Source organism: Sorex araneus, chromosome 4 (genome assembly GCF_027595985.1).
Source record: "Sorex araneus isolate mSorAra2 chromosome 4, mSorAra2.pri, whole genome shotgun sequence".
Taxonomy (NCBI): Eukaryota; Metazoa; Chordata; class Mammalia; order Eulipotyphla; family Soricidae; genus Sorex; species Sorex araneus.
This window is the reverse complement of record NC_073305.1, coordinates 157,100,016-157,388,373: the sequence shown is the minus strand read 5'-3', so window position 1 is coordinate 157,388,373 and position 288,358 is coordinate 157,100,016. Positions and strand designations below refer to the sequence as shown.

General features: G+C 39.7%; 1 protein-coding gene and 1 pseudogene across 24 annotated transcripts; both read left to right on the top strand.

Moving 5' to 3' along the window:
* Positions 1-60,833: 60,833 nt before the first annotated feature.
* On the top strand, positions 60,834-281,183 carry EPB41L2 (erythrocyte membrane protein band 4.1 like 2). 24 transcript variants are annotated; one of them, XR_008629712.1, is made up of 24 exons: positions 60,834-60,992; positions 174,500-174,954; positions 175,942-176,154; positions 197,433-197,537; positions 215,432-215,474; positions 221,067-221,142; positions 225,543-225,761; positions 227,507-227,594; positions 232,758-232,910; positions 233,472-233,569; positions 240,218-240,390; positions 244,873-245,045; positions 249,693-249,755; positions 251,630-251,776; positions 256,777-256,944; positions 259,145-259,198; positions 259,465-260,028; positions 261,980-262,102; positions 263,948-264,046; positions 265,532-265,612; positions 269,560-269,705; positions 271,019-271,126; positions 278,408-278,695; positions 279,946-281,183. XR_008629712.1 is itself a non-coding variant. In XM_055134221.1 (23 exons), exons 3-22 carry the CDS (start codon positions 174,514-174,516, stop codon positions 271,121-271,123), a joined length of 3,186 nt encoding a protein of 1,061 aa, XP_054990196.1. In that variant the 5' UTR covers positions 60,874-60,992; positions 69,938-69,974; positions 174,500-174,513; the 3' UTR covers positions 271,124-271,126; positions 279,946-281,183. The 24 variants fall into 24 exon arrangements, 18 of the variants coding, with proteins under 18 accessions (XP_054990202.1, XP_054990195.1, XP_054990197.1 ...); XR_008629711.1 differs by lacking the exon at positions 269,560-269,705; XR_008629713.1 differs by lacking the exon at positions 278,408-278,695.
* LOC129404462 (U2 spliceosomal RNA) lies at positions 79,296-79,434 on the top strand (annotated as a pseudogene).
* Positions 281,184-288,358: the final 7,175 nt, after the last annotated feature.

The window sequence follows — 288,358 nt, the reverse complement described above, 5'->3', positions numbered from 1 at the left end:
ATTAAAAAATAAATAAGGGGAAAAAAGAACACATGAAATATTCCTGCTTGTAATTACCTGGATGGAGTTGGAGAATTTATGCTAACAGAAGCAAGAGAGAGAAAGACAAATACGAGAGGATCTCACTTACATGTGGTCCATGAAGATGCAAAGCAAAAAAACATGCAAAACAATCTCTTGAATTCAGATCACATAACTGAAGTTGCCAGCGGAGAACAGAAGGGACACGAGGGTGGTGGGACTCTGATAGATGTTGGAGGGATTTTAACATTCTAGTAGTGAGCGTGGTGTGACAAGTTATTTTTGAAGAAATGTCAAAAAGCAGTCTGGAAACATATGCAAGTACATTAATGTCATTTCAATAATAAACACATATACAATAAAAAAAAGAGCTATTCTAAAAAACAGGGCAAACTTTACAACTGTGTGGCATTGATTATGGTACTCACTGACCCTGCATACAGTTTTCCTCTACTAGATTAAGAAAGGAATGTTTATTCCAAGTTTGATAAATAATTTTAAACATTTTAAATAATGAATTAATGTCCTATTGATATTGATTAAAATCACTTATCAATCATCACAAATTTGATTCTTATTAATTTATTTTCTGATTATTCTATTTGCCGTCCCTTTAAGTTTTGTTGGAGTGAGTAATTTGAAATAAATTTGTTATATGCCTGCCAAGGGGGCAGTGGGGTGGGGGGGTTGAAAACCTGGAGAAAAACATCACTGATAGTAGGATTGGTGTTGGGACATTGTATACCTAAAACAACTCTATTACAAACAATGTAAATCACAGTGTTTTCATTTTTTTAGAGAAGACTAAACAGACATATTTGTTTGGAGACATCCACTGTGTCAGTCAAAAAAGTGCACTGTTTATCTTCAATAAACTTGCTCTGCTCTTAAGCTGTCTAGCTCTTGGTAAATTTAAATTTTTCTACCACCTCACCGCTTAGACTCACAGAGACCTGACTTACAATACTTTAATCCCTCAAATCACCTAAAAGCAGAGAAAGAAAAATGATCAAAAGCAATAAGTAATAAACTAAAAGTTTGACAAAAAACAACATTGAAAAAGGTCAATGTACACTATCGTTAAGATTATTTTGAACTGGAAGTTCTGGGGTGAAGGTTGAAATTTCCTCTTAACCCTCTGCACTTATTCTCACACTGAGTGAATCACTGTCACTGACACTGTTGTCCCATTGCTCATCGATTTGCTTGAGCGGGTGCCAGTAACATCTCCATTTGTCTCTGTCGCATTCAGGGTCAGAGGAATGAGGCCCATTATTGTTACTGTTTTTGGCATATTGAATAGGTACACGGGTAGCTTGCCAGGTTCTGCCATGCGAGATTCTGCACGAATAAGTAATATTAATAGATTGGTTTGATAAAAAGGACAAATTTAATTACACACATGGAGAATTTACATGGCCCTAAATTCTAGAGTAAGACAGACCTAAGATTTTCATTTTGGACCTAAACCAGTGGTTTGGGGCCTTTTGGCTTCTATGGACTGGCGAAAACACAAATATTTTATATTTCTCTTAATGCAGAAGAAAAAGCCATTGTTTATCATAAGAATAATGGTATAGTAACACCCGCTAATTGCATGTGTACCAGGTGTTAAGTGGCAATAAAGGAACATTGGCAGGACATTTCTGCAGAAAGAGACTGGTACTGGATGGAGCAGCAGAAGGGAAGAGGAGGTTTCTCAGGACAAAACCAATGCTAGATAGTTAAGAGCACTTTGGCGAAAAGTATGATGTGATAATGTTATATTTATTGGCATTATATGTAGCAGGTATGATATGGTAACATTATACTCCTAAAACAAATATTCACACCTTGAAAACTGATTTTATTTCACTAAAAATATTCACCAAATGCTCTAGATGTTTCCACTTCAGGGAAATAAGCCTAAATCTGGATATTCTTGATTTTTTTAGATAAAAAAGAATAAAGTTAGCTGAGGCAATAATAAGTTTCTCTTGATGTTCCCAAGACCTCAATTGAATTTAGTGTCTCACATGATAGCAATGGAAAAACCCCGCTCAGGACACGTAGGGGAGTCTACTGGAACATTTTAGGGAAGGCCATACTTCAAAGAAATTGAGAAATAGACTATGAAAAAATGGGAGTGCCCTCTCATTATGGCCTAAAATCATAGAGTATGTTTACATTTACACCTGTGAATAGAAAAGATTTTGTTAAAAATTTTTATGCAAATTTTCAGTTGCAAAGAGGTTGCTTAGTAAATGGTTGCTTAATGAATGAAAGTTTTATAATCTGGGTTGTTAAATACTCAGATTTATTCCAAAAGAAAGCAACACATCCAAAAACTTTAAAAATAATTATATGTGTGTTGAACATTATTTGAATTATTTGATTGTCCTAAAGCTATAAAAATTAGTTGACATGTATATTAATGTCTAAGTCTTTATAATGAATTGAACCTACTTGCTCACACAGAACTCCAGTCCCTCCTGAAATCCATTCCATTTACACCTGGCATTCCAAATGGCATGTGATATCAATAAGGGATCTTCCAAACTGCCACCCATCCTGAGTTCTTGCTTCACTAAGCAGAAGCGTCCTGGTCTCCTTTTCTAAAAAAATGTTTTCTGTCCTCACAGGAAAGTCAGAGTCAACTGACTACAGTGGAGTCTTTCAGCCCTCAAAGTGACTATCTTGCAAATGAGACCAATTGCTCTCCCACGTGGTACACACTGCTTGATAGAGCAGGATGAATGGCATCAAAGAAGTTATTTTGACCTTTGCAAGTTACAGCATTTGTTGGGATATCAAAAACCTTTTTTTTCTTTCTCAAAATTTTTTTTATTAAAGCACTGTGAATTACAAACTTATTCATGATTGGGTTTTTGACAAACATTGTTCTATCACCAGTCCCACACCAGTGGCAACTTCCCTTCACCAGTATTCCCAGTTTCCCGTTATCCACGTCCTCACCCAGCCCCAACCTACCATCTGTCTGGTAACTTTTTTTTAATTGAATCACCATGAGTTAGAGCATTACAAAATTGTTCATGACTGTGTTTCAGTCATGCAATGTTCTAACACCCATCCCTCCACCAGTGTAATTTCCCAACACCAGTGTCCCCAGTTTCCCTCCCCCCTCTTCAAACCACTCCTTCACCCATATGTATAGAACAGATTTTGTTAAAATATTTGTGCAAATTTTCACAAAGTCTGCCTCTATGGCAGGTACCTCTCTTTTCTCTCTCTTTCTCTCTCTCACTCTGTCTCTTTCTTTCTCTCTATCATTTTAAGCATTATGGTTTGTGATACAGATGCTGAAAGGTTATCATGCATATCCCTTTATCTGCTTTCAACACACAGTTCTTGTCCAGTGATCATTTTCAAATAGTTTTGTTCAACTAGTGTAATGGACCCTCCTCTATCTTAACTACCCTCCATCTCCCACACTATTAACCAACCATTGACCAGTCCTACTAGCCATTCCCTAGCATTGGATATTAGTGTCATACTGTTTTGTTGCAAAGAATCTTTTTTGAAAAACAAGATAACTTCTCAAGATTCAGTCACTTAAACTTAGTACCATTTTTACTACTAAAAATAGGTTCTAAAACAATCAAGAATTTCCTGTTCAGTACTACTTTAGGTAACCTTCAAGATTAGACCTCTGCATCACTTTAGAAATTTTTTTTTATTTTATAAAGTAGTTCACAATCTCTGCCCCTCTCAGAGACCCTGGTAAGCTACCAAGAGTATCCTGCCCACACGGCAGAGCCTGGTAAGCTACCCATGGCATATTCGATATGCCAAAAACAGTAACAACAAGTCTCACAATGGAGATGTTGTTTGTGCCCATTTGAGCAACTAATCCATTTTGGGATTCAATTGGGAGTCTCTGGACCAGGGCTGTTGGTGCACCAAGATGGCACCTGGCGGAAGCTTATAAGCATGACAGCTAGGCCATGGAGCAGGCAGAGAGCCCAGGAAGGCCTGCCCAGCGCCTCTGACGCCATGCAACCTGGAGATTTAGTCCTGGTACTCGCATACCTGGGCCTTGCTTGTGGGAGCTCTTAAGTGCTGGAATTCCACCTGGAGTAGGCGACTATCATTCTTTAGTATGCCTCAGTTCATCTTTTAGCAGTTCTCGCACACGAGACCCCCATCCCCTTCATCCCCTTCTCAGGATAATATAACTGGTTAGGAAGGTTCCCATTTAAAACTATCACACCGTTCCTGTTATCCACTCCCCTTGATTTTCAGGCCTATTTCTAAATAGACTCATTCATCCCACTACTTTCCTTTCTATAAGAGAAGATCTCTCTTTCTCTCTGCAAGTCCCTAGGTTCTATTTTGTGACATGACCCCCTTCCTATGCATTTTTGCCCCACAGTTATATCCATTTTAATTCTTGTCCTGAGGTTCTTTGATCCTCCAGATAAACTACCTACAATTGATTTAAAAGGCAGATAAAATCATGTACTTCAACATGGTGAAATAATGGAAGTCAACTGGAACACTTGGTTACCTATGGTGACATGAGATGAGATGAGTTAAGATGAGTGATGTAATAATTTTGTTGAAAGAGGAACATGACTTTTTCATGTATTTTTCAATTAATGTCTAAGTACATTTAAGAAGTTATTGCCATTACCTATAACATTTTATTTTTAATAGTCATCTTACCTAAATTATTATTTGACTACTGAATTGTCAACTGTCTGACAGAGACTTGTCAGATTGACCAGAGACTAAATCTAATTCCAAGGAAATAAATAATGTGAGTCAAGGATGTAAATCTGGGTGGGAGGGAATCCAAAGGCCTTTGACTGCAATTTAAGACTTGTAGTGCCTGTGGTTATTTCCTTCCACCATCACAGAGTAATGACATTTGTGAATATTGATTCTGCTTGAAGCTAAAGGTATCTTCTATCTTCAGAGATGAAATGCCAATGACCTAGCAAGTGGAAACAAAGATAAACAAATAGGACTACATTTAACTAAGAAGCTTCTGCACTTCAAAAGAAACAGTGTCCAAGATACAAAGAGAGTCTTTCAGAATGAGAAAAGTTATTCACCCAAAACTCTCCTGATAAGGGGTTAATATCAAAGATATACAAAGCACTAGTTAAACAAGAAAAAAATACAAACCTATTAAAAAATGGGGAGAAGAAATGAACAAAAACTTTCTCAAAGAAGAGGTTCAAAAGGTCAAAAAGCACATGAAAAAATGTTCTTTGTCACTAGTCATCAGGGAGATGTAAATCAAGATGATAATGAGATCTCATCTCACACCACAGAGACTGGCACACACCCAAAAGAATAAAAGCAATTAGTACTGGTGTGGATTTGGGGAGAAAGGAGCTCTTCTCCATTGTTGGTGGGAATGCCGACTTGTCCAGCCTTTTTTGGAAAGCAATATGGACATTCCTGAAAAAATTAGAAATTGAGCACCCATTTGACCCAGCAATACCACTTCTGGGAAAATACCTGGAAGGCCCAAAAACATACAGTATAAACACCATCTGCACCCCTATGTTCAGTGCAGCACTATTCACAATAGCAAGAATTTGCACACAACCAGAGTTCCTGAGAACAGATGAATGGACAAAAAAACTATGGCACGTCTACACAATGGAATATTTACTACTCAGCTGTTAGGAAAAATGAAGCAATGAAAATTCCTATAAGTGGATGGACTTGGAGAGTATCATGCTGAGTGAAATGAGTCAGAAAGAGTGGACAGATATAGAATGACTGCATTTATTTATATGTATAATATTTATATGTATTAATATATATGTATACATAAACATATATATTACAAGACATATCCATGACCAGGAAAAGCAGAATCTAGGAGGACTGGTCAATGGTTGGAATCAACCAAAAGTGAGTGGGGGGCAGAGGGTAGGTAAGATACAGAAGGGATCTAGATGACAATAATAGCTAGAAATGATCACTCTGGACAAGAACTGAGTGTTAAAAGTAGGTAAAGGGATATACTGGATAAATTTTCAAGGAAAGAAAAAGATAGAGAAGGAAAATGCCTGCCATAAAGGCAGGCTGGGGCTGGGGCGGGAGGGATGATGGGAGGGAACCTGGGGACACTGGTGCTAGGAAACGTAACTAGTGCAGGGATGGGTGTTGGAACACTGTATGGCTGAAACCAAATTATGAAAAGCTTTGTAAAGATCTATCTCACAGTGATTCAATAATACATTTTTTAAAGAATATTTATTCAGTATTCCCAAAACTAGTTAACCTCCAAGGAATTATTTCTGAAATACATAAATAGTGTCATTAGTAATTTCACTTATTAATTATTGATTCTTTGCCTATTTCTAATGGAAAAAAAGGGCCAAGATGTAAACATATATTCTGTGGCATTGTTGTCACATATTGCAATAATCAGTATGAGCAACCAAAAATAAACCACAAGTCTGTCAAGCAAAATTAATTGCTATAAACTGTTCCAAGCTTCAAATGTGTTCAGAAATATAACTTATTTATTAAATCAACTAACTGTTTAATAATGAAATTCTACTTGGAGAATGAACAAAGACAGCATTTTTCTGAAATTGTCATGAAGGAATTATCTTTATGCAGTATCATCTCCAAGTCCATTACTAGGAAAACCATCACAGAGATCATAAAACAAGAACACTCTAAGACTGAATTAAAATTACTCATTTAATAAATGCTTTAATACTCTTGAACATTTAACACATTTGTGCTTAATGCATTAACACTCTTGTTAACACTCTTCTTCCATCAGCTTTTCATGCTAGTAAAGAGCACCAGCATGGAAGAGCAAAAAAAAGGCCATTCTTGGTCATATATGAGCTGATACGTCTAGTATTTCATGTTTATTAGACATTTCCTGGTTATTAGATATGTTTTGGTTTGTTGGATAGAAGATATATTATCACTTAATACATGCTTTAATACTCATGAAACTTTAATACATTTGTGCTTCATTCATGTATCACTACTTAAACACTCCTTCAGTCATTGATCCTACCATTTTTTCTATAACAGAATGAAGAATTATACATAACGTTTATATGTATTATACATAACGCTTATATATATACATAACGTATATATATATATATATATATAACTGTTTCAAACAGTACAAGTGCATATGCAGTATCTCTGGCTGATTAACCTACTTCAATTTTCCAAACCTTTATAACGTCATAACTTTGGATTTTCATTAAGCATCAGAAAACTTCTAGAAAGTTTAAACTCAACTTTTGGGTTTCATCTAATTCTCCTGTTAGTGAATAGCTCTGACTGTTTCCAAAGGTAACCATAAAATAATAAGATTATTTACCTGCAAAATTTCCCTTTCCTTCTAAGATTTATATTTTCCCTACCCACTTGGCTGTTTTTTTTCCCTTTTACTTTTTTTTTTACTTTTTTTATTGAATTATTGTGCTAGACCATTACAAATACAATCATACAAAGTTCATGATTGTACTTCAGTCATACAGTGTTCCAACACACCCATCCCTCCACCAGTGTACATTTCCCAGCACCAGTGTCCCCAAGTTCCCTCCCATCCCCAACACCCCCAACTCCTGCCGACTTCTTTTTTTTTCTTTTTGGGTCACAGGGACTACTCCTGGCTCATGCATTCAGGAATCACTCCTGGCGGTGCACAGGGGACCATATGGGATGCTGGGAATCGGACCGGGTTGGCCTCATGCAAGGCAAAAGCCCTACCTGCTGTGCTATCCTCCAGCCCCCTGCCCCCCCGCCCCCGTCTACTTCTGTGGTAGGTGCTTTTCTTGTCTCTCTCCCTCCCTCCCTCTCTCTCCTCTCTCCTCTCTCTCTCTCCCTCCCTCTCCTTTAGGGCATTGTAGTTTGCAATATTGGATCTTGCCCATTTGGCTTTTTATTAAAACTCCTTTACTCAAAAATTATCTTTTTAATCCCCTTTCCTTATTTTTATTCCTTAAAAAAAGGTAAAACTAGGGCTGGGTTTATGACTCATTGGTAGATACCTTACTTTACATATATGAGACCCTGGGTTTCATCCCTAGCACTGCAAAAAATAAATGGGGTTGGGGTGGTGTATAAAATGAGGTAAACTGCAGAGGGAGGATTCCTTTAGATATGTGTTTATCTGAAGGTCTCAGCCCCACTCAGTTTCTAACGTTACTTCCAAAAAATATCCTCATTACCTTGACTCTTGGAGTTTTTTGTGGTCAGCTCTACTGCCTGAATTTCTCAGTAGATATACACAGAAAAGCATTGCCTTCTATCCTTATCAGGGCCCCTGCATTTGCCCTAAACTGTTCAGTTCTGGTAACAACTTGCACAGTTCTGGCAATATTATAACTGGGATTATGAAGTCTCATATCCTGGGAAATGTATTAAGACAAAAAAAAGACAATTGTCATCCCAAAGCTGATAGAAATAAATGAGATAATGTGTTCTAGGGGTTAAAGATTGTTATGAGCTGACAAACAGGAAAGGTGTAGAAGAAGAGTAAATACTTGACATCAGTTCTGAAAATAAGTAGATTAAGAGAGCTGGAACAGAAGGGGTAAGACATTCCAAGCGTGAGGAGACAGGATGGTGCAAGTAGATGCACACAAGAGTGGGTCAACCAGTTTGACTGATTCAGATGGCAGTGGATTGGGAGATAAGGCTGGAATACTGTTTGGAAACAAGATTACAGAAAGTCTTAAATATCAGACTATGCAGTGGGGACTTTTACTAAATAAAATTTGGCTTTGTTTTTTAAGAACTCATATTTTGGAACTGACAACAAATGATGACTTTAGGAAGAAGAATCATGTAGAACTTATTAAAACAGGCAGAGTCGAAATCTAGTTAGCTCACTGTGGTACTGCAATCATTCACATGTGAGGGGAAGATACCTGAACCAAGGTGTTTTTAGCTGGGAAGTAAAATAAAGTAATAAATTTAAAGAAAGCAGTTGGTGAAATTTGGTAACTTATACCCTGGTGAGGGAAAAGAAATGGGTTCTTAGACAGTGAGGTGGATTGGATTTTCCCCAGAGCAATCCAGAAGGGAAAAGATGGGATACTGGTCACTGGGGTGCAGGGGCTGGTCATGTGGGCTGCAGGCACTGGTTGTCAGGGCTGTGGGACCAGTCCACAGAGCTGTAGAGGAGTGAAGCTCCCGCAGCCAGCAGTGGTCATGCGGACACAGTGATGCAGGGACACAGAGAGTCATGCCTTTGCACCAGCCAAGGAGGGCACTGAGCCCCAGGACTGTCTCCAATCTCCAAGAAAGGTCGGAGGGAACCCCCTGCAGCAGGGCATGGGGGCTTTGCACGCTTTAGTCTAACCCCAGGAGGGCTGGGCCAGGCAGCGCCTATGGGGAGTACTGAAGGAGAAGCCAGATCTAGAGCCAGAAGCCCAGGTGACCCTATAGAGAAAGCACTTGCAGACAAACGAGGACTACGTGGACATTTGCGGACATGGTGGATAGAAGGGGTGAGTGATCACAGTCGCAGTTTGTGTCCTGGATACTGGAACCCTGCCTCAATACTTCAGACATCTTTAAGTAAAGTCAATAATAAATTCACCAATATTAAGTGTGAATTATTTTGTTATAGAAGCCAAAGAGTGGACCAGAGAATAGAGAGTAAATAAGGACTTTTATGCTTGAAGATTAGGAGAGCTCTAGTGACTACAAACTCCTAAGGATCTGTAGGTGGATTTTCACAAGAGAATTTAACCATAGGGTTAAACCATTTAACCATTTGCTAAACCTTAAGCAACAGGACCAACAATGAGATAGATTACATTAAAATGTTCCTGGAAGAGGACTAAATAAAGAGGATGAAACAGTGAAGGAGAAAAATGAATTGAATAACATTGGAGGTATAAGGTTAAAACAAAACAAAGACATTAAGCTTTTTGGGAGAAAGAGAAGGAAATAAGTTAGAATAGATGAATCTTGTTAAGTATTTTGATAAGTTTTGGTTAAGGGAACTACTTGCTAATGATGTCAGTTTCTTGATAAAAATAGCAGTGAAGTTATTTTCTAGGATAAGAAAAAGATACTCCTCTGAGTACACACTCCTGGGTGTAAACACTCTCATGACCTAACACTCCCTTGAGTGCCGCACTCCCGTGAACAAACACTCCCGTGACTGTACATTCCCGTGAGTGCACACTCTCTTGAGCAAATACTCCCGTGAGCAAACACCCCTGAATGCACACTCCTGTGAGTACACACTCCAGTGAGTGTACACTCCCGTGAATACACACTCCCGTGAGTACACGCTCCAAGGAGTACACACTCCCACAAGTGCACGGTCCCATGAGTATACACTCCGGGTGCAAACACTCTTGTGAGCTAACACTACCTTGAGTGCTCACTCCCGTGAGTGCACAATCCGTGAATGCACACTCCCGTGAGTACACGATCTCAGGAGTACATACTCCCACGAGTGCACACTCCCGTGAGTGCGTACTCCCGTGAGTGTACACTCCCGGGAGCAAACACTCCCATGAGCTAACACTCCCTTGAGTGTGCACCCCGTGAGCACACTCCCGTGAGTGCACACTCCAGTGAGTACACACTCCCATGAGTGTACACTCCAGTGAGTGCACATTCCCGTGAGTACACACTTCCAGGTGTACACACTCCTGGGAGCAAACACTCCCGTGAGCTAATACTCCCTTGAGTGCGCACTCTCGTGAGTGCACATTCAAGTGTTTACACATTCCCGTGAGTGTACACTCATGTGAGTGCACACTCTCCTGAGTGTACACCCCCGTGAGTGCGCACTCCCATGAGTACACACTCTCAGGAGTACACGCTTCCGCAAGTGCACACTCCCATGAGTGCACACTCCCGTGAGTACACGCTCCCAGGAGTACACACTCCCATGAGTGCACGCTCCTTGAGTATACACTCCTGGGTGCAAACACTCTTGTGAGCTAACACTCCCTTGAGTGCGCACTCCTGTGAGCAAACACTCCCGAGAACGCACACTCCTGTGAGTACACACTCTCGTGAGTGTACACTCCCATGAGTGCACACTCCCTCAGGTGTACACGCTTCTGCGAGTTCACACTCCCTTGAGTGCACACTCCCATGAGTGCACACTCCCATGAGTACACGCTCTCAGGAGTACTCGCTCCCGCGATGCACACTCCCGTGAGTTCACAGTCCCGTGAGTACACACTCCCGTGAGTGCACACTCTCGTGAGCAAACACTGCCATGAGCAAACACCCCGTGAGTACACAATACTGTGAGTGCACAGTCCCGTGAGTGCACACTCCCATGAGTACATACTCCCGTGAGTGCACACTCCCGTGAGTACACACTCCCATGAGCAAACACCCCATGAATGCACATTCTCGTGAGTACACACTCCTGTGAGTACACCCTCTCAGGATTACACGCTCCCGCGAGTGCACACACCTTTGCTGCGCACTCCCGTGAGTGCACACTCCTGTGAGCAAACACTCCCGTCAGTGCACACTCCCGCGAGTGCACACTCCCATGAGTGTACACTCCCATGATTGCACACTCCCATGAGTACATGCTCCCATGAGTGTAGACTCCCGTGAGTCCACACTCCCGTGAGTACACGCTCTCAGGAGTACACACTCCCTCGAGTGCACACTTCCGTGAGTGTACCAGAGCAAACACTCCCATGAACTAGCACTCCCTTGAGTGTGCACTCCCGTGAGTACACACTCCCAGGAGTGCACGCTTCCGTGAGTGCACACTCCCGTGAGTCGCACTCCCGTGAGTGCACACGCCTGTGAGTACACAGTCCCGTGAGTATACACTCCCGTGAGTGCATACTCTCGTGAGTGTACACCCGGGTGAGTGCACACTCCCATGACTACACGCTCTCAGCGAGTGCACACTCCCGTGAGTACACACGCCTGTGAGTGCACACTCTCGTGAGCAAACACTCCCGTGAGCGAACACCTCGTGAATGCACACTCCTGTGAGTACACACTCCAGTGAGTGTACACCCCGTGAATGCACAGTCCCGTGAGTACACGCTCCCAGGAGTACACACTCCCATGAGTGCACGCTCCCGTGAGTATACACTCCTGGGTGCAAACACTCTGTGAGCTAACACTCCCTTGAGTGCGCACTCCCGTGAGCAAACACTCCCGTGAATGCACACTCCTGTGAGTACACACTCCCGTGAGTGTACACACCGGTGAGTGCACACTCCCGTGAGTGTGCACTCCCGTGAGTACTCGCTCTCAGGATTACACGCTCCAGCGAGTGCACACTCCCTTGACTGCGCACTCCCATGAGTACACACTCCCTTGAGTGTACACTCCCCGGAGTGCACACTCCCGTGAGTACACGCTCTTGGGAGCATACACTCCCACGAGTGCATACTCCCGGGAGTGCGCACTCCCATGAGTGTACAGGAGCAATCACTCCATGAACTAACACTCCCTTGAGTGCGCACTCTCGTGAGTGCACACTCCCGTGAGTACACACTCCCAGGAGTACACACTCCCAGGAGTACACGCTTCCGCGATTGCACACTCCCGTGACTGCGCACTCCCTTGAGTGTACACTCCCTTGAGTGCACACTCTCGTGAGCAAACACTCCCATGAGCAAACACCCCATTAATGCACACTCCTGTGAGTACACACTCCCGTGAGTACACTCCCGTGAGTGCACTCCCGTGAGTGTACACTTCCGTGAATGCACACTCTTGGGAGTGCACAGTCCCATGAGTACACACTCCCGTGAGTGCATACTTTTGTGAGCAAACACTCCTGTGAGCAAACACCCCTGAATGCACACTCCTGTGAGTACACACTTCAGTGAGTGTACACTCCGGTGAATGCACACTCCCATGAGTACACGCTCTAAGGAGTACACACTCCGACGAGTGCACACTCCCATGAGTGCGTACTCCCGTGGGTGTACACTCCTGGGAGCAAACACTCCCTTGAGCTAACACTCCCTTGAGTGTGCACTCCCGTGAGCAAACACTCCTGTGAGCAAACACTCCCGGTGAGTGCACACTCCCATGAATACACACTCCCATGAGTGTACACTCCCGTGAGTCACACTCCCATGAGTACATGCTCCCAGGTGTACACACTCCTGAAAGCAAACACTCCCGTGAGCTAACACTCCCTTGAGTGCACACTCCCGTGAGTGCACACTCCTGTGAACAAACACTCCTGTGAGCAAACACTCCTATGAGTGCACACTCCCGTGAGTGCACACTCCCATGAGCAAACGCTCCAGTGAGCAAATACTCCTGTGAGTACATGCTCCTAGGAGTACACATTCCCTTGAGTATACACTCCCAGGAGCAAACACTCCCTTGAGCTAACACTCCCTTGAGTATGCACTCCCGTGAGCAAACACTCCTGTGAGCAAACACTCCCGGTGAGTGCACACTCCCATGAGTACACGCTCCTATGAGTGTAGACTCCCGTGATTCCACACTCCCTTGAGTACACGCTCCCAAGTGTACACGCTGCCGCGAGTGCACACTCCCGTGAGAGCGCACTCCTATGAGCAAAGGCTCCCATGAACAAACACTCCCGTGAGTACATGTTCCTGGGAGTACACATTCCCTTGAGTGTACACTCACGAGTGAGCACTTCCATGAGTGCACTCCAGTGAGTAAATAGTCCCGTGAGTGAGCACTCCTGTGAGTGCACACTCCAGTGATTACACACTCCCTCAAGTGCAAACTCCTGCGAGTACATGGTCCCATGAGTGTATACTTCCTTGAATGCGCACTCCTGTGAGCGCACACTCCCATGAGCAAACACTCTCATGACTGTGCACTCGAGCACTCCCATGAGTACACACTCCCGTGAGCATGCACTCCCGTGAGTGCATGCTCCCGGAAGTGCACACTCCCGTGAGCAAACACTCCCGTGAGTGCCCCCATGAGTGCACAACAGGAGTGTGTACACACAGGAGTGTGTACATAGTACCTTTTTTTAATTGAATCACCACGAAGATTGTTACAAAGCTTTTAGGTTTAAGTCTCAGTCATTCAATGATCAAACCTCTATCCCTGCACCAGTGTACATGTTCCACCACCAAGAACCCCTGCATACTTCCCATCTCACCCCCCAACACACACACCTGTGTGGCTAATGATCTTCACTTTACTCTCTCTATACATTGATTATATTCAATATTTCAATTAAAAATCACTATTATTATTTGGAATTTTTCCCCAACAATCAAACCTGCTGAAAAGGCATCATTTGATAATTTGTTTTTCATTGCTGAGAATTAAGAGTATATGAGGATTTTGGATTTCTGGTATTTTAGTAATTAAGTCCAGAGAAATTTCTGCCAGAAGTTGCATCACTGCAAGCTCGTAACTCCGGTTAGTGGGCTCTATAAGATGGTGATCACTACGCAGCCACCGCCACCGCCACTGAGGAAAGGAAAGGCCGAGAGAGAAAAACGTTTCCCCTCCCCGGGCAGCATGGGCTCGCAGCGCAGTTCACAGTCTAGAGGCATTTCTGTAAGAAGCTGCTGAGTGCCGAAAGTAGTCAGCAGGCCTCCAGGATCATGGTCTTTTAGGAGCAGAGGAGCCGTTCAAGTGCGGCCACTCCGAGTCTTGTCTGGGCGAAGAGCCAGGAGAGATTTCTGAGTGCAGAGCCAGGAGTAACCCCTGAGCTTTGCCAAAATTTTTAGGTCATATTCTTATGAAGTAATTTTTGAGACAATATATAACTTTATACACTAAAATAGTGTTCCTGACTATATTTTGGGTACATGACAAACTGTAAGGTTAGGTTTAATAACTCTAATTTGGCTTCTGGAATGTGATTACTGCTAGTGATTGGCTTCTCATTTTATAATTTATCTAATTAGATGTTTCAGATTAATAATATTTGTTTTCTTGACTTTTTAGTATTATACATATCAAATAAATTATTATTTTTGTATCATACATATCAAATAAACCATCATTCTAATTTACTGTAACTCATTCTGCATTATTATTTGAGTGTTTTTCCCCCCTTGCTCCTCTTGAGAAAGATCTTATGAATAACAAAAGTGCTAAGAGTTATGCTAAAATACCAGAAATTCCACTGTCAGGGTCATCAGGTGATATATTATTATTAGTTGGTTTCCTTTTTCTTCTTGTGCTTGATGTAGTTTGCATTAAAACATCTCACTGCACATTTTAAATATGTTGTAATTATTTTTTAAATTTTGTGTCCTTGAGTTTTGCCGCCCATACCTGGCAGTGTTCAGGGGCTCTTTCCAGTTCTATATTCGGGATGGTTAGGGGTCACTCTCAGAGGTACTCAGGAGACATGAAGTGCTGGGAATCAATCCTGGGCCTACCGTATGAAAGACATGAGTTTAGTCTTGTGAGCTAACTCTCCAGTCTCTACGTTTTCATTTTTTTCAAGGATATAATAGTATTAATTATATTTATAGGATATTAATGCCAGAGTTAACAATTTTAATACTTTTCAAAATTTAGCTCTTTTACTGCTTATTTGGCATAAGTATTCCTTGATTTTCAGTTCTGTATTTGATTTAAAATTACATCACACAAGTTTTCACTGAAAAGACTAAATTTACTTTCACACCAGAGTATAATTGAAAACTTTTTGAATGATATAAAATAATAAATAGGTATAAGCAAAAACTGCTTAGAAGTCCCAGAAAGAAATGGAATCAGAAAATTGTAAGAAACTATTCTCCTTTATAGAGTGTCTTATAAATCACTGTATCACTGTATCACTGTCATCCCATTGCTCATCTATTTGCTAGAGCGGGCACCAGTAACGTCTCCATTGTAAGACTTGTTGTTACTGTTTTTGGCATATTGAATATGCCACGGGTAGTTTGCCAGGTTCTGCCGTGAGGGCGAGATACTGTCAGTAGCTTGCAGGGCTCTCTGAGAGGGGCAGAGGAATCAAACCTGGGTCGGCTACATGCAAGGCAAACGCCCTACCCACTGCACTACCCCGACAACCCGTCTTATAAGTAAGTGTCATTACTTATAGACAGTGTAGTGAAATGGCTAAAAGCATGAACTCTCAAAGCCAGATTGGCATCTGTGATGAGATTTCAAGGAAGGTCTCTCATACAATTAGAATTGACTACTGAATTATGTATGAACTTCTCAGTCATGCATGTATGGTCCACTATAATTAATCTCCATATTCAGCACTTTTTGGTGGGGTTGGGAGGAGAACACTATTATTACTTCACAATACCTTTAAAATACATCAAATTAACTAATAATTGACTACTTCCTAGCACCCTGGAAGACTTCAAATAATGATATAAGAATGTATGTCATAGCTTCATCTAAAATACCTCCATTACTTGTTGAAAAATTTCAGTCATTTCTTTATTGTCCATTTCATATGTATGATTCATTTGACCTTTCCGGTGAAATGGGAATACCTTCACTCTGCCTCTGTGCTTTACTTTCACCTCCTCTGGGACAAAGTAATCCAGCTTCCATTATAGGTGAACATTAGAGAATCTAGCCCTCTGCCCAGTACTTTCAACAGACATGGCCTTTTATTTCTGAAATAATTGGTAAATTGACTGATCTATGTTTACACACCAAAGTTTTATCTCATCTGAACCATAAAAGTGAGGCAGAAAAATCAAGGACATCTTCTATAATTGAAAATACTATATACAAATAAATTATACAGTGAAATAGCAAAGTCTTTGATTGGATATAATTTTTTTAAAGCATCTTTCTCCGGCTCTATTTTATTTTATTTTGGTTTTTGGGTCACACCTGGCGATACTCAGGGATTACTCCTGGCTCTGCACTCAGGAATTACTCCTGGCGGTGCTCAGGGGACCATATGGGATGCTGGGATTCGAACCCAGGTCGGCCACGTGCAAGGCAAACACTCTACCCGCTATGTTATCACCCCAGCCCCTATAATTTTTCTTTTATTCAATCTTTGCCTTGTTTTCTCTGTAGTTACCTGAATTTTAGTGTTCTTAACTACAAAATCTAAAAATAATTGATCCCAACACCTGAAAGAAATTCTGACAAATGATATAAAATCGGGGGGCAGGCTTATTTTAATGTATAGAAGGATTTAAAGTGCCTAATTAATTAGCTCTCGTCTCTAGTATGCTCTTCATACCAGCAATCCACAGAATTTCCTTTGTTTGATTGCCCTTTCTTGAAGTGATTAAGATCTCCTGCAATCTCTCTATTCCATATTTTCTCTTCTACTAAAGTGAAAGTGAGATTCTCTGGTGATATTTAGTGTGTGTGGGGAGGGATCTAAGTAGTTCATAATATTTTTTTTTTAATTTTATTGAATCACCATGTGGAGGGTTACATAGTTCTCAGGATTATGTCGGTTATACAATTCTCAAACACCCTTCCCTTCACCAGTGCCCATCTTCCATCACCAACCCCCCCAGTATACCTGCCGCCCCCTCCCACCTCCCCAGTCCCCACCCTTGCGCATGATAAGTTTCACTTCGTTTACGCCTTATTTCGATTACATTCCATGTTTCAACACACAACTCACTACTGTTGTTGGGGTTTCCCCCAAAAAAGAAAAGCAGTCCTATTGCCAAGGAAGCATTTGATAGTTCTCCACTGCTAAGAATATAGAGATATTAAGTCCCGCTGTTTGTTACATAACTTTTCTTTTTCCCCCTTGCCCCGCGCCACCGAGTTCACGCCTGTTTAGTAATCGCCACGCTGCCTGACAAGGGAAAAAAAACCGAAAAGGATGGTTATTTCCCGTCATCAGCAGGTGTGGGGCTCTGGCTTAGTTGATAGACTAGTAGAGTGTCTGCAAGCAGTCTCTGGAACCGAAGGTCTTGCGCTGGTATCGGCTCCAGCTCGAGATTCCACCAGCGTCCCACTGTTCCTTGTACATAATTTTTCCCCTTATATCCCATTCCCACGCCACGAGGTCTGTTTGCTTAATGGACATCACACTGTAGTTGACGACACACCGCGTTTCTTCCCGAGAAAGAAGAAAATTTCTTCTCAGCCGGCGTGGGGATATAGCTTAGTTCAGTCTAGAGAGATGGCTACCACTTTGATTGCCTTCAATATTTCAGCAACAGACTTACTATTCTTGTTAGGATCTCCCACAAAAGTCCGACCCATTAGAAAGGAACCATTACATATTGCTGATGCTAAGATGACATTAGGTTTTGGGTTTCTGTATAAAGTCCAGGGAAAGTACAACCAGAAATAACATCACTACAAACTTTTACCCTTTTATGGTGCTCATAAGATGGAGAAACCTAGAGAGAGGCTCGGCGTCTCCATTTTGCGCTCAGGAAAACTGCGGCCCCTGCGCTGTGCTCAGGAGGGAGGAGTTGAGAGAGAGAGAGGTTAAAAGAATTGGGGGATGCCCGGTTCCCACCGCTTCAGCGCGCCGTGGGGTCTCTGGTCCCATGCCGGAATTAGTTCAGTGGGTTGCTTGGAGTCCAAGGGCGCTCCCTTGGGCTCTTCCATCATGCTCGCTCCACAGCCGGGTCCAAAGGGCAGTAGTTCATAATATTAACAAAAATATAAATGTATTTTCTTCTCCATTCCCCAAGTAACACAAAAATCCTAGAAGTCTTTACCTTTCATTCACTCCTCAATCATAAGTTGTTATTGCCTAATAATCTCTCTTCTCTCTTTTTTCTGACAATTTTTTTAACTAATATTTTGTCTTTGGACAAAATAATTTTATTTTTATGTTCCTATTTATGAATTTATTTTACTTTCCTGCTGGAAAGTACAGGGTTTCTTCAGTCTGAGAACTGGCATTTCTCAATAATTCAGAAAAATATTCAACCATTATTTTTAAAACTATCCTATTCCCCATAATCTTTCTTTCCTTCTTCTACAAATCTTATTTAATTATGTTAGAATTCCTGACTCACCTCAATTCCTTTTAGCTTTTTTGTGTTCTCAATCTCTTGGTTCTTTTAAGTTTCATCTAGGATTTGTGAAATGTTTCCTCCAATTCACTAATTCTCCCTTCAGCTCTGTCTATTGTGTTCTTTATCCAACCAGAGTTTTGAATTACAGACTTTATGTATTTTGTTCATAAGTATCTGTTTAGTCCTTTAAAAAAATCTACTTATCACACTACTCTATTATTTATGTTTTTAAATTTCTTACTTCTTTAAGCATAATTAATTCCCATGTTATTTTATATCATATATCTGATCACTCTAATGTTTGGATGTCTTTGTGAGTTTGTTATTTCTGAATTTTTTTCCTGATTAAGGCTTATGCTTACTTTTCCATATACTTCTGTTTATTTTTTTATTGTGAGCTTGTGCTAGACCTTTATCTGAAGAAATTTTTTGAAACTTGATAGGAAGTTCTCATTTAACTATTCAAAAAAAAAAAGATCTGGATTTGTTTCTTCATCGCTAGGGGGCACTCTTAACCTGGGACATCTTAAATTCTGTATGCCCCATAAAACATACATAGTGTTATATAAAATTCAGGACACCCAGATAATTTTCAGAAAAATAACAAAAATTCGAATGCAACATTTGAGATATATTTATATTATTTTCCCCCATTTACCTGAAATTTATTTGATTAATCTTGCAACCTTGAACTTGGGTTTGCTTCAGGTTATGAAGCCAGAAAACTTTTTTTCATTCTCTCAGGGTGTTGTTCGAGATATGCAAATTTTCTGTGCCTTCTTCCTGAAGGCAGATTGATTTCTTGCTCATTCTTACACTAAGTGCTGCTCATTAGAATTTCAGATATATTCACCCATGGAATGATGCCCCATAGGATGTTTGGTTTTATTTTACTATCTTCAGTATACCATGCAGTTTCAAAATATAAACTCATAATCCCTTAAATTCACCTTTAGAATAAAAATGGCATCACAGATCACTCATGTTTCAAAAGTCTTCCTTTCTTTTTCCTTTATTTTCTGATGTCTGTATAGCTTCTCTATCTTTCCACTACCAATAATTTTTTTTAAAAAACAAGTCTTATGGTTTATTCAGTATCTCTAGCTTTTTATAGTGTCAGGGATCCAAGAGGCAGTATTATGAGAAGAGTCAGCCATCCTCAAATCATATTCTATCAGAACTGGATACTCTTCACTCTTACTAATTCAGAAATCTGGTATTCTTGATGTCTTCCCCCACGTTTTTAATATTCCGTACCAGTCGTTAGGTATGTTCCACCGTAGTTAGTATTATTGACATTGCCTTCTCACTCTGCAAGTACTGGTGGGCTAGTGGGTGATGTTGAGTAATGGAGCGTGGGGGGTTGCTCTGAAGTCCAAGTGGTCTGGGTCCACTGTCATATTTATTTCCCACAACACTTCTCTGAGATTAGAATCTACTTCCTTGTACTCTGATCTCTTGAGTTTTTATAAAATACAAGTCAACCTAATGTGGCCATCGCCACACTACCCCAACCTGTCTCCTGAGTTAGTTCAAAGGAATATCAGTCTTATTGTTGTGCCTCAGCTGTAATTTCTGAACCACACCTGGACTCTTCATGGGATTAGCCTTAGATTATTTTTCAAGTTGCCTTCAGAAAGACCAATTTTCAGAGCAGTATTAGATTCTCTTGGGCACCTCTGCCTTCTTGTGTAAGCAACCTTCTTTCTTCTGTCATATCTGACATCAGAGCTTAATTTTGCATTTCTCTTAGGTCCTTGTATGCTCTTAGCAATGATGTGTTAGCATCAGCTCATACTAGATTGTTAGACTTTAAGAACTTGAGAGCTGGTGAGTAAACCTAGTCATTATTAAAAACTAAATTAAAGAAAATTATAATTAAATTATATATCTTAATGATGGTAAGTATGAAGCTCTTAGAAAAAAACATGAAAGAGTTTTGGTTTAGGCAATGTTTCTTGAATAATATACCCAAAAGCATAAAAGACAAAAGAAAAAACAAATTGTTCAAGAATTTTTAAGTTTTGGGTCAGAACAAATGATCCAGGTTTGAACATGGTCCCCCCCAGAGCCCCACCAGGAGTGATCCCTGAAAGCAGAGCCAGGAGTAAACCCTAAGCACCATCAGGTGTAGTTCCCTAAAATAACAACAAAAACGGAGTTTTAAAGTTTTTCAATTTCAAAGGACAGAGCTAAGAAAGTGAAAATAAAATCTATATAACAGGGTGAGATATTTGCATATTGTATCTCTGGATTAGAGTCATATTCAAATCACTGTATCACTGTATCACTGTCATCCCATTGCTCATCGATTTGCTGGAGCAGGCACCAGTAACGTCTCCATTGTGAGATTTGTTGTTATTGTTTTTGGCATATCGAATACACCATGGGGAGCTTGCCAGGCTCTGCCAGGCTGGTGAGGTAGCTTGCCGGGCTCTCCGAGAGGGACAGAGGAACCCGGGTCAACCTCTTGCAAGGCAAACGCCCTACCTGCTGTGCTATCACCACCCTCATATCCAAATACATACATTAAATCTTCCATAAGTTAAAAATTAAAGAAATCATGAATAAAAGATGTAGGATCTGCATTCTCATTTTACCAAAAAGTTAAATAAATGACCAATAAGGATACAAAGTCATCCTTAAAATAACTAGTCATTAAGGGATTGCAAATCAAAGCCATATAAGATACTTCACAGCCTTTAGGATGGTATAATTTAAAAGATAGACAACAACAAAGATTGATGAGGATGTGGAAAAATTAGGGAAGTTCAGAGTCAGGATATCCATAGAAACAGAAATTAGATCTGTGGTTGTCTAAAGCTATATGTGTGTGCACGGGGTCGAGGAGAAGCAGGGAAGGATCCAATTGGGGAGGGGTACTGATATTTCTTTTTGTCGTCACTGTCGTCACTGTCATCCCATTCGTTGCTCATCAATTTGTTCGAGCGGGCACCAGTAATGTCTCTCACTGAGAGACTTATTGTTACTGTTTTTGGCATATCCAGTACGCATGGTTAGCTTGCCAGGCTCTGCCGTGCAGGCTTGATACTCTCGGTAGCTTGCCGGGTTCTCCGAGAGGGGCGAAGGAATCAAACATGGGTCGGCCGCATGAAAGGCAAACACTCAACTGCTGTGCTCCAGCCCATTTCTTTTTGGAATGTTAAAAATGTTCTAAAATTAGATTGTGGTGATAGTTACATAACTTTGTAAATATATTATAAATAGATCATTAAGTTTGCACTTTAAGTGGGCAAATCACATGATTTATAAATAAATCACAATAAGCTATTAATAAAAAGACAACACATTTTCAAAATATATCACTTTTTAATTGTTTTATGGCACTTTATTACTAATTATGATCCTGGGACTACTCAAAGAAATGGTTCCCAAATGATATGAAGGTATGTGATCAAATTGTATATAAATTGCATATAAAACTAACAAAGATAGTTTATCTCAAGTAATATCTTATTCCTGTCTTCATCATATAGCTAAATGACAGTGATGATAATGTTCCATGCTAACCCATTAGGAAAACTCATTTGCTTGTGATTTCGATACAGTAAAAATTATCTGAATCATTAGCAAAAATATAACTATGCCACAAAAGGCTTCTTGACAAATAAGATTATTGGAATATGGCATAAAAAATCTAGTGAGTCATCCTGTCATACTCCATCAACATATATCTGTCAAGTATTATACAATTAGAAAAACTAATTAGATTCTATTGGTACATATCATGAAAATCAAGAAAATAGAAAGCAATTTAAATTATAAAAGCTAAAAGTCGTCAAATAGAGAAGTAGGTACTTATAAACTTTTGAGAGGGTTTAAGGAGTGAAAGTTGAGGGGAAATGCCTCCTGCTTTCAAATTCACTAAAACTGAATCTAAAACATGCTTTTGGGCAGAAGTCAGAAAGAGGTAAAAATGGGGGAAGGACAGAAGGGGAAAAGTCAACTAATTGTGGTTTCCCTGAAACCCTGAAGTGACAAACTTGAAGAGAAATATAAAAGTTGCTGCAAAAAGTCACATGTCATATCTTAAGTTCACATGTCCTTTACCACTGCAGGAGAAAGAAATGACATCTTTCTTCTGCCATCTGATAAATTCATATGTACATCTCATTGTCACAGTTTACATTTTATCTGCAATCCTTTTGCAGATGTAGTTTTCATTCATCCTATTCCTGCAACAAAATGTAAAATATTAGTGATGAATGGAAACAGTGACAAATACCAATAAATAATTGGACTCATTGTCTTCAAATTGGGTTTGGACAATTTTCTGGGTTTCTATATTGCATGAGTTAGGGGTTGTTTGCTGTTGCTTTTTATTTTATTTTAGGCACCGTGAATTGCAAATTGTGATTAGTAGGGCTTCATATATCAAGTATTTAAGCACAACACCATCCATGCAAGTGTCCACTTTCCTCCACCACTGTCCCAGTTTCCCTCCCCCAACTCCTTCCTAGGGCAAGCTTCCTACTGAAGACATATTACCAGTTTCTATTGCCTTTGGGCATTTTGTTATTTTCTTATTATGTTTCTTTATATCACACATATAAGGGAGATCATTCTGTGTCTTTCCATCTCCTTCGACTAACTTCACTCAGCTTGGTACTTTCCAATTCCATCTACATAGCATGACTCCTTTCTTTCTTATAGCAAATAATATTCCTATGTGTATATGTATCATAGTTTCCTTATGCAGTCACCTGTTTTGGAACACTTGATTTGTTTCCAGATCTTGGCTATTGTGAATAGTACTGCAATGGATGTTGGAATGAAGTTGGATTTCCTAAATAGAGTTTTTCAACCCTTAGGGTACATGGCCCAGAAGTAGAATTGCTGTGTCATATGGAAACTTAATTTCTAGGTTTTTTTGAGCTGTCTCCATATCATTTTTCAAAATGATTAAACAAGTCCACAATCCCACTGGCAGTGAAAGAGGGTTCTTTGACCCAACACCCATACTAATACTGGTTGTTTTTATACTTTGTGATGTGTGCCATGCTCACTGGTATAAGGTGATATCTCCTTGTTGTTTTGATTTGCATTTCCTTGATGATAAATGATGCAGAGCATTTTTTCATTTATTTTTTAGCACCTGTAAGTCTTCTTTGAACAAGTTTCTGTTCATATACTCCCCACATTTTTTGATGGGGTTGTATTTTTTGGTAGAATTCTGCTACTGCTTTGTATATATTGGATACCAGTCCTTTATCCATGGAGAGGTGGGCATCCTCTCTCACCTCTCCCAGTGTGGGGGGTATGCTTTAAAGTATTTTAAAATTTTTTTTTATTTTATAAGGTAGTTCACAATATTTGATTCCATTTAATATTCAAACACCAATCCCATCACCATTACACCTTCCCACCATCATGTTCCGGATGTTTCGATCCCAAAACCTAACCCCTGCCTCAAAGCAGAACTGAAATAATATATCTTGTATTGTTTGTTATGAAAAACCGCTGGCACGTTTTAAATTCTGATCATCATCTCCTTTGCACTGCAAAAGCTTCTGAGCATGATAGTGCCCATTTATTTATCTTTGTTTCAGTTTGCTTCTAATGGTATAGAATCATTGAACATACATCTAGATTCAATTGTTCTAATGATGTTTTCCTCAGTGTAATTTATGGATCCAGTCTGGTATTGAAGTCTAGACTGGATTTTGATTCAGTTTTGTGCATGGTATAAGAAAGGGATCTGAGTTGATTTTTTTTTTTTTGCACGTAATTTACCAGTTTTCCCAGCACGATTTGTTGAAGAGACTTTCTTACTCCATTTCCTATGGATAAACTTCTGAAGTTGTCTTAAAGTATGTATCATTGATTTCTATGTAAATATGAAGCAGGAAAAGCATATCTGGCTTCTTGAGGAGGTGATGGGCTATCAAATTCACTATTCACTCATTTATCTGATAAACATTTGTTGTACACTTCCTATGTACCAGTTTTGTGAAGACTGCAAAACAACTTGGTAAAACCTTTTCCTACCTAATATATTTTGATTTGTCTCGTCAAGACCAACTACTGGTTATATAGAATTATTGCCTCTAATTAGAAAGGCTGTCTAATCCCCAGAGGAAGCTAAGCAAGTATCTATTTGCCATCTAAGATAGGGGTCAACAAATCTTTTCTGTAAATAGCCATATTGTAAATATTTCAGGCTTTGCAGAGACATATGGTCTTTGCTGTGGATATTTAAAATTTTGCAGATCCATATGGCTCTGTAGCTCCATCGAATTATAAGACAACCATAGATAGCACAGAAAGGAATGAATGTGGCTATATTCCAATCTAATTTGTGGACATTGAAATTTGAATTTTATATCATCTTCCTGTTCCTCAAGACAGGACTATTTTTCAATTTGTTATTAAAAAAAAAACATTTAAATGTGGGGGACAGAGTACAGTGGATAAGGTGCTTGCTTTACATGCACTCAACCCCAATTCAGTCCCTGACATTGTCCTTGGTCCCTTAGCTCTGTGTAGAGTGATCCCTGAACAGAAAGCCAGGAGTAAGCCCAGAGCATCACCGGGAGTAGGCTCATAAACAATAATAATATTAATAATAATTTAAAATGTAAAAATCATTCTTAGCTTAGAAGTAATACAACCCAAGACAGCAGGACCATAACTTGCCAATTCCCGAGTTTACTAACTATGAAATAAAAATAAATATGAAGGATGTAGTAATACAACAAAATATTAAAATAAAACTAAGTGATAAATATTTAAAATACTTTCATGCTAAGAGTTCAAAAGAAAATAAAGTAATAAGTGGATTCTGTATCTGGATGGAGTCAACCTATCTTTTTGTAGATGACTAATCTCAGCAATTGGTAGAAAAGGGATATGAATGACTTCATACATAAAAGATGAACAATAGAGATTGAATAGAGATTTAATGCCTTCCCATTTGTCACAATTGTTAGTCATATGTAGTCTAGAAGCTGAATTGCTTCTAAAATGGGCAGCAAATCCTAGCTCTCTTTACTCAGCTCTTTAAATAAAAACACTAATATCATTACATCTGTAGCACTGTCACTGTCGTTCCATTGTTCATCAATTTGCTTGAGCGGGCAGCAGTAACGATCCATTGTGAGATTTGTTGTTGCTGTTTTTGACCTATCGAATAGGCCATGGGGAGCTTGCCAGGTTCTGCTGTGGGGACGGGATATTCTCGGTAGTTTGCCCCGCTCTCCAAGAGGGATGGAAGAATCGAACCCAGATTGGCTGTGTGCAAGGCAAACGCCCTACCCACTGTGCTATTGCTCCAGTCACATGACTGGAACATTATTACACATGAGTTAGAATTCCCTTGAAAAAAGAGCTAATTGAAAATATATAAACTTGTATACACAGAAACACATAAAAATTTAAAAAATAAGAAATAGGGTTTCACAGTTATGGAAGCTGAGAAGTCCCATGATGTTCAGTCCACAAATGGAGACCCAAGAGTACTAATAGTGAAGTTCCAATCCAAGTCTGGAGGTATAGGAACCAGAAGCACCAAATATATACATCCCAGGCTCACCAAGAGAGTGAGCCAGGGCTAGGCCGGAGTGGGTAGCGTGTTTGAACTACACAAAGTTGACAGGGATCAAACCCTATCACCACCTATTGTCTCCCCAGTCATGCAACCACTGTGTGGATCAAAAACAAACAGACAGACAAATAAAAATCAGGCAGGATAAAGCAATTTGTCTTTTCCTTTGCCTTTTGACTTTATTCAGGTCCTCAGTGGGCCACATGGGGCCTACCTATGGGAAAAGGCGGTCTGTGCTACTCAGTTAATCAATTCAAACATTAATCTCATCTAGAAACATTCTCACAGAGACATCCAGAAATAGTATTCAAACAAACATCTGGGCATCACCTGACCTCATCATATTAGCACATAAAATTATCCATCGTACTGTTAAAATTGCATTACTTAAGAATGATATAATGGAAAATATCACTGGGTATGAATGGTGTACTGTAAGGAAAACTACCAACTTTTGTAATAAAATAAAACTCCAGATATTTGAGATTTGAAATGGAGAAAAATTCTTTAGATAAATGCTATGATTAGAACATGGAGGTGAGGACTGGCACTTACAAGACTGGAACATCCCCATAGAAACTCCCTTCATTGAACATCTCTTGTTCTCTACTCCCTTCATTGAACATCTCTTGTTCTCTACTCCTTTCATTGAACATCTCTTGTTCTCTATGTCACATTCTTTTGCTCCGGTGTTTGTTTCTTCCTATACTGCTGCAGCAAAAGCCTCAAGCAATTATCACGTAAAAGCAGCATTCTCTGATCTGTCCCTTCACTTCTTTACCCTGGGGTTTCCTTGATGGCACAGGGTGAGATGTCTGCAAGGATCTTCCCAGATTCAAGGAATTGAAGAAGGCATTCATAAAAAAAAATTAGTGCTTAGTGGGTAACTCATGGACAATGCAGGATAAGAGCCAGTGGGTCGGATAGTTCCCTTTTCCTTCTCATAAAGAACAATTCTGAGACTTCTTGGAAGGTCCTGAAATATCAGTGTTCTTTTAAAGGCTTTCTCTCCACTGCAAATTTACTCAAGCTTTGCTTAGACAGTCAGTAAGGAGGTATCCATAGTGTCTTAGGCTTCTCAGTTTGTCATAAGAAAATAGGTAGTTAAAAAAACAGAAATAAATTTTCTCACAGGTTTGGGGCTGGAAATTCCAGGACAGAGTTCAGAAGAATCAGTTAACGGTGAGAGTTCGTTTTCTGACTTGCAGAGGGTCCTGCTTGTCATATAAGGTAAAGAGAGCAATTCCTTCAGTATCACTTTTATGAGGCACTGATCCCACAAGACCAAGACCATACCCTGCTGAATTCACGGTCTTTATCCCCATCCTCTGAAAAGCTCCATCTCCCAATATCATCACACTGGGGGTTAGGATTTCAATATCGTTCCATAAAGTGCATATGATAGTGAAGACATTCAACTTTCTGTTAGGCAATCATTGTCTTTATTCTTATTGGCCTGCCCATCCTGGCCCCAGAGCTACTGCTTGTCTTTTGGGGTTGTGTAGCCATAATTAGTGAAATGAATCCCTCTCTTGACAGCTTTATGCTATCTGAGTGCTATTATTACATTACCTGTAGAGGATAAAGGTTGCAAAACAAGATTTTCTTAATTCTCTGAGCATTCCTGTAAGAGTCTAACTTATACTTGCAGCTCTGATGATTGATAGTAAATTGCCCTCAATCAGTGGTTTTCAAACTTAGAGGCAAAATAGAATGACTCGGGGTGGGTGTGCAGTCAAAAATACCAATGCCTTAGCTAACCTTCAAAGTCTAATTAAGTTGTTCTGATGCAGGAATGGAAGCATCAGTGATTTTTCATTCTAATGTGCAGCCTAAAAGGTGTAGACTGCTGCTCGCTGTAGTCTTATGTGGAATTGTTCACTATTCACTGTGAGTTTTATCTCTTGATAAATGGAGACATTTTAAATGGCTTATTAAGTAATCTTAATTAAAGTTTGGATGTGGAACTGATAGCAAGAAGCCAAGTAGCAGTTAATTTTAAAAAGGTTTTGAATCATGCAGGAGAAAAATAAACATCATCATATATTAAAAAACCACACTGCATACCAACGTTCATAGCAGTATTTTTCACAACAGTTAACAGATAAAAATAACCTTTTGGTTGTTTCTAGTAGATGTAAATAGAAAACACAGTATATGCATAGTAAAAAATAATTTAAACTTTTAATTGAGTGAAATTTTTATATATTGATTCCTGGCCTTTTGGATAAGATCAAGTGTAGTATGACATTTTGATATATGCAATAGCATGAGTTAATCTTAAAAACATATTAAATTAAAATCCAGGCACAGAATGTAAATATTTACTCTACTCATAGGAGATTCCTAGCTTAGGTAATGTCATAAAGACAGAAAGCACATTAGAAGGTTACTAGGAATGGATGGTGATGGTCAGGAATGATTAATTGGCATTTATTAGTTACAGAAGTTGTTAGAGATCATGAAAAAGTTCTATAAATAGTTGAAATGATTATACATATTTCAAATATACATAATGCCACTGTACCTTTCAAAAATGGTAAGTTTTATATTTTATGTATTTTGTTACAGTTAATAAAACCATTCTCCTCTCTATAGTTTTGCATACAGATTTAAGCTGCTATGGAGTTACAAAAGCAGCCATATCTCTCACAAGAAAAAGGTGAGTCATCAGCAGTGAAAGAGAAATCCTGTTTATCAGCAGCTGGTGGTATCTATCAAAATGTATTACATCACATTTATTACATCACTAAATGTGAAGTGTTTTCAGGATATTTTTCAAGCTTTTGAATATAAATGTTTAAGACAATTAAAATTTTAGCTATGTGTAGTTCATACTCAGCTTTTAAGATTTTCAACCAATAATTAGCACAATTTTAACAGGTGTGTGCTTATGTGTGTGTGTGTGTGTTTGTGAGTGTGAGTGTCTGTGTGTAATATCTCAAAGGTTTCCTTTCTTCCCTAGTTTCCTATCGATGTTGGATAAGCTTCGCTCTGATAGATTAGGCTGTATTTGGGGGAGGTGTTTTTCTATTGGATAAAGATGAATATTGGCAACAAGTTTAGAAACAATGTAATCCAGTCGTGTATTATAAGTATAAGTACTGTTTTTTAATTATTAAAATTAAACTGTTTTTAATTATTAATTTGTTGATTCAACATATATAATTATGTACCATTTTATAGAATATATATAAAACAAACCAGATCACATCACCACTTAACAGAACTCACATTTTATCATTCTAGTGAAAAATTAAAAAACTAATACAAACAAGTAAAACATAAATTGTTAAGTGATGATAAAATTTAGGAGAAAAAGCAGAAGAGAGGTGTGGTTACACAGTATTAGAATAGAGAAAGGGTCTCTGAGGAGCTAACATCTCAATGAAGATCTTAAAAAAGAGAAAGGGCGAATATTGCATATACCTGAGAGAAAACCATTTCAGGCAGAGTACAGCCAGAGTAAATCATCTACTCAACATGGTTATGAATATGTGATCCAGGAAGAGTAAGACCAATGAGTTTGCAATAAATGACCCCAAACAATAATAAGAAAGGACTAAGGGAAGAAAGATGTGCAGACACACCAAGATTTGAGTTCTTGGCAGACTTTGCAAGAACATTGGTTCCAATAACCTGGAAAGCTATATGTGACTGGAAAGAAGGAATGAGCAGACAGTTGGTATGATAAACTTAATATACAGATATGTTGAAAAGAATATGAAGAGAGCATGATCAGAATAGAACCACAGAAACCAGGTTATTGAAATATTCCAAGTGTGAGATGATGGTAGCTAAGTCAGGACAAGAAACTGGTGGTGGAAAAAAAAAAAGTCCCTTTTACCCCTGGAAAATCCATGCTTTTATTTTTTTTTATTATTTTTTTTTATTTTTGGGTCACACCTGGCAATGCACAGGGGTTACTCCTGGCTCTGCACTCAGAAACCACTCCTGGCGGTGCTCAAGGGACCATATGGGATGCTGGGAATCGAACCCGGGTCGGCCGCGTGCAAGGCAAACACCCTACCCGCTGTGCTATTACTCCAGCCCCCAAATCCATACTTTTATTTTCCTGATATAAGGGCCACTTCCCTAAATTTCATTAGAGGCTAAAGAAGGAAAAAAGAACCGTTCTATAGCCTTGCTCTTTAATCCTGTTTTCTCCCTTGAAATAATCTCTCTCTCTCTTTCTGCTTTTTTCCACTCTGGAGAAGCCCATGTTCTCTCTTAAATACCTATTTCCTCCTTCTCTTCCTTCACATCTTTCTTTCATCTTTTTTGGTTAATTAATTTATTTTTTAATAAAATCACCATGAGATACAGTCACCAAAAAATACAAAGAAAGGAAGGAAGAAAAGGAAGAAAGAAAGAAAGAAAGAAAGAAAGAAAGAAAGAAAGAAAAGAAAGAAAGAAAGAAAGAAAGAAAGAAAGAAAGAAAGAAAGAAAGAAAGAAAGAAAGAAAGAAGGAAGGAAGGAAGGAAGGAAGGAAGGAAGGAAGGAAGGAAGGAAGGAAGGAAGGAAAGAAAGAAAGAAAGAAAGAAAGAAAGAAAGAAAGAAAGAAAGAAAGAAAGAAAGAAAGAAAGAAAGAAAGAAGGAAGGAAGGAAGGAAGGAAGGAAGAAAGAAAGAAAGAAAGAAAGAAGAAAGAAAGAAAGAAAGAAAGAAAGAAAGAAAGAAAGAAAGAAGAAAGGAGAGAGAAAGAAAGGAAGAAAGAAAGAAAGAAGAAGAAAGAAAGAAAGAAAGAAAGAAAAGAAAGAAAGAAAGAAAGAAAGAAAGAAAGAAAGAAAAAGAGAGGAAGGAAGGAAGGACGGGGAAAGTAAAGGAAAAGAAAGGGAAAAAAGGAAAAGAAAGGAAAAAGGAAAAGGAAAGGTAAGGAAAGGAAAGAAGAGGAAAGGAAATATGTCTTGAAATACTGTGGTAGTCAAATCAGTAAGTCAATGTTTATGGACCCAGTGAAGGATGAGTAAAACTGTGAACAGTTGAGATGAATAGATATTGACATCTGTTGTTTAGTCTGATTGAAATAGACATTATCTGTCATGCCCATATTTACTGGGAGTGGGAAGTGTAGCTTAGAAAAGTTGAATCAGTTGCTTAAAGTTATAGTTTGTAAGGGGAGGAACCAAGGCTTAAACTCATATCTTAACTCTGATCAAAATCTATGATTTTAATGATGACTATTTAGGAATACACATTTAAAAAAATGTAAGACAACATTTTAGTTTAATTTGATTACCTAGTGCCAGTGAGTAGAGCACTTACTTGGCATGCAGTCAGCCCATGTCTTTTTCCTAACACCACGTAGGGTTCCAGTACATCTCCAGGTGTGACCCAAAAACAACAATTATAACTTGAATACCTATGCTAAATTTTTCTGTGGGGGTTGGGGCACACCTGACTGTGATCAGGGCTTATTTCTGGCTTTGTGCTCAGCAATCCTTTTCAGGCTGCGCTGGAAGGAAGTGAGGGACCGTATAGTGTTAGGGATGAAATGGTTAGCTGCATACAAGACGAGAACCAACCCACTGTACTATCTCTCCAGCCCATAGCCTAACTGTTTTTAAGTAACAGGAGTCATTGTATGTATATCCAAAAGAAATATAGTTATATGTCCTGCATTATACAATGTGTCTCTTCTGATTTGTGTCATCATTATATAGATGGTGACACATTTTTATAAGACAAGTGCAACATGGTCTACAAGAGCAGAAAGACTTTTTTAGAAAATGGACCTGGATAGATGCTGACTGTAATCAGGAGACTTTATTTTAGCCTATTTGCCCAATCTGAATGATGGTCTTTTAGAAGTTGTTCCCAATCTAGGGAGGCTCCACTGTTCTTGGTGTTTAAATTGTGAGTCACCTGACTTTGTCCACTCCACACCCAGTTCTTTCATACAGTTTAACCCCTTTAAACACATCCTCTATTTTCAGCTTTGCCTAAGCTATTCCAGTTTGCCTTGTTTGCCTTGTATTTTGGTAACTCCTGGCCTCAGGCCTTGCTCTGATTCCCAGCTATTGTTTTTATCTTTTTTCAAAGGTTGCTGGGAATCAATGAACAGTTTTTCAGGCAACGTAACTTCTTCCTTTTTTAATATGCTGTAGTATACCCACTTCAGTTTTTGTTTTAAAATAATCTTTCACCTAAATCTGTCCTGGCCAGGTAATTAAGGTATAGAAGGGTCCAGTATGACAATAATAGATGGAAATGATCACTATGGACAAGAACTGAGTGTTGAAAGTAGGTAAAGAGATATACACGACTACCTTTCAGTATCTGTATTGCAAACTATGATGCAAAAGGAGAGACAGAGACAGACAGAGAGGAGGAGGAGGAAGAGGAGGAGGAGGAGGAGGAGGAAGAGGAGGAGGAGGAGGAAGAGAGGAGGAGGAAGAGGAGGAGGAGGAGGAGAAGAAGAAGAAGAAGAAGAAGAAGAAGAAGAAGAAGAAGAAGAAGAAGAAGAAGAAGAAGAAGAGAAGAAGAAGAAGAAGAAGAAGAAGAAGAGAAGAAGAAGAAGAAGAAGAAGAAGAAGAGAAGAAGAAGAAGAAGAAGAAGAGAAGAAGAAGAAGAAGAAGAGAAGAAGAAGAAGAAGAAGAAGAAGAAGAAGAAGAAGAAGAAGAAGAAGAAGAAGAAGAAGAAGAAGAAGAAGAAGAAGAAGAAGAAGAAGAAGAAGAAGAAGAAGAGAAGAAGAAGGAGGAGGAGGAGGAGAAGAAAACTTGGAACATCAGTGATGGGAAATGTATGCTGGTGGAGGGATGAGTGTTGGAATATTGTATGACTGGAACCCAATCATGAACAGGTTTGTAATGTTCTATTGCTCAGTAACTCAATAAAAAATTTTTCTGAAGCTTTTTTAAAAAAGAAAAAAAATGTATTTTGACCCTCTGCAAACTATTTGTAGATCAGTGATTTAATTCATTTACCTACTGACATTTTACAAAATTATATGACTCACAGGCAAAAATTTTGAGCATAAAGAAACTGAGCTTTAGAGACAGGCAGGTAGACCTGAGTTTTATCAGGATAAAAACAAATAAATATTATAAAAATCTATTATACAGCTCAGAATAGGGCTCAGTAGATTAGCGTTTTCTTCCTTTAATCTATGTCTGATTGCCAAACAAAATATACTCTCATAGTGTTTTCTTTACACTCTTGTTCTGAAAATAAACATATAACCCTCTTGAGGATTTCTAGTGTTTTAAACTGTTAGAAATAATAGGAAAAAGTGGAAGTGTTTCAAAACTTGTATTCAATGTCTCCTGAGACCCCAATGTGAACAACTTGTATAACATATAGATACGGTGATAAAAGGGAGTTGACAGTAAAAGAAAAGAAAGGTAAAGAAGCAATAGCAGCCACTGGACATACAGTCTTATTAGGCTTTTTAAGATATCATGTACCTTAATCACTTCTGCTATAAAGGTATATCTTAGTTCTATACACAGAAAAATATCATGGTTCCCTCCTAGTTGATGAATCTTCCCTTATGTCTTGAAACTAATAACTGGTGGAGCTGGAATTTAAAGCTAACTTCTAAATCTATGATATTTTAATGTATTTCACATGCATAAATGTATAGAAATATTATCTATGCATATAAATAGAAAGTTATTAACATCAGAATTTATATATCTATTTTAAGTACTAAACCATAATTATCCCCAAAAGTAATTTCCTGTTTTAATTGCAATATTTTAGAATGTCAAGACCTAATTACTATGAGAAATTAGAGTAAAATGGTAAAGACTATTTTTTTCACAGACTTAAAAAGGAATTTATAGTAAAAATAACATCCTAAATGTAGCTGTGGCATAACTTCCTCAGTTTTTTAATAGCTTCCCGGTGTTTAGATAATTTTGTTTAGAAACTTTGTAAATTATCTATGTTCTTTGGTGATTAAATAAAACTTAAAACTAAAAAAAAAACTTGGTTCTGTCAGATTTTGTGATGCTAAAAACCTTCTAAAGTCAAAACTTCAAAGTAGTTTGCTTGGATATAGTCTCACAATAAATATAGGATTATGCATTTTTTCTGAATAATTATAAAGAAAATGAAATAGAAATCGTGACAAAGTGACTTCCATGTTCCTATCTCTCCCCTCAAGTGTTTCCCAACTGACAAGTCAACTTGATTTGCTGAAAAGTCTCACTGACTTTTCAAGGGACACTTTCTCTAGTATCAAAGAGACACTCTACTTAACAAAGGGTCAAGTAGAATGCCTCTGTTTATTCACAGACTACTGGTATCAGGTGTCAACAAGTTAATTGGACTTGAGATAATGTCAAATTGAGTGACATTTGCACAGTGGAAAATAAAAGATCTAGATTTGTAGCAAGCATAATGAAGATTTAGTCAAAGGTAAGAAGATAATTGGGAAAAGAATAGAGAAATGAGATGCTCATATAGTGCACTTCTGATTCTAAGGACTCTGATTTTTAGATAAAGGGACATGTTTTTTAAAAATAAAGTCAAAAGGTTTATTTATGATTCAAAGCGAGAGATACTTTATTTTTTATTTTTATTTATTTATTTATTTATTTTTTACTTTTGGGGTCACACTCGGCGATACACAGGGTTTATTTCTGGTTTTGCACTCAGGAATTACTCCTGGCAGTGCTCGGGGGACTGTATGGGATGCTGGAAATCAAACCTGGGTCAGCTTCATGCAAAGCAAAGGCCCTATCCACTGTACTATTGCTCCAGCCCCAAGGGACATTTTTAAAATTTCCATTTTATTTATTTATTTATTTTTAATTCAAAACCAGCTCAACGTCTGCCTTTTATTTTTCAATATTTTGTTCTGTTTTGTTTTTTAATTTTTATTTTATTGAATCCCCGTGAAAAAAATACAAAGCTTTCAGGTTTAAGTCTCAGTCATATACTGATTAAACCCCCATCCCTTCACCAGTGCACATGTTCCACCACCAAGAATCCCAATATGCCCCCCTCCCACCCCCCCTAAGTAGCTGATGATCTTCACTTTATTCTCTCTATACTTTGAATACATTCAATATTTCAATAGAGAACTCACTATTATTTTCTGGAATTTCCCCCCAACAATCAGGCCTGCTGAATAGGCATCATTTAATAATTTCATTGCTGAGAATGAAGATTCTATGAGCTTTGGTTTTGGATTTCTGATATTTTAGCTCAGTTCACAGTCTAGATGCATTTCTGTAAGAAGCCGCTCTGGGTGCCAAAATGGGTTCGAAGACCTCTCGGATCATAGTCTTTAGGAGCAGAGGGTCCATTTTGCGCCAGGAAGCTCCAGATCTTATCTGGGTGGAGGGCGTGCCGGTAACGCCCCTCCTCCCATGATCACCTATGAGCAATGTTACTGCAAAACTCATACCTCTGGGTTGGGAGTCTCAGGAGGTGGCTCTCGCCACGTGGATGTTGCCTCCGTCCCCATTTTCTGTGCAGAAAAACAGGGTGGAGAGTGAAAATCCCTCACCGGGCGGCACGGGGTTGTAGCACAGCTCACAGTATAGATGTATTTCTGTAAGAAGCCTCTCTGGGTGCCAAAATGAGTTAGAAGACCTCTTGGATCATAGTCTTTAGAGCAGAGGGTCCATTTCACGCGAGGCAGCTCCAGATCTTATCTGGGCGACTAAATTTCCATTTTAAATAAATAGTAATACAACAAAATGGGTCACATGTAGCTATTGTGATTTTGTATGTGTGATGAACTTGGCACTATTACTACACTTTCGGATGGAATACTATTCCACAGCTTGTGTTCTCTATTATCAACAACTTCCATTCCATCTGAATCAGCAGGAGGGCAAAAACACATAAAATATTTATAGAAGAGCTTACAAGATAGGAGTAAACCACTAAGAAGAGTTGAGATCTAAGACTTCAGTTCTCATATTAAACTGGTATTTAGAGTATGGCTCAAAGAACTCTAGAGGAAGTACAGACTGTAAATATTATTGCAATAGGAAATTCTATCTGCTTAAAGCTAACACCATTATATTTCAAACAATTGATTAAATACTTATATAGAAGTGGTTTTCAGTTGCTTTTATTACATTGTTTCCTAGGTCCTATTTCTCATCCTTTCCTTTGGGAATTCTGGAAACTGTTCTGTGATTCATCAAAGAAGCTGTGTGAAGAAATCTAGCAGATTATGAATGCTACCAAATTGTTTAGATTTCTTAGGCTATCATTTTGTCCTGATTTGTTTTCTATCATTCCTAATTTTTTCTGTTTTAAAACATGACAAGAAAAATACAGGACAGGCTATCCTCTGCCTGACTATGTATACTCAGAAGCTGTGTAATTATAAATTAAAAATATAGTAAAAAAAACCTTTTACCTTAAACCTATATGTGTAGCATATTTATAGCGTTTTATAATTTCTTGACTACTCGCAGAAACCATTATATTCACTTTACCTGTTATTTAATCTAAAAAAATGCATACATTAAGAATTCAGATCAGAGATTTCCATATGCTCTACACATTTAAAGACAGTAACAGATCTTCCTGAATTCAGTGCAAAACTGTTGTCAACGAATATCAAATGTATGTATTCTAATAAGAAGCCTAAAAATATCTAGTCTCATAGATATCTAGGAACAAAGGCACATTTAATTTTCACAACTATGCTACTTTAATCCCATATAATCCCATCAATGGCCAAGATCCAGAAGAAAGCGACACACAGTCTCCTGCCCCCGCACCTGGCTGTCTTCACTGGGACCCCTCTGAGGGCGGGGGCGGGTTGAGTTATCCTCCCCGCCCTGAGCAGAGCCCGGCAGCTGAAGACCTCCAGAACCTAGCCACAGCCATGCTCAAAGCCCCTCTCCACATGCTCAGACGAGCCTCATGCATGAAGGAACCAGCAGAGGAACCCAGGTGTGTGGGACCCAGTTCTGAGATCTCCAAGTCTGCTCAGATCGGGACTCGGCCTCCTTCTCCCAGGTCTCCATTTTCCAGTAGTTGGCAGCCACATCCACAAACTGTCCCTGGTGGTGTGTGTAATCCCATCAATGGCCAAGATCCAGAGACTACAAAACAAAGCTCCCAGAAGCGCAGCTGCATTTACGGCCACACAACCTCTTATTGTCTAGTCCTCACTCTCGGAGAAACTGGCAAGCTACCAAGAGTATCCTGGTCACACGGCAGAGCCTGGCAAGCTCCCTGTGGCATATCTGATATATCAAAAACAGTAACAATGATGGGTCTCATTCCCCTGACCCTGAAAGAGCCTCCAATGTGGCACCATTGGGAAAGACGAGTATGAAGAGGCTGCAAAAATATTGGGGCTAGGACGAATGGAGACATTATTGGCGCCCACTCAAGCAAAATGATGATCAATGGGATGACAGTGATACGTTGATACAGTGATGCTAATTTAAAAACCATTTACATAAATAAAATCAGATGGTTAATAAATTAGCAGTAGTTAATAAATTAGATTTAAAGAGTCAAATTAATCTTATTCAACTGCATGTTAGAGGTATTATATGTGCTATTTTAAAAACTTCTTTTAATATTTTAAGACAATTGGAAACATTCAGAGTGAGGAATTGTTCATTTCCTCTATAAATTTCTAAGATTAAAAGTCAATAAGATCAATACTATTAAAAAATGATATAAAGCAGTAAATCTGTTAGAAAGATAGATAAAGGATAGGAGAAAAAAAGCATAATGACCCAATTAGAAATGAAGTAAGGTGTATCACTGTAGATCCTTTTGACGTGAAGAAGAATAGGGAGTTATAAACATCTACTGTAAACAAACTTAAAATTCAGAAAAAATTAAAGAATTCCTACTAAATTTGTAGTACTGTTGTAGCACTGTCCTCCCATTGTTCATCAATTTACTCAAGCGGGCACCAGTAACATCTCCATTGTGAGACTTGTTACTGTTTTTGGTATATCGAATACGCCACGGGTAGCTTGCCAGGCTCTACTTTTGGGTGGGATACTCTCAGTAGCTTTCCAGGCTCTTGGAGAGAGACAGAGGAATCGAACCCAGGTCGACCTTGTGGATTAGAGCAATAGCATAGCGGGTAGGGCATTTGCCTTGCATACGGCTGACCCAGATTCAATTCCTCCATCCCTCTCAAAGAGCCCAGCAAGGTACCAAGAGTATCCCACCCACAGGGCAGAGCCTGGCAAGCTACCCGTGGTATATTTGATATGCTAAAAATAGTAACACCAAGTCTCACAATGGAGACATTACTGGTGCCCCCTCAAGCAAATCAATGAACAATGAGACAACAGTGCTACAGTACTACCTGTAGTTCCTGACACCTCTAGTAAATTCAACTGAGCTAAATTGTAACCTATAACATTTCCCAAGAGAAAACCCTAAGACCAAATACATGTCTTTATAATACATTATTTACAATCAATTATTATTGATTGTACTACATTATTTATAATGCATTATTTACAATCAATCTCCTAAGACAAATTTTTTCAAGAAGTAGAAAATGAGGAAAACTTTCAAGCTTGCCTTATGAGATATTAAAACCTGATAAAGATATCACTGAAAAGGAACTATTATAGTCCAATATCTCTCATGACTGAAAATGTAAAAATCCTAAACACTAGCAAACTGAGTATTAACATTAGTACCAAAGATAACACATAACAATCGGGTTCAATTTAGTATATAAATTGGTTTGACAACTGAAAATCAATTAGTGTAATTTACCTCATAAGCACACAAAGAAATTATGTCGAATTACATTCATAGATTTAGAAAAATATAATTTTATTAAATTAATGTTTTATGAAAAAATTCTTGGCAATTTTGGAGCTTTCCTTCTTTCTTTCTTTCTTTCTTTCTTTCCTTCTTTCCTTCTTTCTTTCTTTCTTTCTTTCTTTCTTTCTTTCTTTCTTTCTTTCTTTCTTTCTTTCTTTCTTTCTTTCTTTCTTTCTTTCTTTCTTTCTCTCTTTTTGCTTTTTGGGTCACATCCGGCGATGCGCAGGGGCTACTCCTAGTTCTGCACTCAGGATTACCCCTGGCACTGCTCAGGGGACCAGATAGGATGCTAGGAATCAAACCCGGGTCAACCGCGTGCAAGGCAAATGCCCTACTCACTGTGCTATTGCTCCAGCCCCTTATTTATTTATTTTCTGCCCACCCGGGAGAGCCTGGCAAGCTCCCCATGGCATATTCATATGCCAAATACAGTAAAAATGATGGGTCTCATTCTCCTGACCCTGAAAGAGCCTCTAATGTGGCACCATTGGGAAGGACGAGTAAAGAGAAGCTGCTAAGATCTTAGGCTAGGATGAAGGAAGAGGTTACTGGGTCTGCTTGAGCAAATTGAGGATCAACAGGATGATAGTGATAGTGATAGTTCTTCATCAAAAACTCGCCCTAAACTTAACCTCTTAAATAATAAAATGTTTATTATATAACAGGTTATGCATGTTAGGAATTAAGACAAAGTAGCTTAGCTGATTGATTTAAAGTAAGGTCTTTCATTACTTTATACAGTCCAAATGGCAGCCATCCTAAGGTCTAACTGGAGCATCTATTCCCAAAAATGCTCTCACCTGGTGGTTGCTAGAGTCTTTATTTATTTTTTTTGTCACTATCACTGTCACTGTCATCCCGTTGCTCATTGATTTGCTCCAGCAGGTACCAGTAACGTCTCTCCATTGTAAGACTTGTTGTTACTGTTTTTGGCATATGAAATACACCACGAATAGCTTGCCAGGCTCTGCCGTGCGAGTGAGATACTCTCGGTAGCTTGCCAGGCTATCCCAGAGGGGTGGAGGAATAGAACCTGTGTTGGCTGCATGCAAGGCAAACGCCCTACTGCTGTGCTATTGCTAATTAATTAATTAATTTTTAATTTTATTGAATCACCGTGAGATAGTTACAAGTTTCACGTTTGGTCAAACACCCATCCCTCTACCAGTGTACATTACCCACTGTGTAAACACACAAAAAATTGGCACACCGAGCACAGGGCAGCGCTGCTCTATCTCTTCCCCCGCTGCCTGAGTCCGGTAGTCTCCAGCCGCTTCCCCCACCCCAGGACGGTTGATGGCAATGATGAGGCAGGCGAAGGAAGGAATGAGGGCCAGGCTGGTTGGTCTCAGTTGCAGTTTATTCCATCCCCTTCTCTGTTCTCCTCTGACTCTCCTCCTGTTTCTTCCTCCCCCATGCTACTTCATTCTCCTTCTCTGGATCTGGATCTCGATTTAGCTTCTCCAGATCTGGCACTGGAACCCCCAGCCCACTCTTACAGCCTAGTTAAATCTCCAAGCATGAGGGATTGGGGCTTACACATAGGTGTAATCACAATTCTTTCCCTCAGGGTATGATGCTTCTAGAACAGATTCTCATACAGCAAGATGACTCGCCTAACAGCAAAATACCATGGGTGCGTTTCTCCTCTCCTTGTCCAACAAGCATACGTTCATAATATTAGTCATTTTGTATGGACACAGCAAGAGATACATTAAACTTATAGAATTGCTCTCCTGGGGTCAGCTCAATCTTAGACTACAGTGCTCAGGCCAGATTAGTCTTTCCTATCCCTAGCAGGGTCCTAGTCTCATTGCTTTTGGATCATGACAGCATTTGTCCATGATCAAGCTCTTAATTTATAGCTAAGCATTTGGCATTTTGGCCAGGCCCATCTCGATGCCAGGGTAGCACATAACTCACTGCTTGCCCTGGGTCCATCCCGTCCCTCATCGAGACCCTGCTTTTGGGGTGCAAGGAACTAAGGGCAACTGAGGCTTAAGTTGAGAAAGCAGATGCCCGGGAGTGAATAATATTCGAAGCCAATAAAATCCCATGGTACTAAAGCATATTAACAACTGTCTTTCTTTGGCCATATAAAAAGGACATTGCTTTAAAGTAAACTATTCAAAATACATAAATAGAGGAGAAAGACAAAATTTCACTCTCATACATATAAAAACCATAGATTTCTGAGGAATCTGATCCTACAAGTTAACAGAGTCTGATTAGGGGGAAAAGGTGATAGACTTGTTGGGGAAGAAAGCATGGAGAGGCTTTTACAGATAAACGCAGTGGAATGGAAGTGCCTTGGGAGCACTGTGATAAATCTAAGCTTCCTGTGGCAAGGGGAATAGGACATACCAATGTTGTCTTAAAATGTTTAGAGATTATTACAAGATAAACCTAAACTCTTGTGGCAAGGGAGATAGGACAGACCAATGATATCCTACACCCACCACCAATGTCCCCAGTATACCCCCCCTTCCCCACCCTCCTCCTGCCTCCATGGTAGACAATATTCCCCATACTCTCTCTCTACTTTGGGGCATTATGGCTTGGAACACAGACACTGAGAGGTCACCATATTTGGTCCGTTATCTACTTTCAGCATGCATTTCCCATCCTGACTGATTTCTCCAGTCATCATTTTCTTAGTGACCCATTCTATATTCCAGCTGCCTTCTCCCCTCACTCATGAAGCAGTCTTCCAGCTATGGGGCAATCCTCCTGGCCCTTGTATTTACTGTCCTTGGGTGTCAGTTTGATGTGATGTTATTCTATACTCCACAAATGAGTGCAGTCCTTCTATATCTGTCCCTCTCTTTCTGACTCATTTCACTTAGCATGATACTCTCCATGTCTATCCATTTATAAGCAAATTTCATAAACTTCATCTCTCCTAACAGTTGCATAGTATTCCACTGTGTAGCTGTACCAAAGTTTCTTTCTTTTTTTTTCTTTTTGGGTCACACCTGGTGATGCACTGGGCTTACTTCTGGCTCTGCACTCAGGAATTACCCCTGGCAGTGCTCAGGAGACCATATGGGGTGCTGGGAATTGAACCTTGGTTTGATTCGCAAACACCCTACCCTCTGTGCTATTGCTCCAGCCCCAATGTACCAAAGTTTCTTTAACCAGTCATCTGTTCTCTGGCTCTTGGGTTGTTTCCAGATTTGGGCTATTGTGAACAGTGCTGTAATGAACATAAAGGTACAGATGTCACTTCTACTGTGCTTTTGTGCATCCTCTGTATATATTCTCAGAAGTGGTATTGTGTGGTCATATGGAAGCTCAATTTCTAGTTTTTGAAGGACTGTCCATATTGTTTTCCAGAAAGGCTGGACTAGTCGGCATTCCTACCAACAGTGAAAGAGCATCCCTTTTAGCCCATATCCATGCCAGCACTGGTTGCTTTTGTTCTTTTGAATGTGTGCCAGTCTCTGTGGTATGAGATGATATCTCATTGTTGTTTTGATTTGCACCTCCCTGATGACTAGGGATGGGAGTATTTTTTCATGTGCCTTTGGGCCATATTAGTATTTCTTTTTTGAGGAAACTTCTGTTCATTTATTCTCCCCATTTTTTGATGGGTTTGGAGGTTTTTTCTTATACAATTCTATTAAAGTCTTTTATATCCTGGATAGTAATCCCTTATCAGATGGATATTGGGTAAATATTCTTTTCCATTCTATGGGCTCTTTCTGTATTTTGGTCACTATTTCTTCTGAAGTGCAGAAGCTTCTTAGTTTCATGTAGTCCCATTTGTTTATGTCTGCTTCCACTTGCATGGTCAGTGCTGTTTCATCCTTAAAGATGTTTTTGGCTTCAATGTCATGGAGAGTTCTGCCTACATTTTCCTCTATGTACCTTATAGATTCATGTCTGATATTGAGGTCTTTAATCCACTTTGATCTGACTTTTGTGCCTGGCATTAGACAGAGGTCAGAGGTTTTTTTTTTTTTTTTTTTTTTTTTGCAGGTAGCTATCCAGTTTTCCAGCACCACTTATTAAAGAGGCTTTCCTTGTTCCACTTCACATTTCTTGCTCCTTTGTTAGAGATTAAATGCCCATATAGTTGGGGGTCTGTGACAGGATATTCAACTCTCTTCCGTTGGTCTGCAGGTCTGTTTCTGGCTGCTAGGGTTTTTTAATCCTTGCTGACTCTTAGCAAGAGAAATTCATCCTTTCCTCATCTTCTAAGTTTTGCTTGAGTGTCTTTATAATATGGCTGTTTTTGTCCCAGAACAAATTATCTAAGAGAGTCAGATAGAAACCACAATGTTCTCTCTAATCTGTCCAAGAAAGTCAGACTCTGTCATTTCTACTACATTCCATTTCTTATAAGCAATTACTAATTATAGACCACATTCAGCATAGGAAAATTAAACTCTGAAAGATAGATGTATAGGAATTTGTGGGAACATTTTAAAATAATCACAGTGCACATAGAGAATCTAAATGTATCTACAAAAAAACATTTAAAAAGAGTATTTAATAAGGTTATTGGACACAAGAACACCAAACACATATTCATTTCCATTTAACAAGAGTAAATAATTAGAAAATAGATATTTGAAAACAACATCCTTTATAACAGCAGGAGGGAAAACAAAATATGTAGGAATAAATACACTTAAGTTACCTAAGACCTCAGTATGAAAAGTTACAAAACATAGTACAAAAAATTATAAGCTATTTATTTAGCTTTTTAACTGACTATAAAATTAAAGAATTATATTATCTTCTAAGTCCATCCAACTAAATACCATCAAATTCAAAGTGGATTGTCTCTGTTGCTAAAAGTTCAAGAAGCTTTTGTGAAAGAACTCAAATCTTTACTACCCTTAATTTATTTGCTTTGGAATATAAGATTTAATTCACAATTGTGCTACTTCATCAGTAGCTCCAGGTTTTCTGAAATTCCCAAAGTTCTACTGCTGCTAAATCTGAACACATGTAGCATTTCATTTAATTGTCCTATAAAGTAATTCATCATTTTTTATCCTTCACTGTATGTCGAACAGATTGGACATAATAAAAATCAAACAAATCTAAAAAAATACAAAGAAATTAAGGAGCATAAAAGTAAGCATGCTTTGGAAATACAGTTTTCCAACTTTGACTTTAGTCAGTCATAAAGACTGACTAGCCGTATTGCTTTCGCTTTTCTGACCCTGCTTAGGAAAGCTCTACTCTGGAAGAGATTTAAGTTTATGTAACAATAATTATAGGGGGAACAATCATTCTTTCTGTTTCCCAGCCCTGTGAAAACAATGTTTCCTATTGCTCTCTATGTACTTTCTAGGCCATTTAAGATAAGGCCTAATCTACACTTAACGATATTAAATGATTCAGACACAGAGCTTGGAGTGCCCACAGTCCCTACAGAGACAAGGATTCAAGGATGCCCCTTGAACAGAGGTGTTCAGATTGAATCCTTCAGTCTCTCTCTGTGCAAGTCCCACTTTGCATGCCAATAATTCCACAATGTGATGATTAATATTATATGTTAGTCTCCATGCAACTCAATTAGATAAGTGATGCCCAGGTAGCATTTTATTTACTTTTGTATTCATTGCTTTTTAAATTTCTTTTATTTTTAAAATTTTATTGTCATAAAGTTGTTCATAATAATTTATTACATTCAATATTTCAACACCAATTCCACCACCATTATACCTTCCCACCACCATTATATCAAATTTTCCACCACCAATCAAGCCTGTCCCAAAGGCAGATGTTAAATAACTTATTTTTATTGCTTGTTATGAATAGTCCACTAAAAATGATCCAAAAGCTTTTCCTTAGAGAAAAGTGTGTGAAAATTGTTGTATCTCACCTTGGGCTTAAGCCCCTGTATAAGAGATTACTAACATGTTGTTATAGGTTGAGCCTTGTGTGCTAATATACACACACACACACATACACACACACTTATATACACATATATATAGAGAGAGAAAGAGAGTATAATCAGGAATTTTTTAATTTTAAATAGGATGCTAGAGCTGGAGTTAAATTTTTAACTGGATGGTGATTTTGGTAGTCCAGAGGAATCTCTGCACATGTTTTTCTCTTCTGAGATTTATGTGTGAGTCTCTGGATCACAGTTGTTAATGCCCTTATATGGTGCCCAGAGGCAGTTCCTGGATGTGACTGCCAGGCAACCAGAAGTACAGGTACTTGGGGGGAGGGCCTCACTCTAGACTCATTGTGAGTCTGGAGGCTTCAGTCACAAAACCCACATACTTGGGTTTTTCAGAGGTTCATTCTCATGCGTGAGGGGCTCTGTGAAAATTAATTGTGAGCATGGCAGCAATTTGATTCTGAACTCTGTGGCTGCTAGGATTCTGTAAGGGCAGGTGGAGGGACTCACCACCTTCCGAGGTTCCTCAGATGAAGTCAGTCTGCTGTGTGGTAGGGAGGCATCTCTGCAGTGTATTGTTCTCTTCCAAGATTTATTTGTGGGTCTCCCAGGTAGCATTTTAACCAGTAAACAGAGTAAAGAAGGGCTGACTTCACCAATTTAGGAAGGCATCCTGCAATAAATTGAGGATGCAAAAAAGATGAAATAAGTTCATCCTTTTCTCTTTTTATGGTCCATACACATTTTTCTCAGGTGATCAGAACATCTACATCTTAGGTCTTCATATTGTGGAACTTATCTAAGTGGTATCCCCTCACTCACCTCAAGTCTTTCAGTGCTAAGGTTTTTTGTTTGATTTTTGGGTCACCCCAAGCCATTCTCAGGGTTTATCCTGGCTCTGCACTCCGGCATCATTCCTAGTAGGGAGTGGTAACAAATAGTGTGCCAGGGGTTAAACCCAGAACAGTTACATGCAAGTCAAGCACCCTACCTGGTGTACTATCTCTCCAGTCCCTGAGATTTATGCTACCAATTTTCTTTGTTCCTCTGCTGATGGCAAGTAAAACTTCTGGGTTTCTGTAACTTTATGTACCAATTCATATGCTAAGTCTTCTCATATTTATGTATTTATATACCTGCCCAATTGGATCTGTTTATCAGAAAGACAATACAGTTTTTAAGTAGCTGGTGAACTGTGACTTACATAGCTCTCAAGTAACTGAAGAACCTTGACTAATACATCATTCAATTAGCTGCCCAGTTAATCGATAATCCAGCTAGAGACTTAACGAAATTTCTGTGAAAAAATTCTGTCATTTATGTGTGTAATCATGGGGCAGCTGGGGGAAGCTCCCCAGCTCTCCCTCTCGCAGCCCCTGTTCAGTGGACTCGAGCTGCTTCTCCTACCCAGGATGGCCAATGCCATGGGCGGACGAAGGAGGAAATGAAGGCCAGGCTGGTTGATGATCAATTGCTGTTTATTTCGTTCTCCCCACACACCTGTTCCAATCTCACTAAGCCCCTCATTCTGGTCTCACACTGCCCCTCATTCCTGTCTCCTCCTGTCTCTCCTGCTTATCTCTCTGTGCTCCGTCTCACAGCCGAGTCTCTGTCTCTCTCCACGTGCCTGCTCCTGCATTCTTCCCCTACGTCCTTCTCCTTCTGTCCCCCTTTCTAGTCTCTCCATGCTCCATCCTGCTGCCCTGCTCTCTCTCTAGTCTCTCCAACTCCCTATATTGGGGGTAGTCACCACACCCCTCTAGTAGCACAATCAATATATGAAAAGCCTCCCTGATGGCTCAAGGGCAAAATACCACTTAGAGGTGTTTCTCCTCTTCTTAGTCCAATCACTTAATTAACATCTTAATTCTACCTCTTAATATTAGTTATTTTGTATGAACACAGTAAGAGATACACTGAGCTTATATGGTGGATCTTCTTGGGGACATCTCTCTAGAGATCTCAGACTACAGTGCTCAGGCCAGTTTAATCATTTCTAACCCCATCAGGGTTCAAATCTAATTATTACTTTTTTTGATCATGACAGTATTTGTTCATGACCATGCTCTTAACTTATAGTTAAGTGTTATGGCGCTTTGGTCAGGCCCATTTTGATGCCAGGGTAGCTCACTGTTTGCCCTGGGTCCATCCAGTCCCTCGTTGGGACCCTGCTCTAAGGGTTCTAGGAAGTAAGGGCAAATGAGGTTTCAGTCGAGAGAGCAGATGTCCAGGAAGTAATATTATCTGGAGTCAATTAACTCCCAAGTTACAAAAGCATACCATTAATTGTCTTCCTGTGTCTATACAAAAAGTACATTGCTCTGAATTAACTATGCAAAGGATTTAAGGAGAAGAGAAAATATTTACACGTTAACAGAGCACAGAGAAAGAAATTACAAGTAAATACAGAGGAATGGGAGCACTGTGATGGGAGTAACCCAATAAACCTAAGCTCCCTGTGGCAAGGGAGAAAGGACAAACCCATGTTATCCTACAATATGGATACATGCGTAGAATTTTAAATGCAGTTACTCTTCACTCAACAATACCAGAATTTATCCAACATAGGCATTTTTACATGAAGTCATATGAATTTAAATATTGATATTTATTATAAACATGGCTTACAAAACCAAAAAAATAAAAGATTAGTACCCTTCTTTCACTGTGTCTTATTTACAGATTATTCCCCCTGAGAAGTTTGAATTCTTCACTATGAGCTTTGTTACTTTTCCCCTGGATAACTTCTGCTCAACCTTATCAATGTTTCTTGTGGCATAAAATTTAGATACTCTTTGAAGGCCCACTCTTATCTGTTAACTATTCATGAGCTAGACCAAAATATTTCTTGTATCAAAGTTGCAACTAACCCATTTGGGAAAACTATACTTTGAGGTTTTACCTCCTGTAAGCTCTGAACAGATACCAGAAGGAAGTAAAGTGAATGATTTGACCGGTAAATAAGATTAACCAAAGCTAGCCATTTTTCCTATTGATGAATGTTTATCTTTATTATTATATATTTATGTTCTTTTCTGAACAACCCCTATGTGTATAGAACTATAGTTCTGTGTTCCTATTCCAGTCAATAGGGGAATGCCTAGTGTTACTACCTTTATAAGACAGCAGTGATAGACACCACTGAATTGAAATGGATAGTTAAGTCCTACTTATCTCAAAATCTCACCTCCATTCATTTTTAAAGGATTCTAATTAATTCCACTCTTTTATCAATTCTAATTCTTTCTTAGAAGTCCTTTCTAAATTTTAGGAGCATATACTTTAAATATTAACACTTGATATGAGAACACATTAAAGTAATGATTATTATTCTCTCATAAAGGGTGCATGATGCTCATAAATGAAAAGCACATTGTCTTTAATATTAAATAACTTCATCAATTCATTATCATTGAGCAGTTGGTTAAACCAAACATGATTCTTTTGGGGGACTGGGCTCTGGTAGGGTGACATTTCAATTTGCTTAGTTTGTGGTATATCACAACAAAATATTTGCTCAGTTGATTTTGAAGGCATTGAAATACTATGCTATGAAGTTTTTGCTTGACCAAGATTTTTGGAGAAAATGTAAAATAATAGAATATAAAATTTTGAGGAATTTGGTAATCTTATGGAAATCTGCAGCAAATTCCAAGTATCTATAGAATAAATGCCACTTAAGTTCTTCTTTGAAGCCTCAATGTTTTTGTTTCTGTGGTTCCTCTCAAAGATTATCCATTCATTTTCAAATTTCTATAACACTCAGAATTTACCTTTCTCTTTATATTATTAGTTTCATCTATTAGGACTTGAACTGCTCTTCCTGTGGTTGAGATGATCACCAGATTTCCCCTATTATATATATATTTTTAGATTTTGGTATTACAAAATGTCTATGAGCATGTTGATTTTTTCCTGTTTTCTAATGAATTAGCATAGGAATGCTGTAATTTTAGTCTAGGATAATTGAAAAATCCTCAATATCATAGTGGCTCAATATGATGAAGTTTTATTTGTCATTTACTTCTTAAGAGTCTAGTATAAGCTACATGAGAAGGACGCTATACTACTACGTTATTGAGGGATCCACTCTCCAGACATTCTGAAGAATCTATCATTTCCTTCAGACTTTGGTGTTTTCTGTTGGGTCCTCTGCATCTAGCAAATGGAGAGAGGCAGAGTTAAGGCTCATTTAGGAGACTTAAAATAAGTGCCACTAATTTTATAATCAATTTTTAAATTTTATAGAATCAAAATTTGAATGTGATGTTATGGTCTCTATTACTAGAATTTTTTTTTTGCTTTTTGGGTCACACCCAGTGATGCACAGGGGTCACTCCTGGCTCTGCACTCAGGAATCACCCCTGGCAGTGCTCAGGGGATCATATTCCCCTGCTGGAAATCGAACCCAGGTCGGCCAAGTGCAGGGCAAATGCCCTACCTGCTGTGCTATTGCTCCAGCCCCCTCTTGCTAGAAATTTTTAAAAATTATGAATTCCTAGTGACTTCTGTCTGCATGGTCTGTCAAACACTGGTAGCTATATCCTCATCATTTCTTTATGACAATATTTCATTAATTTCCAGCCTGAATTCTGTTTATATTTGCTCCCAGCAGTTTGAAACTATGTTATAAAATATATAAATGTAGGTATAAAATGTTTATGTCTCACTGGTGATTAAAACTCTTTAGTAATATTACTTCTCAATAATTATCGCTTTCAGTAATATTCCTAGCATTGTTTTTCACCTTTTTTTTTGTTTGGTTGGTTTTGGGACCACATACAGTGATGGTCAGGACTTCCTCATGGCTCTGCCCTTAGGAATTACTCCTGATAGGCTTGAAGGACCATCTGGGATGCCAGGGATTAAATTTAGGTCAGCTGTGTGCAAGGCGAGTGGCTGACTCACTGTACCACTTGCCAGTCCCACTTTTCACCTTGAATATTGATTTCATCTACTACTAATTAAACACTATCAGCATTCTCTTGTGGCACTTTCTTAGCTTATTTCTTTTAGCCCCAACTTTTCTCTGGCCTAGGCATTATAAAATAGCATGTAGGTAGATTTTTGAAATTGTGGTTTGTCAATTTTGGGTTTTTTTCTAGATTTATAAACCCTTTATATTGATCATAGTTTGTTTATAAATGAACTAACTTCAAGCACTTTGTTTGTAAAAATAAATTTTATTATTTTTTTCTTTATTTCCAAGTTTCCCACTGGGATCTCACAAGGCTATATGAAGAGCGTCAACTGACAGTTATAAAATGCTTGTTTTTCTTTAACTTATTACCATTGATTTCTTACTATTAATTATTTTATTGTTATATTTTTATTTTTCAAACAGAATAAACTTCCTTGATTTATATTCTGTATCCTATGATTTCTAAAATCCAATTCTTGAGAGTTTGAAACTGTAATTTGCTAATTTTAGTGATTCTTATTGATGATGGCTTACTTCTGCGTGTGGCTTATACTTTTTTTTGGGGGGGGTCATATACATCGATGCTCAGGGGTTACTATTGGCTTTGCACTCAGGAATCACTGCTGGTAGTGCTCTGGGGACCATATGGGGTATGGAGAATCAAACCTGGGTCAGTTGCATGCAAGGCAAATGCCCTGCTCGCTGTGTTATCACTCCAGCCCCTGCCTTATACTTTTTTGTTGCAAAGTAATATTTCCTAGGATTTTAACTGAGAGATGTCTTTGAGAATTTGGTTCAAAGGACATATGTCAAAAACGGTTTATATTTACTATTGTCTTAAGTTTCTCAGGCCACAGACAGATGTACTCTAAATCTGATTCTGGGTTTTGCAGGCCTGTGTTAGAAAGTTTTAGAGAGAGATTTTCTCTTCACCCCCCAGAATTAATGCGAGAATTGACACAAAGTCCTTCTGCAGAAAGAATTTTTTTCTTGACTCATTTATCATGAATGCCACTTTTTCAGAACAAAAGAGATAGTGCAGGGGTAAAGTGATTGCCTTGTGCATCACTGGCTCTGTCTTGATTCCTGTCCACTGAAGATCCTATGAGTACAAATAGGAACTCCTGTGCTCAGTGATTCCTGTGCTCAGATCCAGGAGAAAACCCTGATCACAGTCTGGTGTGGCCCTAAAACAAAGGTATTGATTTTCAGATCCCAATTACTTTTAATAGAGTAGAACCTCACCTTATTCGCAACATCGTTTCCCACACTTTCAAATATCTGTATTGAACTGCAATCTAAAAATACTGTTGTACACATCACTAATCATCAGAGAGATGCAGATGAAAACAACAATAAGATACCATCTCATACCACAGAGACTGGCCCACATCCTAAAAAACAAAAGCAAACGGTGTTGGCGCGGATGTGGGGAGAAAGGGATTCTTCTTCACTGCTGGTGGGAATGCCGACTTGTTTGGCCATTTTGGAAAACAATATGGACGATTCTCAAAAAATTAGAAATTGAGCTCCCATTTGATCCAGCAATACCACTCCTGGGAATATATCCTGGAGAGGCAAAAAGGTATAGTAGAAATGACATTTGCATTTCTATGTTCATTGCAGCACTGTTTACAATAGCCACAATCTGGGAAAAAACGGAGTGCCCAAAAACAGATGACTGGTTAAAGAAACTTTGGTACATCTATACAATGGAATACTATGCAGCTGTTAGAAAAGATAAAGTCATGAAACTTGCATATAAGTGGACCAACATAGAAACTATCATGTTGAGTGAAATGAATCAGAAAGAAAGAGACAGACACAGAAAGATTGCACTCATATGTGGAATATAATGTAGCAGAGAGGTATGAGCTAGCAATGATGCAACTTCTGGCAGAAATTTCTCTGGACTTAGTTACTAAAATACTAAAATACAGAAATTCAAAACCTTGCAGCAGCAATTGTGACCACATGACCTCATATCTCTTTATTCTCAGCAATGGAAAACAAATTATCAAATGCTTCCTTTCCATCAGGTCTGACTTTGGGGGGAAACTCTAAACAATAATAGTGAGTTTTTTGTTGAAATATTGAATATAATCAAAGTAAAGAGAAAGCAAAGTGAAATTTATCAGCTACACAGGCGGGTGGGGGGCTGAGGGGTGGGGGGGCTGGGGGGTTTACTGTGGTTCTTAGTGGTGGAATATGTGCACTGGTGAAGGGATGGGTGTTTGAACATTGTGTAACTGAGACTTAAGCCTGAAAGCTTTGTAACTTTCTACGTGGTGATTCAATAAAATAAATAAATAAATAAATAAAAATATTGTTAATATTATTGTACAATACATTATTCTGAAAAAATCTAAGAGAGAGAGAGCTTGTCTTCACATAACCATACTTTAGTATAGAGTTCTGCTCATTCTATTATTACTAGTTCTCCATGGCTCTTATTATTGATCTTTTGCTATGCCTAATTTGGGAATTAAATTTATCATAGGTTTATATGTACTCAAAGACTTGGACTACTGTAGTATAGCTTACCAGAGACAAGCAGATGATCCAGTGAAAACTAGCTCATTGCTCATACAGGCACACACAGTACAAAAGACATCCCATAAATGTGAATAGTTATGATGCTTCATATTTTGAGGAAAATTTCATTTCATTGAAAAATTGAGAGAAAAGTATAGTACTTGTCTCATACTTTGGTCACCACACTTTCATATCCTTTCTTTGAACATCTTTCATTATACTTCTACCAGAGTGGTACATTTCTTACAACTGTTGAGCTTCTATTGATAATTCATTATTGATAAAGTTGATAGCTTACTTTAGGGTTCACTGTTGCTGGTACACATTTTCTGGGGTTGGAAAAATATGTAATCATTTGTTTCTTAAAAGGCATTTATTGGGTGTATAGTGACGCCAACAGGTCTATCTGTACGTGTGGGTCAAGTGCATCAGCAGCCTGATGGTGCCTTCAGGATTCCTGATATCCCCAAATTGCCTTTGTGCCTTTGGCCAGACCCCAACAACTTGGGACCAAGTTTACCAAGAAATTAAATGGTCAAAAGTTAGGTATGTGGGAGCCATACCCACAAACCACCTCTGGCTCAGCTATACAAGCTCATTTATTGGCCTTATTACAGAGACCCACAGATAAGTCTCGAAAGAGGTTAAAAGCCACAGTTAATCTCAGACCCACACATGGCTGAACAGACTGGGGTAAATCCGAGTGGGACAGTTTGGCCTGGTGGCCCGCCCAAGCAGAACCCCCAGCAGCCACTTGCTTCCACAAACCAAAATCACCGCCATACCCCAGCCTGACCCCACCATCTCAGGACAGACCTCTCCACAATATAATCTGCTGAAAATTCTGGTACGCGGGTTTTATGACGGAAATCTCCAGGCTTTCTCAGAGTTGGGATGAGCTACCTCCCCTCACTTCCCAATACACATGGAAGCACTGGGAGTCACCCCCACGGACCAACTCCAGCGCCACCCTGTAAGCTCTACTATCGACCTTGCTTCAGAGACCCCTAAAAAAATCTCGAAAGAGATCAAAAGTTGCAGTTAAGCTCGAGCCAATGCAAGGCTGAGCAGACCAAAGTAAATTGGAGGGGGCTTGTTGGCTCTGCCCACCCAAGCAGAGCCCCTAGCAGCCACTTTCTTCCACAATCCAAAATCGCCACCATACCCCCAGCCTTATTCCACCATCTCAGGATGGATCTCACCAAGCTATAATCTGTTGAAAATTGTGTAATGTGGATTTTAATACACCAACAGCCCTGGCTCAGAAACAAAGAGGCAAGTCCTGGAAGACACCACAGTGCCGGAGATCTCTTCGGGCCTCATACTTTCACGGGGGCACCCCAGATGGAGCAAGTGCAGTCTCCCAGCCTACTCAATATGGAATCCTAGTGACCAAGAACTTCCACAGCAAGGCCTTTGGTATGTGGGTCCCAGAACTAAATCTCCAGACCACATGGCGGCAAAGGACCCAGGCTGCCTTCCTCATGTCCCTGCTTGCCCAGAACATTGCCTGCCATGCCTACAATTTGCCTCTGGGTGCCATATTTGCACATCAACAGCCCTGGCCGAGACTCCCAGTTGAATCCCAAGATGAATTAGTGCCATACAGAGATGGTTCTGGAGCTCAACCATTTGCAATCTAGAAATTTACATTTATAATCATGGCCACACAAGTTCTCATGATATTCAAAATGAGCAATGGAAAATAAGTTATCTAGTACTTGCCCCTGGCAGGTAGGATTGAATGTTGCTGGGAAAATTTGAGGAAAACATAATGCCTCAAATTAGAGAGAGTATTGGGGAAATTGTCTGCCCTAGTCAGGGTGAAGACTGGGATATGTGTGTGTGTGGGGGTGGGATATTGGGGACATCAGTGGTAGAAAATGTGTACTGGTGGAGGGATAGGTGTTCCATCACTGTACGGCTGAATCTCAAACATGAAAGCTTTGTAACTTTGTCTCACAGTGATACAATAAAATAAAAAAGTAATGTGGAGTTCATGCCCAATTCAATCAGCTTAATTAATGGCTGAACAAAGAGAAGTACTCTTACATTATTTTTTTTTAAAAAAAGGGCATTTCTTCTGTGCCAATTCAAATCTATAACATAACAGAAGATTTAAGGAGCTCAGTGTTGGCTAATTCTTCAACCATAACTCAGAGGTTTTGATGGGTACGGCACATTTCCTCAATGCTTATAACAGGATTTTCTTAGTTCTTGGGATTGTCCTCTTTGTCTTAGAAACTAGCCTCAAGCAATGGCCTTTTCCACTACAATTGGGCAGGTATTAAAAAAAAAAAGTTTTAAAAAACCGAGTCTATATGTGATGTCCTGAGAATATTTCTCTGTACACAAGACCTGTTGAATTATAGCATTGAAGTTACCTCACCCATTTTAAACTAGGTTCATTCTTTTATTCCTTCAACAAATATTTAACGAAGAGGCCCTACATAAGCCACTATACTTGGCACTAAAATACAGTGGTGCACAAAGCAAACAAAGTCTCAGCCATCATGAAACATTTTTCAGTGGTCCTTTGTTATCATTTTCCAGGTGTGGGGTTTGTCTCAGTGATGGTACTCTCTAGAAAGACATTCCTCTGGGTAGGGTGTGGTCCTAGGAAGCAGCAGACACATAATCTTAAAGACCCCTTCTATGTGTTTTCTAGTAAGTGGAATATACTTATATGCCTGGAAAACCACACAAAATGATAACGACAAATGGTACTTTGCTAATACCAACCTTCTACCATACATCTGCTTTAAATAAGCTAAGGACCAGCCCTGAAGATGGTCTGTTTCCGAGCAAAGGATTTGGACAGAAGCAGGACAACTTCAATTTCCTCTATATCCTCTTTATACTGGGGCTTTTTTTTTTACTAACTAGCCAATGAAATCAGTGTCATGTCGCCATCCCAAGCAAAAACCATGTAACCCAAGGATTTCTTTTCTCATTTTATTTTTATTCAAGTGCTTTTACTAAACTGTGTTTTCTGTTGCTAATATTGTAGTTATTGATGTTTTTTTATTACTGCTTGTTGTGGACACTTAAAAATCATGTTCCATATTTGGGGACACAGTCAACTGTGTCATGCCATGCCACATCAGAAGTTTGATCGTGTTGTGAAATATTTCTCTATGTCCAGAAAAGTCCAATGGCACTTAAAGGTTATTTTGTCTCTTCAACCCGATCTCTAATTAAGTGGGCATTGGAAAACAGTGATTTTATTTTATTTTTAATTCAATCAAGTCCTTCCTCTACTGTCTTAGAAGATGTTTAATTACTGCAATTCTGCTGCCTTCAGACCTGTGGTAGGGAGTTACAAGTCAATCTATCTTGTCCAATTCTTGGCGTACTGTCTTAATCATTATCCCATATAGGATATCTGCCTGTTCTGTGAAAAATTGAGGATGCAGTTTCATACAGGTGCTTCTATAGTCACTTCTCCTTAAATGGTAGGTTTAGGTCTGTGATCCGTCAGACCTCTCTAGATCCTTTCCTATTAAAGACCAGGCTACACATCAAAGGACCTATACATTTTCTTATCACTGAGTAATCATAGTAAAATACAGGTTTGTAAAATTTTCCTGTTGCTGCCTAAATTTAATTGGTAAAAATAGGACTCAAGGCTGTTCATATATTTGAAAATTCATCTATAGAAAATTCATTTAAATAAGGCAGGGAGTCTCAAAGAGTTATACATGAGCACTCATTGCACATTATAGAATCCAACTAGAAAAGACATGACTTGTGTCTCCTACAGGAGATAATGTTGCTTTGGTGCCTTAGAAGAAAGAAGAAGGAAGCCTAGTACATAATGACACTCAGATTGTGAAGAAGTTGATACAGTGGATTTTTGCTTCACTCTTTCCAAATGAAGGTTTTTCAGAGGATTTTTTAAAATTAGATCCTCTTTTTTCTTTTTTTTTTTTTGCTTTTTGGGTCACACCCAGCGATGCTCAGGGGTTACTCCTGGCTCTGCACTCAGGAATTACTCCTGGCGGTGCTTGGGGGACCATATGGGATGCCGGGGATCGAACCCGGGTCGGCCGCGTGCAAGGCGAACGCCCTACCCGGTGTGCTATTGCTCCGGCCCCAAAATTAGATCCTCTTTTTAAAAATCAAGTTTATTGATGCAATTGACAATAAAAAGTACCCATTTTAAGTGTATAAATTGATTAGTTTTGACAATTTAAACCGGTTACACTTATGTAACCAGTAATCACAGGATTCTACTCTTGGTTTCAGTTCCAGGGGCCAATTGACCATGAAATCTCCGAGAGCAACTGCAGAGATTATCCTTGTTTCAAGCATGTCTAGATCACTTTCTCTATCATTGGGCCTGAACAAATAGGTGTTTGTGTGTGTGTGTGTGTGTGTGTGTGTGTGTGTGTCTGTCTGTCTGTGACAAACCCAATTACAATGGAGCAACTACTTCAGTTTCACAGGCTTGAGATGTAGATGTTAATATTAGGAATAATTGGGAGAGACTTTTCACAAGGAAATTAGCATCAGTCACTATGTGATTTAGATGGGGAATATATTACCTTGTGATGCTTTTGAGGAAAATATTGTGAAAAATTTTGCTACAGATGTAAAGAACAGGTGATTGAAGGTAGACTCTAAGGTTCAACTAGGAAACTCATAGTTTGTTTAATGAACTGTTTACTGAAATGCCTGTCAATAATTTTTTTCTATCTCATTTAATTAAGAAGTGAGGTCCATGTTCCCCCATTTTGAACTTTTTTTTTTTTTTTTTTTGCTTTTTGGGTCACACCTGGCGATGCACAGGGGTTACTCCTGGCTCTGCACTCAGGAATTACTCCTGGCGGTGCTCAGGAGACCATATGGGATGCTGGGATTTGAACCTGGGTCGGCTGCATGCAAGGCAAACGCCCTACCCGATGTGCTATGCCCCCCCATTTTGAACTTTAACTGCCTCTTTGACTTGCTCTGACAGACAACAAGGGATATAACTAAAGCTGTGGGACTTTTATTTCTCGATTTAATCACCTTCCAGGTTTTGCTCTAATCTCTAGGAAGTCAGATGCCACTTAAAGGAGTTTGGACTATCTGACTAAGTGGCTTCATGAAGAAAAAGAAGTCTTAGAAGGTGTGAATCATGTAGAAGATAAATTAGGCTCCCCAGTTGACAAGTAGAACCAGCTTCTGGATGTATCAGTAAAATTTTGGATTCTTCATTCATTATTGAGTCTACCTATTGACATCATAGGTCATAAACATGAACCATCCTATCAAGTGTGCTTCAATTCTCCCCAGAGAATCATGAGCAATAAAATACTTTTTTAAAAAAAAATAAGCTTGGGATTATATAGTCACACATAAGTGAAATTGTTTTAACAATTGTCAAGGAGGAAAAGTGACTCCTATTAAGATTTGTCTGATATTCTGTTGCTCTTATGGCAGTGGAATTAGTGTGTATGCATTGACAATAAAGTTTGATATTGCCTCAGAATATGGGGATTGCTTGTTAGGTCTGCCTGCCTCCGGGTTCTGTAAAGGAAGCATAGATTGTCAATCCAAAAGCACTCTAATATTTTCTGCTGGTTGGGTTTAACACAATATGAAATAAACAATCACCAGTATAGTGAGATCAAGATTTTATAGTAGGCTGGATATGTGAATTGGTAGATAAGAGTACAAGGAAGTCCTGATTAAATTTATAGTCTAAATTGCCACACTGAATTTGTTTACACATGGTGCCAGGATAGAAGATGTGATGCTAAATTTGCCTGTGACAAATATCAAGTCTTATATCTAGATTCCTGTCTTGTTCTCTCACTCTCAGTCTCTTCCCAGTCACTCCAGTCTATCTAGTGGGAAGCCTCAACCCTGCTCTTATCAGACAATTTCTGGAGATTAATGTCTGGCCTTGAACTTCAGCCTGGTAATCTTGATCCATGCTGACAGAGTTCTACTCAGTCTGCATCTCTGGATATCACCTCTTCAGGACATTCTTTGTCCTATTGTCTTCCAAATCTCTTTTCTTGGTTAAAACTTGCCCATTTGCCTGGATTACCATCTGTTGTTTGCTGCTCTCTGTATGGTACCATATTCCATCTGTTTTCTTCACTTCTTTGTAGCTCCAGGAATCAGATGTTTCTGTCTTTAGTTACTATCAGGTTCTCATTGAATCTGCTGTATTCCATTGAAATGTTGGGTCAAGTAGGGCTGTATCAAAACACAGAGACTGATTCTTCTTCCAAACAATAGCTTTTAGATGTTTAAAAAGAGTTTCTCCCAGTCACCTTTAATTATCTCTTTAGGCCAAGACTTGCTATTTCCTCATTACTATGGCTCCCAAGATATGGATTTAATTTTGCTTGTCAGAACTTCTCTTTAAAAGCAGCATAAAAGAGTGATCCAGGGCCAGAGAACAGCAGGCAGCGTGCTTGCCTTGCATGACTGACCTGGGTTCAATCCCCTGCACTCCATATGATTCCCTGAACGCCCAGGAGTAATTCCTTATCACAGAGCCAGGAGTAACCTCCTGAATATCACCAGGTATAGCCCAAACCCCACTCGACCAAAAAAAAAAAAAAGAAAAGTGATTCATATATGTCAAACAGAGAAATTATAAGGAAATGTGATGAGTTAACTTTGTTATGCCTAAATTTGTTTCATATTGAGTTAAGTGTTTTAAAAAGATTGCATCGGGTATAGATTAAGTTTTCACAGGCCCTAAATTGTTTACAACTTTAGGAACTCTTCAAAATCATAAACAAAAAGTTAGCTTCAAGGCCTTGAAAATGATGACTTCTAAAGTTTAAGTCTTAAGGGAGGGAGCAACAGTACAGTGGGTAGGTTGTGTTTGCCTGGCATGTGATGAACCTGGGTTTGATACTCTGCACCCTGTATGTTTCCCTGAGCCTGCCATGGGTGATCACTGAGCGCAGAACCAAGAGTAAGCCCTGAGCACTGCTGGGTGTGGCCCCAACAACAAACATAAAGTGTAAGTCTTTGTTAGTTTATTTGGCAAATCTGTCTCAAAGTTCATAATAGTGTTCTCTGGAAAATTGCTAGGTTTTCTTTACCATTACTGCTATCTAATCAGGTTTCTTCTCTGTATTTAGTTTGTTTAATAAGTTTAATATGGGTACTTGACATATGGTGGGATAAATATATGTGAGGGACTTAGGACAATGACAAACACATAAAAGCGTGCAGTAAATGTTAACTATTTTATTACTTAGAAACAGGATGTAAGCAAATAATTTCTCTTCTCAATTCTTAATATTCTCTTTGATGTAATAGAGATGATATTTGCCCTACCTTTTCCACAAGGTTATTGTGAAGATCAAATGATGAAATATGTGGGTGTGCTTTGTTAACTGAAAAGCATTCAACACATGGGAGGCGTTGTAACAGGTTTTATATGACGCTGTTAATTTTAGAAAAGTGTCCGATTCAAACAGAAAAAAAAAGTCCTTTATTTTGACTAAGGTGGAGGCACTAGTGAGTTCAGCCGAGGTGGGAGCGGGCTCAGAACAAGAAGTTTACGCGTGGCAGATGTTGGAGGCAATGACGTGGACATCCCAGCTGAGAGAGGGTTAAGGTAAGGTGAAGTGGTAGAATTTAAAAGAAAGGGATTTAGTGATAAAGAAAAGCAAAACTGGGGGAGGGCGGAGCAGTAGGAGAGCGGGTCGGGCGTTTGCCTTGCACGAGGCCAACCGGGGTTCTATCCTTGGCACCCCATAGGCCCCCCCACCCCAACCATCCGAAAACCGCGAGGAGGGATCCCTAAATTCAGGAGCACCTCCAGGTGTGACCTCCACAACGTAAAACTGTCCTACTCTGTCACCCAGGGCCTTCCCTGGGGCGGGCATAAAAGCTCTCCTCCTCCCTGGTGTTCCCCCAATCCTCCAGTCTCTTCCTTAGGATAACTCGGTGAACGCTTTGGGTTGAGAGGGACCAACCAGGCATCCTTCCTTCCGTGTCCCCAGGGGCCTGGACCACACAGGTGTGCCGGCTGGAGATTTTTTAGACAACGGGTTCATTTAGAAGAAACAACTCTTCAAACGTCGATTAAAAAAAAAAAAAGCATCTGCGGTCGAGATTCTCGGGTCAGGACACGGTGCTCACAAAGAGGCACCAACAGTCATTATCCGCGACAACTCCGAAGGGGCGACGTGTCCATCGCAGGTACCTGGCGACAGCGAAGCCGGAGAAACCCAGTCGGTCCCCGGGGGCGTGGCTGGGCTCGGAGGCGTGGCCTGGAGTAGGGGGCGTGGCCTGAGCGCCGGGGGTGGGGGGGCGTGGCGCGGCCGTGGGGGGGGGTTTCCGCGCCGGGAGGCGTCCCGCGAGGGCGCGGGCGGGGCTTCCGCCGCGCAGGGGCGGGGCTGGCGCGCCGAGTCCTCTGACGGCCCCAGCCGGGGAATTTCAATTTGAAACGCAGCGGAGGGAGGAGGCGGCGCGGCGGCCGGGGCGGCTGGGCTGAGGCTGGACGGGTCCCCGTGGCGAACGTGGTCCCGGGCTGCGGCGTCCGGGTAAGGCGACGCGCCGCGCTGAGGAATGGCGGCCCGGGGGCCGGCGGGGAGCCCGTGCCGAGCGCCGGGTCCCCGGGGGAGCTGCAGGGGCGGCTCGGATTTTTCCCTCTGGCTGCAGCTGGGAAGCTGATCCTGGCAGGAAGCGGTGGCGGGACTGTCCCACCGGTGGGGGGAGGGCGTCTGGCTTTGGGGATTTTTTTTTCTTTCCCCCCCCTTGCGGCTCCATCTCGCTCTTCTCCTCCCCCTCTTTCCCGGACCCCCTTGCCAAGCCCTGCCGAGGGTCCGGCTGCCCCTGTTGCTCCTCGCGGGCGCTCCACTCCCGCGCTCCCCGGCGCTCACTCGTGCGGGAGAGTCGGGGGTCGAGAGCGGGGGTGGGGGACGTGTTTAGGAGAGTGCGGGTCCTGCCGGGGGGGGAGTGGGTTCAGAGCCCCGCGTCCCGGGCTGCGCCGATCGCCCGCGGAGCGGGGGGGCGGTCGGGCGCGGGGCGGAATCCGGCTCCATCCCGGGCGCGGGGCGCGGCGCGCGGCGTGCGGCGCGCTCGCCTGTCGGGGTTTTGGAGCGGCCGCCCGCCCGGCCCCAGGGTGCGCGGGGGCTCCGGGGTGGCGGGGCGGGGGGGTGGGGGTGGGGTGGCGGCGCCCTTCGAGCACGACGTGATCTGGGGAGAGGGAATGCGGGGCCGGGACGCCGGGGCTGTGGGCCTGCCTGCCGCGCGCCTGGGCACTGCGGGGGGACGGCCGGAGGGGCTGCGCGCGGTGCCCGGCGCGGCTCCCGCCCCGCATCCGCTCCCCGGGTCCCGGGCTCCTGCCCGCGCCGTCCTGGAGGACGGTCGTGGGCCATGGGCGCTGCCCGAGGGGGGGCAGCCGTGTTCGTGGTCTTTGCAATTCCCAAATCCACCCGCCTTCCTAGCACCACGGCTGGCTTTTCTCCTCCAGGGTTAGGGGGACGAAGGGAAGGTTAGGAGATTTAATTTTTTTTTAAATTGTTTTTGGTAATTTGCAGGGTGTGGACCTGGAGGAAGGAGATCCGATGGGAGCTTGTAGGGCTGGAATTGGAGTGTTGATTCCTGGACCTGAGACTTTGGCCTTAGCAGCCAGGCGGGGTGGGTTGATGGGTGGGTGGGTGGACGTGGGGAGGGGCGCTCTGTCACTCTGCTTTTCCTGCATCATCAGTCTCCCCTGAGGTCCGAGTTTTTGGGTGGGGTTGGAACATCTCCCGCCCCAGAGTCCATTATTTTTGGGAGGGGTGTCTGTGCTGGAGTCCGCCCTACTGACCTAGGACGCCTTAAATTCAATTCCGCATCATGCAACCGCTGGCCCCGTTCTGAAAAGAAAAAAAGTCTGAATGTTGTGCTTAGGAGGGCACTGAGTGTATTTTTTCTTTTTGGGGTCACACTTTTTTTTTTCCCCTTTCGTGGTTCTTTTGAACTTCTGGCATCCGCAATGTTATGTGTTTGCCCAGCGTCTTCTTTTTGTCTCTGCCATTTAAGCATCTTTAGTTATTATTTCTAAATTTTTCGGACTTTTAAAGTTTTTCCTTTCATTCTTCCATTTTCTTTGGAAGTCTCCCCGGTTCTTTGCTCTCTCTCTCCACTGTTTCTAATATTATACGGAGAATTCGAATTTTCGTCCAGGTCCTCTGCAATTTCTTTGGGCTTGAAGGAAACAGTCAGATTTTTAGCCTCGGGATCTGGGGTTTGGAATTGTTAGTCTGTGGACAGGTTCTGCTGGGAAAGAAACAGCGCTCAGTCTTGTTTATTCCGTTGCCATTTGCAGTGCCTTTGCCGTGAGAAATCGCTGGATTGCTGTTGCAGCTACTGATTTGGCTGCAAAGCAACGCAATCTTGGATTGTGATAAGGGCCAACCAAGTCCATCCATCAGACTGTCACAACTTTTAAAGAGCTAGGCTGTGTTACCTGGCAGAACAGGCGTGATCAGTCTTGTAATTCAGTTTGGGAACCATCATTGAGCCTCAATACCAACTTTCTGGAGGTTATTGGAGAACTGTGCAAGTGGTAATGGCTTGGAACAATGGTGAGGGATTTCGGATTAATTTAATCCTATCTGTGTTCCTCATTTCTTGGGCAGAATTCCCACTGAAGTCAGTAGTGGTCTTGTGTGTAGAAGGAATGTTGAGAACAAGCTGCTGCTCATTTAGAATAAAGGGAAGAGACAGATTTTCTTATAACCGCCACCCCCCTACCCCCAAAGGTCTACTCATAACATCCTTACTCTTTTACCTCTAGTCTAATTAGTTCTTGGACTAACTACTAAAGGCCTTACAGAGAAAGGAGAGCAGTGAGTTGAGCTCCCAATTTCAGATTCTTGCTATCTGAAATAGATGGGGGTTGTTTGATGATTGAAAAGTGACCCTCCAAAAGATCACTTAGCAAAGTTAGAATTTACTGCAAGTGAGTGATAGTACAAATATCGCTAGTTTAAAAGTAAACCAGAGTACTTTCTACTGAGATCATATTACATAATTGGGTATGCCTATTAAATTCTAAAGTTTAATTCCAAGTAGAGAGAAGCAGATTTGCAGATTTAGGAGATAGCGCCAAAGAGAAAATGACAGCAAAATATAAAGCAAAGAAATTCAGATAGCTCTTGCTTATTTGGAAAGGTATCTCTCAGGAGTTGGATGTGAGTATGGGCTCTGTATTCCACTGGTGAATGTTTAGAGGTTTCCCAGATAGCATTGTGCTGATCTGAGTTTGTGAGCTCCTTAGGTCCTTTGCTTCTTAAGGATCTTGTGGTTTACCCTTTCCAAATTACCGGGTAGGAAGAATTAAGTTTAGAAAAACTATCCAGTCCTCAGATTTTAAAAATAGACTTTTAAAAATCAGAGCTGTGTCCACGTGTACTGCCCAACCGCTTGCTTTCAACTAAAAATACATGCACAAAGATGACAAAGCAGCCCTCCACCAAAATATTTATTGGCAGAATTACTCTGTAACTAGTAATATTGTAGTTATGTTTAACGTTGGGTTTTGCTCTGAATCACCACTCTCATATTACTGTGGCTAGAGAACTACAAAGGGTCTGTCTTTGCCATTTTATTCAGGAATGTGGGGTTTATATTTTATATGGCAGAATGTTAGAATTTTTTTTCTCGCAGATTTGAGTTTGTTTCTGTTTCTACAGGAAACTATGGGCTCTTTTCTTTTTTGTTCTGAACTGGAGTATTCTGTTTAGAAACGGAGGCATATTTCTGGGAAAGTATGAATTACTAGCATTTTTATAAGATGATTGCATAGTTTATAGTGATCTATACCACTGAGAGTAAAATTTTACATTTCTAATATCAGTATTGTTTCCTTGGAGAAAAAAAAGGAAATGGGCTTACCTCTCTCACCCCACCTTTATTTAGAAACTTTTTCATTGGCCTTATTTTTTTTTTTTTAAATGCAGAATTACTATACCTGACCACTATGGATACTCTCACAGATTCAGAAGCCTCAAGTAAATGTTTATGCTGGCTTTAGTAGTCAGCAAATACTAGCCAAACCCTAATTTACTGCCCTTTTATAGAATCTCGGAATTTCAGGGCTGGACCTTTTAGGAGTCAGCAAATCCACTCATAGCCCCGAACTTCCCCCTGCACACAAACATTTTTCAGTTTCTTTGGAAGACTGAGTTAATGGAAGATTTGTATATGATTCCCCCAAAGATTCCAGACAGAGCATCCTTTGGGAATGCCATGTTTTGGCACACAATGGCAACTTGATCGTCAAAAGATTTTTATCATTCCTCTGATTTGGCAGTGCCCCAGAATAAAATCTAAAATGAAGTCAGTGCCTGCCTGGTATCATTAACTGAAGGGAATGATTTTTAAGAATAAATGCAACAGTTATTTAGGAATTACAGATGAGTTAAAGAAGAAGTTAGAAATCATTCATTTCTAATATCAGTTAGAAATATCTGATAGTGATGACAAATGCTTTCTTTGAAGTCTTCTTTCCCTTTAAAGTGTGTTTATGTATCTTTTGTAAGAGAAGGAAATGCAAATACATAGCATGAAATGCCTATAACTTTGTACTCAATACTTTCGATGCAGCAATGAGCTATTGGACTGTTCCCTAACGGACTGACGGTGCTTTTATTTATTTAAAAAATTTTTTTTTGCTTTTTGGGTCACACCCAGCGATGCTCAGGGGTTACTCCTGGCTTTGCACTCAGGAATTACTCCTGGCAGTGCTTGGGGGACCATATGGGATGCCGGGGATCGAACCCAGGTCGGCTGCGTGCAAGGCAAATGCCCTACCCGCTGTGCTCCGGCCCCTGACCGTGCTTTTAGTGAAGAGTCTCAGAAAGTTGGAGTTGACTGTGGAACCACTTAGCAGCTATTTCATTTAGAAATGTCATGTGCTTGATAGTTCATATTGGAGAGATGCTTTTCTTTTTATTTCCTTTTTTTTTTCTTTTCTTTTTTTGTGGTTTGATTTTTGGGCCGAACCCAGCTATGCTTAGGGCTGACTCCTCACTTTGTGCTCAGTGACCACTCCTGGAGCCGGCTCTGGGAATCATATGGACTGTTGGGGATCAGGCCTGCGTGGGCCTGGTGCAAGGCAGCACCGTGCCCACTGTACTGTCTCTCCAGCCCCGAGATGCTTTTCTTTTCCTTATTGTTTTCCCTTGTTTTGTGGTTGGCTTGATCTTAGGCAGTGTTTTTCCTATTTAGAAGTACAAGTAATCTATGCAGTGTTTCCCTAAATCTCTAGTTGTGGGGATAGTATTTTAGTGATAATTATAGTGATTTTTTTTCTTCTTCTTTTTTTATTTTTAAGTTAATGTTTCTTTTTTTTTTCTTTCTCTTTATTTATTTTTTAAATTTTTTTATTGAGTCACCATGTGGAAAGTTACAAAGCTTTCAGGTTTAAATCTCAGTTATACAATGCTCGAATACCCATCCCTTCACCAGTGCACATATTCCACCACCAAGAATCCCAGTATAGCTCCACCCCGCACCCCCACACCCCTAACCCCTTCACGCCCCTAGCCCCCCCACCCTTAAGGTTAATGTTTCTTACCACTTAGTACAGGGCTAGACCTCATGTGACCCGTGCATGTATTTATACTGTTGTTTCTGGAATTTTCTTTTTATAGATTAAAATTGGACTAATTTCATATTCTCAGTTTTAAAATGGAAATGTCTCATTTTTAATGATAGTTACATGCATTTCACAATTTTACTCATTATATTGAGCCATCAAGACCTAAGTGTGTACAAATTGCCTTCCAAATAATCTTTATAGTACTATGGGATAACTGAGGAGTGTTTGCTAACCTGCAGTTTTGCATATGTAACTGAATCTGGCCTCTTGGAAATGGTTTCGCTCTCTCTAGTGAACCAGAAGGCTTGAAAGGGCTTCCAAAGTGATTCTGTCACTGTCTTTTGTGGGATCTTATTGTCTTGGTCAGGTAGGAAGTTCCCAAACAAAATGTTTCAGGCTATAATTGATGTCAGTTTCCCCTTGCTTTGCTCTTTTTACATCTGCATTATCAGCCTCAGTGAAAGAATTTTAAGACACTTTCAGGCTTATGATATCTTTTCGTCCTTCATCCCTTCCCCTCCCTGACCCCCTTTCTGGAGAAAAGACAATTGTGATTTTAAAAACATTGTATCTAGGTCACAGTACCAATTCTTTAATCATTTTCTCCAAGCCTTAAACTTAGGTTTTCAGATATTCTGTGGAACTTCAATGTTAACCTACCACACAGTAAGAGCAGTGATAAGTTTAACTATAATTAAAAGAAATTTTCCCGTAGTTAGTGTATTATACCTCTCACTGTTTTGGCAATGTTCCACTGCTGTTATACCCCCCCCCTTCTTATTATTTTGGAGACATTAAACTAAAAATATGATTTACACTTTGTTATAATTCTTAGTTTTTTTTTGCTCCAAACAGTCATGGTTTTCTAAATGTGTTTTTTTTTTTCTCTCTCATGATTGAGGAGCAGAAGAGAAGTGTGGAGATCTTAGGTTCAGACTCTTGACCTGGGGAGGGGAATGGAGTTAGCGGGGATGGTAGTACTTAGAGTGATCTCTGGGGTTCATGAACTGCATGAGATAAGATGTTTTGAGAAACAAAATATTGAAAACTGCTGACCTGGTTTAGTTCTTACTTTTGAGATTAGGGAAGTTCTTTATTCTTTTCCCCTTTTTGTTTCTCATGTTATTCTCTGGCCTTGAAAACATTTCTCCTTTCCTCTTCATTGTATTTCTATTCATTTGAACTCCTTTTGTTGTCCCTTTTTACCCAGTGGCCACGATTAAAGTGAATTTTGATATGATAATGGTCTCTTACAGTCTTATTGGTGTGTATTATGTGCTGTTATTTCCTCAAAAAATCCTTGTTGGGGGGCTGGAGCAATAGCACAGCAGGAAGGGCGTTTGCCTTGCATGCGGCCAACCCAGGTTCAATTCCCAGCATCCCATATGGTCCCCTGAGCACCGCCAGGAGTAATTCCTGAGAGTAAAGCCATGAGCAACCCTGTGCATTGCCAGGTGTGACCCACAAAAAAAAAAAAAAGAAAAAAAAAGTCCTTATTGGAATAGTGATTAGAAGGGAGTCAGTAGTGTATGTTTTGTAAGCAGGAGGCCTGGATTCATCCTTGGAACCTCCTGGTTCCTGGAGCATTGCCAGGATTGATCCCTGAGCACTGAGCAAGGAGTAACCCCCAAAAGAAGGCATCCTTACAGAACGTTCACCCTGTTTGGTGCTGATTGAATGCCACTTTAACCTTGGGTAAAATTTCTCACAGCTTCAGGTTCCTTACCTTTAGTATAAGGTTATAGTCATAACTATTCTCACAGTTATGTGAGGATTAAATGAACTAGTGCTTATATAATGCCTCACATAATGCCTGGCATCTGTGCAAATTGTTAGGTTAAGAAAAAGAGCTGGTGGTTTGCTTATGAATATGTGGTAAGCTGTTTTTTTGCAGTGGTCAGGGATAATTATCTGTGTGGAAGTAGTCTTTGATATGAAACTGTAATTTCCTTTAGTGATCACAAGTCAAAATCACTTAAACAATTTCAGCATGGTAGTATGGTATCTCTAGAATTTTTTAACTTTTAAGAAACTGTTTTACAAAATCTTTCCCACTTGTGCTAGTGTACCAAAAGCACATATATATGGCAAAGCTGTGGTCTGTTTTTTTTTAATGTTTCTAGAGGTAACTGATTCTGAGTGCACAATTTGTATGCCTATGCTAGTTTATAACTTTCTTCTGTAACTTAAGTAAACTTGCCAAGCCAAGGCTGTTAATAAGAGTTTTAATAGTGTTTAAATCTCTTCAAGTGACATTAAAATTTGACCATTATATATCCAGTACATTTTTTGATATGTACTGCAGACATGATTTTTTCCTTAACATAGCATTTTAACTTTAAATTAGTTGCTTAGCATTGAAACATGGGGGGTTTTCACAGAAATGTCTTTATTTTAGGCTGCCCAGGAAAAGCAGAAGGGTTTTGGCAACTGGCCTAAAGTCAGAAAAAGTGGAAGAGTTTTGGCAACTGGCCTAAAGTCATCCTCCATCCCAGAAACCATTAGCTAGAGCTAAGACATTCCTGCCTCTTTTATATAGCTTATCCTCTCCCTACTTTGCCAAAGTCCTTCCGATTCCTTTTGTTTTACCTCTAGACATTAGATTCAGTAGCATTGCACTAGTTCTTGGGATTGTTACTTTTAGATCAGTGTGTTTTTGTTTGATTAGGGGACCATAGTGTCCCCGGAAGCCTCTGCGTTATTCCAAAGGGGCCATAGGTGGAAATTGCATGCATTGAGTACCACCGTATGAGACTAGGGGGCAACCCGCAGGATGTGGAGCTGAAGGATGGAAATGAGTCCAAAGGGGTCATGCTCAGAAGGAAGATGGGGAAACATTGCTTTACTATTGAGTCTGTACCTCTTTTAGGGGTAGATACTACGTGACCTTCCCAACATTGGGTTTTTATACCTCCGGGGTGGGTAGTCATTTCTGTTTCTCTCTTTGTGAAAATTAAGCTTGAGGGTCAATGGTTGTCATCATTTCGGGTGTGCCCGTCATGTGACAGATCCTTAGAAATACGTAGAAAGGATGTTTTAAAAATTAAAAAAAATAAAATATGGGTCTTATCTTGGGCTTGGAGTGATAGTACAGGAGGTAGGGCTCTTGCCTTGCAGGCAGCTGACCCAGGCTCGATCCTTGGCACCCCATGTGGTATATGGCCCTGGACCCTGCCAGGAGTGATCCCTGAGTGCAGAGCTGGAAGTAATCTCTGAGCACCGCTGAGTATGGCCCAAACACACAAAAAAGGCTCCTCACCCAGCATTGCTCATGACCACTAGAGGTACTGAGGAACCGTGTGTTGTCAGAGTCGAAGTCAGCTTCTTGCACAGGCCAGACATGTGTTCTACCACCCAAGCCATATGCCCGATTCTCTTCCATATTTCCTCCCAGACTTCAAGGCTCATTGCTCTTAAACAGATTGCTCAGTTCTCTGAAGCCTATTGTTTCCTTCCAGCAGTTCATTTTTGAGCTTTACTTGTACATTCCATGACTTTTTGTAGAAAACATTTTGTTATATAAATTCACTATTGCACATTCCAGTATGTATCTCTAAAAGATAAGACCTCTTGTCAATAACTTGAATCCCATCACTATGCTTAAAGTTTCTTTACATCCTCAAATGTCTAATTGTACTAGGTATTAAAACCTGTATTTATCTCATTTACCACTTTTTGAGAAAGTTTGTTTGAATCAGATACCCTGGGACGTGGCTCAGCTGTGAAATGCATGCTTTGCACGCATGAGTCCTGCATCTGATCCCTAGGACTGCAAAATAAACAAACAAAAAGTAGCCCAGCAGCAGTTCTTTTGAAGATGCACACTTAATGATTTGTATATCTTTTAAGTATATCTAGTTATAATTTCCCTTCATTTCTTTTTTTTTCCTTTAGAAAAAGTAATATTTGGATTGGAGATACAGTACAGTGGGTAAGTGGCTCTTGCCTTGTGTACAACCCATCTAGGTTCCATCCCAAGTACCCCATGTGGCCCTGTGAGGACCATGAGAAGTGATCCTTGATTAGCCCTGAATACTGCCAGGTGTGACCTACAAACAACAACTCCCTGAACCTTTCTCCCACCCCCCCAGCCCCTCAAAAGGAAAAGTGATGTCTATTTTGTAGATATCAATCACAGTATTTTATTTATAATTTAGGTAACGTGGTTGCAGTTGTGATACTTCTATGGTTTTGTTGTATAAGAGTACTACATCTTCACCATCACCGAAGTGCCCACGACTCTCCATCACAGTCCTGTCACTTGTAGTTCATCTCTTTTCCTCTCTCCTCCCCACACAGCCTTGTTTCAGTTTCAGTTTTGTGCTCAAAAGTCAGGAGTCTGTCATTTAATATTGTCCATTGCCTTATTTTATTTCTTTCACTACACATGAGTGAGATCATCTGGTATTTATTCTTCTCCCTTGACTTATTTCACTTGACATAATGTCCTTCAGTTGCATCCAAGTTGCAGCAGATGGCAAAATTTCATCTTAAATGTACCTGCATAATATTCCACTGTGTATCCACACTTTAGGACTGGAGTGATAGCACAGCGGGTAGGGCGATTGCCTTGCATGTGGCCGACCTGGGTTCGATTCCTCCATCCCTCTCGGAGAGCCCAGCAAGCTATCGAGAGTATCCCGCCCACACAGCAGAGCCTGGCAAGCTACCCGTGGTGTATTCAATATGCCAAAGACAGTAACAACAAGTCTTACAATGGAGTTACTGGTGCCCACTTGAGCAAGTCAATGAGCAATGGGATGACAGTGCTACAGTATACACACTATAACTTTGGGACAATATTTATTGAGCACCCAGTGTCTCCTAATCATTTCCAGAGACTTTAATTTAATATTTAATCCTGATGATACCATACTCAGGGGCAGAAGAGTATGGTATCTTTTTTTTTTTCTTTTGCACACAAAGGAACTGGAGCTCTGAGAGTTAATAAGCTTGTCTAGGACACAGTGTCCTGGTGGGAGGGCTGAGATGCTAATTACACTCTCTTTCCAGTTCCAGGGAATGTTGAGATAGGGCGGAATGACAACTTTGAGATGCATGTAATTTAGAAAACTTCCCAAAGATCGATGAGATCTGGTTCAGGTGTTTGCCATGCAGATGCGTCTCCCTGGTGGGAGGGGTTTTGTTGTACTAAGTCATGGCTGAAGAGGGTTTCCTTGCCCTGGTTCAGCAGGCTGAAAGACCAACCGCAAGAGTAGAAGCCTCTTCTGTGTGTCACACCTACAGCCTGTGACACTACCTAGTGTTCTGACTTCACGCTTTCAGGGAGGGGTTTTTGTTTCCTGTTTAGTCTTTCACATTATCATCACTCAGCCCTTCCTTTCTCTGGAAAATAGCGTAGCTTCAAGGAGGCTCTCTCCTCTCCCATTTTTTTTTCTTGCAGTTTTTTTCTTTTTGAAGGTTGATTAGTTGTCCTACTTTCTTAAGGTGTGAGTCTTGCTAATTTCACCCGGTGGTATAGTTAACCTGAGATAACCTGTTCCTTCCGCCTCAGTGTTAACGTTTCTTTTTTCTCCTTGGTGAGATTCTCTGTAGGTGTGGGCTGTCCCTGACACCTTTTTGCTTGCTTTGTCTGCAGCCCCATCAATCGCTTTGTCTTCTAACTTATCCTGGAAAAGTACATTTTATGTTAATGTATTCACTTTGTTCTAGCCTCCGTTGCAGCTAATCTGTCCAAGCTTGATGCACTGATGATAAACGTGTGCAAAAGAAATAAAAATAACTGTTGATCACAGATGGTCAGCCAGCTCTGGTGGTTGGTGATTTTAAACATGTTGTCATCCCCAGCCCTCCTTACAGCAATGTCTTAAAATAGCTGGGATGCAGTTCATTTTATAGATTGAAAAAAAAATGAGGTTAAAAATGAAATGATGGGTGCCAGAGCAATAGTATAGTGCGTAGGGTGTTTGCCTTGCATGCAGCCAACCTGGGTTTGATCCCTAATATCCCATATACGGTCCTCTGAGCACCACAGCGATTAATTCCTCAGTGGAAAGCCAGGAGTAACACCTGAATGGATGTGGCCCCAAAACAAAAACAAAAATAAAAAACAAATAGGAAAAAAAGCAGCAATGTGCTGAAGGACTGTTAACTTGTGTGCTGTTAAAACCTGCTCTCCCCCCGCCCCCACCCTGGGACTTTAGTTACTGCTTTTAATTGCTTGATATTACTCTGTAGAACTAGAAAGGTTTTTTGGGGGATGTATGCCAATAGGTGTTCGGGAAGTGCAGGGGATCCCTTCAGCAATTCTCAGCTGAGCAGGCCAATGGTTCAGGGCAAGGCTCTGAGGAGTCAATGCTTTTTTTTTTTATTCTTTTTGGGTCACACCTGGCAATGCACAGGGATTACTCCTGGCTCTGCACTCAGGAATTACTCGTGGCAGTGCTCAGGGGACCATATGGGATGCTGGGAATTGAGCCCAGGTTGACTGCGTGCAAGGTAAAGGCCCTACCCATTGTGCTATCGCTCCAGCCCCTGTTGGCGCTCTGGCTCTTGGGTGCCTTAGGGGATTACTTGGGCAGTGCCAGTGGTGGTGCCTGGGGCAGTGGCTCTCTGGGTGCTATGGAGATCATGTGGTGCTGGGTCTCAAACTGGGTTCACTCAGAGGCAAGACCTGTGTAGTATCTCTCTGACCCCCGGAACTTGAAGGTATTTGTGGGGGTGGGGATGGGAGCGTTATTTGAGATAATCACAAGGTGCTCTGTCTGTTCCTGGTTCCAGACTCGGGAGTGATCCCTCCTGAGTGATTGCTCAGGGGACCCAGTGAGGTGTGGAGATTTGAATCAGGATCGCAGTCACTGAAGGACAAGTGTCTCACTTCCTGTTATAATGTTCCAGCCGTAGGCCTTGAAGTTTTTAGGAATTTGTTGGTATCTTGGGTTGAAGTGATAGTACAGTGGGTAGAGCACTCGCCTTGGATGCTGCCCCTAGCCCTAGTTTGATCTCTATTTGGTCCCCTGAGCCTTCCACGACTGAACCCTGAGCACAGAGCCAGGAGCAAAGCCCTGAGCATCTCAGACTGTTGCTTCCGAGCAGACAAAAGAATTTGTTGTTATGTAACTTATGAAAGATAACTATTCTTTGGCTTCCTCATTCCATTTTTAAAGGTGTGAGAGTCCCCTGTCATACTGGGTTGCTTGTGCTCTGTCTTCCTTCCACAGTGTCACCCCTGGGGTCTCTAAGTGGCCGACACTCTTCCCCCCACTCTTCCCTTAGCTGGAGCGTGCTGGCCTGATCCTTGGGGGTGGTAGTAGCGCCTGGTGCAATTGGACACACCTTCTGTTTGTTTAAAGAAGGTACATTTCCCGGGGGATACTAGGTGATGGTTTTTGTTCGTTTGTTTTCTGAGAAAGGGAAAATAAGTGAAGTTGGGAACATCTGGTGCAGTGTTTCCGGTCTGGTGTATCATCCTAAGAAGAGCGCACCACAGTATAAAACAGACCCATATGAAATGTGCGCTCCTCACAGTTCTTAATCTTTCTAGTGCTTTTATAGTTTTGTGCTGTTTTATTTACAGAGCACATGGCATTCCTCAGGGCCTTCCCTGGGGGACTACTTACATGCATTACAAGGAAAGCAGAGACCTCAGCTCTAAGTTCCTTCCTGACAGCTTTCTCCTCTCAGAGGCAACCACTTTCAGTTCCTTTGGTTTTTATTACCTAGCCTGTTTGTCTAAATAATGCAACTTTCCTGTTTTTTGATCTTTACATTTTAGATAATGTCTGCTGAGTTATTACCTAATTTGGAATTTACCTTCATTATTGTCTTCTTTAGTAATGTCCGCACACAGATCTGTATTCTCTCATTCCACACCAGAAATATGCTAAGGCTAAGCCATGAAAAGGACTTGGATTGCATATAATTTCCTTTACAACTTTTTGTTTTATTTATCCTGAATTGCCTTTTCCTACCTTCATTTGCATAGTTTATTTTTCAACCCATCCTTCTTTAGCCCTCAACATTTTCCATTTTCTTTTTCCATTTTTATTTTTGAGTCATGTCTGCCTATGCTCAGGAGGGCATACTTCTGGCTCTGCTCAGGGATCACTTTTGGCAGGCGGGGGGGACCATATGGGATCCTGGGGATAGAACCTGGGTTGGCCACACATAAGGCTGTATGCAAGCCTTATTCGCTGTACTCGTTCTGGCCTTCTGTTTTTTGGAAACATCCTTCTGGACCATCCATTCTCAGGTATGGTTTGTTTCTAGAAAGACTAGCTGTCATTTATTTATTTATTTTTGCTTTTTGGGTCACATCTGGCATTGCTCAGAAGTTACTCCTGGCTCTGCACTCAGGAATATTTAAACCAATCTCTCTCAAGTAACAAGTCTCTCTCTCGTGCTTTCTCTCTCTCTCTCTCTCTCTCTCTCTCTCTCTCTCTCTCTCTCTCTCGTGCTTTCTCTCTCTCTCTCTCTCTCTCAGGTTAGAAAACAACTAAGGAAATTTCTTAAGAAATGAAATATATATGGGATGTTGGGGATTGAACCTGGGTCAACCATGTGCAAGGCAAACGCCCTACCTGCTATACTATTACTCTGGCCCCTGTGCAGCTATCCTGGGGATTCCTTTTGCCTTTCTCCTTGGCTCCTGCATTCCTAGGTTGATGTCTGTTTAGTTCCTAACTCTCCCAGGGTACATACTCTAGTTTCTCAGTAAAGTGCACATGGGAGCTAAATTTGTTGAGATTCTTCACATCTTAAAACTACTTTCCCCACTCTTAAAATTTTTTTTCTTTCTGGGAAGGGGGCAGGGGGGACTCACAAGTAGTGCTCAGAGGTACTGGGGGCCACTACAGTAATACGTTGTCAGCTGGGCCAGCAGATTAGGTCCACTGAGGGGGCGCTGCTTGGACTCAGCAGTGTGGGGGGTCACCTGGGCCTCATCTGTCTATAGACGACATTGCATGGGGGCAAGGCTATGGGGTGGCCTGTTGTGCCTGGGGTCAGATTGACGTCCCTGTGTGTGCAAGGCATGTGTTCCTGACCCCTGAGCTCGCTGTCTTCCCCTAATGCCCTTTTGTCCTCTCAGTTTGCTTGTGTTTGTTGATTGGGTGTAGAATTCGAACTAACCCATTGCTGTCTCTCTGAATTTTGAAGGCGTTGCTCCTAACATGCCAGTATTGCTATGGAGAAGATTAGTACTTTTCTTTTATCCCCTTTTGTGTACATGACTGGTTTGTTCTGTTTAGAAGTTTTCGGAAATTTTTCTCATTGATCTTGGTGGTTTAAATTGTATGGTGGTATGTGCCTCGGTATGGCAGTATTTCATTCATTGTACTGGGGACATGGTGGGTCACTTTCAACTTGGAAATTCCTACCTTTGAGAAATAGTCTGTTATGATTTAGCTCTAATAACCTCCATGGTCTTTGTACTTTCAAGAACACTCATTATTTGGATATTGGGTTTCTTAGATTGACATTCAAGTTTGATTGCTTCTTTTTTCTTTCTGATACCAAGTCTTTGTCCTTTTATTTCCTTAGTTGTTTTCTTTCTTTTTTTTTCTATTTTTTGCTTTTTGGGTCACACCTGGCAATGCACAGGGGTTACTCCTGGCTCTGCACTCAGAAATTACTCCTGGTGGTGCTTGGGGGACCATATGGGATGTTGAGAATCGAACCTGGTTGGCTGTGTGCAAGGCAAATGCCCTACCCTCTGTACTATTGCTCCAGCCCCCTCCTTAGTTGTTTTCTAATGAGAGAGAGAGAGAGAGAGAGAGAGAGAGAGAGAGAGAGAGAGAGGCAGAGACACAGAGAGTTGTTACTTTAAAGAGATTGGTTTAAATATTCCTTGTAATTTTAAAAAATTGAATCACCATGGCATACACAGAAAGTTGTTCATGATTGGGTTTCAGTCTTATAACTTTCCAGTACCCATCCCTACACCAGTGTACATTTTCCACCACCAATGTCTCCAGTTTCCCTTCTGCCAATCCCCCCACGCCCGCCCCCTCCCCTCGCCTGCCTCTATGGTCGGCACTGTTCTTCTCTCTGTCTCTGTCTATCTGTCCGTCTCTCTCATATTGGTTGCCAACAGATCCCCTGTGTTAGCTCTCAGTCTTCAGAGAAGTATTTGGAACCTCCTATTCCTGTGACTCTTAGGTTTTTTCCTACAATCAGATTGTTTCTTGTAGGTTTCCACCAAAATAGGAATTCAGGTTTTTGCTTCCTCTGCTAAGTCAGTTCAGTTGTACATCTGTTTTTCATTTTTTGAAATTCTGTTGCTATATCTCATCTGCTGGCCTGTCTCACTGCTGTTGTTGTAGATTTGTACCTTACATTTTTTTTTCCCTTACTGTCATTTTAGTGTGGTTTTGGGAGGGAACACACATTAACCCACTTTCATGCAACTAGACGTAAGGTTTTAAATTGATAAAAATTAATTTTCCATGTTTACAGTAGTACTCATTTGTCAGTGACTATAATAAAGTTTTCTTCATGCCAGATGACTGAATTGAATGTTAGTTATATAGAAAGTGAAGCAATTGAGTGAATATTCAGAGTGCATGGAAATGGATGAATTACTTTGTCATCAAACAAGAAGGTATTTCCTAGGCAAAGCTAAGGAAACATTATATTTTATTCCTTTATTATGTCAAGGATTATTTCAGTAAATACAGTTTATTAATCTAATAAATTATACTTGAACTGCATCTGAAGATACTCAGTAAAACAAATTTCACGAGTATTATCAGAAAAAGCCAGCTTATTTTAGAGTTTACTGAGTATCTTAATTTCTCTACCTAACTTTGAATAATTTTTGATTGTTGATTGGGGATTAGAGGACACTGAGTTGGTGTGGGTTGGTTAAGTGAGTTTAGGATAAAAATTCATTACCAGGATATGAATAGAGAGTGGGACTTACAGCCATGGGCCATGGAAAGATGTACTTCTTTTTTTTTTTAAATAAACATTTTTAGATTTATTGTCAGAAATACTGTTTTTTTTTTTTTTTTTGCTTTTTGGGTCACACCCAGCGATGCTCAGAGGTTACTCCTGGCTCTGTACTCAGGAATTACTCCTGGAGGTGCTCAGGGGAACATATGGGATGCTGGGGATCGAACTTGGGTCAGCCATGTGCAAAGTAAACGCCCTACTCACTGTACTACTGCTCTGGCCCCAGAAATACTTTCTTTTTTTTTTTTAATTAGTGAATCACCGTGAGGGGACAGTTACAGATTTATACATTTTTGTGCTCATGTTTCCCCCATACAAAGTTCGAGAACCCATCCCTTCACCAGTGCTCATTCTCCACCACCAGTAAACCCAGCGTCCCTCCCACCCTCCCCAGTCCCGTCTCCCCCCACCCCACACTGCCACTATGGCAGGGTATTCCCTTTCGTTCTCTCTCTCTGATTAGGTGTTGTGGTTTGCAATAAAGGTGTTGAGCGGCCATTGCGTTCAGTCTCTAGTCTACATTCGGCACGCGTCACTCCTCCCCCGCATGACCTCCGACCACATTTTACTTGGTGTTCCCTTCTCTGAGTTGCCCAGAATGAGAGACCAGCCTCCAAGCCATAGAGTCAACCTCCTAGTACTTATTTCTACTATTCTTGGGTAGATGTACGTCTGAGGGGTTTTTGTGTTGGGGAAAGAACAAAAGCGGAGATTCTGAATAAGGTAGTGGTTGTGAGGCCTGAGGAAAATCCCTCGGAAGATCAGAAGACTTACATCTCTTATGATTAGTTAGGTTGCCCAGTGGGTTTTAGAGATTTGTAAATTCAAATATCCTATTCATTCATGCAAAGGTTGTTGACAAAAGATCAAATTTAGTGTGTCTCCAAAATGTCGTGGTGTGTTAAATTGAGATGGTACATGGATGAATCTTCCTGCCACAATTTATTTTATTGTTTCAGTGATGAGGGGTTGCTTGCTCATGGTAATTGCTAGTGTTGCACACTCATTGCTCGTGTACATACTGGGTTGTGGTGCACTGGGTCACACACTTCATTGTGATACCAGCGTTTACTGAAGTATCATGGCCCAGTGATCAGATCAGCAGGGAGGCGGGTGCTGGGATCTAACTCTGGCCTCACACCTGCAAGTGCAGGTGCTCTCCGAGAGAGCCACACCCCTGTGGCCTGGGTTCTTTTCTTTCAGTTGTTAATAGAACCTTAGCGTGCAAGAGAAAAGAGTTCGAATCTTGGAGACAACATTTCATTGATACTTCTTAGCAGATGGCTGAACATATAATTTTTAAGTGATTCTACTTAAAGGGGCTGGAGCAATAGCCTAGCAGCTAGGGCGATTGCCTTGCATGCGGCTGACCTGTGTTTGATTCCTCCGCCCCTCTGGGAGAGCCTGGCAAGCTACCGACAGTATCTCGCCCGCACAGCAGAGCCTGGCAAGCTACCTGTGGCGTATTCAATATGCCAAAAATAGTAACAACAAGTCTCACGATAGAGACATTACTGGTGCCCGCTCGAGCAAATCAATGAGCAACGGGATGACACTGATACAGTGATATAGTGACAACTTAAAGAAGTGTTTAATATACACTGACTTTTGGATTTATCAAAAATCATAAAGTGTCACTTTATGTGTATGTACTTCAGTATGTAAGTACTGAAATTTGGAAATATTCTTCAAGATAGGCTTAAAGTATGATCTCTTTAATCAAGGTGCTTTCATATGCTGTTTTTTTTCTTATAGATAGCAATATGAGAGTATAGGGTTTTTTTTTAATCCCCTTCTAAGTAATAACAATGCTGAAGACTTAGTACATGCTTTGCATGCATGCCTCTGACCCCAGTTTGATACCGGCACCACATATAATCCCCAGAGCACTGCATAGAGTGACTTCTGAGTACAGAGCCAGGGGTAAGCCTTGAGCCCTGCTGGGTGTGATCCAAAATCCCTAGCTAGATTAATAAAAAAAGTACTAATTTGTAAATAACTTCTGACATTAAAAATAAATTTATCTTTAAATTTATCAATAAAAAATTCTCAGAACATTTTCTAAGTTGATCTGAAAACCTAGGAATGACCAGTAAGAAAGTGAATCAGGAAGAGGTTAAATTTACCCAGAATCATCCAGCAATTTACTAATGAGGTTTCGGGCCCAGCCAAAGTCTCCCTGGGTCCACAGTTCTTCCTCTTCTCTGTGCTCTTTTGCTGTTAATGAAGTTGCCAGTTGAAGTTTTCTTGGAGAACTCAGGAAGCTTGCCAAGTTTTTTTTTTTTAACTGGATGGTTTTTTTAGCTGTCCTGATAACTTTTGTATTTTTGTATTTTGAATTGCTTCTCGGCCTTTTGGCTAAGATCAAGTGTAGTATTTGTATTTTGAGCCTTGAAGGTAGATAGAACTAGATTCTCCCAAAATAATTCAATAAATGTGTCAACATTTTGAAATACTATTGAAAAAACAGAACCAAAGAAGTAGAACTCCTATGGGTTTATTGCAATACAGTGTCTCATACCTATACAAATATTTGAAAAGAAATGTGGCGCAGGGATTACAAAGTAGTCAGTGGTACATATTCATCTTTAATTTTGGAACGTAGCTTATCCTGGTAATCTTTTATTCTCCCTTAGTACACTCTATTAAATTGCTTTTAGACCCTGGCAGGAAAGCTGCTAAATGAGCATTCTTGAGACATTTTCTTATTTCTTGTCTATTAGGGAGAAAAAGGTAAGTTTGCATTCTACTCCTAATAAAATGAATTAAAATACGTATGGAATAGGTTATAATACCAGATAATGAGTTGGGTCTGTGTAGTGGAAAAGGCATCAAGAATTTATTCACGAGCTTGTAGCCAGAACTGCCTTTCTGGATTTTGGTTATTAAAATCAACATCAGTAAAGTCAGTGTCTTAATTTTCTTAATGCCCAGTTTGTCTGTTTTTAAATTACACATACACGGGAACGTGAATGCATTTTTCCTTTTCCCATCTTCCCCCACCCACAGACAGAAAAATAAAGGTATGTTGAAGATACGCAAGCCTGCAGTGGTGAGCTGCCGACATGGGCAACATGTGTAGTGCAGATGTGACCCAGCTTCTCTCCTAATTGAGGCCAGTTCACTTTCGTCTTTAGGGCTGCTAGCTTAAGTGGAGGGACTCTGGGTGGATTCTAGAGGACTCTGCAGGTCCCTTATCTGGTTTTTTTGTTCTCTGCAGCGTTCATGGTGACAGTGAAGATAATGTGACTCTTTTTAAGGAACTTTTTGGGTTACATTTTTTTAAAGTTATGCTTTTGAAGTATCTGATTACTTACTAAAGTTGTGTGTGTGTGTGTGTGAGTGTGAGTGTGTCTGAAAGAATATATCATTATCATTTATGGAAAAGTAGTTTTCTTTTTGAGATGTGTTTTTATAGAAGATTTTAAATATATTGGATGCAGAGCGAAGAGAAGTATAATGAACCCCTTTTACTACCCTCCCCTAACTTAACAGTTACCAGCACATCTCTAGTCTTTTTCTGGGTTTCTCTTTCACTTCCTCTTCTGCCCCCACACATCCCTCCTGGTTATTTTGCAGTAAATTCCAGAGTTCATGTAATTTTCTCTGTAAATAAGTGAGGTTCTCCTCTTTGGACACTGTCCTTTCTGCTCTCTAAAGATAAAGTTCATAATCATTACTGATCTTGTAGAATTACAGAAGTTGGTTCATTTATGACATGCTCAGCTGTCATGTTTTTTAAAAATAAATACCTGAATATTGTCTTGCTCACTGAGGGCAATTTCATTTATGTGTGACATTGCAGGCGTACAGGAAATGCTCAAGCCAGTTCCAAAAACACCTAATAATTTTAAAAACAAATCAGAGTTGGTTGTCAAGTTGCAGTATATTCTCAAGGTAATGTTGATGTCGTGTACCTCCCCATTTATAAATTCATACTACATTGTAGTGTTCTTAGATTTTTCCTTTTCTCACCTTACCCACCTCCCCTTCCTGCTTTACTCTCTGTCTCTTTTATCTTTTGCTTAGCATAAGATACATTCTGGCAATACATTGAAACTAGACCAATTGAAATATTTTTCGTAATCTGAATGATTTTTAATGGGACTGACTAGTTGTTATAAAATTTCAGCTGCCCATCCTGTGTATGGTTCTGTCTGGGGGTGCAGAGGGGAAAGCAGTGTATGTCTTGAGAATTGGTCATACCCTAGTTATGAAGTGAGATGTAGAATGTTGACATAATAATTGAAGCTGAAAATCATTTAAGAGTTGAAGTGAATTTCCCTAATTAGTAGACAGGTTTTTATGTTGGAGCTAGTTTATTTTCGATCTTACTTTGTAATTTTCACTGTTTTAATTTTACATCAGGGTTATTTATTTATTTATTTTTGGTGGAGATAGTATATATTGGGTTGTGGGGATAGAGCTCAGTGGATGGAGCTCACTTTGCCTCCCATGTCTGAGGCTCTGGACTTGATTTCCTGCTATTCGTCCCCCACAAAAGTACATTTTGAATTTGGTTTGCTCTTCAAGCCTGTGTTTGCCCTTGAACACGTATCTTGCTTGATAGGCTCTGTGTCTCTTTGCTTTTCACCCTCCGGAGAAGCCATTGTTCTCTCTTGAATATGTATTTCCTTTGTTTTACTCCCCTCACTTCTTCCTCTTTTTTTTTTTTTAGCTTTTTGGGTCACAACCAGAGATGCTCAGGGGTTACTCCTAGCTCTGCACTCAGGAATCACTCCTGGCGGTGTTCGGGGGACCCTATGGGTTGCTGGTGATTGAACTCAGGTTGGCTGTGTGCAAGGCAAACGCCCTCCCCGCTGTGCTATCGCTCCACCCACTCCCTCCCCTCACTTCTTTCTAAATATGTTTAGTTCATTCAAAACTATCTTGCTTCAAGAAACAAAACACAAAACCCCCACAAAAGTACATTTCGTACTTGGTGCCTCATACTGTTCAATAGACCCTTTTACATATATATTTATTTATTAGTAATTGTGTGTTTATCTTAGATTGCTTGATTTAAAAAATACTAGATTAAAAAACTTGTCTCAGGTCATGCAGCTAATTAAAGCTATCCGGGGATTTGAACCCAGGACATCTGGTTCAAGATCATTCTAACTGCCTCATATATTAGCCCTTACAAATATGTAAATTCCACCTTCACATGTTGTTCCTATTGTATTTTACTCCCCAGAAGTAAGGATTTTGAACCAAAATCAATACTTTATCATGTGTCATTTGATTATCCACAGGGAGGAGGAGGAATGGCTGGGCAGGTGCTGGTAGGCTTTCATTCAGAAACTTGAAAGCAGGTTGTGAGATTCTATTCCTGTTTTTTTTTTTTTTTTGGTTGTTGTTGGCTTTGGTTATGAAAAGTGTGTGTGTGTGTGTGTGTGTGTGTGTGTGTGTGTATGTGTGTGTGTGTGTGTGTGTGCAAAAATGGAGACATTCCTAGAAAAAGTAAAGGGGTGACTGCTGATACCTATCCTTCTGTTTTGAAAAGTGGAACTTTTGAGCCCTTCTGGAATGTTAACATGTCACAAAAGAACTGTGGAAGACAGTACTTCAAGCTACCATCGAGTGATCAAAATGTCCTCAGTGAGTACCTTGAAGTGTTACTTGTATTCTTGGAAGATGGACCATCTTTGGTCTTTCTGAAAAGCGTCTACTTTGTGGGCGTGTATCCTGGTCTAGAGTGCCTGCAGTTTTAACAAGGCATTCCAGGTATTCGATATTGCTCCCCCCACCTCGGTTTTCAGTCTGACAAGAGGTAAATTTCTTAGTTCATATTTTAGTGATAGTTCACAAATCAGAAATCGCTACGACACAGGGCAAGTATCCTCCTTGTGTCTGTTTTCTCTAGAGTGGTTCAGATGTCCTAAATGAGGTCTGACCTATATAACCTAATATATAACTTATGTAACTATGGCTATTTATCTTTGTATTCAAATTCTTTTAAAGTGCCTTTTTTTTTTTTTCTTTTTGGGTCACACCTGGCGATGCACAGGGGTTACTCCTGGCTCTGCACTCAGGAATTACAGGTGGTGGTGCTCAGGGGACCATATGGGATGCTGGGATCAAACCCGGGTCGGCCTCGTGCAAGGCAAACACCCTACCCGCTGTGCTATCGCTCCAGCCCCCTAAAGTACCCTTTTGTACAGGAGAAAATTAAATGTAGAATTTTCGCAAAACCTTTGATAATGTAATGACATATACATGGCAGTATTGGGAAAAATTGTTTACTCTTAGAGGGAAATTTGTTGGTGTTGTTTGTTACTGAAATTTTTACCCTTTGGTCATCTCCTATCCAAAATTGTTTTGCCAGTGATTTTTATGGTGACAGTCAGGGACTCCTAATCAGATTTATAGCTTTTTAATGAAAGTTCCTAGGAACCCCATAACCGCCTACAGATTGTTAGCTACATAATGCATTGAGGTAGTAGGGCTGAAATGTATTGGAAATAAAAGTTAAGTATATTTAGTTATAAATCCCTTGAAAGACTTATAAAACTATATTCACAACCTTCTTTTAAAGGTGAAGTTTTAGAGGGAGGCTGGGGGTAGGGGGTGGGGAGTTGGGGGATGGTGGTGGGGAGTTCGGGGACATTGGTGGTGGGACACGTATGCTGGTGGAGGGATGGGTGGGTGCTGGATCATTGTATGAGTGAAACCCAATTAGGAACAGCTTTGTAATGGCCTATCTCACTGATATCCAGTTGTCACTGTCACTGTCATCCCCTTGCTCATTGATTTGCTCGAGTGGGCACCAGTAACATCTCCATTGTGAGACTTCTTGTTTCTGTTTTTGGCATATCGAATACGCCACACGTAGCTTGCCAGGCTCTGCTGTTTGGGCAGAATACTCTCAGTAGCTTGCTGGGTTCTCCGAGAGGGATGGGGGAATCAAACCTGGATCAGCTGTGTGCAAGGCAAATGCCCTATTAAAAATAAAAGAAAAAAGAAAGAAAGCAATGTGGAGTTCATGCCCAGTTCAATCAGTTTAATCAATGGCTGAATAAATACCAGTACTCCTACATTAAAAAAAAAGAAATGTGAAGTTTTCTTAAAAAGCAGTTTATACCTTTTTATTTTTCAGTACCAGGCTTTTAGTTTCACCATGCCACTAAAATGGCTGGTCTTCAGGTAACAGATGCCTTATTGTCAAATCTCTTGAACGCTTTTTCTCCTATTATTTTTGATACTGTTTGGCAACCATATTGTCCTTGAAATTCTCTCTACATAATAATAAACTCTTTGTTCTACTTTGTTCTTTGCAGATTTCCTAGCCTCTGATTTTCCTTTCGGTTTATCCTGTTTCCCGGGATGGGGGGTGGGGGGTGGGAAGTTGTCAGTCCTCAACACTGAATTTTTGATTTGAGTAATTTTGTATTCCTAATAACTGGAATCTCTCTATAGAATGTCTTTCTTCTGAGCGCTTGATCTGTATGTGATTTTTTTTAACCATTATTTCAAAGAAAGGATTTTATTATTTATTTATTTATTTTTGCTTTTTTTTTTTTTTTTTTTTTTGGTCACACCCGGCGATGCATAGGGGTTAACTCCTGGCTCTGCACTCAGGAAATACTCCTGGCGGTGCTTGGGGGACCGTATGGGATGCTGGGGATCGAACCCCTGTTGGTCGTGTGCAAGGCAAACACCCTACCCGCTGTGCTATTGCTTCAGCCCCCAAAGAAAGGTTTTGAATAAATTTGTGACATATTTTTTGGAGAACATAGACTCTGATTATTCACCTTTGATAACATTTTGTTCCTTTTTATAAATCAGGTTTTAAGTGAAATATACACTAAGTATGTATTTGGTCAGTAAAAACAGTGTAAGTTTAGGCAAACTAAAACTGTGTCCATGGACTGGTGTCTAGAAATTTGAAATTAGGAGAAATTAATAGTACCTGAGGAAGAAGTTCTTGAAATGACTGAAGGTATAAGATTTGCTGGGGTGGGCAACTTGTTGAGAGTTCTATTTTGAACATAGGCTTGCTAACTTTATTAATAAAACCTGCTTTAAGAAGTGGATTTTTTGGGGGCTGGAGTGATAGCACAGCGGGTAGGGCGTTTGCCTTGCACTCGGCCGACCCGTGTTCAAATCCCAGCATCCCATATGGTCCCCTGAGCACCGCCAGGGGTGACTCCTGAGTGCATGAGCCAGGAATGACCCCTGTGCATTGCTAGGTGTGACCCAGAAAAAAAAAAGAAGTGGATTTTTTTGGGGGAGCAAGAGGGCCAATACCCAGCGGTATACTTACTAGACTTATTATTGGCTCTGGGCTCAGGGTTCACTCCTGGTGGTGCTCAGGGGTAAACCTGGGGTGCCAGGAATCGAACCTGGGTCAGCTATGTGCAAGGCAAGTGGCCTAACCCCTGTAATATCACTCCAGCCCTACGAAGTGGATTTTTATCTTGACCATCCAATATTATTTGATTGTATATACATATGCATTTGTGTATATGTGAGTAACAGAAATAAGTTCATAATTTATTCCTTAATTCTATGTGCAATGCATATAAAATAACACATGAGTTTTTTTCTGTCAATTTACTATAATAATTATTATAAACTGTGCAATGCACTCTTATTTTCTGTCAGTTTACTATAATAATTATTATAAACTGACAGAATGATTCATTAACTTACCCCAATAAACTGTTAATCTATATTTGAAAAATCATTTTCTATGGACAGATTCGGAGAAGGGAAATTTCCTACCCAGTATCAACACAACTTCCCGGCAGTTGATCAGGTAGCAGCTGGAATGATTTTCCCAGGGTTTGAAGGGACCTGACCTCAGCTGCTGATTGTCACCTCTTGGAAGGTGGGATGAAGTTTCACTGGGAAGTAATGGCCACCAAGTTGTCTTTCAGTACTCTTTGCATGATTCTCATTTTGTGACTTCATGAAATTTTTAAGCATTTAAAGCTATTTCTAGTCAAGAAATATTGTGAACTTATCTACCCTTGTTTTGGGGTTCTACTTCCTTAAGTAAAAAAATATTTTGAGGGAGAGCTAGTACAGGAATTAAGGCTGTAAGTTGCTTGCCTTTCCTTGCACCAACCCTTCAGAGTCCCCCCACTGCATATGATCTTAGCACTGGCAGAGGTCATTTAGGAGCACAGAGCCAGAAATAGCCCCTGAGCACTGCCTTGTCTGGGCCAACTGTTCCTTCTTCTCAAAGTTCCTTCTTCTCCTTCTTACTTTTTCTAGCCGATAGCACAGGGGGTAGGGCATTTGCCTTACACGCGGCCGAACTAGGTTTGATTCCTTCGCCCCTCTCGGAGATCTGGCAAGCTACCGAGAGTGTCTCGCCCACAAAGCAAAGCCTGGCAAGTTCCCCATTGCATATTCGATATGCCAAAAACAGCAACAAGTCTCCCAATGGAGACATTACTGGTGCCTGCTTGAGCAAATCGATGAGCAACGGGATGACAGTGACAGTGATAGACATTTTTAAATTAATTTTTTTTATAATACAGTGATTATTTCCATTTTTATTTTGCAAAAAAATGCTTTATTTGTAGTTTTAAATATTCATCAAAGTAAGCTAAAGAGTACAATGACACCCTTACCCAATATTTTCTAATCATGTAACCGTAATCTTTCTTTTTTTTTGCTTTTCGGGTCACACCCAGCGATGCTCAGGGGTTACTCCTGGCTTTGCACTCAGGAATTACTCCTGGCGGTGCTTGGGGGACCATATGGGATGCAGGGGATCGAACCCAGGTCGGCCGCATGCAAGGCGAATGCCCTACCCGCTATGCTATCGCTCCGGCCCCTGTAACCATAATCTTTATGAACTCGTCACTAACCTGCTTTTTATACTTTTTCTTAAGAACTCATCACTAGCCTTTTAAAAAAATCCTTTTTCCTAGGCCTTTTAAAAATCCTTTTTCTCAAGTGTATTATTCAGTAGCAGATCTCAAGAAACTTACCATTTTATCTGCATATATTTTTTTATGTTTCTCTAAAAGATAGGATTCTTTAAAATACCACAATACCATTGTCACCCTTAAAATTATAACAGCAAAATATTTAATATCATCACATATTCACTCTGTTCAAAGCCCTTGTATTTGTTTACTTTGAGATTTTAAAAGCTAGCACTGAATGAAATTAACAGATTGTTAATGCTTCTTTAGATTTTTTCTTTTCTATTTCTTAAAATTTATCTTTTGAAGAAACAATTACAATGTTGTGTATCATTCCCACAATTTTATTTGATGCTATTTTCATCCCTATACTGTAATTCTCTTTCCTATTAATTGGTGGTGTTTTTGGTTATCTGTTAGATTCAGTTTTTAAAATATTTTTGGCATGAATATCTTAGTGATTTTGTTGTCTATATTCAGAGTATGTTAAACTATTTATAAGAATGATTGAATTTCTTCTTCAGTTTATGAAATCATACTCAGCCAAATTCCCCATAAAAACAGATGGAACCACTTAGAAGTTTGAGAAGATAATAATTCTCCACACCACATCCAAATAGAAATTACACAAGAATTTCTAGCCCAACTTTATTTCCAAAAAGAAAGGGGAAAAGCAGATGCCTTAGTAATTTCTATAGACCACAAACCAGGTTTTCAGCTCAAATGAGACATTTTACTGTAAAACCAGCCTAGATTTTTCTAGCTCAATGTGGAAACATTTCAATTTTGCTAAATTTTCTCATCCAGCAAGAAGTGTTGTTACTTCTACCTTTCTTGCAGTTGAAAGAGAAAGGGAAAAAGTGGGAAGATGACAAGTCAAAAAGAAAGCAACCAATTTATGTGGAAAATCAAATAAATGTGTTCTAACTTGTCCCCTTTTGAAGGATATTTGTAATCTTTTTATCTTCTTTTCCTTATGGAAAATTTCACTGTATAGATATTTTCAAGCATAATGAACATCAATAGCTCTATCAATCTTGTGACAGCACCTTTTTCAGTACACTTTCTAAATGTTGGCGATGGATGGTGTCAAACTCATAATTCACCAGAACATTCTTGTACTTTAATTTTTTTTCATTTGTAGTGAACCTTGTGACTTGGCCTAACTCAAATGCATTGGCTCATTCAGAGTGGCAAAAATGATCATAAAAATATTAATAGTTTGTCAATGTATAATAAGTTCAAAATGTGTATAAAATGTGTTTAAAATGTGAATAATTTTTTTAACCCAGTGATTATATTTTTAGAAGTGAAATGTACAGGTGATAAAAAGGATTCCTATTTTTAGTGATGCTTACTAAATTAGAGTGAGTTAACTGAAAAATTGTGTTAAAATGTGAAATTTACTGCCTTAACCCATTTAAAAGTGTGCAGTTCAGTGATCTTAAGTAAGGACTCTCTTCATTTTTGCAAAACTGAAATTGTATGCTAAGTACTTAAATATATTTTTCAGCTTTGCACTTTCTGTGCGAAATTTTTTTTGTCATTAGTGTCAACTATTCGAATACCATGAATTAGTTTTTTATTTCAATGCAGGATGCTTAATTCTTCACTTTGACTTTCAAAACAAGTTTGTTAGAATACTTATTTTCAGTAGTTTTCTTTTGCCTGTCTATCTTGCTCTTTTTTGCTATTTTGTTATTACGTGTGTGTGTGTGCGCGCGCGCGAGTGCACGTGTGAGATGCTGGGATGTTAAGTCCCAGGACTTATAAATGCAAAGCATCTTGTGGTTTGTGAGCTATACCTCTGTTGTTTCCAAACATCTGGAAATTAAAAAAAAATGTTGTTTTTGTAAAACAACAGAGGTATAGCTATAGCAACTATAGCAACCTATACTTGCCTAGTCCTTCCTTCCTTCCTTCCTTCCTTCCTTCCTTCCTTCCTTCCTTCCTTCCTTCCTTCCTTCCTTCCTTCCTTCCTTCCTTCCTTCCTTCCTTCCTTCCTTCCTTCCTTCTATTCTTTCCTTTCTTTGTATATTCACCACATCTCAGTTAAGTACAGTTTTGCTTTAATTTTTATATTGTATTAGTTTTAACCTCTGGGAATCACATCCAATTTGCTCCTATTAGGTTTTGAAAGTGAAGAATATGTTTATTTAAAACTTCTTCGGAGAACTAAATTTTTCTTTGGGGAATAGGTTAAATTTTCTGTTTAGACATGGCACAAAAAGCATGTAGAAAAGTGCCATAGATTAAATCTTGGTAACAGTCCTGATTTATCAACATATGAAAAAAAAAGGGATGATACTAGAGAATTTCTAACTTACTTCAGTAGTCGTATGATCTTTCACCACGCATAAAATTGGTTTGCTTTATTGTAGCAAAATATTTCAAAAGTTTGAATGTCAGATTTTTAAATTTAAAATGCAGAACACTTATTTTATTACCACTTTATTCTATTCTGACAAACAGCTTCCTGGGCCATGGATTAAAGGACTATGTAGTTGGAAGTATAGAGGTTTCAACATGTTTCATGGTCATAAAGTCCATTCTCAGAGGAAACAAGAAGGGGTTTGCATCCTAACCTTTGCCTTTTATTTTAACATAACATGGCTAAACATTCCTCATGGAGAAGGTCAACTGTGGAGTGTTGGATCAATGAGCTGCCGCCTTGTTTCCTGTAGACAACGTTATTTCCTCCGATTTGGGTAAACAGATGAGGTTTCATCAAGAGATTAAATGTGTTACTGAATGTGTGGAGACCTGTTTTGTAATGGAATTTTATACTTGTATTTCCAAACATCTGGAAATGAAATGTTTTTGTCAACTAGCTTTTCTTTTCCCACTGTAGGGTTTAGTGTGGATGATATTTTGTTTTTTCGTTTGGCTTTTTTTGGGCCACACCCACACCCAGAATCAGGGGTTACTTTTGTCTCTGCACTCAGGAATCACTCTTGGTGCTGCTCGGGGGGCCATAAGAATGCTGGAGATCGAACCCAGGTCTGCCATGTGCAAGGCAAATGTCCTCCCTCTGAACTGTCTCTTCAGGCCCTGCTTTTTTTTCTGTTTTTTTTTTCTTTTTGGGTCACACCCGGCAATGCACAGGGGTCACTCCTGGCTCAGCAGTGCTCAGGGACCATATGCGATGCTGGGAATCGAACCCGGGTCAGCTGCGTGCAAGGCAAATGCTCTACTTGCTGTGCTATCGATCCAGCCTCCTTTTTTTTTTTTTTTTAAGCAGAAGTTTTTTGATCTTACTAGGTTTTATTTTTAGAATAACTGACTTGGTTTTATCATGCCACAGTAGTTATGAAGATTAACTAAATGTTAGATATCTATTGCCAGCCTTAGTAGTATGGACACTTAAATGGTGGACAGAAATACAGAGACTTGAACTGCTTTTTGTACTATTAAAATAGAAAGTTATGTCTTGCTAAACTTTTCTCTAGGCAGAAAGTTGCCTTCAAGAATTCTTTATTCAAGTAATCAATGAGTCACATTTCATGGTAAAAAGACTATACTGTTTTTTGGGGGGTCGGGCCTCCCAAGAGATACTCAGGAGATTCTTGGGTCTTCCAAGGCTGCGCCCAACAATGCTTGGAGACTTGTGGTATGTGGGATTAAACCAGGAGCAGCTGCAGGCAGGCACGTATCTTAATTCATCCTTATACTATTGTATTTTAGAATTATTCCTGTTTAGTGTCAGGTATAGTTGGTTGATTGGTAAAGTAATCTCAGAAGGTAATAATTATTAGACCACTCACTTAAAAATAAAAGCCAACACTTGATTGATTTACTGCACACTTTACAACACATACTTGATTTACTGCACAAGTGATTGTCCTACTATTTGAAGTTAATTCTGGGAATTACCTAGGTGGTGGCAACTGCCAAGTTTTATTCATCATTCCCCCCTTTCCCTCCAATTTGTGGTACTAGTTGTAAATTAGTGTAGCTTAAATCTGTAGTTTTAATCCATTTTAGTCCACAGAAGTTTGGTATTTTGTGTCAGAAAATTTGGTTTATGTATTTAGAAAGGTATTATTTTGTTAGTGATTTCTTATTTCACTAATCAAATAATTTGAGACCTCTTAAGGAAATATATAGATAAATTTGCACTAAGTTAAAACAAGGATAGGTAAGTTACAAATAAAAATATTAAAATGAAGATCTATTTTTATGCATCTTATCTCTGCACATATGTAACAAGCAATAGTTATTGCCTAACTTGATTTTGATTAATTTTGTCTTTGTGTATATTTCGTTTCTACAGAAGGAACATAGATATTGTTTTTTGAGGGCCATACTTGGTGGTGCACAGGATTCATTCCTGGCAGTTCTTGGGTTCACTATGTGTGCTAGGGATTGAAACCCCCCCCCCCACACACACATACATATATGTTTGGGTTTTTGTTTCATACCTGGTGGTGCTTGGGGCTTACCCCTGACCTTGCACTCAGGAATCTCTTCTGGCTGGGCCTAGGGAACCATATGTGGCACCTAGCGTTGAATCTGGTTAGATGTGTGTAAGGTAAGTGCTCTATTTGCTGTACTGTCTCTCTAGCTCCAGAGTATTTTTAAAGACTGCAGTACTTAATAGAGCCATTACTGTTTGAAATGTCTGCTGGAAATTATTGAAGACTTTTCCCCCTTGAATAGGATTCTTAAATGTTTTGCCTTTTATAGTATATCAATATTAATAACCTTTTTGAAAAAATCTAATTATAGTAATAGTTGCTAGTGTACTTTTTTTAGACACTAAAGAAATTGATAATTACTTAAATACTTAAGAGCCAATTCTTTAAACCCTGCTCCCTCCTGTAAAAGGGAGTCATGTCATCTAAGCACGGCTCATATGTAAGCTTTCTGGGAAGTCTTCTAAGTCCCAGAAGTAGAGTTAATACCTTCGATTTTTATATCTCTCTGGAAACCTAGTGATGATTGCCAGGTTAATTTTAAAATGTTAAAATGGAGCTGGAAAGTATTAAGCATTTGCCTCGCATGTGGCCTGGTTCTCTTGCTGGAGAAGCCCCTTCGAAGATACCCTCCCTAGCCCCCCAAATAACAATGACATTTTCCTCACTAGATGCATTGTCTTGAGGGCAGCAACCCTATTTTGTTTGTTATGTTCAGTCAGCAACACACAGTGTTCTGTAGATGATGGTGGAATTAATAAAGACCAGTAAATGATATAAATGTTTTATTAGAATTCCAAGTTTTATTAGAGTTCAGACTTTTAGCAAATTATGCTTGTTAGAATAAGCAAACATAATGGACTGTTTCTGATAAAAAGATTAGACAGAAATTTCTGAAATGCGACTGGTAATGTAAATTCACTTAGAGTTGAACTTTGGAACGAATCCATGCATGGAGAAGATGGAGACCAACTGACAAGTACTTTTCTTCCCCGTACGGACTTACTCATCCTTCCCCTTCCCTGGCCCTCCGTGCAAAAGGTGTTCTCTTTCAGCTCTGGGTCATCAGTGAACCTCTGCACTCTGCAGTGCTAGTCCCATACTTCTGGCCTACTCAGAGATGTATTCATCGTCTGCTGTTCTCTCTTTCCCTCCCCTCTCTTTGCTAGAGTCTCGACAATCATTCTCAATCCTGGCTTTCCGCTATGATCATCTGAATCCTTTGGGGGAAAACTGTGCCTGAGCCTTAATCTATATCAATTATACCAGAAGCTTAGAGGCATAGAACTTTAGAGTGGAATAAATGAGTTATTTTTTGAGAAAACCGAGAGAGTTGGGGACTAGGTTTCCTAACATCAGTTTCTTTCATCTAAAGATGGCACAAGAACTTGCATTTAAATCACCGTGGCTGACATGCCCCACTTAACTATCCAACCTTTTAAAATCAAGTGTTTGATTATTTTCTTTGTGCGGGGAGATGGGACACTCCCAGCTATGCACAGGGATCACTCTTGGACTATTCAGGGGATCGTATGTAGTGCCAAAAATTGAAAACAGGTCAGCTGCATGTTCATTCCCCAGCTCCACATATGAGCACCAACATGAGTGACCCCTAAGCATAGAGCCTAGAGTATGGCAGTGGGGGTTCACAAGTGGATATGGCTCCCAAACTAAAAGAACACATCAGGTCTCCTGCTAAATGCCTCCCCCCCAACACATACTCAGTTTAGCCTTGAACATTTGATTTACCCTCCATCTTAATGTATAAGGCAGCATTCACTTCTTTTTAATTTACTCTGATAACCCGAGTGAGGGATGGGGGAAGCTACACTTTTAAAAATCATCCTGTAATTCTAAAATCTACCTCTTTTAAGTAGGGAGTAGGGGAGCTGGGGACATTCTTACTAAAACTCCTGGTCACTAAAGAATTAAGTAGGCACAATATCCTGTATGAGTTATTTCAAAAGAACAAAGAAAACTAAATACTAAATTCAAATCCTACAAAAAATGGGAAATCAATATGCCTAAACAGCTTAAGGGTTTCACTTGCTAACAGGCAGGGGGAAAGAGGGGGGGACAAAAGAATCTTCACACCTCACTGCCTTACTACAAAAGATCAATCATTCCTGTAATCCACAAAGCATAGCCAAAATATACTAGCACATCTTAAGCATCTCATCAATACAAAAGCTCCCAGGAAAGATGAAAAAATTCAAAATCCCACTTGTGAAAAGCAGGTAGGACCTCCCCGTTAAAAGGACCCATATTTTAGAAAAAGGTATTTGCTAATAGTCTGGTTGAGAGTGATTTTCAAGGCTATTTAAGGGAAGGTAACCAACACAAAAAACAAGGCCAGAGAAGCAGTGTGTGAGTAGGATAGCATGGTACACTCTCATGGGTTAATAAATGAATAATCCTTACGGCTGCTAAACAAGTTATGGGACTCTCTTACCCACATAATTCCATGGAAACTTCAATCAACTCCACACCTTTGTCTCCTTAAATCTAGTGACAAAATTTGAGAAGAGCTTCTCACCTTCTGCTGCCTTCCCCCTTGGACAACAACGTCCCAGCCATCAAGATGTGATCACCCATAATATCCATCCAATTAAAGTAAAAAAAATTGGGCCAAAATGATAGTACAGCAGGAAGGGCACTTGCTTTTCACGGAGCTACCCGGGGTTCATCCCATACGGTTCCCAAGCCTACCAGCAGTGGTCCCTGAGCCTAGAACCAGGAGTAAGTCCTTGTTTATGGGCCACATAGCTGCCAAGGGTGGCCCATAAACAAAAACCAAACAAAAATGTACTGAGCTCATCTGTGATGACGGCTGAAGGAAGACACAGACATTAGTAAGCTAGTCATTGTTATTAAAGGCCTAATAATACAGTGGCAAACGTAAGATGTTAACACATAAAGAGATGTAAACATCCTAGATGAACTTGAGTTTGACATTGAGATCTGACAGTCCTAGGACCAAGTCTAAGTCTTAACCCTTTAATGTGTTACTGCTCTATACCTGTTAACTCAGTTTTACAGGGTGGATAACAGTATCACCCTGTTGTGTGGTTGTGAGGTAAAATGAGCAGTGTCACCGCTGTTATTACAGCAGAGGCAGAACAGATGTTGTCAGTACTCAATAACACCAGATAGGAAGCTAGAAGAGACTCTGACAGGTGATCAGAGAAAGTCTGAGGAAAATTCTACAATCTGAGCGTACCTTTAATTTGTTCCGGAAAATCTTTTGGAGTTAACATTCTGTGATTTGGTGGAAGAACCTGGTTGAAAAAGTGCAAGAAGGAAATCTATGGTTCATAGTATGTTTTCAGAAAATGATTTGGTTCTACAGAAAACAAGAAAATTTATGTGGATTGATCCAAAGTGATGGTATGGGCATAAGCAGAAAATGCTAATTTTTGATTTTTCATATAGGTTAAAAAAAAAGGAGCTGAGATCATTAAGCAGGTGAAAACAAGATGACCATGTCAAGAGAAACATATAAAACACAAAGAAGTATATGGTTGTACAGTAACTATATGGAAAATAAATTGGGAAATAGAGGAGACTAAACAGGTGTGAGGCATACTCTTGGCTCTTCGAGTACGGGACAGTCATAGTGGTGCTCAGGAGACCATATGTGGAGCTGGGGATTGAACCAGGTCAACCATGTGCAAGGCAGCAAGTGCTTTATTCCTGCGTTATATTTCTGGCCCATATTTTAGTTTTCAGTTTATCATTAATCAATTATATATGAGAAGAGTAATTCTGAGCATCCCCCCCACTTTCTTCTTTTCTAAGAGGTAGTAAGTTGGATATTATCTACCTCAACGCCATCCATCTTTCTTATTTTTGTTGATTTTGGATAATATTCATGGTCTGTTTCTGGGATATCTGAAACCATAGCTATATTCTCGGTTGGAGAAACAGGTATTTTCAGTTTGCCAGAGTATTAAATTTGACTTGTATTCAGAAGTGGGTATGTTGACTTAATATTGTTCAGGTGTTCAGTAGGGGCTTTTTTGCTTTTTTTGGGTGTATGTGTGTGTGTAAGAGGGGGAGGGGGAACTCCCAGTGGTTTTCAGGTTTTCACTCCTGGCTGTGTGCTCAGATACCAGTTTTGGCTGGGCTCAGGGGGTACGTGATGCCAGGGACTGAGCTTGGGTCTCATGTAAGGAAAGCTCACTGTCCCACTGGTACTATTTCTCCAGCCCCACCAGTAGGGGATGTTTTAACAGTCCAAAGGTATATTCTATGATTATGTCTTCAAATAATTGTTGGTGAATATATATTTATTCACCAACAAAAAATATATTTTATTTTGCTTATGGTAAAATACATGTAAAATTTACTGTTTTAATCAATTTTAGTCTTAAGTATAAATCATTAGTATTAAGTATATTTACAGTGTCTTAGAACTATCACCATTATTTTTCAGAACCGTTGACTCTGTACCCTAATCTCTCTTCCCTCTCACTGGCCCCAGTAACCTTGTTTCTCCCTTTTAGCATACATTATCTACGTGACTCATGCAGTGGATTGAAACAATATTTGTCTTTTTGTGTTTGATATATTTGTCTTTTTGTGTCTTATTTCACTTAGCATCATGTTTTCAAGATTCATCCATTTTGTTGCATTATCAGAATTTTCTTTGTTTTGTTTTGGTTTTTAGGCCGTACCCTACAATGTTCAGGGTTACTCCTGGCTTTTCATTCAGGGATCACTCCTGCCAGGACAAAATAATGCCAATATTATTAGTCTGGGGTGTTGAGGATCAAACTTGGCTTGACTGCGTACAAGGAAAGCACCCTACCTGCTGTTATAGCTCTGGCCCCAGAATTTTTTTTTTTTTAGGCTGAATAATATTTAGTTGTAGTTGCATGCCCCATTTAAAAAAATCTATACTTATGTTATCTATCTGTTGGCTTTTATGAATAATACTACCTATATTGGTGTACAAGTCTTTGAGTCCTTTCAATTATTTTGGGTATATTGGAGTTTCTGGGACATATGACAATTTTTGAATTTTTGAGGAACCTTTAGTTTTCTGTAACAGCTATACTGTTTCTATTCCCAGCAGAAGAAATTCACATGAGTCTACTCTCTCCACACTATTTCTGTACTTGCTGTTTTCTATTTTTTTTTTAAAAAAGAGTCTTCCTAGTGGGTCTAAGGTTGATTGTGGTTTTGATTTGCAATTTTTAATGACTTAAATGAGTTTGAATATAATTTCATGTGCTTATTGGCCATTTATATGTTTTGACAAAATGTATTCAAAGCTTTTGCCCATTTTTGAATTGGATTGCTTTCCTTTATTGTTGTTGAGCTGTTAATCCTTGATTTTTCAATGTAATCATAAATAAGGAGGCACCATTATTGCATCATAAATACGGTTTTTAACTTCACTGGCATCCCGTTGCTCATCGATTTGTTCGAGCGGGCACTAGTAACATTTCTCATTGAGAGACTTATTGTTACTGTTTTTGGCATATCCAATACGCACGGGTAGCTTGCCAGGCTCTGCCGCACGGGCTCGATGATACTCTTGGTAGCTTGCTGGGCTCTCCGAGAGGGGCGAAGGAATCGAACTCATGTTGGCCGCGTGAAAGGCGAACGCCCAAGCGCTGTGCTATCGCTCCAGCCCAGGTTTTTAACTTATGTTGATTAATTTTTCAAGGCTGAATGATAAGAAAATATCCTTTCATATGGTTTCTCACAAATTAAAAATGACTTGATAAAAATTTTTATCTTAAAATAGAACTTTGGTTGTAAAGTTTGAGATCTCAGTTTGTGTCTGGGACAGTTCACCCAGCTAACTAGCCTAACCCGTACTGTCCTGAGGTGCTGGTCATATGTTCTTAATTCTGGTGAAAGTAAAATACGTGTGTGTCTCAAAGTACTTTGTAAATTGGATAGTGCCATTTGTTATTACTATTATCATCATCATCATCATCATCATTTTTACTTTGAGATTTTGTGACCTGCACAACCTAGTTTTGAACAATGAAAGTTCATATAAGCAACTTTCTTCAACATAACTAAAATTGTTATATCATTTACTCCCTTTTAATTCTAAGAATCTGAAAGAACTGCTAGTGTTATTTCACATAAAGGGAAATGAAGGATGCAGTCCACGTCCCCTCCCACAGCTTTATAAACTGCTATGCTAAACTACTAAGTCTTCATTGTACTAGCCCAGTGACTTATTTTTTAATTTTCAGTATGGTAATATAGGAATATATTTGCTGTATACATTTGGTCAAGGGCTTATCTGGTGAGCATTTCCTTTGAGAGATTTTTCTCTTCAAATATGTTTTCAGGAACAACTTTCTCATAACTGGAACATTCTGGGATTTGTGTATTGTTTAAACAGATGCCTTATTTCCTTTCCCCTTTACACACTGTTCCCTTTGGAGTAAATGTCCTTTGTCATATGTGGCTACGCCCTCTTCTTCCTCAAGAAGCAATTTTATGGCATTCAAAGAGGGAAATTAAGCTTCAGTAACAATGTGATTATTAAAATTGGTGTTTTTAAAATAAATTATCATTTATGTACTTCATTATTAAATGTGCCCTTAGAATTGGATAAGAAGATGAGAAAGAAGGAATTTATTCATTTTATGTTCAAAATTCCCCCCAAAACCTATTATTTCTATGGTTACTTTTAGACAGACTATAACTAATAACGCATGGTTGAATTATTTAGTTGCTTTTTTTTTTTTGTAGCACTGTTGTCCCATTGTTTATCTTTTTGCTTGAGTGGGCACCAGTAACGTCTCCATTGTGAGACTTGTTACTGTTTTTGGTCTATTGAATAGGCCATTGGTAGCTTGCCCGGTTCTGCCTTGTGGGCGGGATACTCTTGGTAGTTTGCTGGGTTCTCGGAAAGAGATGGAGGAATTGAACCCTGGTTGGCCACGTGCAAGGCGAATGCCCTATCGTTTCGTTTGTGCTTATCTTTGGTCATAAATGTATTATTTTGGTTGTGAATATATTGCTTACTAGAATTTTATTAACTTTTCAGTTAGTCTGTGCTTTATCAGGGACAAATTATGTTCCGCAATTGAGATCCTTCGCCAATAATTTATTTAGCATGGGTTCACTGTAGGAATTATAATATATATATTTCACAAGTTGACAACTTTTAAGATAATGTTTTTTAATATGCCAATGAAGAAATAACTTACTCTGAGAACATTAGGTTAATTATGCTACTGTTCAAAGCAAAGGGGAGGTAAAAGAAATAAAGTCTAAATTTAGTTGAGGTGTATCTTCCTACAAGTTGATTTTTGAAAGAATGGACTTAGCCAACCAAGGATTGCTGTCTAGCTGCTAGTACAAAGTGACCATCTTTGTTGCTAGAACATAATCCTAGTCAAACAAAGGGCCCAGAGTTGTGGGCAAGATCATCTCGATCATGGGACAGTTGCACATTTTTCACTACTGCTGGCACAGAGGTAACTTTGCCCCAGCAAGAGTTATTTGGAGAGCTATTTAGATCACTGAAAAGTGGTCTAGCTTACATTCTAACACTTGTCAGTCTCCACAAAGCCCTGGTATTTAATGTTTAAATGTCCGTTACATCATATTGCTTCCTTGTATGTTCACATTGATAAGATGTGAACACACAGGACAACAATTTCCATGACATCATCCTGACATGGGCTCCCCAGTGTAAACACATTTACTATTGGATCAAAACAACTTCACTTAAGTTATAAACAAATAGATCTGAAATCATAACAAACCAATACACAGCAGTATTTGTAAATTCTTTTATTTTTTTTTATGACAGTTTTTGGAATGAAGTAATTGAAGAAATCAAGATGTTTTAAACTGTACGTTGGCCAAAAGTTGGATTAAGTTTGTAGTTAGTTAAATTTTCTGTTAATTATGTACGACCTTGAATTTTGCCTGTGTTCCCTTAACCTATTTACTGGCACAAATTTATTAAATTGCTGATGTGGACTATTTGGAGCTGTTTTGGTACCCTGTCTCCTTTTCTTTGGTTTTGGATTTTTATTTTGGTTTATTGTTATGACCCAAATATCTTTCTATATATTTCTTTTATTTTTTGAGGGGAAACTTTGACATATCTTCTGCTGCCTGTTAGTTTTACTTTTTTGCCCATTAGTCAGAAAGACATTTCGGTAAACCTTTTTAAGTTGAGCCTGTAGTTCAATCTTGTTTTCTTTTTAAAATTTTATTGAATCACTGTGAGATAGTTACAAGCTTTTATGTTTGGGTTACAATTACACAATGATCAAGCACCCATCCCTCCACCAGTGCACATTCCCTACCACCAATATCCCGGGTATACCCCCCGCTTCCCGACCCTTCTCCGGCCTCCATGGCAGACAATATTTCCCATACTCTCTCTCTACTTTTGGGCATTATGGCTTGCAACACAGACACTAAGAGGTCATTATGTTTCGTCCATTATCTACTTTCGGCATGCATCTCCGATCCCAACTGATTCCTCCAGCCATCATTTTCTTAGTGATCCCATCTCTGTTCCATCTGCCTTCTCCCCTCCGCTCATGAAGCAGTCTTCCAGCTATGGGGCAATCCTGGTCCTTGTATCTACTGTCTTTGGGTGTCAGCCTCATGTGATGTTATTCTATACTCCACAAATGAGTGTCCTTCTCAGTCTCTAGTTCAATCTTTATGCCTCTTTTGTAGCTGTTGGCTTGGTATTTATCACTGCTGCATTTGAATATTCTCTGCTATCCTCTATAAACTTTTTAATCAGTTAGAGTCTTTGGTACCTCTAGGCTGAGAATGTCATTTAACTTATTAGCAGTTGTTGCTTTATACATATAATTATATTTGACTGCAAATTCATTTTATAAGATGAGTCTGGTGGAGTCATTACATAAATGATTCAGATTAAGAAAATGGTTTAATACTTAGGTAAGTGCTTGAGAAATTGCCCACTTAGAAATGTACTGCATTTGAACATTTGAGAATCTAAAATATGCAGGGGAGACTGCATCTTTAACTTTGATCTTATTGCTGTAGAAAGAAAAGCTTAACCCAAAAAAAAATATATCACTTGTCATTAACTCTGCTTTTTGAAGCTGTAGCAGATGATTTTCCAATTAAGTATAGTCCTGGCCATTCCTGCCATTTAGTCACATATGAAATATATTCAATAAAAACCGATTAACACAGTTTGGCAATTTATGGAGTGTCTGTTCTTATAGATGTTTTTAAATATTGAGAAATCAAGGGTCAGACCGGAGTGACAGTAGAGTGGAGGGGATGTTTGCCTTGCATTCAGTTGACCCAGGTTCAATCCCTGGCACCCATAAGTCCCCTCAGCATCACCAGGAGTAATTCCTGAGCACAGAGCCAGGAGTAACCCCTGAGCATCATCAGGTGTGACCCAGGAAGCAAAAAAAAAAAATCAGGGGTCAAAGATGCTTTTGGTTGAGAGCAGGATGTTCAGGAAGTAGTAAGGGTTGATGAGGGTGCGTTAGCCAGGCCATGGAAGGCTGTACTGCGCAGTGGTTTAAGGAAGCATTAGGTCCTACAGTCAGTCAGCATTGGAGTCTTCCTTATTACTGATTTTGCTTCTGAGCACATCAGTTCCCTAATCCTCTAGCTTCTCGGGGGACTGCTGTAGGTTTAGAGCATAGGTTCTGGTATGGAGCAGCTAGTAGTTACACCCTTATCCTCCTTAGTAGATCCATAACCATTTCTTAAAGTAGTTATCAAATGGAATGGAGGTTTTTGGCAGCGGGGCTCTGCTTGGGGCGGGGAGGGAATCTCAACCCGACCCCTCTGAGTAGGCCCCGGTGAAAACAGCCTGGCACAGGGGCAGGAAATTCTGCCAAAAACCTCCAGAATCCAGCCACATCCATGCTCAAGACCACTCTCCATGCGCTTGGACAAGCCTCACTCTTAAAGGAACTGACAGGAACGCAGGTATGCAGGAACCCGTGACTGAGATCTCCATGCCTGCTAGGATCGGGACTGGGCCTCCTTTACCCAGATCCCCAGTTTTCCAGTAGCTTGGCAGTCACACCACAAACTCCCCTCCCCTCCATGTAATCTCATCAATGGCCAAGATCCAGAGACTGTAAAACAAAGCTCCCGGAAGATAGTGACATAATTTTTCCTGGCACGTGCAGCCACAAATGCGGCCTCTTTATTTTAATTTCAATTAATTCATTAATTAATTGTCCCCCCCCCCCCGCACGGCAGAGCCTGGCAAGCTACCCGTTATGTATTTGATATTCCAAAAACAGTAACAACATGTTCTTTGTGTTCCTGGAGCGAGCAGATGCCATTGGGTTACACTAGCACGTGACACGGACAAATGAAGACGTTACTGGCGCCCACTCGAGCAAATCGATGAACAACGGGATGACAATGATACAGTGACAGTGATAATAGGATGGATAGGATGTGTGTACGCGCGCGCGTGTGTGTGTGTGTGTGTGTGTGTGTGTGTGTGTGTGTCTGTGTGTGTGTGTGGTGGGAAGCAGAAAGAAGGGGAGGGACAGAGGATGTATGTGTTTGTGAATGATGGAATTCTACATGTTTGGGTATTGCATGGAATACAAATTCTTCTGTAAGGATTATGTGATTGGATAGAGATTAAAACAGTGAAATCTTGGTTAAACTTCTTGATACTGTGGCAGCACCAGCTGTAGATTATTAAAGATCAGCTTTCATCTGTTTGGTAGCAGTGAAATGTCATTGGAATGTGTATGCTATTGCTTTGTAATTTGACCGGCATTCATAAGTTCCAAAGTAGTATATAAAATTGAAGTCTTTCTTTGATATGGGAATCACATTCAGAATTCCATGATGGGGAATGTGGAACTTTTACTTTTTGGAATTAACTTGCTAATATTAAAATAGAAAATAGAGTTGTGATAGCTCTTACCTTCTGTATGTTTAGCAGAGTCTTAGGAATGAATGAAATTATTGAATGTAAATTTAATTTTGAATGGACAGTGATGAATGCAGTATTTATCCAGATGATTTTTCACATTTGACTAGTGTAATTTCTAAAAACACCTTTCACATGCACTCAGGTGTGGTGAAAATTTTAAGGCTTGGCAAAACGATCATTAAACTTTTAAGCTAACGTGAGTGTTATTTTGGTGTAACTTGGTGATTTAGCCACTAATAGATGCAACAAAACTTTTTCAGGATATATGCATTATTGGGGGCACATGGAATAAAGACATTGCAATTGCAGATTATTTCTGAGTGAGAAGCTTTGCATGAAGTAATTATAAGTTGGACTCATTTGATTGCTCAAGTATGGCTGGATAACAGTAATAAATATAAAAATATATATACAGATTGATCTCTCAGATGTGGGCTATAATGCAACATAATAAGGGAGTAATATTCCAAACAATAATGCTAAAGGCAACAAAACCTAAGAACTGGTCTACAGAACTGAGCATACCAGGGTGCTGGGTCAGGGGATATTTATTTTGTGGATAACTCTGGGAGAGGGTGTGTTGTTGGAACAGTGTGTGCGTGAAACCCAATTATTAACAGTTTTGTAAATTATAGTACCTAAAATAAAGTTTAAAAAGTACAGATAAATACACATCTATCTGTTGTAGGTGATATTTCTCAAAGAAATTTCCTTGAAACTCATAACTTAGTATATAATCTAGATAATTTGATTTATAATTTAGAGACTACATGGTCTTCTAACTAGACAGATAAAAAGTTATGTTGCTGAAGGTTGCTTGAGTGAGAGGTTTGTACTTAGGTCATGTAGTATTTTAGCATTAAAGTTGCTGCATAATATTTAATAATTAATTCCATCATATATATTTATAGTTAACAGCTTCCCTTTTAAAGGAAAAAGCCAGGTAGAGTTAATACATTCACTAGTGTGCCCTGGGCATCAAACAGTGGAATATTTTTACTTCATTGTTTTGTTCACTGGGGAACAAAATTGTCACCTTGAACAGTGATTCAAACCTTTAGTGACAAATAGCACGTGACTAGATATTCTCAGAAGGGAAAAGTAAGTTCTGTATGCAGAATAGAGGACAAACTCTGTGTCCATATCGTGAAGGACTTGTTTGTCTTCCACTGTTCTAAGGGACCTATTAATTGCTTTGGTCTCTGGAGATAGTCTTTTTAGACTGGTACTAATTCTTAGAAGGTATCAGTAATTCTGTTGTCTCTCTAGAGTGATTGGTGGTGTGAATTGGTGATTTGATATCATTGTACATAGCAGTAATAAGTGGCAAATTTCTCCATTAGTTATAATTGCTAATGTCTAACATCTAATTTATAAAATCATAGTGCAAAATCTGTTTAACTGGAAAGTCTGGAAACGCTATTTACTCTTACCATTTTTTTCACATCTTTTAAATTATTTTGAGATCACTGAATAAGTATACTTCGTGGTTAATGTTTAAATTTTGCTTAGGCACTTATGAAGAAAGTTATGATGCAGAATTTTCAGTTATTGATCCTTGGAAACGGTAACTTCTGGCAATCTTAAATAAGTCACTTAAAATGGAGTAAAAATTGAATTTACCTTAGAATAATAATATGAGACTCTTGGAAGTATGAATAAATATTTTTCATAATTTTTAATTTGGGGGAAATTTTATACTCATTTTTATTATTAAATATCTGGTGTCTAGTTCAAGAATTAAGTGCATTTTTGTTGACTAAATGCTTTTTGGCTTATTCTAATTTGTGGTCTATCTTAAGACAATTCTGGCTTTAAATAATACATTATTCAAATGAAATTATATGTATACTGTATACATATGTGTACATATATATACATATGTATATATGTATACTGCTGTTCCAAGTTAATGTAATAAAAAATTACAATTGTCTTACATTTTTTCCCGATGTATTGCAGAAAGGGTTGATCACTCTAGGACATGAAGAGTGAATATGGCTTAAAGATTATCCTTTGTTTCAAAAAGATGTCACTCTTAAAATTATTTTATCTTGCAGTAAACATTAGTACAAACATTTAAACACTCAAATATTTGTTTTTTGCTGATGTAATATAGGAACGTTTGGAGTTATGCCAGTCTTACTACTCTGACGTTTAGCTTCATAAGTCACTATTAATGATTAACTGCATGTCATTGTTGGCCTGGTATCTTTCTGGCAAACGTTTATATCTCTACAGGTTTGTGAGGTAATGTGTTATAATGTTTTCCTGCCTAGGCAACAGTCCTTTGAGACCCAATCCACTGTGTTCCTGGGGGAACTATAGCAGTTACGTAGGGAGGTGTGGAAACAGAGCTGGCTTACTTTATTGTAAGCTTCTATTTATTAGAATACATATTTGGATGTTAGTGACACTCATCTCAGTAGAAGCAGGTCTAAATTATTCTCCATGCCATTATGATTATGTGTGTTTCAGATTTAATCAGTTTTACATAGTGATTTTGGCTTTCCGAAAGGAAAAGCACTACAAAAAATCCCGTTGCTCATCGATTTGCTCGAGCAGGCATCAGTAACATCTCTCATTGAGAGACTTATTGTTACTGTTTTTGGCATATCTAATATGCATGGGTAGCTTGCCAGGCTTTGCCGAGAGGGCTCCATACTCTCGGTAGCTTGCCGGGCTCTCCAAGAGGGGTGGAGGAATCGAACCCAGGTCGGCCGCATGAAAGGTGAACGCCCAACCGCTGTGCTATCGCTCCAGCCCCACTACAAAAATAATTGACATATATATGACAACTGAGTTGTAACGATGATAGAGTAATTTTAAGACTAGTTTTTATGTGTTATTGATGCCCATAAAAGAAGTTTTAGCAAGAGAAATAGTTTGGGAACCATTAGACCATTAGGTCTTCCCAAACTTTGTTAGAAGTCGATTAGAAAAGGGCTTGATGAGAATGGAAGAATGAAGAAAGTGCCATCTATGTCAAGACTGGTTCCAGATGGGCATACTATCACTACAGGACTGGGCCTTACACACACACACACACACACACACACACACACACACACCATGTGTAAAAATCTGAATGATGAGACATCCATTGTAGTTGCTGTGTGTGTAAGCTGGGAATGATCCTTAGGTAAAATAATAGGACTTAGCCGAATAGGGTATGCAATGTGGCCTACCCTGTGAAATTGGTGTGCACCAGGAAGGAGGTTTAATGCTGCATAATGGTTTCTTAACAGTGGCATTTACATTGTTCCTGTCCCCTTCTCGCAGAGTTGAAGCCTTCAGTGCCTGCCTAGCAATGGAGTTGGGGAAAGTTCAGACTTACTCATATTCCTCATCTGCCAAGCAAGAACAACAACAATCTAATTTCTTCAGATAATGAACCCTTGTAAGAAACGGTTGGCTGTAAATTGAAACAAGAATTTGTCAATTGCTTATGGTGTAAATGTAACAGACAAGAGGGATAAATACGCATCTCATCCTCTCTTGCGGGTTCTCTACTGCCCACATAGCTCTTTGTCATGTTGTTAGGTAGTGAAAGGTGAGGATGGACCAAGAACTGGTGTTTTTGTTATTTACTTATTTTTGTTTCATTCTGTTCCTGGTCTGTATGTCCCTTGTCTCACTTATCAATATAGCATCGACAGAATGAATGCAGTTCCTTGTCTAAGTTGTTACCATAGTAAGTTTGTTCTATTAGGGACTAAGCTTGTGGGCTACTTTGACCAAATTGACCAAATAATTTTCTCTGAATTTCTTGTGTCCTTAATTGCTGGCTACTCTTAAGATCAACAAATGTGTTTTAAGCCATGGTGTTTCACTTTTAAAAACTATTTTTTATTTTGGGTCTCCTTTTGGCCACCCCTTCCTTGCAGTACTCAGGTGTTACTCCTGACTCTGCACTCAGTATCATTCTTGGTGGTGCTCAGGGACCGTATTGGCTCCTGGGGACTGAACCCAGCTCAACTGTGTGCAAGATGTGTGCCCTACTCTCTGTACGATTTCTTGTGCCTTATGTTTCACATCTTAATGAATGGGAGCAGAAGACATTTGGTATCTTTTAAGGTGATTTTGCACTGCTCTATTTTGATCTATTTTGGGATGATTTTTCTGTGTTATTAAAAGATAGTCTTTGACTGTCTTTTGCTCTTGTGACTTGCATGCATTTTGAAGTTGAGGGTAGCAAAGTATTCCAGGAAGTCTGTTTCGGGTTAATTTACTACTTAAAACAATTTTTTTGTGATTGTGTTTGGGCCACATCTGGCAGGACTTGGGGTTTCCCAGCTCTAATCTCGGGGTTCTTTCTTTTTTTATTTTCTTCATTTTGGGTCATACCCAGCGATGCTCAGTAGTTGCTCCTAGTTTTGCACTTAGGAACTACCCCTGGCAGTGCTCGGTAACCATATGAGATGCTGGGAATTGAACCATATGGGATGCTGGGTCAGCCGTGTGCAAGGCAAATGCCCTACCCGCTGTGCTATAGCTCCAGCCCCTCAGGGGTTATTTCTGAGGTGCTTGGCAGACCATGCAGTGCCAGGAATCAAGCTGTGTAAGCAAGTTCCTTGACCCCCATGTCATCATCTCTCCCTCCCAGGATTCAGTTGCTATCATAATGATAATGTAGCTCTGAATTTGCCTTATAATTTATACAGTGTTTCCACTCTTAGGAGCTGTGGAATAAAGGCTTTCTATGGGAATGAAGATAAACGAATTAATCTACCGGGCCTTTGCAAAGAACATGTGATAGGTACTAGTGAAGACAAATACAGTGAAGGCAAATATTTGAAGACAAATTCTACAGGGTGGCAATTTGATGGAAACTTGAGGGAATGTCAATTTTGTGCAAAGATGATTTTTTAAAAAAATTTTTTATTCTTTAATTAGTGAATCACCATGAGGGTACAGATACAGATTCACACATTTTAGATGATTTGTTTTTGACGGTTGCAGAGGAGATAAGTTTGAACCACTGGTTTGTGACTTTGTTAATTCTGAGCAGAAATACGTATTTGGTCAGCCTATATTAGAAATACTGTTTTTTCTTAACTTGAACCAGTTATTTAAAAATGAAATTCATCCTTTAAATTCCAGAGGGTATAGTTTAATTGTTACTAAGAACTAACATTGTGGTGTTGTGCTAAGTGCTTTCCTCTGCAGTATATTTTTTAATATTCAAAGCAAGCTAGTAATTAGATACCCATATGCCTGTCATATGGGGTAGGAAGAGTTTTAGAGAGGCATTTGAGGACCAGCAGTACAGGGGTTTGGTTGTGAGGTATTAGACTATTGAGCTTACCTTTTTAATCCCGATATTGCTTTGACTTTCAATTAGATATCGATAATCAACATATGGCTTTAAAAATAGTATTATAGAAATCATAGAATCAGGTTTCCTGTGGAAGAGGAGATGAGCTGTACTGAGTTTTTGAGTGATCACCCATAAAGAATGAAGAATCTAGAGGAATTATCTTCAGAGGCAGGAGAATCCAGAGAAGGTGGCTTTGACTAAAATAGAAAATGTTCAGGAGGAGGCTAGTTTAATCTAATGTTAAACATCAGCATAGCATGTAAATATCACTTCCTCAGAGATTAGGATGAGACAGTGTCCGTTTCATGACTACCCAGAGCTTAGTAATGTCCAGTGTAACGTATGTCCTAAACATTTGGTAAACAAAGGAATTGTGGTGGAAACTTTTTTTTTAGACTTGATGGTGGTTGTTGAAATCTCCTAATCTATACAGGGAACTTGTATGTTGAAGCATATGTATTTTATGTGTGTGTGTGTGTGCTCCCTGTGTGTGTGGGTGGGAGGGGGAAGTGTCAGCACATCTGGCTGTGCTCAGGGATCACTCTTGGCTGGATTGAGGGGACCATATGGGATGCTGGTATCAAACTTGGGTAGGTTGTACCCAAGCCCCTGAAGCATCAATTGTCATGTGTTAATGAATAGCTCTCCATTGACTTTGGCTCTTTGGCTCTTCTTAGATCTGTTAAATGTCATCCTTTGACACAAATACCTACTTATAGAAAGCTATTGTGCAGGGTAGTTATTTTCCTTGGTCTGCACATAAGACCATTTTTAAGGAGCATTCTTCCTCTCTTTCCAGCAGCTCTGCAACCTAATTTCACCAGTCTCAACTATGAACTGTCTTCTTTTCCTTACAGACTTGCTGTATAGTTCTGTGGTTTGGGTTTTGTATCTGCTACTGCTCCTGTCTGATTTTACTTTCTCTTCCTTCCAGTTTCTGTTCACTTTCAGGGTTCAGTTAAAAAGTAGTCATCCTAGTGGACTTTCCTTGTACTACCCTTAGCCCTAGGCAAGGTTTCTCTTTTCTCTATGATTCTACCAGTGTGGTGGACCTGTCATATTTTTATAAATGCTTTATAATTACGTTATGTTTCTATTGTGGCTGGGAGTGCTTTAGGAACAAGGGTCATGTCTTACCTTATTTACTTGCTTCTCAAAGAGTAGCTTAATGCCTGTGTCATAGGGAGTGTTTAGTGAATAGATCTAAATGAGTGAAATAATGACTGTCCATTAGATACTGGCAATTTTCTCCAATATTTGTTTTCAGAAAAGTTTATTTTTACATGAAAAGTTGGTTAGATTTTTTTTTATAGTGTTCTTTTCAGGAAAAGGAAGTTTATATTCGTATCCACTGAAAGTTTTGGTTTACCAAATATTAGATGGAACTAATTTTGAGAGGAAGACAAAAGATAACAGGAAAAGAAATAGTGAAGTTGTTTACTTTCTTCAGATGATTTTTTTTACATCATTGTAATTGTGTTATTTTTAAGATTGGTAATAATGGAAATAAAATCTTGAAAATTAAACACTTTAATACTTGGTAACATTTTATAGTTGTTAAAATAGCTGTATGTAATTTAATAATATGCAATGATTGCTCTAGTTTCATTTTGTAACACTTTTTTTGTATACAATTCTTTATCTGACTTATTTTTCCAGGATTTAGCACCTTAATTCCCTTCAAAATTATTTAAGATTGAGTACTTTTCTACTAATTTTTCTATAGCCATGTGTTGGTGGCTCCCTCCCCCCACCCTCTAACCAATGTTGGTTTAAAGCAATGTTTTATGTAAAGGGGAAGATTTTACAAAACAAAAATCCCTGCCTTCACAGAAATTTTCTTCTAGTATTGAATCTTGTGTGATGTTTCAAGAATTTTTTTTTATTCAAGAACATGTTTGATTGCTTAATAGCTATGATATCCACAATAGAATTTAGTTTTCACAAATTGTTTTAAAAGACTTATTTTTTTAAAAAAACTTAGGTACAGTGATATAATTTACAGTTTGGAAGGAATATCCCAGTGACTGAATTGTTCTTACAATGGCAGCCAACACAGTTTGCTTATAATGTACCAGGTACTATAGTATATATAGACTGTTTTAATTTATGTGGATGTTACACTTAATTTATAACGGTCTGTTAATAATTTTCACTTTACAAGTGAGGAGACTAAGAAGAGGTCACTAAATCTTGCACAGCAGTAGTTGGTTTATACTGGATTTGAACTCAAACATGATAGTAATTAACAGAAATAAAACAAGAGATTGTTCCTTTTGCTGAGAACCCTTATGAAGTTTGAATTTAAAGCTGATTGTGAATTATTTGTAGATGGTATAAGGAACATAGTATTATAGCTATGTATTAGGACTGCTAAAAATTTTTTCTCTCTTGAATCCCTTTCATCCAAGGAATTTTTATGCACCCCAAAGAAGTCTAAAGATTGACAGTTGCCAATAAAGATGATAGACTTATTTTATTCCTCTCTATTTTTATTGCGGTACTGTGATTTTAGTAGTATGATTTGGTCTATTATCTCTCCTTGCCACTGTAATTTTAAAGATTTCATTTGTGTGGCTGGACAAATCTTCCCATCTTCTTCAAAATTATTTTGATGATTTTTGAAAAAATTGTCATTTCCACTTACAGGTATTATAGGATAAATAAATCATAGGAAGTATGGTGAATTATCAGATAAACTATTCTCTAGAAACCTTATTTGACTGTGAGTAGATTTTTACTTTAATTATTATTTTACTTGGGAGTAAACTGATGTCTTTACAACAGCAAGTATTCCCCACATGGACAATAAACAGCTCTCCCATTTTTTTCAGGCTTTTTCTTCTTACACCATTCATTGTTTCAGAATTTATCCCTCAAAAGGTTTTACATGTGTTAGATTTGTTCCAGGGAAACAGATATTTTGCATTATTTGAAACTAGAAATAAGATCTTTAAATAATATTTTAACTTAGGATCTTACAATTCACTTGCATTTTTCATAGCAATTTTGGTTACTCTTATCTCCCAAGTCTTTATTTTCCTAGCTAAAATAGATAAGGGTTTATTCTTTATTTGGGACTTTCCATGTCCTCTCACTAGCAGCAGTAGTTCTTTGATATTTATCCTCTTTTAACACTTTCTAGTTTTTATTCATGCCATAAATTCTCTCTTCCTTATTTCCTGGGGTTTATTCTTGGTTGTTGTTATTATCTTAGGTGTATGTTTCACTCATTTCAATATTTTTTTAGTTAGCTCAAGTAGTGATTTCAAGCAATGAATGCCCAGTTGCAGGCTAGTTGGCTCCTTCAAGTCTTGTTGTGCAATTTGTACTTCTAATTGTTCTAAATAATTTATAATTCTAGCTTCTATATTCTCCTTGACCCAAAGTGACTTCTTCTATCTTTTTTTCAACATTACTTCAAGATGTTGATAATAATGCAGCTGTCCACAGTTGACTGAAACCATACACGCAAAAATGAGTGACTTGATTTCCCACTATAACAAGCTATAGTATTTCAATAAGAGATACCAGTGAACAACTGGGGCTCATTCTTTCAACAGGGTCAGTCAGCCCATTACTATCAGCATTTCTGTTTATTTGCTTAAATCACAGTTGCTCTGAGAAGAGACCTATAGACAGCAGTGGAAGAACAGTGTTCCTTTCTTCGGTGGTTCGTGTGCTGCAGTAAAATTGTATGCCTAAAACACTTATTTTAATTACTACTGTAAGACATGGCACCTCAACAGAAAAGGAATTGATGCTTGAACTGCCACATGCAATGACAGTGAATGAACCAATCAATAAATATTGCTCCACTTTCTGGTGGGACTTCCCTCTAGCCCCTGCTTTTCATCATGTTATTCACGTTTCTTTTTTGTTGTTGTTGTTGGTTTTGAACCACACTCAGCTCAGGGATTACTCCTGGTTTTGCACTCTGGAATTACTCTTGGTGGTGCTCGGGGGACCACAGGGGATACCCAGCTTTGTGCAAGGCAAGCACATGCAAGGCAGGTGCCCTGCCTGAGATATGGTGTTCTGCCCTATTCATATTCTTATATTGGGTCTCACCCTCATTGTCACCCCTCCCTTTGTCAATTCCTCACATGATTTGAGTACAGTTGTCCTGTCACAGAATTTTATTTCAGCAAGCATCATCTCAAGACGATAGTGGTTCTAACCTCCTTATATATTAAAGATACAGTAAACAAGAACTAATGAAAAACATGTAAATTCCTAAATTGACTCAAAGAAATGATATTCAGATGCCTTCCTACGTAAAATAGAAGGACGCAGAGCTGTTATTATGTTTTTAAAAGCCAGAACTTGAAATTCAAACAAGAAAAAATAAAAGTATACACTTCTATTGCAGCTTTTTATTCCATAAAGAGAAAACAACAACAACAAAAATAAAACCCCATAGAAAGAAAGAATTCTCTTAAAAGTAGTAATATTACCAGGCTAGAGAAATCACTCAACAGGCTAAATGCAAACAAAAGGTCCTATTTGACCCCCCTCATCATATGGCTTCCTGAGCAGTACCAGAATGACCTCCAGGCATTGTGGCAGGAACACTCCCTGAACTTTAAAATATTGTTACCATCTACAGGTACTGAAAGATATGTGGACTTTGACAAATATTACACTCATCAGTAAATTTTCTGGAAAGTTGATTTTTCAAAATCCAGCCATTGTTAATCCATTGCCTTTTAAAAACAAACCTGATAGGGCTTACTGGGGACATTAATACCAATGTTGCTCCTTGACCACTGGTATAATGTTAGATTTATATAGTATTTAAAAAACATATTTACATATGTTTTTCTTTAATTACTTTATGAAATGGCAGGATTTTTATTCTTATTCAAATTAAGAGATAGTAGTTGAACTTAAACATTTTGATTTCAATTCTTTTTATAATTTTTTTTTGACTACACAAGTTAATGTCAAGGAATGCTTCATTGATGTGTCAGAACAGTGATGTTTTAAATATAACTTAGTGGGCTGATTTGAGTGACCCGAAAGTGAATCTGCAGATTATTTTTCAAAACTAGATTTACTGATTTATTACCTTTTTTAGTAGTATTAGTGGTAAATAGTAATTTAAAATCTTAAATTTCAGTATACATAGAATCATCTATTGTCAGACACAGCCCCCTCATGCCTTAGAGTTCTCTTTCTCTCCTTTTCTAGATTGGCCACTTTAAAGACTGAGCTTTTTTTTTTTTGTTGTTCATTTTAGTATTCTCCACAGTGCTCTAACAGCCTGTTGGGATGTGTGTGTGTGTGTGTGTGTGTGTGTGTGTGTTTTCCCCTGTTAAGTATTTGTAAATGTTTACAGGATTAATTTATTACACACTAATTTATTATAAGAATAATTTATTCAAGTGAATAGCTCAACAAAATTCTTTCTCTATTAATTGTGAATGGAAAAATGTAAACAGATTTTTTAGTGTCCAAAGTTATATATGTGCTAAAATTGTTATCTAAAAAGCTTGATCATAAAATCTCAGGGAAGAATTTTACTGGAAAAGGTGACAGAAAATAAGAGGGGCTGGAGTAAAATTGTGTTATGGAACATGCTAAGCTAACTTGGAAGGTAGCAGTTTTGTTCTTAGAGAAGTTGTTTTCTAGCACAAGCCACTGTGAATTGTTCAGCTCATTGGCAGCAACACAGAAAACTGCCCTTTTCACCCTTTTCAGCAGACAGACCTAGACGATTCATAGTTGGAATCTGTCTTCAAGAAAATACCGGCTTTCCTGAAGTCCAAAGTGTAGGTTTTCGTTTAGGCACATGCAGGGTCCTCAGTGCTCATGTTATATGTAAAGTAAATCACAGAGACATTAAAAACAAAACAAAACAAAACAAAAACAAAAAAACTACAAACACAAACAAGCAGACAAAACCCCCTCAACTTTTCAGTGTGTATAAATTCAGATACAAACAAAACTTATCATTTCTGCTGTTTAGAATAGCCCATAATTAAATTTTGAGCCTGAGAGATAGACCACGAGGCCAGGTTTAACCCTGGACACCACATAGTACCCTCCCCCACAGAGTTGGGAGTAGCTCCTGAGGACTTTTGGGTGTTTGCACCTAAAAAAGAATTCTTACCCCTCCCCCCAAAGAAACTACTCATTATATTTTAGCTTGAGCTTTATAATGGTGTGAGAAACGGGGAGGGGGGGCGGGGGGGATGTAGCATTATTTGAGAGATGTCTTACTCATCTGCTTAAACTTTCCCCGGAGGAAGATTTCAAGTATGGACCAGAACACTCGCTCTTGAACAATAAACTGCAGTACTTGGCTTTTCTTGCTGACCTCTGGATAACCTAAACTGTTCTTCTGTTGTTGTTTACAAACTTGAAAGTGAGTTGTGTGTCACACAGTGCAATTAGCTTGAGGCCTTTCTGCCTGGGGCCTGAGAGATAATTCAGTGACTTGGAGTGCTGCGGGTAGGTAGAAGTTCAGTTCCCAGTGTCACCCCATGCGCTGGACCCAGCTTTGTTTTATGCCTCGCACCTCTGCTGACTGAGACCGCCAGTGCTGCAGGTGGCTTCCTCCAGTATTTGTTGTTCATGAGCTCTGTAATTAAGCAAGGGTGCATCCCGCAGCAGGTACCCAAGGACCATGGCCTGAAAGTGTGAACAGGCAAGCACAAGTGTGTGCACTTGACGCAGCCTAGCAAGCAAAACCAGGAAGTATACACAGGCCACAGCTAAAGGGTTGTGACCTCTGGTGATCGCTGTGGTGGCATGTATAGCACCATAACCTATGTGTGACCCTCCCAGTGAATCACACAACTAAATGTGCCAGTCCCTCAGACCTAAGTGATCACAACAGTAATAATAACGAAGGTGGGGAAGGGGGACTCTTTGCTTTCTTTATGGACAGTTACTCGTATGTATGTACAGACTTTGAAGATGCTGATAAATGAGAAAAATTGCTTTGCTGGTCTATTTCTGGAGGTGGAAGTTAGTCTGGCTCATCATCAGCCAATACAATGAATGACTACAGACTATTTATTTCCATTAGAGACTACCTTGCTCCGTATATAGGCGACCTGTTCCCATTGGAAAGATCCCCTTGAATAAGCTTATGCAAATAACGGCCATGCACTCTCAGAGCTTTGTCATTGAATAAGGAACCTCATGTATGATGTGGTTTCCATAGGCTATACCACATACTTGGTGAATTGTAGGTCATCTTAGGTCACAGTTCTAAATATGCATTTGTTAGAATTAAAATCTGTGAGGGATTTTTTTTTTTTTTGGTAGAATAGGCTTGGATATATGGAATGAAGGTAGTCCTTGTTTGATTTTGTTTTAATTATTCTATGCTCTTGTTTTAATCACAGCGTCGACCACCCTGAGCCTCTGTATACGTAAAGCTTTAAGTGTGTGGTCTTCGCAGTCACCACTCTTTACACTGAACCATGCAGTTCCTTAAGTGCTTTGAATTTTGCCTTGTATATTTTAGTCTAAAGTTTTCCCCATATTTTACTGAGCATTTATTTGAGCTTAGTTTTGATCTGTTAGGGGTTGCTATTAGTTTTACATTAATGAGCTTGTGTACTTTATTATAGGCAAGCTGGGTCTCTTTGCCTTATAGTCCTGCGAGAATTTACTTTTGAATTTTGAGTTCTTGGTTTGCTATCTTGATTATTTTTTTTTTCCAGTATAGTTTAAAAGGATTATTTTTGCTGTGATAGTTCAGTGTGCTTGATCGTGTTTTAAATTTTTGTGCTCATTGTTGGACTCTGAATAATATTCTTTTGATTATCTGTTAAGATAATGGTGTGTGTGCAATTGAACTAACGTTCCTTTGCTTTTCATTTTGTATGTATGTGTATGTGTATGCGTGCACGCGCGTGCATGTGTGTATGTGTGTATGTGTATTTTGGGAACAGTTTATGTATCATTTTGGAAAAGTTGCCTTTGCATTGTTATTGGAACTTGCAAAGGCAACTTTTCCAAAATGATACATAAAAGGGTGCAAATTATTTTTGGAGACCCCCGATCCCCACACACAATGTACCTTAAAAGGTCCTGGGCAGATATTTTTCTTTCTAGTTACACATGGATCTTTTAACTCCCTAGGCCCTGGGAAGGATAATATCCAGCTTCCTTTCATGAGTAAAAGCAGGTTCTTCTAATTCTTTTATTTTTTTTTTGATTTGGATTTCTTTGCTTTCTTTATAAATGACCTGCCTGTGAAATTTTTAAGTCAGATGAGGTATAAGGAAGCATAGGAGGTATAAAGGAACTCCTGGTTTTCATTGTTTTTTTAAAAAAAATTTTACACTTAAAAGGCAACTTTGGTTTTATTTTTAGAATTAAATATGTTACAGCTGCTGAGTAATTTACCACCTCCTGTCCCCACTGCTGCTTAAATAAAAAAAAAGTATATTGATTTCCTTGACTGAAAAGAAATCTGAGAGTAAGACACAAATTCATCTTTGTGTCTTGCCCAAATACCTTTAAGTGGTCATCAGATTGTAGAAGCTTCCATATTCAAAGGAAAGATTTGAATTTGTTAACTTTTTAAATTAAAAGGCAGATGTACCTATTTAACATTTCTTTGAGACATGGCAAGTTGAGAATAGTGGGAACCAAGGACAATTTAGCACCAGGAAATGGCTTCACATGTTGCCTATTGCATCCTGGATGATTTGGATAAAACAGAAACAGCTGTGATGACAAATAGTCTATAAAATTCAACTGCTAGTTTCAGGTGTGGCTTAGCGGGCTTCATAAGATAGTTTAGTAGAGAACTTTGCCCATAGGTCTTTGGTGATGTGCTTTTAGTTTTCTTCACAAGATATGCAAAATATTTGGGGCCCTTTCATATTGCTAAATAAAAAACCGAGTGCCAGTGGCTCCACGAAGTAAGTAGCCTTGAGAAATAAGCCTGTGTAGAAATTGACTACATTTTTTGCAGGAGAATGGGTGAAAAGGGCAGTTTGTTGCATTGCTGCCAGAAGATCTGAACAATTTGTTGTAGTTTGTGGTTAGAAAACAATCTCTGTAAAGTAGAAACAGCAACTGCAAACTGCTCTGGGTATGTATGAGAGAATGCTCTTCTTTTGTACTTTTAGATATTGGACTTACTGGAAAACTCAGAGGGTGAAGCTTGAAACGTCCACACTCAAAGTGGTGTTTCAGTTCGATTGCATAAAAGCCTGGGGAAATATAATTAGAGTGTGTAATGTGGTGCTTAAAAAATGGGTCAGCACTCAAATTTTGCTCTCATTTTAACCACAGGCTCGGATAGTAATTCTGTTCTCTTAAAAGTGCAGATGAGTCCTGGCATCTCTGGCATGTATTTTTATACAATTTTTTTTTCTAGCTAACTTTTAGATTTCTTGCTTTCTATAGGTCTAGTGTTCCATTATGTATGACTACTTTCATTAGAAGTGTGCTTATACTTCTTTATATATATACATAGATGATTATATATATATATACATAAATGATAATTTGTACTTCCGTTACAAGGTACATGCTGATGTCTTTATCTTGGTTTTGTCATTTCTATCTCCCAATGAGGGAAATTGCTTATCCAGGGCATGTAGCTAGAAAATGGTTGGAGCCACAGGGATATGAGGTCTGATCAAGTGTGTCTGAATTATTTCAAAATCGGGAGGGCTTCTTTTGGTGGTATGCCATAGGTTTATTTGACTGATTAATTTTTGTGAGTACTTGCTAAGAAGTTAGAACTGGTTTAGAGTACCACAGACTGAGATAGGAGCAGAAGGAATGCTAAAATGGATTTGCAACCGAGTGACATCTGTGTCATAGGCAGTAATCAATCTCATTCCACCTGATGCCAGTAATTTGCATCCATATGGAGACAGCATTTATATCGTTCAGCTTTCCACAAATTACAGCGTGGCAAAATAACAGCCATGCACTCTCAATGCTGTGTCACTCAATAAGGAACCGCATGTATGATGTGGCTCCCTTAGGCTCTACTACATACCTTGGTGAATTGCAGGTCATCTTACATTACTCTTCCAAATATGCATTTATTTTAGAATTAAAACCTGGGAAGGATTTTCTCTGGTGGAATGGGCTGGGAAATGTGGAATGAAGATAGTCCTAGTTTGGTTTTGTTTTAATTATTCTAAGCTCTTGTGTTAATCGCAGCTTCAACCACCCTGAGCGTTTTTGTACGTAAATCTTTAAGTGTTTGGTCTTAACAATTAGCACTCTTTATACTTAATCATACAGTTATTTAAATGCTTTGAATTTTGCCTTATATATTTGAACTGGAGCGATAGCACAGTGGGTAGGGCATTTGCCTTCCACACAGCCGACCTGGATTTGATTCTTCTGTCCCTCTCGGAGAGCCCGGCAAGCTACCAAGAGTATCCTGCCCGAATGGCAGAGCCTGGCAAGCTACCCATGGCATATTCGATATGCCAAAAACAATAACAACAAGTCTCACAATGGAGTCATTGCTGGTGCCTGCTCGAGCAAATCGATGAACAACGGGAAGATAGTGCTACAGTGCTATATTTTACCCTAAAATTCCCCCCATTTTTGACTATTTGAGCTTAATTTTGATCTGTTAGGGGTTGCTACTAGCTTTACATAAAATTTGAATAATAATTGCTGACATAACCTTTTATCTCAATACTTTGCCCTGTTCATCAATACCAAGTTTCTTCTTGAATATTAATAAATAGCCTGCTGTACTTATGATCTTGAACAATGATCTCAACTTGGGTGGGTGATTTTCTTCAGGGGATTTTTGCCAATGTCCAGCAAATGATTGCTATGACTCAGGGCACAGGACTGGAATCCAGTCCATAGAGGACAGAGATGCTGCTGAGTATCCTACAGTGCACAGGATAACTTCTGTAACAAAGAATTGTTTGTCTCGAAATGTCAAAAGTACAATAATCAAAACTCCCTAATCTAGCTAACCCAGGACACCAAATCTCATTAGTTAGAAACTTTGTTTTCCTGAGATTTTTTTCCCCACATTAAAACAAAAAATGGTAACTATGTATGACTTTATTTTTCTATTCTAGAGATGAAAGAGTATCCCTCTGTGTACCCAGCCCTAAACCAAATAATGCTCGTGAATCTTACACTGTATTCTTTCCGTTACTTTGTCTTAAACCCCTATCCTGATATAAGAGAGATCTTATACCTTAAGCTAATATCAGCCATCGTCTGGGCTTATTGTTAAATGACTGTCTTCTAAGAGTGGTAACAAGAACTCCCTTAGTTTGGAGTGAGATAAAAGTAAAACAATGAAAGGGTCACCTATTAGGATTTTGCTTAGGTAGTGGTGGGGTGTTCGCCTTTCATGCGGTAGACCCAAGTTCGATTCCTCCACCCCTCTTGGAGAGCCCGGCAAGCTACTGAGAGTATCCTGCCCACATGGCAGAGCCTGGCAAGCTACCCGTGCGTTTTGGTTATGCCAAAAACAGTAACAATAAGTCTCTCAATGAGAGACGTTACTGGTGCCCGCTCGAACAAATCAATGAGTAACGGGATGACAGTGACAGTATTAAGTGTTTTAGTATGACTTGCATTTTAAGTATGAGAGGATGCACTTGAGACTTCAGGCCACATGCACCTCCAGAGCCAGATGCTGATTTGCTCTATAAACTTACACAAACACATTTCTTTTCTGGATATATATATATATGCATATATATATATATATATTTCAATATGGGTTCATGTTCTCTGGTTCTCAGAGGGGATTGCATGTACTCTACTACTTAAGCTATCCCCCTGGCTCTGTTTAAAACAATTCTTATCTTGAACAAAAGTAGTTTTTGAGCTAAAGAGATATATAGGGGTTTTGTATGTGGCCAAACCTGGTTTGATCTCTGGTACCACATGGTCCCCACTCATGTCATTGGGTGCAGCCCGGGAGGCCTGTAAGCATGGCAGAGTCTGAGCAGCACTGCACCGTGAGTTCTGCACATCGCAGCGACGGCCAGCCTGCCTGAGAGTCACCGACAGGGGCCTCTGGGCCCTCTGGAAACCACTTTCCAAGTCTCCCCCTTTCCCCCCAAAAAATATAAGCTTCTAGGTACAACATAGCATATATCAAATGTCTGCCCTGTCAGTGGAGATTTGATTTTGTTTGCATTTTATTACCTAGTGAATTCATATGATTATAATATGTGGAAAGGAGCAATTAGTAGTAGTATCTCAAGGCCTTATAGACACTTGGGATTCTCTACTTTCATTATTTCCCCCTTTATTCTTCAACTATGACCCTTCAGTTTTACCTCATCCTCTGCTCTTAGACAATCCCCCCATCTCCACATAGCTTTTTATATGTATTTATAAGGGTGAGTCCTAATCATTGGTTTCCTTCCTAGGAAACCTATATCCTTCCTATGATGTCTTAGCACACAGCTAGCTGCGGAGTACCATTTCTTACATGTCAAGTGAATGAATGGCAGAGGAGGAGAAGCAGCTATTTTTGCAATCTTAACATCAGTGGAAAAGGATTAGTGATGTATTTTAAAATGAGGGTAGTAGAAAAGGAGCCTAAGTAAGTAAAGGTGAGGATTAAAAAAATATATTTTAATTGGCTATTTTTTTTTATTGAATCACTATGTGGAAAATTACAATGCTTTCAGATTTGAGTCTCAGTTATACAATGCTGAAACAACCATCCCTTCACCAGTGCACATATTCTACCACCAAAAAAAACCCCAGTATACCCCCACCCCCACCTGTGTAACTGATAAATTTCACTTCACTTTCTCTTTACTTTGGTTACATTCAATATTTCAACAAAAAACTCACTATTATCCTTAGGAGTTCCCCACTAGAGTCAGACCTGCTGTGAAGAGATATGAGGTTGCAGCCGTGCAGTTTTGGATTTCTGTATTTTAGCAACTAAGTTCAGGTAAATTTCTTCCAGAAATTAGATCATTGCAAGCTTGTATCTCTCATTAGTGGTCCTCATAATATGGCGGTCACCACGCCCTTCCTTCCCCCCACCCCCCGCAAGGAAAAGGCGAGAGAGAAAAACTTTCACCTCCTGGGCAGGCATGGGGCCTCGGCTAAGTTCTCAGTCTGGAGACATTTCTGCAAGGAGCTGCTGGTACCAAAAGTAGTTTAGCTGGCTTCTAGAATCATGCTCGTACAGCTGCGGTGAGCCCGTCACACTCTGGCGATTAGACTTGCCTATCACCATCAGTTGTCCACTGAAGGTAGTAGCTGTTAGCATGGCTATACAGGTATGGTTTGTGCTGTGTACTCTTTACATTAACAATCTGGGTGGTGGGCTAGTGGGCTACTAAGTCTAATGGTTTTGTCCATATTTACAGGTCCAAGTGAGATTCATGTCTTCTACCTGTTTCCTTCAAGTAATCTTGCTCTAAAGAGCTTGTAGCTATTCATGGAATGTAAGTGTTCATGGAATAGAAGCTGCTTGGTATAGCCTGTGTGATTTCTGGATTTCTCAAGTGCCTTAGTTGTATATGTACCCTCTAGCCCCTGGCCCCTCCAGGAACAACAACTTATTATTATTATTATTTTATTCTTGTGTGTATGTATGGGGGCACACAGCAATGCTCAGGGGTTGCTCCTGGGTCTGCACTCAGGTATTACTCCTGGCAGTGCTCATGGGACCATGTGGAATACTGGGCATCAGCCTGGGTCATCCATGTTCAAGGCAAGTACTTTACCTGCTGTACCTCCAGCCCCAGGAACTGGATTTTTTCATTTTCATTTTAATTTTTTTAATTAGTGAATCACCGTGAGACAAAGTTACAGACTTACAGGTTTTCATGCTTACGTTTCAGTCATACAATGATTGAGTACCCATCCCTCCATCAGTGTCCATTTTCCACCACCAATGGTCCCAGCATCCCTCCCACCACCCCCACCCTGTCCCCTTCACCCCACCCCGCCTCTGTGGCAGGGCATTCCCATTTTCTCGCTCTCTCCTTTTGGGTCTTGTGGTTTGCTACAGAGGTATTAAGTAGGCATCATCATCATCATCATCAGTCTATACTCTATTTTCAGCCCGTATCTCCCGTCCCTAGTGGGCTTGCCTAGCACCCTTTGCTTGGTGATCCCTTCTCTATCAGAGCTGCTTCTGCACCTAGCATGTGAGGTTGGCTTCCAAGCTGTGGAGTACTCCTCTTGGTACTTCTCTTTACTATTCTTGGGTGTTAGTCTCCCATTCTATTACTTTATATTCCACAAATAAGTGGAATCTTTCTATGTCTGTCCCTCTCTTTCTATTTCACTTAACATGATACTTTCCATGTTGATCTACCTATATGCACATTTCATGACTTCATCTTTTCTAACATAGTATTCCATTGTGTAGATGTACCAAAGTTTCTTTAACCAGTCATCTGTTCTTGGGCACTCGGTTTTTTTCCAGAATCTGGCTATTGTGAACAGTGCTGCAAAAAAATATAGGTGAAGATGTCACTGTTACTATACTTTTTTTCATCTCCGGGATATATTCCCAGAAGTGGTAGTGCTGGGTCAAATGGGAGCTCAATTTCTAATTTTTTGAGAAGCGTCCATATTGTTTTCCAAAAGGGCTGAACCAGTTGGTATTCCCACCAGCAGTGAAGGAGAGTCCCTTTCTCCTCACATCCGCGCTAACACCGGTCACTTTTGTTCTTTTGGATGTGGGCCAGTCTTTGTGGTGTGAGATGGTATCTCATTGTTGTTTTGATCTGCATCTCCCTGATGATTAGTGATGAGGAGCATTTTTTCATGTGTCTTTTAGCCATTTGGATTTCTTCCTTGAGAAAGTTTCTGTTTATTCCATCACCCCATTTTCTGATGGGGTTGGATGTTTTCTTCTTGTGGAGTTTAACCAGTGCCTTGTAAATCCTTGATATCAACCCCTTATTCGATGGGTATTGAGTGAATATCCTTTCCCATTCTGTAGATTGTCTTTGTATTCTGGTCGCTGTATCTTTTGAGGTACAGAAGCTTCTCAGTTTAAGATAGTTCCATTTGTTTATCTGTTTCCACTTGCCTGGTCAGTGGCGAGTCCTCTTTGATGATACCTGTAGCTTCAATGTTGTGGAGGGTTTTGCCAACCTTGTCTTCAATGTACCTTATGGATTCTGGTCTAATGTTGAGGTCTTTAATCCATTTTGATCTGACTTTTGTGCATGGTGTTAGGTATAAGTCTGAGCCCATTTTTTTGCACGTAGCTGTCCAGTGTTGCCAGCACCATTTGTTAAAGAGGCTTTCCTTGCTCCACTTTACCTTTCTTGCTCCCTTATCAAAGATTAGGTGATCATATATTTGAGGTTGTGTTTAAGGGTATTCTACCCTGTTCCATTGGTCTACTGCTCTGCTTTTGTTCCAGTACCATGCAGTTTTAATTATTACCGCTTTGTAGTAGAGCTTGAGGTTGGGGAAGGTGATACCTCCCATCTTCTTTTTTTAGTGAGAGAGTGACCCTTGAAGTCCTGCATTGATTGACCAGGGCCGTATTTTTAGCACACTGCATTCTAGGCTTCATCTTTAATTGCTTCCTTGTGTAGTTATGCTTTCATAGCCTTCACTTTTGCCCTCAAATTTCAAGACAAATAGCTTTATTTTAATTTGGGGTTATTTCTTTTATGTACGTTAGTGTCACCAATAGTGACGTGAGTTAGAATAAGTAGCATAGAATAGTGATGTTATTATGCAAGTGTTTCATTTTTTTCCGATGACATGAAGGCATTCATTAGACACTTTGATTCAGTCTGGGGATAATCATGGGGAAAGCTATTCCAGCAAAAGACCCACTAACTAGCAGACTATCAGTTCTTATCACTGTGGCCATGCCATTGGATTTGTTTCTTGCAAATTGAACATGCCTGATTGCACAGATATTTGCGTGGTTGAACAAATTATACTTGGACAATAAACTGTTATGCCTGGTAGTGATTAGAGAAACAAGACAGAATAGCACACAGTCTACTTTGTAAAAGAGAAAACAAAAGCTCTCAACAGCACTGGTTTTTTTTTTTTTTTGAATAGTTTAAAATTTTCTTAAATGGATAAGTGTATTTAAGTTACTTGCTTTTGGAAATCAGCAGGGTACTGAGCAGACTCTGTGATGACTGGCTAGTAACATTTTACACATTTTGTTAAGTATTTTCAGGTTTTTCTCATTGGAGGGCAGCAGCGGTAGTAAGAGTGTGTGACTGAGGCTATAGGAAGAGCCAATTTCTAATGTCTTTTTTGTTGTTGCATGTTTTTTTCTTTATTCTTTGCTTATAAGTGTGTAATCTATGTTCAGTATGTGTGTGGGAGGGAGGTGATCTGTTTGAGAATCTTCGAAGGATTCTATTAACGTTGGGAAAGGCCATCCCCATTCTTTTTGGTTGGTGCATGGTCTGTAGCAATGTCTGAGCTAGATGGAAACATAGGGCCTGTGGGTGTCCTACATGGGAGACTGCTGGGAGGTAAGGTGTGATGGTTGTCCATGAAATCTCAGACGCTGAGGAGGTCATGAAGACAGGGAGTAAGAAAAGTGGGTAAGGGCACAGTCTTAGGATCAAACAATCAAGGGGTTCAGGAGGGGTTGAACTGAACAGGTAGTAGGTAATCAGAGGTTGGGATGCATGAAATTGAGATACTGGTAGGATCTTGTAGGTCTTGGGCAGGGTTTTTAAAGGTTATGACCAATGTGTAGAGTGTAAAATTGGAGAGTCCAGCAAGATAGTGGACAGGGAAAGGGGCTGGACTTACCTTTCTCCAGTTTTCAGCCGTATGAGAGACTAGTGAAGTATAGGCCTGGGACAAGGACCCTTCCCCGGAGGAGCAGCATTGAGGTGTCTCAATACAGAAATTTCAGTACAAAATGTTATATCTGCCCTTATGTTTATTTCAGCATTATTTACAAGTACTAAAATAAAGAAAGCAACTAGGTGTCCATTGAGAGGTAATTAGATAAAAAGATGTATATTTATAGTGTGGAGTACTATTCAGTTGTAAATATTTTCCCACTTTCAGCTAAATGGAAGGAACTTAAGGGGATTGTATGAAGCAAATAAGTTAGAAGGAAAAAAGTGTTGGATTTCATAGCGTGTGCAGTGAAAAACTGATGAACATAAAATTAAAAGACAAATAAGTGGATATTGATAACAGAACCGAGGATAGGGTATGGGATATGTGGTTTAAAAAAGTACACATGTAGGCCTCTAAATATACTTTTCCATACTTATTGTATAAAATATGAAACAGTAACATGAAACTCATGGACTTCACTGTCCCTTTAAAGCAATGGTCCCCTGATTGGTGCCAGAGAGCAGATGTAGAAGTTTGAAAAACAGTGCTCTAAGGAACTTCTTTGTGAATTTTAAAAAGACTTTCCCTCGGGAGAGGATAGAAAAAGGGAAGTGGGATATGAGGTACTCCTTGTTCCGATGGAGGCAGATCACAAGGAGGAGCCTTACCGGGTGCAGTGAGGCTGGGTCTAGTACTGATTACCTTGCTTTAGTCTAGGCTTGGTCTGGACTCCAGCAGATCAGACTTACTCGTTAGAAAACTTGTTTCTGTTACCAGTGGGTATGTTTACTGTGCATTTGTGTTCTGGATTGGGATGTAAGTATTTCACTCTGGGTCACGGTTGAAAATTTGAAAGCCAGTTATGTGCTTGTGCGTCTATAACCCTGGGACTGGACCACAGAGAGGGGTGAGATGGGCAGGGTCATTGGCATTTGCTAGTTAAGGATGAGGAACAGATGCTGGGCACCCACCTTTGCTCTGTGCCTTAAAGAATACTGGCAGGCCAGGGAGATAATTCAAGTGGCTGGAACATAAGCCTGCCATGTGGAGGCCATTAATTTGAACATTGGCACCACCCGGTGCCCTGACCACCGCCCAGTGAGTGCCTCATGGCGTGGCCCTGGCAGCTCCCAAAACCTCCGAGACCAGGCAGTACTACACCAGGACCCAAGTAATACTGTACTGCTTGTGACTCAGGCAGCGCCCATTGGGAGTAATCTCTGTCAACATTAACGATCATAAGTAAAGGGGCTCACTCTTCATGCCCGTGCTCTCCCTTGAACCCGTATCTCATCTGCTTGTCTGTGTTTCCTGCATATTTCCACTCTAGAGAAATCCCTGTTCCCTCTCCAACACGTTTCCTCTTTTTCTCCTCACATCTTTCTAAGCAAGTTTCATTCAACAGAAGCTACCTTGTTTCACTTTTTAAAAATATTGTAAGTGAGGGAGAAAAGTACGGCCTCGTTATTGCTTCAGCTTCTGGTTCAACGCGGGGTCTCTAGTTACACTGTCAGGGAAATAGGTTGGTAAATTGCCAGTATCCTGTGATTCTGCAAAAGCTGGGAATGAAGGATCAGGGATTTTTGGTGGACTGAGTCATAGCGAACTTTCTGTGGCTGAATGTGTTTGGTTGTCCACAAAACACAAACTGCTGATTGTCAATCAGCAATAGATAATTAATGTTTAGGGACTTTGAGGATGCCAGCTCTGTCATGGATAAGTGAGGCACCAATATATAAATTCTAGCTTCTTGATGTCTTGATGGCTTTTTTTTTCTTCTTTTTTTTCTGGCAATGGGGGCCCATATGTGCTGCCAGGAATGGAACTGGACTTGGCAGCATGCACAGCAAGTGCCCGAACCCCTGTACTATCTGTCTCTCTGGCCCTAAATGGGTTTTTAAAAATTAAAAAAAAAATTGGCACTGGGGATATGATTTAGCATGTTGATGGCTGTGTACACTATCCTTGGCTCATGGTTGGAGGTGGTTTAATTGACACAAATTGAAATGCCAGGGTAGTTCTCCTTCACACTGGGCCACATTGGATGGGTGCCCCTTAGAAAGGAGGGAATGAGGACTGGCTGGAGATTGTGGGGAGAATAGTTAGGTCTTTGAAGGCTCAGGTACTTATGGTGGGGTACTTGTGAATGAATGGTGCCTAAGGACTCTTTTTGGGGACTGTCTGTGATGAATGGGTGCAGAAAGAGCCAATTTCCATTCAACCAGTAAGGACGCAAGTGTGTCGCAGTTGAAGCACCTTGACAGTCTTTACCTACCTTGTGTTCAAATTTGTGGTTTAGTGTGTTAAAATTGGACCTTCAAAAGTAGGCTTCGGGTGTTAGTATTCTCTTTGATGATAGTTTCAGCTGGGGAAAAATATTGAAAAGAGCCAACATTTGTTAAGTGTATGTGTAAGAGACTGTCATTCTGTCTATACGATTTATCTACATGGATAACCTGGCGTTGTGTTTCCTTAGCCTCATCTTACAAAAGAATGAGTTTACTTTTTCCCCTTCCGCATCTCATTCCTCTCCTGTGCCCACTTTTCTTCACCTGGTGTGTGTTTGGCATTCCTTTTTTTTTCAAACTGATGATTCCCAGTCAGGCCTCTCAAGAATTGAGTACTGTGCACTGACAGCCAGGTAGCATGAACTCTTCTCAGGCCTGGTAGACTTGAACATTGAGTGCAACCCAAATTTGGCCTTCCAAGGATGGCCGCTGCTGTCTCCACAACATTTTGGACACGGGATATCTTCCCAAGCAGACACAGTCAATGGAACTGAGATTTTGTAAGATCTGAAAAGACTGTATTTTTGTGCTCAATAGCACTGGGTGGGCGCAGGAATTCTGGCCACAGTTGCATTCCACGCACAGTTCAGAGCCATGACTGCTAATGACATCACCTCCTCAGGTGCCAAGTTTCCCCTCCTCCCCCAGTATTCCTGCCTGCCTGTGCTTTTATTTTTTAAAAAGACTTTTAAAGTACTGCTGTGAGGTTTTGCTGTGAAAATAAGTATGAAATTCAATTCTCTCTCTGTGTGAGAGAGACAGAGGGAAAAGAGGGAGGAGGGAGGGAGGGAGGGAGAGAGAGAGAGAGAGAGAGAGAGAGAGAGAGAGATGAAGAAAAAAAGTGGTTTTTAAAAACCACACAACCCCAGAAATTCCAGTTTTAGGTTACTTGCGTTCAATCACTCCCTAGAGACTTTGAGGGTGGGGTGGGACAGAGGGAGGAGGGGATTCAGGGTACATAAGAAGAAGTAGCTGTGGAAAAACAAGGTCGAGGGTTTTCTTTTTCTTCTCTCATTGAAGGCTGGACTGTATTGCTTCTAAGAGAATTGCAGTTTTTCAGTGTATTTTGTAGGGACTACAGAGGTCTGATTCCAGATGTCTAACTGGGAGTTAAGGAATTGGATCTTTTCAGTGATCCATTTATATATTTATTGAGTAAAATGTAGAATTCAGTGAAACATAAATAACAAAATCCAACCTGATTTCCACCTTGAGACCTAATCAGGGTTTATACATGTTCTTTTGTTCTTGCATTCTACATAGTTTATAGAACAAATACATGCCTCATCCCTGTCAAGTTGGGGTCCCTCCTGGTGGTGCTTAGCCAAGTGGGCCAACAATTCAGGGCAGAAATTGAGGATGTGCAGCAGCTGTGACCCTGAAGTGCTTGGGGATTATTCGGGAGGCCTTGGGGCTGCACCTGGTGATGCTCCAGGGACCATGTAGTGCAGGGATCCAAATTGGTGTCACCTGGATGCAAAGCATGTGCTTTCACCCCTGACTTTTTTGTTTGTTTGTTTGTTTGTTTTGGGCCACACTTGGTGGTGCTCAGAAGTTAACTCCTGTGGACTCAGGAGACCATATGGGATGCTGGGGATTGAACCTGGTTGGCTGCATGCAAGACAAGTACCCTGCCTGCTTTACAATCCCTTCAGACCCACCCCTGGCTTTTTAATATGACTATTTTGTGTACAGTGTGCCATGCAAAGTGATTTTTTTTATGCTGAATTTTAGGGCAGGGAGATAGTATAAGGAGTTAGTGTGTGTCACACACACACACACACACACACACACACACACACACACACACGAGTTAGTGCCAGGCCTGGGTTGGATCCTGGCAGTACATGACCTAGCATCACTAAAACAGTCCTCGAGGTCCCCCAGGACCGCTGGGTGACATTGGAGGTATGCAAGCACCATTGAGGTTGATGTTGGTGGTCTCCAGCATCACATTCTCATGTCTTGGGGTCAACCGAATGGCCCAGTTGGCCATGAATAGCCAGCCACAAGTGGCCCTTGTACCTCCTTAGCACGGCTTAGAAAGCCAAAGACAAATAGTGTAGAATTTTAAAACTTTGAGACACTTTCTTAAAAATCTTATTTGTGTTTATGGTGCCAGGTATCAAAGCCCCCATGGATGCAAGGTGAATGGCTCCACTGCCAGGCCACAAACCTAGTCTGAGCATTTTAATAGATAATTTTCTGACCCTTTATTTTATAGGTAAGGACACTTAGCCAGATGAAGTGAAATCATCTAACTGTGTTGGTGCTGGTGCTGTAATTTGTGTTAATTAAGCCACTTCCAAGTGTGAGCTTCTGGTGGTAGGCACTTGCATCAAGGTGTTAAAATGACTTTTGCTTGCAGAGTTGAAATTAGAACTGACCCTACTTAATGTTGTACATTTTTCACTATATAAACCTGTCTACTTTATTGGGGGGAATTTGTTGTATTGTCCTCTAGGAGAAAATGAATTGAATTCATTAAACTGTTAAAGAAAAAATGCAAGACATTAAGACAACTCAAACATGTGGTGTAGTTAAATTAATTTGGCCCCTCTCATTTGGAAAAGTGTAAAAACTATTGTGTTATGGTTAAATTGCTGTTCTTTTAGTCTTATTTGATATTAACCTGAAAGGAGTGGAGATTAAAAATATGTTTACATTTAACATAAGCATTTTTGAAGTTTTTTCCTTCCCACCATATTAAACCAATGAATCTCAAGACTGTTTCTAGAAGTGGTTTTGCCAAAATAAGTTAATTATCATCTCCTGCCAAATTTCTTTTACTCTGGAATATGTTTTCTGTATTTTGCTGAATTTCTATATTTCCTTATATTTGCTGGATGTAATTCATTTGACAATTTTCTCATATGCAGCCCTATGACATTTGTCTTGAAACTTTTTTTTTTTTAATGTATGCTATCTTTCAGTGCAATTGTCTGGGTTTTTCTGTTGTGAGCTTACTACTCTTCCTCCTCCTGTCTCCCCTTCTTTTAAGATCTCCTTCTGATTTCATAGTATTAGCAGCGTACCAAATAGGTTCTCATTATTATTCACATACCTTATTGAAAGGATTCTGAGCCCATGCAGGGCAGACCGAGAAACTTGGCCTCCTCTCTGTGTGGGATGATGGTCTTGCTGGCATTGGTGAGCTCTGGAGTAGCTCTGCAGAATAAACACGTAAAGCTCGATTTAAACATGCTTGAGTCAGTAGGTCCTCCAGAACGTCTTTTCATGCAGTTACAGTTTTAGACAACATAGGAGTACACAGCACAGATTCACCCTTACCTCTGTCTGTCCTTAACCTGTGTTGTACAGATGAAAGTATGTAAGACAGTAGAAAGGATTTTGGTGAGATGGTCAGGGCGAATGTCTGAAAGCCAGGTGATGGGAATTACTAGCTATTTTCCTCTCCTTGGGAAAAATCCCTTCAAAAATTCTTCAGCACATTAAATTCTCCATCTTGAAGACATTCAGTTTTTTATGTTTCCTGAGGAAAGAACCGAAGGTGGTGGAGTAAGAGGAATAGAGAAATTTGTTGAAAATCTGAGGAGCAGGGAGTAGAGAAGAAAGGACTTAATTCCTTGGGCTATATTTTTAGGTGGGGAAGAAGAAAAGAGAAAAAGAACCTAAAGAGGTAGAGAAAGGAGAATAAATAGCCACATACTAAGGTGGAGACAAAGTCTTGAGTGTCATTTGGCAAAGTTGATTACACTTTTGTTTCTCTTCCAGATTGGATTGGAAAAGAAATTTTTTCAAATGATTGGAGTGGGTGGGGAAGCTCCATTAAGAGATGACAGTTTAAGTGTTGGAGAAATATGACGGAAATAGCTTGAGTGGTTAGATAAAGTAGGAAGAAACAGAATTAAGAACAGCCTCTTTTTTTTTGGCACTGCTCTACACGTCTTATAATCCTGTTCTTAATTTGTTCTCCAGCATTGAATTCAGAAGCAGTTTTGCTTTGTTGGTTTTCTTTTTTTTGGTAGCACCTGAAGAATCTCTCTCTTTTCTTTTCTTTCTTTCTTTCTTTTTTTTCTTTGACCAGCTGCTTGCTTTCCTCCCCTAGCTACAAAAGTGCTTGCTTTTGCATAAGCTTTGGAACACCCCCATCTCTCAATTGCTTTATTGTGGAAAAGTGTCAGGGCATCAAAGATGAGATGCAAAAGAAGTCTGTTTCAAGAAGTTGCCCAGGAAAGACGCCACATTTTTTGGGGGGGTTGGGTGGGGGAGGTGGGGTGTGCGTGTGTGTATGTGTGTGTGTGTATTACCATGTTTTTATGCTTTATTCATTTTTCTTTTGTTCTTTTTTTGCTTTTTGGGTCACACCTGGAGATGCACAGGGGTTACTCCTGGCTCTGCACTCAGGAATTACTCCTGGTGGTGCTCAGCGGACCATACAGGATGCTGGGAATTAAACCTGGGTCGGCCTCGTGCAAGGCAAATGCCCTACCCGCTGTGCTATCGCTCCAGCCCTGCTTTATTTTTTTAAAATGCATAGCTGTTATGTACTTGTGTTCTAAGTATCATGTGTTATACAGTATGATCCATTTCTATTTAATAAAACAATTTTATTTGATTTCAGTAATAATGGATATGCATATTCTACAGACGCTATGCAATCTTTTTCCATCTCGGTTCTTTAAAAAGGAGAAAAAATTGTTAGGTAATAGTTTTACAGTTGGAAAAGGAACTCTACTTCTAAAGAGACTCATGTTTACCTTTAGATTCTAGTATTCCCTTGTATTATTTCCCGATCTGGAGCCGACATAAGTATTAGGAACTGAATTGTGTCAGCACTGCTACTTAAGGCATTGATCCTAATCCAGGCGTCCTTGGATTGTGCAGTGCCAGTGAGCATGCTGGTAGCTGTGATTCAGGAGCCAGGCTGCAGGTGTGAAGCCTGAGGAGCTCTGTGATTCCCAGTGACTCCATTGTTGGGAAAATGTGAGTTGATAGTTTTCCTTTGGATGTCCTTTTTCGCCAGCATGAGGGAGAATAGGAGTGAATCTCCAAGAATTCTCTATCTTGTACGGAATTAAGCAGAGAGAGACAACCAGTAACCAGCCGACCTGGTTGCAGTATGGTCCAGATTTAGTTATTTGGGTTGGCCAGGTTTCTTGGAAGACAAACATCTTGTGTTTACATAGTTATAGCCTAAAGGTTCTATGTAACTGTTAGAGATTATATTTGAGCATCCAGAAAGAATAAAATAACAGTTTCTTCTGGCTTAGTTCTGACAGCCCTAGTTACTGCTTTCTCGGACAGGTTTTCCTTTCTTATCTTGCAATGACTTGACCCTGCTTTCCACCCTGACTTCTGTACTAACTTACTTTACTTGAGTTAGGGAAAGGGGAACCTTGCCTATCTTTGTATGATAAATTGCTTCACACGAAGTACAACAAGGCTGTAGGGGGGTTCTGTTGTTGTTGTTTTTTAATAAAAACTATTCTTTGGGCTGGAGTGATAGCACAGAGGGTAGGGAGTTTGCCTTGGACGCTGCTGACCTGGGTTCAATCCCCGGCATCCCATATGGTCCCCTGAGCACTACCAGGAGTAATTCCTGAGTGCAGAGCCAGGAGTAACCCCTGGGCATCACCAGGTGTGACCCAAAAAGCAAAAAATAAAAGGAAAGCTATTTTGCAGCTTTGCACGCTGTACCTATATAAGGAATCTGAATCTCAGCTGTGTGAAGTGCTTTGGGAAAAGAAAACACAAAGGGGAAGGTGTTTGAGAAAAATGAACTCCTCTGAAGAAAATGCCACAGGGCAAATTCGCCCAGAAACTTCATGAACTCATCATCTGATTGATTTAACAAGTTAATGTAAATGAGAAATACCAGGCAAAAAGGCAAGTAACCTTTGTAGGTCTTTTCTTGGTTTGTCTTAGTATATTCTAAAAAAGGAAAAAGATCCCTTAGCTCAAATTCTCTAGTTATTTAGTGCAATCTCATAGTTCCTAGTCTATGATACAAAGAACTATTTTTTTTTTCACTGCCTCACAGGCTCAAAATGATATATGATACAAGAGGACTGCATATTCCCAAATTATTATTTCAGAGCCGTTTTAGTTTTCTTCTCAGTTAGAATTCATTTCTTTTTGAAGATACTTTTTAGGTAGCTTTGACCCTTGAAGAGCAGTCAGACAAGGTGAAGTTAGTCAATACTTTCATTCCTCACATTCTCCTCTTATAAATTGAAAAGATGACTTGAGATTTTTTTCAGAACTTGCCAAAATAATATGTGTCTCATTGGAGTGCTATTGCGTTTCATATTAGGCTTATGCTATTGTATCCTTGGCGTGATTATCGTAGATGATAGAAATACGGGATCATGGTGCTTGGAACTGTTTGGGAAAATTGCTTCTTTGTCCAATTTCTGAAAGGTGTTTTTATATGACTTCATTTCTTTCTAGTTAGCCTATTAATCATGATTTTGTGCAAAGTGGTGTGTTTCTTGTGTGCTGCATGAAGAAACCCGAGTAAGACTCCTTTGGCTCTCTGGGTAAATACGGCCCGGGCACCTCTGCCACAGAACTCAGTTCCTGAAGAGAGGGTAGGAGGTGCTCCCTCCCCCACAGCACCTCCTGCCCTCTCTTCAGGAACTGAGTTACTCCCAGTAACTTCAGGCTGGGAGTAACTGTGACCAGGCCTCTTGGCCAAGGTCAGACTGAGCCTGGTGACTGGAGTTTGTCTGCTGGTGATAATGGACATGCTGTTTTCTGCTTGACTTGTGAGAAGAGGCTGGAGGAGTGAGCCTGGAGGTTTGAATGACATCCTCCACCTCAGCCCACACCCTGTCAGGTGGAAGAATTTGGGTTTACTTTCTACAGTTATTGAGGTTTTCTGAACAGATGAATGACGTCAACAGAACTAGAGTTTAGGAAGCTTATCTGGGTCGCACTGTTCTTGTGGGGGCTGGGATTCAAAGTCGAACTAACGATTTGTGAGAGAAATAGTTGCAGGGGAGAAATTTTCACCTGTTAGGAACTTAACGACCGATTTTGCTTTTATCAGAATTTATTGGGTGACTATAGGCATTTTGTTTTAAATAGTTATCAATTTTTTTTAAAAATCATCTAAATGTTTTTAAAAGTACAGTTTATTGAAGATACTAAGTGAGTGCATTTCAGACAAAAGTGAGGAGCAATCAACTTAAGGCCTTGATTATGATCTTTCTCCAAATAATATATTCAGATATTTATTTTATAATTTACCCTGGCTCTTGACCTGCTCCTTTTTTATTCTTGAAGGAATTTCTTAAGACCCTTTCTTAAAATACTGCTTGGTTAAGAATGGGCATATACTGCCACAGAGGTGAAGTGGGGTGGGGAGGGTTAGAGTGGGGGCGGGGGCGGTGGGAGGGATACTGGGATCATTGGTGGTGGAGAATGGGCACTGGTGGAGGGATGGGTACTCGATCATTGTATGACTGAAACGCAAACATGAAAATTTGTAAGTATGTAACTGTACCTCAGGGTGATTCACTATTACTGTACTGTAGCACTGTTGTCCTGTTCATCGATTTACTCCAGCGGGCACCAGTAACGTCTCCATTGTGAGACTTGTTACTGTTTTTGGCAGAGCGAATACGCCACAGGTAGTTTGCCAGGCTCTGCCGTGCGGGCAGGATACTCTCGGTAGCTTGCCGGGCCCTCTGAGAGGGACAGAGGAATCCACCCGGGTCGACCACGTGCAAGGCAAATGCCCTACCTTCCCGCTGTCCAGTCACTATTAATAAAAATGTTTTAAAAAAGGGCATATAGTCCCCCTCCACATCCCAGTTCATTAGCTTCTAGGTCCATTTTAATATGCTATTTTAGGCAAGTTTTTGTCCCATTTTTGAAAATAGGTTGTTTTTAATTCATGTGAGCATTATTTGACATTAGTAGTCTTGAACTTCAGAGTAAAAGTATCTTTAGAAGAAAGCCAGAATAAGAGTTTATAAGAATTGGAACTGAAGCTCAGGTCTGTTTTTCATCTCAAGTAGCAAAGTTGCGGGCGTGCGTGCGTGCATGTGTGTGTCTCCTTCAGGTCTCCTTCAGCATAGGATTTTTTTTTTTTTTTTGCTTTTTGGGTCACACCCAACGGTGCACAGGGGTTACTCCTGGCTCATGCACTCAGGAATTACTCCTGCTGTTGCTTGGGGAACCATATGGGATGCTGGGAATTGAACCCGGGTGGCTGCGTGCGAGGCAAGTGCTCTACCCTCTCTGTGGTATTGCTCAAGCCCCTAATTTTTAGAATTTTTAAGTAAAAATATATCAATTTCAATATTTGAAGTAGCTTGATTTTTATAAAAACATTCAGCATGCTTTTATTTATGTGTACTGTAATAGTGAAACTGTGTCCTCAATAATTTCTTTTAATTTGTCCCTCCAGGCCTTCATTCTAAACATTCAGTTCTGTTTTGCTTTAATTTTTACTGCCATTCCCCCCTGAAATGCAATAGTCCTGTCCTGTCCTAGGGGAAACATTGTTCTCTTTGTTGGGGCTAAAAAAGTGCCTTTGTCATTCCTTAGAGACATTCTGCAGATGCCATTTTGTGGTTCTGAAAAATATGTCCCTTTCCTTGTGCTGTGTTGAATTGTGTGTGTATGGATGGCTTGGTATTTTAATGAAGTTGTAGCAAAAACTTGACAGTAATACTTGTCCTATGATAACAAAACAAAGACTCTGTCTTGATCTCATGTAGATTTGTGTTCCCTGCCTCTCCGTAGTCCTGTGTGGTCTGAAAGTAGATCCCTGTTGCTCTTAGATGTGACCTCAGATGTTTGATGCTTTTTGACTAACTTTACAGGACAGTGTTACAACTTCTTTCAAGCAGGAACTGGAAGCCTTTTTGTTGGTGTATATTGCTTTTTAAAGATCTCGTAATTTACATATCCTTAATAGTGTTTTAAGTGGCAAGAATATACTCTTAATTTGCTAAGTGGCTTTTCATCCTTGTATTAAGAAGTGGAAGCAAAAATCTGTTGGGAAATTGCACTGATAAAATCCAGGAAATTCCTTTCATTCTTCTTAATCCAGTTAAAATCTAACTTTAAAAAAAGGGGAGGGAGGGGCCCTGGTGTAGCAGGGTCTGAGAGCATGTGCTTCTCAGAGTCCAGTAATTTCTTGGACGTAGTGCCAAGCTCAAAGAGAATCAGTATGAATGTACCTCTGTGTCTTAGGTAAATCTATACCACACGGCATGGTACCAGTTTATTGTAACATTACTGGGACCTGGTCATCCGCTTCTGTTCTACCTTTAAAATTGCTAAGCAGGAGTATAGAAATAAAGGGGGGAAATTTCTCTTTAAATTTTTAAAGAACTTTGCTTTGTTAATTTGAAACTTTTTGTTAATTACAGTGATAGCAGAGAGTGAAGAAAACTTGGTAAATTATAAAATTACAGATAAAGCCAAATTTCCCGCTGTCCACCACAGTCAGGAACAGCTACTGTTTTCAATTCAGCAGGAGCATGAATTAAAGTGCTAGCATTGTCCTTTTAAGCCTCTTTGTTTTCTCTTGGTGAGATATTGCAAATGTGCCTTTGTAGATTATTAAGATTGAAGTTCTTAATTTTGGAAAGTAATCCATTGGACTCATTAGATGGACTCTTGAAAGTTCTCAACCAGGGGAAAGTGCGTACATTTATTGTCCATAGATAAATGCGTCAGAAAGAGCTATGCTAATCATTTTGGATGCTTTACAGAATCATAAAAGCATAGCAAGTCTTTATTAGAACTGCTAAGCCTTTGAAACAAGTAAAGATCTGATCACTTAAGCCCTGGCTCGTCCTGGACAGCTGGCTCACTGATTTCCGACAAGAGCTGATTCTGCTGTGGCCCGTCTCTTGTCATCTGGGCCAGAGGTACACAGGGATTACAGTGTTTGTATATGTCTAGCCATCAGCTGGGCTTGCTCTGTGTAATGATACTAAGCCTTATGTCATGCCAGTCCATCTGCTTCTTTTAAAGATCGTATACAATTGGTACAGGACAGATCCTGTTACAGTAAACTGCATGGAAGAAATAAACTCTTTATAAGGATAGGTCCATATCACTGGGGGTAGGAATGGGAGGAAACGGCCCTGAGGTGCCTGGAGAATGCTGGGCCAATCCTTCTACATATGACAAAAAGCACTTCAGGCCCTTTAGTTACTACTCTGGGGTCCAAAGGGATGAATATTTTGTTCTGATATATAACAAAACCAAATTTCCTTATTTCATTATAACTGTCCAGTTTATTCATTTATTAAACATTTATAAAATTTCGGTGCTTCATATTAGCATGATTAACATAAATTATAGGGGCAAAGGGAAGAGATAAAATGGGTTCTAAAAGGAGATCAGATTAGAGCTGAAACCAGACTTCTTGAGTAGAGCTAGTCAAACTGATGCACTTGGATTGACTGTAGTGCTGAGAAAGTATCCCGGAGATGCTGACAAAGAAGTGGTTGGTAGGACTAAGATAACAATCTAAGTAAGTTAAATTGTTGTGAGTACCACATGTCAGCCCTCAATGTATATGGACGCAAATCTCTTTAGATTTAAGTGTAATTATGTGTCTGTGTAGATCTTTTCAGAGCTCAGTGTCGTCCTTGTCTGCTGCAGTTCAGCTTTTATTATCACAGGTACAGCCCTTGCTTTATTTACTAAGGGCAGACTGTAAATTCCTCTGTTCTTGCATCCGGAGGAGTGTCTGGTGCCATAGAATGTGGTCTCTTGGTGATGTTCATTCCTTCAGTTTCATTCGTGTCTCTAGGCCTCATTTCTTCAGTTTTCCCCAGGACAGTGCTCTGTCTCATGCTGTTTCAGTGTCTAGTCATAAATCATATTCTGTAGGTGATTAGTATGGTTTATGGGGAGGGTAATTAGGAAAGAGGGATCAGTATTACTGAGGGCATGGTCCCCCCCCCCCCCCCCCAACACACACACACTTCAAGTGACTTTTAGTGAGATTTGAAAACTCTTGGTTCATTCCCCAGGAGAACGGCAGTGGATTAACTCATCACGTTATATGGTGGTAAGGCTGTCTTAGAAATTGGGCTACCCAAACTCCTTACTCTTAACCTTTTTTTGGGGGGGGTCACACCCCACGATGCATAGGGGTTACTCCTGGCTCATGCACTCAGGAATTACTCCTGGCGGTGCTTGGGGGACCATATGGGATGCTGGGAATCAAACCTGGTCTGCTACGTGCAAGGCAAATGCCCTACCCGCTGTGCTATCGCTCCAGCCCCTTAACCTATATTTTAAATAGCGACCACACTTGGCTGTGCTGAGGGCCAGCAGGGCCACTTTCAGCAGGTTCCGGGGCCATACCGCGTCAGGCCCCCACACTTGAGCTTTGAGCAAGCCATGTCCGTCTCTTCCTCTCTCCACCCCCACTTAGTTCATTTTCTTTTAGCCTGATTTCCCCATTCTGGCCATTCTAGTTCCTCTGCAGTCAAGTGCCTTTGGGAATAGAGAACTGTTACTGGGTTGGGTTTGCTGTCTCCCAGATTTCTGTTTCATAGCCTTGTGATTTGGGAGTGCATTTGTGTACCCTAACCGCACAAAATAACTTGCTTAGGTTATTTTGTGTTTCAATTTGAAAATTGAAAACCTCATGTTTTGATTTTTTTTTTCTATCTCTTAGTAGCAGTTGTGTATTATTGATTTATTTTCGGTTTGATCCTAAATTGTTGGTTTTTAACATCCTCATACTTGGAAGCTTGCTTCAGCTCTTTTTGTCACTTTGCCAGGTAAGTGTAGATTCCAGCAGGTGCAGGGACTGTAGATGGCCTACAGTCAGCAAGTCAGCATTGACCAGGGAAGCATGAAGGTGCGTGTTGAGGAGCCCAGTGGGGCCGGGGGTCAGGCTGTTCGAGAAGAGAATATAAAGCTGAGACCAGGCTGCAAGGCTGAACCGGAGGCAGCCAGTGTTGTGAACGTCAGGTGTTGTGCTGAGGAGTTTGTACTCCATCCCGAAGACTCAGAGTCTGTGAACATTTTGAGATTGTTGTTAGTTTTTTGAAGGAAGAAACATAATAATAAATATCTGTTTTAAGAATACTTCATGCCTGGTGTTCTGGATATATTCTGGTGATTTTTAAAAATTTTTAACTGTTGCTTAAAATTGCCTGCCCAGGGAGACACATTTAGGATTGGTTGATAGCTGTTAGGTGACATTTCCAGTCATGCTCTTGTATTATCTTTGTGCTATAAAGTCTGGTGCGATGTTTTCCTTTATTTTGTGGTGTTTGTTACAAAGAGGACCAGAGTTAAAATTACTGAGTTGTAACAGTAAATCGGTATCAGTTTATACTGTTTACTACCAAATAATAGCCTGGTCACACTGATTTAGAGAGTGGGCTTTGGTATCTGTTGTTCTTGGTCAGGAGATATGTTTGTGTTCTGTTTTGCTGTATGCCGTGGTTGGAATTCAGTGATGTATTTGAAGATTGGGCTGATGAGTATTTGTAGTCAGTAAACAAATATTTAAAATCAAAAAACAATTATTTCAGGTGTATACTAACATATTGAGAAAGTGAGCCTAGATGGAAAAGAAAAAAAAATCAATGGTTATTTGGATCCTAATTTTTTGGTGTTACTGAGATTTGGTTTTGCAACTGTGTATTCAATTACTAAATGAATCTGATCCAATTATTTGTTAGTTAATTATTGTTTTTTTGCCTCTCCTCTATGTATCAGGTACTGTATCCTCCAGATCCTCCAGAGGATATAGATAGAAGATTATGTCTTAGTCCTTCGAAATTGATTGTCCACTCGGTGAGGCAACAAGTGCATATCAGAAAGAGGCGTTCTGCGGAGTGGGAATTGCCTTTTATAGCCGTAGTTAAATTCAATGATTTTAGTTTCCTGAATCATTTTTGCTTAATGTTTAATGGAATCCAGTATATGATTGGGTAAATCCTTTCATAAATTAACTTTATAGTTGTTCAAATGTATTTGTTGATTGAATATCTTTTATATAAGAATTTTTAAAAATCTGCATTAATTTAAAAAAATTGCATTTTGTGCTACTGGCAACCCTTCGCTGAAAGAATACATTCTTCCCAATTGAAATTTCCAGGAAGTGTCACTGTTCTAGTGTTTCTGTTCAAGCACTTTGCTGAAGCCAGTGGGTTGGGTGTGTGTTTAGATCCAAGAGAAACAAATTATAGCCGTGGAAGAGGGCTTTCAGTCTTCTTAAAATAAGAGCTTGAAAAGATACTATGCTTTTCTTTTACAAAGATTATGTCTTTTAATAGAGAATAAAACAAAGATAGCAGAGTAAGCTTATGTATCTCCATATTGTTCTTACATTGTCTACTAACTAGCAGAACCCCTCAAAGGATTTATGGAGAAGTTGGGCCATAATTTCAACACTTTAAATCTGGTAGAAAGAGGTTTCTGTGTGGTAAAATTTATATAACATTGGCAATTGCTGTCTCAAAGAAGGTAGACACTTTGAGTTAAGAAATGAAAATATAGCACTAGACTTCTGAAAGCAAGCAAAATATGGATACCCAATAATATCAGCTTTTCGTTGTGTCAGACATAACAGATATTGACACTGTCAACTATTAAATATACAAGCACTTGGGCAAAGGTGAGTGGTTTATAAGTGGTGAGACCCCTACATAAGCATGTGTGGCAAAGCACACAGGATTCAGATTTCTTAAGCCTGTCTGTCCCATATGACTTCCATAATGTTTTTTGTGGGTTTGGAAAAGGACATAGGTGTATATTACTAACTTGTTGGAAACAGATAGGAACGGAGTATGCTAAAGCCATAAAATGAGCATATTTTAGGTTCAAACTTGCTGATTTTTCTAAGTTCTGAAGTTTAAATGAGGTTTGCGCAGTGTTAACCAAATCTTACATTTATAATTATGCTGTAAACGCCTTCAGAAAGCTTACTTGTATATCTTTAGTATGTGGACCACATTCATTTGTAATGTGAGTTCTTAATTCTTCTCTTGGACTTCTTTCCTCTCATATTATATAAAGGGCCTCATTATTATTATTCCTCCTCCTCCTCCTTCTCCCTCCTTTCTTCCTCCTCTTCTTCTTCCTCCTCTTCTCCTCCTCTTCCTCCTCCTCCTTTCTTCCTTCTTTCTTCCTTCTTTCTTCCTCCTCTTCCTCTTCTTCCTCCTCTTCTCCTCCTCCTCTTCCTCCTCTTCCTTTCTTTCTCCTCCTCTTCCTCTTTTTCCTCTTCTCTTCCTCCTTTCTTTCTTCCTTCTTTCTTTCTCCTCCTCTTCCTCTTCTTCCTCCTCTTCTCTTCCTCCTCCTTTCTTCCTTCTTTCTTTCTCTTCTTCCTCTTCTTCCTCCTCTCCTCCTTCTTCCTCCTTTCTTCCTTCTTTATTCCTTCTCCTCTTCCTCTTCTTCCTCCTCCTCTTCTCCTCCTTCTTCCTCCTTTCTTTCTTCCTTCTTCTTTCTTCCTCCTCCTCTTCCTCATCTTCCTCCTCTCCTCCTCCTCCTCTTCTCAGGTGTACAGTGTTCCAACAACACCAGCCCCTTCATCAGTGTCCACTTTCCTCCATCAGTGTTTCCCTCCCACTGTCCACCCTGTCTTTATGGCAGGCACTCCCCCTGACACCCTCACCCTTGTCCTAGTGTTCTCTTTCTGACCCTTCCCTCTTTTCCCTCCTCTAGTGGCAAAATTCCTACTCAAGACCTGTTCTCATGCTGTGTTTTTATTGCCTTTGGTCATTTGTTATCCCCTGCTCTGTTTCTTTAGAGCCCACATACGAGAGAGATCATTCTGTGTCTGTCCTTTTCTCTCGGACTAATTTCACTCACCACGATCCTCTCCAGGTTCATTGGCTGAATAGCAAATTGCATGACTTCATTTTTTCTTATGGCTGAGTAGTATTCCATTTTGTATATGTTTGATAGTTGAAGGAGGGGTGAGCACACCTGGCAATACTCAGGGCTTACTCCTGGCTCTGCATTCAGGAATCACTCCTGGCAATGCTCCAGGGACCATAGGAGATGCTGGGAGCAAGCCTGGGTTGGCCATGTGCAAGGCAGGTACCTTATCTGCTGTACTCTCTCTCACCACCCGCACTCCCATTCTTTATCTTTGCTTCTTTCTTTTCAATTCCTAGGGTTTTTTTTTTCCCCCAGAATTTTAGCCATTCTGCTGATTCAGCCTATCACTAAAGCCAAGAAATGCTTTGAGTTTGTCCTCTTCATTTCATGGAGACTTGCCATATTCAGGTACTAGAGCCTTCATTAAGCGGAGCGTTCTCATGATCCTGTTTCTATGCAGTCAAAGGAAAAAAATCACTTGGTAAAGGATAGATGGTTCGTTGACATCTTTGCTTCAGACTCTTGGAAAAAAAACAAAACAAGAAAGCTCATTCTAACTGTACAGTTTGTGAAGTTTTTCTTATCACATTGTGAAACAGTTCTCAAATTCTTCTTTTAACAAATATTCTGTTCACCAGATAAACAGCAACTCTCTCACTTTCAGCCTATGGATCTCTTTTCTCTTGTCACTGTAGTAACCCAGCCCTTTCCACAGTAAATTTAGTCATCTGCTTGCAAAACTGAAGTTGCAGTGGCAGCATTCTCTTAACAGAAGAGGGTGTAGATTGTGGCTATCCACTTGTTAATGCTCTGTTTCTCTTCGTGTGCTTATATTTTGAACATTAATGTCACATTTGGGTGTTTTGGGTTTTTTTGTTGTTGGTCTGAATAACGAGGACACATTCTGTCTTGTTTTCCTGCTTTTTCTAAATCTTGTGGTTTGAATAGTAGTTTGAAATCATTTTAGTTTTGCACTTAAAATCCTTTAACAATGCCAATTTGCTCTTTGAGGAGGGCCCAATCTTTTAATTTAGCTTTTACCAGTGTAAGGTTTTTACAGTTCTTCATTTTCACTTATTCCTAGGGGCTGCTGGCTCACCTGTGAGGATTTCAGTTATCTCTAGATTTTCATACGTTCTGCTAGGTGTTTGCTCAGTAGCCTCCCTTATGTTTCTACAGGGCGGCCTCCTTGTGAGATGTAGCTGTTTGTTCTTCTGAGCAGTCTCCTGTCTTCCCAGTATACCCTTTCCTTTCCTTTCTTGCCCCTCAGATTACAAACTTTGCAAAGGGAGCCAGAGAGATAGGCAGGGATCAGGGCGTTTGTCTTAAGTGCCCCAGGACTTGAATTGCATCCCAACACCATTTACAGTTCCCCTGAACACTGCGGGGATCGATTCCTGAGCACAGAGCCAGGAATAACTCCTGAGCTGTAACTCCACTGTAACCCCCAAACAATAACAACAACAACAAAAGGGGAAAAAAGCAGGAAAAAACCTTTAGCTCAACAAAGGGTGTTATTACATCTGTGTCCACAGTGAAATCTCAGTAATTATGGATGAAGAAATGATTCTTCTGGGCTGACACTGGGCTTCCGGTGGTGGTCTTCACTTTTACCCTGCTCTGCTAAGATGGTTTGTATAGACACATCTGCCACCCCACACATTTCTTATTCAACACATGTATGTGACTCTTCCTGTCTGAGCAGGTAAATTCTGTCCATCATATTTAACTATTTGATTTTATTTCTTGTCCCCTTTTTGGGCCACAACCAAGTAGTGCTCGGGGATTATTCCTGACTCTGTGCACAAGGATTACTGCTGGTGCTGGTGAGCTTGGCGGACCTTACAGAACTCTTTGGAGTATGAGCTAAGCAAAAGCCCCACGCTGGCCAACGTGGCGTGGAGTACACCATACTATGAGGCGCAGGAAGGGGGATGAGGGGGAAAAATTAAAAAAAAAAAAATGGAAAGGAAAAAGAGAAAAAAAAGAGAGAGAGAGAGTTATGTCAACTATAGTGAGTTTTGTGTTGAATTATGGAATGTAATCAAGGTAAAGAAAAAATGAAGTGAAATTCATTAGTTATACAGTAGGGGGTAGGGGGTGGGGGCGGGGGGTAAACTGGGGTTTCTGGTGGTGGAATTTGGGCACTGGTGAAGGGATGGGTGTTTGAATATTGTATAACTGACATATAAACCTGAGAACTTTGTAACTTTCCACATGGTGATTTAATAAAAATTAAAAAAAAAAAAAAAAAAAAGAACTCTTGGGAATGAACCCAGGTCTGCAAGCACCCTACCTACTCTGCCGTTGTTCCGGCCTAGGTCAGCTTTTAATGCTCCCGTGAACTCTTCTTGGTATCTGGACTTCCACTTAGTTTTAGCTTTTGAAGATTTCAGTTCTTGAAGAAATCCTGTTTTATTTGCTTTTCGTTCTGAGGAGTAAGCACGGAGTATCACAAATATTCGAAACACATGTTCCCGGTGACCCTACACCTCCTGTCTGGAGAAACTTTGGATTTAAGATGTTTAATATTATAAAGAAACTAACTATATTATCACTCTTTCAACAATAGTTGCATGCTTGGAAATAAGGGAAGGTATCAGTAATAAAAACATGCTAGATTTGGGGTCATTTCTCTCTGGTTGGGGGTCTAGATTTGGGGTCATTACCTCTTTGGTATTTCTGAAGTTATTTCTTCTCATGGTTTCTATAATCCTCCCTAATAACTTAGATATCAAGTGATCATTTTAAACTCAGTTTTCTGAAAAGTTCCCAGATATTGCAGCCTCTGCTTGTTTTTTGGGCTATAAAACTGCGGTTTTAGTATCCCTCTCCTTTATCTACAATGCAATTAGATGCTAGCTCCTGGGAATATTTTCTGACATTTAGTTAATATCAGTCTCTTGTTTATCACTAGTACCACTATTGCTTCTGTGTGAGTCTATTTTATTCATGCTTTAGTCCTACAATGAGCAAAGTAGTAATAAATTGTCCTTTGATAATATGCAAAGAACTCCCACTGTCATTTGATAATATGCAAATGACTCCCATAATCACATTAATACACCTATCTCCTGGTTGCTTTTTTATGTATGTGTATTGAGAAAATTAAAGATCTAAAACCTTACTATATGCGTACTTCAGGCATATAGTATAACTGTTAACTGTTGTCACCATTTTGTATATTAGAACCTGATAGCTTACATATGAATGACTGAAAGTTTATTTCCCCCACTCACATGAATGTTTTTATTTATATAGTTTTAAAATTCTCTGCTTCTATCTTTTCTAATTCAGGGTCCCCAAAATTATCTTGCTAGAGTAGAATTTACTGGTCATCCTGCTTGGCCCAGTGAAATATTTGGAGATTAGAATTTGTGTATATTGCTGGTGGGATAAAGTAGTGAATATAGACTATTATTTACAATATTAGAATATAGTCTAGTATTAGACTTTAGAATTTAGTCTGATTCTTCCTAAAAAACCTTAACACGAAGCTGTTCCATTGACCCAGCACTTTCACTTCTAGATATGTTTTCAAGAGAAATAAAAATGTTATGTCCACTGGAAAAAGTGATGCATGATTGTTTATAGCAGCATAATTCATAGTAGCCAAAAATGTATAAACAGATGCCTGATTGGATTGATGAATGGATAAAAATTTGGTATAAATATAAAATGTGTTATATATGGGCACACAAAGAAATGAAGTAATGATGCTTGTTTGTCTGAACCTGGAAGTCATATGCTGAGTGTAAAGAAACCAGACACAAAAGAAAAAAAATATGTAAAGTTGCATTTTGGTAAAATGTCCCAATCTGTAGAGACAAAAAAAAAAAGTATATGAGTGGTTGCTAGGCCTTGGAATGTTGTGAAATAACTTGTTTCTTTTTGAAAACGAGATAAATTTCCATAAAAATTTTACCATTTTGGTTGGGGAGATAGTCCAGTCCAAGGTCTGGAGCACATGCCCTGCCTAGGGGAGGGCCTGATCTGATCCCCAACATCACAGGGTTCCCAGAACTACTGGAAGTAACCCCCAAATACTGCACTGAGTAGTCCCTGAGCACTGCCAAGTGTGCTCCCCAATACCTTTATGTCCATTTTAAAGAACTATAATTCATGGGTTATGTTGCATCCAATGTGTTGTTCAGCCACCACCAGTATCTCAGAACATTTTCATCTTTTCCAAGGGAAACCTGTACCTTGGCGTCAGTCCCTGGGTCCTTCTCCAGGCTCCTCTGAATCCGTTGAACGACGTTACCGGCAGCATAAATGTAGGAGAGTTCTCATTTCTTTAAAACCTTGCCGACACTTATTTTATTCCTTTATTATTATTTTTCACTAGCCATCCCCGTTGTCTTAAAGCTATCTTTATGTGTTCTTTTTATTTTCTTGCTCTCCTTTTCATATTTTTGGTTAGGGACTTCAAGCGGTGTACGGGAAGCCACGGCCCATCTCATTAGCACTTGGCTGTGGGGCTGGACAGTTCAATGCAAGGGCCCAGTTAGACCTGGCAGTGCTTGGATGTACCAGGGCCAACCCCACTGTGGGGTGCTTGGGGTTGGGCAGCTCAGGGTGGTGCTTGAGTAGGGACATGTAGTGCCCAGGATTGTACCCGGATCCTCCTGAGAAATCTCCCTATTTTCACTTTCTGATGATTATTTGTGTTGAACATCTTTTCCTGTGATAAATTCATTTGTGTTAATAAATATATTTTTTCTGAGAAATGCTTATTCAAGTATTTTTCCCATTTTTAAATTGGACTTTTTCTAATCTTGTTGCTTTATATGTTCTGGATGCTAGATACCTTGTGTTTTGTGAACACTCATTTAGTTTTCTTCATAGTGCCCTTTGATTCACAAATATTGTTAAATTTGATGAATTAAATTTCATATTTTTCCCCTCTTGTTTCTGTCTTAAGTGTCAGATTTAATAACGTGTCACCAAATCCAAAATCAGGAATAGCTTTATACCTCTTAGAAGGGTTAAAGTTTTAGCTTTCACATTTTAGGTCTTTGATCCTTTTTTGAATTATTTGTTGTGAAGGCTGTGAATTAGGGATTTGTATATAGTCTTTTGCATGTGGATATTTAGTTGTGCCAGTGTCATTTGTTGAAAGACTATTCTTTCCCCATTAATTGCATGTGTACTTTTGTCTGAATAAATGATTTCTGAACTTTCAGTTCTTTCCACTGATGCTATATATTTATGCTAGTACTATTCTGTTTTGATTATCTAGCTTTGTAGTAAGTTTATAAGTGAGGAACTATGAGTTCTCCCATTTTCTCTTGTTTCAAAATTACTTTCTTTCTCTTGGGGTTCCTCCCAATTTTGTATAAGAATTAAGATGGATTTATTTCTGTAATAAAGTATTTTGGAATTCTGATAGAGTTTGCATTGAATCTGTCAATTTGGAAATTGTTGTCATCTTAACAATATTGTCTGCATCTGAACCTGGATTTCTTTGAGCAGTGTCCTTTGTTTTTGTTTTGATTTTTATATTTTAGGCCCCACCAAATGGTGTTGTGGGGCCACTGATGATTCAATGTTCAGGGGTTGCTGGTGACCCTTGTGGATTATATGGGACCCAGGGATTGAACCCACACCCTCAGCATACAACACATGTACCTTGATAACTGAACTTTTTTTTTATTTTTTGGTTCTGAACAATGCTTTATAGTTTTCAGCATATAGGCTTTAGGCTTCTTTGGTTAAATTTACTTCTCTGTCTTATTCTTTTTGTTGCTGTATAAGTTTTTTGATTTATTTTATTAAAATTTTTTTATTTTATAGGTTCACAATATTTGATTACATTTAATATTCAAACACCAATCCCACCACCTTTACCTTCCCACGACCAAATTTGGGATGTTTCCATCCCAAACCCCAATCCTTATCCCAAAACACAACCAAAAGAATATACTTTGTATTGTCTGTTATGAAAAACTGCGGAACATGCTTACAAAAAAGTGTCCATATAGGAAATAGTATGAAGATTGTTCTATTTTGGCAGGAGCCATTAAGACATTCTATAGAATATCACTAACATGTTGTTAAATTTTGGGTGATGTGAGCTTTGGTATATATATCTGAAATTATGTATAAATGCATATATATATATATGCATATTTCCCTCTATGGTTTGTTGCCTACTGTCGAACCCCATTAAATAGGGTGTGGTAATTATGGAGAATGGGGAGAATGGGTAGGGAGTGTCTTATGATCGGTCACGTGGCTGCACGGTACAGGAATATGTTCACTCATATGTGAGGCTTGGCCCGAGCATGTGGGGAGTGGCCTGGAGTGTGGTGGCAGTTGGGTAGTGGAGGTCAGCTGCCAGGGCTGGGTCCCTTGGGGCGGGGAGGAGTGATAACAGTTTGGCTCAGAGTCCGGTGGCATGACTATGGGGGCCTCATTTTATGCTCCCTTCCGGGAGAAGCAGCCGTGGGATCTGGAGGGTGGCCAATATGTAAGTTTTTTGGATTAATTGTATAGCCAATAATTGTTGTCTAGGTATAGAAAAACAGAGTTTGTATTTGTAGTCACTTTGCATTCTGCAGCCTTGCTGAGTGCATTTATTAGCCTTTCCCCTCTGGATTTTATAGTAAATAATTTTGATTTGTATTGTTAGCTTAATTTTTATCCCGGGATCATAGTGTATAATAATATTGAAATTGTTTTATAGCTGCTGCGAATGACCCACCTACCATAATCCATGACTTCCCCTTTCCCCCTGCTGTTCAGTTATTGATGAAATTTTATATGTTGATCCTGTGATCCTGGCTTATATTCCTGGGAGAGAATTCATTTGGTCATGGTTTAAGATTCTTTTGATGTACTGGATTTGGTTTGATTTTTTGTTGAGAACTTTAACTTTTTGCTCCATATCCATTAAGGGTATCGATCTGTACTTTCACTATAATGTCTTTGTTTTGGGATTAGGCCACATAAAATGAATTAGAATGTTTGCTTTTGTGGGGCTGGTTAAGTGTTTAAAATTGCGGTGGTTATACTAAACATACTGATTGTACCAAACACCAATGAACCGTTTAGTTCAAGTGGTATTGCATCAAGTGATATGATATTGCATCTGTGCTATTAAAAACAAATTGAAGGCCTAATCTACTTTATTTAACCCAGAGCCCTTATCCTGGCTTTCAAAGCTATTAGCAATTTTTCCATCACTACTTCTGACTTATCTTTGTGTGTCACTCCAGCCTCTGGTATAAACCAACCTGCTTTACATCTTATTACTTCTTACTCCCCCAGATATCCCAAGACATCTTGAATATTTTACTGCTTCACTACGCCCAAGGACTGTTCCCTTCTATTTTGAATATCCCTGTCCTCTTTCCAGCACCAACAATCCGTGCAAAGTTCTTTCCAAGTTTCTTTTTTTGGGGGGGGGTCACACCCGGCAGTGCACAGGGGTTACTCCTGGCTTATGCACTCAGGAATTACTCCTAGTGGTGCTCGGGGGACCATATGGGATGCTGGGAATTGAACCCAGGTCCACCGCGTTCAAGGCAAACGCCCTACCCACTGTGCTATCGCTCCAACCCCCCAAGTTTCTTTTTACTATTTTAATTCCGCATTTATCTTAGTCCCAAATCCCCGAATCCAGATAATCATGTTTCATTTCTTAAATGTTTATGTATGACTTCAGAATGTTTGAGTTTTCTTGATGGGGACCATGGTATAGAATATTTTGAATAGGACTATTCTGAAAAATTGAGCATATGTGTTTGTGGTACATGTGGCTATATGCTTCTTTAATATATTGTTACTTAATTGGTTTCTAGATATGGCTCTTGGCATAGAACTGCTCTGAGGAATTGAGTATAATGTTTGTGGTGCATATAGGCATATACATTAAAAAATACATACATGCCTATATGCACCACAAACACTATACCCAATTCCTCAGAACAGTTACTTAACTGGTTTTTAGGTATGGCTCTTGCACTAGAACTGTCCTGAGGAAACGGGTGTATAAGCTTATAATGCATGTTTCCGACTCCCCAAGTGGTTCTCAGTACAGTGAAGAAATGCAGATGTAGTATCTGACCAGGAGTATTAAATGCCAGTTAAGTGTCTAGTGATATGTATGTTTGTATTTGAAAGAAATATATCGATATTTTCATTATGTCAGTGTACTTTAAGGCTACTTGAAACACAGTTTGGGCGAAACTTTCTTGTATTACTGTGGAAATAGGAGTCCTAATGTATAGAGTCCATGTGGAAATGTGAGACAGACTCCCGACTCCCTGACACTTTTGTTTATGTAAAGACTTTTTTTTGGTTGCTTGGTGAGCTGTAACTGGGAGTTTACATTGTGTCATGGTGTAACGTCAAGAATAGCATTCAAATAAGGTAGTATGGGTTAAGAAATGCAGGTAGCTATTTCATATATAGTTTTGGAGTTAAACTTACTCAAGTTTAGGTTTGTTTAACTCCCAACACCTATAATTAACTATTCCACTATTTTGCATTCCATTCATAGTAAAGTCATTATTTCATTTCTTTATGCTTCATTTAATCATGTGTTAAATGAACTTGAGAATACTTGCCACACAAGTGTTTTTAGACATAAAATCAGGATGTTTGAAAAGCATTCAGTAGAGAGCTTACTCACAAAATGGGCAGGCCTATTCCTGTTGGTAGAGCATATTTAAAATTTCAAATCAACAGTGCCGGTAATCTAAAAAAATCTGTGAAATCTGAAACTTTTGCAGATAAATTTGCTTATCTTTTGGCTCTAAGAAATTAAATTCTTTGTGTTACACTTTGGCACAAAGTTTTGTTGTTTCTGTAGGATTTACATAATTTTCCAAGTAAGTCATTTGTTAGTAATTACTTTCTTTCTATTGTAATACTTTATTGCTGTTGTTCAGAATGAGTTAAAGCCTTAGTTTTAAAGTTTCTGGAATGAAGTTCAGAAAAGCTCATTTTTTGTTGTTATTGTTGGAAATCATAATAGAAAAGAACCAGAGAAGTGGTTATTGGTTTTCATCTTGGCTGCAGAAATGGTTGTATAAGAGTATTTGTTGGTGTTGCTATAGAAACAGAGCCAAAACTACAGCAGGGAAAGCATCACAAATAAAGCATTGATTTGGTTACCTGATTTGTTTTTCTGATGTAGTGATTCCTAATTGATTTTAAAATGTCTTTGGCTTTTTTTGTTATTAAGTGCCATAAATATCCAAATATCATTAAGTTCAGGATACATCAATATTGACAATTCTAATACTTATCACTTACATTATTGGTTTTCTGTGACTCTCAAGATCTTTGGGGAAAAAGATTCACTAAGGGAATTCCAAATTTTTATTTCTGATGATGATGGATTGTAATTAAAGAAAAATTGCATCTTTATTGGATTTAGCCCTGTTGGGTATGTTTTTGAACGAATGCCTTAGATTGGCACTTTTTTTTTTTGGTTAGACATTTTATATATTTATATTGTCCTTTAACAAATTTATTATGACGTTAAACTGAACATATTATCATATTTAAAAAATTAAAAATAAAGCCCCACTTTAGCTGGGGAGAGAGAGTTTGGTTCCTCTAAGCAGTCTGTAACGGGAAAACGGCGCTGCTTCTGAGTTTTATAGACTCTCTTGCTCAAAGGAAGGACTGCTCTTGAGTCAGTTACAACTTCAGTGGAAGATGTCTTGCAGCTGTGTGTTTTGGTTTTGTTCCAGAGATAGTATTTGTGTGCACTGTCAGAATGTCTTAAAGGCCCATCCTGGAAAGGATTCAACTCTATAAAAGGAGTTTTGTTTTATAACCTTTCACATATTCTTATGGGGTTCTGCTGGTGATGGTGGTCTTCACTGTCTTGTCTTTTAAACGGGGCATTTTATTCAGACACAGACTTCTGTGTTTGAGAATAGGAGTTAGTTATAGTTATTGTATCTTGTAAAATACATCTAGCTGAGTCTTTGGCTCATACTGCCATTATAGTGCACACCCCTCTTGAAACCTCGTGATTTTAATGAGTTTTAAGCTGTATTTTTGCCACCAAACTGATAGGAAGATGACATTCATTTGATGATAATCTTTTGTGAAATTTAATAGGTACTAAGTTACGTATTGACTTAGTTTATTAGGATACAGAATAAAATGCAGGGAATCCTAAAATTAGAAATGTTGAAAATACCATTACTTCTGATTTAATCAGTTGACCTTGTGAATCATACATTAATACAAATAATAAGAAAATTAGCCTGGTCTGTATGGTGCTATGTATTGTGCTTTTGGGGGTTACTCCTGGCATATGATACTTGGGTATCATATGCAGTGTTTGGTTTCAAACTAGGGTCTGCCACATCTAAGCCAAATGCCTTAACCTCTCTATTGTTTTTCTGGCCTTATATTATAGTATATTCACTATATCTTCTTCCAAAATTTCCCCTTTTGCTTCAGATTCATTTGTATTTTTATTCTCTAAAGTCTTGCCAGGTATTGAAACTACTTGGGATGAGTGTAGAGTTCAGCTGCATTTTATCTTTGCTGTCTCCTTAACAACTTTCCTCTCCCTGCTCATGCTTGTTTCCAGTTATCCTTCTCTCGGGTTTTGGGGGTGAAGGTGGCACTCCACTGCTAAACACCAGAGCTTAGTTTACAGTATTGCTTACCCTCCTTTTTTAAAATTTTTTTTTTTTTAGCCACTCTGTTTTTTCCTGCCCCTGTCTTCTGAACTTGCTCTTTGAGCTCATCACCATATACTTTTTGAACTTTATTGTCAACTGAAGTGAACTGCCCTTAGCTCTGTTTTCTGCTCTCTAGGTTTGATTCCTCTTTCGGCAACGCTTTCTTGCTTTGATATCTTCATTCAGTGCTGATTCTCTTCAGCTTCCTTTATTAGGTTCCTTGTTCTCTCTTTGCAGATTTATTAAGGCACTTTTCTTCCTTTGTTTTTCTCTGAGGTTTCATGTATTGTCAAAGCTTTAAATAACACTGATTGACCAAGAAGTTATTTCCAAACGTTATGGAAACCTGATGCTATTGTTCAGCTACATATCTCCAACTCTTAACTGTACTGATTTCTCAACTAGATGTCACATAGTCTTTTTGTTTCAGGTTCATTCCATTAAAAACATTAATTTGAAAAGATAGGTGCACAGCTGTGTGAAGTGCATAGTACAATAACCAAAATATGATAAAAATTCAAATATGTAACATTTGAATGGATCCAACAGATAAATGCATAAAGCAGAGGTGGTACTTAATCATAATGGAATACTATACTACTAGAAAAGATGAAATCTTAGAGTTTGTTGCATGTTGGATGGAAGTGGAGGATATCATCTGAGTTAAATAGAATAAACTAGAGGCAGACGATCTTACTCATTTTTGAGACACTGAAAACAAGGGAATAGAATATGGAACAATGACAAACCCCTCACTTTTGATTACAAAACTGAGATGATCAGTCAGTGAGGCAGGGTTGGGAGAAAAGAGAGAGATGAACTAGAAATGGCATGAGAGAGTTGTAGAGGGTCTTGTGCATTTTGGTATTTGTGAAGGTTCAGTAGCTTTGTACGTCAAAACCATAAACCTTAACACAAGTATTGTAATCATAGTACCTAAATTACAATGAAAGAAGAAATTAAAATAAAAAGCAACCCCTCCCCGCAAATGGAAACTTCTGCTCCTTTATTCCGATTTTCTACTCTTTGGAAATTCCTCTCCAATAATATTGCTGCTTCATCTTTGACAAGAACATAGGCAGTTTGACCTGTAATCCTCTTCCAGTCCAGTTCTTTTTATTGGGGGTTGGGGTGGTTGACTGTGTGTGTGTGGGGGGCAGTTTGAGCTACACTAGGCAGTGCTCAGGGCTTACTCCCAGCTCTGTGCTCAGGGATCACTTCACCTGGTTCTCAGGGGACCTTATGGGATGCCAGAGATTGAACTCAGAGTCGCCTTGTGCAAGACGAGTGCCCTACCCACTTGACTGTCACCTCAGGCCTCGCTCCCCACCAAATCCAGTTCCTCGACACATTCTGTCCATGTGCTCTATTAAATACTTGTGGCTTCCATCTCTTCATTTGCATCTTCATGTGGCCTCTGTTTTAGTTTGGATGCTTTCCCTTGGATCGCTGGAAGGTCAGTCATCTTCACCGGTTTCCTTTATTTTGTCAAGTTTATTCACATGGCTGCTGAAAAAATTCCTCTAGCAATGCAAAAATCAGTATTTTTTATCGTCTGCATTTAGAGTGCTGATTGATCCTTTCTTTACTGCTCCTGCAGTCCCATGTCCTCCACCTCCCATGTATATGTATAATGTTCAGTTAAACCTCGGTTCCTGGCTTGGTAATACATTTGTCTTTCATGATTCTGTGCCCTTCACTTACCGTTCTCTCTTGGGGAAGAGAGTACTTCTATCCACTCAGAATTTACATCCTAAGCTGCTGCTTATGTCAGTATAGCCAAATGGTTCCTTCAAGATCGGCTCAAATGTCATTTCAGGAAGCATTCTTTTTCCATCAGATCAGTTACTACTGAATTGTTTTATGTCTATGTCCTCGCAGTTTTTATCTTTGCAGCATAGTTCTTTATTTAAAATCCCATCTCATTCACCGCTGGAGCTAAGTTTTATGCACATTCTGTCCTGGGGAACGCTTTTCCTTACTTAGCAAAGAGTAGTTCTACATTGGCTAAATGGATCTTAACTGAAACTCAGAGGTACACAATTAGCATCCAATTCTCATACACAGAAATAATGGTGGGTGCGCTGGTTTGATGTTGGCTGTTTATTGTTTCGGTTAGATACAGACTGTGAATTGAGCACTTGTGGCTTGGGTTTCTTTAACAATTCAAGCTTGGAGAGGTGGGTTTAAAGATGAAGTAGCAGAAAGAAATTATTTGCACTAGATCTTCAAATAATGGTGCTAGTAAGTAGTGTGAAGGCTTGAATTTATGTAGGGTTCTCAAAGTTTATAAATCATTGTTGATTACATCTATTATACAGAATGAAGACATATATGAGGTGAGGAAATGGCCCTAGGTGGAGTGAAATTTCCCATGGCTTTGATGTATAGTTGCCATTGTTTATTACATATACCTCAACATTTTCCACATTTGCTCAGACAGAGGTTTATTGAATTTTGTACAACACATTTTTTGACAAGGGCCTGGTGTTAATGTGTTTGCTGCCTGTATGGGTCTGGTAGGGACTCTTGAAAATATGGTGTTAATATAAAAATAGGGTATGGAAATGTGGTGATATTTATTTTCTGTAAGATGTGTGTTCTTTATCCTCTCCTGTCTGTCACTGATTTGTCATTGGTTTAACATTTTTAAGTTTCCAGGGATATAGCTTGATGTGTACAGGACCAGTTCAGTGATCACCAAAGTTCCAGTACTGTTTTACCACCAAAAAGACACCTCTGCCCTTTATTCCCTCACCTATCCTTCTGGTAACTTTTCACTGAGTTTGAGAGTTTTGTTTGCCAGTTTTTTTCTTGATATTTCAGACAAGCATGAAACCATCCAATAACTGTCTCTTCTTGCTTCACTTTATAGTACTCACTTCAAGTTCCATTCATTTTTGTCACTAAAGACTTGACTCCATTTTTGAAAACCTCAGAGCAGTATTCATTAAGCATATAGACTGGGGTTTCTATATTTAGTAATCTATCTATGGACATTTGGGTTGGTTTCATATTTTGGTTAGGATGACTAATGCTGCCATGATAGCGCACATAACTGTTTGAATTGGTGTCTTTCTGTCCTTTGGATAAATGCCTGGGAGTGGTAGTATTGGATCATATGGTATTTCCTTATTTTTTTTTTTTTGGTAAGGAACCCCTATACTGTTTTCCTTTGAAACTCTATCAGTTTACATTCCCATTGTGTTTGTTTTAAAAGAATGGAGAGAAAAGTAAGAAGGGACATTAATCTGGAGTAGATTAGGGTGAGAAAAGAGCTTTTTCTCCCACAAGTTCTGAGGGATAAAAATAAATGAGATTGGTGATTGCTATGTGTAATGTTCAGTTAAAAAATTAAGAAAAACACAATTATTTTTAGGTTAAAGTAGATGGAGTGTTCACTGGAATTCTCTTTTTAATAATAACTTGTACTTTGTACCTTACTGTTGCAGTGAGTAGACACCTAAAGACTGAATCTGAATTTAGTTTCATTTCAGGTGGGAAAGAATGTATTTCTTGGTGGTGAAACCTTTATTTGGGACCCTCTGATCTGGGAGGAGGCTCGGTCGTAGGATAGGACTTTGTTTTCTTAGGCCCAGAGGCTGGACCAGCGCAGGGCAGTTATCTTAGGTCACTGGGAACTAGGTCTCAGGTACTGGTTGTCTCTCCTGACCCTAGTGCAGCCCCAAAGGGCCTGTATTCTCTTTTCTCTCGCAGTGTGTTTTTACTTTACTTCCAGATACAATGGAATTACTAGTCAGAATCTGGCCTCCAGCTGGGCTTTCTGGCACTTTCTTAACATGTAAACTGGAAAAGTAACTTCAGTTCTGTGTTTTCCTTCCCTCCCTCGTTTTTTTTTTTTTTGGCGCCCCACCTGTTGGTGCAACAGGGCTTTTTCCTAGCTCTGCTCTCTGGGATCACTCCTGATAGGACTCTGAGCATCATATGTGGTGCTGGAGGTTGAACCCGGGGGCAGGTGTGTGCAAGGTACGCTGCCTCACTCGCTGCACTATCTGACCAATACAGGGTTTCCATTTTTGAAGGGCAAAGACTAGAAATACATGAGTGCCGAGCTCTTGAAAGGTAAGTTGGGCAGCTAATAATACCATGTTATTAGCTGTGGTTTGTGCTCATTTAAAATGAGAGGAGATGGAGGCCAGATAGATACTCGAGCAGGTAGGGTACTTGCCATGCAGCTGACCCGGGTTTGATTCCCGGCACCCGGTATGGTCCTCTGAACACCGCCAGGATGAGCACAAAGCCAGGAGTAAGCCCTAAACACCACTGGGTGTGGCCCCAAACCAACAAAATAAAAATGAATTTAAAAAATTTAAAAATTAAATGAGAGATTAAGACTGAACATTGATCCTATGATGCTTTAAAAAAAAAATCTTCCCAGATTCTTTGTCCATTTTGTTGTGCCCTTCCTGTGCCTAAGCTATAGCCTTTATCACATGTTATAATTATTATGTGAGTTCCCTAATGTGGGGAGAACCTTTGAATCCTAAGGGCTGAGAACAGCGTCTAATACAAAAAAGAGACTGAGCCATTATTTCTAGATATAAGAAGAGTGGAAAATAATGTTTATTATTGTAAAGGCAGCAGTATTTGTACTGGTCTGGATATACAGTTCTAAAAGTAATGCTTTGACACAGAATGAGAAAAGATTTGTCTAACACAGTTTTAGAACCTAAACTTAATTTTTATATTATCAACATTTTGATATTATCAACATTTTGATTATAGATTCCAAACTAACCTCTCTTTTACCTCTTTTCCTCCCCAGTACCTCCTCCCATTTGCCAGATGCATAAAGAGCTGAGGTCACATGGCGTGTTTTTTCCTAGAGCACCATACTACATTCGAATACCGCATTTTAAAAGTATGTGGTAGAGGGAGAAACTTTGTCAGTGACTCATGCGGTTGAGCAAATTATCTGGGCTTAGAGTCTGAGAGAAGTAAAACTGGTGGTATGTAGCCAGAAGAAACAAAGGAGCTGGTGGAACTTAGTGAAGGCTTTTATCTTTTGGCTCACAGCAGATGACACTGGTTCTCTAAATGTGGGCTGGAGGACAGGGAAGAAAATAAATGGAGGGGGAAAGTAGGAAGAGGTGGACAGGAAGTGAGAGCTGGGGGCCCTTAGCACATTGGTGGTGGAGAAGTGAGTTATTTGTATGCCTAAAACACAATCCCAAGAACAGTGCATACAGGAGATTGAAATCATAGCCACTAAACTTAAAAATGTGCCTGTCAAGGAGGCAGGCTAGTGGGTAGGAGGCGGGGGAAGTTGACACTGGTGGCAGGATTGGTGTTGGAACGTTGTATGCCTGAAACTCTATAATGGACAGTTTTATGACTCATTCCTCTTAATTAAAAAAAATTAAAAATTAAAATGGTCCTTCCAGGCCCAGTTAAACTAAAAAGGGAACAAAATTTCGTAGACCCATTGAAAGAGTGCTAAAACTTTTCACCACGTTTCTTTAGAAAGTACAGTTTTGCATGATGATTGGAAGATAGGAAAATTGGATTCTCTGTTTTTTTAAACAGGGTCTTTAAGTGCCGATTACATTGTTCTATGCTTATGCCTCAATTTTCATTTTACTTTTTTGCTTTTAATTTTTTTTTCTGGTGATGAAGCTAGGTAAGTCTGGTGGTGTACATTTGGTTGCTTCTGAAAATTAAGTTAGATTTGAAAAGGTGGGGAGATTTGCAGGAAGTTTCTTCACTATCTTTTGTAACACTTTGTGCACTCCTTTAAAAAGGTTATCATGAAAAAAGATTATTTCTTTTTCTGCACAATATCTGTGTGCTTTGTGGTTTTGCAGATCTGAGTAACCCATTAGGTTCTTGTGTTCTGTCTTGCTCAGTTCTTTGACTTCATCAAGTTGGAATTAGGATAGTTTTAAAAAGTCAAGATATACTGGATGTTGAAATTTATATTTATACACTAAAATCACATATACAAATGTAGGAAAAAATGCCTCTCCAAACCCCAGAAAAACCCTTTATTATTTATTAAATAGTGGTATTCTGTAGGTAACTTCTGATTCAATTTTTAAAACGGAATAATGAGACAATGCCAAATGTAGCCTTTATATTTTTTTCTCCCAAGACACATGCAATTTGTGGATATTTTAACTTGTGCAGAATGCTGTCTACTTCAATATATTTGAAAGATTGCTACTTGAAATGAATATATTTTATTTTTTGACTTTTTGACCACACGTGCTTGTGTTCAGGACTGAGTCCTGACTGCTTAGGAATCTTCCTTGATGGTGCTTAGTGCATTGCGATCCCCCCTGGTGGTGCTCAAGGAACCATATCCCAGGTCTGGTGTGTGCATGTCAAGTGCCTTACCAGCCGTGCTCTCTCCTCAGCCCCAGACATTTAGGTTTTCACTCCTTTGTTGTGGTTGTTTTTGGGGGTGAACCACACTCTGCTGTGCTCGGGGCTTACTCCTAGTTCTGTGCTCAGGGATCATTACTTGTGGTGCTGTGCCTGGGATTGACTCAGGTCGGTAGCATGCAAACACCTTGACCTTTGTGCTGCCTCTCGGTTCTGAAATGAATCTCTAAATGACACCGGAGCTGATGTAAATGTTTCTCTTTCCACTGAGTAGTCATATACTGAATGTCGTAGGTGTGGAAAAGTGCATTGTCATTGGCAGGCCTCTATGCTTAACAGTATGCCAGCACCATGGCTAGCATTGACTTTGAAGAAAGACCAACTTTATACAGAAAAAGAATTCAGACTGTACCATTTATTGGTTGGTACCTGTTTCGAAACCTGAAAATTCAGTTCTCTTTTTTTCCCCTGTATTAATAGCTCTTTCCTTGGAATCATAGTGCTACAGCACTTATAATTCTTTTTTAAAAAATTTTATTGATTCATCGTGAGATATAGTTACAAGCTTTCATGTTTGAGTTACAGTCACACAATCAATGACCAAACACCCATCCCTCTACCAGTGCACATTCCCCACCACCAATATCCCCAGTATATCCCCCCTTTCCCACCCTCCCCCTGCCTCCATGGCAGACAATATTCCCCATACTCATTCTACTTTTGGGCATTATGATTTGCAATGCAGATACTGAGAGGTTATCATGTTTGGTACTTTATCTACTTTCAGAACACATCTTCCATCCCGACCGATTACTCCAACCATCGTTTTAGTGATCCCTTCTCTGTTCCAGCTGTCCTCTCCCCACCCACTCGTGAGGCAGGCTTCTGACAATGCAGCAATCTTCCTGACCCTTCTATCTACAGTCCTTGGGTGTTGGTCTTGTATTATGTTATTTTATACTCCACAAATAAGCTCTCATAATTCTCTTAACCTTTGAGCAATTAGGTTCAGATGCTTAAAGAAAGTATTTATTTTTTTTTAAATATATATTGAAGTCAGCAGAGGAGCTGAGTGAGGAGTAGCTGTGGTCTCCATAATTAAGAAAGTAGGTATCTTTGTCAGTTTGGGCTACATTAATAAAGTACAATGGACTGCAGGGATTAACCTACACAGATTGATTTTCTTAGACTCTAGAAGCAGAAGTTTAGACTTCAGGGCCAGCATATCAGTTTCACATAGTGAGTTTATGTTGAGGGCTCTCTTCCTGGCTGATAGAGATGCTGGCTTTCCTTCTGAGCCTTCACATGACGTTGAGAGAGAGCAGAAGGAGCAAGACATCTCTTATCAGACAGTTTTTATTATTTTCTCATCATGACCCACCACTATGGATTCATCTAAATCTGATTATCTACCCAAAGCTCTGTCCTGGAACAAAACCGTACTTTGGGGCTAGTGTTTCAGCAGAGAGTCTGGGAGAACACAGATGAGTCCACAGCTGTGGAAGACTAGTGCCATCTGTCAGTAGCTGTGAGACACCTGGATTCCACAGAGGAGTATGTTTCAACTGTCTAGAGGCAGTATTTTCCCAAGTAAGTATATACTAAACAAAATGTGTCATTGTATTATATAGTATTTATTAGAAAGTATAGTTAGCATTTTCAAAAGGGAAAGATAATGTAACCTGCATAACAGATGAAGCTTTGGCTTGATTAAAGTCGACTACTTAAAAACTCATGAGGCTGGAGCCAAAGTGCAGTGGGTTGGGCGTTTGCCTTGAATGTGGCTGACCTGAGTTTGATCCCTGGCATCCCATATAGTCCCCTGAGCACTGCCAGGAGAGAATCCCGAGTGCAAAACCAGGAGCAACCCCTCAGCGTTGCTGGGTGTGCACCTCTCCCCTTCCCTTCCCCCCAAAAAAATTGTAAAAAAGAAAACAAACCCAAATACCCAACAAGAAACAATTCACCAAAGTTTTCTTTTGTGAACCACAGAACACTTTGTGGTACTCCCTGAAGTTTACTTGTATTGTGTGGAATGATTTAAATTTTGGAGGGGTTTGTTTTGATAGGGATTAATCTCTGAGAGCTGCCACTGAAATATATTTATGCTAAGTTTCCTTAAGGTGGGGTAGAGGAACTTGTATCTGCCAACAACCATTTGAGTATTCGGAACATCATTCCTGGGCCATACAATACAATCAGTTGGGTTGTGGGCATCCCACAAGAAGGATATGTGTCTGTCCTGTCACATACCAGGGCCAGACCCCATGGTTTTATGGGCTACATATGACCTGTAACACGGACATTTTCCACCCTGCTCAGAAAGCTAGCCTTACTTTTTATCACTAGTGGCTACAGGTGATATCTTATATAAATTTATGTATGATTACAGTATTCATTATTTTCATTTTTTTTAAGAGACTTTGCTTGTGGGCAAACGTGAACATGTAATTTCTCATTGATTCAGGAACTCATGTGAGAGTAATATGGTTTGGTATGGTAGAAAAAACTATACCTGGATCCATAGTCTGATGGATAACTGACATAATCACAATGTCAGTTGTGAATTGTTAATGTAAAGTCGGGGGCTATTGAGGATGGAGATACCGTGAGAATCTGAGGGGCTAGAGAATTGGTGTGTTTTTGTACAAGTAATATGTTTCTCAGAGCCTCTGGCCTGAATCTTAAAAACATAATGCATTTTTCTTTAGTGATTTTGTATTTGTTTTTCTTTAATATGTGCTCCTATTCATTTGATGGATCGACGTAGAATTACTCTTTTAAATTTCTCAATTTAAGATTAACAGTGTAAAACACATTTATCCTCTATTTTGCTAACTGTAAAATTAGCAAACCTTAGATTAAAAAGGGTCTCTTTAGCATTTTCAAGGCTTTGTATATACTTGACAATAAGTATATGTTTACAATAATTTATAAATTAATATGGATTTTGTTTATATGTAGGGTGAATGAAAATAATAAAGATGAAAGGTTGATGTGCAAAAAAAGTAAAAATGATACCCACAAAAATTGAGTAAAAATTGCGCATGAATTGTAGAACAATAAAAACTAATCATAAAATGAGTTTGTGTCACTGGCTGTTCTTGAGAGCGTGTTTTTCATTTAGTTGGTGAAACAGACAGCAGGAAGATGAGTTTCCTTTTACCCATGTGGATTTTGTAGCTGAGGAATGAAGTAAGTTGGAGCCAAGCTGGGCTGCTTTTATTGAATGTGCCCTTCTTCAGCAGGATTTGGCCTGGGTGGGGCTAGTCTTGCTCAGGAAGTTTTTGGAGGCTGGACTTTGATGAGCTTTTTAGCCTTCTAATGACAGAGAAGAGCAAACCACAAGCTTGATGTAAGTGACCGAGGGACAGTGGTGGAGGTTCTTGGGCATTTTGATGGTGGTAGGGTGCTGTGCGTAACTTAGTACATTTGAAATCATAAACATTAACACTTTTGTAACCATGTTGCATGCTAATCCACAATAAAAACCTATAAAATAAATTACAAAAGGTTGTGTATGTACTTTTTAGGAGGATTTTAAAAGAAATTTCAGTTGTATTTATTGAGTTTTTTGCTTCTGGAAGGAGCTTGCTTGTATGTATCAATATCCAGGGAACTGAAAATTTGGAAAGCACTAATGTGTAGAATAGATATATTTGAGCTTGTTTCTTGTTTGGAAGAGGAATATGTTAAGTTGCATGAAGAATATTTTATGGTAAGAGTTTAGTTTTTAGACCACTGGATTTGCAGTTTTCTAGACAAATGTTGAATTTTACTAGGTTATTATTCACATGACTTTTTTTAGGTTTGGCTTATGAGAATAATGAAACTTGTTGTTTTATTACTTGCCTTGCCATTTTACAATTCATTTAGAGGAAAAATATAGTATGAGTAAGTTAATTACTCCTAAAGCACAGAGAGGACATTAATGCATTTAAAAAATATTTTAGGGATGTTTAAGTTTAACTTATAAGATGCTTTATTTCCATGCTAACTTGTTTGATTAAAAGCAGTTTTACTTTGTCTAGCAGAGATTTGAATGACTTTTTTTTTTAAGTCACAGATTTGTGGCCATTAATAGTTATTAAGAATTGTATAATGGTTTGATGTTATTGCTCCTTAGTGGATATTGGTTCCATAAAGATAGATATTATCCTTTACTGAATATTTACTGTAGTTTCAAATCAAAGAAAACAAAAAACTTGTATTATCAACAATAACTTCTAGACTTAGAGATAATTGTCTTTATGACTTTTCTTTGTATAAATCTGTCAGCCAAATAGCCTTCCTTCAACAAAACTCTTGCATTGACTTTCCTTTATAGTAAAAGGGAAAGCAGTTTTATGGTGTTGGCCAGTAGCTTTGTGATCTCTCTGTAGCTTCTTGCTTAATTGTTGACTTTGCAGTGAATACTTAAGCACCACTGAAGTAATTGCTGGATATTTTGGGGAATAGGGACTGCACGTATATTTGGGAAGTTTTTGTAATTTAATTTAATTTTTTTTTTTGTATTGGGACCACACCTGATTGTGTTCAGGGCTTACTCCTGACTGTGCATTTGGGGAATCAGATGTGGATTTGAACTAGAGTTAGCTATGTGTGAGGCGACACACATCATTTTATTTTTTTAATTAAAATTAAAAATTGAATCATCATGAGGATAAACAGTTGCAAAGTTATTCTTGATTGGGTTTCAGTCATACAGTGTTTCAACATCATCCTTTCACCAGTTACATTTCCCACCACATATGTCCTTAGTTTCCCTCTTGTGCGCCCCAACCCCCAGCCTGCTTCTATGGCAGACTCTCTCTCTCCCTCTCTCCCTTTCTCCCTCCTTTCCTCTTTCTTTCTCTCTCTTCCTCTCTCTCTCTCTTTCTCTCTCTCTCTCTCTCTCTCTCTCTCTCTCTCTCTCTCTGTCCCCTCCCCCCCACTGTGGTTTGCAATACTGAAAGGGTATCATGCATATCCCTTTACCTCCATTCAGCACAGGGTACGTCCAGAGTGATCATTTCCAACTGTCACTGTCACAGTGGTCTCTCGTCTGTCCTAACAGGCCCTCCTTCCAACTTGTGGCAAGCTCCCACCCATAAGTTCCTACTTTTAAGTGCAACAACAAGTTGTCTCTTCAAATTATGGGTAACTTGGGTGTGTGGAATAACTAACCATAACAGTAGTGACAATAATCTATAAATCTATAATAATAGTCACTGGTGTACTTCTACTGCACCTCCCTCCTTGTGTCTCTACGCCCCCACCTTTGTAGTGTTCCTGAACTCATTTTATGATGCGTTGATGACCTGTAGCTTGGTATCACATGTCATATCATATCATAGCTGAATCCTAAATCAAGTTGGAAAGGAAACATTGCCATTCAGTATGCTTGAATTTTTTTATGGATTCTGAAAAATTGAATTTCTGGCCTATTCTCCAGCATGATACCTACCAAATCTTTTACTGTTGTTCAATTTTAAAAATTTTATCTCTTAAGGGTAACAAAATGTTTCTTAACCATTACTGCCTGAAAAGTAATTGTTTATTTGAAGCCCTTACTAAAAAAAAAAAAGTAGTTTTAAACTAATGATCAGAGAAGAAATACTTAATAGCATTTTAAGCATCCAAATGGAATGCCTATACTTTTGTTGTAGGTTTTTTTCCCCCTTCCTGAGAAAAGAAAGAGAGGGCCTATATTGCTAACATTCTGTGGTACCACCTGCTACCCAATCAGAGGTCTGGAATCTGCATTTGGATCTGCTTACTTAAGCCAGAAAAATAATTCAATTATAGTCAATTTTAAGTATATACGCTGTTCAATGGTGTAGCTGTGCATTGCTATGTCTGTAGCTATTTAAATTGGCAGAAGAACTGATGACCAAAGTATATAAAGTGAATTATACTTTTGGACAAGATTTAGGTATTTATGTCCGTTAACTGTAGCTCAAGGAAAAGAGGATTTGGAAGTGTGAGGTCACTCTTCGTAGGCTGCAGCTTGATGGCCTTGTCATAGCTTGGGAAGTTGATTGACTTTGACAAGCTTTTATCTTATGGCTGTTAAAATGCAGCGTCTGCAGCCTGTGCATTTATCCCATCCAGTTAACCTTGGTGGATTTGTTTTTAGCTTATTTGGGAAAAGCTGTCTGAACCACAGTTCTTAGCTAAAGAATTTAGCATTTGATTTACACGGAGATAGTTTGGGACTGGCCAGAGACAACCCGTTGATGCCAGATGAATTTTGTGATTGCACTAAGGATCCAGTGTGCAAGGCAGTTGTGGGATGAGCTTAGGAAAAGCGTGCTACCTGGTGTCTGACCAGGGAGATTGTTGGTGTTGGCTCTGCTCTGTGCTGAGCCTGGTTATGATGTAACTGGAAGAAAGTGCACAGTATATTTTTCTTTTCTACAGAGCATTATACAATGGTGGTCCAAATAAATGTTCCCGAATTGCTAGGAACATTACAAAATGTATTTATTGAGAATGCTCCGGATGTATCACACTGCACTAGGAACATGCAGTTATGCATCCGCACAAATGTTTCATCCTCTTTATGTGAGTATAGGAACAGATGTGGGGCAGGGAAGAGGTGTGGACAGGAAACGTGACATCTTTGTGCTTGTCAGGCCAGTGTTGTTCCTGGTTTCCCCTGTAAATGAGGAGGAAGCTGCCAGCAGAGATTGGGCATGTTTATATACGAATGGCGTAGGATATTAATCGTCCTATTAATTTTACTCTCCTTTTAAAAATAACCCACATCTTCTAGAGAGATCTATTTCCAAGTGCTCTCGTCTCAACACTGTAAAAGAAAGTTAGGAATAATCTTTTGTTGCCCACTGAACATGCACTAGTATAATTGTTAGCAAAAGACATTTCTATTTGAACTTCATACTGAGGGGGAGAGGGTGAAAACACTAGCAAGGGTTTCTCAACAACTATTTTTCTTTTTAAATTGATACATTCCTTAAAGATGGTCTGCTCGCTCTAGAGTTTACCGTTTAAACTGTTTTTTTTTTTTGTTTTTTTGTTTTTCTGATTGAGGGTAGTCTGTAGGGAGAGAAGGGATGCAGGCTAGCAGAAAATCAGTTTGAGGAGGTAGAAACCACCTGAAATTTCATGTCAGGAAAGCAGTTTCATTTGTTTTCCCAGTACTATTGTTGAACTGGAACAGACTTCAGCACCCATGCCTTTCATCTGTTAGCCAGAGTGATGGGGCAGGACAAGGTAGCACAGTCACATATTCACTTTGTGGCACTTGGGATATCTCCAGGGTAGCAGATCAACCAAGCTGGGTTAACACCAGGCATAAGATACTTTAATGAATGAACCTTGTTTGCCGAAGAAAGCGAGTGCTTCCATTTGTGCAAGTTTATGCCTAGTGGCTACTTTATCTCCTGTATTTGCATCCCTGTACCTCTCCTGCCCATGTTAATAATCACCATTCCCCACAATCATTTTTGTTACTTGTCTTTGTTTCCCCTTTTTATTGCTTATGTGGGCAAATATGTCTTTGTATTGCCTCACATTTACACCTCCCATTTATGCACTTTGCTTTTATTTCATATGATAGCATATCAGAGATATACTATCTAAATATTGGTTTTTGTTCTTAGCAGTGTATTTCCTGATGTTTCTGTAGCTGGGATGAACATTTTTATTTTTTTCATTATTGATGAAAGTGTTTATTGTATGACTATGATATAATGCTCCCTTCTGATGGACATTGATCTTTTGCTGTTAAGACAGTGTTATAGTGAATAACGTTCACATGTTCAGGATAATTTGCATCATGTAGTCATGTAGGGCTGGAGCGATAACACAACGGGTAGGGCATTTGCCTTGCATGCGGCCAACCCGGGTTCAATTCCTCCTTCCCTCTTGGAGAGCCCGGCAAGCTACTGAGAGTATCCTGCCCACATGGCAGAGCCTGGCAAACTACCTGTGGCGTATTTGATATGCCCAAAACAGTAACAACAAGTCTCACAATGGAGATGTTACTGGTGCCCGCTTGAGCAAATCAATCGATGAGCAATGGGATGGCAGTGATACAGTGATAGTCATGTAGGACTACTATTTTAGAGTGTATACACACATTTGGAGTTTTGATTACTGTTGGCAAAATGTCTTCTGTTGTCTCATCTACCGTAATTATATGGGGATATCTCTGTTCCCTGGTTCTGAGATTATGTATTTAAACTTTGGATTTTTTTCATTTCGAATGCCCAATTTGCATTTCTTGTAAGTTGAAGAATATAAACATTTTCATGTTTGGGTCTCCTGTATTTTTTTTTCTTTTGAACCCTTGATTCTTTAGCCACCTTTGCCTTCTCTTGGATTGTTGCTTAATTTATCAAGTATTTGATGGATTTAAGTTACCAAATATCCAAGTTAGTCATAAGTTGTCTTATTGTGTGTTCTAATATTGCTATTTCTGAGATCAGAATTTCATTTATATTATTAACAAGTATGTATGCTAGAAAAGTGCTCAATAAACATTTGATTTGAAAGAAGTAACTAAGACACTGTGGCTTACATTATGATGGCTGGTACAAGTATTAGACTCAGAAGGTACTAATGACTGAAGCCTCAAACTGTAGCAAAAGTCAATTGACTTCTAATTTTCTAACAAATATTGAGCTTTCAGGTAGTAGGTAACGTTTATACAAGAGTGTAGGTCTTTAGGATTGTTGGTGATGTATATATAAGGCCTGGATTGAATCCTGACTTTTACGTTTATTGGTTATATAGTCGTGGACAAGTTATTTATGTTCTTTTAACTCTCCATCTTTAACCTCTGTTTAATTTTAGTTCTACTGCAACAGATTGGGGAATTAAAGGAATTATTTGTTATAATGTCTCTAGAATAATGATATTTAAGTAGTTCAACAACAAATGAGTATTAGCCTTCCTATTTTTTCTATTATGACTGTGACTATTAATAACTTAAGTAAATAATCAAATATAGTTCCTTTTCACGTGGGACCCTTATTTAATGATGGTGGCCCACCATTGGTTATCAATTTTTATGTGTCAGGTATTTTAATTCAGTCCACAGATCACCCAGTGAGCACCTCATATGTGTTTTGTTGATCAAAAAACTAAAACGCAGCAAGACCAAATCACCTGTCCATGGTTAATGTTGTTTGTAAGAGACTGCGCTTGAATTCCAATCCCAGTCTGTTTGGTTTCCAGACATGAGCTCCAAACTGTTATGCTATTTATCCAAGGTTAGTTAGCATTGCCCAGATTATGTAGCTCCGGCTTTGACCATTACAAAATGTGTGACCTCCTTTGAAAGAAAGGAATTCAAGCCAATGTAGCTCATCACTATTTCTGACTACAAAGTTCAGTGTGCCTAATTGATTGAAGAAGAGCCAGCAGGAGTGGCTGTGTTTAGCACTTTAAGTAGTGCGTGTTTGTGGTTGGAAAATCCAAACAACAAGGTTTATATGCATTTGTCTTCTGAGGAAAATGTCCAGTGTTGGGATCGGTAATGACTTAATGCACAACTGGTTTTTCAGCTCTCAGTTCAGGATCTGTGATTTCTTGGATGATCCTTCTTCTTCGTTGAAGAAGACATCGCTCAATATAAATGGCTTTCTTCACCTAATTTTGAATGGGAGCCACCTCACTTTCTTTTAATAAACAATATTGGGTGTGATTGGGTATATTTGAAACTTATGCTTACTTTCATATGCTCTCTTTGCCCAGTCTAGGAAAAAAAATGGAGCTCTTTCACTTGATGGACCAAGAATTTTTTTCTTAGATTCTTACATAGCATTGTTAGGATAAAAATAAATGATTTTGGAGCTGGAGCAACAATACATTGGGTAAAGAGCTTGTTTTAGATGAGGCTGACCCAGGTTTGATCCCCAACAACCTATGTGGTCCCTGTTCCGTAGAGCCCCACCAGAAGTAATTCTTGTGTAGAGCCAGGAGTAAGTCCTAAGCACAGCCAGGCGTGGCCCAGAAACAACACAGCAAAGGAAATGATTCGCCTCACTATCATTAACTCAAGAGATTTGGTTTTTAAGATATTGAAAGAAAGGGTGGGAGGTGGAGGAAAATTTGACGACCCAGATGTTTTGGTCTGAGGCCACTAAGTCCAGTGGGGAATAGCAGTTCCCTGACATAGTTCTGCATGCTCCAGTTTATTTAGATTTATTTTCTAAAGTTTGCCTTAGAATATGCTGAGGCTGATGTTTGTTGCAAATAATTGAACCCTTTGCTTAACCGTTTGAACCCTAGGGGGGTATATTATATCACCTTCATAATAGGACCCCTGGAACTGGACTTGGCTGTGGGTGACATGCCCAGGGGTAGGGCAGGCCCTCAGCACAGTCTTCTGTGTCATTGTTTTCAGGCTTTCTCCCTTTGCTGATTATTTGCAGTTGCACTGGGATTCTAGGAGTCACGTGTTCAGAGCTAGGAAAGAAACCTTCTCCTCCTTGTTCTGTTTCAAGAACGGAATCTTGTCCTGAACCCACCAACAGACTTCCTGGCAAGTGGAGAGAGGGTCTCACATGATTGCACTAGACCAGTGGAACTTACCCAGCCGGGAGGCAGCCTCTGCTGGCAGGTCTGTGGAAGAGGGAGGAAAGTTGAACAAAATTTGGATTCTGTTAAAAAGGAGAAAGGGTGGAGGAAGTCCATGCTCTGAGTGTAACCTGATCATGCCTAGACTAGAACTGGAAGAGGCCTACGGTTCCTATCTTTTGTATGTGCGGCTTTAATTTAAACCAGATGCTAGCGTGTATCTTTATTGAAATAGTTCTCTAAGATCTTTTAATCCCTTTAAATAAATGACCGACTGACATAGTGTGCTTCCTATGTATTATGGGGAGGGTAGGCAGCATTGGACTTTTTCAGGAATAACTCATTTTTTCTCACCACATAAATAATGATAATATTGTCTTGGGGCATATATGAAATAGTCTCAGATTTTTAGACTTCCTGATACTTAAGAAAAACTACAAAGAAGAATCAATTAAGTTTTTTTTTATATAAAATTTATAAAATTCCTTCTCTTTAGGTATTTTCTCCTGTTTCTTCCCCTTCTTTTTTTTCTCCTCTTTTCCTTTTAAATGCATGTATTTGAGAGTCATCACCCTTATACTTGAGTAGAATTTCATAACTTTACTTATTTCTCTGGTTTGGTTGCTGTTTTGCCTTTCTTGCATTTTTGGCCTTAAGGGAAGATTGTGGACTACTTAAAGACCTCCCATTAAAATAAAAGACCTTTTCTTGAGCTCTAGGTGATTGGAGGGCAATAAACATAAGCAAGCGATCGCAAGTCTTATCATGTTGCTCTGCATAACCTGTGTCCAGTCATGGCAGTAGAATGGAAACAAATTTTGTCAGACCTAGCAAATGACCAAATTAAAATTGTGCACTAATCGCTGATGTGTTTTGCAGCTATTTGTTGCACAATTTGCAAATCCCGCATTTTTTGCACAACTATTCCACAGTTTTAAGCTCAAAATAAAGCTGCTTTTCGTGCCCTCCCTTCCATTTTGAAATGAAAATGCTCCCAGTTTGTAAATCTTGAATTCCTCAGTAGCAAATTGAACTCAGTTTGATAAAAATCAAAGTCCTCTCATCGTTTGTGATCTCAGCAGAGGACTGGAGTCACTCCATTGATAGCACAGACACCTGGGGGTTTTATTAACTGCCAGCCCTCTTAGAAGTAACCTTGGTTTTCTTTAAGTTTTCAGGAAACATCTGGAACTAATAATTAGCATGAGCTTCTTGATTGAAATTCTTTGTATGGTGTGCATCTGTTGGCTTGACTTCGCTTGCTTGGTGCTCTGATTAAGGACTGTTTTCGGTAGCATAACTTTATATAGTAGGTAATTTAGATAGTGATAGAGATAAAGCCTTAGAATTTACTTCCTTTTTTCTCTTTATCAAAACCATCAAGACTGCTTTTTTCATAACATAGATCCTTACCTAACCAGTGCTGATCTGTCGATGATGGTTTTCTGCTTGGTTGAGTTTTAAATGAGGCTTGCCTTTTTTTTTTTTTTTCTCACAGAGCTGTTACAGTAATGAACACTTTTGTCAGAGCATGCCAACATGGTAATTGTGTCCAAACCAAATGCTTGTCTAATGGACTGGCTCTTCACAAAATACTTTTTTTTTTCTTTCAGGTTGATGATAATGGGAAGTTTTTCTTATGAAACTATACCAGTATTGGATTGTAGGCGTATGTAATTGAAGCTTAGTAGAATGAATACTGCTAGTTTGGGAAATGATAGTTGATATATTTGATATATTAATTTTTTCCATCTAGTTTCGTGATCTTAGACATGTATCTTGGTATTTCTATACCTTTGTTTTCTTTTTAATGAGATAACATTAGAAAATATTACATACTGTTAGCCTAGATGACTTGACAATAAACTCAGTAAATGTTTTTTGCTACTTCTTAGGTGCCACTCTGGAGGCTAGGGACATTGTGGTGAATAAAAGAGATATTCTTTTACACAATGCTCAGGCATGACCCTAGTGTTCCTAAGGGCACTGTATGTGATGTTGAGGAAAGAATTCGGCTTGGCCACATACAAGAGTCTTTCTTCCTGCACTGTTTCTCTGGCCCTATTCTGTATGTTTTGGGGGGGATGTGGCCTTTGTGTCTGTTTTCTTAGCATGTTTCTAAGATTTGTCTGGGTCCATATTCATAGTACTATATCCCTTTTTGTGGCTTAACAGTATCATATTATGTAGACATAACATTTTGTTTATTCATTCATCAGTTGGATGAGCATTATTTTTACATTACAAATGATGTTTTGAGCATTCATTTGTTTTGATGTGAACAAATGTTCCATATTTTCTTAGTATGTATTTATGTGATGGTCACTTTTTAAACCTTTTGAGGAACTGTCAAATGTCTACACCATTTTGTTGTTAGCTTAAATTTTTCTGCACTCTTACCAATATTAGTTGCTATTTCTTTTTATTTATAGACACATTAATGGGTGTAAAGTGACACATAATAATTTGGGGGGACCCCAAGAAATATCCTGGGGACTGGGGGCCATTTTCAGTGACAACTGGTGACCTTGGTGGGGCTATTCAGTGCCAAAGACTGCTCCTGCCCTTTGAGCTATCTCCCTGGCCCCCACATCATAGTTTTGATTTCCATTTCTCTCATAACTAATGATCTAGAACAGTGTTGTTCAATGTTTTCTCTGAGTGTGATCCCCTTCTGTCATTGTTTCCGTCCTGCTGCCCTCCTGTTCTACCATCTGGTCTTCTAGGAATATCCTGGGGGTGCACATGGGGCCATATGGTTCCCTGTTGAGAAACACTGGTCTTGAGCATCCTTTGGAATATTTATTAGGAATATACTATCTTCTTTAGAAAAATCATCATCATCATCATCCCGTGATTGTAGAATTTCTCAAGCGGTCTCAGTAATGTCTCCATTTGTCCTATCCCTGAGATTTTAGAAGCCTCTCTACTCGTCCTTCCCAACGATACCGCATTGGAGGCTCCTTCAGGGTCAGGGGAATGAGACCCAGCTTGTTACTGGTTTTGGCCTTTGAATACACCATGAGGAGTTTGCGAGGCTCTCCCAGGTGGACAGGAAACTCCCGTTGCTTGCCAGTTTCTCCCAGAGGGAGAAGTAGGCTATAAGATATCACGAAGCTGAGAAACAGCGCTTCCGGGAGCTTGCTTTTAAGTCTCTGGGTGTGACCGCTTAGCTACTGTTAAGTGGGAAATCTGGGCAGAAGAGGCCCAGTCCCTATCTCAGCAGGCTTGGAGGTCTCAGCCCCGGATCCCACACACCTGGGTTCCTCAGCCAGTACCTTCACGCGTGAGGCTTGTCCTAAAGTGTGGAGAGAGGCCTTGAGCATAGCTGTGGGCCTCGGGGAAGACAGCCAGGCATTTGGGCAAGAGACTATGGAGGTGGTCTCTGGAGGGGGGCAAGAGACTCTGGGGGGCTGGAGTGATAGCACGGTGTGTAGGGCGTTTGCCTTGCATGCGGCCAACCCGGGTTCAATTCCCAGAATCCCATATGGTCCCCCAAGCACTTCCAGGAGTTATTCCTGAGTGCAGAGCCAGGAAGAACCCCTGAGCATCACTGGTTGTAACCCAAAAAGAAAATAAAAAGATGAATGTGGTGTCATTTAGAAAAATATCTACTTAAAGTCCTTGCCCATTAAATATTTTTGTCTTTATATAAGATTTGTTTATATTTTGATAGCTATCAAATATGGTTCACAAAAACTGTTGGATAAAATTTTAAGAAACAAGTGTAATATTGATCCATGATACAAATGGGTGAAATTTGAATACTTATGCTAAGTGAAGGTGCCATACATTACAGAATTTAAGTTATTTGTAATGTTCAATGTAGGCAAATCTATATATTGAAATAGAAGACTCTTAGTGGTAGAGTGGGATATTGAAGGGATACTGAAAAGTGACCTAATGAATAAAGGGTTTCCTTTTGGGATGGTGAATATGTTCTAGAATTAGATAGTGGTGAGTGTTGGATAGCCTGTGAATGACTCCAAACTGCTGTGATTTAAAAGGGTGGTATTATGGTGTGTGAATTATATCTTAAGGCTTTAAAACAAATGTGTGTTTTATTCTTTGAAGGGCTCAAGTTTTTACTACTTTTGAATATAGCTGGGAAATCTCTATAGGGCAGGATATCAGGCTTTTGAGTACATTTTACCACTGGCAAGAGAGAGAATGTGTGATCTGCACTTGCCATTATGTGGCCTCCTGTCTTCTTTCCCATTAGGCTGCTACACTTTCAAGGTACCTTATTGCTTGTAAAAGACAGCTAGTTATTTTGGAATTACTATAAACTTTGTTTTTGGTTCATTGAAAGGATAAGCAATTATATTGAGTCACAGTAGTTATTTTTCATATACTAACACTCAAAACCATTTGATATATATAGTAGGAGAATAGTATCCATGGCCAGGAAAAACAGGGGTTAAGGGGACTGGTCAGTGGTTGGAACTAGCCACAATTGTGTGGGGAGCTGAGGGTTGGTAAGATAGAGAAGAGACCGCTGTGACAATAATGGCCGGAAATAATTACGCTGGACAAGATGTGAGGGTTAAAAGTGGGTAAGGGATATTCTTGATAACCTTTGAATATCAATATTGCAAACCACAATGCCCAAAAAGGGGGGAGGGGAGAGAGAGAGAGAAAGAGAGAGAGAGGGAGGAGAGGGAAGAGAGGGTGAGAGGGAGAGAGAGAGAGAGAGTGAGAGTGAGGGGGGGGAGAGAGAGGGAGGAGAGGGAAGAGAGGGGGGAGAGGGAGAGAGAGAGAGTGAGAGTGAGGGGGGAGAGAGAGAGGAGGGAGAGGGAGGAGAGCGAAGGGAGAAAGAAAAGAAAAAAGAAAAGAAAAGAAAAGCACTTGCCTTAGAGGCAAGCAGGGGTTGGGGGGTGATGGGAGGGAACCTGAGGACACTGGGAAATGTACACTGGTGGAGGGATGGGTGTTGGACTACTGTATGACAGAAGTCCAATCATGAATAGTTTTGTAAGGGTCTATCTCACAAGTGATTCAATTAAAAAGTTGAAAAAAAAAAGGAAAACATTTTGAAATAGAATATTTCAAAAAATGGAGTATTTCAGTTCTGAATATAGTATGACTACCTTTTCCAGAAGATGGGCTTTTGTATTGGACTAGAGATAGCACATTATAGAATTTAAATTGGGGGAAAAAAAGATAACTTTTTAAAATTCCAGGTTTAATTTTCTTGCTATAAATTATCCAACACTTAAAATTAAAATGCCTAATTTTTTTTGTACAGTTGAGTTTTTTTGTTTATGAAATTGTACTTTCTAACAATCTATAATATTTTCTTACACACAATAAGGGATACCTGGTACAGAGACAATGATTTTCCATATAAGATTAGATTATAGCTAGTTAAAATCAAGTAAGACAAATAAAACCTCCTAGAGTGATATCAGGTACTCAGAATTCTAGTCAGTTAGTTCTATTGTGATGCCAGCTTTGGTTCTGTGGGTCTGATAAAGAATTCCGGGCAGTGAAAGAGAAGCAATTTCATTTTTCTCTTGGGCCTGTGAACCATGAACCTTTTTTTCCTCTCTGTCTTTTTCTCCCTCTCATTACTTTGACCTTCCTCATCTCATCCCTTCTTACCTTGTTCTTTGCCTCTACCCACAACGTGGGAGTTTGTACAATAGCCTTTTGTGCTTTTGTTTTATTTACAGCTTAAGCTCCGATCATGACTACAGAGGTAGGCTCTGCGTCTGAAGTGAAGAAAGAACCCGATCAGGTGGGTGCAGATGCCGCCAAGGAGAAACCTAATGAAGTAACAGAAAACCAGAATCAGTCAACCGAACCATCTCCTACAGCTGAGAGCCAAAGCAGTCCACGCCGCCGCCAGAAGAGAGAGAAGGATCCATCTGAGAGCAGGGGCATTTCCCGATTCATCCCTCCATGGCTTAAGAAGCAGAAGTCCTACAACTTAGTAGTGGCCAAAGACGGAGGAGACAAAAGAGAGCCCAGCCAAGCTGTCGTGGAAGAACAGATTCTGGATAAGGAGGAGTCTCTTTCTGAGGAAGAAAGGCAGGCGAAGGGTGATGCTGAAGAAATAGCTTCAAGGAAACAGCAGGAAACAAAGGTTGAGGAAGAAAAACCTGCAGTGAGCAGTCCTGAGACACAGGTATGTCTGGGAAGGGTCTTTCTGGAAGCGAACGCTTGATAGCATGACCCTATGACCAAGAGGATTTATTTTGAATCATTTCGAGATTGTGTATAGTAAGATACTGCTTTGACTTGATGTATTTGGAAGATGGGGTTAGGTCTTAGATTGGTCTCGCACAGCTTCTCTTGTTACCTTAAAAAATAAAAAAGTTCAAAATAAAAAAGAAAAAAACTCCCAGATATGGAAACTGTAAAAAAAGATGATGTGTTTAGAGATTTAACAGATACCTTCAAAATCCTGCCACTCCTTTTAAATGGTAGCACTGTAGCACCGTCATCCCATCGAACTGTTTTTATCAATTTGCTCCAGTGGGCACCAGTAATGTCTCCATTGTGAGACTTGTTGTTATGTGTTTGGAATATTGAATACGCCATGGTTAGCAGGCTCTGCCATGCTGGCAGGATAATCTCAGTAGCTTGCCGGGCTCTCTGAGAAGGAAGGAGCAATCGAACCAGGGTTGGCTGCATGCAAGGCAAATGACCTACTCGCTCTGCTATTGCTCCAGTCCTTTAAATGGTATACAGGTTGTTACCTGTTTGACTGTAGTTCAGTGAGTGGTTAACAACCAGAGTTTGTGGGAGTTGTATGCTCATTTTGGTTGCTTAGTGAAGCTTAGGTTGGTATATGAAAGTATAATTGGAAAATTCATAATTTGAAATGATAGTTAAGTCATGGTTGCCATGGTAACCGTGGTTGCCAGGTTCAGTTTTTTTTTAATAAAACATCTGCCAGCCTGAAATTGCCAAACTGGTAAAAATAAGAAAATTCCATTTAGTAGATGGAGGGAGAAAAGATGTAGGGAAATGTCCTTTTTGCCAAACATCTTAGTTTTTTTTTTAACCTGTTAGGTTTTGAGAGCAGCACTCAGTTTGTCAAAAACAGTTTTTCTTCAATGTATTATCTCATTAATAACTTTAGTGTGACCTAAATGTTTCCCCTCAACAGCCTGCCGAAGCTGTGCCAAAGAAAGGAGAAGAGAAGGTAAAGGAGATACAGGAAGACAAATCCGAAGGGGAAGCAGCCAAGAGAGAGACAAAGGAAGTGCAGACCAATGAGGTAAAAGTGGAGAAGACCTCCCAGAAAGTCGCCAAGAAGACCAAGACCGTGCCGTGTAAAGTGACCCTCCTAGATGGCACCGAGTTCAGCTGTGACCTGGAGGTGAGTCAGGGAGCTGAGGGGAGCCCTTTAGCCTTTTTATGGTTTATCAAGGAAAATCCACTACAATGGCTGTGTCTTTATTTATGGGAATGGCATCATAAATATATTATTGCTTCTTTCCAATGTCCTGTAAACTAGTTGCTGACAATTTTTATTTAAAAATGCCCAGAAAACATAGAAGAAAGTCATTATTTTCATTAAGAGTAATATTTCCTGGCCCTTAGGGGAAGTGGGGCCTATATTCTGTTGATCTGAACTGGTCATGTGTAGTGGCTGGTGTCTTTCTGTAGAGCTTTAATTAATTTGGATATTACCTCTAGCTATGAATGACTCACTTGAGAGGAAACAGTAGTGCCTGGCTGACACTTTAGATTTAGCAGTTAGACTTGAAGTATTTTTATCTTGAGGCACATATTGATTTAAAATTTCTCATTAAATGTTCCTTAGTTAAAAAAATTGTGATTCATGAAATGCTTATGGAAGTCAGTGTAATGAAAAAATATCTAATGTCTAAAATTGTATATGAAAGTATTTGGTTGGTGTTCATAGATAATATTTACATGGTATATACTAAAAGCTAGTATTTACCGAAGAGCTCTATGAGGACCTGTGATTGGATTATCTTGTGAATACTTGTAAGATTTCTATATGCGATAGGGTTTATTTTGGCTATCTCCAGTGTTTTAGAGAGAATCTTAATACTTCAAGAGATTAAGTAACATGCCCAAAATTTCACAGTGATAGTGGCAGGTATTCTGACTACAACATTTTGATTCTAGTGACCATGAAATTGACCATTGAACTAGAATAAATGATTCATGATCCATGCCTCTATCTTTGTATTTTCCTAGGACTATGTTATACATTCAGTTATTATTCTGATATTTCAGTTTTAAGAAAAGGAAAAAAATGGATTAAAAATCCTTGAAAACAGAGATGGAGAGGGAGGGAGAGAGACGGAGAGAGGGAGAGAGGGAGAGAAAATCAAAGGAGAGGGAAGGAGGGAGAAAGGCAGACAGATAAGTCTTGGTAGAGAACAGTAAGGAACAAGTGATGGTGTGAACTTCCTTGATCACTCTGTTTGACCACATATCTCTTATATTCCTGACCTGTCCTGGAAGTACGGAGTTTATAATTTATACTTTGTATGGAGTTTATACTTTGAACCCAACCTGGTGATACCTTGTTATGTGACCTTGAGTCATGTGCCCAGCCGTTTGCCAAATTAAGGCTAGAAACTGATGTCATTTGCAGATCAGAGAGTTATCTAATTCATCTCTCAAGTTTTTATATCAGCAAACCTTAGGGTAGATCTATGTGCTTTTTAGTTTAACCCATTTTTTATTGTTTTAATTCATAATTTTTGTAACTTAAAAGTAGAGAAATTACTTTATTATAAGAATTTTCAACATGTTATCATTTTGCCACATTTTACTTTTTTTCCTAAGAAAGAAAGCATTAAAGGAGTTACTAAATTTTCATTTATAAAACTCTCCTCTCTTGCTTTTTTTGTATCTTTCATGTTTGTTTGATTTTTGTTTGGGGTTCCTCCTGGCTCTGCACACAGGAATTACTCCTGTGGGGGTGATTACTGAGGGTGGGGGGGGCATATGAATTTCTGGGGATTGAACCAGGCATGTACAAGGCACTCTGAAGTATTTTAAGCCTAAAGTATTTCAATTTTGCATTAATTTACTCACATCAACTTTGACTAGTTTATGCTGCACTATCAACCTTGTATTCTCATTATTAACAATGGTTTATTTACTTTGCTTATAGTACATACCCTTGGTAGATTGCCATGCCTCTGCTCCTTGTCTTTTTTTGGTTTTTGGACCAAGATTGGAATTCTCGCCCTGCGTCAGTCTGGTCTTACCATTAGCAGGGAGAAAAAAACAAACAAACAAACATGGTAGAACCACACTATAGCTTTTAAGTCCTCTGCTTTGAAATGGTATAAAAGCAAGTCATCTATTTTGTACATTTGTTTTACTACATTATGATTAAAATGTGATTTAAATAAGATTTGTTGTATTAACACTTATAGACTAATATAAAGTCAGTATTTGTAGTTGTTCTTACTGACTTTGAAAAAGTATGTTATCTTTTCATGATTGACACAGGTTTACAGATCTGGTCTATTGATCATACTCACAAGTTATGTGGGTGAAGTTTGTATTAAATTTTAACTGCTTAGTCTTATGAACTATTAAGGGAGGTGTGTTAATATCTCTGATTTTTTTTTTTTTGTATTTCTGTAAGTCACCAGATAGTGCCTTAAAATCCATCTTCTTACTAATATTATTGTTGATGGCTTCAATTTAGAGGACTTATCTGTACTGTTTTCTTCCATTTGCTTTTTATTGCTGTGACAGTGTGGAGGATATATTTTTAATTTCTTTAAAATGACTTTTAGTTTGTTATTTCCTGTGATTGCTGATGCATGAGTATATTCTGTCTTTGTAATTTTGGGTCTTAATTTTTATTAAATCACTTTTATTTTTTCTCTGCTGATATCTTTTTATATGATTTTAAGGGACTATATAGACACTAGACTATTAAAGTCTTATTTAGTGATTTTTTCTCTTATTCTTTTTTTCATCTTGTTTGGCATTCAATTTAAAAGTCTTAGCTTATTTGGGGATGGTGTGAAATAAAGCACATATATGTATATGACAAGTCTCCCTTTTATGATTTACTTAATCCTGGAGAACCAAGTGACTGTATTGCTGGAAGCAAAATACTGGAAGTTAAAGTTCAAGGATTGGAGAGATTGTACAGAAGGTATTTGCCTTGCATGATGTTCCCCCAGGTAGGGTTCTCAACACTGCAAAAGGGTCCCCCAAGCACTGCCAGGAGTGATCCCTGGGAATATAGCCCAGAGTAAGCCCTTGAGCACTGCCCGGTGTGGGCCAGAATCAACCCACCAAGCAACAACAAATAAGAAGAGTCAAAAATTCTTCTACTCACCAACACTTGATTGAAAACCTATAGGGGAATCTTTATTTTATGACTAATTTACAGAAAAAAAATTGTATTTTCTGTTAATAAATAAGTTAATATATCAGGATGAGTTATCTTTTGAAGAAAATAGAAACATGTGAAATAAGCTTTAGCATTCAAGTGTTAATCTTTTTTTTTTCCCAAAAAGAATATGAGATTTTAGTGATGTAATCCTATAACAGATTTTATCATTGACTCTTTACTGGAGTTCCAGGCAGTCACTTTTTAATCTATAAATAGTCTAATTCATCAGCATGATAACATAACAATAGTAACAATAATGTGATGTTAAAACATAAGATGTATTCCCTTTTTTGCTTAATCTCTTCCCCATGCACTCGCGCACACACACACACACACACACACACACACACACACACACACACACAAACACACCACACACACCACACTGCCTCCGTTTTCTCCCACTTTGATTCTCTGCTTTCTTTGTATTGTTAGAATGGGTCTGATACCGATCAGACCTGTCATTTCCTCTTGAAGAGCAGGACCCAGTGGCAGCCAGCCAATGTGAGGTTTGAGCCCTCTCATAAGCACGGATTGTAGCCACTGGGTGTTAATGCTGAGCCTGCGTGTCGTGTCTGTAGATCTGTAGCTGGATATCGGAAACTGGTGTCTGAGGACTGTTTGAGGAAGTCCATTGCGGGAAACTGTAGCTATTACTGAACTTGCCATCACTCAAGAAAAACCAGTGTAGTTTGGGAAATACTTTTACTTAATTGGGTTTGGGGGAAAAGTCTTTGTCTTCATCTGCTTACTGTCGTTAATGATTGTATTTCTACCATGTCTTTTCAGCTGTCTATGGTTACTTTCATATGTGTCTAATTTTCATGTTGACCTTTAGATTATGACATGTCCCCTAAAGAGAAGCAGCCAGTTTTTACTCAGGATATCTAGAGCAACATTAAAAGGAAGTCTCTAAAGCATGATCAGTATGGGAATCTGGTTATGTGAGGAGTTAAAATGCCTTTCTCATATGTACTTTTTTTGGGAGAGTCTAGTGGTAAATGAAGTTCTAGATGAACTTCAGGAGGGCCTCAGATGACAGGATGAAAAGATTAATACTGATCCAATTTGGAAAAAAAATGCTAGGGAGAAAGGAGCCAGAATTTGTAATCCTTGACAGACAGGAGATAGTAGAGTGCTATTTAGATGTTTAGGACATAATAGATAAATTACTGCGACTTCTGTAATGTAAAGATTACTGTAAAATGATCATTTTGTTCACTGAATTGGTTAAAATGCAAGTCAGTAGTCTTTCTAGATTTATAGTAATCTTTATAGATTCCAGTATGATTAGTTCCATTGGAAAAGTTGGGCAGTTTCTGTTACCTATCAATACCTTATGTGCAACAAAAAACATTTAAAATGATTTAAAGTAAATAATGTTACCATATTAATGGAATTTTTTTAAAAATCAAGAAAGAACTCCGGTGCACTTTTCTTTTGTGTGCATCCTTACACCTCTGCTTTCTCAGATGATTCATTGAACAGGTAGGTTAGCTGGCAGTCATTTGATCGCCAGAGGTCCCCATCAGCACAACTGCTGTGACTTTAGTGCCCTGTTCCTTCCCTGTGAGCGGTCTGACCTGTTCTTTCATGAACCTCAGGAATTAGATGAAGACTACCTGGAAAGCCAGTCAGCATTAATTTCAAAACGGTTAACTTTAAAAAACTGTAGTCTTGTTCTTTTGCGAGTATACAGTGATACAAAGTGAATAAGAAATGCTTCATACAGTATTTCAGAACATAAATGTTGGTAGATAGCATTTGTAGGGAATGGTTCTAATTTATTAAAAACCAACATGGAAATAGGATGACTTTCATTAAAATTATTTTTTACTTTTGGAATAGTAGGTTTATTGCCACACCATGCATTAATTTTGATCCAAGGAGTTGTCTGTATTCATTTGTTCCTAGTCTTTGTGTGATACAGAAAAAAATTGATCACAATTTATCACAATTACTTGCCTATTATAAATAAGGTTGATCTATCTTTTTGTGTACCTATTTGCCTATATCTTTGGAAAAAATCATCTGACCACTTTTTAATCTATTACTGTTGATTTGTATAAATATCTTACCTATTTTTTTTGCTTTTTTTGGGGTCACACCTGGCAGTTCACAGGGGTTACTCCTGGCTCTGCACTCAGGAATTACCCCTGGTGGTGCTCAGGGGACCAAATGGAATGCTGGGAATCGAACCCAGGTCAGCCGCGTGCAAGGCAAATGCCCTACCTGTTGTGCTATGACTCCAGCCTCCAATATCTTACCTATTTTTAAAACTAGCATATGGTTTTAAAAACCATAGTATAAGGCATATGATTTGCAAATATTTTCTCCCAATATAGGTTGCAATTTCAGTTTTTAGTGGTTCCTTTTGCTATGAAAAATAATTAGCATGTTAAATGAGAAAGCTATCATTTTTATCCTTATATATATATATTTATCTTATTGAGCCATGTTCCTTTGATACCAGAATTGTAAAAAATTTCAGGTTGTATTCTATATTCTACATACTTTCGCTGTTTGTGGTATTGCAATAAAGTAGTCATATTCTGGTGTGTTAAAACAGTGGGACGCTTTCCTGACAGGAAGCTACAATAAGGCTTAGTTGAAGCCATGGATATAAAGTCAGGAGATGTATGTTTATTTTTCTTTTGATTCTTTGGATGTTATGGGTAAGTGACTTCCTCTTATTTTTTTTTCTTCTCACACTGCAAAGTAAGAATGAAAATATGTGCTTCCTCTTTTTCTAGAATTGAGCTGATTTTACTGTAGCTGATAAGTATATTATTTTTTTTTTTTAAGTCTGAAAATAAATGTGAAAGTTCCTGCAAGCCTTTGGAAGCATGAGTGAATGTGCCGTCTGAATTAGAGTTGCTCACATTTTCTCCTGGCATCTGAAAGTTGTTCCCACGTGTTGATTTTGTCTTAGAATTGAGGTCATTGTTTCTGCCCACACAGGAATGCCTGTACCATTTTTTTCTGAGTGCCATGAATAAAGCAATCAGAATGTAGCCTCTCTTTATCACGGTACAGGATAAAAGTATTTATCAAAAAGAGAATGTGTCTTGTGTAGAGTACTGGTTTCAGGAACCCACTTTTAAAATTATTTTCTGAGAGTCCTGATTTTATTGATTACAAACTTCAACTTTTATCCTTAGGGGATGCTTTCGGACCTCTAGTTCTGACCTTTACTCAGATTGCTAATGCCGACTGAGAAATAATGAGGCTGTAATATAATCAGGAAAGATGTTTATTGGACTGTAGGAATCTTGACTCAAGTCCTTGAATGAATAAGGAATAATTTCATTGTGTGTTCCACCTGGGTTAGGGCATATTGGGGAGTTTTAAAGGGTCAGACAAGGAAGTGGTCAGAGGCTAGGTCAGTTGTGGTTGCACTTTTGGATTGGTTCCCAAACCTAGTTGTCTCTCCCCGTTGGTGGGTAAAATGTTTTCAGACAGAGTCTGCTGTCAGCAAAAGAGCTCTTTGAGGTGTTTCGTAGAGTCTCACTGTTTAATTTTCACCCAGAAATCTTAATATCCCATCGTAGACAAGATGGAGTCTGTTTGACTCAAAGCAAATACCATACTAGTTAAATAATTTCAGCTATCTGAATCATTGTAGGGGATCTGGAACTTAGAACATGCTTTACGATAGTATCAGGTTTTAATATCATTTAGGAACTGAGAAAATCTTAATTGCCCCATGTTATATGCATTTTCAGAATTCTAATGAATTTGGGACCATGTCTCTGTGTCTGTCCATTTATCTCTTTAGCTTACAGAGGATTTAAGGCAATAATTCTGAGTTTAGTTTCTTATTTTACTAAGGAGGGAAATTCCTCTTAAGTGGTCAAATAATTAAAAGATCACAGGAGCAAAGAATACCCTCTTCATCAAGGCTTTTTTTCCAGTTGGATCCTTTGCACTCTGTTCTGTATGACCTCAGACTATCTTTTCATTTCTCAGTTACTAGTGGATTTTCTGAGTCTTTTCTGCCATCAAGACTTGCCTTCTAATCAGACATCCTAAGTGGTTTGCCCTTCCCGCTTCTGATAGATCATCGCTGTATTTTAATTTTCCTATCCACATGATTCTTCTCTATGTGTAAATGTATATACATTTACATAACGCATGTATTTGAGGGTCTCCCGGGGATACAGGGGCCATACTTCTTGACACTTGGCCTGTTGGGCCAGCAGTTCGGTTCTAGGATTGAGGTTGTGATTTGCTGCACAGTTTGTAGGTACTCGGGATTACTGGGGCCACTTTGGTGGTGCGTCTCTTCCTGCTGGCTCTGTCCATCTCCCTGCTGCCTCCCTTCCTGTTCATTTCCAACACATCCAGCTTTCAGAAAGTTTTCTTCCTTTGAATTTGTTTGCACCATTAATTTGAAGATTAATTTTGCACTTCATTGTGCAAAAATGTTGAAGAACTGCTAAAATCTTGTGCTGTTGTTTTCATGCTTATTTCTTCATCTGTATTGTTAATTCCTTGAAAAATAGAACTTGTGTTTTTTCCTTCATAGGGCGTCCATGCAAGACTGCCTTTAGCACTACACATGGAAAAGTGATTGTTAATTTATTCCCCTGGTTTCTTGTGTGCATGTTCTTTTAATGCTTCTGGTCTGAGTGATCACATTTATGTCCCTAATTACTCTCTTCATCATTTCCATATAGAATAGAAAGACTTGGGCTTCTATATATTGATATATATATATAGCTCCCTTCCTCCTTTCCCATTATTATTCCTATCTACCACTGCCCTGCTTTTTAAATTCAGACTGGCTCCTTTTAAAACTTCAAGGGACTAAAATCAATGCAAAAGATTCATTAAATTTCTCAAAAAGGCTCTGAATCAGAGCATTGCCAAAGTGATTAAGGTGTAGTCTTGGCTTTTTAGGAGTGTAGAGGAAAGTATGTCCTCCCAGAAGCACTCAAAAGTTCTTTCCTTTATTTGGAGATGCCATGAGTCAGATGGTTGGTTGGGTGTGGGTGTAGGTTGTGGTCCACAAAATATAATCCTTTTCCCTTGTTCCTCTGTTTCTAAAACAAATTTGATAGAAATTTTATTTTGCAGCTGTCAAGATCTTCTATCAAACATTTCCTTCTGTCTCACCCACCTTGGGTTTCAAAATCTGGGAATTGCCTTTGCATCAATGGCTTATCATGGTGCAGAGAGCACCGTTTCTCACACATATTTTTTTTTTTTCTTTTTGGGTCACACCCAGCGATGCTCAGGGGTTACTCCTGGCTTTGCACTCAGGAACTGCTCCTGGCAGTGCTTGGGGGACCATATGGGATGCCGGGGATCGAACCCGGGTCGGCCGCGTGCAAGGCAAATGCCCTACCCACTGTGCTATCGCTCCGGCCCCTCTCACACATATTTTGAAAGCATTAAATTTAAGATTTGAAAATAACTTTATGAGTAGCCCTCTTGACATAATTTTGTGGGTTTTTTTATGTTTTATTTTTTCTTTTTGGGTCACACCCAGCGATGCACAGGGATCACTCCTGGCTCTGCACTCAGGAATTAACCCTGGTGGTGCTCAGGGGACCATATGGGATGCTGGGAATCGAACCCGAGTCGGCCGCGTGCAAGGCAAACGCCCTAACCGCTGTGCTATCGCTCCAGCCCCACTTGACATAATTTTGAAGGAAGCATCTCTCTCTTCCTGGCCTTTTCTCACACATGATGCCAGGCAAGCTAACTCATTGGTAATTGCCACTAATTAAATCTTTTTTACTCTAATCTGAGAGTGGTAGTAGACAGATATTCAAATTATCTTTCTTTCTGGAAGAGAATTATGTGAAATGATGAGATAGAATTTTATGAATAATAATTACACTTTAAAAATCTGTACATTTTTCTTATTTTCTAAAAAATATAAGTATTAAAATATTTTTATTTGGGGGTCCTGAGAGACAGTAGAAGAGGTTAAATTCTTGTCTTGCATGCTTCCCATCCCTGCTGGATCCCTGGAACCACAGATGATCCCCGGAAACCCCCTCCCACTTTAATTCCATATCATAATTTATTGAACGAAGTTACCTTATTTATCTCATTCTTAAAATACCCGTGAAACCCACTTTTCCGAAAACCACGTTTGCTTTTGTTTTACTTGTTTACTCTTTCCTTTACTACTCTAGGTATTGTTTTCCTTCTCATTAGCTAAAGATGTTATTGATAAAGTTTTTATTTCTCATTTTTTGGTATATGTTACCAATTATTCACCGCCCTCTTCCCGCACCCCAAGAGACCCCTAAAGGTGTGTGTAGGTCTTGATGATTTGTGCTCTGCCTGTCCTCCCTCTCACTGAGTGATTGTCTTTTCACACACACACACACACACACACACACACACACACACACACACACACAGATTAGCTTCGCATTTGTAGCACTGAAACATAATATGGTAATAGTTAGATCATAAAGGGAATAAGTATGTAACATGCTAAAATAAGGTCTGTAAAAAGCTGTTAGAAAGAAGAATTTTCATGTATGGTCACTGCATGAGTCAAACTGTATTGCTTGATAAATGTTTTATCACATTTCTATTTTTATATTTATGTTCTGTAAAAGAGTGCCACATAAGCTCTAGAACATTTTTTGATTAGGAATACTACTTCTAACTCATAAAAACTTGATTCCACAGGGGCACCTCATGAGGGCCAGAGCACTTAATCTTTTTATTAACCGAAGTGCATCTCATCACAGTGTGTGTTCTTTGCCATTTTATGCCTGTTGTAAGGTCAGATCTGATTTTGTGCATTCACAGAAAGAATTTTGTTAGATTCATTGATCTCATGTTTTTGTCAGCAGAAACCTAAAGTGAATTGAATAGGAATGTTCCAGTAAGCTCTTTTTTTCATATTACACAAAGCCTGTATGAATCAAAAATCAATTTATCCTAGACAGCTTATGAAAAGAAGTTTTCTACTTGTGATTTATGATATAAATTTGAATGATTATCTATCGTGATGCAGAGAGCATAGTTTCTCACACATATAAGCCAAGTGTTTTAGTGTTGAGCTATATTCCTGGCCCAGATACTTAAATTTTTTATGTGACTCATTTGATTAGATGTTTGATACTAACCTTTATTGAATATCTCATGGATTTTGGCCATTTCTGTATTTTAAATGAGTATAGTTTTCAAAGAATCATGCCAAGTCTTGCTATGCAAAGTGATTATCAATAGAAAAAATATTGGACAAAAAGAACTTGTTGTTTTAATCTCTTAAAAATTATTTTCCTGACTTTTTCTTAGTAATGACCTATAATCTTTAAGAAAACTGAAAAGTTGCAAAGTTAATTTGCTCAGTATTTTTATAAATTTGGTCTCAAATAGTATTTAAATGTATCTTGTGTGTTCATGAAAGTTTCTTATAAATTTTGCTTTGAGATAAAATGGACATATGGAAATAAGACTAGGAATACAAAAGGGTAATTGTTTATGGTTTAGATAACATTAAAATGAACAAGTGCTGAGTCTGCATTAAAGAGAAAGTAGTGAAACAGAAACAACCATCCCAGCAATTTTTTTTTAAATGGTTAAATAGGAGCCAAAGCCAGTAAGGCATTTGCCTTGCATGCAGCCGACCTTGATTTGATCCCCAGCACCATATATGGTCACTGAACGTGCCAGGAGTGATCCCTGAGCGTCACTGGGTATGGTCCCTGCCTCCCTCTCCCCGCCCTCCCCGCCACATCCCAGCCCCCATCATGCCCCATAAAAAGCTTAAATAGTAAAGCCGGGGGCTGGAGTGATAGCACAGCAGGTAGGGCGTTTGCCTTGCACGCGACCGACCCGGGTTCGACTCCCAGCATCCCACATGGTCCCCTGAGCATGGGTAATTCCTGAGTGCAGAGCCAGGAGTAACCCCTGTGTATGCCGGGTGTGACCCAAAAAGAAAAAAAAATAGTAAAGCTGTTCATAAATTTGATGCGTTTAAAAAGGTTACAGTACTTTAGTCCTTCCATGTCAAGGAAAAAATGCCATGAAATATACTTTCAACTTCTGTTAGGTTGGATTTGGGGTCTCACTGGGTTTTACGCACACACTTCTTGGTAAGGCATTTGTTTGAGGATGTAAACCTGAAGACTAACTTGCTTGCTTTGGAATTCTTCTGTTTCTCGTTGCTTTAGTTTTTCTCCTTTGTGGTTGGATTAATTTATGTGCATGTGTGTTTGAGTCCAGCAAAATCCGAAGACTAACCTAGCCTTCCTCTCCCTGGTGACCAGAGATCCCCATTTCTTTCACTTTAGTTTGTTAGTCTCAAAGAGAGCATGAAAAACTTGAACTGGGAAAAAAAAAAGTCACGTTGAATGGAAATGCCATTGCTTCACGTCATCGTTTTAAAAAATTGAGATTGTTCCTAATGGCCTTTTCTTGTCAGTTGCCCCAGAAGTTGCTTGGTATTGATTTTAAATTGCAGAAATCTAGGTCGTATAATGTGAAAAATTGTTGCTAGGAAACTTACCAGCACCTTAAAGAAGAATATTAAACTTTAAAGAATTGTTTATTTAATAAAACAGTAAAGCCCAGCCCAGTAACATTACCACCTTTAATTTTTTTCAGTTGTTAAAAAATAAATTCTCCTAGTCAGTGAAAGACTAGTTCCACTGGGCCTGTTAAGATTGACAGTCAAGCAGGTGTGTTGTGTTCCCCGCCCCTCCCGCCCCCCGATGAATTATTTCTCAGAGTAGGCTTAAATATGGTTGTCGTTAAAGATTGACAGATAAATATTTTTTTTGCCAGGCTTTATGAACCACCTTTTTTTAAAAGAGAAATTTAGGTGAGAAGTCCAGAAATCAGTGTAACATCTAGACATTTACAAGGGATGTGAAAGTGAGCCCTCAATTTGGTGGTTGTTTAGACAGAGTGACAGCTCTGACCAATTGGAATGTGAGGGCGGATAGTCATATTCTGGGAGGAGAAATGTGTTTACTGACCTTGGATACTTATGCTGATCTTATAAGCAAAATCTTTGGTTAAGCTTATTTAAAAGTACAGGGGAGGAGGTGGTGAGAGCTCAGCAGGGTAGGGTGCTTTCCGTGCATGTGGCTGACTTGGGTTCGATTCCCAGCACCTCATATCGTCCCCCAAGTCCTGCAAGGAGTGATCCCTCAGTGCAGAGCTTTTCACTGAGTGTTCCACAGTTGCTTTTCTTGTGCAGTGATACTATTCCATTAATATTTTATTAACAGGCATTAAGGAGCCATGTTTTTGTGTTTGTTTTGGATATAGCTAAGCACTGGACACATTAAAACTGAAAGGAGTGTTTTTATTATTATCATTTTGTAAAGTCAAAGGCAAGGATTATTCCATATGTAAAGTTTGTGGACATTCACATTTTATCAGCAAATGCGATTTGCTTAGCAAGCTTCGAGTTTTCTTTGCTCTAGGGGTTTTGTTGAGTTATCTCTTAAAATTAGTAATTATGTCCTTTTACCAAAAAAAAAAAAAAAGGAACAGCCTAGTTGATAGACTTAAATTGGAGTTCTCTATCTTTTTCTTTTATTATTTTCCACATGGCATAACACATGGCATAAGGATGACACTTATTTTTTGATTTTGTTTGTGATCTAAAGTTGCCTGGTTGCTTATCAAATAAACTTTGTACCCAGTTACTCTGAAGCAGTTCTAAAGTAGAACTGAAACAGTTCTGGGTAGAAAAAAAAGAATCCATCTGAACAATGCATTTAAATGTTGAGGGGCTTGTCTGCGTTATGCTCAGGAAATAAGGAAATAGGGTCTAGCTTTGGCATATAAGAAAGGCAGGGGCTGCTGTTGAGCAGTTAAAGCATGAATGTTATTTTAGGAAAGACAAGTTATGCACTCCAATGACTTAAAAATATAGCAGTGGGATCTGCATGATGCTTTTCTTTTCCCTTATAAACAGCAATCCTTTAGTTCAGCACCTAAGTCTTTATTTCATGGCATTCATATCTGCAAAATTTCCTCATGATTCTGTCATAATCCCCTGATTTTTTTGGCATAGAGAGCAGAGAAGTATTGTAATGAGTTAGTGAGGAGGGTTCCCCCCCCTTTCTTCCTGAAGTCTAGTTTCAAAGGCACATTAAGAAAATTTTTATAATTTAAAAGATACCTACATACCTACTTAAGCCAGTTCTCAGTGTCTGCTTTTTGTCATCAGTAGCTCAGTACACATTTAAAAGTGTTTCCTGGTAACAATTTTGAGAATTATTTTTCAGTCACATCAAAAAACTATGTTTATACGCATTACATCTAAATGTACACATTTGTGCTTTATGTCTAATACACACATTTCGACAAGCTGGAAAAGCTTTTTCAAGCATAATTTTTAACATTCAGAAAAAATATTTTTAACGGAAAGAATAGTAAAAAGCTACTCATAATTCTGAAATTGTTTCTAATGCACACACACAATCGTTGGATAGGTTTTTCCTTCCTTGCTGGGATTTAAATGAACCTTGGGACACGGTTGGATTTAAGCTCACCAAGATTGGGAAGGAAAGAATCTGGCCATTGATGGCCTATGACCATTTGAGACACTCTTTTCCCCAACTGTATGGTTTCAATTTCCTGCACACCCCACCCTCACACATAACAATATAGCAGTTGTTGTATTTGCTCTGCATACCTTTCTTTCCTTGGCCTTTCATATTTGCATAGTGTAGTGGAGAGCTAAAGCAAAATTCCTAGCTCAATGACTGTAATGTATGGATTGCATTGTGCACTTCCCAGCATCATCTTCTGGGCGCACAATAACTACTGTGTGGAGGAGCCTACACAGAGACAGTGATGGTGTTTCAGCAAACGCCGTTAGTGTGTGTCGTTGACTGCATTCTGCGGGGTAAGCAGTTGCACAAATTCCTCCAAGTTGAGAGGCCTCCAGAAATGTCATGTTTTGGCCTAAGTAATGAATGCCACAAATAACAGCATAGGCACAAGAGACTCTGCTCAGTGCCTCAGATTCCATTTTGCCTTTGCCTTTTATTCAGCTGGGTCTGCTGTAGATTCTTTGCCTTTTTTTTCTCTCTCTTTTTTTTTTTAAAGAAAGCTTATTAGAGCTAGTCTTCCCATCCATGGATAATACATTTTAAACCTTGTTTCTTTCTTTTGGATTTCAGTGCTGCACATGAAGTCTTTTAAAGAAAACAAATACCTGGAAAATTAGACCAGTGAACCTTGATGTAAATATAGTCAGTCCTTGATTTTATATTGCCAGTTGGTGGTAAAAATGGGGTTAAGAAGAGAGATTGGGGAAAGTAGATTGTAATGCTTATTGAAGTATTTTTGAGGGGCTGGAACAATAGCACAGAGGGCAGGGTATTTGCCCTGCATGTGGTCAACCTGGGTTTGATTTCCAGCATCCCATATAGTCCCCAGAGCACCGCCAGGAGTAATTCCTGAGTGCAAAGCCAGGAGTAACCCCTGCACATCACCAGTGTGATCCCCAAAAAAGCAAAAAAAAATTTTTTTAATGAAAAAAATATTTTAGATGTGAGTTTGGCAAGTTTATTAACACTGTGTAGTTTTTGTTGTACTTTTCACAAGAGTCAGTGTTGGTACTCCAAATATTTTTATTGTACAGAACAGATACAGGGCAAAAACATGCTTAAGATAAGAAATAACATTGAAATTCATGTCTTATAAAAGATTACTGGAAAACCCCTTTGTCAACAGCCCTTCTGCAGAAAGGTGGGGCATTTTCTCCTGAAGAGAAAATGACAGATTAACTTTTCTGTTTGTCATGTCTTCAGTTTCTCAGAAGTATTTTTTGGCAGCCATACCCAGCAGTGCTTAAACTGACTTCTGGTTCTGAGCTCAGTGATCACTCCTGATGGGACATAGGGGATTGTACTTCATGCTGAGGACGGAACTCTGTTGGTCACATGCAAGGCAAGCACTCTGTCCTCTGCACTATCACTCAGGCCCTTCCAAGAAGTATTTGCTTGCACACTAATTTCAAGGAAAAGTTGAGAATGTAGGGCTGTGAAAATAAGATGAGTCAGTTGCTATTCTTGCAGAATCTAGTTGGCACTGTGTGTTTGATTTGTTCCTTGAATATTCACCGAATGGGGACTTTCCATGAGCTAGAACCTGGAATTGCATAAAACTGAGCCAGAAGTTGTGCATCCTAGACTCAACTTTTGCTCTCTTGTTTTGGGCTTTTTGGGTCCCACCCGGAGATGTTCAGTGGATTCTCCCGACTCTCTACTCAGGAATTACTTCTGGCGGTGCTCAGGGGACCATATGGGATGCCTGGGATCGAACCCACATTGGCCGTGTGCAAGGAAAATGCCCAACCCACTGTACTATTGCTCCTGCTCCGTCTTTTGCCATCTTTTTGACTGAAATGGTGCCGTGCCATTCCATCTTTCAGATACCTTTTGGTCTGCAAGTGTGTGAATTATCCAGTGACGAGACATCAAAATGAGTATGACACACCTTTGTTTGAAGAACTGTCTGCAGAAGTGCTTTTACATTTTAAAAGGAAAAGAATATAAGAACAGGTGCCTTAAATATGAAAGGAAGTTCTTACAGAGGAAAGATAAAATATTGTGACATTAGAATAAGCATCAATGGGACGTGGAATATAATTTCTTCAGGCAGGATAGCAACAGATGGAAGTAAATTGAGATAATAAAGACATTTAGAGTATTTCTTAGCAAACCAACAGTCCTTTAATCCGTGATGGTGCCCCAGGTAATTGTGATAAACGGTGCACCAACTACATGAGCTAGTAATTTCGGTGCATTGTCATCAAAATAGCTGTACATTCTGTTTGTTTAATGTATTTGTGGTACATTCAAGTAGAATTAAAGTTTATAAGAAATCAACACACTGATGATAGGAGACTGTTGTTTTCCTTAGTAGAGTTCTATAGTACTTAATGCTTATAGGTACCACAATTCAGAATACAATTCTTTAAAATAAATTCAGGAAATCAGACTAAAAAGTTAGATCAGTTAAGCTCAGTGTAACCTCAGGCTCTTCATTTGTGAAATCTCAAGATTGGATTAAGTAACTGTGACAGCTCTTCAGCCACATTTAAAAGTATTATTTTTATACAGCTACTGAAAGGGGTCCTGTGATTCAGCTGCCTTTTCATGAGTCCTTGTAATGTGCCATTTTGTTAAGTACTTTAAATGCACCTCATTAATTGTCTTATCACAGTTATGAGTATTTTTATTTTGAGAGTGGAAATTAGGGCATAGAGAAGCTTAATAACTTGCCTGAAGAAACATTGCTGCTAAGTGGTAGGGCTGGCATGCAAACCCAAATCACGGGGATCCTACTGCAGTCTCTCTCCCAAGTGCTTGTAAGTCACTGCTTCTCATAGCGGGTGATACGTACAGAAATTGTCAGGGGAGAAGGAATAATTTGAACTTGCATGTTTCTATATATCTTTACTATCACTGAGAGTTTGCATCTTGATTTTCTTCACCAAATGATGAGGATGGCTATTATGAACGGTGCCGAAGTAGATAAAAAGCAGATGAGAGGTTGTGGGTCACTGGTGCTATTGCCGTCGGAGCAGACCCCTACACCGATGCGTTGGCTGCAGATGATTATGTTTAAAGGGTAACAATTTGGAACACTCGCTGTGTAGCATTTAATTTGTCTTGTGGTAATCTGATATTTTAAAAGGAGATTAGAAATAGGTGATTTTTGCTTGTCTTTTTTGAGTAAGCCTTTAGAAGCAGATTAATTGGGGCAAGGGTTTGGCCATACCCAGCTGTACTCGGGGCTTACTCCTTGCTCCATGTTTATTGATCACTCTTGGCTTTGCTCAGGGGAACATGTGAGATGCCAGAAGATTGAACTGAAGTATTCAATCAGTTCTTATAAATCTCTCTTTTTACCCTAATTTAAAATAATCCTGTAGCCAAGTAAAATATTGTTAGGTTCATTTTGACCACATGCCAGTTACCCACAAGTTCTGTAATTAGGGTTTTTTATGTATGTGTGCGCACACATGCTTTGGAACCATACTCAGGGGTGCTCAGGACTTTCTCCTGGCTCTGAGCTTAGGGTTCTCTCCTGGCAGTGCTCAGGGAACCAGATGCGGTGCTAGGGATCAAGCCCAGGTAGGCTCTATGTAAGACAAGCACTTTGCTTAAAGTTCTTTCTTAATTAGCTTTAATATTTATCTTATTTGAAAGTAGTCGTCATTCTAGTCAGGTCTCATGGAGATGCTAAGTCTCTTGGAGCTGCATATCATTACAGGTCAACTTTTCATATAAACTTTCATTGACTTCTTGGTGTCTCTCGAAGAAGATAATCTTTGTTTCGTGACAGATAAAATGTTCTTATTCTTTCTTCTAGCTCATTTTAAATACATAGTGAGCGATACCCAAATAGATATGCACAGTGGGAACTCTAATAGTAATTTACTCTTTTATCTCAGATAAGCACAGGAGGATTTTAATTACTAAGTAGGTGCTTCAATTACAGTTATAGTTAGTCATCGTGAACCCAAGTGGATTCAATGTGATATACATTAAGCTGTATTTTTATTTTTTCTGATTCAACAACATTTTCCGAGTACCTACTGTGCTGAGTAGTCCTACTCAGTAGGGATTCAGAAGTGAAAAATTGTTGAATTTAATCTTAGACTATTGATTACCTTTAAAATGTTCTTTACCATTATTTCAAATGGAATGGCTTCACAACCAGCCAAGGCACTTTGACACTTTGGCATATCCTATCTTATTTGGGTGAAAGTTGACCTTTTAAAGTTGAACAGACAGCTGTATAATATTCGTGTTGTTGAGTGTTTGCTCCAGTGTCACACTTCTGCAGTAATAGTAAAGTGCTTACAAAACCAGTTAATGTAAAAACTGGTCTGGCTTGAACATCTCATGCAGATGCAGAGGAGACAGTAGATTTTACTGCATCAGAAGCTAAGTCACGATTTGAGTCACATTCTCCAAGTTTATTTATAATTCATCCTACACTCAATTTTACTTAGACTACTAATTGGATGAAGAGGAGATTGAGAAATTGAAATCTTTCCTTTTAAGAATCTAAGCCCCAAGCTTCACATCTAAGTGAAATGTGAAGCAAACAATTGAGCCAGCATTACTGAAACAATTACTACAGCACACACATCCTCTTAAACTCCCTTTTTATTTATGGTTTATTTGGTACTTGCCAAATGCCCTCACTTCATACATGTGCTAATTAAGGTGTCACTGTCACTGTCATCCCATTTGCTCATTGATTTGTTCTAGCGGGCACTAGTAACGTCTCTCATTGAGAGACTTATTGTTACTGTTTTTGGCATATTCAATAATTAAGGTGAAGAAATGTTAATTGTAGTACCCTTTGTAATGCATTTAGGACTTTAGTATTTAAAATCCAAAGCCCAGTATTCTTAATCTTCTGCACTATATCTGGGCACATAACCATCCTTATTTTCTATGTCTAGTAATTTTTTGTTTTGTTTTGTATTATGGACCATGCTCAGCAATGCACAGGGCTTATTCCTGGCTCAATGCTCAGAGATCACTTTGGACAGTGCTCAGGGGACCATATGATTCCCAGGACTAGAACCCAATGACTGCATACAAGGCAGATACCCTATCCATTTATACTCTGGCCCCTACAGTAATTTGTGTTGATATTTTATCCTAATTTTGAAACCGTGGTGTTGTGGACAGTGCAACACTTTTTATAATTAAAGTAATTTATGTAGCTTTCCTCTTTACAATTTGATCTTTTTATTTTTTTGTACAATTCGATTATTTTTAGAAATGCTTCCTGTCCAAGATTTAATAGAGTTCTCGGTTCTTTGCATGTTTTTCAGGCATGAATTTCTTATGTTTGCAGAAAGTAGCGGAAGACAGGTTTAAGGAAAGAAACACATTCAGTATCTGTGGATACCATCTAAATTATGTTTGCTTGAAATGGCTCTTATTCCATTTTTATTTTTTTCTCATGGGTAACATTTATTTTCACCTGCCGGATGAACCAGCATGTACACATTTGCTTAGCGTGAGGGCTTGTATCTCAAGCATAAAAGCTACTGAGTGCTTGATTACTTTCCACTCTCTAGTAGCTGCTCTGTCGATGCTGGGGGAGTCAGCTTGTATGGGAACTGACTGTGCAGTAGGGTGTTCTCAGGGCACTTTGTGATGAGAATGTTTTACCTTCCTAGGTTTTGCCATTGATGAACTTTTTTTTTTTTTTTTTTTTTTTGCTTTTTGGGCCTCACCCGGCGATACACAGGGGTTACTCCTGGCTCTGTACTCAGGAATTACCCCTGGCAGTGCTCAGGGGACCATATGGGATGCTGGGAATCAAACCCGGGTCGGCCGCGTGCAAGGCAAATGCCCTACCTGCTGTGCTATCGCTCCAGCACCCCATTGATGAACTTTCTGTCAAAGGCTTTTTGTTTTCTTCCTTTTTTAAAAATTTTATTTTATTGATTCACCGTAAGATATAGTTACAAGCTTTCATGTTTGAGTTAAACAATCACACAATGATCACACACTCATCCCTCCACCAGTGCACATTCCCCACCGCCAATATCCCTGGTATACTCCCATCTTGGCCTCCACTGCCTCTGTGGCAGACAGTATTCCCCATATTCTCTCTCAGCTTTTGGGCATTATGATTTGCAGTGCAGATACTGAGAGGTCATAGTGTTTAGTCCCTTATCTACTTTCGGCAAACAACTCCCATCCCGACTGATTCCTCCAACCATCATTTTCTTAGTGATCCCTTCTCTATTCCAGCTGCCTTCTCCCTGCCCACTCATAAGGCAGGATTCCAACTATGGAGCAGTCTTAGTTGGAAGATTGTCCTTGGGTGTCGGTCTTGTGTTATGTTATTTTATATTCTGCAAATGAGTGCAGTCCTTCTATATCTGTCCCTTTCTTTCTGACTCATTTCACGTAGCATGATACTCTCCATGTCTGTCCACTTATAAGCAAATTTCATGACGTCATCTCATAACAGCTGCATAATACTCCAATGTGTAGATGTACCAAAATTTCTTTAACCAGTCATCTGTTCTCCAGCACTTGGGTTGTTTCCAGATTTTGGCTATTGTGAACAGTGCTGCAATGAACATATAGGTATAGATGTCATTTCTACTGTGCGTTTTTTGTACCCTCGGGAGTTATTCCCAGAAGTGGTATTGCGGGGTCATATGGAAGCTCAATTTCTAGTTTTGAAGAACTGTCCGTATTGTTTTCCAAAAAGGCTGGACCAGTCAGCATTCCCGCCAACAGTGAAGGAGCGTCCCTTTTTCCCCACATCCATGCCAGCCTTGGTTGCTTTTGTTCTTTTGAATGTGTGCCAGTCTGTGGTGTGAGATGATATCTCATTGTTGTTTTGATTTGCATCTTCCTGATGGCTAGGGATGTGAAGCATTTTTTCATGTGCCTTTTGGCCATTTATATTTCTTTTTTGAGGAAACTTCAGTTCATTTATTCTCCCCATTTTTTGTTGGGTTTGGAGGTTTTTTTCTTAAATGATTCTACTAGTGTCTTGTATATCCTGGATATTAATCCCTTATCAGATGGGTATTGGGTAAATATTCTTTCCCATTCTGTGTTCTCTTTCTGTATTTTGATCACTGTTTCTTTTGAAGAGCAGTAGCTTCTTAGTTTGATGTCGTCAAAGGCTTTTATATCTCTGAGATATAGTGGTTTATTAAATGAAAAGGAAAACATAACAAACCTAGGCAAAACCTATGTTAGATCCAGAGAGAATCTGACTAGTTGTCCTTGTTCCATTAACTTTTATTATTTTTAATTTGTACTGAACAGTCATTCTCTGGGGGGAAAAAAGAGCAGCTAGTATTACAAAGCAATTTTTATTCTCCAGCTATCAAAGAATAAAAATGAAACCTAAGGACTGGTGGGATGCATTGAGTTGGAGTACATTGAATTACAAGATTCCGTGACTTTCCTGGGGAGAATAATCTGTAGACATGGGTTGAACCTCCTTGAGGAATGAGCAAGACAATAAATGGACATATTTTTGTAGAGTTTTAAAATAAATGAAAGAGTCATGATTTTACTTTTTTAGTTTTTTATATTTAGTAGCAGTAAATCATAGAGCATCTGTCTGATCATGCTTTAATTTTAGAACTTATGCTGTGAGCCAGTGTGAGAAGGGAAAGAAAAGCATGAAAAAAGTATTAGTCACTTTTTGTGTTGTTATAAAAGTTTAGAAAATATTTCCTATTAACTTCGAGTGAGTACTCACAGAATCTTTAATGGTACTCTTTTTTTCTCCTTCAGAAACGTGCTAAGGGCCAAGTGTTATTTGACAAAGTATGTGAACACCTTAATCTCCTGGAAAAGGACTACTTTGGACTTTCTATTCAGGAAAACACTGAGCAAAAAGTAAGTGAAATTATTGCAAATTCATTTATATTGATAACCTAGAGAAATAAAGTATTTAAAAACTATACATTGCAGTATTTTTCTGGTAAGTGCATTAGCCTTTTACTTAAAACAAGCAATATAAAATAAATTACTTTGTGCCTACTAAGGAGTCAGACTCGAGAGGTAATTGGGAAAATGGGGACAATAGTGAAGGGAAGGTGACACCACCAGTTGTGGGACTGGTGTTAGAATGTTGAATGCCTATGACAAATGCATCCTGAACAACTTTGTCAATTATGGTGTTTAACATAAAGGGGCAAAATCGGTACACAACTGAATTTTACAGCAGTCTATTTTATATTTCTATTTTGAAATTTCATGTTCCTTGTGGACATCTGATAAGTTGTGAGACTTGACCTCATGTAAAGCATTGCCTGCACGTGTATGCAGGCATGCTTTCGTATTTAACCTATCTTAAGAATTTGGGTCTGAAAGAATTAAGTGCCTTTATTTTGAATTTTTAGTGCTTGATATTATTTGTATGCTAGGAAGTAAGCATGTTTGAAAAACAGATTGAGGGGTACTGAAAGGCGTATCAGAGATACCAATGCATGCTGTCTCGAGAGCTTTGAAGAGAGCATTGGCGTTGTTGAACAGATGCATTCTGGTGCATCTCTTTCTGGTGCATCTCTTTCTGGGTTGAAGATGTTTCTTGCCCTCTCATACGGTTGTTTGGGGGAGGCCCCCAAAAGAAGTGGGCTCAGCCTAATTCCTGAGGTAGATTTAAGCACTGAGAGGAGCGGGAAATCTCCCTGGAGTGTATGGAGGTAGTTTTCTGCTTCAGGAATTTCCTGAGATGTTATGCAATAGCTTCAAGGCATGAGAGTACTGAATGTTGACGCCAGGGAGAGTTGGCACTTCTCAGCATCATACACAAATTAAAGAGAAATAGATGCAACAGTTCTTGCAAAACCAGAGTTTACCTATAGCTCTCTATCTTTGTTCTGGCAGCTCTAATAAAGTATCATGGACAGAAGTGATTTTAAACATCTCTTTGTTTCAGTTCTAGATGCCAGGAAGTTCATGGTTAAGGTCACCACAGCTTTGGTTTCTGGTGCATGCCCTCTGCCTGATTCACAGACAGCTGTTTTCACATTTAGCCTCTCATTGTGCCTGTCCATGAGCGAAGAGCTTCAGGAAGCTTCTGGACACTCTTTGATAAAGGCTCCATTCACAAGGGCCCTGGCTTCCTGACCTAATCTCTTCCCAAAGGCTCCACCTTCCAATCCTGTCCTACTGCAGAGTAGGTTTTCACATAGGGCTTCTCGGAAAGATTCAAAACATTGAGTTCTAAGTACCTTCCTTATGGTTACAGAAAAAGACTTGGTCTCTTTTCTTCTATTTCACTTTCTAAGGCTTGGGACTTTGGGGGAGAAGATACTGATTATATAGAAGTGAATTATAAAGGCTTGGCCCAAGGTTTCGGGTAAAATATTCTGTTAATTGTGACCATGACAGACTTGCTGGGACCAAGCTCTCTGAGGGTGCTCAGAACACTCAGTCACTGAGAGGAGTTATTTTCTAATATCTAATTTTGACATCAGAGTCAACAGAATAGAGCAAGCAGAAGATGAATATAGGCTGTAAAGCATTATTAGCCCACATGTCATCATTGTTTATACTTAATTGTCCTGTTAATGAAATAGAGAGGGAAGGGTAATAATTTTATATAAATTAAATTCTTTCAGCTTGCTTAGTTTTAAATCCCCAATACCTAATTTCTGGTTTAATTCCACATTTTAATTAAAGACAATTAAATTGCATGCCTGCCTCTGCATAGTATGTGCATATACTTATTACAACTCTGTTCAGAATACAACTCTGTTCAAAATAGCATAATACAGACCTTTGACAAAATGAACAAGGGAACTTTTTCAGGCTTTAAATTATATGGTGGTCTTGATAATGTTTGTAAACATGTATCCCTCTGTTGATTCTAAAAGATGCAAAAAAAAAAAGTGATGGGCTTTCAATTGTTTTGCTCTTTTTTTTTTTTTTCATTGAATCACCATGAGATACAGTTACAAAGCTTTCATGTTTGAGTTTCAGTCATATAGTGTTTGAACAGCCATCCCTCCACCAGTAAACATTTCCTACCTTGGACCTAGGTTCGATACCTCTGTTTCTCTCGGAGACCTTGGCAAGCTACCAAGAGTATCCCGCCCACACGGCAGAGCCTGGCAAGCTCCCCGTGGCGTATTCTATATGCCAAAAACAGTAACCACAAGTCTCACAATGGAGACATTACTGCTGCCCGCTCGAGCAAATCGATGAACAATGGGACTGTAGTGCTAATGTCACCAGTATCCACCCACCCTCATCCCACCTCTCCCCCGCCTCTTTGAGATTAGTTTTTCTGTCATTGATAGGAGTATTTAGTTCTTGTGAAAAAGGGACAATCCAGTATGTAATAAAATATGTAGAATAGGCATTCTGTTCTATTCATGTAATAGGTCACATCTGAAAATAAGATACAATTTATTAAGAAATTTGTCATTTCTATAACTAAACATTTTAATAAGAAAATGTGTTACATAGTAGGATTCACTATTTTTTATTTTGATGCTCTAATATCAGAATTTACACTCAATTGTGTAAATGCAAAAATGATCATTTAACTCTTAAACCTCAACTGTCTCCTATAGAGTAGTTCTGGATTCCTTCTTCCTCATTACTTATTCCATTGCTTATCTGCCAGCGAGGTCTGTTTTTCCTACCTGCTAATTTTTCTTTCCCTAATTTTTTGATCTGCAGTTCTGCTTTGATCTAGGCGTTTGCTACATCTTGATCTATTTTATATTCCACCCAATGCTAATGTGCTGCTCAGTTCCAGTTCCTTGTGTTTATTCTTGGCACTCTTGCTAGTTTAAGCATTCAGGAGCACATATTTGAAGTTGGTATTCCCTGACTTACTCTCTAGTGGACACAGTGTGGTTCACATGACTTTTGCCTACTTTCACTTATCAGTGACCTTTCCCATTGTCCATGTTCATTCCATACCACCCACCACCTTTCACTCACAAAAGAGCTTGGCTGATCTGTATCACACCTCCTTCACCTAAAATTGCTTGCTTACATTTGAAATGTCCTTCCCCAGGCTCATTTCCTCTCCCTTTCCCTCTCCTCCCTCTCCCTCTCCCTCCCTACCTCCCTCTCTCTCTCTCTCTTTCCCCCCTCTCTCTCCTTCCCACCCCTCCCCTCTCTCTTCCTCTCCTTCTCCCTCTGCTCCCTCTCCCTTTTCCTTTCCTCTCTCTCTTTCTCTTCCTCTTCCTCTCTCTCACTTTCCCCCTCCTCTTTCTTCTCTCTCCTTTCTCCTCTTCCCTTTTTCCTCTCTCCCCTCTTTTTTAGTGCCTGCTTATATTCTCTTGTTCTGGGGTGGGCGGTGGGGGGGCAGGGGTGGAGGGAAGGGTAGGATCATACTCTGTGATGATCAGGGCTTACTCTGGGTCTATGCTTAGGGGTCACTCCTGGTGGTACTTGGGGATCCATATGTGGTGCTGGGGATTAAACCAGGGTTGGCCACATGCAAGACAAGTGCCTAAGTCCAGTACTATCTCACCAGTCCCAATTCTACTTTTCTTTAATATTCAGTGCGTGCTTCCTGTTCCTTGACTGTAACTTAATTCCACCACCATTCTTCCTGTCCCCAACTGAAGGAGACTAGATAGTTCCCTGTCTTTCATTTTGATACTTAATACCAATTTTGTGATTCATTCTTCACCTCCATTACTCTAGAAACTTTCTAAGGCTAGAGATTATGCCTTTATATTTGTGTAGCTCAAGTATCTCTAGACATTAGCATATTTATTAAATATTAACTATATTAATATAATTAGATATATAGTAATATAATATAACCAGACTCATCAGGATCATCACTGGGAGGAAAAGAAAAAGTGCTGTTGAGAATGTAGAAAAATTGTAAACCTCATGTTCTCTGAGAATGTAGTCCTGTTTGGCAGTTATGGAAAATACTATGCAGCTTCTTTTAAAAATTTTAAAAAAGAATGAATATATGGCACAATAATAATCCTGTCTCTGGTTGTGTGTGTATGCATACATATCAGTGTCTTGTATGCTCATATTTTTTACAGCATTGCCCACAATATCCAAGAGGTAGAAATAACCTAGATGCTTATTGATGGATGAATTTGATAAACAAAATGAGTTCTATACAAAATGTGAATGGGATATTATTTAGTGTTTTATTTTTTATGTTTTAATTTTTTTATTAGCAAATCACCGTAAGACAAAGTTACAGACTTACAAGTTTTCATGCTTACATTTCAGTCATACAATGATCGAGTGCCCATCCCTCCACCAGTGCCCATTTTCCACCACCAATGGTCCCAGCATCCCTCCCACCACCCCTATCCTGTCCCCTTCACCCCACCCCGCCTCTGTGGCAGGGCATTCCCATTTGCTTGCTTTCTCTTTTTGAGTGTTGTAGTTTGCTACAGAGGTATCAAGTAGGCATCATGTTCAGTCTGTAGTCTATTTTCAGCCCATATCTCCCATCCCTAGTGGGCCCGCCTAGCACCCATTTGCTTGGTGATCCCTTCTCTACCAGAGCTGCTTCTTCACCTAGCATGTGAGGTCGGCTTCCAAGCTGTGGAGTGATCCTTCTGGTACTTATCTCTACTGTTCTTGGGTGTTAGTCTCCCATTCTGTTACTTTATATTCCACAAATGAGTGCAATCTTTCTATGTCTGTCCCTCTCTCTCACTCATTTTACTTAACATGATATTTTATTTTATTTTATTTTATTTTAATTTTTTTTATTGAATCACCAAGTGGAGGGTTACATAGTTCTCAGGATTATGTCAGTTATACAATACTCAAACACCCTTCCCTTCACCAGTGCCCATTTTCCATCACCAACCCCCCCAGTATATCTGCTGCCCCCTCCCACCTCCCCAGTCCCCACCCTTGTACGTGATAAGTTTCACTTCGTTTACACTTTATCTCGATTACATTCCATGTTTCAACACACAACTCACTACCGTTGCTGGGGTTTCCCCCCAAAAAGAAAAAGACAGTCCTATTGCCAAGGAAGCATTTGATAGTTCTCCATTGCTAAGCATATAGAGATATTAAGTCCCGCTGTTTGTTACATAACTTTTCTTTTTCCCCCTTTTCCCGCGACACCGAGTTCACGCCTGTTTAGTAATCGCCACGCTGTCTGACAAAGGGGAAAAAAAACCGAAGAGGATGGTTATTTCCCGTCATCAGCCGGCGTGGGGCTCTGGCTTAGTTGATAGTCTAGTAGAGTGTCTGCAAGCAGTTTCTGGAACCAAAGGTCTTGCGCTGGTATCGGCTCCAGCTCGAGATTCCACCAGCATCCCACTGTTCCATGTACATAATTTTTCCCCTTATATCCCATTCCCACGCCACCAGGTCTGTTTGCTTAATGGATATCACACTATGTTTGACACCACGCCGTGTTTCTTCCCGAGAAAGAAGGATATTTCTTCTCAGCCGGCGTGGGGATATAGCTTAGTTCAGTCTAGAGAGATGGCTACCACTTTGATTGCCTTCAATATTTCAGCAAAAGACTTTATGGTGCTCATAAGATGGGAAAACCTAGAGAAATACCGGGCCCCCGCACGGGGGGCCTGGCGGAAACGCTCAAATCACTTACTGCAGGTTGCTGGCGGGCTGCTGGTGTCCAAAGCAGCTCCCTTGTCTTCCTCAGTCATACTGGGGCTTCGGGCGCGGCGAAGTGGCGATATTTTATTTTTTTAAAGAAAGGCATCCTGTCACATGTTATACAGTGGCTGGACCTAAAGAATATTCTCCTAAGTGAAACAGACCAGTTTAAAAAAGACAGTCACTCTGTGATTCTATTTGTATGAGGTATTGCAGTTAGATTCCTGGAAACAGAAAACAGATTGGTAATTGCCAGGGAGAAGGGGGAAGGGAAAATGGTGTAAACTTTAAGTTTTGTATGATGAAAAAGATATGTTGTACCAAAGTTTGGTTATAGTTAATGTGAATGATAGTAAATTTGTTATCTGTTTTATTTTTAATCACAAGTAAGAAAAAATAATGCCTATGTATAAACTAGTCTTCTAACTGCAGCAAATTTAGAATTAAACAAGATGTAGAACCTACCTTCGTGGATGTCCTACATACATGCTAATTGAGGAGACAGAGTGAAAAATTCAATTACACAGTTAGTGGTTAGTGACTTACGGGATAGATTTAGTGTAACAATGGGAAAGATTCTTCTTAGGAAAAAATGATGCTTAAGAACAGACCCAAAATGCAAGAGGACTTTGCTTTTGCAAAGAGACTGGGATTCTCATTTTGCAGTAGGCATAGTTCCAAGTACTTTGTATGTGTTGTTTGTCTTAATGGTCCTGAAAATAACCCTTAAATGTAAGCCACAGATTTATAGATGCAGGAATTTGAGATACAGCAAACTTTTATTCACCCATTGTTGCCTCAGCAATAAAAGATAAGATTTAAAACCAGATAAACTTGGAAACAATAGAATTTTAGGGATAATTCAACAATGCTTAGCTTCATATCTATTTAGGTAAAACTGGGTACATCCTTTTATAGCTATTCTAACAAGAAAAGTGGAAGAACGTAATTTTTTCTTAGAAGTTTATATTTTGTCTGATTTGAAGAGTTCCTGCAAGGCCCTGTGAGGGATGTGTGGAAGTTGACTTAGCTCCTAATATAAATTTTACAATTAGTGTGTCTGCAATGATATTAATAAACTTAATGGCATGACCTAAGAGTACTGAAGGAGATTGCGTGGGAGTCCATGCCAGGGCTTCCTAAAAGATCTTTTTCCTTTCTGTCAAAGTCACCTGTGAGACAAGTGCTCCTCCAGGAAGCTAATGATCTCTTTCCCACCTCTGCCTTATGCACACACACACACACACTGTGCTTGAGAGCTCTCTGACACAAGCCCCATGAGTATGCCATGAATTCTCCTCAGGTAAAAGTGGTGCCAATGCCAACCCCCTTGTCCTTGGATTACAAAATTCATATTACTAGACAGTGTGCAGAGGGGTGGAGGGAAGGAAGAGGGGGAGGACTAAAGGTGACATAGGGACACTGGAAGAGGGTCGTGGGCACTTTGGTGGTGAATGGGGTGTAGTAACTTTATGCTATAAACACCAACACTGTTGTAACCCTATTTCCGGAGCTGCAATAAATATGAATTGTATGAAGAAAGGAATCAAGCAGTAGAAATGAGAGAAAAAATAAATAGTGGCAGCGCTGTTTACTTAAGAAATATCAAAGGATGTTTCCAGCTGTTTCATCAGGACGGATATGTCAAATCTCCCTGCTATGTTGGAACAGAAAAGGAATTGTTCATTCTCCGGGCCGTGTATTATTTGGGCTGCTATGACACAGTGTGAGAGATTGGGTTGCTTAGAAACAATGACATTTATTTCTAACAGCTCTGGATGCTGCAACGTCCAAGATCAGGCCTCTTGCAAATTTGGAGTCTGGTGAGAACCTGCCTCCCGGACCTTCCCGGGGTCTAAAGGTGCACTGGAACTCTGCAGGGCACATTTTGTAAAACAGTATTCCCCACCAGTGCTCCACCCTCGTGACCTAATCAGTTCCAAAGGCCCTGCTTCCCCGTACCATTCGCTTTAGGGATTGAGATGTGAACAGCTTCATTTTGGGTGGACACTGATACTCAGGAGTATCGCAGGGTCAACCTAGTGTATAGGCTTCCTTCTAGCAATCTCTGTTCAAAGATAGAGTTAACAACCTCTCCCTAAATGTCAGTGGGGTGAATGTTAGGTAGGGTCTGGGTATGGGATACTTTTAAAGTTTTCTTACTTAAGGATCTGTCATGTGGATATTTAATATTGTTGTATAAATAAATGACTATACATTTTCTAAATAATATCAACAGTTAAATACTGGGTATTTTATCATAGAAATTGAGAAGTGTGACCCATATTGGGTATTGAAATAGCCTCCTGTGACTTGAGCATAGAGGATTAGTTCAGGGTTTTGTTTGGGTTGATAGATTTGCTTGGATGGAAACAATTTCAATTTGGCTACGGGGAAGCCCACGAAAAGAATGGCTGAAGCGAGAGGAGAGTGATGACAGTGGAAGTTTTTACAGTGAAGATAAATTGTGAATAAAGAGGGTGACCTCATCCTCTATGTCTGCAGAAGTAACATAGGAATGGTGCAGTTGTAAATAAATCTTGAGCTCCAATGGACCCTAAATTTCTGAGAAACGGGTGATAAGATTATTTGCCAAGAATGACATGTGGGGCTTGAGTGATAAAACAGTGGATAGAGTTTTTTTTTTTCTTTTTGGGTCACACCTGGCAATATACAGGGGTTACTCCTGGCTCTGCACTCAAGAATTAGTCCTGGTGGTGCTCAGGGGACCATATGGGATGCTGGGATTCGAACCTGGGTCAGCTGTGTGTAAGGCAAACCCCCTACCCGCTGTGCTGTCACTCCAGCCCCTGGATAGGGTTTTTGCCTTGCACCCAGGTTTGATCCACAGCATCCCCTATGGTCCCCGAGCATCCCAGGAGTGATCCTGGAGCACTAAGCCAGGAGTAAGTCCTGAGCACTGCCTGGTGTGGTCCCAAAACAAAAATAGCAACAAAAGGAAATGAATGACTATAGTATCTGTCAGGGAGGAAGACAGTTAAGAAGAGCGTGTGCGTAGATTAACGTTTAGTTGGTTCACTGGAAGTCGGGGTCATAATATTGTGATGGCAGCAGAATATACTGGTGTGCAGTTTTTCCTAATTCTCATCAGCTTTCCTGGTAGAATAATGAAGAAATGAAGTATTACTAGGGTTCGCAGTGGACTGTGTTCACTTTGGTTATGGTAAGAGGGCAAAAGATTGAGAAAACCAGAGGGGCTGATAGGTGGCAGTCAAAGTGATTAATCGAAGGTCCTGGGAAGAAGCTTAACTGAGGCTGAAATGGGCTGATCACTGGGAGAAAATGGTTAGGCCTTAGGGGTGAAAGTCTAAGGAACCTGAAGAGCAGGTGCAGTGGTGATAGCATCGGAGACTGGGGTGATGAAATCTAATGAGGTGGAGAGCGTGGTGTGAGCCAGGGTTCAGTCATGGAAAGGGCTACGCCAAGGAGAGGGCGAAGGTCATGAAGCTAGAATATGAAAATAACTTTTCATTGGAGTTTTTTTTTTAATATATGAATCCCATTGGCAAAAATGTTCATGCAAAATAAAGAACTCAACATCCTTATTTCATTTTGAAGTTTCTCTTAAGAAATGAGAGAAGAAATGCCCTTAAATTAGTCACACACTTGGTTGTCTCTGTTTTGGGTTGTTTGTGGCTGTGTGTCAGGCCCTGCACGTTGTTTTGTCTTGGGATCAGGCATGTAGAACAGTGATTGCAGTGGTAAATGAAGGTCACACGTTGACTGTGGCACTATGGATCGTGCACTGGGACTGGGGATGGATATTGAATTCTGGGCCTCACCCTGCAAGGCAGGCAGTCTACCACTGAGCCATATCACCGGGAACTTTTTGTATGGTTGTTCTGCTGTCCTTATTGTTGTTGCTCTGCTGGGGGGCTCACTTTGTCACAGTCCCACAGTGTCATGCATGCTGTGCATCTGCTCCTCCACTTCAGCCGTATCCCTAGTCCAGCACTATGTAGTTTTCTGGTTGTTTGGGCGGCACTCGACAGTGCTCATGCTTAGTCCTGGCGCTGTGCTCAGGGATTACTTCTAGCCATGCTCAAGGGACTGTATGCAGTGAGGAATTGAACCAGGGTCAGCAGCATGCAAGGCCAGTGCCTTAATCCCAGCACTACATTTCCATTCCTGCCCTATCTAGTCTTTAACTATAAAACTTACAGGGTTATGAGGAGTAGAGTGGCATTACTGAGATAATGTGTTCAGAAAATGAACATTCAAATGTCTTTGACAATATGTATATAATTTGATTTGCTTTCATAATTATTGTATTATAGAATTTCTTTATCCTCTCATGTATATTGACAAAAGTCCAGTCCTTAAGACATCTGGGCAAAATAACTTACTAGTCCAATAAAAATTTGTATGGGTCTGCATTTTTCACAGAAAATATTTTGCTATTTCAGCTTAATACGATCTAATTAATTTACTTTAATTAATTTACTTTAAATCTTTGCAGTTTCTTTTTTTTTCTTTTTCTTTTTGGGTCACACCCGGCATTGCACAGGAGTTAGTCCTGGCTTATGCACTCAGGAATTACTCCTGGCAGTGCTTGAGGACCCTGCAGTTTCAATAATAGAATAGGACCTAGACATGTAAGCTGCCTTCTTTCTCATGCTGAATATTATTCATAGCGGTTTCAGTCACTTATTGTTCAACCTGCTATGAAGTGAAAATACGGCACAGTCCTAGTTATTTGAAAGAATTTTTTTCTGAGGTAAGAACAGGACGTTCTTTTGATTTTTAATATGTAGCGCTGCTTATGTTTGCGACCTGGAGCTGGGAGCTTTTCAGCTCATTCTTAAGTATGAAAACCTGTCATTAATGTTAGAATGTTTTAATATCTGTTGAGAGCTGTTATGTAAACTTTACAATGGAAAATGTCTTAAAAAATATTTGAGTTCAAGGAACGTACTCCTGTCACATACAGAATTTCAAGTTTGTGTAGTTCTTGTATTCATGGCTAAGAGGAATGATCATTAAGTGTTTTTGGACTCTCTTTAAAGGGAAAAAACATTGTTGTGAATTTTTGATGTTAATAGAGTTTGGCATCTAGCCCAGGGATTATAATGTCACTTTGCTTCAAGCTAGATTGAAAGAAGAGCTTGTTAGAAGTGTATTTGCTATCCCCGGCTATCTTTATGAAAATTGACTAAAGCTTTGTCTGATAGCAAGACCATTTTACCCCCCAGAAAGTAGAATGAAAAATCTGAAATAGAAATTGCCATGTAAACTGTTCTTTTAATACATATTTTTCAGTCTGGTTATATTTTATAGCACAGACAGAACTCATGTTCTTTCAGATGCATAGTGAAAGTTTCAGTATAATGTAGAAAGCCTGTAACTTTCCTACCCATACCAGTGTTTATGGTAGCTTCTAATAGACTCAGGCAGTGACACAGGAAAGGGTTGTGATCCCTAAGGAAATAAGTAAATCGTAGACAATAGTTCTTATAGTTTACACGTTCAATCATGTAGCATGAACTGGGTTCAGTTTGTTCACTTCTCCCATCTCGTCCAACTGATGCACACCAGTGAGAAAGGCCTGGAGGGGCATTTTGAAAGACTTCTGAAGGGGAGTTGGGTGAGAGATTTGTTTGCAGGTGAAGGAGAAAGTTGGATAGATGTTGTAACTGAATCTTGAGTTATCTAAGCTACCGGTGGTCTGGGGCCAGCAGATGCACACTCACAGGATGCTGCTTTGATGGTTCATCTCTGCCCCGTTGGCTAGTGCTTCCACAGTACAAAAGGGGTGTGGCTCTTCACAGTCCTTGATGTCACTGCCCAGTGTGAAGGGGAGTTGTTCAGAGAAATACTGAACCTGGAAGCAGCATCTGCTAGAATTTTCTGCAGGAGTTCTCTCAAGCAGTTAGCCAGGAGCCAGTGAATGCTGAGCATATTTCTTACCAGCCAATGAAAATATGCCTCTGTATTTGGCTTTCAGAAAACAAAAAGAACCGTCTGGGTAAAAATAATGAAAGGGCAATACTTTGCAAAAGATGGCCCCAGGGCTCCCTTTGGAATGAAGAATGCCAGGTCCTCACTCTATACCTAGTAAACTGTAAATTTGCATTTAAACCTTAAAAAAAAAAGAAAGTTAAGACACTAATTTCTAAAGTTGTTCATAACAGTTTTTCAGACACACATGTTGGAACACCAGTCCCATCACAAGTGTCCTCTTTCTTCCGCTAGTGCCTTTAGTTTTCCTCTACTCCTCATCCTCGGCAGGCGTATAACACACTTTGTATTGCTCGCTCCAGCAAAACTATCATGTTGAAAGCCTGGAACAATAACAACAAATCTGCATTAAAAAAAAACATGCATCTTCAGGTTATTCGTGATAGACTTTACAGATTAAGAAGCACTAGTGAAGGGTGTGAAATGTCTTTTTGCAGTGGGAAAGACAATGACAGGAGTTTCGAGTGTCAGGAAAGCAAAGGATCTAGTGTCCTGGTACCCCAGGTGGCTTAGGAATCTTGGAAGCAGCCAGTTACTCAGAGCTTCTTATCAGGGTCAGATGCTGGGCTTTCCCCGTTACATGAAAACTTGGACCATGTAGACCCTGGGTGTTTAAGACCAGCATCTTCTGAATATAAATATGATCATACTTTCGTATTATTCCTAGCTATTTGTTAGAGGAGAGTTCAGAACCATCTTGAAGACTTTTTGTGAGAGACAGTATTGAAAAATAATTCATAGACATGCCAGAAGACTTGGTTAATCAGATTAGTCCTTTTGCCCCCAAATCTGTAGTGGATGAGTTGTAAGTAGGATTAAGGTTCATCTCAGTTTAACTGATGGAAGGACTTCAGTGTACATGTGTGGATAGCTATTTAGTTTGCTAGTCGGTTTAAAAAACTAATTGCTTTTAATGGCAGGTTTTAAATTTTGTGGATGTCTTGTGAATCCCTTTGTGTATGTCGTGTGAATCCCTTTGTCGGTTTGCTGAATTCTGTAGGCTGCTTCTTAGAACACTATCTTAAAGAATTTTTTTTTTTTATTTTGGTCCACACCCAGTGGTGTTCCAGGCTTACTCTTGACTCTGTGCTCAGGGATTACTCCTGGGGGACTTGGGGTTATATAGGGTGTTGGAAATTGAACCCAAGTCAGCTGCGTGCAAGGCAAGTGCCTTACCTTCTGTAGTATTGTTTTGAACCCTTAAAGAAATTACTAGTTAATTAAAGATAAGTTGTATAAAGCGGGGTTGGAGTGACAGTACAGCAGATAGGGTGTTTACCTTGCATGCATTGTGATCAGTTCCCAGCATCCCCTGTGGTCCTCTGAGCCCCACCAGGGGTGATCCTGAGCACAGAGTGAGGAGTAAGCCTGAACACTGCCAGGTGTGGTCCCAAAACCTTAAAAAAAAAAAAAAAAGCAAAAATAAAGCTATAAACATTAAGCAAACCAGTATAAATAACACTCTCAAATCATTAACTTAAAATTTGTTGTACAGTTATAGATGTGCTTCTCTGTTACTAATTTTAATATTTAATTTCTCAATGAGCACAGCTTAAATGATATCAGGATCTGCAGTTAGCTATACTCGGATATGGAAACATTTGTGATTCCTCTGAGATAAGAGTTAAAGATACTGCTGATATTCAACCAGGTTTTTCTCTCCTGTAGTTAGTGGTCATGCTAAAATTCAGATACATGTTAGTGAAAATAGAGACATGACATTTTGGGCAGAGAGATAGCTCAGGCTTTACATGCAAGAGAGCAGGGTTGGTTTCGTCTCTCTTATCCAACACACATCACTGAGAGCAGCTGTCAAGCACCACTGGGTGTGGCTTCCCCAAAGAAAATATCAGCAACAAAAAGAGATGCAATATTTCCCCCCCAACTGGTTTTATATTTTAAAAAGGAATAATGACACATTCTTGAATCATAACAATATGGATTTTCTTCTATTGGAAACCTGCTGAAGGATGACTTGTAACTTTGATAAATTGATGATTATTTTTTATGGCAGAGCCTGGCAAGCTACCCATGGCATATTCTGTATACTAAAAATAGTAACAAGTCTCACAATAGAGACGTTACTAGTGCTCGATCAAGCAAATCCATGAACAATGGGACAGCAGTACTACAGTGCAGTGCTACTCGGCATTCATTTAGAAGATTGTTATTTACTGGCTTTCCTGCTTTGAGTATAGTCTCAAGCAGAGGCTCCCAATAATGGCAGACTGCCAGAAAAGAAATCACTCAGCATCCCCCTGGAAATTACCTTCTTAGAGACTAGCAAATAGAAATTACTATTCAGGTGACTGAAGGCTATCACCTCCCCCCCTGAATTATTATAGCATCCCTACGACAGGTTAGGGGGAGGGAAGGAAGAAAGCTGACTGAGTGCATGAATATCTTTCCCCCTAACTAGCTAATAAAATACTTTTTTTTATTAAAAAAATTAAGTTGAATTTTGGTGAAATCTAGTATTGATAATAAGGCCTTTTCAGTTTTGCATAATTGCTGATAACCTAACCTCCAGGGAATACTGATAGAAAATTCTGTCTTGTCTGCTCATGAATCTCTTGGATCTTGACTAAGATCTAAACATAGATCTTAGTCCCAGACCTCTTTTATGAAGTGTGTTCCAGCTGGGTCATGGGCCAACCTCTTTTTTTTAAAAACATATTTGCCAAGTGGATCCCTTATCACCAGACAGGATTTATAAGAGCTTTGCAAGATGCTACTTTAACATGTACATAGAGGTGCTTGAGCTAGCCATATTTCTAACAATTCTCATGGGGAGGAATCATGCTCTTTATGTCTTAGTCTTTATTTCCAAATAGAGTCTTCACTTCAGAGCAGCTTTGTGAGATGGCTGGCATTTTCAGATGCTTTTTCTCTAAGGTGAACCCAGAGTCTGGTTTATTTAAAAATATTTTTTATGGTTTACTCCTCACCCAACTCCTCCCCCACCCCACCCCCTTTATTTTCTGTTTTATTAGTGACACTCCGTGGTGCTCAAGGAGCCTTGCATGTTGGAGATCAAACACCCATATCTATTCTCGAATACACTGCCCTTTCCCGCTAGGAACTGCCGTAATTTTCACCAAGTCTAGGAGTTGTTTTGCCAGTCCCTTCCCTGTGGTTTATGTTCCACATCTGAGCAGAGCTATCTGATAATTCCGTTTTTTAATTTTACTTAAGCATAGTCACCAATCACCCCAAACTTTGTTCACTTCATCCCAAAAGGCAGTGTCATCTATTTCAATGGAACAATAGTATTTTATTGAGTATACATACCATGGCTTCTATAGTCATCTATCAGTGGGCATTTGGGCTAATTCCATACTATGGCTATTATGAATAGTGTTGCTGTGAACATAGGTGTCTAGAAAACTTCTCAGATTAGTGTCTTTATATTTTTTGGATAAATGCCTAACAGTGGTGACCAAATCTTTTTTTTTTTTTCAAAATGAAATGAAGCCCCATAATCAGATGTATCATGCACCTGCATAAGCATCTGTTTGTGCAAAGAGTCTAATGTCTTTACTACTTTATATCTGCTTCTTGATTCACCAAGCATACCTGCTATCAAAACCAAAAATTTTTATTTGAGTTGTGTGTGCTATTTGTACTAGCTAATACAAAAAGTCATATTAAAAATTTATTGTCTTATCCCGAACAGCAAAATTATAGCCTACCTTGGATCTAAGTACTTATATTGGAGCTAATGATTGAACTGAAAATAATCTAATAAAAAAGACCATAATCTGTGGTCTTGTAATATGACCACAGCCTGGGGAAGGAGGAGGCGGGCAGGTAGCAGACAGCACTACTTACTGGTTGCCTGAAACTGGCAGCTGCCATGTAGAGAGGATAGGAATAATACAGTCTGTCTCCTTCAAAGTGGTTCTGGAGAGAAGTCTTCTTTTTAGTGGACATAGCGCTCCCAGCACGGAAGTGATGTTGGTTTTGGGAAAGCCAGCTAAGCAAGTGGAAGCAGTCATTTCTGCTGCTGCTGATGGACCATTTCAGATAATCTGTCTCCATAGTCATATGGGGCTGAAATAAAGAACTGAAGCTACTTCTTTCTTTGAATATTCGGTTGTCAAAGTTGGACAGTGCAGTTCTGGATTGGCTGGTTTATCCTTCTGAATTCATAGGGCTCAGTTGACTGGCCACAAGGGGTTGATGCTCCAGGGAGGAATTCAAAGGTGCCCAACTGCTATGGCACAGGGTTATTTCTTGGGGTCCAGAAGATAATGGCACTTCCAGTCTCTTCTCCCTAGAACTGAGAATGCCCTTTTTAGGTCTTCTGTAAGCAAGCATCTTTACCGTTACGTAAGAGAACTGGAGATTTGAATGGGGTCTGCCAAGGCATCTCAAACCCTTTCTCCTGCATACTCTTGTTTTATGTTCGTTTTCTGAGGGATTTGGCACTAGTTGTCTCTGATTCAGTGTTCTTGCTGTGGTTGTTGCTTCCTCGGCTGAAATGCCTCCACACATGTGACCCTCCTCCTCCTCCCCCGTCTGAGTGTCTGGACTAGAGACTGAATGATATGTTTTGCTCATTCTTGTGCACTCATCAGAGCCGGCCATTTGTGAGCCAGCTGTTGTGTGGGAAGCAGCTGCGGGGCCGGGGAGCTGAGTGCCAGGCACTCTTAACGGGGCAATCAGAGCTGCTCCCCGACAGAGCCCCCCGGAGGTACCATTGGAGGGTCTCCCTGGCCCTTCATAGCAGCGCTTCCTGCAGCTGGGACACAAGTGGTGATAGGAAAGGGGACCAAGCTCTACGGTAGTTCTTTGTGCAGAGGCTTGAATATAGCCAGTGTCACTTAGAGCCAAGCACACCTTGGGACCTCGCTGCTCTGACTCTGCTGAGTGTCATAAAGCTGAAAGCTATAGGAAAAGCCACTGGGTTTTGTGCAGCTTTCCGTTCAAAGCATTCTCTTGCTATTGCCTTTTAATAGCAGAAGTTAATATTCTTAGAGCATTCCAGCCTGTCATTAAGATAGTAGGCTGTTACTGCTTAAAAAAACTAAGCATTCCAGTTGCTTTATAAATCGTAGCAATACTCAGCTTAAGGCCATAGTTATAATGCACCATGGGATACTTTTAAAATGATAAAGAAAACTGTCACTGTCATCCCATTGCTCATCGATTTATTCGAGTGGGCACCAGTAACGTCTCTCACTGAGAGACTTATTTTACTGTGTTTAGCATATCCAATACGCACGGGTAGCTTGCCAGGCTCTGCCGCTCAGGCTCAATACTCTCGGGAGGAAGAGCTTGCCGGGCTCTCCGAGAGGGGCGGAGGAATCGAACTCGGGTCGGCTGCGTGAAAGGCGAATGCCCAACCGCTGTGCTTGTTTTAAATTCAGTTATTTGAATCAGTTTATTATATTACAAAATATATATGTTCTCTGATGTTAGTGTGGAATAAGGTAGACTTTGAGTTTTGGAGAAGATGGAAGTATAAAACATATCAATGAAAAAAAGACATGAAAAGTGTTTGGGAATAGGTGTTTGCCTATTATATCACTTTGAATAACTATTTAATGACCTTATTGATAATTAGCGGTTAAAATTTAGCCCTTTTGTTTTGTTTTAAGATTCTGGTTTCCCAGAATCCTTTCCTGTTAGCTTTCTCAGAGGTTAGAAATAATGGGAACATGAAAAGGAGTTTTAATGATTTTAATGGCCAAGTTGGAATGAAAAAGAATTTTTTTAAAAAGGTCATTAAGATAATAAAAAAAGACATGGACTCCTGTCTCACCATATTTCTCCATAATGTGACTGTAGGGAAAATGAAATTTAGAAACAAGTTGACTGAGCAGTTTATCTAGGCATTTGGCTATGGCATCTATATTTTAGCTATAATTTCCAACTCACTTTATTTTTCATGGGGTTAAAATCAATTTTTGTCCTTGACTAAGTTCATATTATTTCAGTGTCGGCAGGGCTGTTTTGCTGTCGGCCATAGAACATAAAGGTGTCTGTAGAGTTACTGTGTCTCATCATTTGATTAGATGCTTGAGTTTAGACTCAAGAACATAAAGTTCTTACCTTGAAAGTGTTTTGAAATTTTTTAGACAGTGCAGTTGGGTAAAAGCCACTTCAAGTAGGACATTATTAAAATATATCTATATAGAATTATGTGCATTATAAACTGCTTTGTTTTGGACTGTGGAGTTTTTATTACTGGTTAATTCACCATTTTTTCCTCTCTGCAGAACTGGCTGGATCCTGCAAAAGAAATAAAGAAACAACTGCGAAGTAAGTGTTCAAATAACCATGCAAATGTAGAGTAGAATAATAATTGTGGTGGAAATCATTGATTTTTTTTTGCATTGAAAGTTTTTAGTGGGGCTGGAGAGATACTAGAGATACTGTGTAGGGCCTGGCTTTGCTCTCAGCCAGCACACCTGTTTGATTCTTGGCACCCAGTATGGTCCCCAAGATCCTCCAGTAGTGACCCTTGAGCTCAGAGCCAGGAATAAGGCCTGAGTACAGCTGGGTGTGGCTCCAAAACTAAAACTTAAAAAAATAAAAATCTTACAGGAAGTTAAGGGTGCTAACATTAGTTTTTGTAGAATCCCTACTATTTGTTGCTGTCTTAAGAACTTGTTCACTGGTCTGTGGGTTCTGTTATTGTCATTGTCATCCCGTTGCTCATTGATTTGTTCGAGCGGGCACCAGTAACGTCTCTCATTGAGAGACTTATTGTTACTGTTTTTGGCATATCCAATACGCACGGGTAGCTTGCCAGGCTCTGCCTCGCGGGCTCTAGACTCTCGGTAACTTACCGGGTTCTCCGAGAGGGGCAGAGGAATCGAACTGGAGTCGGCCGCGTGAAAGGCGAACGCCCAACCACTGTTCTAGACCTATTTATAATGGGTCTCCCACTGTGAAGTAGGAGCTGATCTTTCTCTGGTAGATTTACTATAACTTTTCACTTGAGCCCAAATGTTGAGGAGCAACTAGTTAAATAGAAGTTTTACTTCTTATGTAAGTCCTTCTCCGGGGAGCTCTGTAACCACTGCTTGGTCTTCATTTCAGAAGTGGACAATTAGGCTAATTTAAAAGTCCCCTCTGGCCCGGGAGGCATCTAGTTAGTTAACACTGTTCACCGGGGTGCTCAGGAAAGCACTTCTGTGTGAAAGGCTTGAGGAACTGTCTTTCCAGTCCCCACCAGTCTTTGCCTTCTCTGCTTCCCTAGTGGGAGTCCACAGTCGTCCTGTGTGCTCTTGAGTCTGGAGTCAGTCCTGCTTTTCCCTTCTTCCCCTCCCCCCCTTTTTTTCTCCTTGTGGGTGCCCATAGTGATGCTGGTGTCCCACCCTAATTGGCTTCCATTCTTTCCCGGGAGCTCCTCCTCTGCCTGGGGCTGACATGATATCATGCCAAGGAATATCACAACCACAGAGGAATTTGCCATAGGGTATCTGGATACTCCATTTACTCCAAGGTCTGTAAGTGATTGGAGCAGAAAGGTAGGGAGCCGTGGACAGCTGGAAGTTTGTAGGCAGGACAAGGAAATTCTTACCAGCCATACCCTGACCATGGTCCTGTGGGTTGTGCTGAGAAAAAACCGTTTCCCTGAACACCAGCTGCAGAATGTTGTATTGTTGTTTTCCTCTACTTACTTCTTATTCCTCACACCAAACCACAGGAACAGAGTCTTGACTTTTCCGTCTGTTCCTTACCGTCTTTGTTCCATCTCCCATTTTAAGGTTCTCAGAGTATGTTCCAGTTTTTCTTTCTTGAATTCATCTTTTTTGTAGTCTTTCTCTCTCTCCCTCTCCCTCTGTTTCTCTCTCTCTCTCTTTAAGGCTGTGTCTGGTGGTATTCAGGGCCTACTCCTGACTCTGCGCTCGGAGGTCACTTCTGGTAGTCCTAGCCTGCATGGAACCAGGCCTCCAACATGCAAAGTGTGTTCTCAAGCTGTTCATTGAGCCAGCTAGCCAGCCCTTCTCTTCTCCCACACTCCCTCACCCCCCACCCCCAGTGAAGCAAAATGGTTTTATTTAAAGAAATTTGCTTAGAGAAATAGGAAGGGAGCAAAGTGAGTGAGATGTGTTCAAGAAAAAGCATTTTTTTTTTTCCTGGGCTTCTCCAGAGAGGAAGAAACAGAGAATGGCTTTGGGGAGGAAGTTACACACACTTTCTCCAAATTTTCTTGGCCTGGAATTCTCTGCATAAATAAATTAATCTGGGTGTTTACATGGGCAAAGCCTTGGACTCCTGATGGCCCTTTCATATTTTTATTAGGACCTTTAGATTCTCTTGTCACTTCTGTTCTAAAGGGTCCTCCCTTCTCTGGGTGGTGCCTCCTATTTATTCTGAGCTCAATACCTCATTTTCTTATTTCCTCTCCTCGAAGACTCTGCTTTCTATGTCTCCAGTTATTGTAGTCTTTCTGATTTGGCTGGTGCTGAGGGGTTTCTCAGGATTTAGTGCTCAAACTGGAACCATACTAGTTAAGCTGGGACAGTTTCTTTTGACCAGTGTTTCTGGCTTTTCAGCATTCATGTATTCTCTCCTCCCCTTCCCACTGCCTCCCCCTCCACTCCCCCACCTTGTCCCAACTTTTCTCTGTCCTCCATCGCCCTGCCTTATTTCATCTGTTTTTGATCACCTCATGATGGGAAAGAGGAAATAAAGAAGAGAAATAAGTAGATTGAGAAAATTATACTAATCGTTATAAATGAAAAAGTGACACCAGAAAGCTTTGGAGCTTTCTGCCTTGTTCTTTCTGGAGCCAAGAACATGTGTTCAAGAAGGTTCAGATGCTTGGGTCTTTCACCCTCTCTGAAACCACACCTGCCAAGTGACCCAGACCTGAGAGAAGATGAGGACAACCTCTCGAACATGAGTGCTGCTCCATTCATTCATTGGTTTCTGGTTTTGTTTTAGTGTTTGATTTCAGTGTCTCGGGGATTTTCTAATTTTCAGAAGGCAGAGCACTTACTGAATAAATCATGGTCGTGTAGTTTGATTATTTAAGAAGTTTTTTGTTTGTTTTGGTGTGGAGTCTCTATGCTCCAGGGCATACTCTTGGCTCTGTGCTCAGGGATCCTGCCTGGCAGTGCTCAGGAGATCATATGGTGTGTGGGACTGCAATGTGGGTCAGTCACATGCAAGACAAGTGATTTACTGCTGTACTGTCTCTCCAGCCCCGCTATTTGGGAAGTTTTTAAAGACTTATTTCAGGATTTTTGCATTTGTGGTTTAGCAAGAGGAATAGCAGTAACAAATGTGATTTGACTTTTTCAAGTTGTTGGAGCTAGTTCACCAAATGGAATTCTGTAGTGGTCGTGAAAGTAGGCCAAGAATATGACATTTTAGAGGTTTTCACCTCTTTTTTCCTTATATTAAAATGAATGAGGGAACTATTTAGCTTCTTACTCTATCTGGATCCAGCCTCTATGATTTTATTACTTTTCAGGTAATAGGCAAAAAGTTCATATTTGTAATTATTTTTGACAATCACAGTTTATTAATTCATGTGTTAAATTTGCCTTAAATATTTTTCAAGTGTACAAAAATAAGAATATAACGATATATGGCTTGCCATGTCACTGTCATCCCGTTGCTCATCGATTTGTTCGAGCGGGCACCAGTAACGTCTCTCATTGAGAGACTTATGCCTTGTATTAAATATAAATCTAGAGCTTGATGAACTGTATGTAGTCGGATGAAACCTATGATCATAGATATATAGCTAAAATGAAAGCTGGGCATTATTGGTCCCTTTATCTGCTTTTAGGATTGGAAATATACCATAAAATTTATGTTCTATTAGAAACTTCTCTGTAGTTCTATCAGAAGGTAAGCAAGTACTGGTTTTAATGCTTAGGGAACAAGTATCCATTAGGAAATCCTGCAAGGACTTTGCCCTAGCATAGTTTAGCTGGGGCTGGAGACAGTAGGGTAGTTTGGGAGCTTACCCTCCACGCAGCTGTCTGTCCTTGGCTTCAATTCCCAGCACTGGAGAGAGTGCCCCCACCAGGAGTGATCTCTGAACAACAGCAACAACAGTAATCATAATCAGGTAGCAGTGACCTTGAAAGTGTATTTTCAGAGAAAGTTCTATGTCCATTTACAGTGTTTTAAGTGTGTGAAGCAGAACTGAAATCTTTTGGTTCTGGTCTTGCTTTTGGGTTTGCAGCCATTGGTGTTCAGGGGCTTTTCTTGGCAGTGCTCAAGAGTGACTCCTGGAAGTGCCAGGGATTGACTGGAGTTCACTGGCTATAAGACGAGTACCTTAACCCCTGCATCATCTCTCTGGCCCTGAAATCCTTTTATTAAGTTGCACAAGATTGGCTTTATTAGTAGAAGAATGGTGTGTGTTATTGTCCAGAGTACTGTTACTCAGTAAGTACTTGTTGACCTTTGAGTAAAAGAAAGCATCCTGATGGTGGAAGACAAAAATCACACATTGAACAAGAAATTTTTTTCAGCTTTGTGTATTTAGGCAATTGTGATACTTTAAAAAAATCTACAAAGGAAATAATACACAGGCATGCCTTTGGAATTATTTGAATTGCTTTAGGAAATTATTTTCTGCCCTCTCCCTAGAGGGAGAGAGAAGGGAAGTGGGGAAAAGATGGGGAGAGCGTCATTATTTCCAAAGGATGATATAGCAAACATTAGGTTCAGTGTCATTTTTGATAATATTTGTTCTTAGTGGCATAATAATGGTAAAGTATTATAAAACCTGGGAAAGAATACTGTCTTAAAGTTTTGCAATAGTTTATCTCCATCCCCTTCCTGGGATTTCTTTCTACACTTCCTCCAAATAATCCATTATTAATCATTTCCAAAATTGAAAGAGTGACCACTTGATCATTGCCCTCTCCCATCCCAGCAATTAAGGAATCTTAAAATACTGAGGATTTTGTTTGCTTTTAAAGGATAGGGAATATTTGTCACTCAGAGAGCTTGCGGTTCAAATAAAGTTATCTCAGTCCAGGGAGATAGCTCAAAGAGGTCCTGAGAATGAGCCCTGACATTATATGGCCCCCAACACTGCCAGAGATAGCACCCACCAGCCCCAGCTCTGCCAGCCCAAGTACCAGATCTCTAGGCCTGTGCCATAATGCACTCCTGAGCAGCACTGGGGAAACAGCAGAGAGGGCCTGAGAGATAGTACCAAGCCTGGTACCACGTGGTCCTCCAAGCATTGTCAGGTGCATCCCTGGAAGCCCCTGAGCATGGCCTTGGTGGTTGTGGTCCAGCCTCAAACAGCACCCAAATACCACAACCTCAAACCCCACACTGCCTGCCCGCCTTGGAGGCCAACAACCACCCAGAGGACCCTCAAATCTCATGAGCACTGCTTGAATGCCCCCAATAAGTTTTCTCAGCTGTCATGTTGAAGTTATGTGATAAGCTTAACTCTTAATGTCATACATAGCATACTATATAAAACCTTTGTAAATGTTGTGGTAAATACTATTCAGAAGTCCATTATTTTCCTTTAATGCTCCACCCCCCCCCCCGTGTAATTGATTTTTTTTTCTATTTTGTAAATTACATCTTTAAAAACATCATCTCAGGGCTGGAGCAATAGCACAGCGGGGAGGGCGTTTGCCTTGCATGCAGTTGACCCGGGTTAAATTCCCGGCATCCCACATGGTCCCCTGAGCACCACCAGGAGCAATTCCTGAGTGTAGAGCAGCCAGGAGTAACCCCTATGCATTGCCAGGTGTGACCCAAAAACCCCCCAAAAAATGCGGGGGGGGGGAAATATATATAATCTTTACATGGTTTTGTGACTTAGTCTGTACTGTTTGAACATTTAACGTGATACTTAATTAAATGGTCAGGCTGTTGGTTGAATAAATAACTGATATTTAATAATTACAGACCTTCCTTGGCTGTTCACCTTCAATGTGAAGTTTTATCCTCCCGATCCTTCTCAGCTGACTGAAGATATCACCAGGTATTTTATACGTTAAAAAAATAAATGAGTGTTTACTTACAGTCTTCATTTATTTTTGTGGCCAAGGAGAGTTGTCATATATTCTGGATAAACTTCAAACATGTTATTTTAGAAATTTTCTTATAAGTGGATACTCCCAAATAATGTGAAATGTTGCTATCTTGAAAAATTGTGCTCACTTTAATCTCTGCATTTATATTTGAGTAATGTGATACTAAAAATGTTGCTGACTCCATTTTCTCTGTTGTACTTTTAAAAAGCCTTGATTTTAAATATTTTAATACTAAAGGATTATTGTATGATGGATTTTCATGTATAGCCATGTGTGCATACGCATATATATATATATACATATATATATATATTTCCTAGTTTCTTTGTAAAGGTGATTGAGGGCTAGAAACATAAAAGTAGTTGTGAAGTCAATTGAAGTATAATGTTTCCCGCCCTTAAGGAATAAAACAAACCTAATAAAGTAGGATTTCTTATATAAGAGTCAGTAGGTCTTTCATTTCCCTCTGAGATCATCTGGGCTAATCTAGCCATCTCCTTAAATTTCAAATTAAGGATCGTTTGTTAGGAGCACGAGAGCATTTATAGATTCTGAGTATTTGGTTATCAAGGAACATTTTGAATCCACGAGTGCCTTGATATTTTAGCCCTGTAAGACTGGCTGCCAGTTTATATAGTACTTCTTAGCATTGTGTGAAGTAGGTCTCTAGAGTGAATTTTTTTTTTTAATTTTTTTTTTTTGCTTTTTTGGGTCTCACCTGGCGATGCACAGGGGTTATTCCTGGCTCTGCACTCAGGAATTACCCCTGGCCGTGCTCAGGGGACCATATGGGATGCTGGGATTTGAACCCGGGTCGGCCGCGTGCAAGGCAAACGCCCTACCCGCTGTGCTATCTCTCCAGCCCCCTAGAGTGAATTTTTTTTAAATGCATTTTAAAAAGGTTTTTATAAGACCAAGGAAAAGTGTGTTTGGTGTGTATACCGAAGTAAACTAGAGGTCTCAGCCAGAATCTGCTTTTGATTTCTGTGGATTGTGTGCCTTTATGCTTTCTGCTAGGCCAGTTTTGTTGAGAAGCATCAGGTTGCAAAGGCGCTTATCAGAGACTCTGCTAATCACACGAAATAGAAATGATGACAACTTCTTTCCAAGATCAGATAAATGACAGCTCTTTGTTCTTTCTTAACTAATTGTTGCTGAATAGAGAATTACTGCTACTAATTAAGTTGTGATTGAATTCGCCTCAGCTATTAAATGATAAGAATAGCTTTCGTGATTGTACAGTGAGTTGTTCAGAGCATGGAACTCAGCAGGTTGGCACGTATAGGACACAACCTCACCACAGACGTGCCTTTGAACGAAGCATGTAATTGGGGTTTCGTGGCCTATTGCCCTCTCTGTGCATTTACTTGTGCATATGATAATGCTTTGGTGATTGCGACTCATGGTATCAACAAGTGTGTTGCTTTTCTTTTTAAATGGGACTTGAAGAGTCTCCCTGTCTATAGTGGGAGAAATAACAGTCTGTAGAGACGTTCAAGCTTTTTATGCCTAAGGACCAGCGTCACCCCACATTGCTGGTCTGTGAGCTAACGAATAAAGCCTCGCCTACAGCCAGAGAGCCAGACATCTGCCTGTGCTAGTAGCGAAGTGTCTCGTAAGCGGCCTGATTGAAATCAAATTGAGAGAACATTTCAAAGGTAGGGGACAGCCTTGGAGGAGAACAAGAACATTTCTACATACTCTCTAAAGAGTGTTCCGTCCTGTGTGAAAGGATGGCGTTGGAAAATTCAGGAGACAGTTGTAGGTTTTGTCTGACGTTTTGGACCTTAGATGTAGGTTTCGAAAGCAGGGAAAGGACCAACTTGAAAAGTAGAGACAATAATATAAAGGAGTGACAGGTTTGGTATCCAAAGGAATCTTTGTTTCTTAGGTCTTAAAGGTGCCATAGAATATGGATGGACTTTGTCAGATTTAGAGAATTCGAACATAATCTGGAATCATAGGTTAAGAGTTTTGTAAAGTAACTGCAATTATCTTTGTGCTGTTCTAAGGCTTACAGAAAGAACCCCACTTAAAAAAAGTGGCTCCTGGAATACCTCAGAAATATTTGGGACTGGGGAGGCAATATAAGGGGTACCTACTCTCAGTTTGATCCCTGGTACCACATGGCCCCCTGAATATTGCCAGGTGGAGGCATGGAGGCTCCAGAACTGTGAGGTTGGCCCAGGTGGTCCCTGGTACTATGGGGTAGAAGCATCACGCCATCCTTAGGCCCTTTCACTGAAGCATTGACCTATTTGGCTTAGAATCACTGGTCTTTGAACACCACTTGGGATGCCCCTTTGTTATTTATGTATGTAGTAATAGTGAGATGACTTTTATTCTTTGAGAAAACGTTTTCTTGCCAAGTGGTCAATACTTCACTAGCACTGAAGAGTTTATTTCAACTATGATGACAGAGTCCCTGTCCTGCCTGGGAAGCAGTCAGGGGGCATGTCAAGTATAACTGAGCAGGGGTAGGGCTAAAACCTCCTGCCGGTAAATTTCACTTTACTTTCACTTTACTTTGATTACATTTAATATTTCAACAAAAAACCTCACTATTATTGTTTGGAGTTTCTCCCCACTAAAGTCGACCTGCTGAAAAGAAAGCATTTGATAATTTGTTTTCCATTGCTGAGAATAAAGAGATATGAGGTCGAGTGGCCACACTAGCGGCCGCACGGTTTTGGATTACACATGCGGGGTGGGGGGCTGGGGAAGTGGGGTAGGGGGAGGTATACTGTGATTCTTGGTGGTGGAATATGTGCACTGGTGAAGGGATGGGTGTTCGAGCATTGTATAACTGAGACTTAAACCTGAAAGCTTTGCAACTTTCCACATGGTGATTCAATAAAAGGAAGACGGTGGCCCACAGGACCGGCAGCCTCTAAAAGATACCCAGAAAGAGAGGAAGTGCCCCTTAGTGTTGCAGGTGAATTGTGTAGCCTTAAAAACAATTCTCTTTGAGTGTACAAATCTGATTTTTTCAGAGGTCACCTAGTTGATTGTGGTTCAAAAAAAAAAAACCCCACAAAAATCCTCAGTGAATATAAATAACTTATCTGTGTGTTATTAGTTAACACTTTTATAAATATGTAGTCAGAACATTAATTTCATAGTAATTATTAGCACTATTATCATTGTGGATGTAGGGTTCTAGGGTCACGCATGTGTTTTATTTATATTATCTAATATTTGCCCTCACCTACAAAGAGAGGTGGAATTCCTTCTGTTTGACAGTTGTGGAATTAGCCTTAGGCAGGTGAATGAAATTTTCTTTAGAGGGGTAAGTGAGCAAGGAAGAGCCTCACAGTAGCTAATTGTTGCTAAGTGCATCTTAGGAAAAAAGAAATTAGTATGGAAAGGGTAGAGATGGATAAAGGGACAGTGATTTTTATTAGCCTTTCTTGCAATAGCCTGCAGCTGTTTACATTCTCTCTCCCCCCCCCCCCCCCCCCACACACACACTGTCTCAGGGCACTGGTTGTGGCCCTTGGGAGGCCCCCTGGGTTGTGTGAAGGCGCTGCTGGGGATTGAACTGATAACCCCACCCCAAGCCATGCCGATGCTCTACCACTGAGCCACATTCCCAGGCCCAACCTGTAGCTACTTTTAAAAAAAAAATATTATTAGTGAATCACCGTGAGGTACAGTTATAGACTTAGAAACTTTCGTACTTACATTTCAGTCATACAGTGGTTGAGTGTCCATCCCTCCACCAGTGCCCATTTTCCACCACCAGGGGTCCCAGCATCCCTCCCCCACCCCCACCCTACCCGCCTCCCACCCCACCCCACCTCTGTGGCAGGGCATTCCCTTTTGCTCTCTCTCTCCTTTTGGGGGTGTTGTGATTTGCAGTCGAGGTATCAAGTGGCCATCATGTTCGGTCTATAATCTACTTTCAGCCTTCATCTCCCATCCCGAACGGACTGTCCTAGCACCCTTTAACCCTTGGTGGTCCCTTCTCTAGCTGGGCTCCCTGCAGCTGCTTTTGAAGACACCATTCATCTTCACAGCTCGGGAACGGCATGCCCATTTTTAGCATAGAAATGTCATTTTGAATCCAAGGAGAGACAGTGTGTGTGATGGCATTGTTTTATCTTCAGTCCCAGAACCCATTATACTAGTAGGGATGCTAGCACAGCTATCCAGAGTTTCCTCGTACCTGCCCTCGAGACTCAGTTACTGTAAACAAGGCGCAAGGAGTTGGGAGTCCCAGGGGTGGCTTACTGCGCCTTTTATTTTGGCTTCTGGCTCTGAAGAGGAGTAGTAGACAGGAAGGGTTAGATGAGCAGTGGGTAATCTCATTGTCCTCTCTTCCTCCTCCCCTGTTCCCCCTGCCCAGATACTTCCTGTGCCTTCAGCTCCGTCAGGACATCGCTTCCGGCCGCCTGCCCTGTTCTTTCGTGACGCACGCGCTCCTGGGCTCCTACACACTTCAGGCCGAACTCGGGGACCACGACCCAGAGCAGCATGGCAGCAGCAACCTCAGTGACTTCCAGTTTGCTCCCACACAGACTAAGGAGCTGGAAGAAAAGGTGGCCGAGCTGCACAGAACCCACAGGTGTGTGGTCCTGCCCCGTGGGGCGAGAAGGTGGAAGCAGAGCCGAGCCGCGTCTCTCGGCCTCACTAAACACCCGAGCCTCGTGTGTGGCATCAGCTTCCCCTAGCACCAGTTTAGGAAAACCAGGGGGCCCTCGCTCCATCCTTTCATTGTCTTCATGAGTACGAAATAGAACCGACTCTTCTTACGTAACTAAATGGTTTTATTTATTCAAAGAATGTACTTGTTGTGTCTCTATCCCTCTCCTACTTCCTACCCTATCCGTTAACATTTCTGAGCTGGTCCATGTGGTGTTTATGGGTCCCCAGGATATTCCAAGGGCGGGGTGGGGAGGGGTCAAGGTGAAAAATCACCTAATAGGGACCATGGCACAAGAGTCACTGGTCCTACTGGTAGAATGTAGAGGGTGACACAGGAAGGAAATAAGGTTGCAGGGGCCATGGATGGAAAAAGGCTGTGTAACACTGGTTTAGCACCAACAAACTTAAAGCAAACACACCCACCCACATACATAGTTGGCATTTGCTACTTATTTAAATTTCCTTTTAATTGTTTTTATTGGCATATTTGATACAATGCCAGAGAGATGATGAGGCATCACAATTTTTTAAAGGTGGGTGGTGATGGACATTGGAATAGTAACTGAAGTATACAGATGTTTTGTCTAATCCACAGATGACCTTGAGGATTACTTAATTGCTTAAGTACACTGTACTTTGAGAAGTTTTGTATCTGTGCAAGAATAGAGTGGTTTTTTTTTCTTAAGGACAAATCTTGAAGACTTATAGCTCCAAATTTTCATTTCTCCCATATTGAAAAATTAATATTTTTTAAAATTTTGACTAAAATGCTTTGAATGAGATTTTAGAGATGGTTTTCAAACCGACCATCTTATTTGATTTTATACATGCTGTAATATTTGAGTGTAAATATTTTCTTAGCTATTCAAATTTTACTCAATTGGCATTTATTATATAATTTGAAATTTAAATAAAAGGTACAGAAATGCCATGATGATGTGAAGATTAATAGGACGTGGTTCTGTTCTCTAGCAGCTTTAAAGTTGTTTAGTGAGGGAGATAGGACTGGAGCGATAGCGCAGCGAGTAGGGCATTTGCCTTGCACATGGCCAACCCGGGTTCGATTCCTCTGTCCCTCTTAGAGAGCACAGCAAGTTACCGAGAGTATCTCGCCCACAAGGCAAAGCCTGGCAAGCTACTCGTGGTGTATCCGATATGCCAAAACCAGTAACAACAAGTCTCACAATGGAGATGAACAAATCAATGAACAATGGACAACAGTTACAGTGACAGAGTGAGGGAGGTGGATAGGACTGGAAATAGTTTTAGTCTGCACAGTATCTGATGGTGTAAAGTCAAGTACAGGTACTTCTAATCTTTATCTGATCAAACATAACGAAATGAAACGATGGATTAAAAACCATCTATTCAGAAACATGGAGTCACTTTATTCTATTTATTTTGTAACTGTTATAGCTGGGACTTTTTTCCCTAATGGGGTCGAAAAGGAACTTTCTAATTTGAAGAAGGTGAAGGTGGTCTTTCACACAGCTTCCAGGGAGCAGTTTATGTTAGAAAGAAAGCTAGAGGTTGAGAGTTGCTCTGTGTTCTTTATGTCTGCTAATTCTCCCCTCCACACAAAACTCTTCCATGTCATCATACACACCTTTTCCTGTTTGATTTTGCATCGCCAATAAGTTGATACTTTTTTTCCCCCATTCTTAGGGGCTTATCTCCAGCGCAAGCTGATTCTCAGTTCTTAGAAAATGCAAAGAGGCTTTCCATGTACGGCGTTGACCTACATCATGCCAAGGTACTGTGAATGTAATGCTGGAGATTTGGGAGGTCTTCAGTTTCAGAATTTCACTTCTAGGAAATGTTAAATGCTTTGACCTGAAGGTTTTATAATATACTTTGGTGTGACTGATTTGTGAGATTTAAGTTAGTGGGGAAAACTATCCACGGCCTTTCTTTTCCTAGTCTTTGTCTTAGATAAAAATTTACTTTATCACTTTTTTTAAACTCTCACCCTGGCTTATTCTGTGTTGTCACTTTTGCTATGCCAAGTGTTGCTTCTATGCCAGTTTCCTCTCCTTCTCTTATTTAAAATATTCATTTTTGGGCCTCAGAGACAGTTCAGGAGTTAGGCACTGGTGTTGTACACAGTCTGCAATTTGGTCCCCTAACCACTGAGATGTGACCCTTGGTTACAGAGCAAGGAATAAGCTCTGAGCACTACTGGGAATGCCCCCCCCCCCCGAAAAATGATATTATAAATAAAATACGTTAATATTTCCACAAAAGCATGAGAAACATCATCCATACTTACCTACCTAAAGTAGGACTGTTGAAATTTTGGTCAGTTACGTTCTAAGCATATTTTTCCTTATTTTTTTCTTTTTTTTAAATTTTTTTTCTCCCTCCCCCAGACATATTTTTCTATGTAATTCTGGCACAGATACGTGCATGTATTTCACACAATACATTTTTCTACCTTTACGATAATCAAACGTTTTCTCTCACATTTACAAGAATTTTATTACATGGGTAGTAAAAAGTAACTATCTTAACAATTAGTTTCTATGTTAGTGTCTTATTATTTAACTTAAACATTTTTTGTATTCTCACCACACCTTATGTGCCCCCCCCCCTTCACACACTTCAGTTCCTCTTCCTGTTGTTTCCTAATAAATTTGACTTAGGAGGTAAAACATATATTTCTTGTATTTGAATGTTTTCACATTGGTAGGGACAAGTCTTATCATCCAAGGGAGAGAGGAGAGGACAGCTCTAGGCCCCCCAAACACTTGACCTGTTTCTTTTTAAACCTGATTTTCTCACCACCTGTAAATCTTGGTTCTGTTACTTTGTTGATCATTAGTTAAAATTCAGTTTTTTTGAGAGAAGTACTGCCGGGTTCCTGGAATTCTTGTGCTTTATTTGGTGGGGAGCCCTGCCCGGGTTCACTTCTTGAGGTACTTAGCGCTGGCATGTGGGCCATGTGGGTTCAGTATTCAGGCATGAAAATGTGCTGATGTTTGGGCCCCTGGTGCTAGGGGGGGGCAGACCACTCTTGGGGGCTTCCTCAGTGAAGCCCTGGGAACTGCACTCAGCATTCATGTGCCTTCTAGGCATGTACTCAAGCCCTGTGACCTATTTCCCTAGTCCCAGAACTCTTTATTTTAAAAGGGTAAGAAAAGTAAGCTTGCTAGCTCTGTCTTAATACAATTTTGCTGTGTGATCACTTTTGAAAATAAATTTATTCCTCTGGTCTCTTTATAATCATGTATCCATTAGATCATGTTTAATGCACATATTTGTAATTCATTGAAAGAATAGAGCATTAAAGGAGTTTTGCATGCAGTTTAAAACTGTGTGTCTTTATACATTTTTCATGGTCTTGGTAATTTAAGTGGTCATTTTTTATTTTGGTGTTTGGGCCATACATGGTGGTGTTCAGGGGTACCTTTTTGTTGAGGAATGATCCCTTGCGAGGTGATGGGACCATATGTGGTACCCAGGATTCAAACTAGGGTCAGTGGGATGCAAGACAAGTACCTTACTTCCTGTACTCTCAGGCCGTGAATGCTTTTTAAATTAATATTTTGTTATTAGTCAAGTCCTTAATAGTACACTAATGTTAGAATCATTGGAGAGCCTGGCAAGCTCCCCTTGGTGTATTCATATGCCAAAACCAGTAACAATGATGGGTCTCATTCCCCTGACCCTGTAAGAGCCTCCAGTGCGGCACCTTTGGGAAGGACGAGTAAAGAGAAGCTTCTAAAATCTCAAGGCTAGGATGAATGGAAATGTTACTGAGACAGCACGAGAAAATCAACAGTCAATGGGATGGTGATGATGATGATGATGAATGTTAGGATGGGTCAAACCAAAGGACTGTCGATCAAAGGTTACAGGCAAACCACAAGTATAGGAGCTTTCTTAACCTTCTGTGTTTGAAGGAGTGAAGGCCACAGCAGTTTCCAGAACCAAGGTCTGTGTGCAGAGGATATCCCAAGAGGAGCTGTCAGCATCACTTCATAGCCGGTTTGAATGGGAGTAGACTGGGAGGGAGGGAAGCTGGGTACCAAGTACCCTGGCCTCCCTGGCTTCCTCTCCTTCCTCCCTCTTCCTCTGAGAACATCCCATTACCTTAACGTATACAAAAGCCAATTGGCAATGGGGTCCTTTGATACCCAGGAGGTATGGGGGAGTTTCCAGGGAAGTGAGGTAGGCCGAGAAGGGGCTCCTCTTTTGTAGCTTATTTTTCCCACTGTTATAAGATGGCATATCACAGATATGGGATGAACTCATGTTTTTTATTTTTTTCTCTTTACCCTTTATGTGTCATTTGTATGTACACAAGATACTGATAATTCTGAAGTAATATAAAAATCTGAAAATCCACCGACTGACTTGAATTCCGATTGGACTGACTTTTAAGTCTGAGAGAATAGCTTCAGTGTCCTATGTGAGGATTGCTTCAGAGTTGGAGGGCTTTATTCCGTGTTTTAAATAAGAGCTGCCTCCTTCCTCGTGGTGAGAACATGCTGTCTCGCCAGGCTTCCGGCTTGCTCCCTGTGGCCATGGCCAGTGATATTTTTGGCAACCACCATTGTGTCTGGTGCCAAGTTGCTTGGGCACCTGTGCCTGAATCACCCCAGCTTTTCCCTCTGTTCCTAGAGAGAATTGTGGCTGCCAAGATATGGGTAAATAAAGCACCCTAGAGATTAGACTTCTAAACTTGCTCAAGGGATCTAATGTAATTTGATTTGTAGATGTGAACCATTCACATCTCAGCAGAGAGGGCAATTGGCATCAGTTACCTAGTAATTAATATGCACGTTTCCCTCCTCCTTTCCCCTCCCCTTTGTTGTTTTTGTGATGTCCTGGAGTCACACAATTAGTTGTGGACTAATAAGAGATCCCACATTTGCTGTGATACGTTCTCACAATGGTAGTGCCACCCAGATCACACTTGGAGAGGAGAGTGGAGCCGGGTATGGAATTCATTTTACCAAGGAGCCACGTGCCACCTCTCTTCTTCCAAACTAACATAGGGGCCAGAGAGGTAGTATAATGGGTAGGGTCCTTGCCTTGAATGCTGCCAACCAGCTTCAATCCCCAGCACCCCATATGTTCCTTCAAGCACTATCAAGAATGATCCTTAGCACGGAGTGGAGAGTCAGCCCAGAGAACCACTGGGCAAGGCCCAGCCCTCCCCATCCCCCCAAAAGGCCCTAGTAAAAGTTAAAATTGTTTTTTTAGTAACAAGACAGTCAAGATGTTATACCTTTATTGAATTGAGATCTAGACTAAATGTGGTGTTGTAGCATTTTTTGGTAGAATTTGTTTCATGCTAATGATTTCTGAAAATGTGAATATATCTGAATAATATTCTTAAATTTTTGCATATTTTGAGTTAAAGCCAATTTTTTTAGGGATAACTGATGATCTGTATATTTTAAATATTGTGCTTGTTGGATCAGCACTACTTGAAATGTGAGAAAACAGTTTTTCACTTTTGTCTGTAAGTTTATTTAAAACAAAACCTGGGGCTGGAGCAATAGCACAGCGGGTAGGGCGTTTGCCTTGTACGCGGCCGACCCGGGTTTGATCCCCAGCATCTCATACGGTCCCCTGAGCACCGCCAGGAGTAATTCCTGAGTGCGAAGCCAGGAGTAATGCCTGTGCATTGCCAGGTGTGACCCAAAAAGCAAAATAAATAAATAAATAAAAATAGAACAAAACCTTTCAGACTTGTGTCTTGTGTTCCAAATTAGTGCGCCGAGGAAAGAAAGAAGTATTGCAGAGTTCAAGAAAAGTCTGCATTCCTTTGGAATATGGCAGCCCAAAGCATGCTGTAATGAGAATGGGAAGAAGTCAGCACTCTTGAGTTTATTGGAAAGTTGCTGGAAGGGATTCAAGATTTTAACTTTGTCCCCCTAGAAGGAAGATTTTCTGTGAGGGATTAATATTTCATAGGATAAAGACATAATTTTAACAGCTATTTTAATCTATGTGAGATAAAATTGCCTAAAGTGAAATGAAGCTCAGGGTGTGGAGAACAGGCCACAGAGGGCTGGTGGAAAACACAATTTACCCCCAGATCTCGGGGTTGCAAGATTCTGTTCTGTTCAAAACACACTGAAGAGAAACTGGTACATAAACCCAGCTGAATACTCCTCAGCTACAAGAAAAGATACAATGATGAAGTTTGTGGCTACCTGGATCATCTGGAGAGTATCATGCTGTGTGAGTTAGAGCACAAGGGACAGACAGAATTATCTCCCTTACATTTGGTACATAAAGCAACGTTGTAAAGAAACAAGTAGTAAAGGCAAGAGGAAGTGAGAACTGGTGTAGGAAGCACTCTAGGGGGTGGGGGATAGAACAGGGCTGTGGGACATGGGCAGAATGATGAAGGGAAGCTGATACTCTGGTATGTGGGTTGGAATATTTTTAGCATGAGACCCTGCCACTATCAATATTGTAAGCCATGGTGCCCCAAATAATTAATTTTTAAAAAGCCTATCAAGACTGGGGTGATAATACAGCTGGTGAGGGCGTTTATCTTGTACACGGCCAACCTGGGTTCAATTCCGGCTTCCCTTATGGTGTCCCGCGCTCACCAGAAGTAATTCCTGAGTGCAGAGTCAGGAGTGACCCCTGAGCACCACTGGGTGTGGCCCAAAAACAAAACAAAAAATGAAAAAAGCATATTGGCTGTGCCTCTTTAAGCACACTGTGCCATGTGGTTAAACCTTGTTATCAAATCTGATTCTGGAAGAGGAATAGATTTTGTGTGTGTCATGTTGCCATGTGTCCTATCATTATTCACTTGTGGGTCCTGTCCCTAAAATTTAAATACCAACATGTAAAATTTTTCTCTTTGTGGCTCAAGGGAGAGAGTTAGCTTCTGGATCGATATGAGTTTCCCAGCTCTAACCATGCTCAACTACCTTTTGTTTGGCAGGATTCCGAAGGTGTGGACATCAAGCTGGGCGTGTGTGCTAATGGACTTCTTATTTACAAAGACAAGCTGAGAATCAATCGTTTTGCTTGGCCTAAAATCTTGAAAATTTCCTATAAGCGCAGCAACTTCTACATTAAAGTGAGACCAGCAGAGGTAAGCAGTGTCATCTGAGGACATTTACTCACCCTTCATCTTTGCCCCCTCTATGTCCATGTGCTAACTGAATTCTTTTCCACTGAATTTTAAGGAACTGGACTACTCTTTATCTTTGTTTGGCAGAGAAGGTCAGAGTTCCTGATAATGAGCTGGAACACATATCTCTATTTCTAAAAAAATATAAGCAAGAGATATGTAACACTCTGAGTTTGATCCCAAGTTCTTCTAAAATAAAAATAAAAGCAAGAGCCAACCACATCATTCACAGAAAAGAAAAAAAAAACACCTACCATACAGTGGGAAATTATTTTTTGCTGTTAGATTATCTTGGCATAGAGATTAGTAGGAAGGTGAAAAAAAATAAATTTCAGTGACTGTTGAAGGATATAGTTGATTTTATCAGTAAAGGGTTGAAGTCTATGAAAAATGCATCATGTGTGTAGTTAGACGGATGTTAAGCTTTTTCAAGAAGAATGACTTCTCATAGAAAGATCTGAACTATTGTCTTCCACTAACTCTGAAGGAAGTACGGTGATTTGCTGTTTAAATTTTTTTCAGCTGGAACAGTTTGAGAGCACCATTGGATTTAAGCTGCCAAACCACCGGGCCGCAAAAAGACTATGGAAAGTGTGTGTGGAGCATCATACTTTCTACAGGTAATTCTTAAGAAGCGACTTGGTTTTGCCGGTGCTGCCCTCTGTGTGTAGAATGTATTAACAGAAGCTGCTTCATGGTTCCGTGGTTTTTTTTTTGTTTTTTTTTTTAATGTTATTGAATCACTGTGAGATAGTTACAAGCTTTCATGTTTGGGTCACAATCACACAATGGTCAAACACCCATCCCTCCACCAGTGCACATTCCCCATCACCAATATCGCCGGTACACCCCCCCTTCCCACCCTCCCTCTGCTTTATGGTTCTTTTCTTACCTCAAGACCACGTCTCCTTTGTCTATAGTCTGGACCTATGTCTCTTGGTGTTACTCCAGCTGTCACTTGTCATCACGGAGCACTTCCAAAACTCTGATAGACTTCAAAACTCACTCTGACTAGTTTTTTTCCCCTTCCTCCACCATTCTCTCCGCACGCCCCTGCTATTCTTTTGCCAGCCCCAACCCTGTGCCTGACTGTTTGCCACTTCCTCCCGAGTAGTCTAAACTTCTCAGACTTCTGGTTTGTTTTGTTGTGGGGGTTTTATTTTCTTCTGTTTCCTCACATCAAGCTGGGCTTTGATGGTCCTGGGTTTGTCCCGTGTCTTGACCTCTGTATTTCTATCACCTGTGGCATCAGGTACTACCGCAAATACTTATCAATCATGTGACACTGACTTTCTTCAATAAAAATCACATAACTGTGTTCAGTGCTTTTTTTTTGTTTTGTTTTGGTTTTGGTTTTTAGATAACTCTTGGCAATGCTCAGGGCTACTCCTGGCTCTGCACTCAGGAGTTACTCCTGGCAGTGCTTAGGGGACCATAAGGGATGCTGGGAATCGAACCTGGGTCAGCCTCATGCAAGGCAACCACCCTACCTGCTGTACTATTGTTCCAGCTTCTATTTCAGTGCTTTTATAGATATAATTTTCCTCATTACCTGATCTTCTGCACTGCCAAGCCATCAGCTTTTACTTCCTTTCCCTTTGAATATTCATGGTCTTCTGGGATCCCTTGTCCTCTTTCTCTCTTCTCCATGGGGGGTGGGGGGTGGGGTACATGATAGTAGAAGCTGGAGGTTCTGAATGTGCCTGGCTTCATTCACTTTTTTCTCTTCTCTATTTTTCCCCAAATTATGAAGCCTCATTTCTCTCCTTCCATTTACTCCTGCTCTTCTCTTCTCTGTGTTTGTTTGTTTGTTTGTTTGTTTTTAAAGAACTGTATTTTGGGAACTTGGGGACACTGGTGCTGGGAAATGTACACTGGTGGAGAGATGGTTGTTGGAATCTTGTGTGACTGAAATCTAATCACGAGCAGCTTTGTAAGGGCCTATCTCAGTGATTCAATTAAGAAAGAACTTTTTAAACAATTACAAAGTTACTGATAGTTGAGTTTTAAGCGTATGATAATTCAACACCAGATCCTCCGCTGCTGTCAGCTTGCCTCCACCCGAGTTCCCAGATCTCTCTCCTGTCTTAAGAAGAGTCGTTACCCTGCTTTGGTCTCTGATGGCTTGCCTCATAGGAATGGTGAACCTGTCATAGGCGCCTTTGACTTCTTTGACCAATGAACATGCCATGACTTGCTTTTTTAAAACACAAAACCCCAAAGAATTTGTTCCAGTATTTCTGTACTTTTCTTCAAGCGCATACATCTTATGAGTAATTTGCAGATCTTTATTTCTCTCTCCATCTTTAGTTTTCTATTCCTGCACTCTATATAGCCCCGCATCTAAAACCATCATCGTTAACGTTTTTGCCCTGCACTTTTCGTGCCTAATCCTGCCCCACCACATACCAGAGGGTGGTTGTGGGTAAGTTACTCAACCTCTCTGAGTCTCACTTTCATCATCTACGTGATGGTTATAATAATAATCCCTATCTTGTGGGGTTGTTTGGAAAAGTAGACGAGATAATACATGTGAAATGACTTCAGAACCTTTCCTGACATTTAATGTTTATTATTGTTATTCTTAGCTTAATGCGAATTATTAGTTGGCACAAATGACTTCTTTGAGTTAAAATATTTTCAGAACTGCTATAATCTACGCAAGGAGAAATATATCTCTTAGAATACACTCATTAAATCGCTCTTAGTTACTTTGATCCCATAAATCTGAAAGGCTTACAGTTTCCCTTGGTGATAGCCACGGCAAATTTTCCTTGAAGACAGCCTGTAAAATAAGAGCCAGCCTCAGGGCTGGTAGTTGACATTTGTGAATTAAATGAGACAGGTCCAAGTAGGACAGGTGGTAGGCTTAGCTGTCAAATTGTGAGCATAACGCAGTAGTCATTTCAGAAATGGCAAGAACACATTTGTTGTGCGTGCAATGTTTGATACAACTCTTGCTCTACATTGTCACTTATTCTGCTACTCGAAGCCAGGTGTCTGTCCAGAAGTACACCTCCCAGACACCCAGACTCAGACCAGGAGAGAGAGTCTGATCCTAGATCTCCACATGCTTCACGTTCGCTCTGCTGAGCCTCTCATTTCACCAAGCCTTTCTGAAAGAGCAATTAGCCCCACTGAGCCTCAAAAACTCTCATTTCTGCTCTGGTTCCAGGGACTTCAATTTTGAAATAGACTGATTTGTTCTGGCAAACTTTTCAGATTGAAATTTGCAAAGACTTTATAGATTTTTAGACTTTGTATCATCTGGTCTACAGATGACATAAAACACTTAACACAGAAGGGCCAATGGTAATTCGTCTGCAGAGTGCTTTGAATCAAGTCAGGAGTTGGTTCTGTTTTATCCCGAAAGGTGCAGAGGATTCCCTTTGGGCAATTAGAATGGCTTGAAGGTTAAAGCCATTAGAAATGGACCAGATCTTTGTTTTGATCACGAGTCTAGTGGCACCTCGACATTGCAATACTGCTGCTGACCTTGCATGAGTACTGGAGTCCAGCACTGTTCTGTACATGTTATTTATTTTTAGTTATTATTTATTATTTTTATTTAATTTTGTAAAAGAACTTGAGTGACTAAATCTTGAAAAGGATCTATCTCTTTATGTATGTATCCCTAATTTTTTTCCTTATAATTTACAACAGCAGTTACTCTGTTTCTAATTCCTTTTTTCCGCCTAATTGAGAGGAGTTTAGTGAATAGATTTGATAACATCCTTAGGCCTTATAAAGGGGCATTATTACCGCAGGGAGAAAGGAACAGTGGAACTAGAAATAAGCGTTCTGTCTCGCTAATTCCTCCATAGATGGAGATGATCCTTTCAGGAAGACATCAAGGCCTTGGAGTAAGACATCCTCACCTGAGGACAGTCTTCCTCTGACAGGTCAAATTCCCAATTTTCACACCTTCACTTCCAGCCTTCTTTATAAAAATTATGTTATTTTATTAGAAAAAGTCATTGAATGTCTTTGAATTAGATCTTTTCTCAACAGAATTTAAGTGTTTGGTGTACTAGTGTTGAGTGTAGCTGCCGTGTTATAGAGCAGAACTTGAGAGCTTGTTCATCTTCCTTACCTGAAACTTCATGCTAGTAATTAACAACTGCCCATTTTTCCCTCACCAATCTAGTCTAGTCTTTAATTCTGTTAACTATTTTACGTAACATAATACCATGCCAAATTGATCTCTCCGTATCTGACTCATTCCAATTGGCTTATTTCCTAAAGGTCCATCCACCATGTCCCCTGTTGTAGAATTTCCTTTTAGAAAGATTTAATAGGGGCTGGAAAGATAGCATAGGGGTAAGATAGTACAGGGATAAGCCTTGCATGCTGTTGGCCTCTGTTCTTTCCCTAGCACAGCATATGGTCTCTCAGTGCGAGGAGTAAGTCCCACATGGGCTGGGATCCCCCAAAACAAAATCGACTTAACAGTATTGCAGTCTATGTAAGAGCTGCACTTCTTCATCCATTCATCTATCGGTGAACGTTAGGTTGCTTTTACTCTCAGTTGTGAACAGAGTTGTAATTACATAGATGTCCGTATTAGCAATATTACTCTTGGAAATCCTGATTTTAATTACTGTGATAAATTTCTAGAGAGTTACCTGGAAGTGGAATTGCTGGATCATCTTATTAGTCTTCTGGTTAGTCTCTTGAGGGTTTTGCAGGGTTTCCTGTGATATCAGTATAATTTTGCATTCTTGCCAGCAGTCACAAGGGGCTTGATTTCACTAGGTGCTCATTTGATTTGTTGTCTTTAATTTAAAATTTATGTGCAAATGCTGCTGCTTTGGATCATCAATAAATGTTTCTTCCTTTGGGATAGTCTTTAGAAATCTTTCCTTTTTTCCACTGGTTGATAGCCCAGTAACTATAGAACGTACTTTGTGTATAGGCAATAAGAATCAATGTGATTTTGCCAGCTTGTTTTTCAGGGAGATTAAGCATTTCTTAATGACCGTATTATTAAGTTTAGAGGTATTTTTCCAGAGCATTCTTTGATCATTTTGTCTAGCTTAATATAGGGAAACTGTACAAATTTTCAACCCATCAGGAAACAGTGCTTGACCAATGACCATATTTCTCACCCTGCCTTCTACTGCGCATGATTCAGTGCTGAGATATTCAATATTTATGTGCTTCAGTTTTCCTGAGAACTGTTAGCAAATTCAGAACATGGTAAATTGCTTTCTGATCTAAATTTATAATATTCCTGCATTCTAGTTTAAAAAATAAACAGCTTTCCCAAAGTATATTTGAGACAAGGCACTATAATCAGATTAAACATTCTCAACTGTAATATCTGTATCTTCTTTGAAAAATCTATTGGCAGAAAATGGAAGCTTTTAAGAAAACATTAATTGTTAAAGCTGAAGGACCCTAGTATATTACTTCTTTCATCTAACATGTTTAATTCTAGTACCTTTGTCTAAGTTAATAAGTACTATTGAGATTTGGAAATCATGGAGGAGTGCTTCTTGTATTATTATTGTTTTACGTGGATTTCCATTTTTTTGTTTATGCAATTAAGCAAAGATTTCTGGAAAAAGAGCTCTAAGATCAGTTTACGACATTCATCTTAATTAGACAACAAAACTGAGATAATTTTAGTTGTTATTCCAGATAAGATTATCTCGTTTACTAAAAACACGCTTTTGCATTAGTGTGGAAGTAATTGTACTTCAAGGAAAATTGACTTCATTATGAGCCCAGAAGTTAAGCTATAGAATTGTGCTAGCAAAAAAAAAAAAATTAGTCATCGCTACAGTTCCTCTGTGTGCTATTTTTTATGGGAAAGCATCACTTGATAGGACAGATTCCTGAGTTAGATGTTCTTTCCCAGGAGAATTAAATATAAATATTAAGAATTACTAATGGTAATGGATTGCTCCTTGGCACTTATAGTTAGGAGCAAGAATTCAGACATATGTGTTTATATAAATGATTTAGGCTCATACAAATAAATAGCCTTTGATTCACGCTGAGAACAGCTGCTCTTTCGCTCAGGTTGCAGCAAACATATGATTCATGAGTACATTAATGTTGATTTCATCATCATCTTGCTATCATGCAACTCTGTATATAGAAGGATTTACGGATTTAGAGATAATGTCCTTTCCCACTAGCAGTTTAGGAAACATTTTTCATATTCCCATAATCATCGCTATTAAAAAGAGGAGATGTTTATATCAATAATTTTTAGTTTAAAAAAATCCATGTTAAGTCTTGGGACCTGAGCAATGGTACAGCAGGTAGGATATAAGTCTTGCAGGAGTCCAACTCAAAATTGATCACTGACAACCCCATATGGTCCCCTGAGCCTGTCAGGAGTTATCCCTGAGTGCAGAGCCAGGACTAAGCCCTGTGTACTCCAGATGTGGCTCCATCCAAAAAATAATTCATAAAGTCTAACTTTGCTTATAAGCAAATTTCATGACTTCATCTTTCCCAGCAGCTGCTGACACCCAAGGACAGTAGAGGCAAAGGCCAGGATTATTGCTCCATGGTTGGAAACCTGCCTCATGAGCTGGGGGAGAAGGCAGCTGGAAAAGAGAAGGGATTACGAAGTCAATGATGGTTGGAGGGACTGCTCAAGATGGGAGATGTGTGCTGAAAGTAGATAAAGGACCAAACGTGATAGCCTCTCGGTATCTATACTGCAGACCATAATGCCCCAAAGTAGAGAGAGAATATGGGGGAAATTGTCTACCATAGAGGCAGGGGGAGGGTGGTACTTGGTGGGGGTGGGGGCTAGGTATAGTGGGGACATTGGTGGTGGAAAATGTGCACTGCTGGAGGCATGGATGTTGGATCATTGTATGATTGAAACTCAAACATGAAAGCTTTGTAACTGTGTCTCATGGTGATTAAACAAAAATCTTTTTAATTTTTTATAAGTGAATCACCGTGAGGTACAGTTACATACTTTCATGCTCGAGTTTCAGTCATACAATGGTCGAGTGCCCATCCCTCGACCTGTGCACATTTTCCACACCAGTGGTCCCAGCATCTCTCGCCGACCCCCACTCCATCCTCCCCCCACCCCACCCCACCTCTGTGGCAGGGCATTCCCTTTTGCTCGCTCTCTCTCCTTTTGGGTGCTGTGGTTTGCAGTAGAGGTATTAAGGGGCCATCATGTTCGGCCTATAGGCCAGTTTGGGATGGGAGATGTGGGCTGAAAGTAGACTAGAGACAGAAAATTTTTTCTTTTTAAAGTCTAATTTTGTTGCCTCTTTCCCCCTCTCCAGGCTTGTGTCTCCAGAGCAGCCACCAAAGGCCAAGTTCCTGACGTTAGGGTCCAAATTTCGCTACAGCGGCCGCACCCAGGCACAGACCCGACAGGCTAGCACTCTCATCGACCGGCCTGCGCCGCACTTTGAGCGCACCTCCAGCAAGCGGGCCTCCGAGATCCTGGACGGAGGTAACACCAGGGTCATGGCTCTGGGTTCTTTCAGCCTTTCTCTCCAGTGGGATTAGGAAATGTTGATCTGGTCAATAAAGACCCTGGAAATAGACAAGAGGGATGACTGTTTCTTCTACATAAGTACATGCTATTACACTTAAAAGTCAGTTTTGTTGATTTTCAAAATTGTCATTCTATCAAATTTTTTTTGTGCTGTTACACATTTATGAATTACTGGGCAAGCATATTTTTTTTACTAGTCTAACTTAGTTGCAATTTATGTGCTGCAACTTAGCTTTTTAAAACTTCGTAAAAATGTAATTTCTAAGGGTTTTTGGTTTTTTTTTTTTTAAGGTTAATGTGAACCATTCAAAAAAATAAAAACCTGTGAAACATCTCTAGCATTAAATTTTTTATGCATTTGTAAATTCTTGAGTCCATAATGGGGTGGACTTTGTTAAGAAAGAAAAATTGTTAGGCCTGGGATATATAGGATATATAGGATATATAGTTCAGGTGCATACCTGTCCCGGACCTGAAAATAAAAGCCAGCATTTCCAGGGGGGCCTGAGTAATCCTTGGTACTGTAGGCCCCGGGCAACATCCTCGGACCCTTGCGTTTGAACCGCCACCTCAGATGGCCAAGAATCAGGAGCAGGTCCCATAGGCCTCTTGAGCACTGCTTGGGAGACCCAGAAAAAAAAAAGATACCAAAATGTTAGTCTTACTAAACTTTCCTCCATTTGATAAACTTCCAGTTCGTAACTGCAAAGGATTAATTAAAATACAGCGTTCTGCCAGAAGGAAAGATGTCGTAAAATATTTGAATTGGTCCTCTGAATGCAGGAGGCAAGGTGCTTGCTTTGCATGCCACTGACCCTTGTTTGAATCCCAGCAGCACAGAGTCCCCCTGAGCCACCACCAGGGGTCGCTCCTGAACACAGAGCCAGGACTAGCCTCTGAGCAACAGGTCTCCTCCCGCCCTCTTAAAAAAACGTTCTTTTGTCCAAAGAAAGATAATATGAATTTGAATAGTTTTCTATTGTAATTCTAGTTGCCTGTCTATGTAGCATATAGTCTGTACACTACATTCTATATGTGCTATTTTAATAACAAAAGGCTTTAAATAATGGTACTAAGGTTATTTTGTGTTAGAATGCTTCATGGAAGACTTAATTTTTCTGTCTAATAGAAAGTAATTTGACTTTCTACCAGAACTAGTAGTTCTCAACATTTTTAGTTGGTTCAAAGTAAACTTTGAAGACAAATACCTGTAGCCATGGAGGTATTTCCCAAAAATTACTAGTCGGGATTTAGAATTCCTATATCATTTTATGAGACTTCATAAAAATTATGCTGGTGGACCACTAACTTCGAGCAGGGGACACACCAGCTGTGTGCTCAGGGCTTGTTCTTGGTTCTGCATTCTGGGATCACTCTGGCAGGGCTCAGGAGATCACTCACTGCAGGGTGCCAGGGAATCCGAATGTGGCGGGCTGAGTACAAGGCAAGTACCCTGCCCACTGTATTGTCACTTGTCCCATGTTTTTCAAATACATGTCCATATTTCCAAGTGTAGCAATGAACATTTAGTGAATTTTGAATGAAATTGCAGCTGATCAAGGGTACCTTTTAGCTCATCAACAGTCTACTTTTTCCAAGTAAATCTGAAAACTGCCCCCACTCACGTAAATATTTCACAAGCCTTGTCCCTTGCCACAGAGAAATTTTATGAGTGCTGAATACGTGCAATTAGTTCTTTAATGCCCTGAGAGAGAGATACTACTCCACTTTCTGGGGCACTGTTTCAGTCTTTTTTTTTTCTTTTTTGAATTATGAGACTTTTTACCTCATGCATTGCAAATTTTAGAATTTAAAAACAGTAAACACGTGCATTTTTTTTGAGGTATATAAACTTTGCTTTAGGAAACCCACTATCTTGTATGGCAGTGCGTGTGGAGAGTTATAGTAGGTCTGTAGCTGCAGACAATGATTTCCACAGTAAAAGCAGCAAACACGGCACAGTCATCCATTATTTTTCCTTTTGTATTTTGGACACTGTAATTCATCAGATGGGCAAGTCATCAAAAGGATTATTGTGTTACTGTGGAAAAAAAAAATAGGCCTTTCATGCCAATACATGACCAGGCAGCCAGTGAATTATTTGGTTAGAGCTTATGTTCGTTTCCTCCCTGCCTGAAGCAACGCTGTGCTTAAGCGTGGTGCTAAGCGTTTCCCCACCACCACAAATCCTCACCAACGGACCTTGTTTGTTGTTGCTGACATGCATTGTATCTTATTTTCCCTGTCTTAAGTCAGACTAATTTAAATATAAAAAATATTTCCCACTTTTAGTTGGGACAAAATAAAATTTGGGGGTTGTGACATACAAAAAGTAAAAAATGACTGTGATAGCTAGTATCAAAATGAAAATACCTACACTGGCGATCTTAGAATAGTAAGATTCTGTAATAGGAAAAAAATCAACCCCCAAATGATGTGGTGTGTATGCATGGGTATACTCACTTGTGCAAAGTGCTTAAAGTGATGTTATTCATTTACTTATGTATTTGTAATAATCGCCTACCCCCTGTTTAGAACAATTTCAGAGGATGAGAGAAGGCACACTGATGAGAAACAGTGCTATTGAGAGTAAAGATGCACATCTCCCAGGTGCTAGAAGGCCAGCTAGCTGTTTGGCACCAGAAGCTCAAATGTCATGGCACATAAACTTCTCAGGGCTTCCATGCATTTAAAAGTTGAAAAAAATATATATATAGCTCTCAAACACTATAAAGTCAAAAAGTACTGCAAACTGAAAGGAAAAGTATTTAAAATATATAGTGCCAGGTTTTGTCAACATTTATTATAAAATGTTAAATTTGATATGACTCATAGATGTGTTTTTCAGAGAAAAAGTATTAAAAGTTTTCTGAAAGGTTAAAAAAGATACATACATATGGCCAGTTTATTTCAGTGTTATGTTTTGGTCTGGGCTTTTCAATATATAAGCACTTAAGGGCTATTAAAGGTGTAAAAGTGATCAGATTTACAGAAATGTGCTCACAAATTTTGTTGAACTTGCTGGTATTGAGGGATAAAGAAGACGTTGATGGTTTTGGCTTATGTTACTGGCTGAAAATAAGAGAGAAGTACTGGTGAAAACGATGTCATAGAGAATAAGGATGCACATGGGCATGTTAAAAGTACAGATCAAGGGACTGGAGAAATAGCACATCGGGTAGGGTGTTTGCCTTGCACGCCGCCAACCCGGGTTCGATTCCCAGCATCCCATATGGTCCCCTGAGCACTGCCAGGGGGTAATTCCTGAGTGCAGAGCCAGGAGTAACCCCTGTGCATCGCCGGGTGTGAACCAAAAAAGAAAAAAAAAAAGTACAGATCAAAAGACATTACTTGAATTATGTATGCGTTTGTCTCACAAATTCAACATAACAACCCTATGCAGGTCTTTATGGGATTCCTTAGGGACAAGGAAGCTGTGAAACTTCACCATATCAGTCACATACATTCTATAGAGCTGATGAAATCTCAGTTGTTTTGTTATTTGGGGGAGAAAACTGTAAATGGACAGAGGTTTTGCCTGCTATAACTCTCCTTGTTGGAAGTTCAGGCTATTTTAAGTTGCTTTGCTATTTAATATATTCCTGCCTCTCTAGGAAAGATGGCGCCGGGGGGGGGGGTGTGTGAATGATCACTTGACCTGGTTTTCTGAGGCAGGAAGTTGTCTGTGGATTGTATTGACGGTCAAATTGAGGTACTTGAAAAAGATGAAATAGGAAAATTGTTTTATTTATTTATTTATTTATTTATTTTGCTTTTGGGAGTCATACCCGGCCATACACAGGGGTTTCTTCTGGCTTTGCACTCAGGAATTACCCTTGGGGACCATATGGGATGCTGGGAATCGAACCCAGGTCTGCCGCATGCAAGACAGAAGCCCTACTCACAAATAGCTGGTGCTATTTGCTCCAGCCCCAGAAAATTAATTGTTTTAAAATCGACTTTGTCTTCTAAGTTTGGTATTTAAAGATTCCTTTATGGATGAAGTCTTAAAATTTATTGAAGCAAATCATTTTAAAATGACTAGATAATTAGGTTTTTGCAATGGGTAGGTTTTAAAAATAAGTTCAGACAGGGTCAAAGAGACCCTGGAAAATTTTGTAATTCTGACAGGTCCTGCTCTTATTGTTCAGCTGGTCTTAGAGCTCCTCCTATTGGCCAATTCTAGGACCAGATTCCAGACTTGGAAATCTGATCTGAGAGCTAGGTGAATGTTGGTTTAAAATTCAGTACATTTTACAGTTTTTAAAGTGTTTTAAACAGAATTTCTTTTGTGTTTGGTATTCACAGAGCTTAAAGAATGTTTCTGTTTGTGGTAATAATTCTTCATGCTGCTATTTATCTGTGTAAGAGAGAGAAATCCCATCAAGTTCAGCTATCTACATGTCTTAAAGTAATCTGATGATCACTCTTTTCTAGCTCTGATTGGGATTGTGGACCAAAGTCTTATGAAGGATTTTCCTGGCCCTGCTGGTGAGGTTTCGACATATGGTCCTGGAGTAGTCACCACAGCTGTGGTACAAGATGGGGATGGCAGAAGGGACATCAGAAGCCCAGTAAAAGGCCCACATGTGCATGTCACTGAAGGAAAGGTACGGCACCTGAGTAAAATATGTTTTTTTTTTGTGTGTTCTCACACTAGAGGCTGGCGGTTGTGGTGTTGTTTCATAAGTCATATCACATAAAATTGTTCATTTGTGTTCTCTCTGTATGGGTTCCCAATTTTCATATATGAATAGGTTCTTGCTGGTTTGTACAGGGTTTCTTATCTCTGGTCATCGTTCAAAGCAAAATGTTGTAACATCAATTATATTCATGCAAGTAAGTAACTTAACTGGCCTTGTTCAATAAATTTATAACCATCCTGTAGAGTTAAATCCTCAGATTGTAACATCTGTCGATGATTTTAAATTTATATTTGGTTTGTTGCAAGTCCATTTAAAAGCATGATGTGTCTATTGATTATGAATACTTTTGAAATTAACTGCGGTATGCTTTATGAAAAAATATTGTTCATTAATAATCTGTAATTGATAAGCACTTAAGCACAGGGTAGTTTTGTGAATGGTAAGTGAGAAAATGACAGTGTATTATTTGTGATCCTGTTTGGTATGTCTACTACAGTGAGTGGAGAAGTTGACTATATTGTGTTTCCAGATTTTTCATTATTCTTTTATGCTAATTTATCTCATTGAGATACTTACTTGCTCAGGTGACTGAGCAAGTCGTCAAGTTGCCTCGTGGTTGAGTTGAAGAGGGTTTGAGCTTTTCCGTCTCTGCCATGGTTGTGCAAAGCAACGTTTTTACAGGCAACCTTTGAAGCAGAAAATGAATCATCCTATAGATTTGTTTTCTAAATTTTAACTTGAAAAGTTTGAAGACACGCAACATGAGTGTTTAAAGACTTTGCCAGTCCCTCAGGAATTCCTTCATGGGTGACCTCTAACGCCCGGCATACCCACCCTGGACCCCTGGGCGGGCTCTGTCTAGACCACAGGTCACGGATTTCCATCTAATCATTTACTTTCCTTTGTGAAAGAAATTGTGTGTCATATTTGAAAAAAAAAATTGGGTTGAACGTTATTTAATATAAAATAACAAATTGTTGCAACAAGGCATCCTTCCACTTGGAAACTTCTGCTGAAAAGTTGTCAGCATCTTTTATAGATATGCTAATGAGTCCTGGAGGAAAGGAACTGCTTATATCAGAAACAAAATAGCTCAGCATTTAGTCTTTTCATTTTGCTCAGTTAATTTCAAACGTCTAATTTATTTATTTTTTTTAAACTTAATTCCAGAGGAAATTCTGCTTATTTTCAGCGACTGACTGGGTATGCTGGCCTTTCTCACTTGTGTTTTAGCTGTTTGTCAGCAGTCTGGTTTAAAAATAATAGCGCTCGGGGCTGGAGCGATAGCACAGCGGGTAGGGCTAGCACATCGGGTAGGGCGTTTGCCTAGCACGCGACCGCCCCAGGTTCGATTCCCAGCATCCCATATGGTCCCCTGAGTGCAAAGCCAGGAGTAACCCCTGTGCATTGCCAGGTGTGACCCAAAAAGCAAAACAACAACAAAAAAAAGTAAAAATAATAGCTCTCTCCGAGTTTCATAAGATCAATTTGCAATCAGTAGGGAAATAATGTTTAAATCTATAACTGTGCGTTTTAGGATTGCCTAGCTCTTATCTCCTCAAGTAGATAACTTAATTCATTTTCTAACAACACTGTTAATGCCGTCCCGGCTATGAGTTGTCACTAACCATTTGTTCTCTTTCCTCCTCTTTTCTCTCACCTTTTTCCTGTGCTGTGCCCATTGTGTGGTCTCACATTGCTTTGTGGGTTTGCTTTGGAGAACAGCCCTTTTTCATGTGCCCTCCATCTCCCCTCATCCGCTGCGCGTCATCTCTTTCCCCAAAGCTACTGCCGGTCCCCGAGATCGATTTGCTTTCCGACATTTCAGAGGAAGATCCCTTTGGGGAGGCTGACCAGACCACCCTCGACAGCTTAGAGCTCCTTTCCACGGGCGACACCTCGGAGCAGGGGGACAGCGACGTCACCCCTCTGGAGTCTGTCATAGACCCTGGGGTAGACTCTCCCCAGTCCTGCTCTCCCCCGGCCCCCGAGAGGCCTCTAACGGAGGCTAGCAGTGAGAATCCCGGGCTCGGGTCCTCGCCCTTCAGTTTCTGCAAATGCTTTTTGTCCAGCTTCCCCTCCCTCCTTGACGAGGACGGGTACCTTGCTTTCCCCAGCCTCCCCAAGGTCTGGGTCTCCTTCCTCCCCGCCGATGTCCAGCACTATGTGCCCATCTCCTCCCCGTCCTTCCTCCCTTCGCTCATCCTCATCTTTGGGCTCCTTCTCTCTGCTTCTCAGTCAGTGCCTTTTTCTCTCACCTTCTCCCTTCCTCTGGCTCTGTCCCTCTGCTACCTGGAGGCGAAAGCCACTTCCCTTAACGTGCATTACGACTGTGACTTGAATGATAAAATCGAGGAAGAGGAAGCGGTTGCTGGCGTCACTACATAAGCATCAGTGTGTGGGGTCCACAAAACTGGACTTTATTTTTTAGCCATTCCTGATATAGAGTGTAAACATGTGCATAATTTTCACCCCCGCTTACCCTCAACCTATGATAACCTGTACATTTTCTCTCTCTCTCTCTCTCTCTCTCTCTCTCTCTCTCTCTCTCTCACACACACACACACACACACACACACACACACATACACACACACACACGCCTTTCTCTTTTTTTAGTGCATGAGAAACCTAAGTGTAAGTACTCATACTCTCCTTTGATTTCCATGGAGTAGGTCCTTGCAGTCTGTTAAGCCAAGTTGTAGGGTTTATACATATCTAAAACATATTAGATTTAAACAGGAGAGCAGGAACCCTCTATTCCCCTTAACCATCCATGTTGATTGGATGTGTCTGTTTTGCAGATAAATATTATTTCTCCATTTTTGAGATTGATACTTTTTGATCAAAAAGCAAATAGGGTACAGTGGACATTACTGTAATTGATGTGCATTAGTCAGAAGTCCTTAATACTGTTATAGCTCTTGTTAGAAAGCCAAATTTGTTTTCATAGTTAGGAGGATACATCTGTAATCTTTACACCTGACTTTTGTAGGTCTAATTTCAGAAACTTCATGCATTTGGGATCCCCGTGAATTTTCGGGTAGATATTTCAGCTGTAAGTTACACAGATATGTGAACAAGTCAATGCCAGGTATTTTCCAAGAAGATATACAATTGTTTTCTTTAGCAAAAGTATATGAAAAAGGGCTTTTTGAAAATTAGGCTATGTAGCCCTAAAGGTCAGCCTTCTTAGTGTTCTTTTACTTAAAAGTACATGTCTGATTGGAACTTTTCACCCCTATACTGTATAGTACTTAATGTGTACAGTATGTTTTTGATTATTGTGCTAAGTGTAGTCTGGTGACTTAGCATCTCATAGTTGTGGGTAATATTAATCAATAAAGCAAGTCACAATTTTAAGGAAACCTAAAGAAAAATGTGAAGCTGCTTCTATCAGTAGACTTTGTGTGAGAAGTGGAGATTCTTACAGATTACTTAAGAAATGCCAAAGTTAGACATTAAATGCAATGTTAAGAATTCAGTATTGACCAAGGAACTGGAAGTTGATTAATTCTTCATAAATGACTATGCCTCATTTTTACTTCTAAAAATTAAAACTTTGAACTACCCTTGTAACTCTCAAATGGCCTGGAATGATTTTTCAAAGAAATAAACGTTTTGAGTTCTCCGATTATGATACTATGATTCCAGTAAAGAAAAATAAGAATATGTTAATCCTACTATAAATTAAAATGTAGGGTTAAACTTTTCTTTGGAAAAAGAATCCGCTGTTTTCTTTCTTGCCATTCCTTTCCTTGAGTCAATGGTCCATCTGAAAAAGGACTAAATAAAAACTTATGTCAGTTTTAAACTTATACATACATTCTTTTGGATTAGAAGCTAATTCTTCTGACTCCCAGAAAGGAATTATGTTAAGCCAAAATAAGGTGTGAGCATTTATCCCTGACATAAAGCTAAAGCCAGATTTTATGTAATCATATTTTTTTCTTCATCTCTATGACTTTGACATTTCCAATTAGGAAAGATTGAATTATGCCATTTTTACACTCTCAAACTTGTATTTTTTGGGTAAACAAAAATATTTCAATATAGCATGTAAATTAGGGACTGAGAAAGAGTGAAGCTTCTGTCCTCCATCCCACCTTTGCAAAGGATCATTTCCATCATCTGTACAACAAACACTAGGTGAAGAAAGACCAAAGTGACTTACTATTCTGCATTTTCTGAGGGCCAAACAATAAAGGTTGGTAATGCCAATTCACCTTTTAAGTGCAAATACAACTTCTTTGTACTATGGTAGCATTGTCTCTAATAAGACTTCCATTCTTTCTGGCCATTTGCTGTGTGAATCAGGTTCAAGATGGAAGAAGAAGAAACAGATGGAGGAGGTGGATATTTGCTCCCCCCAAAATTAAATGTCTTGTGGCTGCTCCCTGCCATTATTTTTGTGTGCGTGGGAGGGAGGGGGAGGGAGCATTGCATTTTCAGTGTTGATTTGTAAGGGCTTTTTGCTTATTGCGGCTGTAGGTTCTTAAGATTTTTGTTTCCATTGAATGTCAAACTATCCAGCTCTGGGTCATTTCTGGTGCTTGCTGATTGATACACATGTTTATTTGCCTTTTCCCTGTGTGTGATTTAATTTCACAGAAAAATTCCTTGAGAGTAGAAGGGGATAATATTTATGTCAGACATAGCAATTTAATGTTGGAGGTTTGTATAACTTAAGAACACCACTCTGTCCTCATGGCTGCCCGGCTGCTGTGGACGGGAGGTCACGCCCAGGCTGTCTGCAACTTTCTTCCAACACAGTGCATGGGATGCATGGGGTTCAACTCAGCTTGGGAACTGCATGAGGCTGGCCTGACTTTGTCCTTTGAAAGTTACTTAGGTAGGACTGTGTCTACCAGAAGTTCTCAACGTGACGACTGGGAAGAGAAATTCTTCTTAGTCACAGGAATAATACTGTTATCTATTCATCTTAAAAGTTAACTCCACTAGTAGCTTGTTATTCTCCAAGATGTAGGATCAGAAGTAACATGGTCCCATCCTTTAAAATAATTCACCAAAATGATTTGGGGCATTAAATTGAGTCTTGAATTTTCAGTGACGTGTGCTCATAATTTGGGGGTCGGAGAGTGAGTGGGAAAGCACTAAAAATCTAGACAGCTGGAGATATCTTCCGATTAGAACTGTTAATTAATGGAGTTATTTTGATTAAAAGAAAGAGTAAATTAAAGTAGGGGAAGGAGGGGGAAAAGGGGTAAAAAATAAAAATCTAGTCAATGTAAAATATATTCCCCGTGTCACATGAGAACAGTTTTTTTTCCTCTTCTTATTTTAGGGTAATAAGTGGCAATGTATTCTGCGGAAACCTGCAATTCTTAGTAATCTGACTAATTTGTTTGGTTGCTTTTGGAGCTTTGATATCTATTGGAAATGAATGCATAACTTACTAAAATCCTCTCAAGTGTAATACATAACATTGCTTTGAACAAATGCAAGAAATGTGCCTAATCTCAAGCCACAGTCTATTTTTTTTTAATGCCATGCAAAGATTTTTAGGTTTTTCGTGAGTTTTGCAGATGACTATAGATGCTCACAGATGAGCTCCTATGCTTGTGCATGAATATGGAATATCTAATTTTATCAGATGCATGCCCTGTTCCTCTGGGAGTGGGATGGAAGCTATAGTACACAGGTGGCCCCAGCACTTTTTGAAACATTAGAAAACCATTTAAAATTCAGTTAGCATCTTTTCTGGGATCCAGATTACCTTTTATACTCATAAATCCTATTTATGGGGCCAATCTGGGGACACCACACAGATGCCACAGCTTATCAGGGTCTACTTCAGTGAAAATGAACCCGGTAGCTTTTCTTGTGTCTCTGTCTGTATAAGGACTGTTTGGTATTTGGTGTGGATGGGCCTCGAATTTATACTTGGCGAGTACATGCCAGCAAGCCGGCAGGTGGTTCATTTAGAGCCGCCTCTGGAAGCTCCTAATTTTCTTCCTTAAAGATGAAAGTTAGAGTATCCTGAAAAAGTAAATCCTTGTCTTTTGTTTTTGTCTTTTTTGGATGATCCTGAATTAGACTTCTCCTTGGCAAATGTGCTAATGAGTATACTTTTTCTCTATTTATTTATGGATTTTCCAGAATGAGCCTTATCAGCAGCCCTAATCAGAAAGATAAATTTGTAGAATAACATTACAGACTATATTTCCAATCCAAGTATTAGAAGAAGGTCTATTAATCATTTTGATTATTAATTCCATGGCTTTCTTCAAATCATGTAAATAATTTCTCCAGGCATTCTAAACAGAGAAGGAATTAGAATTCCCTAAAGTGTGAAATCACAAAAATATCCTGTACATTGGCTTTTCTTTTCAAAATTTGATGAACTTGACTGAGGTTATTTGTAGGTGATACTATGGCTTTTGAGACTTGGCATTTTTCTTGCTTAACTGTGTTTTTTTAAATCATAAGTTTGCTTTGTCTTATTTTTGGGTTGTTTTTTTTTTTTTGTCCTGCTGGATTTTTTCCTTTTGGATTTCCTCCCCCTTTATGACATGACATATCGATAGGACCTGGATAGAGCCCAGGAGGAAATACTGAAACATCAGGCTAGCATTAGTGAACTCAAGCGCAATTTTATGGAGTCCACACCTGAGCCGCGCCCTAATGAGTGGGAAAAACGACGTATCACACCTCTGTCTCTACAGACCCACGGGGTATGTCGCTAGCTATTTGTCGGCTGTATGTCTCGCTCCAGCTGTTCATTAAAATTCAGATGGTTTGCTCTGTTAATTCTTAGGAAATTAGAAAATGTACCCACTTAAGTATTTTTTTGTTAAATGTGTCTGCTAACCATTTTTTTAAAAATACTAAATATTAACAGTGCAATTCCTCTTGACTTAGTTCTTAGGTAAGTTGTATGAGTTTCAAAATATTTTTGAAATACTTAAGGATAATTTTACTTTTTTCAAGCTAATTAGCAGCAGTGCATTGTATAGAATGGCTTAGAAATGAATATGTGACGTTTGATAAGCTCCTCAGACACTGACTTATGAAATAAGATATTCTGTTTAATTAAATAATGTGTAATTAAAGAGGTGTAGAAAATTAGACCATATTTAGGATGGTTTAAGGTAATTGCTGTGATGAAAGTAAAGTTAACTTTAAAGACTGTTGAGCTCTGTTGAAAAGTTACAAAATATTATATCATAGAACTAAATATGAAACTCGTTTGTAATAAAATGCAGACTAGTGTTTTAATTTCAATTATAACACTTCTCAAAACTTTCATAATTCACTTCTTTTCACCACCAATATAAGTGATGACTTTAGAATTTATTCTCAAAATATTTCTCCATTCATTCCCACCTACAGCTGTTCTCTTGTGATGCTCCAATATACCGCCTATTAACTACAAGAAACTTTCATGGGGTCATTTATTATACTTGAATGAGGTACAGTAACTGTACCTGTATTCAATATGCATTTTAAAAGTGTGTAAAGCTGTTAACCCTATACTTCATCTTTCTCGTTTTTCTTACATCTGTCTCTTCTTTAAGTTCAATAGCTAATCTAATGATGCCAAATTGTGGGCCCTTGTGATCCATGTTATTTTATTTACCTTTTCTTTAAAATCAAAACCATTTCTTTTCAAAAGAAAACAGAGCTTTAGCAGATGGACAAAAACACTTGTTGAACTGAAAAATAGATCAGAAAACCGTTAACTTTTTAAAAAAACTGTAATCAAGTGTTTTAGAAAACTGAACACAACTTATATTATGTTTCTATTTTAAAGATATTAAAGTCCATGTTTCAGCCATTGATTCTAGAGTGTTGTGCATTCTGGGGAAACTGTGTCTGACATGTTGTGACTTTTGTCTTCCTTTATGTGCTGCTTCGTCTGGTTTGTGTTGCTGATCCACGTAGTGGTTTTGTTTGTGTTGTTGTTGGTGTGATGTACTTGTCTTATTTGTTGATTATGTCTATTGTTTAAAACAATAGAGAAAAGGAGACCATCTTTTCAAGGATATTTTGTCCATGAAGGAGAAGCATCCAATGGTGACAACGCAGAAAATAGAAGAAAAAGCCCAGGAGGCAGACAAGGTGTTCACCTTGCATCCTTGGATCTGCTCTTGCTGTTTTTCACCTTTTCTGTTATTTCTGTCCACAGCTATAAGATAACGCCTGTGTGTTGTTGGATTTTTTTTTTTTTTGTGAAACTGATGTATCAACCTGTATTATTTCTGAAGTAATTTTTGAGGGTTTAAAAAAGATGAATTCTCTATGCATAGAAACAGGGGATCACTAAGTGATAACCGATATAGTGCAGAAGTACTTTATTTGAAAACATACAATTTGAAATGTAGATGTTATCAACCCATTTAGGGGATCTGTGGCCCCTTATTTGATGTATGTGGCTGACAGTTGGGAAACCATGATTTCTTGCGAAAATGCACCATTTGTTGAACACCAGTACACCCTGTGGTAGTATTGACAAAACAAATTGTAAGTTGCATAGGTTAGTAGTTCATGAATTACATTTGAATTTTTTTTTTTAATTTCCAGTTTTAGGTACTTTACTGGAAAAAGTTTTGCTAGACATAGCAGCCCATCAGATCACTCTCTCTCTCTCTCTCTCTCTCTCTCTCTCTCTCTCTCTCTCTCTGTCTCTCTCTCTCTCTCTCTCTCTTCCCCCCATATGAAACATCTGGCATTACTAGGGAAGTTAACTCTTGCTTTTACCGTCTTACTTTTTCTGCTGATTTTGCTTAGCAGCTGGCTTCAAGGTTAGTCAGCAACTCTAAAACTTATTTGCTATAATATGAATGTTGACTATTGGATATTGACTGTTGACTTTGACTGTTGACTGTTGAATGTTGACTGTTGAATGTTGACTGTTGTCTGTTGGAGGGGAAAGACAGTGAAGACAGAAATTAGCTATTAGAAATTTTTTGACACTAAGAAGTGTTAAGAAGGTAAACTAAAATATTGTGTCGCAAGCTGATTGGGAAGGCTGCTTTGCCATTGTGATTAGGAATAGAAGGTATTTGACTTGGTATCTTAATGAGAAGGAGCTGGCCCTGGGAGGATTTTTTGCATGTATAAGGAAGAACAATTGCAGTAACTTTCGCAGGAAAAGAGTGAACAAAGGAGAAAGACTTAGGAAAAGTCAGGGAGATTGGACCTGTTAGTTCTTTTAAAAACTTTATTAACAGCTTAGAATTGTTTCTTGGGAGTGACCTCATCATGTTAAGGCCATTGAAGGACTTTAAGGTGGGTAGTGAACTTCAGAAATGTGAAGAAGAACAGTGACCAGTAATAAAGACGAAAGTTACTGCTCATAAGGTTTGATTTTGTTAATAAACTATTAATGACAACATACGATGGGATGGAGGAAGAGGCAAAATGAAGTCTTAGGAATTTGTGGTCTAGTTGAGATAAAGAAGTTCCAGATTTGATAAAGATAGCATCATAAAGCTAAGCCTCGTGACATACTCATATATTCTAAGAGCTGGACTGAAATCCAAAGCTAATTTTACTCTAGATGTGAAATAACGGTAACGTCATATGTTTTGAATTTGTAGTTTCGAAAATTTATCCTTTGTAAGGAAGTCCAGTGGCATTACTTTGATCAGTTTGCAGTAGGAAACTAAAATTTTTGTTGATATTTCAAATTATTATTTTTGAGCTTATAGTTTAATAATGTTCATTATGAAAATGTCTTGTGGAAGTTAGATTAAAATGAGGTTATGTAAAGTTTAAGTGTGGAATTTACCCACGGTTAATTTCTAACTGGTTTATCTGCACATGGAATTTCTGCCGTTTTCTGTTCTTTTTCTCTCCAAAACACACACATATGCTTTTTTTTCATACATATGAATAACTGTTATCAGCATCTATCTATTCATTTTTACCTGGTAGACATTTTCCCACTCTCTCTTGTTTTTATTTTCCCTTGATAGCATCACTATTAGTTGAAGTAATATAAGAAGTTAAATAAATGGACTGGACTATTTTGACTTTCAGCATACTTAAATATTTCTATTTTTGTTTCATTTTTTATTTTGCTACTAAATTTGTAGGATTTCTTGATTATTGTATTATCCTGAATGAAATGTAATATAAGAAATCGTGAGTATAATTTGACAAACTCCCCAAATTTCTGCATTATGGATCTTTATAGATAAAAGTAATAATTTTTATTTAAAATGCATATCAATATTTTTGAAAGGCTTCTGTTTGAAAAAGGAAATCAGAGTATAAAATCAAAGGCCAAATTGTTTGGTTTTCAACAGGCAAATTACTATATAATAAATAAAACTTCCAAAAAAAGTCTGTTGCAAAAATTGGGATGTACTTTAACATATATAAGTGATTCTCTCATAAATCTAGCAGAAATACCTAACTAGTTCTAAAGTACTTTTGAACTTTATTTTGTTGAACAAACAAATGTGTATTTAAAGTCTCTAGTGATCTCTTATTAGGAAAACAGTATCTTTTTCCCATCTGACCTCTAGAGGTGATGCAATTGTGGGGATTGAATTAAGCTGAATTAACCCCAAAGCTTTTGCTCTCTACTGAATGAACAGTCAAGAGCTTAAGAACTTCATCTCTTCATTCGTTCTCTCGCTGCTTTTAACAAACTGTCCTATGGGACATCATTGAGGTATCATTTATTCACTCATCTTGAAATGTCATTCACTCATGTCTCTAAGCAGTGGGGTTCACTAGGAAGTGTGAAGGAGGGCCTTAGAGTGGCTCTTTATGCTTGACCTCACACACACCTGGAGCTAGCTCACAGCTTTCTTCCTGTTCTCTGACACAAGTTCCTGCCGTTTTGACCTCATCTTTGGGCCAGAATGGAGACGATTGAATGTATCTCCATGTTTTCAGGGACAGGTGATTTTTATTTTGCTTACGGAGTTTCCACTTCTGCATGTTTTCCGCTTTAGAATTTTTTTGAGTATCCCGCCCACACAGCAGAGCCTGACAAGCTCCCCATGGCATGTTCGATATGCCAAAAACAGTAACAAGTGTCACAATGGAGACGTTACTGGTGCCCACTCAAGCAAATTGATAAACAATGGGACAACAGTGCTGCAGAGCAGTGCTATTGTTTTTGATAGAGGAAAGGCCCTCTCTCTTCTTTCCACAGCCTATTTAGCATGCCCTCGGGCTAATCTCGGAACACTTGCTACATAGCCTGCTCAGGTGGTGTGGATACAGAAAGAGACTCTGGGAATTGGAATAGTGAGGGAAGGCTGTGCACACACTACATACTACTGCATGAACCGCAGATGGCAGAATTGGTGAGGGGAAGCAGAAGGGCAAGGTCACCCACTCTTCACAGAGGAATGAGCATTGCAGGGACCGGCCTTGCTGAAGAGTCACCTTAGGGACATCTGAAATAGGGTTTGATGGCTGGGGGGTAGGTAGTTGGTGCTCGGCGGGTGTTTAAGTGACCATCCAAGACATTTTAGATGGTTTCTGTAGGTTAGAGCTATCAAACATCCTCAGAATGGGGGAGAAGCTGACATTCAAGAAAACCGCCAAGTAACGCCTGGCTGCTGAACCTTTCCGAATCTGTGCTTTCCTTTCAGCGTGTGCAGTGGTGTAATTCTTTTTCCTGCATAACCTTTCCTTTCTTTCAGTAGGTCACTGCTGTCTATTCTGACTTATTGTTAATTCTTTGCTCTTCCTTTTCTGACCTCTCTAGAGCCTAGAAGAGGAGATAACATCACTTTTGTTTAGTGAAAAGGGCTTTTCTGGTAGCGTGAAAGCCTCCTTCAGCTCAGCCGCCAGTTGGACAGCAGAGGGCGCTGTTGTGAGCTCTAATGCCCCTTCTGAAAAGCTTTCTTCCTGGCCCTTCTCAAAGTTGCCTGAGGTGCATTTTCCTTTGTTTCCCCTGTTTTTAAAAGCCACATCTGAAAGCCATTTTCAGTGTCTGGATAGTCAGTACGGGTCCCTCCAGTCCCTCACCATTAATTCACAATTAATGGTGAAATTAAGTCTTGGTAGAAGCATTCAAGAAATGTTGCCCAAATTTGGATTTGAGGAAATGATCTAGATTGAATGTTCCTTCTGTTTCTTTTGGCCCCTCTCTCTTATCTGCCAAAAATCAGAGAATCATTTCTATCATTAAAGCCATAGTCTTGAGTTTTTAATGCAGAAGAAAACCCTCAATTAAAAAAAAAGCGAAGTTTGCTTTCAAGAATTATGTTAGGTTTACATTTCCATGTCATTCAGGCATCTTCTGATGACTTACTCAGATTCTGTTTATGTGAAAGAATTTCAGGTCCCTGCCGTACGTTGAGAATTTTTTTTTTAATGAGTCATTTTTTTAATGAATCCCTGAAGTTAGGCAGAACCCATTCAATCATTTTGGGTTAGAGAATACTGACTGAGCATGAAATGACAACTTTAGAAATGTTCTGATCACTGGCTATTTTTATTTATAAAGACATTTGTAAGGAGCCAGCCAGCGTTAAATGGAACCCGTTTTTCAGAATAGATTCAGGTGTTCCAAGTTCAATATCTGAGATTTCTGACGTTTCAATAAAATGGAAAGGATGGCTCTTCTGTTCTATCAGTCACATGATTTACATGTTGAGTGATGAAAGCCTACCCTCACTATTCCTTTAAGCTAACACAGATCAGAGAGAAGCATGAGTACAAGTTGCTATGAGCTGCTAAGGAGTGTGCCCTTTGAGGACCTTTTGCTCCTGCTTGCAGATGTTGCTAGGGCAGATAAGCATGAGATCGGCTATCTATTGTAGCAAACAGCTCCAGTCCACTTAGTGTCTTGGCAACCACACAGGGTTTATTTCTGCCCAGAAGGTTCAGAGGCACAGTGCCCTTATCCATTCATCATGGAAATGCTTTCTTGAATAAATGGGTGGAGGCGGGGCGCTACTGTTTATAGCTGAATTCTTTTTAAGTTAATCTTACTAATGCCACCCAAATGTCAGAAAGTTGGCTGAACTTTACTCGTATCTTTATAAAATAGCCTTCCTATACATTTGGGGCACAGCGTATGTATGTTTTAGGAAGAAACTTCTGGGTGGAGTGGAAGCCGAGAGATAGCACAGGGTTTAAGCCACTTACCCTGCACAAAACCAACCCCTTTCCATCCAGGGCACAGCATTTAGTTCCCTGAACACTGCCAGGAGTGACCCCTGAGCCACAGCCAGGTGTGACCCAAGTCCCCACCCCCATTTAAAAAATTTTTTAAAATGAACTTCTTAGAAAACTTCTGTCCTCTTTGTCCAATGCTATAGCTTAGCAAGTTATATTACTGTAAGAGATTTTTGTTCACCGGATCCTCATTTGACAGTTAAGTACTATATTTCTTGAACAGACTTATTTCCAAGAAATAATGTCTGCAGGGTGCAAGAGAATGTCTCAAATACACATTAGATTTCATTTCAATGTTCAGAGATGCTAGCAGAGAGACTAAATTCTAAAAAGAAGTCTTAGAACAATCATTGACACCCTTCTGAATGTGATCATACCCCTTTTGCTAATCTCTTACAGTTGCGAGTATTAATAAGCATTTCTGAAATGTTACCGTTTTTCTATTACTTTCTGAGAAAACTATATTTTGGCCAATAAAAGCTGTTTTTTTTTTTAATGAGCCAACCGAAAAAAAAAAATATAGATGTTCCATTTCTTTAATCCTGTATTCATTTAGGAATCAGGGTTTTCAGTTAGGCTTTATAATATGATAAAAATCAAAACTTTGTGGAATCGAATTTAAACATCTTAAAATTAAAACTTGAACCACTAGATGTTGGTAGAATTCCATTTTTGCACCCCCCCCCTTTTTCAGCTCTGTGGCACTTATAGTTATGACGACAATAAAGGCATGGTTTTTCTCTGGGAGAATGCTGGTGATTTTATTTTTTCCTTTCGTAACTTTTTAAATCCCGTTTGTCTTGGGTGTCCTTTATGTGACCACAAACGAAGGTGTTCCGTAGCTGTTGGCTCTTGCTATTCTGTCCTTGCCATGCCAGATGTTTGTTTCCGTGGGGGTTGCGGTAAAAACCTTATTGATTTTGTGTCCTTGGTTGCTTTTTGTTTCGCAGACACGCGCTCCCGAGTCCGAAGGGCCTTGCGCCGGAGCCAGTGATGCTGTCAAGGTTCTCCCCTTTTCCGTGTTCACACCACTGCTTGACATGCCTCACCACCCCCTCGCGTTGGCCCCGCTTTCCTTTCAGTCAGCCATCATAACCATCTGTGTGTTCTCCATGACCTGAGCCCACCATCAGTTAATCTTGGTTCTTTCATCGTTTTTTTTTTTTCTTTTTCTTTTTTTTTTTAATCTATTCACGTATATATATATTTTTTGGTTTGTTTTCCCTCGTCCATTTTTGTTTTGTTTGTTTGTTTCTTCTTTTTTGCACAGAGTTCACATGAGACTCTGAATGTAGTGGAGGAGAAGCAGCAGGCAGAGGTTGGGAAAGACGAAAGAGTAATCACAGAAGAAATGAACGGTAAAGAGCTATCAGCTGGGAGTGGTCCTGGGGAGATGCCCAAGGTGGAGCCTCTGACACAGAAAGACTCCACCTCCCTGTCTTCTGAGAGCAGCAGCAGCAGTGAGAGCGAGGAGGAAGATGTGGGAGAGTACCGGCCCCACCACCGAGTCACCGAGGGCACCATAAGGGAAGAGCAGGAGGAGGAGGAGGAAGAGGTGGAGGAAGAAGCCGGCCGAGCAGCCAAGGTAGTAGAGAGGGAGCAAGCAGTGCCAGAAGCCAGCCCAGGCAAACAAGCAGGGCCCAGTGTAATCACAGTAGAAACAGTGACCCAGGAAAATGTAGGGGAGCCCACGATGCCTGCTGAGAAGAGTGTAAACGAAGGCGCTATTAAGCAAGACATGAGCGAAGAAGCAGAGGAGGAGCAACATAAAGTTAACGGAGAGGTGGCTCATGTTGACATTGATGTTTTGCCACAGATTATTTGTTGTTCAGAGGTAAATGGGCATCCGGAACTGTTTCTCAGGTGGAGAGCGCCTGCCTTTCTTCTTCTCCTGTCCTCCCGACTTCTCCTGCGGCCTTTTCAGCTCGGTTCTGGTGTTGGCCTCCGGCAGAGGGGAGGACGGGACCGCGCTGCTCTGTAGATTGTTCTGCCAGCTCCGTTCCTGGTTCTCTCTCTAGCTTCTTCTCCCAACCGGATCTCCGGGTAGAGCAGACTTTGTACAGCCGCTACACCGTTTGTTGTATTCCTTCTCATTTCACGTTTGAGTTCTCCTGTGCATGTGTTGGCTGTTTTCATTTGTTCTCCCTTGGTTGCGCTACTGCCTTTTTGGGTGGGTTTCATCTGAAAATTGTGCGCGCAGTGTTGAAGAATGGTCACTGCGAGTGTGTCTGTTGCGGTGGCTGTGATTGTGTTTGAGTCTCTGGCTCATTCTCTCTCTCTCTCTCTCTCTCTTCAGTTTGAGACTTTTTGAAACGGCAGCAGACTCTGATTACCACAGTGCTCTGAGTTCAGCATCTGGCAGTGTGACGACAACAGTATTTCTTGAATACCACAGTGATTTCTGTGTTTAGATTCTAGGCATTGTAGGGGCTGGGTGAGAGCCTTCTCTGCCCTTTGAGGAAGCCAGGGACTAAACTGGCTAACAGGAGGATTCCCTTCTCCTCTGATTCTTTCCTACCATTAATTGTGGGTTATTTGCAAACTGATTTTAGGTTTTGTGAATTATCTACTTGGGGGAATGAATCCATTATTTTTTCTCTTCATAACACAAAGCACTTGCTCTCCTCTGAGAGTGTCTTGGTCCCGGAGTGCACTGTGTAAACTGAGTTAAAGTTATGCTGAGAAAGGTTTACAAACACCCATGTGCATGTTTCTTGATTCTGAAATTAAAGGTCCCAGTGTAGGGAGTATCTTGAAAGCCTAGAAAATCTTGAAATGATTTTGTTGAAATAATTAACTGTATTTTAATTGCTACTCTTATACTATTTCACTCCAGAGAAGGTGTGTTTTAAGAGTCTTTGAACACTCTGAACAATTTTCTGTATTTACGATGTAGTTATCTTTCTTTGAATTTGTATGCTAAGGAATTTTCTCTCGAAGAAAGTATTACATTGGATGAAGAGAAATGGTACAGAAGGTAGGGTGCTTGCTTTGCACATGACCAGCCAGGTTTGATTCCTGGCATCCTATATGGTCTCCTGAGCACTGCCAATAGTGTTCAGAGCACTCTGAGCACAGAGCCAAGAATAATCCCTGAGTACCACTGAGTGTGGCCCAAATCTCCCCCCAAAATAAAATAAAGTACTATAGGGTTTTAGTAATGTTTTAGTCTGGCATTTTATTAAAATATATATATATATACATATATATATATATATTCAGCAGACTACAATACTCATGGGCCATGGAGCTCATTAATGTTTTAATTTGTCCAAAGCATTACTGTAATGTTGGCAGAATAATTCTAACAACATTTTAATTTCAGTGATACAGAAAAAAATACAATTTTTAGTATAATCATATAACTTGGAAATATTTATACTTGAATGTACTCCTCCTTTGCAGTCAGGCAGAAAAGACTTTTTGAGGCAAAGAACAGATTTTAGTCTACCTGCCTGGTGTCAGTGAAAGGCAGTGAGCCTTTGCCCAAACTTTGTGGTCACTCAGACTGCAGAAAGAAAGGCAGGTCATCATGGAAGTTCACACTAGAAGCACAGCATAATATAAGGAAAGCTGTCCTAGCTTTTTTTTTGTATGCATATATACATGTATGCTATTTGAAGGAAGGCATTTTCTTTTGTGTCTTTTTCTCTTAGATTTCTTAACTCTCCTTTGTGCATGAGTGTGTGTTTGAATAGATTTCTTAAATTATTCTTGAAGGCTCCATGAAGCACTTTTGCCCCATCACCTCTAGAATTTATTTTTCCCTTCCTTTTCCACCTCAGCCACCAGTGGTAAAAACAGAGATGGTAACAATTTCTGATGCCTCACAAAGGACAGAAATCTCCACCAAGGAAGTCCCTATTGTCCAAACTGAGACCAAAACCATCACTTATGAGTCTCCACAGGTACAAAAAATGCTCTAGACTTGGCCTATTTGAGTTCTTTTTCATTCATTCTATTTCTGTTTGCATCCTATCTTCTTCTAGTTCACCTTGACTTTGGGAGAGCTTTTCATGATTCCACTTCGTGTATAACTATTTCAACAACAGCATTTCTGGCTGTGCTGCTGCTTAGATTGAGACAGAGCTTCCATCCAATTGATGACCCAGTAATTCTGAGGAGAAGCATGTGCTTGAACAGTTTAGGACAGGCAGTATCAATCTTGTCCATATTGTCGTAAGTCATTTCTGGCTTGATATATCCAGAGGTGTATCTTGCACACTTTATCAGATCTGGTGCCATTGTGGATTAGTAGAATTAAGTTTTCCCACCCTCCCAAATTCCATGAAGACAGACCTGATAAACTCTTGCTGACAACTGCACATTTCAGCACACATGTACAATTGTGCTTCTCCTTCATGTGGGATGATTTTATTAAGGTGCATGGTTGCTATCTTCATATCCATGTGATACTGAGTATTTAAATACTAGATTTGTGTGTTTAATTTTAGATGTTCAGACATGGGTTTGTAAACATTTGAAGTAGGTACTAGGATGTATAAACTTAAGAGTAACTGAAAAAAAGAGATAAAGAAAGGGTTGTTTTTTGTTGTTAAGAGTAACAAGCGTACCCATTGTTTCAAAATAAAATTTAGGTTTAGAACTGTGTACAAGTCTTTTCTCAACTGAGAAATGTTCTGTCCTTAGGTAGAAATGTACTGCAGTAGAGGGCTAGCTACTGCCCTGTCAAAATATGGCTTTAAAAAGTTCATTGTATGTGTGAAACATTCCTCAGAATTATTGTAGATATGCTTACATGTATGTGCACAGATTCACTATAAACAAGATATATTTCTTATAAGTAGTGACTTATTTCTTACTAGTGTGTACTTCCATGTCTCTACTATAGATAATTAGTGCATTTGTGAAGAAAGATATATTCCTGAGCTAAGCCCAACAAGAAATGTCCACTTATGTTAAAGTCAGAAAGTCTCTGGATATTTTTTTTTCTTTTAGTACCAGAAAAACAGGAGGTAAAAATGTTTGGTGATCTGAACACAAATTATTACACTCTTGGTTTACTTCATTTTTTTTCTCCTGTTAATATCTAGATCTTTCTTCCTTATTTAGTTATGAAACCAAGTAAGTCAGATTTTATTTTTATATATTCATGGGATTTCTGTATGAGACATAAAGAGTATATGTATGTACGTGTAATGAAATAAAATGTACCCATGTAGCTGCTCCCAACACAGAAGTTACTACAACAATATGGTACTTTAAAATATCTGCTAGAGAAAAGCTTGCAAGTTGACCTTCAGTTAATCCTCATCAGGTTTCATTGCTTAGTATTCTGAGGAAATGCGTATCTATTTTTACCCACCTGTGCTTTAAAAAACAAAACAGAACAAACAACAAACAAAAAACAGCAAACGCAGCACGTCTGGCCACTGTGGAAATGCCTCTGTCTCTTGATTTCTTTCTCTAGCTTTGTGAAGAGTTATTCATCGTATTGTCTCATGATGCTGTCGTTGACTTTCAGTTCCACCTTCTCTCCTTCTTCCTGTTTTTGGTCCCTCCTTCTGGGGTTGCTTCTCTATATGCATTTATTAGCCCTTAGACTTCACACTTTTTAAATAGCAGCCAGTCTCCTGGTCAATCAGTTATCACTGCAAACACGCAAGGATAGGCAGATAGCATCTTCTGCCAGCTGTGTAGTTTTGACGAAGCATTTCACTGGGGAGAGGGGTCTTCTGACAACATAATGGAAGTTAAGCATTGCTTTGTATTTTTCCCTTAATTGTCCAAAGATTGATGGCGGGGCTGGTGGTGACTCGGGCACGTTACTGACCGCACAAACCATCACATCTGACTCCGTGTCGACAACGACAACCACACACATCACCAAGGTAAAGCAACCCAGGGGAACTGTTAGGGAGAGGATGGTACATTGGATCTTCTCTGAATTTTCTTTGTTCCTGTACACACTTCAAAGTAATACACAGTGAAATAAAAATGCCTTCATTTAAAGTATCCAAGAAACTAGCTCTGCTGACAAACTTATCTTAGCCAAATTGCAATTTTGTAAAGTACAAGGGGGTAAAAATATGTTATGATGAGCAGAAAGAAAAAACATCATTGAGAATTTGCACATCAAAAATGTGGTCCCCCTCCCCCAGCCCCCCGGTTGATTCATAGGTTGGCACAGGGCATTTTCCCACATCATTCTCTAAATATTTAACGGCAGATGACCAGTGACTCTCAGAGTTGGTCTCTGGACCCCTCAACAGCAGTATTCCCCAAAAACCTTATTAGACGTTTGAAGACTGTGGCCTTACTGCAGATCTGCAGAAACCCCGTGAATATTTGTAAGAAGTCCTCTGGGTGATTTCAACGTGTTCTGGTACTTAAATCCAATTTCAAACCCCAGATTTATTTTGCAATATTTTCTTTTGCTACACGTTTGTTTAGTGCTCCAAGGTCTTAAATGTATATCCCCTATGCCTCCCTCGTCTTATATTTCAAGAGAAACTTTGTAAGTTAAAACATGCCACATAGAAATTGGTATTGGTGTTCATATTCAAGTGTACCTACAGTCATTAAGGCTCGTGATGCGCCCAGTGCCCTCACAGCCACCCCATTAGTGTGTCAGATACTTCGTGTGTAAATTTGTCCATGTTGGGAAAGTTGGGTTTATGCTTTCTCAGAGCTGTGTGGCATTGCCCACTGGACTTTGGGTGTCACAGCATGGTGACCTCACAGCCGTTACTGTACACCTGGCTCTGTCGTGTTGTTCTAAGCCAGTAGCTGTGACAGTTCACCAAAGAACTCCTGCCCTCAGGTCCCCTTATACAACCTTTGGTCAGCCGTGTTCCATGTCCACATCCACGGCCTTTTTTAAAATGATGCTAACCCAAATGAGCAAAATCATCAAATGGTTTTATTTGACAAGAATTAAGCTATCAGAACTATAATCTCAAGCCATTCCCCAAACTTCATCTCTTTACCTAAATTGTTAGAATTTCTTGTAACTACATAATCCAAAAGAATTGCTTCTTACCTCCCTTCTTTTTTGGCCAACTAGAGGAAAGAATTTCAGGAAATATCTAATGAGTGTTCCAGTGGAACTATTTGGATTAAATGGCACCTGTCCCCACTTAATCCTAGCTGAATTTTTATAAACTAATTTTAGTGTTGCTTTCAGTTAAGGGTACGTCTGGATGCTACAGATTTAACAGTAGGGTTCTCTACTGAGTGTAACATAGATCACCCATCTTCCCCACTTAACTCTGCATTGCCTCATGATGGTCCAGAAAACCCAGGTGTCCTCCATGTTATCGATATGTAAAACTTCTTTAGTGACTGCTATTCCCTCCTTTTCTTGTGACCTTTAGACTGTGAAAGGTGGAATATCTGAAACAAGAATTGAGAAACGCATCGTGATCACAGGAGATGCAGATATTGATCATGACGAGGTAAAGACCTTAACTTGTGGTTTTGAAAAAGAGTGATTGATCTTTTGTCATCGTATTATATCTTATGCCAGGCTGGACAGGTCCGCCTCTTCAGCACGCAAAAGATACTTCAGTGCCCAAATCTGGAAGCTTGTCTGTTCGGCCAGCCTATCCTTGAATTCTCATTAAGAACTTATCAGGTGTTGTTGGTTTTTTTTTAATAGCATTAAAAAAGAGTTATGTTGTTTACCTCTAAATGTTTTTCCCTATTACTATTTATAACATGTGGAAAAAGATCATTTTAGATCACTTAACCAAATAAAAATTTGCGTGTATTCAGGAAAAAGATTGTTTTTAACAAACTATGCTTCCACCATAAAATTAGGTCGAGTAGATTCATGTTTTTAAAAGCCACTGAGAAGTGGAATTTCTGGAAAATTCTGGAAAGTTTTGATGTCAGACTGCAGTCCCAAGTGATAACAAGAATTTTCATTTGGGTTCTTTCTGTGTGATTTCAACTCTGCTTTAAATAAGGTCATTTGTACACTATTTTCCTTTTAACACTGCTTGAAGAAATGGAAAGGAAAGATGTCCCATTGACTGGGAACAGGAACCCAGCACTGAACACTGTTGAACTCAGGAAAAAGGATTTCCGAGAGTAGAATTTCTTAAGAAAGTTTCACTGTTTATAGCCAAAGAGAAACAGATTTTCCCCTCTACACAAAGAGTCTTTCTCTATTTTTAAATAACATGAAATAACATTTCAGTGATGAAATGTTGCTCTGCCTGTATTTTGGCAGAGCAAAAGAGAGTCCTGGTAGGTAGGTAATTCGTGAACCTCATTACCATTGAGGGAATTACCTGTGTGAAACCAGAGGTTCAATTTCCCGAGGATCCACTGGTCCTCATATGTGATGACAGTCCCAGTAAACTCAACTCTATAGCCTAGGTGTATAGTAGACTGATCCAATCTAGATTTGTGTGATTAAACCCAATGGCAAGTATTCTGCTGTTCACATGACAAAAGCACCTTTGGTCATTACCCAGCATATATTACAACCTTTAAGAGACACGTAACTGCTCACTGGGTTTCCCTAACCTCAGAAGAGTGAACTGTTATTTTTATTTGCTGGGTCTCTCCCTCAACAAGATTGTATGAATTTCTATCATGGTTGATCTGATAGAAAGTAAAAACTAGGATCTATTCTCTATCCTTGTTTTTTCCATCTCCTCTCTCCACTAATCCCGAGCTCTTGACTTGCCTTGCTTTCTTTTTTTTTAAAAAAGTTTTCTATTTTTTGTCCTTTGGTTACAACAGGTTAATTACCAGCAAAAAGATTATTTAAGGGATAGAAGAAGACTGATTTGAGAAGCATCTAAGTGGGGAAAATATTATTGTATTAAAACATTGGCTCATATTTAAAATAAGACATACCGATGGGCCAAACATGTGACAGACAAGTAGACTGAATCCTCAGAGACAGAATCCCATCTGCTCACCTCAGATGTGTCAGACAGCAAGACACAGATCTGCGGTTGCTTCCTTATGTCCATTTCCTGTTGCAGAAACTGCACAGTGTCTGATGGACTTTGCTGCTTTATTCTCTGACTCGCCTTTCAGGTTTTCAAATGTTACTTCGGTTAAGGTTTCATTTTATGTGCGTATTTTTTGAGTGTCTTTTGTCTTCTTTTTTTTTTTAACCTGAAAACTCGGCTCTAACTAGTATTGCATTTGAAAAGCAAGTATTAAAATCACAGCCTGAAGTGTGAGTAGCAAACTAACACAGACTCCTAGTTCCTAAATTAATGGAAAAAAAATCCCAGTGATGCTCCTGCTTGAACTAATGCTATGAGGACGTACAGGTCATTTGTCTGATGTGCTTCATGAAGCCCATTGTAAACCGAGTCTGCAGAGGACCAAGTGAAGAGAACAATGATTTGACTTTCTCATGCTTAATTATTAGGTGGCATCAGCTTTTTGGAGTGCATTGAATTGTGGCTTTTGGTATGCTTTTGCACTTGAAGCTCACAATGAGTTCACTCGGACCTTAAATGCTATAATGAGATGACAGAGTTGTTGAAAATTAAAGGAGAGAAATCACTCTCCTGCCAAAAGCTCTCATGTCTCTGATAACCCTTGCAGTTCCTTACACGCATTAAAGGAAACATAATAGTGAAAGACAGAATTATTTTTTATTCTTTTGGTATAAAAATTTGAGAGGCATGCTCTTACAGAAACTTCGGTAGGCATTTGAACAGGTCCTAGAGTACTCTCAGCTCCGTACAGGGGAAAGAGGAAAGACAAACAACACTGCACTGCACTTGATCATTAGACCTTCCTCCCTCTTCCCTCCCTCCCTCCCTCCCTCCCTCCCTTCCTCCCTCCCTTCCTTCCTTCCTCCCTCCCTTCCTTCCTTCCTTCCTTCCTTCCTTCCCTTCCTTCCCTTCCTTCCTTCCTTCCTTCCTTCCTTCCTTCCTTCCTTCCTTCCTTCCTTCCCTCCCTCCCTCCTCCCTCCCTCCTTCCCTCCCTTCCTCCTTCCTTCCTTCCTTCCTTCCTTCCTTCCTTCCTTCCTTCCTTCCTTCCTTCCTTCCTTCCTCCCTCCCTTCCTCCCTTCCCTCCTCCCTCCCTCCTTCCCTCCCTCCCTCCCTCCCTCCCTCCCTTCCTTCCTTCCTCCCTCCCTCCCTCCCTCCCTCCCTCCCTCCCTTCCTTCCTTCCTTCCTTCCTTCCTTCCTTCCTTCCTTCCTTCCTTCCTTCCTTCCTTCCTTCCTCCCTCCTTTCCTTCCTTCCTCCCTCCCTTCCTTTCCTCCCTCCCTTCCTCCCTTCCTTGCTCCCTCCCTCCCCCTCCCTTCCTCCCTTCCTCTCTTCCTTCTTTCCTTCCTTCCTTCCTTCCTTCCTCCCTCCCTCCTTCCTTCCCTTCCTCCTTCCCTCCCTCCCCTCCCTCCCTTCCTCCCTTTTTTCCTCCCTTCCTCCCTTCCTCCCTTTGTCCTTCCCTCCCTTCCCACTCCCTCTCTCCCTCCCTCCCTCCCTCCCTCCCTTCCTTCCTTCCTTCCTTCCTTCCTTCCTTCCTTCCTTCCTTCCTTCCTTCCTCCTCTCTCCCTCCCTCCCTTTCCCTCCCTCCTTTTTTCCTGCCTTCCCTCAGTTCCTTTGTCCTCCTTCTGTTTTATTTTCTCTCTTCTTCCTTCCTTCCCTCCTTCCCTCCTCTCTCTGTAGGCCTGATACATGCAAGGCAAATATTCTACAAATGAACTGCCACTCAGGTCTTATATTTCTTTCTAATAAAGTAACTTCTCGATTTAGCTGTGAAGCCAGTTCTTTGCACATACTAATTTTTCTCATCATTATTCCTAAACAATAACAATTATTTGCATAGCTATTTACATTGTATTTGGCATTATGAGAAAGCTAGAAATGATTGAATATATTTGGACGTACATTAATATGCAAATATTATGCTATATTATATAAAGAACCTGAGCATAAGGGACTCCTTGAACTAATTTCCCCCCCACCCATCCCTACCACAGATATCAAGAAATGGCTATTACTGTGCAATAATTTTTCCACAATCTTAATTGTTGCTTAAATACATTAACATTTTATAGCATTTCATTTCATGTATGTATTATGGAACTAAAGGAGGAACTGATGGCAAATTAATTTCAGATGCGCTCGACGATGATTACGGCAGTTTTTGATTTGCCTAGTTTTCTGCTAATTAAACTATGTTTTACGTGGGGCCACCTCCCCCTGGGCATCATTTACATTTACTCCTTAGCAGTTGCGCTGGCTTAATGTGTCATGAACGTGCACTCCCATCATAACTTTTCCATTTCCAGTTTCGCTGCCTGAGACATGTAACATGCTAAGTTTCTTCCTCTGAACATATTCAAACATACACACATGCATACACACGTAATCTAGAGCTGCGCTTGCTGCACTTTATCACGCTTTCCCATTTGTGTTGCAGTTCACACAAGACGCCCTTCTCTGAGATAAGGCTCCTGCTTTTCTCCCTTCCTGACTCCTGCTTGCCATCCTTCCTGCTCCCCCCACTTGCTTCTGCTCAGATTGGTGGCTGGGATCCTGTCTGAATTCTCTTTTGTCCTGGTACAGGTTGGTCGCCAGAGTTGGTCTGCTAGTGAAAAATTTTAACACTTGAGTGTGTCTTCCAAGCTCCCGTATAAAATGTTTCCTGCGTATAGAAACAATTGTTGTTCTTGTTTCTCCTCCATCCAACCCTCCCTCTTTGGGTTTTTTTTTTTTTCCCTTTGGTGAATCCAGTCTGAGTTTCTCAAATGGAGTCTGAGTTTCATTCAGTAATTTTCCAGTGGGCATAAGTGATAGTACAAACCGGAAATGTCATTTCCCCTTAGGACATGAGAGAGCAATGTGCAAAAGAAGCACTGCATTTTCCAAATTCTCAGCTGCCATGTGAGATGTGGCCTTCTCTGCTCGGGAGGGATTTGGTTTTTGAGAAATCTTTCCTAGACTTTGAGTTTGTTTTTATCGTTTTTTTATTTAAACCCCAGACCTTGTCCAGGTATCTTTCCCCCTCTGAAAAACAGATGTGCTTCCTTTGCCCTGAGAGCCTTACACGGTTTGCATTCTGATAGAGCAGACCTTCCATCTGCCCCAGGAAGGTAACGATGAGCCAGTGGCACTGAGGCACCGAGGTCTGTCCTGCTTGCCAGTGGCAGGATGACCTTGGAAAGGATCCATTAGCCGTTCCTGGGGCTTCTTCGATGAATCTGGGGTCTGTGCTTTATAATCTAAAGATTCATCCCTCTCTATCTTGTGACTTTGCTGATTTTGTGTCCTCATTGTCACTGCTTGTTTTCATTGCCCAATGCCCTAGAAATTTCTAGGTAATTTTTCAGACATTTGAGCTTAAATAATTACTGAACGCTTGGATTGCAGAGACAGATAGGGCCTGTTTTTTTTTTTTTTCTTGTGCCTTGGGATTCTAAGCAATTGAGGAAATAAATAGCAAGTATTGCTTGAGTGTATTGATTAGGCACTATGCCGGATGCTTTTCATTGTCCCTTCAGTCCATGCAGTGAACCTTAAAATGATCTTCACAATCTTAACATTAGTCTCGGGTTATGGGGGAGATTTCTAAGTAGATCAGAAATTGAGTCCTCCGAGTCCAGGCTGGCATTCAGAGTTGGCAGGGCTTTTTTTTTTTTTTTTTTTTTTTGCAGTTACCATTATTTAGAAAGGGGCTGGAGAAGGGAGATACTTGGGAGAATTGAGGAATGCATACTCTGAAAGGAACTGTGGGCCCGTTTCAAATCTCCCTGCTTCCCTCAAATAAAGAAATAAAGTCATCTTAGACAGGGACCAAATTCATGAGAATGAATCCGCCTGTGTCTTCCCAAGAAACTGTGTGTTCCTCAGCTCACAGTGCTCTCTCCTGCCCCCTGCAGGCGCTGGCCCAGGCCATCAGGGAAGCTCGAGAGCAGCACCCTGACATGTCAGTCACCAGAGTGGTGGTGCACAAAGAAACGGAGTTGGAGGAAGGGGATGACTAAGAGGTAAGAGCGTCCACGTGATCCAGAACCTTTCTTAGGACTGTTCTATGTTCCTGAACCTGCCACTGGAAGTGAAAGACTCTTTGTCCACACCTTGATGTTTAGTTTGGGACAGGCAATGCATGTGTATTGTCTGCTTGGAGAGGTCCAGAAAATAGTCTAGAGCCTGTGGGTCTAGAAGGGTCTGTGCGCAGAAGAGGGGAGTCATGAAAATCACCAGAAAAGTCATCGATTGATAAAGCCTTTATTGTGAATACTGCTACCTAGGGCCGTGTCGGAGTCCTGAGAAGCAGAGAGAGAGGAGGGGGGCCCAGATGGTGGAAAAAAATGAGGGGAGCAGGGAGAAAAGGCTGTCAGAGAAAAGATAATTTGAAGAGGATTACCAACTATTCAATTTTGTGGGGAAATTGAGGCAAAGTATCCTGTAGAATGGTTGGTATAGAAATCATCTTGGGGACGTTATCAATACTGTGTCAGTCCAGTATTTGGGATCAAGCCCTGCAGCAGGTCGGAAAAAATAAGAGAGTTGCAAGAAGCCGAAAATGTAGTAAGAGGGTCTTTGACTTCTCTGTCATCTCAGCCTGTCTGCTTCTGCAGAGATGGAGAGCACTGCGTGGGGACTTAGTGTCCCGAGATTCAGAGCCACCCTTGCTGACCTGGTGACTCGGCTCACCTGCCTGGGGACCTTTTGGTTATGCCTTGGATTCCCAACTCCAGCCCACAATAAGTTACTCTAAATTCATGATGTTGTCTTCTGTCTTTTGTGTGTCCGCATATACCCCGCATCTAAACAGTATTTTTGCAAACCAGCATCTTAAAGCCAGACGGATGTTCATGGTTTCCAAATGAACTCGAACACGGAACAGAAAATCAGCATTATCTATCCAGCTGAATTTACAGGAGAGAAAAGTGTGTTGGCTGAAGGGATGCTAGCTGTTTATGAGCTTCTCATTTCCACGTGGTCTCCGACAGAACCCCAGCCTGTTGAGTTCCAGACCGAGATATTCAGTTCAGGCACCAGCAGTTTTTTTTTTTTTTTCAGGCATATGACGTGTGTCACATTCTTAATTTATTCTGTGTGCCTACTTGGTCTAGTTTCCTATCTAAATTAGCAACTCCGTTTTCAATAAATTACTCAAGTGTAAAATGAAGACTTGATGCATAGAAATAAAAAGCCAGTCTGAATTTTAGGCATAACCAGTTTCCATTGTGAAATGCTGTGGAATGTTCTAATTTAATATTTATGTTTATATACCTAGTGGATGTTATATCTACGAGTTAGTTACAGTGTACTGGAACTACTCAGTGTTTGAGGCAGTGGGTGTCTGCTGATGTGAATACATTAACACGCTTTAAACTAAAGTTTAAACAGTATTTATGCAAACCAACATCCCCTTACTCTTGGACAAAATCACTATAGTCTGTTGTTGGTTTTTTTTTTTTTCCCCAAGTGATAGTAGAGTGGTAGAGTTCTTGCCTCTTCTGCAACTAACCCAGTTTGATCCCTGGAATGCCAAAAGGTCCCCCAAACTTGTCTGGAGTGATAACTGAGCACAAAGCCAGGAGTAAGCCCTGAGCATAGCCAAAAAACAAACAAAACCCTTTGTGTGAATTACAGCTTTTGAACTGTATCACAGTTTAAGTCATAATTGTGTCCATTGACATTTATCATCTTACAGATTAAATAGTTTTCTATAAAGTACTAGGTTAAAAAATGACTTTGTGAAATAAACTTGCCTGAAATGACTGTACGTACACTGCATTATTTCAACAGCACGACCCTGGAAAAGGAAACTGAGCAAGAGTGTACAAAAGTCAGTGATGCCACCAACCTCTTTCCAATAAGTATCGGAAAGTTATGCTGTCCAAAATGCAATTTCCTAAAGTTCTAATTTCACCTACAAGCTTGAATTTTATGACTGGCAATAAATGCTGTCAAATTGCTTTCCTTGAAGTGACAGACTTCCCCACATTTTCAAGAAAATGCCTGCCAAATATCCAAATTGAATAATATAGTTTGTTTCTCAGTAATTCTCTCAAGTAAAAAGGCATTTTATGGAAAAAAAAAGTGTCTTTAATTCACCATTCATGCACCATGTAAAATTTTTCCCTTGACACCCATGATGGCAAGAGTTTTCATTGCACAAAATATTAAGAAGACGGTAGGAAGTAAGAGTATTGATTTTTTTTTCCCTGTTTCATCAAGGACTTTCAATTTATTTCACTGGATATGTGGTGGTGAATGCAGTAACTTCTAGCACTATGTATTACTACTGTCTTGATCTGAGCGAAGATGCCAGCAGGTTCACTCATCTTGGTTGTTGCACCACCAGAGAAGATGTCAGCACTCTGAAAAGGGAAAATATTTTAGTGTGGTTATGAAATATCTTTGACTCCATGATCCCTTGAAGGAATTCTGGTCACCCCAGAATATGCAGACCAGACTTTGAGGAATTGTGGATCTAAATTATAATGGAAACTTTGTTTAAAAATTAAATCAAGTATGAAGATGGAAAGCCAGAGAAGAATAAAATGAAGTTTAGCATTGGAAATACCGAGAATCCATAAGCTATTATCCTTAAGGTCACAATTTGCACTTGCACACACTGACAGCATTTTCGCTTAGAAAATGAAATCCAAAAAATTTTATTCATATTTTAAATATCTGGCTATGTTGCTGTGCTATGATAATTGAATATTTGCATATCTAAAGAAATGTTTTCATATATTTTAATGATTTGGATAAGCCATGTTTTAATTTTTAATTTATTTTTATTAGTAAAACATTTGGGGGCCAGAGCGGTACAGCAGTAGAGTGTTTGCTTTCCTTACATGTAGCCGACCAAGATTTGATTCCTAGTGTGTCCCATATGGTCCCCCGAGCCTGTCAGGAGTAACTCCTGAGTGCAGAGCCAGGAGTAATGCCCTGCGCACCGCTGCGTATGGCCCAACTCTTCCCGCTACTCACCCAAAGAGAGAGAGAGTTGAGGTAACATGATTATAATTGTGTTAATATTCATGGTTCTGCTGAACAAAGTTGCTGCACCTCCCGCCACCAGTGCCAGAGCCTCCCCTCTGTCCTTACGTCCACTCTAGCCCACTTCTTCCTTCCTTCCTTCCCTTCTGCAAGCAAAATCCAAGGTGGAAACCTCCTATTTTACATTTTGTTGAGACTCCCCTCTCGTGACTTCTTGAACACTTTCCAGGCAGGGTTTCTAATGATGAGTGTCAAGTACTTCCCTTTTGTCATTGGAGACTGAGAAGTAGTGTTCTGGATGTCTGGGGGTCCCACTGAGTGTTCCAGCTCAGCCCACTGGGCAGCGGTACAGTGCGGGGCCCAAGATACAGTGCTGCCCGGACCTTGGGGTGCAGGGGCTGCCTCGTCCATCCTAGGGGTGCTGGGGGCCACCAGAACTATATCTGGCAATACTTAGAGGGACCATGTGATGGTGAGAATTGAACCCAAGACTGGCATACGCTAAGTGTGTACCCTAACCATTGTACTATCTCCTTTCCCTGCAAATGTCTTTTCAAGGTGTGCATTTGGTTTTCATTTACTCAGTTTTTGGAATAGAGCATGTTCAGGATTGAGAGTCCAGTACATGAGCTTCTTGTCTATAAAAGAGTGTGGGGTTGTACTTTCTGATGAGGTGTAGAAGTCTGCTTCAACTTCACTGACTGTCCACTACTCCTCATGTGTACAGAGAAAGATACATGCAAAACTCTCTGAGCTCTTGAGGCTGGTGACATAGCACAGCAGATAGGGCCCTTGCCTTGCATGCAGCGGGCCCTGATTCAAGCAGTGACACCACATGTGCTCCAAGGGAGTTATCCCTGAGTACAGAGCCAGGAGTAAGCCCTGAGCACTGTTGATTATCGTCTGAAAAACTGCACTGTCTGTAGCACTATTGTCCCGTTGTTCATCGATTTACTCAAGCCGGCACCAGTAACGTCTCCATTGTGAGACTTGTTACTGTTTTTGGTAATCGAATACGCCACAGCTAGCTTGCCGGGCTCTCCAAGAGGGACAGAGGAATTGAACCCAGGTCAGCCATGTGCAAGGCAAATGCCCTACCCCTTGTGCTAAAAACCCTCTGTGCTAAAACAATGACAAAAATTTTTAAACTGAAAAAGAAGAAAAAAACCCTCTCTCAACTCTGAGTATTTACAGTAGATTAGGCAGTATCGTATACCCATGAAGAGTGTGAACCCAGAATTAGACATCCGGTTGGATAAAAACAGTCACACTGGAATCCATAGTGGCCAAAGGCAGCAAGGGGTGGGACAATAGATGAGGAAACTTGACTCTAGTATTTAGAATTGTTCAGTGACATTGTTTAAGCTCGATTGGGAAATAAAGCATGGAAAACGTTTTGTTGCAGACAGAGTTCCAGTACATCAAGCGTAATTTATATACTTAACTGTCATTCTTTTCCAAACTGAATTGTACAAAGTGAAACAGGTGGAATTCATGTCAGTACTTAATGCCTATCCATCTGTACAATCATGTCCAGATTTACATAATTATGAAGGAGAATTTAAGCTTTAAAAGTCAAGAACATTCTAGGGGACAGAGAGATAGTACAGGAGGTAAGACACTTGCCTTGCAGATCACCAGCTCCAGTTCGATCTCTGGCCCATCTGGGGGCCCCCTCCCCGTCCTGCCTCACCAGCACTGCCGGGGATCTCTCGAACACACCCGGCCCAGAGCCCTACCACCAGCACCAAGTGCTCCTGAAACTTTACAGTTTACATGGCAGTCGTGATTGTGCCAACTTTTACTTGAAATATGAGACAAATAATTTAGTTCAGAATTGTAGCCTATTAAAAATGAACAATTATTTTTTTCCTCATAGCTACATGCTAGAACAGGAAACATGTAAGAGTCTGAACATGATGTGTATTAGCATTCATGATTACATATTTTCTGCTTTTAGGCTGAAAAACTAGATGTTTACTACTTGTGAATCTGTGTTCACAAGAAACAATTTTAAAAAATACATATTTGTATAAACAAAAACCTTTATTTTTTAAAATTTAAGTTTATTTTATTAGTGAATCACTGTGAGACAAAGTTACAGACTTACAGGTTTTCATGCTTACGTTTCAGTCATACAATGATCGAGTGCCCATCCCTCCACCAGTACCCATTTTCCACCACCAATGGTCCCAGCATCCCTCCCACCACCCCCACCCTGTCCCCTTCACCCCACCCTGCCTCTGTGGCAGGGCATTCCCATTTGCTCGCTCTCTCTTTTTGGGTTAAACAAAAACCTTTACAAGAAATTATTCCTCATTTATCTACAATAAGAAACAGGATGTTTTGAAGCACTGAATATCTGATTTACACTGGATTTTTATTGCTTTTTAAAGAATCGGGAAAATGCATTTAACATTAAAATGGTAATAAATGTAATTTTCTTTGTTTCTGATAGCTATTTATAATCCTAAGAGCACATTAAGTTTGTCTATTTGTAGTACTTATTACCAGAATTGGTTTATTTTTCTTTCTAGTGGTTTGCTTGCAACTAAATGAAAGCAAATGATATTTGAGTTGACATGTAACTCTTCGTTACATATATTTTATTTAATAAATGTTGAAGCATTTTGAAGTCAGGATCTCTTCCATTTCTTTAATGCTTCAAGATTCCTGTGGTTCACTAATGACTTTGAAACAAATTTAATTTCAGCTTTCTTTAACAATCGAAATTTTTTACTTTTGGTGGGAGAAAAAAATTAGATTCAATGAAATAGAATTATATGTAGTCCTAGGGGAAATGGAGCATGGAATGATAGCTCTCGTTGTTCTGTAGGTTTCTGGGTACTGGTCATGTCGGGAACACGTTCTCTGTAATAGAAGCTAGGCACAGTAAACAGGCAAATGAGGCACACTCAACAAGCCAAGAAAACAGAGCTCCCCGTTCGCTCTTCAGAACAAGAATAGATACTGACAGTCACAGATAACTCCCGAGTATAATTTGCTTGGTAGTTTGATCCATTTTCTTACCATCCCCCACATTTCTTTTCATAATTACCAACCTATAAAAAGAACACTTTTGTGTTTCGTCCATTGATTTTTCCCTGTGTGTAATCTAGTAGAAGTACTAATGAGCAATGAAATAGCCTCAGGCAGACAGCGGGGACGGAAACAATGAATTTGATTAATCAATCTGTCCAGAATAATCAAGAGACTATAATAATATCTGGGATAAATCTAAATAGTGGAAAGTTTGTTCATTAAAACATGACTTAGTTTTATCTAAACAAAAGAGTGTACATTTTAATTGATTTGCGGGGCCAGTTTCTCTTGAAAAGGACATAATTACTCTCTCCACAATCCCCTGTAATTACCTACCATCTCCCAAAACTTCCAGCCAAACCTGAAATAGAAGTAGTTGACTCTCTATTACTTTTCTCATTTTCTCATTTCAGAAATAACTTATCTTCCATGTTATTTGCCCATCTTCCTGACCACTCTTATTATTGCCTTTTCGCCTACTTACCTACCTATGATAGTTGGCTTTTTCTTGTGTTTTTTAGTATTTACATGAGACTGGTTTCATCAATTGATTTTATTTATTTTTTTTTTAGTGTTCACTTGCAAGTCTACTGTCTTGGTCCCAAGACATTTCATTTCTTCCATGCTAGAAAGTACACAGGTTAAGACATTCTTGCCTTATACTCAAGCCAACCTCAATTTGATTCATGGTACTACTCATGGTTTCCTGAGTACCACCAGGAGTAAGCTCTGAGCAAAAGCCAGTATTAAGTTCTAAACATTGCCCGTATATAGTCCAGTGCCGCCTGCACCCCCCCCCCGCCCACACACACACACAATGAAAAAATCTTTCTTCTGCTTCCCCCAACTCTGTTCTAAGCCTGTCATTCTCTGTTTATTTCCTGTGGGTTTTGTTGGGGTTGGCTTTGGTTTCTGTTTTGCTTTGTTTTAGGGCCACACCTGGGGTTGCTCAGGACTTCTGGTGGTTCTGTTCTCCAGCATCACTCCTGGCGGGGCTCAGAGCACCATATCAGGTGTTGAGGATTGAACCCACATCATTCACGTGCCTGGCAAGCACCCTACCTGCTGTACTATCTCTCCAGCCCATTTTTATTTCTTAGACCCCAAACTCCACTGTCCTCTGCAGTACTCCTTCCTAGCTACCACCTTCTGATTCTCCTCCCTCTCCCACGAAAATTCTGAAGCAGCCCCTGAGTGTGAGTCCTTGCTATCTAGCATATTCCATCTAACATATTCCATCTTCCTTTTACTTCCTTGAACGACAGTGGCCTCCTGACTGCTGTTTTTGTTCTCTACACCTCTCTACCTCTCAACTATTTACCACACTACAGCTGCAGCATCATTTTCAACACACAGATCAGCCCTTCCTCAAAACCAAAGGAGAGTCAAACCCAGTGCTCTCTCCTGGGCAGCCAGTACCCTGTAGGAAATTGTCACCTACCAGCTCTGACATGTCACCCACCTTGGACAGTGCTCTGGGTCATTGCAATCATCAGACAAGTTGATTGCTTCTGTCCGAGTACTCTCTCTGGATTCATTTTGGTGGGCTTCAGGTTGGTAGAGTCTGTTATTTCAGATTCACGCTTTTCAGTGCGGAGCGAAAGACTGGATCTAGTATTGTTTCTTTATGTTCCATTCTTTCCCACGGAAGTCCATTAGGAACATTCATTTCTTCATCCTGTATCTCGCCTCCTTTCTTCATTACTTCAGTAGCCTGAACACCCACTTCACTATGTGTGTCTTCACTCAGCTGTGCTCCCTGAAGCACGCTTTCTAGTTTTTAGTTTAGTTTTGTTTTGTTTTTTACATTTGTGGGAAGCCTCCCAAGCAGGAAGCCTGGAGACCCACTCAAGGCAATATTTGATTTAACCTGGCCAAGTGGTTTGGTGGCTGGCCTGTGGTGCTGGGGCTACGAAGTCACACACCCAGCAGTGCTCCAGGGATTCGAGGGCTGCTCATGACTGCAGGGGAGACCTCTGGTTCCTGTACATGTGAGGCTTATGCCCTTGAACATTTCAGCTGTCTTCCTGGCCCCTTAAGTTTAGTTTCCATTATAAAAACAGGCATGCATATGTTTTGTGTGTGTGTGTTTATATATGTATACATATATAGAAACTTATGTATATATAGCCTTATGTTTTTTGCTTATGTATAATCTTATGTATATGTAGATGCATGAAATTCTTATACATTTGAAAAAATAGTTACATTACCTTAGATTTTATCCAAGATGAAATCTAAGATTTTATATAATCTTAGTTGCTAATGTTGATTCTCCTGGCTTATTAGAAGCATTTTCATAATTTCATTGTTCTGAATTGTTCTTATGCATTGATGAATAATTTCAATTATGCAGATAATTTTACATTATTTTAATTGTTTAAATTATTTTTGTCATATAAATTATTTTAAAGGAAGCAAAGCCAATAAGGGTTTAGAATTAATGAAGTAAAAATCGACTTTGTTTTCCCTTCTGCACTGAACCAAGCTTTAAAACTCACGATGATTTCTCCTCTTTAGGTTTTTACTATATAAATTGACTGTTTCATTATTAAATTCATTGTGTGTTGTGTGTGTGTTCTTATTTCCATTTGTTTCTAATGTGCTTGTCAAATCTTCAGACAATGTAAGACTCAAGATGGAACCAAGGGACTCCTGTGTTTTCTGATAAGCATCATTTATACTACACTATAAATTATAGAAATGGGCAGAGAGTAACTATTAGTTTCAAGTATAAAGAGTGTTAATCTTTCATTATCTGGAATTGGAATATTTAAGTCTTGTGTCCTTTTTTCTCTCCTAGAAATTTTCAATTTTTAAACAGCATTCGACTTTATGACACTGAAGAATTTTGATCATTCCAAGTCTTAATGCCACACCACTACTCCAGAGAATATATCCTACGACTGGTAACAATGACCAGAAGCCTGAAGAATTAAAATGCCAACACCAAACCTTACCTTAACAGCTCTGGTCGATACTGTTCCCTTGCATTTAATATATTATTTTGTTTTATAACCACTTTTAAATATTTAGTTCTGTTTTTTGGTTAGAGTCTTAGTTTTGTTTCCTGGTTAATTTTGTACAAGTACCTGCTTTTTATGACATTTTGAACAAATGATAGTGAACAAAGCCAGCCCAAGCTGGTAGGGTGCTGTTCACTTGAACGGGTGCTGTTGTGCTGAAAGGAAACGGACTAATTTAGATAGTAGCTTTCCTTTTTTCCAAATTCTTCCCATTGAATTCTTACAGTTAATATTGACAGTTTTCTGATTACAGTAAGTATGCTGTACGAGAAACTATTAATACAGATTAAAAGCATTTCTTACATCTTGAAATTTTTCTAATGTTTTGAGAATTTTATGGGGGATATTTTTTGTATCAAACCCTTTGGACCTTCCAGTCCTATGGCTTTTTACTTTGAGTAGAAAGTCAGATACTCTCTGTACTGGAAAAGTGAGGAAGTTGACTGACCAGGCACTGTGCTGAGAGACCCTGTCCCACCACGGTGCCAATGCTTCTCGGACACATGCTCTTCAGCAGCATTCCAGAAACAGGAGGGAAGAAGAGACAATGAATCATTCTTCCCTCCTATTCCGATAATTTCAGGCAGCTCGAAACCTTAGTGCTTTCTCTCTTAACGTGTCCAAATTTCAATACTTTCCATATTTGAGCACTTGTGTAGGACATTCGCTTTGTATTAATTCTCTTTTGTCTATGTGTACAACTGACCTTTTGTTATTGAGCAGGTGTATCTCTTTCAAATAGTTTGATGACTCGCGCAGGCTCGAGGACCCCAGGGAGAGGAGGAGTAAGGGCTGTGGTGGTTTTGGGATGGTTCTAAGAAAACTATCTGCCGTGGAAAGCTGGAACCAGAGACCTGATAGGGATTTATTAACTGCACCAAACCCTTTTTCTTCTGCTTTTGTCCCTATGTATAGTTACCATGCTAGATTAGATTTATAGCAGCTTTAAGTTGTATTAAATGATATTCTACTTTCTGTAATACGGTTATAAAATAAAGTTTGTTTATTCTCTACACTTGTTGCTTTTTTTTTTAAAGGGGGTTCAAACAAACTTGTGGTATTTTCGGTCAGGAGTTTTCCTACCTTAGGAATATATACATTGCTATATATAATATGTGGTGTGTATATGTACACACACACAAACAGCATCTCCAATTTCGAATGACTAAAGCAGTGCTGGAAGTCTGCATCTCATGTACAGAACGCCAGATTCCTTCCTTCTGCCTGGTTATATAACCCACCGCAGAATTTACAGATTCTCCAAGGAATGTGTGCACTTGTTTTCTTTGTGTTTTTCACATTCTGTCTCAGGAAATGCTGTAGTTGAACTCAGTGAATCCCCTGCCTGCTTGGTGGTTTGCTTTGCCATCTCCTGAGCAGACTGTGCTCAGCTGAGAATGTGCGTCCCAGTCTACTCAAAGTGCACCAATATGACAACTGGGAGAAGACACATCAGGCCAAGTGCTTCATTTCCTTTTAAACATTTAAAGTATTTGAAAGCAAATGACCAACAGGGGATATATCTTTTTAAAGCCGACATACAGACTTTTTTATCTTATTTTAAATGAGATTTTAAAAACTCATTTGTGTTACTTTTGCAGGGGATAGAGTCCTACTTAATTCTTACCTTGTGAAAGATCTCATTTTCTCTAGAATGACTCCAAAAATAACTCCTAGGAGCCAGAGAGAGCTTAGAGCGAGAAGGTGGTTTGATCCCTGCCACTACGTAAGTTCTCCAAGCACAGCCTGGCCTAATTCCTGAATACAGAGAGGAATAAATTACAGCACAGCCAGGTGTGGCCCCGCTGCCAACCCCCAGCCACTTCCAACCTTCAGTTCCCCTCCATCCCACTCCAAAAATTCTCAGAAAAAAAGTGTCTCAGCACACCAAGCCTGGAAATATTATGGAACCAAATGTGATTTTGTAAGTACAGTTCATCAGAAAGCTTGTATGTGTAACATTTTTAATCATGGGTTGCCCTTGCCAGGGCTTTCTTTGAGAAATGTATCCTTCCAATGTTACACGTGTGTGTGTGTGTGTGTGTGTGTGTGTGTGAGAAAAAGGGGGGAGGGGAGAGAATGAACACTCCAGTGGAATAGGACATGCAGTATTTAGCAGAATTCAATCCCATTTTGTTATTATGGTAAGGATAGAATTTGGAGTTTCAAGAGTCGTCTCAGAGTCAATACAGAGCATCCGTGGAATCTAGGGCTCAAAGAATACTTGTGCTGGTAATGCTGTCTGTGGACACAGGATGAAGGTTACCTCTTCAATACTTAGGGTTCCTTATGTTATCTCACTTATGTTATAGTCTCAGTATAGACTGGAGCTTTGAAAACCTCATGATAGGATGAGAAAATAGCAAAGTTTGCTGGTATGGCTTTCAAGTCCTAATTATGTATCTTAAAAACAGTACAATTTTGAATAAGAAGCAATCATTCCTCTTAGTCGCACATGGATTTTACAGCTCTTATTTCATACTGGGTTTTTTGTCAATCCTGTATAAAACAGGAAACCAGAGGTGCATTATCCATAGGCCACAACAGAAAGAAAATGATATTTTTCCAATGTTCAGAATGTTGGCAGGTTTTTTGGCACTTGACTATTATGAGTAGTTTCTGTTTCCCTTTGTGCGATACACTGAAATGCTCTTATTGCATAGACCTTAATTCTTAGAATAATTAGCATCTGAACTCTGGCATTGAAGCAGATAGCCACAGTTGCTGTCCAGCATGGATTTCACAAAGTTTTAGTTCCCTTACTTATGCGTAAAATTATATGAAGTCTGTCAACATTATGTAATTCAGAATTTGCTTAGGTAGAAATGAGTTGTTGCGTGAAATGAGATTGGCCAGTGATTGATACTTGCTGAAACCAGGTGATGGTGAGTCAGGACTTCATTATATCAGTCTTAATCCCATTATAATAGTCTTAAGATATACTACAAAGCCCCATAATTTTTTTTTCTTTTTGGGTCACACCCGGCGATGCACATGGGCTACACCTGGCTCTGCACTCAGGAATTACTCCTGGAAGTGCTCGGGGGACCATATGGGATACTAGGAATCAAACCCGGGTCGGCTGCGTGCAAAGCAAATGCCCTGCCCTCTGTGCTATTAGTGCTCCAGTTCCAAAGCCCCATAATTAAAAAAATTTCTTTATGGGGCCAGAGATCATACTTTACCTTGCATGTGGCTGACTGGGGTTCAATCCCTGGCACTCCAAATGGTCCCCCATGAGTGATTCTTGAGCACAGAACCAGGGACAACCCCTGAGCACCGCTGGGTGTGACACAAAAAACAATGTTAGCAATATTTTCTCATATATTATGAGAGAATTTTTGGTTCTTTATTCTACAATATTCTAATCAGTTTCCACCACAGTCTTACACATTCACATGCAAAGTCTACTACTGAGGTAAATACCAAAATGAAGACACTTTTTCTCTTGCCCAAACCAGCATGGACTTGCACAAGTCTATACATGCAAGTTTCTATTTTATTGTGATACGACCATGGTGGAGAGTTCCCCCAGAAGGTAATGTGACTGACTAGAAAATTAAAAGTAGCAAACTCCTGATCAAAAAAACTGACTCATAGTTTTGGTGCCAGGTTAGATTTTTATCAGTTTCAAGCTGTGTGAAATAATTTGCTTCAATAACTGCCTTTAGAAACCTACAGATGGGCATTTGAATCCCCTGTTCTGCTTCACTGAACCATAGAGCTTTAATGAAAGCAGTTTAACATCTAAAAAGTGAGGGCAATAGGCAATACCCGCCTAAATTAGGAATATTCTGGGGACTAGGGGGAAATAAAAATGTACATAGTGCCTAGTGGGGCTTTCAGTAGAACAGTGCTCTAAGCATTGCACTGTAGCACTGACGTCCCATTGTTTATCAATTTGCTCGAGCGGGCAGCAGTAACGTCTCCATTGTGAGACTTGTTACTGTTTTTGGCATATCGAATATGCCACAGGGAACTTGATAGGCTCTGCCATGCGGGCAGGATACTCTCGGTAGCTTGCTGGGCTCTCAGAGAGAGACGGAGGAATCGAAAACAGATCAGCCACATGCAAGGCAAATGCCCTACCCACTGTGCTATGTTTTAAAATGATAATTATGAGTAACAACCTCCCTATGCGTGAGTTAATCCTCCAAGGACAAACTAGTGGAAGATAATGCTAGTCTGAATTATGTTTTTGTGAGGCTTTCAATAAGATTTTTTACTATTGTGTGGTTACTATTTGCATTTGGAGGTGTGTGAACCCAACTTACCTGTGTACCCTATAATGTCAAGAATCCCTGGGCTTATTGAGTGGAGACAGGTTAGATCATTTTAATCCTCTGGTTGCAGAATCCTTGAACATAGACTCTTGGATGGAATTTAAGGGGCTGAATTTCCCCCCAAATGTATGAAAAATCAAAGGTCTATGAATTCTTCCAAGAGGTAAAAGATAATTCCTGTCATCAAATTCTCAACTTCTGTCATTAATAATGTGGGTTTGAGGAATGTGGATTTGGAATTTTGGGGGAGGGAGTGAGTCACACCTGGCAATGTTCAGGGGTTACTTCTGGCTCTGCACTCAGGAATTGCTCCTGTCAGTGCTCAGGGGACCAAATGGGATTCCAGGGATTGAATCTGGGTTGGCCACCTGCAACACTACCCACTGTACTATCACTCCGGCCCCCAAGACTTGCAGTTTTTTAATTTTATTTTATTTTTGCTATTTGGGTCACACCCAGCGATGCACAGGTGTTACTCCTGGCTCTGCACTCAGGAATTACCCCTGGCAGTGCTCAGGGGACCATATGGGATGCTGGGAATAGAACCTGGGTTGGCCGTGTGCAAGGCAAACGCCCTACCCGCTGTGCTATTGCTCCAGCCCCTGCAATATTTTCAAACTGGAAAGAATGCTTTTTAAATGTCTAAATGGTAATTATAAAAAATACTGCAAACATATTTTCTGTTACACTTTTGTCACTCAAGTTCTCTTCTGATTGACACAGTGACCAAGTCTAAAGCAAGCTCTCAACAGCATATGTTCTGACACTTTCGTAAACAAACCCAAAAAATTGATATCCGTGTGTTTAACATATCTGATTTCTGAGACAGTTTTGAAGATCTTAAGATAACAAGAAAAGCTGTTCTTGGTGTGTGGGAGTATCTATGTTATCGATTTCTTAATCTCTACTAAATCATTTTTTGGGGCCAGGGATGTACCTCCAGTGCTAGAGTACTAGCCTTGAATGTTTGAGACCCTAAGTTTGACCTTTAGCACCACAAGAAAACAAAAGTCCAAAAGTACCCTACCTCAATTATATATATAGAAAATTTTGGAAGCTGTTAACCTAGCAGATCAATATAAGTATTCATTTATAAAGAAAAGGGTTGTGGGAGATGGAAAGAAAGTACAGGAGCAATTCCTTGCATGGTAAGCCTTGCATGTGGCCAACCATATTTCAGTCCCCAGCATTCCATATGGTTCCTCAGCACCACCAGTAGTGATCCTTGCTAAGTACAGGTGGGTGTGGCCTAAACACCTCCCAACAAAAGTAAAAGATTGTAGGGGTCTGAGAGAGAATGTAGGCGTTAAGCTCATTTATTGCATGCGGTCAATCCCCATCTGATTCCTGACACCACATGCATCACTGGGTGTAGCCTAGAGTTCCCCAGAGGGCCAGACACCAGAGGGTCAGTGTTTTCAGGACCTCATTGAACACTGAGTCAGTTGACTGATAATTATCATGACAGGCGCCCTAGTCTACCTCCTAAGCAACTGGGGAGAGACTAACCTCCAGTCTGCAACCCTCACCCCCACCAAAAATGGGGGAGATTGAAAACAGTATTTCGGAAAATATTATGTATGTCCTTCCTTCCCCAAGTTTCTATTTCATCAACTTGTAAAGGTTCAAGAAAGAACTGTCAGGGGCTCCATGCTGTTTCCTAGTGCCAGATTCCCAAATTACCAACACTCTTATCAAGAAAGATGGAGAGAGAGTAATAGCTTTACATGATCTCTGTTAACACTTTCAATTTTTGTTACTTTTTTATTGAATAAAGCAACACAGAGCTACTTAAATTACACGTGACTTGAACAACATGGGTTTTAACTGCACAAGTCCACGCTGGGCTTTTTCTTGACAGTTATGTAAATGGATAGTATCAAGACAGAACTGTAAGTGCGTTTTTCACTTAGGATTTTCTTAGCAATTCATTTCATTGAAAAAATACAGGTGGGGCTGGAGCGATAGCACAGTGGGTAGGGCGTTTGCCTTGGATATGGCCGACCGGGGTTTGATTCCCAGCATCCCATGTCCCCCGAGTACCACCAGGGGTAATTCTTCAATGCAGAGCCAGGAGTGACCTTTGTGCATCGCTGGGTGTGATCCAAAAAGAAAAAAAAAAGAATACAGGTATAGAAAACATCAAATGTACAGTATGTGTGTACTTGACTCACTGGTTTTACCAATTGGCTTCTAGTCAAATTTGGGGGAAGTCAGATTAGGATATTCAGCTCCTTGGGGGTTCCCCCTACATTTTTTTAAAGGAGCAACTGTTCTAATGGTGGTTTTATATCGGGGAAGTAGATTGCCCCAGTTAGGGAATTAAGACCCTAGAACATCAGGAATAACCTTGAGTTCTGTTGGAAAAAGCATTTTGGACCCATAAGGCAAGGTTCAGGAGCACAGGATGGAGAATACTGGTTTCCCCTCTATCTAAAAGCAGATGCTGCTGTGAAGCCCGAATCTTGTGATTAATTTATATTTAAAAAAAGAAGTTTAAGCATTCCCAGACTCAAACATTAATTTACTAAATTTACTACATTAATTTACTACAGTAATTCACTAATTGACTAAATCATACCGAGTAACACATAAAACCTAAAATAACACCTATAGGAAGGAGCGATAAAATAAATGCACGACCTCTATGAAGTAGGCCCCAGGGAAAGAGTTTGGCCGTGCAGCTTTGGCTACTCAAGTGCCCAGTGCAACAATAAAAAGTCAACTCTTCAAGGGCAACTCAGGCAAATGAGTGCGTCAACTTGGAGAGAGTAGAAAGCAAGGTAAAACTCTGCAGCTGTGCCATGTTATGGGAAATCGAGTGGCAGTATGTTCTAGCAAGGGGTAGTAAAACCTTTAGGACTTGTTCTCTCCATGGGGAAACTAATATGTTCTAATTCTCAACAAAAGAAAATTGTTCATCCATCTAGCCATCATAGTATTGGAAAAGTTTACTTTTATTCAACATCTGCAAGAGAAAGAGGTCTTGGTTTAACAAACGTTACTAAGTGGTTGCTAGTAATTACTAACCTGCTGAAACCTGCAGGTTTAGAACTCCCATGTGAGACTGTGGTGGCTGAGATACGTTTTCCCTGCTAAGGCAGCGATGGTGATGGCATGCAGAGTCAGAAATCACACTCCCAAAGGTGTTTTCAGAAGGAGGTAGAATAAGCCCTGGTAGCTGAGCCACAGATTTGACTGGCAGCTGGAAATACGGTGCATCCATTCACACCTCCTGTTGAAGTATTTTTACTTAAACTGGCTTCTACGAAGGCCTAAAAAAAGAGAGCCCTCACAGAATGGAAAGAATTTTGTTATTCCTTCCATATGGCATCAACACTGTTTTTCTAAATTACCTCAGTCAGAAAGCCCCAGCAGACATTTTCATTGTAATCAAGTGCAATAAAACACAGAAATGAGTGTCTTTAGTCAAACAGTGAGTTTTATATTATGCAAGGAGTGCAAATTGAGACTAAGCTCACTTGATGGATATGAAGAATCTTATTGGGATGGGGGAAGGAAGCAGCCAGTGCTTGTGGTACATTCTTACATTGGGTTAGCCATACAATCTTTTGTATGATTACTACTTACCACTAAGGAATGAGGATGTTTCTTATAAGTGAGTAAATTTATCATATTTTATAAAGTTAATCCCTGATGCTTATGAGATTTATTTGCAAAGATTAGAATATAACCAGGCTGACATGTACTTGGATATGCTAAACATCTTACTAATGTCTAAAACATTAAGGATAGCCCAATAATAATCACAATCAATTCTAGCTACCACTTAGAATTTAATGTTTCTCTTAAGTTATCTGTATCAGTTCTTTGGGGTTCTTTGTGTATTCATCCACAGTCAAGATGTTGACTTCTTTCCATTCTCATAAGTAGCTCTCTGGGTTTT

What these genes read in the sequence shown, in the direction of transcription:
- EPB41L2 (XM_055134220.1), top strand. Translation starts at nt 174,514, where the DNA reads ATGACTACAGAGGTAGGCTCTGCGTCTGAAGTGAAGAAAGAACCCGAT. An exon ending in TTAAAGTGAGACCAGCAGAG is followed by an intron (nt 232,911 to 233,471) that starts GTAAGCAGTGTC and finishes AATTTTTTTCAG; the next exon opens with CTGGAACAGTTTGAGAGCAC. An exon ending in TGTCTCTACAGACCCACGGG is followed by an intron (nt 251,777 to 256,776) that starts GTATGTCGCTAG and finishes TGACCTCTCTAG; the next exon opens with AGCCTAGAAGAGGAGATAAC.